Consider the following 243,793-nt stretch of genomic DNA (forward strand, 5'->3'; position numbering starts at 1 on the left):
AAGGGTGCCAGGAAATTACAGATCAGTAAGCCTGACTTCAGTGCCAGGCAAAGTAATGGAAATTATTATAAAGAGTAGAATTACTGAACACAGAGAAAAAAAAAACATGGTTTAATAGGACAGAATCAGCATGGGTTCAGTCTAGCAAAGTCTTGCCTCGCCAATTTGCTTAATTTCTTTGAAGGCATGAATAAACATGTGGATAAAGTTGAGCCAGTTGATATATCTAGATTTTGAGAAAGCTTTTACAAAGTCCCTTATGAGAGACTCCTGAGAACATTTAAAAGACACAGGATAGGAGGCAGTGTTCTGCTGTGGATTAGGAATTGGTTAATGGATAGAAAAGAGAGGGTAGGGTTTTTCTCATTGGAGGAGAGTGAATAGTGGAATGCTGCAAGGATCTGTATGGGGACCAGTTCAGGAAAACCATAGGAAATCGGGAAGATGGGGCATCCAAATGGCAGATAAAATTTAATGTGGACAAATGCAAAATGATGCACATTGAGAAGAATAATGCAAATCGTAGTTATTGGCAGTGCTTTATTTGTAGAAAAAAAGGTGCCGGTACTCATTATGGGCGGGGTCACCACATATGGCTCCACCCCTATGATAGCCACACCCCTTATTCCAGCCATGGCGCATATAAACAGACATCATTGAAAATATCATACTAGTATAGGAGAAAAAAATAAGTTGTGATTTTTTTCATTATAAATAATATCTAAGCTGTTACAGCTTCAGTATACCCAGTGCAAAATAAGACAGCAGATGTAAATTCTCAAATTGGACATATTCCAAATACTAAAATGAAAATGATTTTTTTCTACCTTTGTTGTCTGGTGACTTTTTCTATCCATATTGGTCCCAGTCTCTGATTCTGCTGCTCTCTATCTGTTCTCTTAACTCCGTTTCCAGAGCTTCCTTTCCATTTATTTCTTTACTTTCTTCATTTCTTACCCTACGTCCGTAAGTAAAAGCTGGGTCCTCCTCCGTGGAATGACTGGAGGAGGTATAACGTGGATCCAGCTTTTGCCTATTTCTGCATCTATGTGCAGTTTTTCTCCTCTCTTCCCTTTCCCTCATCTCCATCAATGTGCATCTTCTTTTTTTCTTTCATGCCCTCCATCCATGTCCAGCACTTCTCCTTTCTCCTTCTCTCCATCCATGTCCAGCATTTCTCCTCTCTCTTTCCTCCCCTGTATCCATATTAATCAATAATTCTCTCTTCCATCCAAGTCCAGCATTTCTCTCCCCGCCAACCCCTCCATCCATCCATGTCCAGCAATTCTCCTCTATCTCCTGCTCTCGCCATCCATTTCCAGCATTCCTCCTCTCTCCCCTGCCCTCCCCTCTCATCCATGTGCATCTCCTTCCTGTCTTCCCTCCCCTCCACCCATGTCCAACATGTCTCCGTCCTCTCTCCCTTGCCCTCCCCTCCCATGTCCAGCGATTCTCCTCTATCCCCTGACCTCCCCTGCTATCCACATCCAGCGATTCTCCTCTCTCCCCTTCCCTCCTCTCTCATCTATGTCCAACGATTCTCCTCTCTCCCCTTCCCTCCTCTCTCATCCATGTCCAACGATTCTCCTCTCTCCCCTGCCCTCCCCTTCCATCCAGGTCCAGCGAATCTCTCTTCGCTGACCTCCCCTCCCATCCATGTCCAGTATGTCTCCTCTGCCCCCTTTCCTCCCCTCTGATCCATGTCCAGCGATTCTCCTCTGCCCCCTCCCCTCCCATCCATGTCCAGCAATTCTATCTTCCCTGCCCTCCCATCCCATCCATGTCCAGCATGTCTCCTTTCTCTCCTGCCCTCCCCTCCCATCCATGTCTTCTGTGTATGGTATACAGCGCTGCGTATGCCTTGTAGCTCTATAGAAATGATAAGTAGATAGATGTCCAGCGATTCTCCTTTCTCCCCTGCCCTCCCATCCATGTCCGGCGATTCTCCTTTCTCCCCTCCATCCATGTCCAGTATGTCTCCTGTGCCCCCTGCCCTCCCCTCTCATCCATGTCCAGCGATTCTCCTCTGCCCCCTCCCCTCCCATCCATGTCCAGCAATTCTATCTTCCCTGCCCTCCCATCCCATCCATGTCCGGCGATTCTCCTTTCTCCCCTCCCATTCATGTCCAGTATGTCTCCTGTGCCCCCTGCCCTCCCCTCTCATCCATGTCCAGCGATTCTCCTCTGCCCCCTCTCCTCCCATCCATGTCCAGCAATTCTATCTTCCCTGCCCTCCCATCCCATCCATGTCCAGCATGTCTCCTTTCTCTCCTGCCCTCCCCTCCCATCCATGTCTTCTGTGTATGGTATACAGCGCTGCGTATGCCTTGTAGCTCTATAGAAATGATAAGTAGATAGATGTCCAGCGATTCTCCTTTCTCCCCTGCCCTCCCATCCATGTCCGGCGATTCTCCTTTCTCCCCTCCCATCCATGTCCAGTATGTCTCCTGTGCCCCCTGCCCTCCCCTCTCATCCATGTCCAGCGATTCTCCTCTGCCCCCTCCCCTCCCATCCATGTCCAGCAATTCTATCTTCCCTGCCCTCCCATCCCATCCATGTCCGGCGATTCTCCTTTCTCCCCCTCCCATCCATGTCCAGTATGTCTCCTGTGCCCCCTGCCCCCCCCTCTCATCCATGTCCAGCGATTCTCCTCTGCCCCCTCCCCTCCCATCCATGTCCAGCAATTCTATCTTCCCTGCCCTCCCATCCCATCCATGTCCAGCATGTCTCCTTTCTCTCCTGCCCTCCCCCTCCCATCCATGTCTTCTGTGTATGGTATACAGCGCTGCGTATGCCTTGTAGCTCTATAGAAATGATAAGTAGATAGATGTCCAGCGATTCTCCTTTCTCCCCTGCCCTCCCATCCATGTCCGGCGATTCTCCTTTCTCCCCTCCCATCCATGTCCAGTATGTCTCCTGTGCCCCCTGCCCTCCCCTCTCATCCATGTCCAGCGATTCTCCTCTGCCCCCTCCCCTCCCATCCATGTCCAGCATTCTATCTTCCCTGCCCTCCCATCCCATCCATGTCCAGCATGTCTCCTTTCTCTCCTGCCCTCCCCTCCATCCATGTCTTCTGTGTATGGTATACAGCGCTGCGTATGCCTTGTAGCTCTATAGAAATGATAAGTAGATAGATGTCCAGCGATTCTCCTTTCTCCCCTGCCCTCCCATCCATGTCCAGCGATTCTTCTTTCTCCCCTCCCATCCATGTCCAGCAGTTCTCCTCTCTCCCCTGCCCTCCTCCTCCTCCTACTACTACTTATCATTTCTAAAGCGCTACTAGACGTACACAGCGCTGTACACTTTAACATGAAGAGACAGTCTCTGCTCGACAGAGCTTACAATCTAATTAGGACAGACAAGAGATAAGGGAATATTAAAGTGAGGATGATAAAATAAGGGTTCTGAACAAGTGAATAAGGTTTAGGAGTTAAAAGCTGCATCAAAAAGCTAGGCTTTTAGCTTAGATTTGAAGACGGCCAGAGATGGAGCTTGTCGTACCGGCTCAGGAAGTCTATTCCAGGCATATGGTGCAGCAAGATAAAAGGAACGGAGTCTGGAGTTAGCAGTGCAGGAGAAGGGTGCAGATAAGAGAGATTTACCCAGTGAACGGAGTTCCTGAGGAGGAATGTAGGGAGAGATGAGAGTGGAGAGGTAATGAGGAGCTGCAGAGTGAATGCACTTATAGGTCAATAAGAGGAGTTTGAACTGTATGCGGAGACAGATAGGAAGCCAGTGAAGTGACTTGAGGAGAGGGCTAATATGAGCATAACGACGCTGGCGGAATATTAGTCGTGCAACAGAATTTTGAACAGATTGAAGAGGAGAGAGATGGCTAAGTGGGAGACCTGTAAGAAGCAAGTTGCAATAGTCTAAGCGAGAGGTGATAAGAGTGTGGATGAAGGTTCTGGTAGTGTGCTCAGAAAGGAAAGTGCAAATTTTGGTGATATTATAGAGAAAGAAATGACAGGTTTTAGGAGTCTACTGAATATGTGCAGAGAAGGAGAGGAAGGAGTTGAAGATGACCCCAAGGTTACGAGCTGATGAGACAGGAAGGATGAGAGTGTTACCACAGAAATAGAGAATGGGGGAGGAGGAGAGGTTGGTATAGGGGGAAAGATAAGAAGCTCAGTCTTGGTCATGTTTAGTTTCAGATGCAGTGGCGTAGCCAGGGGGGGTGCCAGGGGAGCGGCTGCTCCCCCAAACAGAGTTCTGCTAGCTCCGGCGCCTATTGAAAATGTGCACCAGCGCCGGTGGAAGTCCGCTCTAGAGCTGCTCTCGCTGCCCCCGTGCCGTCAACCTGGCTCCGCTTCTGTTCAGATGGTGCTGAGACATCCAGGCAGCAATGTCAGACAGGCAGGCTGATACTTTGGCCTGGATTTTGGCTGAGATCTCTGGTGTGGAGAGGGAGATCTGGGAGTCATCAATGTAAAGATGATACTGAAAACCATGGGATGAGATCAGAGTACCAATGGAAGAAGTATAGATGGAGAAAAGAAGAGGTCCCAGGACAGATCCCTGAGGTACACCGACTGACAGTGGGATAGAAGTAGATGAGGATCCACTAGAATATACACTAAAGGTACGCTGGGAGAGATAAGAAGAAAACCAGGAAAGAACAGAGCCCTGAAATCCAAGTGAAGACAGCATATCAAGGAGTAGGCTGTGATCAACAGTGTCAAAAGCAGCAGATAGATTGAGAAGGATGAGGATAGAATAGAGACCTTTGGATCTGGCCAGGAACAGATCATTGGAGACTTTAGCAAGCGCTGTTTCAGTTGAATGAAGGGGCGAAAGCCAGATTGAAGTGGATCAAGAATAGCTTGCGATGAAAGAAAATAAAGGCAACGGCAGTGAACTGCATGTTCAAGTATCTTGGATAGGAAAGGGAGGAGGGAGATAGGGCATAGTTGGAAGGACAGGTAGGGTCCAATGAAGGTTTTTTATTATTTATTTATTTAATACATTTATACCCCACATTTTCCCACTAGTTGCAGGCTCAATGTGGCTTACACAAACTGTAGGGTAGGCTACAGATTCAAGACATTGTGCAAAATATTAGGGGCTAAGTGCCAATTCTATACCAGCAATTGTGTGTGAGATTGCCATTATAGAATAGAGCATAGGTTGGCATGCATGTGCCTAACTTTAGGTGCAAGTACACCATCTCAAAGGCTGGTGCAAATAGTCATGTCTAAAATTGGCAGTTGTGCACATACGTTATAGAATACCGACACGTGCACAACTACAAAACATGCCATATACTGCTTTGGCACCACACTGGTAGACAGCAAACCCTCCAGTCAAGAAGAAACAAAACCACTGCCCTGTTGCCCTTTGAATCTTCTAGTGTACTTTCAGGCACGACTAACTATTTAAACCGTCCAGTTTCCATAAGGAGTGATGTGACTACGGCATGTTTGAAGTCATCAGGAACAGTCGCAGTGGACAGTGAAAGATTGAGAGGAACAGGTAGTTAGTTTCGAGGAGGAAATAAGATGTGTAGTTTCCTCTTCAGTGATTTCAGAAAAGGAGGCAGGGGTTGGAGGGTTGAGAGAATGGACTTATAACTTTCACACTTAAATCTCCTCCCTCCCAGTCCTGTCCTATCTTATCTAATTTATCTAGGAATCTTCACGATATTGACCCTTCATCTCTATCCTCCCATGTTTCAAACCTCCTCTCTACTGTGGCACCATCCACGTCTGTCAACGAGGCTGTTTCTTCTTACAACAATACTCTATCCTCTGCCTTAGACACTCTTGCACCTTTGATGACCCGCCCTGTAAGGCGTACAAAACCCCAACCTTGGCTGACTTCTAATATCCGCTACCTACGTTCCTGTACCCGCTCCGCTGAACGCCTCTGGCGGAAATCTCGGGCCCTTGCTGATTTCTTACACTTTAAGTTCATGCTGACCCTCCTTCCAATCTGCTCTTTTACGTGCCAAACAGGATTATTATATCCAACTGACCAACTCTCTGGCTCTAATCCTCGACTTCTCTTCACCACATTGAACTCTCTCCTCAAGGTGCCCCCTCCCCCAACTCCCCTTCATTATCTCCTCAGACCCTTGCTGAATTCTTTCACAACAAGGTTCAAAAGATAAACCTTGCTTCTCTACCTCACCACCTCTCCCTCCACTAGTCCGTTCCCCTCTCTCTCCTTCCCCTCATTCCCTTTCCTCCTTTCCTGAAGTTACTATTGAGGAAACTACACTTCTCCTTTCTTCCTCAAAATGTACCACCTGTTCCTCTGATCCCATTCCCACCCACCTTCTTAATGCCATCTCTCCTGCTCTTATTCCTTTAATCTGTCACATTCTCAACCTCTCACTTTCCACTGCTACTGTCCCTGCTGCCTTTAAACATGCTGTGGTCACACCTCTCCTTAAGAAGCCTTCACTCAACCCTACTTGTCCCTCTAATTACCGACCCATCTCCCTCCTTCCTTTTCTCTCCAAATTACTTGAGCGTGCTGTTCACCGCCGCTGCCTTGATTTTCTCTCCTCACATGCTATTCTTGACCCACTACAATCTGGTTTTCGCCCTCTCCACTCAACCGAAACTGCGCTTACTAAAGTCTCCAATGACCTATTACTGGCTAAATCCAGAGGTCGATCACAGCATACTTCTCGATACCATGTCCTCACTTGGATTCCAGGGCTCTGTCCTTTCCTGGTTCTCTTCCTACCTCTCCCTCCGCACCTTTAGTGTTCACTCTGGTGGATCCTCTTCTACTTCTATCCCTCTGCCTGTCGGCGTACCTCAGGGTTCTGTTCTTGGTCCCCTCCTCTTTTCTATCTACACTTCTTCCCTTGGTTCATTAATCTCATCCCATGGCTTTTCCTACCATCTCTATGCTGATGACTCCCAAATCTACCTTTCTACCCCTGATATCTCACCTTGCATCCAAACCAAAGTTTCAGCGTGCTTGTCTGACATTGCTGTCTAGATGTCTCAACGCCACCTGAAATTAAATATGACCAAAACCGAGCTTCTCATTTTCCCCCCCAAACCCATCTCCCCGCTCCCCCCGTTTTCTATTTCTGTTGATGGCTCTCTCATTCTCCCTGTCTCCTCAGCTCGAAACCTTGGGGTCATCTTTGACTCTTCTCTCTCCTTCTCTGCTCATAACCAGCAGATTGCCAAGACCTGTCGTTTCTTTCTTTACAACATCCGTAAAATCCGCCCCTTTCTTTCCGAGCACTCTACCAAAACCCTCATCCACACCCTTGTCATCTCTCGTTTAGACTACTGCAATCTGCTTCTTGTTGGCCTCCCACTTAGTCACCTCTCCCCTCTCCAGTCGGTTCAAAACTCTGCTGCCCGTCTCATCTTCCGCCAGGGTCGCTTTACTCATACTACCCCTCTCCTCAAGACCCTTCACTGGCTCCCTATCCGTTTTCGCATCCTGTTCAAACTTCTTCTACTAACCTATAAATGTACTCACTCTGCTGCTCCCCAGTATCTCTCCACACTTGTCCTTCCCTACACCCCTTCCCGTGCACTCCGCTCCATGGATAAATCCTTCTTATCTGTTCCCTTCTCCACTACTGCCAACTCCAGACTTCGCACCTTCTGTCTCGCTGCACCCTACGCCTGGAATAAACTTCCTGAGCCCCTACGTCTTGCCCCATCCTTGGCCACCTTTAAATCTAGACTGAAAGCCCACCTCTTTAACATTGCTTTTGACTCGTAACCACTTGTAACCACTCGCCTCCACCTACCCTCCTCTCTTCCTTCCCGTTCACATTAATTGATTTGATTTGCTTACTTTATTTTTTTTTTGTCTATTAGATTGTAAGCTCTTTGAGCAGGGACTGTCTTTCTTCTATGTTTGTGCAGCGCTGCATACGCCTTGTAGCGCTATAGAAATGCTAAATAGTAGTAGTAGTAGTAGTAGGTGGTGACCTGGTTGAGAATTCAAGTTTAATCTTGTGAACCTTATCATGAAAGTACTCAGCCAGAGTCTGGGGGGAAAGTGAAGGGGGGGAGGGTTGGAGGTGAAGGCACTTTGAGGAGAGAGTTCAGTGTGGCAAAGAGACGTAGAGGGTTTGAGCCAAGAAAATTTGTCAACTGGATGTAATAGTCCTGTTTGGCAGTAAAGAGCAGACTGGAAGGAGGTCAGCAAGAATTTGAAATGTATGAAGTCAGCATAGGCACGGGATTTCAGCCAAAGGCGTTTGGCAGAGCAGGCACAGGAACGTAGATAGCGGATTCTAGAGGTCAGCCAAGGCTGGAGTTTTGGAGGAGCGAGAGTATCCAGAGTAGAGGAGAGAATAGTATTATAGGAAGAGACAGCCTCATTAACATACTTGAATAACATAGTGGTAGAGAAGAGATTTGAAACACTGGAGGACAGAGTAGAAGGGTCAATAGCCTGAAGATTCCTAAATGTATTGGTTAAGATTGGACGGGACTGGGGAGGAGGGTGTTTAAGTGTGAAAGTTATCAGATGATGGTCAGAGAGGGGAAGAGCTGAGGCACAGAAACTGGAGAGTGAGCAGTTTGAGAAGAGGATAAGATCAAGACAGTGGCCATTGTGGTGAGTGGGGGCAGTGGAGCACAGTTGAAGATTGAAAGAGGATGTTAAAGCAAGAAACTGAGCCCGACTACTGTTCGGACATTTCTTGCTCCTACCTAAGACCCCAAGGGGTAAGAGGGCTTTCATTCGGCAAACTGTCGTTGTAGCTAAACAGTGCATTCTTGCGGAGTGGATAACTAATAAACAACCCACTGTACAACAATGGAGGATACGTATTATTAATTTAGTGCGACTGGAGAGGATGGACATCAAAACATTTTCATCAATAAAAGGAGAGAACTGAGAGGTGGCAGAACACCTTCAAAAGGTGAATCAGCAATATTTTGAATTTGGAAATAAAGCCTCAAGATTGCTAGCACATAAATTAAAGAATAATAGAACCAAGAATTATATACAGGTGATAGAGGAGAATGTGGGACAACGAGTAGATACAACTGAAGAGATCAGCAAAGTGTTTAAGCACTTCTATGAACAATTATATGCGGAAGACACAAATCCAAGTAGGCAGAACATAGGGGATTACTTGAAAGAGATAGAGCTTCCACAAATAGTATCCTCAGACAATGATAAGCTCTCCAGGCCCATCACAGTAGATGAAGTATATTGGGCTATTAAACAACTTCCTAACGGGAAGGCTCCCGGGCCTGATGGATACACTAATAAATTTTATAAAAGCTTTGGAAAAATCCTGGCACCCCTACTGGCTAGAGCAATTAATGAAATTGAACACAAGGACTTACCTTACTCGTGGAGGTTGGCCCATTTTGAAACCAGGGAAGGATCCGAAGCGATGTGGATCCTATCGGCCAATATCATTGCTAGATACGGATTATAAAATATTGACTAAGATACTTACTAGGCGACTGCAGGCATATATGCCTCAATTGATTGGTGATGATCAGACAGGATTTATAGAGGGTAGGCAAACCTTTGATAACATCAGAAGAGCCATACATATCATAGAAGAAGTTAATAGCACACAACAACCAACACTCCTTCTCTCCTTGGACGCAGAGAAGGCATTCGATAGAGTGCATTGGCCTTATATGTTTGAGATACTCAAGAAAATAGGAATATCTGGCCGATTTATAACTTGGTTACAACGCTTATATGATCAGCCTCTAGCGGCGCTGAGTATCAGTGGAGAACGGTCAGATGTATTCCATCTAGAAAGGGGGACACGACAGGGCTGTGCCCTGTCGCTATTATTATTTGCCTTAACATTGGAACCCCTGGCCCAGATAATTAGATCGCAGCCTAATATACATGGTGTCAAAATAGGACATAGAGAACACAAACTCATGCTATTTGCAGACGATATACTGCTCACAGTGACGGAGCCCCAGCAATCATTGGAAGGTATAGAGCACTGTTTACAACAATTTGGGATAGTCTCGGGCTTCAAGATCTGAACTTATGGGGATACACATGGAGGATGATAATATCAGACAGATACAAAGGCAGTTCCCCTTTAGTTGGACCACAAAACATCTGAGATATTTGGGAGTTAACCTCACACCTAGGACACAGGACTTATTTAAAGCCAACTTTCCTTCCAAAATGCGGGAGCTCTTCCAGGATCTAGATAGATGGGAAGGACTCGAACTATCCTGGATGGGGAGGGTGCAAGCTATCAAAATGATGATATTACCTAAACTGTTGTACTTATTCTTAGCACTGCCACTCCCAATACCATACAAATTTTTTAGGCAACTAAAACGTAAAACATTCGCATTTATCTGGCGTCATAAGCCACCACGAGTACAAGCTGAGATGCTCTACATGCCTAAGAGGAAAGGAGGAATGGGAGTACCAAATTTCTTCTACTATTTTCAGGCAGCACAGCTACGGGTGCTAGCGTCTTGGGTCAGGGATGTTAAAAAACCATGGTTACAAATTGAAAAACACTGGGTAGGGCTTAATCAACTAGCTATGCTTCTATGGCTGCCTAGAAAGCGTATACAAGCAATGGCACAACTTTTGCCAGTGGCCTTGCAATTCCTCTTACTAACATGGACTGCAGTCCAACAGCGGTTTTGCCCGAATAGACAATATTTTCGTAAAATGTACATACGGGGCGCACCAGATTTTAGATGGGAAGAAGGGGATAAAATCTATAAAGACTGGGAGCAGAGAGGACTGAAACACTTAGGGCAGCTGTGGGAAGAGGGAACAATGTGCTCATATGAGAGGATACAGGAGGAATTTGGTCTCCCAACACACCATGTAATGTATTTTGCAAGAATACGAGATTATATCACTAGGAAAGCTAAGAAGGAGTTACAACATGAAGAGACAGAAATAGAACGGGCAGTAGGAGGAGGGGATAGTCGGAAGAGCATTACACGACTATATGCAGCCCTGCAGTCATCTAAAAACCCACTTTTACACTATGCACAAAAGTGGGACAAGGATATGGGGATCAATCATGACCACTCACAATGGGAGCGAGCACTAGGCTCACTATTGAGAGGCTCAGTAAGTAGTGCCATGATAGAGAGTGGCTACAAGATATTATATCGCTGGTATTACACACCAGATAGAATAGCAAAGATGAATCCAATTGATGCTGGAGAGGATGCTTAGAGGCGGGAGATATGCTCCATATATGGTGGTTATGTCCAAAAATCAAGACATATTGGGAAGAGATCCATAGAACAATTGAACAAATGTTAGACAGAACCTTCCCATTGACGATAGAACAATGCTTACTACACTTTAGGCCACAGGGGTTACCGCCATCACTGTATCAACTGGCCACCACATTCTGGTGGCGAGTAAAATAAATGTGGCGGCAGCATGGAGAAATCCAGTGGCCCTGCCAACGATAAAGGTGATACATGAAATGGATTACTTTTACCAGATGTCGAAATTGACAGCGATTCGAAATGGACAAATGAGCCAATTTATCAAGGTGTGGGACAAATACAAAACATGGAGAGCACAAACTGGAATAGAGCTTGATGCTCCTCAACTAATTGTGCCTCGGATATGAGGACCAAGGACTATGAGAGAAACATACTCCAGATCGATAGAGACTCTAATTCTAATTAACCAGGATAACTGTGTTATAATATTGAATAGCGAGGAACTCCTTTAAAAGGAGATAGGGAGGAGAGAGGGGGGAGGGGGAGAACAAGGCGGGGTTGCAAGAAGGATAGGTTCTTAGACATCCTGAATGTTAAATGTTGATGGCTGTATTATGTTAAATATTTGACTTTTTGATGTTATGCTGTTATACTTCAAGGCATATATAAAATAAAAACAAGATATGGAAAAAAAAAAAAAGGAGAGAACTGGCAGAACTGTTGGACCCCACTCCTGAACACTTTAACTCCAGCAGCGCGTAGCCGGCAGGTGAATAGCTGAAGGTTGGACCCTATGTTAAGCTGGCATATTTCTGACTATTTGCATTTGTAATAGGAGAATCCTAAGAAAGGGGAGGGAGGGGGGACTCCTGGAGGTAGGGAGGGGGGATTGCTAGGGAGATGGGAAGGATGAAAAGAGAATTTACTCTAACATGAATATGTTTTGTTCTATACAATCAGGTGAATATGTTCTAAAACTGTTTTGTATATTCATGCAATTAATAAAAAAGATTGAAACATAAAGCAAGAAACGGAGAAGCATAAGAGTCAGAGGGATCATTAGCATGAATGTTAAAATCCCCAAGAATGAGGGAAGGAGATGAAGGTTCAAGAAAGAAACGAAAGCCAGGCATCAAAGTCAGTGAGAAAGGAAGAAAGGGACATCAGGGGGTCGATAAATGACTGCTACTTGGAGAGGCAGAGGAGCAAATAGACGGATGGAGTGGACTTCGAAGGAAGAAAAACAGTGATGTTGAAATCTACAAGAGGGTGAAAGTAGTAGCCCGACACCACCTCCGCTGCCAACCGGGTGAGGAGTATGGGAGAAAAGATAACCTCCATGGCATAGGGCCGTGACTGAAGTAGAGTCTTCAGGGTAAAGCCAAGTTTTAGTGAGGGCAAGCAGATGGAGAGTACGAGAGATAAAGAGGTCATGGATGTAGGAAAGTTTGTTACAGACAGAGCGGGCATTCCACAGAGCGCAAGAGAAAGACAGGGAAGAAGGGGGAAGGAGAGGAACAGAAATTAGATTGGAGATATCATGGTGTGACCTGCACAAATAGGATGAGAGCTGATGTGGAGGACCAGGATTGGGATTAATGTCCCCAGCGGAGAGCAGGAAAAGGAGCAAGAGAGTACGGAGAAGAGTAGGAAAGGTATGACGACAGCGACGAAGGCGAGATGTACTCAGATAGAAAGGAGATGGATGAATGGAAGGAAGGAAATGTTGAAGGTTGAGAGCTGAGAAAAAGGAAGAGAAAAAAAGAGATGGTGAGATGATGAATACAGAGGGTGGACAATGTGTTCCTGCAGTGTACAGTGGTTTCAGATGGAGAAACAGATTAGGAAGGGACAGTACCAAGAAGAAAATGTGTACTGGAGCCATAAGTAGTAACTGGGAGAAAAATAAATGTAAAGAGAAAAATGCCCCTGACGGCGTGCAGCACCTAGAGCGGAGGCCCTGAGTGGATCGGATTGGACCTAGAAGTCACCCCGGAGAAGGCTGTAAAGGATATGCAGATGAGCTGCAAGTCCTCCACAGCACCTGAAAGGCAGCCGGTGGTAGAGCTGGGCACCTCTCAGCCGAGGAAAGGCTTACCAGGAGTTAGGCCGAAGCCAGCATTCCTCCCCCTGAGGGTCACCCTCCCCTCCCATCCATGTCCAACAATTCTCTCTTCCCTGCTCTCCCCTCCCATCCCATCCATGTCCAGCATGTCTCCTCTTTCCCCTGCCCTCCCCTCCCATCATGTCCAGCGATTCTCCTCTCTCCCCTCCTATCCATGTCCAGCAATTCTGTCTTCCCTGCCTTCCCCTCCCATCCATGCTCAGCAATTTTCCTCTCTCCCCTGCCCTCCCCTCCAATCCATGTCCAGCAATTCTCTCTTCCCTGTCCTCCCATCCATGTCCAGCGATTCTCCTCTCTCCCCTACCCTCCCCTCCTATCCATGTCCAGCAATTCTTTCTTCCCTGCCTTCTCGCTCCCTTCCGTTCGTGCACCCGTGCTCCCCGAGTCAAAATCTTTTGTTAACCCGAAGTTGCGGCGAACCGGCAGTGAAAGCAGCAGGCAGGCTTGTCTCCTCGTCACTTCCCTTCCCTCTCAGCACGTCCCGCCCTCGCAGAAAGGAAATTACATCAGAGGAAGGCGAGACGCGCTGAGAAGGAAGCGATGAGACGAGCCTGCCTGCTGCTTTCACTGCCGGTTTGCCGCAACTTTGAGTAAACAAAAGATTTTGACTCGGAGCACAAACGGAAGGGAGCCGGCAGGTGAGCCGGAGCTCAGGAAAAAGGTGCCAGTACACACAAAAAAAGCACTGGATATTGGTGGCAGGGTCTACCTTAGGAGTCAGCACCCGAGAAAAAGATCTAGGTGTCATCTTCTGTCCAGTGTGTGGTGGTGGCCAAAAAGCAAATAGGATAAGTACATAAGTAATGCCACTCTGGGAAAAGACCAAAGGTTCATCGAGCCCAGCATCCTGTCCATGAAAGCGGCCAATCCAGGTCAAGGGCACCTGGCGAGCTTCCCAAACGTACAAACATTCTATACATGTTATTCCTGGAATTGTGGATTTTTCCCAAGTCCATTTAGTAGTGGTTTATGGACTTGTCCTTTAGGAAACCGTCTAACCCCTTTTTAAACTTTCCGGCAACGAATTCCAGAGTTTGATTATGCGTTGGGTGAAGAAAATTTTTCCTGATTTGTTTTAAATTTACTACACTGTAGTTTCATCGCATGCCCCCTAGTCCTAGTATTTTTGGAAAGCGTGAACAGATGCTTCACATCCACCAGTTCCACTCCACTCAATATTTTATATACCTCTATCATGTCTCCCCTCAGCCGTCTCTTCTCCAAGCTGAAAAGCCCTAGCCTCCTTAGTCTTTCTTCATAGGGAAGTCGTTCCATCCCCGCTATCATTTTAGTTGCCCTTCGCTGCACCTTTTCCAATTCTACTATATCTTTCTTGAGATGCAGCAACCAGAATTGAACACAGTACTGAAGGTGCGGTCGCACCATGGAGCGATACAACGGCATTATAACATCCTCACACCTGTTTTCCATACCTTTCCTAATAATACCCAACATTCTATTCGCTTTCCTAGCCACAGCAGCACACGGAGCAGAAGGTTTCAGTGTATTATCGACGACGACATCCAGATCCCTTTCTTGGTCCGTAACTCCTAACGTGGAACCTTGCATGATGTAGATATAATTCGGGTTCTTTTTTTCCCCACATGCATCACCCTACACTTGCTCACATTAAACATCATCTGCCATTTAGCCGCCCAGTCTCGTATGGTCCTTCTGTAATTTTTCAAAATCCTCTCGCGAGTTAACGACTTTGAATAACTTTGTGTCATCAGCAAATTTAATGACCTCGCTAGTTACTCCCATCTCTAAATCATTTATAAATATGTTAAGGAGCAGCGGTCCTAGCACTGACCCCTGAGGAACCCCACAAACTACTCTTTTCCATTGTGAATACTGCCTATTTAACCCCACTCTCTGTTTCCTATCCTTTAACCAGTTTTTAATCCACAATAGGACATTACCTCCTACCCCAAGACCCTCCAATTTCCTCTGTAGCCTTTCATGAGGTACCTTGTCAAACGCCTTTTGAAAATCCAGATACACAATATCAACCGGCTCCCCTGTGTCCACATGTTTGTTTACTCCTTCAAAGAATTGAAGTAAATTGGTCAGGCAAGATTTCCCCACACAAAGGCCGTGCTGACGTGGTCTCAGTAATCCATGTCCATGGATGTGCTCTGTAATTTTGTTTTTGATAATAGTCTCTACCATTTTCCCCGGCAGCGACGTCAGACTCACCGGTCTATAATTTCCTGGATCTCCCCTGGAAGCAGGATGCTAGGAATTATTAGGAAAGGAATGGAAAATAAGATGAAGAATATTGTCACTCCATTGTGCGTCCTTAGCTTGAGTATTGTGTGCAATTCTGGTCGCCATCGGGCTCATTTTCAAAAGAGAAAAACGTCCAAAAAGTGGCATAATCTGCATTTGGACATTTTTCTCACAAAAACGTACAAATCAGTATTTTTGAAACCTACTTTTAGATGTTTTTCTCTGATAGGGGAAGAATCCTTTAAGATAGCTGCTTTTGCAGACGACTTGTTAGTTGTGCTAGAAAACCCATTGGTATCCTTACCATCTCTGATGGACCTTTTTGCTGAGTTTGGGGATTTCTCTGGTTTCTGTCTTAATCTAGACAAATCAGAGGTAATGTCTCTCTACGTGAGGGAAGACCAGTGGGAGAGATTACACTGCCCCTTTAAAAGAGCAGACTTGGCGTTTAAATATCTGGGTATTTCACTTACTAAGGATCCTAGACAACTTGGAGAGACCAATATAGCGCATCTGCTGGCATGCACAAGAGAGACACTGGGGAGATGGGACGGATTGCCGCTGTCTCTGATGGGACGGATTGCACTGTTTAACATGGTGCTGTTCCCCAAGTGGCTATATTACATGCAGACGATTCGGTTATATCTTAAACAATGGGACATAAGAGCGTTTCAAGGCATGCTTTCTAAATTCTTCTGGGCTAGAAAGAGACCTCAGATTTAGTTTGAATTCCTTATGGGAAAAGGCAGGGAAGGGGGATTTGGAGTTCCTGATATTAAATTTTACAATATGGCTTGCTTATTACGACATCTGGGGGACTGGTATCAGCAGACAGAGACCTACTCTCCCTTAGCTTTGGAAAAAGAGCTGTGTAGTCCCCTACATGTCTTTTACATATTACACGCAGTGCGGAAGGAGCTGCCCACACACACACGGCTTAATGTCGTGATAGAGCCTTTAAGGGCGCTGAGGAAAGATTTGGCGAAGCTCTGGTCCTTCGACTGTAGGTGTAGTAGTTTACTCCCTCTGCAGGGGAATGAGGCATTTCGCCCGGGTACGGATAACTCAGTGCTGGGGGGAGGAGGGGATATTGTTCCTGCACCATTTGTTGGGGCCTGATGGCATGGTTAGGTCCATGGAAGATCTTGGATTAAATTCATTAGATTGGGGTACTTGTTTTGCATATGAGCAGGTGCGACACTATGTGGCCTCTCTTCCACGTAGTACACTGGGTGTTGATCTGACCATCAAATTGGATGACCTTTTTGAAGTGCCTTCGGGCGACCCTATTTCCATATCCCTGTTATATAAGCGATTGATAATGGCACGATCGCAGAGAGATTTGAACCAAGTGGCAACCAGATGGGCAGGGGATATGCAGGTGCCGGTTTCCTCTCAGGAGCTTCTGCAGGGGTTGAGAGGAGTTTTGAAATGGACACGAAGTGTAGAGCTTCGGGAGCGTCGGGCCAGAGTGATCTACCGAGCCTATACCTCGCAATCACGTTTGTGACAAATGGGATATTTGGAGTCGGCTGTTTGTAAGCGGTGTGGAGCGTCTCAAAATGATTTTTTCCATGCCTTTTGGAAGTGCGCGGCTATCAAAGCGTTCTGGGTCAGGATAACTAGGTTTGTGGGAAGTCTCGGGGGGCAGTGGGTTCGACAGTCACCAAAAAGTATTTTACTGGGCTGTCTTTCTCCGATAGAGGGGGGCACGGTTCATCACTCGCCCATAAAGCCTACCTGGTGGGTATGAAATGTATCTTGGTGAACTGGACGCTGGAGCGAGGTCCCTCTTATTGGCAATGGCGTAACCGTTTCCATGCCTTACTCTTAATGGAACTCCAGGACTCTTTGCTTAACTTCAAAACACAAAACAATTTTTACTTAACTTGGAAGGGATATCTTAAAGTGGTATCTCCTAAAGCTAGAAGTTATATTCTTAATAAACTTACTGTACTGTCTAGTTCTCTTCCAACTGTTCTCATCAATTAGATGAGCTTGATGCTCCCTGTCATATGGGACAGGACGTCACTCGGGTAGACGGGGTGTGGGTGGGAAGATGATTAGCAGGCTCACCTTTCTTGATTTATTTGGGGGGAAGGGGGGGATGGAAGGGGTTTCGGTTGGTATTGGACCTTATAATAAGATGATGGATTTAATGGTACTGCTTCTAATATGTCAATTTCCTAAGATTGGGAGACTATTAATGTACCGGTTCATGCTATGCCATCTTCGGCACGGGGTGGTATCCCAGGAAGAGAGGGCGGGATGGGGGGGGGGGTAGCTTGGGGTTAAATGAAGGCAAAGAAAATATTGTTTGATGATTGTCTGATAGTGGTCTGTTGTATTAGAAATGTTCTTTGCTGAAATTTGCTGAATGTATATTCTCCGTTCTGTTACAATAAACAGATTTAAACATAGATTTTTTTTCTCTGAATTCCGCCAGAAGTGCGTCCAAATCTCAAGGGGGAGTGCCAGGGTCGTGTTCAGGGTGGAACTTGGGTGTTCCTAAGACTTAGACGTTTTTCAGCCATAATGGAACGAAACAAAAACATTCAGGATTAAAACTTAAGACGTTTTGAGCTAGACCTGTTTTTATTATGAATAAGGCACAAAAAGGTGCCCTGTATAACCAGATTACCACTGGAGGGAATCAGGAATGACCTCCCCTTATTCCCCTAGTGGTCACTAACCCCCTTCCACCCCCCAAAAATGTGATGAAAAACATTATTTACCAACCTCTGTGCCAGCCTCAAATGTTATACTCAGGTCCATTAGAACAGCATGCAGGATCAAGATGGCGTCCGTGAGAGGGAACGCTTCCTGAGAGCTCCGAACCACAAGTCCTTCTTTCGGAGTGTTTATCTTTCCGGAACCCAGTCAATGGGGAAAAGAAAGGGAAAAAGCGGGGCTAAAGCCGCTTCTAGCCCCGCTTCTACTTTAACTCTCCAACAACCGACTTTGGAAGCGTTTGGACTCCAGGCGCGTAGCGCTTTGATTCCTGCCATGGTTGGATCCCCAGACCATCCGGGGGATCTTAGCGTAGAAGGGGCGTCATTAAGCCCGCCCCAACAGACTGCTCCGCCGAGACCTGGTGGTGGTTCGAGACCGACGGGAGAGCCAGAGTTGGTGTTTTCCGAGGCTACAGGCGGCCCTGTTGTTTTTTCGACGCCAGATAGGAATACATCAGACGAGAGGTCGGGAAGTATTGTTTCCTCGCCCTCTCCTATCATGGCTCCACCAGTGAATATCGGCGCTATTACAAGACCAGCAGTTGTTACCCTAGAGGTTCTTTGGGATGCTATCCAGGCATTGAATTCGTCTCTGCTTCAAGCTTCAACTTCTTTCAACCTTGAATTACATGGCCTTAAACAACAACAGAATACTATGGAATCGAAGGTTAAAGAGCAAGAAGATAAGAGTGAGTTTAATTCACTTGAAATCAAAAAACTGCAAACAACTGTTGGTAATTTAGTTTCTGATAGAGACAATGCTCAAAGAAAAATTGAACATTTTGATAACCAACTAAGGAGAAATAACTTAAGATTTTTGAACTTTCCTAAATGTCCTTTAACACCTCCAATGGAAATGTTAAAAAAGTATTTTATTGATGTATTAGGAATTCCAAAAGAAGCTTTACCTCCAATTGTAAAAGTGTATTATATTACTGGAGCCAAAACTACTTCTGTGGAGGCTCCAGTGAATTTAACACAATTCCTTGAAACGTCCTTAGAAACCATCACAGAACGCACGACTCTCCTTGCAACCTTTGCCTTCGAAACAGATAGAAACAATATACTTAGGCTATATTTCAAATTTATGTCTCTTCTGTTTCTGGGTTCAAAGATACAAGTTTTTCCTGATATCAGTAAATCTACTCAGAGAAGAAGAAGGGAATTTCTGGGACTTAGGCCCCGGATTCTCGCATTAGGTGGAACTTTTAAGTTAAAATTTGCATGTAGATGCCTTATTTCTTTAAGAATGGTTTATTATGTATTCTTTGACCCAGAAAAGTTAAAGCAGTTCATAATAGTAAAAGAAAGTGGCGGCGAATCTGCTTTGACAGCAACCGAAGTTAGCTAAAACCGCAGACAGTGATCTAGCTCTTACTCTCTTATTGTACTTTTTTTTTTCTTTTTGCTTTTGTGATTAATTACCTTATATCTTGATCAAATATTATTGTGGTCTAAGTAACTATAACATTGCTATTTACCCTTGACTACGGTAACGATAGCCAGGGTGTATGCTATTATGTTTTTTCTTTTTTTTTTTTTATTTCCTGATTTTCCGCATTTATTTTTATATGAATGTATATTTGAAATTAATAAATAGAAATTAAAAAAAAAAAAAAAGAACAGCATGCAGGTCCTAGTGGTGGGTGCAGTGCACTGCAGACAGGTGGACCCAGGCTCCTAACTGTTACACTTCTGGTGGAAACTGAGAGCCCTCCAAAAATCCCAGAAACCCACTGTTCCCACATATAGGTGTCCCCTTCACCTGTTAGGGCTATGGTAGTGGTGTACATTTGGAGGTAGTGGGTTTTGGGTGGTTTGGGGTGCTCAGCACACAAGGTAAGGAAGCAGTAGTGAGGTGTGTACTTGGGAGCAGTTTATGAAATCCACTGCAGTGCCCCCTAGGGTGCCCTATTGCTGTCCTGGGATGTCAGGGGGATCAGTCTACTAAAAATGCCAGCTCCTCCTGCATCCCAATGGCTTGATTTTGTGTGTTTTGCTCTTAGACTTTTTTTTTTCCGAAAATGGACCAAAAAAACAAAACGTCAAAATCACAAAACTTTGTCAGGAACAGTATTTTCAAAAACAAAAGATAGACATTTTTCTTTTTTGAAAATTACCTTCTTTCCTATTCGGAATTTGGACACCGGACTTAGACGTCATATCGAAAATGCCCTTCCATATCTCAAAAAAGATGTAATGGAATTAGAAATGATTCAAAGAAGACAACTAGCATGATAAAAGGAAAGGCTAAGGAGGTTAGGGCTCTTCACTTTGGAAAGGAGACATCTGAGGGAGGATATGATAGAAGTCCACAAAATCCTGAGTGGTGTAGAAGGGGTAAAAGTGAATTGATTTCTTACTCTTTCAAAAAGTACAAAGACTAGGAGATGCTCAATTAAGTTACATTGGTAATGCTTTTAAAACAAATAGGAGGAGGAGATAGGTGATGCCATGAACAGGAGCGGAGGCTGACTTGCCGAGCTCCTCCGACTCCCCACCTAAACTGTCGCACATTTTAGTCTTTAATGACTGTGGTGTAGATTTCAACTTACCAGTTTGTTCGCCAAGGAGCTGAGAGAAAAAGTAATTTTGCTGGGATTGCGGCAAAAACAGGAAAGACAAAGAAAAGCAGCATGGTGCAGAAGACAAAATGGTGGATCAGTCGGCCCCGCCAAGCCTTTCAGTAAGCTCCGCATGGATGTCGGAGATTGTTGCGGAGGTGAGGGCAGTTGTTGAGGCAGCACTTGATGCAAAGCTGCAACAACTCTGTGACCAGATGAGTCAGCACATGAGCAGTTGGACAGTATGTGCCTTGAAGTAGATACACAGCAACACCACACCGGTGCACACAATGGAGCAAGAACAAGAGCAATTTTGATGATGATTTGCAGTATTGGAACAGAAGCTGGATGATTTGGAAAATTGGTACAGGCACAATACTCTGTGCTGGTAGGGCTTCTCGAGTCCCTGAAGGATGCAGAGCTAGTGGACTTCTTGGAGACCTGGTTGACTCAGTCTCTGTCCTTGGCTCAACATCTTGGGCCCTTAAAGATCGAGCATGCTCATAGACTTGGGGCAAAGCAAGATGAGAATGACTGCCCTTGAGTTGTTATTTTGTGCGTATTGAACTTTGCACATAAGCAGACCATATTACAAGCTCTTTGCAAAGGGAAAACTTTGGAATAGAAACAAAAAAAAAATTATGCATTCAAGATTTGTCAGCAACTGTTGGAGCCCAGTAGAGAGCCTTTGGCCCCTTATTCTCAGAACGTCACACCCAGAAATGTCAAAATGTTGTGCTTTATCCAGCAAGACTCAAAATCACTTATGAGGGTCAGACATGCATGTTTGAAATTGTAGAGGTGGCAAAGACTTTTGTGAAATCCCTAACAGCAGCTGAGCCACCGCTGTGATCATGTTCTGATGTTGCAGTTGTAAGGAAAGTACTAGGAGTCTAGAGTCCTCTAGAGTCCTTTTTCTCCTGTTGATTTCACCTTTTTTTGTGGAAATAAGACTGGCAGCACTGCATGACACTGTCAGTGGTGTCTACAATTCAGTTCATAATATGACAGGCTCAAGGCTATGTAGGTGCCTCTGGTAGCAGAAACAGTTCAGTCACCTTTTTGTTCTAAGCTGTAGTACTTTTCCTTTGCTCTGGAGTTGCCTATCTCTCTATGACCAATGAACAATTAATAAGAAACTGAGAGTAAGTAGACAAAATACTTTTTTTTCTTCTTCTTATTCATCTATGTTAACTACCAGTGTTTGTATTTGTTTTGTGCTTAGGGGTCAGGACTGTTTGCTTATGGACTACTAAGTGGGTTCTTTGGTTAACCATGACAGCTCATTTAGACCTGCAGTATGAGAATGTTTTGGTTTTTTTTCTTTTCTTTTTCAATCCTTCATTATATAAGTGGAGGGGCATAATCGAAAGGGGCGCCCAAGATTTCCTGACGACGTCCTCGCAGGACGACCCGGCAAAGGGGCGGGGAACGTATTATCGAAACAAGATGGGTGTCCATCTTTCATTTTGATAATACGGTCGGGGACGCTCAAATCGCGAAACTTAGGTCGACTTTAGAGATGGTCGTCCCCGATTTTCGCCGATAATGGAAACCGAGGACGCCCATCTCAGAAACGACCAAATCCAAGCCATTTGGTCGTGGGAGGAGCCAGCATTTGTAGTGCACTGGTCCCTCTGACATGCCAAGACACCAACCAGGCACCCTAGGGGGCACTGCAGTGGACTTCATAAATTGCTCCCAGGTGCATAGCTCCCTTACCTTCGGTGCTGAGCCCCCCAAACCCCTCCCAAAAACCACTACCCACAACTGTACAACACTACCATAGCCCTAAGGGGTGAAGGGGGCACCTAAATGTGGGTACAGTGGGTTTCTTGTGGGTTTTGAAGGGCTCACATTTACCACCACAAGTGTAACAGGTAGAGGGGATGGGTCTGGGTCCGCCTGCCTGAAGTGCAATGCACCCACTAAAACTGCTCCAGGGACCTGCATACTGCTGTCATGGAGCTGGCATTTGAGGCTGGCAAAAAAATATTTTAAAGTTTTTTTTAGAGTGGGAGGGGGTTAGTGACCACTTGAGGAGTAAGGGGAGGTCATCCCCGATTCCCTCCGGTGGTCATCTGGTCAGTTCCGGCACCTTTTTGAGGCTTGGTTGTAAGAAAAATTGGACCAAGTAAAGTCGGCCAAGTGCTCGTCAGGGACGCCCTTCTTTTTTCCATTCTCCGAGGACAAGCAGGCTGCTTGTTCTCACTGCTGGGTGACGTCCACGGCAGCCCCTCCAATCGGAACACTTTACTAGCAAAGGCCTTTGCTAGTCCTCGCGTGCTCATGCGCACTGCGCATGCGCGGCCGTCTTCCCGCCCGAACCGGCTCGTGTTCGTCAGTCTTCTTTTGTCCGCGCTCGGTATGGTCGTGTTTTCGCCGTGTCGTGCCCCGCAAAGTCGACCTCGCGCATTCTTCGTGTTGTTTTAAAAAAAAAAAAACATTCTGTGTGTGGAAAGAGACTCTTCAGTCTTTTTCCCCCCGCTATTTCCAGCTTTTTCGCCCCGGTAAGTTTTCTTTCGTCGTCGGGGTAGGCCGCTTTTAGGCCTCGGGTCGAAGTTTTCTTCCCCTTGTTTTTCGGGTGCCTTTTCCGCCATTTCGACTTTTGATCTCGCCGGCGTGATTTTTCCGCCCATGACATCGAAGTCTCCCAGCGGCTTCAAGAAGTGCACCCAGTGCGCCCGGGTCATCTCGCTCACTGACAGGCACGCGTCGTGTCTTCAGTGCTTGGGGGCTGGGCACCGCCCGCAGGCCTGTAGTCTGTGTTCCCTTTTGCAAAAGCGGACTCAGGTAGCTAGATTGGCCCAGTGGAACGTTTTGTTCTCGGGCTCTTCGTCGGCATCGGCACCGGGGGTATCGAGTGCATCGACGTCTTCAGCGTCCAGACCTTCATCCTCGGCCGCCAGTGCATCGAGTGCATCGAGGCATCGGCCCTCTGCATCGGCGCTGAGACATCGGACAGCTGCATCGGCGTCGGTGGTACCGGGACCTCGTCGGCTGATGTCGGACGGTGGTGCTTCGTCTGGAGTGCAGGTGAGGGCTGTCCATTCCCCTGCTGATGGCGGTGAGCCTTCGGGTGGGTCTCCCCCTACCCTGAGGGCTCCTGCGGTACAGCCCCCCCGAGACCGACCTCCTTCGGCCTCGGCCCCGAGGAAGCGACGGTTGGATTCTACGTCCTCCTCCGGTGACATGCTTCGTTCCAAGAAGTCGAAGAAGCATCGTCATCGGTCTCCTTCCCGTGTCGGCACCGAGAGCTCTGGGTCGCCGAGGGAGTCGGCACCCAGTAGGCATCGACACCGAGAGGACCGCTCACCCTCTGTCCAGGAGGTGTCGATGCGCTCCGCTCTGGACAGCCCGGAACAGCCTCCACGCCCGGAACAGGTTCTGACGTCGACGCCTGCATCGACATCCATGCCTTTCTCTGCAGCCGTTCTGAACGAGAGCCTCTGGGCCCTTCTCCCAGAGATTCTGGGAGAGCTGTTGCGCCCTACCCCTCCGGTACCGGCGGTGCTTGCGCCACCGGTACTGTCGAGCGTGGCGCCGGCTGGTCCATCGCCCGAGGTGAGGTCTCCCGCGTCGGTGCCGCGTGCGGTACCGGCTGCCGTCGCCTCCCAGGAAGGCTCCCCGACTACGTCGGCGGAGGGAGCTTCGCCGATGCGGGCGAGGGAGTCTACCTCTCGACGCCCCCATCGTGGACGTGGCTCCACGGAGTCGAGTCGGGCGAGGTTGCAGACACAGGTCCGTGAACTTGTGTCTGACACCGAGGGTGAGGCCTCGTGGGAAGAGGAAGAAGACCCCAGATATTTCTCTGACGAGGAGTCTGAAGGTCTTCCTTCCGATCCCACTCCCTCTCCTGAGAGACAGCTTTCTCCTCCCGAGAGTCTGTCTTTTGCTTCCTTTGTCCGGGAGATGTCTACGGCCATCCCCTTCCCGGTGGTTGTGGAGGACGAGCCCAGGGCTGAAATGTTTGAGCTCCTGGACTATCCTTCTCCACCTAAGGAAGCGTCCACTGTACCCATGCACCATGTCCTAAAAAAGACATTGCTGGCGAACTGGACCAAGCCTCTAACTAATCCCCACATTCCCAAGAAGATCGAGTCCCAGTACCGGATCCATGGGGACCCGGAGCTGATGCGCACTCAGTTGCCTCATGACTCTGGAGTTGTGGATTTGGCCCTAAAGAAGGCTAAGAGTTCTAGGGAGCATGCTTCGGCGCCCCCGGGCAAGGACTCTAGAACCTTAGACTCCTTTGGGAGGAAGGCCTACCATTCTTCTATGTTCGTGGCCAAAATTCAGTCCTACCAGCTCTACACGAGCATACACATGTGGAACAATGTGCGGCAGTTGGCGGGCTTGGTGGATGCGCTCCCCCCTGAGCAAGCCAAGCCTTTTCAGGAGGTGGTCAGGCAGCTGAAGGCGTGCAGAAAATTCCTGGCCAGAGAGGTGTATGACACCTTTGATGTTGCATCCAGGGCCGCTGCTCAAGGTGTGGTGATGCGCAGACTCTCATGGCTGCGTGCCTCCGACCTGGAGAATAGAATCCAGCAGCGGATTGCGGACTCGCCTTGCCTTGCGGATAATATTTTTGGAGAGAAAGTCGAACAGGTGGTAGAGCAGCTCCACCAGCGGGACACCGCATTCGACAAGTTCTCCCGCCGGCAGCCTTCAGCATCTACCTCTACAGGTAGAAGATTTTTCGGGGGAAGGAAGACTGTTCCCTACTCTTCTGGCAAGCGTAGGTACAATCCTCCTTCTCGACAGCCTGCGGCCCAGGCTAAGCCCCAGCGCGTGCGCTCTCGTCAGCAGCGTGCGCCTCAGCAAGGCCCCTCGGCTCCCCAGCAAAAGCAAGGGACGAGCTTTTGACTGGCTCCAGCAGAGCATAGCCGACATCCAAGTGTCAGTGCCGGGCGACCTGCCAGTCGGAGGGAGGTTGAAAGCTTTTCACCAAAGCTGGCCTCTCATAACCTCCGATCAGTGGGTTCTCCAAATAGTCCGGCAAGGATACACCCTCAATTTGGCCTCAAAACCTCCAAATTGTCCACCGGGAGCTCAGTCTTACAGCTTCCAGCACAAGCAGGTACTTGCAGAGGAACTCTCCGCCCTTCTCAGCGCCAATGCGGTCGAGCCCGTGCCATCCGGGCAAGAAGGGCTGGGATTCTATTCCAGGTACTTCCTTGTGGAAAAGAAAACAGGGGGGATGCGTCCCATCCTAGACCTAAGGGCCCTGAACAAATATCTGGTCAAAGAAAAGTTCAGGATGCTTTCCCTGGGCACCCTGCTTCCCATGATTCAGGAAAACGATTGGCTATGCTCTCTGGACTTAAAGGATGCCTACACACACATCCCGATACTGCCAGCTCACAGGCAGTATCTGCGATTTCAGCTGGGCACACGTTACTTCCAGTACTGTGTGCTACCCTTTGGGCTCGCCTCTGCGCCCAGGGTGTTCACAAAGTGCTTGGCTGTAGTAGCAGCGGCACTTCGCAGGCTGGGGGTGCACGTGTTCCCATATCTCGACGATTGGCTGGTGAAGAACACATCCGAGGCAGGAGCCCTGCAGTCCATGCAGATGACTATTCGCCTCCTGGAGCTACTGGGGTTTGTGATAAATTATCCAAAGTCCCATCTTCTCCCAGTGCAGAAACTCGAATTCATAGGAGCTCTGCTGGATTCTCGGACGGCTCGCGCCTATCTCCCAGAGGCGAGAGCCAACAACTTGTTGTCCCTAGTCTCGCGGGTGCGAGCGTCACAGCAGATCACAGCTCGGCAGATGTTGAGATTGCTGGGCCACATGGCCTCCACAGTCCATGTGACTCCCATGGCCCGCCTTCACATGAGATCTGCTCAATGGACCCTAGCTTCCCAGTGGTTTCAGGCTGCTGGGGATCTAGAAGACGTGATCCACCTGTCCACGAGTTTTCTCAAATCCCTGTATTGGTGGACGATTTGGTCCAATTTGACTCTGGGACGTCCCTTCCAAATTCCTCAGCCACAAAAAGTGCTGACCACGGATGCGTCTCTCCTGGGATGGGGAGCTCATGTCGATGGGCTTCACACCCAAGGAAGCTGGTCCCTCCAGGAACGCGATCTGCAGATCAATCTTCTGGAGTTGCGAGCGATCTGGAACGCGCTGAAGACTTTCAGAGATCGGCTGTCCCACCAAATTATCCAAATTCAGACAGACAACCAGGTTGCCATGTACTACGTCAACAAGCAGGGGGGCACCGGATCTCGCCCCCTGTGTCAGGAAGCCGTCAGCATGTGGCTCTGGGCTCGCCGTCACGGCATGGTGCTCCAAGCCACATATCTGGCAGGCGTAAACAACAGTCTAGCCGACAGGTTGAGCAGGATTATGCAACCTCACGAGTGGTCACTCAATTCCCGTGTAGTGCGACAGATCTTCCAGGTGTGGGGCACTCCCTTGGTAGATCTCTTCGCATCTCGAGCCAACCACAAAGTCCCTCAGTTCTGTTCCAGGCTTCAGGCCCACGGCAGACTGGCATCGGATGCCTTCCTCCTGGACTGGGGGGAGGGTCTGCTGTATGCTTATCCTCCCATACCTCTGGTGGGGAAGACTTTGTTGAAACTCAAGCAAGACTGAGGCACCATGATTCTGATTGCTCCTTTTTGGCCGCGTCAGATCTGGTTCCCTCTTCTTCTGGAGTTGTCCTCCGAAGAACCGTGGAGATTGGAGTGTTTTCCGACCCTCATCACACAGGACGAAGGGGCGCTTCTGCATCCCAACCTCCAGTCTCTGGCTCTCATGGCCTGGATGTTGAGAGCGTAGACTTTGCCTCTTTGGGTCTGTCAGAGGGTGTCTCCCGCATCTTGCTTGCTTCCAGGAAAGATTCCACTAAGAGGAGTTACTTCTTTCTATGGAGGAGGTTTGCCGTCTGGTGTGACAGCAAGGCCCTAGATCCTCGCTCTTGTCCTACACAGACCCTGCTTGAATACCTTCTGCACTTGTCTGAGTCTGGTCTCAAGACCAACTCTGTAAGGGTTCACCTTAGTGCAATCAGTGCATACCATTACCGTGTGGAAGGTAAGCCGATCTCAGGACAGCCTTTAGTTGTTCGCTTCATGAGAGGTTTGCTTTTGTCAAAGCCCCCTGTCAAGCCTCTTACAGTGTCATGGGATCTCAATGTCGTTCTCACCCAGCTGATGAAACCTCCTTTTGAGCCACTGAATTCCTGCCATCTGAAGTACTTGACGAAGGTCATTTTCTTGGTGGCAGTTACTTCAGCTCGTAGAGTCAGTGAGCTTCAGGCCCTGGTAGCCCAGGCCCCTTACACCAAATTTCATCATAACAGAGTAGTCCTCCGCACTCACCCTAAGTTCTTGCCAAAGGTTGTGTCGGAGTTCCATCTGAACCAGTCAATTGTCTTGCCAACATTCTTTCCCCGTCCTCATTCCTGCCCTGCTGAATGTCAGCTGCACACATTGGACTGCAAGAGAGCATTGGCCTTCTACCTGTAGCGGACACAGCCCAACAGACAGTCCGCCCAATTGTTTGTTTCTTTTGATCCCAATAGGAGGGGAGTGGCTGTGGGGAAACGCACCATATCCAATTGGCTAGCAGATTGCATTTCCTTCACTTACGCCCAGGCTGGGCTGGCTCTTGAGGGTCATGTCACGGCTCATAATGTTAGAGCCATGGCAGCGTCGGTAGCCCACTTGAAGTCAGCCTCTATTGAAGAAATTTGCAAAGCTGCGACGTGGTCATCTGTCCACACATTCACATCTCATTACTGCCTGCAGCAGGATACCCAACACGACAGTCGGTTCGGGCAGTCAGTTCTTCAGAACCTGTTTGGGCTTTAGGATCCAACTCCACCCCCCGAGGGCCCTGTGTGTTCTGTTCCAGGCTGCACTCTCAGTTAGTTGGTAAATTTTTTTAGGTCAATCTCAGTTATGTCCTCGCCGTTGCGAGGCCCAATTGACCATGGTTGTTGTTTTGAGTGAGCCTGGGGGCTAGGGATACCCCATCAGTGAGAACAAGCAGCCTGCTTGTCCTCGGAGAAAGCGAATGCTACATACCTGTAGAAGGTATTCTCCGAGGACAGCAGGCTGATTGTTCTCACAAACCCGCCCGCCTCCCCTTTGGAGTTGTGTCTTCCCTTGCTTTGTTTTGCTACTTATGGGACTGACGAACACGAGCCGGTTCGGTCGGGAAGACGGCCGCGCAACACCAGACAGGGAGGAAGGGTGGGTAACACCGGAACTTGTGGGAAAGGAGAGAGGAAGGGAGAGTGACACTGATCCCGTTGGGGGGGGGGGAGGAGGAGTGAGGAAAAGTGACACCGGACCTTGTGGGGAGTGGGAGGGATGGAAAGCAACACCAGACTTTGGAGGGAGGGAGAGGCTGTACCTTGGACGGAGGGAGGGAGCGAGCGACACGACCTTGCAAGGGAGGAGTCATAGTAACATTTTAACATAAGTACATAAGTACATAAGTACATAAGTACATAAGTACATAAGTAGTGCCATACTGGGAAAGACCAAAGGTCCATCTAGCCCAGCATCCTGTCACCGACAGTGGCCAATCCAGGTCAAGGGCACCTGGCACGCTCCCCAAACGTAAAAACATTCCAGACAAGTTATACCTAAAAATGAGGAATTTTTCCAGTCCATTTAATAGCGGTCTATGGACTTGTCCTTTAGGAATCTATCTAACCCCTTTTTAAACTCCGTCAAGCTAACCGCCCGTACCACGTTCTCCGGCAATGAATTCCAGAGTCTAATTACACGTTGGGTGAAGAAAAATTTTCTCCGATTCGTTTTAAATTTACCACACTGTAGCTTCAACTCATGCCCTCTAGTCCTAGTATTTTTTGGATAGCGTGAACAGTCGCTTCACATCCACCCGATCCATTCCACTCATTATTTTATACACTTCTATCATATCTCCCCTCAGCCGTCTCTTCTCCAAGCTGAAAAGCCCTAGCCTTCTCAGCCTCTCTTCATAGGAAAGTCGTCCCATCCCCACTATCATTTTCGTCGCCCTTCGCTGTACCTTTTCCAATTCTACTATATCTTTTTTGAGATACGGAGACCAGTACTGAACACAATACTCCAGGTGCGGTCGCACCATGGAGCGATACAACGGCATTATAACATCCGCACACCTGGACTCCATACCCTTCTTAATAACACCCAACATTCTATTCGCTTTCCTAGCCGCAGCAGCACACTGAGCAGAAGGTTTCAGCGTATCATCGACGACGACACCCAGATCCCTTTCTTGATCCGTAACTCCTAACGCGGAACCTTGCAAGACGTAGCTATAATTCGGGTTCCTCTTACCCACATGCATCACTTTGCACTTGTCAACATTGAACTTCATCTGCCACTTGCACGCCCATTCTCCCAGTCTCGCAAGGTCCTCCTGTAATCGTTCACATTCCTCCTGCGACTTGACGACCCTGAATAATTTTGTGTCATCGGCGAATTTAATTACCTCACTAGTTATTCCCATCTCTAGGTCATTTATAAATACATTAAAAAGCAACGGACCCAGCACAGACCCCTGCGGGACCCCACTAACTACCCTCCTCCACTGAGAATACTGGCCACGCAATCCTACTCTCTGCTTCCTATCTTTCAACCAGTTCTTAATCCATAATAATACCCTACCTCCGATTCCATGACTCTGCAATTTCTTCAGGAGTCTTTCGTGCGGCACTTTGTCAAACGCCTTCTGAAAATCCAGATATACAATATCAACCGGCTCCCCATTGTCCACATGTTTGCTTACCCCCTCAAAAAAATGCATTAGATTGGTGAGGCAAGACTTCCCTTCACTAAATCCGTGCTGACTTTGTCTCATCAGTCCATGTTTTTGTATATGCTCTGCAATTTTATTCTTAATAATAGCCTCCACCATCTTGCCCGGCACCGACGTCAGACTCACCGGTCTATAATTTCCCGGATCTCCTCTGGAACCTTTCTTAAAAATCGAGTAACATTGGCTACCCTCCAGTCTTCCGGTATTACACTCGATTTTAGGGACAGATTGCATATTTCTAACAGTAGCTCCGCAAGTTCATTTTTTAGTTCTATTAATACTCTGGGATGAATACCATCAGGTCCCGGTGATTTACTACTCTTCAGTAGATGACGGCAGAAAAAGACCTGCATGGTCCATCTAGTCTGCCCAACAAGATAAACTCATATTTGCTACTTCTTGTGTATACCTTACCTTGATTTGTATCTGCCATTTTCAGGACACAGACCGTAGAAGTCTTGCCCAGAACTTGCCCCACCACCCAAACACCAGCCCCGCCTCCCAATCTCGGCTAAGCTTCTGAGGATCCATTCCTTCTGCACAGGATTCCTTTATGTTTATCCCACGCATGCTTGAATTCCACTACCGTTTTCATTTCCACCACCTCCCGCAGAGGGCATTCCAAGTATCTACCACTCTCTCCGTGAAAAAATACTTCCTGACATTTTTCTTGAGTCTGCCCCCCTTCACTCTCATATCATGTCCTCTCGTTCTACCGCCCTCCCATCTCCGGAAAAGGTTCGTTTGCAGATTAATGCCTTTCAAATATTTGAACGTCTGTAGCATATCACCCCTGTTTCTCCTTTCCTCCAGGGTATACATGTTCAGGTCCGCAAGTCTCTCCTCATACGTCTTGTAACGCAAATCCCATACTGTTCTCGTAGCTTTTCTTTGCACCACTTCCATTTTTTTTACATCCTTAGCAAGGTACGGCCTCCAGAACAGAACACAATACTCCAGGTGGGGCCTCACCAACGACTTATACAGGGGCATCAACACCTTTTTTCTTCTGCTGGTCACACTTCTCTTTATACAGCCTATCAACCTTCTGGCTACGGCCACCGCCTTGTCACACTGTTTCGTCGCCTTCAGATCTTCCGATACTATCACCCCAAGATCCCTCTCCCCATCCATAACTATCAGTCTCTCCCCGCCTAACACATACGTCTCCTGTGAATTTCTACTCCCTAAGTGCATCACTCTGCATTTCTTCGCATTGAATTTTAATTGCCAAACCTTAGATCATTCTTCTAGTTTCCGCAGATCCTTTTTCATGTTTTCCACTCCCTCCCCGGTGTCCACTCTGTTACAAATCTTAGTATCATCCGCAAAAAGGCAAACTTTACCTTCTAACCCTTCGGCAATGTCACTCACAAATATATTGAACAGAATCGGTCCCAGCACCGATCCCTGAGGCACTCCACTACTCACCTTCCCCTCCTCCGAGCGAATTCCATTCACCACCACCTTTATTTCCTTTATTTCTGCAAGACCCAACACAGGCCGTGTTTCGGTGTGAAAAACGCTTGCCTCAGGGGTCCAAGTTTTGTATCAAGAAAGTAAGAGAGGAACACTGTGAGAATAGATTCCTAAACATAAAGATTTTATTGCCAGTTGCAGTAATTTGGCCTGTAAAGGGGCATTCAAGGTTACCACTTCCTCAGCTGTCAAGGTAGGAAGGTTGGCCTTGTCTAGAAAAGACTGGAGAGCAGTAGGTGACACTGGTGGACCCTCAGAGCGACTGAAAGTGAGAAACAAATATCTGTGTGATATGTTCCCTATGATTGGTAATAGTTCCAGTAATGTTAGCCAGCGGGGAAACTGCCTTAGAACCCCCCCCCCCCCCCCCAAAAAAAAAAATGCCTTTACAGCACGGGCCAGCAAATGCCCTGACTTGATATCATACCTGAAAAATCTATACTTAAGATAAAGTAGACTTCTGTTGGTTTTTTTTTGTGAATTTAATGCAAAGTATGGAGAGCTTCCTTATTGCTGTCTGGGTGATGTGATAAAAAGGAAGGGCATGGGGTATAGGGTAAGAGATATAAGAATGGCCTTGGAAGCAAGGGAATGAAAGAGAGACGGATGGAGCTGGGGACTGATAGAGTGATGAGATCCAGTGGAGGGTAGATGAGGGCTAAGAAGATGGGAATGGGAGCTAAGGAAGTGAGTGAGAATGGGAGCTAAGGAAGTGGGTGAAAAATGGAGAAAGAGAGGGGTTTAGGAGACTGGATAAGTGAGAAACAGAGGGAACAATGGTAAAAGCTAGTAGGTAGATGAGAAGTGAAACAGGGACTGAGGTGAGAGAAAGGGGGATAAACAAAAATAAGGGGGAGGACATGAAATGAAAGGTCACTGCCAGACAGATGTAGTAGAGAAGGAAAGGAAGAAGCCAAGAGGAGAGAGAAGAAATGGAAACGCCAATGTGGAAAATAATTCAGAGAAGACTGACACGTGGAAAGTGGAAAAGAGACTGGGACCAGCCCAATTAGAAAAATAAAGTGCTTGGACAACAAAGGTAGAAAAGAAAAAATATTTTTGTTTAATACTCTTTAAGGACTGAGATGTGCCTGCTTTGTGAAATGTGTATCTTTTCTATTTTTGTATTTTGCAGAGTGCAGGAGAAAATACATTTGTGTTTCTCTTTTACCAGTGTTTGCACTGCTTAGGGAGTCTGGCTTTCTTGAGGGAGATCTCACTGTCAGTTTTTCTGTGGTTCCCTGTTTTGTATAGTGATAAAAAAAATACTGAGGTGGAAGAACAAATGACCACTATGAATAGTCTAGAAGGGAAAAGAGGGAGAGTAGTGGAAGGGTCTTCCAACATAGGACATTAATACTCAGGTAATTGTTCAAGAGGCTTTATTGGAAATTACCTGCATGATAATGTCCTATGTTGGAAGATCCTTCCACTGCTCTCCCTTTTTTCCCTATTCTGTATCATCTGAGGGTCTGTCCATGTTCTGCATGTGCAACTTAGGTGAAGGATTCTGCTAGTATGTAGCAGGGGCGTAGCTATGTGGGGCCATGGGGGCCTGGGCCCCTGTAGATTTGGTCCTGGACCCCCTGCCGACGACCCTCTCGATCCCCCCCCCCCCCCCCCCCCGCTGCCAACCCTCACCCGCCGTCACCGTGGGCTACCTTTGCTGGCGAAGGGACGTCAGACTCAGAAACAGAACGAAGCTTTGCAGATCAAGGCTTCGTTCTGTTTCAGTGAATCTGACGTCCTGCACGAACAACGTTGCAGGATGTCAGAAACAGAACGAAGTATTGCGCGGGAAGCAAGAGGACCTCGGCTGGAGGGGATTAGGGTTCCTCGCCAGCAAAGGTAGGCGGCGGCAGGGGAGGGTTGGCGGTGGGAGGGGGGGGTCGAGAGGGTCATCGGTGGGGGGGGGGCCAAAGTTGGTGGTGGCGGGGGGGGGGGGGCTAAAATGTTGGGCTCTGGACCCCTCTCCTGCCGAAGTCTGGCTACGCCCCTGGTATGTAGTGTCTGTGTAGGAATGTGTAACAGTCCAGATTGTTACAGTTTCTCAGTAGCAGGTATATTGGAGTTTTGGGTGGGGGGGGGGGTATTTTTTCTATCCGTGTGGCATGGTATGGAGAGTTGCTGATAAGGAAGGAGAAAGAGCTGGGATTTGGAGAAAGCGAACAGAGATGGTGCTGTGTCAGGCCTAGGGAAAGTGCTACACTCTCCCCTTGCTAATTTGTGTGAATGTGAGGGGCATAATGAGAGAAGTTTCCCTTGGTACTGGCTCATTTCAGTAAAAACAAAGAAACAAACTTCATTGCTTTGATGTACTGGCTTTATATTTAGTGTTTTAGTCTGGGGTAAGTATGTGTTTTTTGAAGAACCAAATGAATATGTATGCATGCAAATTAATATGCTAATAAGCCAAGACACCCCCCCCCACACACACACACTCACGCACACACAATGAATGTTATGATTATGCCGGTTTGGCTGAGGGGGAGGGGGGACGTCTCTTCTGATTGGCTGCCAGGGGTTGTGCTGACGTCAGGGGATAGTACTTTAGCCTGCAGCTGAAGAGTTTCTCTGCTTTTGCGTTACTTACTTGGTGGTAACAGGAAAGCCTGATAGTTTTCTCTCAGAACGTGCTCTAGGTGCTGAAAGGATCTGTGTTGTATTAGAGTATTCTTTTCCTTCCCTCTGGGTAGCTGCTGCTGTGTGTGTGTGCGTAGCTCTGTAATCAGGGTCAGCTGCTCGTTTGTTTAGTAGGGGCTGGGCATTGCTCAGCCTCCCGGGGCTCTGGGCTGAGTGAGAGAGTTCTCCTTGGTTTGTTTGTTTTAAGGATTTCTCTTCCCAGTGTCCCGGCCTGCTGGCTCAGTGAGTTTAACCCTTTGTGTACTGTGTGTATTGTATTCCTGCCTAAGCCAGTGTGTTTGTTGGATGGGCCCCGCTCCCTCTCGGGAGGGGAAGCGTTCTCTCTGATTGTTTGTTGATTTATGGCACTCTCTCTCTGCTGGCTCTACAAGCTTAACCCTTTGTGTTCTGTGTGCCTCTGTCTACAGTGGGTTTGAGGCAAAGGCTTTCTGCCTTCCTTTTGTGTCTGGTTCCTCTGGCTTCTGCCTGGGGCTCCTACCCTGGTGGGGGGGGGGGGGGTTGCTGTGTTAGTTCCCCTGTCCTGCGCTAGTCCCCTGGGTGGGCGTGGCCCGCTCTGGTCCTTTGTTTCCCCCTCTGCCCTATTGCTGGTATTCAGCGCGTGTCTGGCATCTTGGGGCCCTCTGGGTTCTTTCACCCCTCCCTGTGTGTGATTGGGTTCCAGTTCAGCCGTGAGGCTTGCATGAGTGGCTCTGTGTGCGTGGGTTCCGGTTCGGCCGCGAGGCCCGCCTGTATGCCTATTTCCCTTCTTCCTGAGGGACTGTGGGGAGGGTAGCTTAGGGGGTATTGTGTAGCTGGGGTGTGCGGTGGTGGGTCAGTCTCCCCTTGGCCTGGGTCGGCACCCTGCTGGCCTCGGCCAGGGCCCAAGGGCTCACGACCAACCCAACGGATTACAGAACACAAAAGCCATGAGCTTGACCGATCCATCCCCCATGCAGCTGCTCCAGCAATTGCATGCTCAGCTACAACAGGTATCGGGAGTCGTGAATGCACTGTCTCAACGGGTAGACACGCTGACTGTCATGGGGGCTGCGGAGGGCCCGCCAGCTTCTACTCCGCCGGGTTCCCACGCATGCGGCCGAGGGATTCGGGTGGCTACACCCCAAGGTATGAGGGCGACAGTAAGACCTGCCGGGGGTTCCTCAATCAATGCCAAATTGTCTTCGAGTTGCAGGCCCGGGATTTTACTTCGGATCGGGCGAAGGTGGCTTATATTATCTCTCTACTGGCAGGCCCCGCTCTGGCCTGGGCCTCGCCCTTATGGGAGACGAAGGATCCCCTCCTGGATAATTTGGCAGAGTTCTTGAAACAATTTCGGCTCATCTTTGAGGAACCCGGGAAGCCCTCTTCGGCGGCGACTCAGCTGTTGAACCTACATCAGGGGCGACTCTCTCTGGGTGAGTACGCCATCCAGTTTCGGACCTTGACCGCGGAGCTAGGTTGGGATAACCCAAGCCTGACTGCGGTATTCTAGCATGGGGTCTCGGCCAACATTAAGGACGAACTCACAGGCCGGGAGCTGCCCTCAGATCTGAACGACCTCATCCGTCTCTGCACCCAGGTGGACATCCGGTTCAGGGAGCGGGCCTGTGAACGTCGCGCTGGTCAGCAGGTTGCAGGGGCTAACTCGAGGAGCTCGCACAAGAGCCCTGCTTCCCCGTCGCTGGGTGTGCCCGACGGGTCTGAACCTATGCAGGTTGACCGGGCGGCCCAGGAGAGACAGCGGAGACGCTCTAAGGGGCTGTGCCTGCATTGTGGAGTGAAGGGGCACTTTGTCCTTGAGTGCCCGAAGAGAAAGAAGTCGGGAAACCAGCAGCCCTGATACCGGCTAGGGAGACCGGGTCAGGGCCAAAGTCCGTCTCCCCTTGGATGCAGGTTTTGGTGCCAGTTCTACTGGCGATTAAGGATACCCCTTGTTTTGAGGCGCTAGTTGACTCGGGGGCGGGAGGCAACTTTATCAGAGCGGACCTGGTGCGGGTTCATCAAATTCCTACGATGGAGTTACCTCAGTCCATCACTGTCTCAGCGGCTTGGGGACTGGTTCGGGGAGTTCTCCGCTCCAGGACCGTGCCTATGACCTTACGGGTAGGAGTCTTACACAAAGAAGTTATCTCCTTCTACGTCCTTCCATCGGCCACTGAGGCCATAATCCTGGGATTACCCTGGCTTTGCCTGCATAACCCTTGCATTGATTGGGCCCGGGGTGAATTGACGGCGTGGGGCCCGGGCTGCCAGAAGGTATGTTTGGATAAGGTCTCGCCAGCCCCAGTGATCCTTTGGATCGAGCCAATGTTATGTTACCGGGGCCCTATAGATCCTTTGGAGATGTTTTTTCCAAACAGCAAGCAGAGATTCTGCCTCCTCATCGCTCCTATGACTGTGCCATAGAGCTACTACCTGACACTGAACCTCCCCGTGGCCGCGTATACCCCCTATCCCGGCCAGAGACGGAAGCCGTGTCCCAGTATATTCGAGAGAACCTAGCTCGAGGCTTCATCCGGCCCTCTAAATCGCCCGCGGGGGCTGGATTCTTCTTCGTGGAGAAGAAGGATGGGGGGTTGCGCCCCTGTATTGACTACAGGGGACTCAATGCCATCACGCGGAAGGACAAATACCCCCTTCCCTTGATTTCTGAGATGTTTGACCGCCTCCAGGGGGCCCAGATCTTCTCCAAGCTCGATCTCAGGGGGGCCTACAACCTTGTGCGGATCAAGGAGGGGGATGAGTGGAAGACGGCGTTTAACACCCGCGACGGGCATTACGAATATCTGGTAATGCCGTTTGGACTTGCTAATTCTCCAGCCGTCTTCCAAGCCTTCATGAATGACATCTTCAGGAATCTCCTGTATAAGTTTGTGATGGTCTACTTGGACGACATTTTGATTTTTTTCAAGGGCTGAGGAAGAGCACCAGGAGCACGTGAAGACCGTATTGCAGCGGTTGAGGGAGAACCACCTCTATGTGAAATTGGAAAAATGTGAATTCCATCGCTCCGAACTGCTCTTCCTGGGGTACATCATTTCTAACCACGGGCTGCGTATGGATTCAGTAAGCTGACAGCCATCCTGCACTGGCAGCAACCTACGGGGCGTAAGGCTCTACAGCGCTTCTTAGGTTTTGCAAACTACTATAGGCAGTTTATTTGGAATTACTCGTCCCTGACTGCCCCTCTTACTGCCTTGACTAAGAAGAATGCTGACGCTCGTAACTGGTCGCCTGAGGCGTGTCAGGCCTTTGAGAATCTGAAACAGGCATTTGTTGGAGCTCCAGTGTTGCGCCATCCCAACCCGACAAATACATTTTTTGTGGAAGTGGACGCATCATCGGTTGGCGTAGGAGCAGTGCTGTCCCAGGCCCACCCCAGTGGGAAACTTCTCCCATGTGCATTCTTCTCTAAAAAGTATACCCCTGCCGAGAAGAATTATGCCATCGGGGATCAGGAGCTATTAGCCATTAAATTGGCCCTGGAAGAATGGCGTCATCTGCTGGAAGGGGCGCAGGAGCCCTTCACGGTGTTCATGGACCATAAAAACCTGACTTATTTACGAGAAGCGAGAAGGCTGAATCCTCGCCAGGCCCGGTGGGCACTATTCTTCTCCCGCTTTGATTTCATTCTGACTTATCGTCCAGCGGAGAAGAACATCAAGGCAGACGCCCTCTCCAGGTCCATGGAGGCTGACCTGGAGGAAGAACCCCTGCAGTATGTAATTAAACCCGATGTCATTGTGCCCGCAATGACGCTAGCAGTACCTGCAGGTATGACTTTTGTGCCACCCCGGCTGAGAGAAAAGACACGCCATTGGGGGCATGCCTCTCGAATGGCAGTACATCCCGGGATCCTGGGAACCAAGTGGTTCATCTCCCAGCAGTATTGGTGGCCTTCACTTGATCGGGATGTGCAGGAGTTTGTGGCTGCGTGTCCTGAGTGCGCCCAGCATAAAGCTGACCGTCGGAGACCCCAGGGGTTGCTGATGCCTTTACCGGTACCTGAGAGACCGTGGACCCACATTGCCATGGACTTTGTTACGGATCTGCCCAACTCTGAAGGGCACACAGTTGTCTTGGTAGTGGTGGACCGGTTTTCTAAAATGGCCCACTTCATACCCATGCCTACCCTTCCTTCGGCGGTGAAGCTGGCACAGTATTTCATCAGCGCTATTTTTCGTCTCCATGGTCTGCCAGAATCTATTACCTCTGATCGAGGAGTACAGTTTGTCTCAAAGTTCTGGAGAGCCCTGAATCGGGCCCTTGAAATAAAGCTGAACTTTTCGTCGGGATATCACCCACAATCCAATGGCCAAACAGAACGAGTGAACCAATGCTTGAAGCAGTTCCTGCGGATGTATGTCAATGAGCACCACAATGACTGGAGTCAGCTGCTGCCTTGGGCAGAATTCGCTCATAACAACCGAGTGAGCTCGGCCACGAGCGCTTCGCCCTTTTACATCGTATATGGACGACATCCGCGGATACCAGCCCCCTTGAAAACCAACTCGGATGTCCCGGCAGCGGCCGATGCGGTGACCTCGCTCCAAGCAATTTGGTCATCAGTTCAGAAAGCGCTGCGAGTGGCCTCCGCTCGTATGAAACGCCAAGCGGATCGGTCTCGCAGAGTGGAACCGCGCTTCCAGCCTGGCAACTTGGTGTGGTTGTCCACGCGTAATCTTCGTCTGAAGATTCCCTCCTCCCGCTTTGCACCTCGATTTGTGGGCCCGTATCCCATTGTGAGGCAAGTGAATCGGGTCTGTTATCAGCTAAAGTTACCACCTACATTACGGGTACATAACACCTTTCATGTGTCCTTGCTGAAGCCTGTGATTCTGAGAAAAGGGGCTTTGCCCGCGTTGCCTGCTAGTCCAGCCATCTCAGCCTCCCAAGGGGAATACGAATTCCGGGATGTCTTGGATGCAAGGCGCTTCCGGGGACATCTCCAGTATCTCATTGCGTGGAAGGGATATGGACCGGCAGACAACTCCTGGGAGGACGCTACTCATGTCCGCGCACCAGTCCTAGTCAGACGGTTCCATCGCCTTTTCCCTCACAAACCTAAACCTCATGGACGGGGTAGGGGGGGCCCTTGAAGGGGGGGGGGGTGATGTTATGATTCTGCCGGTTTGGCTGAGGGGGAGGGGGGGACGTCTCTTCTGATTGGCTGCCAGGGGTTGTGCTGACATCAGGGGATAGTACTTTAGCCTGCAGCTGAAGAGTTTCTCTGCTTTTGCGTTACTTACTTGGTGGTAACAGGAAAGCCTGATAGTTTTCTCTCAGAACATGCTCTAGGTGCTGACAGGGATCTGTGTTGTATTAGAGTATTCTTTTCCTTCCCTCTGGGTTAGCTGCTGCTGTGAGTGTGTGCGTAGCTCTGTAATCAGGGTCAGATGCTCGTTTGTTTAGTGGGGGCTGGGCATTGCTCAGCCTCCCGGGGCTCTGGGCTGAGTGAGAGCGTTCTCCTTTGTTTGTTTGTTTTAAGGATTTCTCTTCCCAGTGTCCCGGCCTGCTGGCTCAGTGAGTTTAACCCTTTGTGTACTGTGTGTATTGTATTCCTGCCTCTGCCAGTGTGTTTGTTGGATGGGCCTCGCTCCCTCTCGGGAGGGGAAGCGTTCTCTCTGATTGTTCGTTGATTTATGGCACTCTCTCTCTGCTGGCTCTACAAGCTTAACCCTTTGTGTTCTGTGTGCCTCTGTCTACAGTGGGTTTGAGGCAAAGGCTTTCTGCCTTCCTTTTGTGTCTGGTTTCTCTGGCTTCTGCCTGGGGCTCCTACCCTGGTGGGGGGGGGGGGGTTGCTGTGTTAGTTCCCCTGTCCTGCGCTAGTCCCCTGGGTGGGCGTGGCCCGCTCTGGTCCTTTGTTTCCCCCTCTGCCCTATTGCTGGTGTTCAGCGTGTGTCTGGCATCTTGGGGCCCTCTGGGTTCTTTCACCCCTCCCTGTGTGTGATTGGGTTCCAGTTCAGCCGTGAGGCTCGCACGAGTGGCTCTGTGTGCGTGGGTTCCGGTTCGGCCGCGAGGCCCGCCTGTATGCCTATTTCCCTTCTTCCTGAGGGACTGTGGGGAGGGGTAGCTTAGGGGGTATTGTGCAGCTGGGGTATGCGGTGGTGGGTCGGTCTCCCCTTGGCCTGGGTCGGCGCCCTGCTGGCCTCGGCCAGGGCCCAAGGGCTCACGACCAACCCAATGGATTACAATGAAATGACCAAACTAGCCCCATGCCGCCAACCTGCGGAATAGAGGCAGGGGAAACCAGGGGATGGCCCAGAGAGGAGTGTCCCCCACTAAATGTTCATCAATGTATACCCATGGTTTGAGGTTATGCATCAAATTTATTTTAAAAATCTATCAGTCATTAGTGATAGCTCTATTATCATTTGAACATGTTCCTATTGTAGTTGGGGGCATTTTAACATGTTATGGGACCTCACAGTGGACATGTCTCGTAATCCATGCCGTGATACTGTTCAGTCTGTGAGGGGGTTACCTAATTTAGCCCACATGATGGATCTCCTGGACATTTGGAGAATATTCCCCCCTTTTGAATGGGACTATAACTCGTCTTTCAAGGGCCCACTTCTCACAATCTCGCATTGATTATATTTTAATCTCTAGAGAACTAATTACAATTAGAGAGGCATCTATAGGTCATTATGAGATCTTAGACCATGTTCTCATATGGGTAGATGGGACCTTGATGAGAGTTTCCCTTAGGGCTTTATGACGATGTAGCTTTCCAAGAATGTTTGGTTTTGCAATGGAAAGAATATTCCACTCATAATAAGGAACATGAGAAATCCTCAATTATTTTGGGATGCAGCAAAGGCTGTCCTACATGGTAGTATAATAAGTTATAATAAGTTTTTCTTGTCACAAACAGCAGATGAATCCAGGAACTGGTGGGTTGTGTCCATCTACCAGCAGGTGGAGATAGAGATCACAGAACTCTTGATAGTATAGCAGGCGGCCAGCCCCTCTATCAATTAGTATATTTCTATGTCCAGCAGGTGGATGGACGGCTTCTCTTCAGCTCCTGGATTCTAGGCTTGTGAGAGTGCGCCTGGGCTGTTTGGCCAGTTGAGCTGTGAAGGGGTGGCTGACTGAAGGTGTCAACTTTGGAGGCATACCTTATTGCTGGGTCCCTGCCTCACCCTGTACTCTCTTTGACAGATTTCTATTTCCTCTATTTGGCTCTTTGCTCCCTCCTCACTTAAAAAACAAAAAAAATCTGAGAACCATAAAATTTATGTCAAACAAAACATTTGCGATTATAGGGGAATAGTTCTTGTCTGGCTGACTGTTGCTGTCTTCGGAGCCAGAGCAGTTTCCCTTGGTTCCAACTGCCGGTTCTGTGCTGCTTGCAGGAACAGCTGATAAGTGCCAATTTGAATTTTCTTTTCTTAAAAAGGGCGGCATGGCGGCGGAAACAGTTAAACGCTGCTCCCGTTGTGGGAAGCAGCGTTCCTCGGCGGGACTTTGTAGTGCTGAATGCACTGAAGCGGCTGGGATGGACGGTTCTTCCCCCCTTGGGGAACAGGCGTTTTCCCGCGCTGACGCGCGTGGTAGTCGCACCATTTTGTTGGGCGCGCCTGAAGCGGTCCCAGTGGCGGTTCCGGAGCTCCCATCCTTCCCTTTGAGTGGGACGTTTTCAGGGAGTCCGAAAATCGGGCAGGTCTCGGACCGGCAGCCCTGATGCTCCGGGAGAATTTTTTTCACCGGAGTTCGTTTTACTTATGCATCAGGCTTTTGTCATGAAGCGGGCCCTCCCCCTTCCCCAGGCTGGGGATTCTTCTGATGCCTTGGCTTTGTTAGCAGCCCAGAGGGGCGTTTTGGGTCCTATTGAACAGGATGGGGCTGCGTTTAAGAGAAGACGGATTTCTCAATCATCTCAGGAGGGATCCTTGCCCCAGGGATTGGCAACGCAGTCTGTTGTGGCCCCCTCTGAGTGTAGGAGTGGACAACTGGAATGTAGCAACTACTGGACTGCCAAGATTACTTATGAACTTTTACCCTGTTTGTGGCATGTTCCACATGTGACAATTATTGGACTTTGGACTTTTGCATTTGTCACTATTGCACTAATGGGATTTTCTATCTGAACTTTGTATTCATATTTGCACTTTTGCCTTATGCCAATACCTCAGGTTTATAACGAGCATACTAAATGTGTGTAGTTTGGAGTGGTTTACCTTTTTACTAGCAGTACTTATTCGTTAACCAGTATTCAGATAACAAGTTTCAGTGGTCAGCAATTTCGAGAGGCAGCAGGTTCTGCCAATGCAGTCTCGTGATCTACGCATAGAGGCTGTATTGTGTGAAGGTGCTGAAACACTGCAATAAGTTACATTTTCTTGCAAAGTAACAATTTCTATGAAAGCTATGAAACTGACGTATCTTTTCTCTGTGAGAACTACAGAACTACTAATGTATTGCGCATGTGCATGTACTGCGCATGTGTATGTGTGATGCGTGATGTGTTTTATGCGCATGATCACTAATTTGTATAAGACCGAATGTCAGATGACGCTCAGGAGGCAGTGTCCTGAGACTAAACTCGGTACTGTCCATTGCTAGCAATAAAGGTGTCCTGTTTTCGGAATCATTTGCCTCTTGTCTCCTGATTTACTAGCCGAGGGCCTGTTTCATGAGGGGTCCTGGAGACAGCCGATAGGGGAAGACAGGATTTGGATCTGCCTCAGGAGCAGGCGGATGATTCTTCCTCAGTCCGTCTTTTGCAAAAAGATGAGTTGTCTTCCTTGTTATCTCAGCGTCTTCCTGAAGATAAGCCCAGGGCAGCTTCTCGTGGGGATGCGGTTAAAGCCCTTTTTCAGGATACACACCGTTTTTGCCCGGCTAGAGCTTCTGGTTTCTTTCAGCATTCCTGTTTTCAGCAGAGGTCTTCCTTTCGGAATGAGAAGCGAGCGGCAGGAGGTTCCGGTCATCAGGGAGCCACTCCTCGCACCTCACAATGATGGAACGCTGGCCCAGTCTGGGGTGCTGCAGATAGGGGGGCACCTTTCTCTGTTTCTTCCAGAGTGGGTCAAAATAACTTCGGACCAGTGGGTTCTAGATGTGGTGCGAGAAGGATACAGGCTGGAATTCATGGCACCCGTCACAGAATTTTTTTCTGGAGTCTCGCTGCAGGACTCAATCAAAGAGGGTAGCAGTTCTAGCTACCTTGGAAGAGCTTTTAAAGCTCGGAGCCATAGTTCCCATTGCTCCTCCCGAGTTGCGCAAAGGCCGTTATTCCATTTACTTTGTAGTACCCAAGAAAGGCGGAGCCTTTCGTCCAATCTTGGACTTAAGGGTCGTGAACAACTTTCTGCGAGTGCGGCATTTTCGCGTGGAGTTCTTGATGGCGCTGGATCTCAAAGAGGCTTATCTGCACATTCCAATTTGGCATCAGCATCAACAGTTCCTTAGGTTTGCGGTTTTAGGTCGTCATTTTCAGTTTCGAGCTCTTCCCTTCGGCCTGGCCACGGCACCACGCACCTTTTCAAAGGTTATGGTGGTGGTGGTGGCATTCTTGCTGAAGGAGGGAGTTCATCCCTATCTCTACGACTGGTTGATTCGGGCCTCCTCCATGCAGGAGAGTCAGACTGTCACTTCCAGAGTGTTCTACAGTCGTTGGGATGGGTTATCAACCTGGACAAGAGTCAGCTCTGTCCATCCCAGAGCTTGGAGTATCTGGGGGTGCTGTTCAATACCAAGGTAGGGGAAGTCTTCCTTCCCAATGGGCGCAGAATGAAACTGGTATCACAGGTACGCGGGTGTTACGGCTACCTCGTCCCCGGATTTGGGACTTTGTTCAAGTCCTGGGGTCTATGGCGGCTACACTGGAGATGGTACCTTGGGCAAGAGCTCACCTGCGGCCTCTCCAGTTGTTTCTTCTGAGCAGATGGTCTCCGACGTCGCTCAATTATCAGCGCCAACTGTCCTGGATGATTTCGGCCAGGAACAGCATGGCTTGGTGGGTATGTCCAACCAAGCTACGGAAGGGTATGCCTTTAGCCTCCCGGAATTGGGTGGTGGTCATGACGGATGCCAGTCTGACCGGTTGGAGAGCTCTTTGTCTCCACAGAGTGACTCAGGGAACCTGGACCCCTCTCGAGGCAGAGTGGTCCATAAATCAGTTGGAGTTGAGAGCAGTGGTGAATGCCTTGTCCGAGTTTCAAGATCTTCTGCAAGGGAAACCTGTCTGCGTGTTGTCGGACAATTCAATGACAGTAGCTTACATCAATCGCCAGGGGGGGACTCGCAGCTTGTCCCTAGAGGTGGAGGCGTTTCGCCTCATGGAATGGGCAGAGGTGCATGTTCTTTGCCTATCAGCAGCTCACATTGCGGGCCAGTCCAATGTTCAGGCGGATTTTCTCAGCCGGACGCTCTTGGATGCGGCGGAATGGTCGCTTTCGGAGGCGGCGTTCAAGCTGGTCGTTGGGGAACACCAGTGATGGACCTCATGGCTACGGTTCAGAACGCCAAAGTGCCCAGATTCTTTTCCCAGAAAAGGCAGCCCGGGTCTGCAGGGATCGATGCCCTTCTGCAGCTGTGGCCTCTGCGGGGCCTGCTCTATGTGTTCCCTCCTTGGCCTCTGATAGGGAGAGTTCTTCATCGCATCAGCCATCATCGCGGGTTCGTGGTTCTGGTAGCTCCAGATTGTGCCTGAAGGCCATGTACGCGGACTTGGTTCGGCTCTTGCAAGATGCTCCCCTGCGTCTTCCGGTGCCTCCGGATCTTCTGTGCCAGGGCCCTGTGCAGATGGAAAATCCCTCCCGCTTTGTCTTACAGCCTGGCTATTGAAAGACACCATTTGAGGAGTAGGGGGTTTTCGGATCCAGTGATTACTACTCTTCTGCAGGCACGGAAGCGGTCCACGTCGTACGCTTATGCTCGAGTATGGAAGCTTTTTTCTTCATGGTGTGAGCGGAAGATCGATTCTCCTTTTCTAGCACCTATTGCAGTGATATTGGATTTCCTGCAGGACGGACTTTCTAAGGGTCTCGCGTATAACTCTTTGCGAGTTCAAATAGCAGCATTAGCTTGTTTTTGGGGTCGTGTAGCTGGCTACTCCTTGGCAGCTCATCCGGATGTAGCTTGTTTTTTACGAGTTCTTCATTTGCGGCTGCCTCTTTGGCAACCTTGTCCTTCGTGGAGACTTAACCTGGTGCTCAGGGCATTACAGACGTCGCCATTTGAGCCTTTACAAAAGTCTACGGATAAGGACCTTACACGTAAGGCTGGTTTTTTTGGTGGCGATTTCCTCAGCTTGGCGCATTTCGGAACTGCAAGCCTTGTCTTGTAGAGATCCGCTTTGCAGTTTTTGAATTCGGGAGTGTCGATTCGGACAGTTCCTTCCTTTCTTCCAAAGTTAGTTTCAGAGTTTCACCTCAATCAGACTCTGTTTCTCCCTTCGTTTAGGAAGGAGGATTTTCCTGCGGAGTTTTCTTCCCTTCGTCTGTTGGATGTCCGAAGGGTGCTGTTGCGTTATGTGCAGGTCATCAATGACTTTCGGAAATCGGACCATCTCTTTGTCCTTCTTTCAGGGCCGCGGAAAGGTGAAGCGTCTTCTAAAGCCTCAATAGCGCGTTGGATTAAGGAAGCCATTATGTCAGCGTATCTGTCTCAAGGCAGGGAGTCTCCTTTGGATATACGAGCTCATTCTACTAGAGCGCAGGCGGCGTCCTGGGCGGAGACTTCTCCTATGCATATGGATGAGATCTGTCGAGCGGCCACTTGGACGTCTCGACATACCTTTGTTAAACACTACTGGTTGGATGTCGCTGCAGCAGAAGATGCACGTTTTGGGGCTCAGGTCTTGGTGCGGGGGATGTCGGCTTCCCACCCTTCTTAGGGTAGGCTTTGGTACATCCCACCAGTTCCTGGATTCATCTGCTGTTTGTGACAAGGAAGGTAAAATTAGGTCTTACCTGATAATTTTATTTCCTTTAGCAACAGCAGATGAATCCAGGTTCCCTCCCGTTAGCCGACTAATTTTTTACGCTGCTATATTCTTTTTCTCTTATGCAGATTCAGTCAGATGTGAAATATACAGAGATTTCAAGCAGATATTCTGCTTCCAAAGACATTGTTGCAATTTCGTTTCATGGTTGCAGTTGTTTTCTTGTTGGTTCTTTTTTATTATAGTGAGGATGGGAGTTCTGTTAAAGTAATTGAGTTGGCCTAGTTATCACTGCTTTCGAAAGATATATACTAATTGATAGAGGGGCTGGCCGTCTGCTATACTCTCAAGAGTTTTGTGACCTCTATCTCCACATGCTGGTAGATGGACACAACCCACCAGTTCCTGGATTCATCTGCTGTTGCTAAAGGAAAGAAAATTATCAGGTAAGACCTAATTTTACCATTTGAGCCACAAGAGGAAAGCCCGCAATCACCTAGCATTGAGGTTAGAGTTGCAAATTACGTCAGCCTGATGCCTTTATGGACAGACACCCACATTGAGTAATAAAGCAAATCTGTTGGGTCTTCAGGCATCCTTGAATGAGTTACTTCAGTAGAGAGACCATAAATCTCAAATGTACTATTGCTACCATCTGTATTATCACAGCAATAAAACTGGTAGATTGTTGTCTCCATTGTTGAAACCTTGAGAGGAACATAAAAAGATTGCTCATATGAAGACCCTGGGGGGGGGGGGGGGGGGGGGGGGAGAGAAACTAGATTGGATGAAAAGATATGTAAGTTATTTCAGGACTATTATGAAAAATTGTATGCAAAACTCCCTGATGTGGGATTAGATGCTAATACTTATTTGAATAGCTTGGATTTACTTAGAGTTAGGTCGGAGGATCAGCAGTTCATTAATGTATCTGTAACATCTGAGGAAGTGAAGTGGGCTATCAAACAGAGCCCATTGGGCAAGAGTCCAGGTTCAGATGGATTTAGAGCCAAATTTTATAAGATTCTTCGTGCTGAGATAACCCACCCTTTGGTGTCTATGTTTAATTATATTATAGATTCAAAGACATTGCCTCTCTTCCTGAATTTGGCACAAATAATAGTACTTTTGAAGCCAAACTTATGGCCTAAATATAGGCTAATTGATTAGCAAGAGTTCTTCCTGATGTGTTAACTGCTCCCAGGTCACTTTTGTTAGAAATAGATATGATGTAAAAAATGTGAGGCTGTTGGGAGAAATCAGAGGCCTTCTCTGATGATTAGTTTTGATGCAGCGAAGGCCTTCGATTGAGTTATTTAGGATTTTATGTATAAGGTCTTAAAGAAATGTGCTATTGCAGGTAGGTTTTTGGATGCAGTTCAGGCCTTGTACTGTCATCCTAAGGCCCAAATGTGGGGGAATGGACCGGTTTTCGACAATTTCTTTATTTTCTAGGGCACCCATCAAGGCTGCCCCCTTTCACACCTTTTATTTGTTTTAGCTCTTGATCCATTGATTTGAGAGATCTATGCAAATCCATAGAAATAAAACAAAATAAAACATGGAAAAGAAAATAAGATGATACCTTTTTTTATTGGACATAACGTAATACAAGGCCTACAATGAGAATCCATAGCCTATTATAACACCTTACCACTTCACCCTATTCTGATAGTCATCTTTCTACGTGTGCTGGAGCATACCAGAATTGCAGGCCCGGCTGGCGGAGATCGCGGCCCAGTGCTCTCCATCTTCATCCTCGGCACTGCTGGTTCAACGTGATGCCAATCTGCAAGGTGGATGTTTGACACCGCTCAATCAGCACTTCCCTGGCGCCTTTGTGTCCCGATTCTTCACCAGCCTTTCCAATGTCTCGCGCAGGCCGCGGTCATCACCCAAACTGCTTGTCTCAGGCATCTGTCACTACCTTCTTGGCTTTGCTGTCCTGTTCGCCTGCCTTAATGAGTCTCAGCGAGTCAAGACCTGATTTTGGCCTTTTCCTTCCTTCCTCCTCTTTTTTGCTTTCATTCCCCTGCCTACTTATTTATTTGTTTTAAGATTGTATTTATATTCCCTTCCTTCCTTCCTCTCTCTGTTCCATCTACCCTCTCAATTCTCATTGTAATAATTTCATTAGTTCATTGTAAGCCACTTTGGGGCTGCTAAAATGCAGCAAAAGGCGGGGTATAAATGACCTAAATAAATAAATAAACTTTGTTCAGCTCTTTTCTCCTCATCCATGATCTTGTTGTAACACCAATTGTACCTGTCACCTGGAATGGCATTGCCATAACAGATTTTTGTAAGCCACATTGAGCCTGCAAATAGGTGGGAAAATGTGGGATACAAATGCAATAAATAATAATAATACATTACTTGATTAGCTTTCAAAGGTTGCCCTTCGTCAGATTGGAAACAAGCAAATGTTGGTAGATGACAGTATATATAAGTGAAACATCAAAGCATTTCAGTGGCAGTCTAACAGGATGGGGGTGGATAGGTGAGAGACAGGGAGATATGCGTGGAGACAGGAGGGTGACAAACAAAGCAGTACATTTTTATGGTTTATAATGGGCTAGAAAATCCAGATCTTTGTTAAGTCCTGTCTGGTGGGTGTCAAAATATTTAATCATTCTGACTTCAAAGGTATGCAAATCCAGAAATTCAGGGCATAAGTGGGGAGTTATGAATTCAAGCTGGCAGCCTTCACTGATGATCTTCTTGTCCATCTTACTAATCCATTGCAATTCTTGGGTGCCCTTATGGAAAGTTTTACGGAACTTGGGGAATTTTCTGAGTAAGTTTGAAGCTCTTGCTTCAGAAGATTCTGTCCAGTTACTGTGGGGAAACTCTTTTCCTTTATGCTAGGCATCTGAATCTTTTAAATATTTGGAAATTCTCCTTTTGACTTCATTTAGAAATATTTATTCTTTCAGTGTATCTCGACTTTTGACGCTCCCGTGACAATGGCTATCGACTTGGCAACCTCTCCCTTTATCTTTGTCAAGCAGAGTTAGTCTTATTAGAATGGCGCTACTTCCCAAGTGTTTTTATGTTATACAACTTCTACCTGTGATTACTAAAGAAGGATTTAACACAGATTTATAAGCTTGTATTGCAATTTTGTTGAAGAGGGAGCAGTAGAAAGGCAAAAATGTGTACTTGACTTCTATTTGGAGGCTGGTGTCAAGGAGGGCTAGGCCTTCCTGACTTAAAAATCTATAACACGGCCTGTTTGTTGCATCATATGAGTGATTGGTTTATGGGGGGTTTGGTCTATATTAATTTATACTATGAACAAGCATTAATTGGCTCCTTGGCATATCCCAGTGGTTCCCAAACCTGGTCCTGGAGGCACCCCAGCCAATCAGGAGTGCATGCAAATCTCTCTCATTAATATTAATTGTGGATATCCTGAAAACCTGATGGCTGGGGTGCCTCCAGGACCAGGTTTGGGAGCCACTGGCATATCCATTATCTACTGCAAACTCCTAGTAAGATTCTTTTTTCTATCTCGCAACATTGTATCTTTATTTTTAGTCCCTTGGGGGACCTCTGTGGTTTTAACCCTAAAGTCTCAGATCAATTGCCTCTATTAAGGAACTTTTTTTTTTTTTTGCCAGGGAGAGAGAATGTGGTTTTTGTCAGGTGGGCAGAGAAGAATATCTTCTAGTGGAACATTTATTGGATAGGTAGGGCTCATTGATATCCTTCAATGCCTACAATCTCATCCTCAAGTAGGATGGGGCAACAGATTCGCTTACTGTCAAGTCAAACATTATTATATATATTAGCTCTTTGGACCTCAATGGTATCTGCTGCCATCTAGGAGTTAAGCTCAAGGAGGGTTTGTTGTTTTTTTTTTTAATCTTTTCTGCTGTTCCAGACAACAGGCTGTCTCAGTTGTAGTTTTCTAGGGGATGGGTTAAGGGGTAAGGTGGTAAAAAAGGTGTGTGTGTGGGGGGGATTTTTCATAAATTGGGATCATATGTTTTTCAGTTCTATATTGTAAGGTGTTTGCTTACTATTCTTTTTTTTTTTTTTTTGCTTATTCTTAAGTAGCAGCTTGATGCTTTGTCTAGACTTGCTGTTCAGTGGTTGGATGTATGATTCTTTTGATCCTGAATTTAAAAAAAAACAACAAAAAAACAATAAACCTTAAATCTTTTCTACTGGATTTTATTACCATTGCAGCAATTGGGGGGGGGGGTCCTCAAAATTATGTTGATCTGAAAAGCAGATGGTAGCATGACCTGAGTTCCCTTTTGAATACTTGGGGCATTGGTAGGAGTATTCGAAGAATCCCAAAACTAGTTTCCAGGGCAGATTATAAGGAATGTCAATACAGAGTCATATATAGGGCATACTTGACACAATCACAAATACACGGCAGTCTGCTTTAAATGTAAGCAGGGACACAGCAATTTTTTTCATTCTCTTTGGGAATGTCCTCCCACCCATAGCTTTTGGAGACAGATAAGGGAGTTCTTAAGTAATTTGTTTGTGCAATCTATTGTTTTAAGCCTAAATACCTTTTTGTTGGATATATTGGCTCCATTTAACATCAAGAATATTAAGCTCTTTGTCAGTAAGGCATTTCTTGTGGGCAAGGACTGTATTTTACAACATTGGGTATCAGAAGATCCCCCCTCAGTATTGGGAATCAAGGAATAATCTTCATACTCTCCTTCTCTGGGAGGCTCAGGCTGCCCATTCTATGCCTAGGTGGTGGAAATCTTTCTTAATTATTTGGGATTCTTATGTACAATCTTTATCACTCAGGGGTCCTTTTATCAAGCTGTGGGAAAAAAAGGGCTATGTGGTAGCAGTAGGGGCCGTTTTTCCTGCACGCCAGAGCCCTTTTTACCGCAGCGGGTAAAAAGACCCCAGGCACACATGGCCATGCGGTAAGAGAGCATGTCTTCCGTAGATGGGAGAACTTGGGTTGGTTTATATTCTGGGCCAAGTTTATTCAGGGCCTACCTGCTCTCTTATATCGCCTTGCAGGAGATATGAGTTACCAAGTCAAGACTTATATGCTTGCCTTCAGCTGTGCCTCTTTTTATCCTCAGGAATACCTAGAGATGTCTTGCAGAAGGGAATGACACCTTTTGAATAGAACATGGAGCTCAATGTTAGCTGATTTGAACATTTTATAAAGTGTTAATGTGTGTTGAAGGTCCACACCCACACATTATTATTATTATTATTTTTTTTTTCTTCAAATGAGAGGAGGAGTTGGGTGATTTTCAGAGATTATGACGTCAGAAGGCGAGACTAAGGGCACAAACTCATCAGAAGCAAACAGGGAAGGCAAGAGATGGGCAGCAGGGCTTTAAATAACGCGGCGCTTCAACAGAGGTAATAAAAAAAGATGGATGGGAGCGGGAGGGGAGGGTGGGGTGAAGGACAATCGGATATGTTTGGGAGCGGGAGGGCAGGGGAGGGAGGAGAATTGCTGGACATGGATGGGTAGGGGGGCAGGGGAGAGAAGAGAATGGAGCGGGAGGGGAGAATGGGGGCAACGGAAAATCGTTGGACATGGATGGGAGTGGCAGGGGAGGGAGGAGAATTGCTGGGCATGGATGGGTAGAGGGGGCAGGGGAGAGAAGACAATTGCTGGGCATAGATGGGTAGAGGGGGGCAGGGGAGAGAAGAGAATTGCTGGGTATGGATGGATAGAGGGGGACAGGAGAGAGAGGAGAGTTTCAGGACATGGATGGAGGGGAGGGCAAGAGAAATTCTGGACATGGATGGAGGGGAGGGAAGGGGAGAGAGAAGAAATGCTGGACATGGAGGGAAGATAGAGGAAGGAGATTAGATGAGGGAAAAGGAAGTGAGGAGAGAAACTGCACATGGATGGAGAAAATAGGCAGAAGCTGGATCCACTGTACAGTCAAGTCTGCGGAGGACCAGAAATGAAGAAGAAAGGAGGAAAGAAAATAAATAAATGGAAAGGAAACCCTGGAAACGGAGTCAAGGGAACAGATAGAGAGCAGCAGAATCAGATACTGGGCCAGCATGATCAGAGAAACAAAGGTAGAAAACAATAATTTTATTTTCATTATAGTGTTTGGAATATGTACATAAGTACATAAGTAGTGCCATACTGGGAAAGACCAAAGGTCCATCTAGCCCAGCATCCTGTCACCGACAGTGGCCAATCCAGGTCAAGGGCACCTGGCACGCTCCCCAAACGTAAAAACATTCCAGACAAGTTATACCTAAAAATGCGGAATTTTTCCAAGTCCATTTAATAGCGGTCTATGGACTTGTCCTTTAGGAATCTATCTAACCCCTTTTTAAACTCCGTCAAGCTAACCGCCCGTACCACGTTCTCCGGCAACGAATTCCAGAGTCTAATTACACGTTGGGTGAAGAAAAATTTTCTCCGATTCGTTTTAAATTTACCACACTGTAGCTTCAACTCATGCCCTCTAGTCCTAGTATTTTTGGATAGCGTGAACAGTCGCTTCACATCCACCCGATCCATTCCACTCATAGTTTATACACTTCTATCATATCTCCCTCAGCCGTCTCTTCTCCAAGCTGAAAAGCCCTAGCCTTCTCAGCCTCTCTTCATAGGAAAGTCGTCCCATCCCCACTATCATTTTCGGTCGCCCTTCGCTGTACCTTTTCCAATTCTACTATATCTTTTTTGAGATACGGAGACCAGTACTGAACACAATACTCCAGGTGCAGTCGCACCATGGAGCGATACAACGGCATTATAACATCCGCACACCTGGACTCCATACCCTTCCTAATAACACCCAACATTCTATTCGCTTTCCTAGCCGCAGCAGCACACTGAGCAGAAGGTTTCAGCGTATCATCGACGACGACACCCAGATCCCTTTCTTGATCCGTAACTCCTAACGCGGAACCTTGCAAGACGTAGCTATAATTCGGGTTCCTCTTACCCACATGCATCACTTTGCACTTGTCAACATTGAACTTCATCTGCCACTTGCACGCCCATTCTCCCAGTCTCGCAAGGTCCTCCTGTAATCGTTCACATTCCTCCTGCGACTTGACGACCCTGAATAATTTTGTGTCATCGGCGAATTTAATTACCTCACTAGTTATTCCATCTCTAGGTCATTTATAAATGCATTAAAAAGCAACGGACCCAGCACAGACCCCTGCGGGACCCCACTAACTACCCTCCTCCACTGAGAATACTGGCCACGCAATCCTACTTTCTGCTTCCTATCTTTCAACCAGTTCTTAATCCATAATAATACCCTACCTCCGATTCCATGACTCTGCAATTTCTTCAGGAGTCTTTCGTGCGGCACTTTGTCAAACGCCTTCTGAAAATCCAGATATACAATATCAACCGGCTCCCCATTGTCCACATGTTTGCTTACCCCCTCAAAAAAAAATGCATTAGATTGGTGAGGCAAGACTTCCCTTCACTAAATCCGTGCTGACTTTGTCTCATCAGTCCATGTTTTTGTATATGCTCTGCAATTTTATTCTTAATAATAGCCTCCACCATCTTGCCCGGCACCGACGTCAGACTCACCGGTCTATAATTTCCCGGATCTCCTCTGGAACCCTTCTTAAAAATCGGAGTAACATTGGCTACCCTCCAGGTGCTGAACGTTAAAAGTTTATATTTACTTACTTATTTATGGCATTTTATCCCACATTAAACATGAATTAGATTGGAACCTGGGATCATTTAATTTTTTTTTCCTGGAGAGAGTAATGCATTGCCCCCCCCCCCCCCGGCTATAGAGCTCTGCAATTTTGGGGGGGGGGGCACAGAGGTGGACGGGGAGGCGCAGTGGTGGACGGGAGGGCGCCGAGGTGGACCGGGGAGAGAGCCTGTTGTTAAAAATTTACCAGCACACCACTGCTTCTGACTGTGTCCCTGTTCACCTTCATCCTATGCCCTTTCATTCCAGAGTTTCCTTTCAATAGAAAGAGATTTGCTTGCTGTTCATTTATGCCACGGAGGTGTTTAAACATCTGTATCATATCCACCCCCCCCCTCCCCCAATGCCTTTCTTTCAAAGTATATATGTCATGTTCCCTGCCTGCGCAAGGTATGGGCATCTGGTGGCCATCTTGGATTTGGACATATCCAGGAGAGGGCGGCCATCTCTGAGGTGGGCGTCTTAGGATGGGGTGGCCATCTTGGTGTTGGGCAGCCGCAGGAAGGAAGCCCATGTTTGGGCTTGAGGGCGTCTCTGGTTGGGGCAGCCATCTTGAGACAGCTGTGCATGTTTGGGCCTAATTCCTGCACTAATTAAAGCCAGGCCACCAGTCCTCCCACACTTCAGCTTCTATTCAGTTCTCTGGGTAATTGCAGTGCTTCTGGTTTTTCTTCTGTTTGCGGCCTGGTATTGACCTTTGCCTGATCCTGGATTTTCTACTGTTTGCTGCCTGGTATTGACCTTCGCCTGATTCTGGATTTGCTTCTGTCTACTGCCTGGTATTGACCTTTGCCTGATCCTGGATTTTCTACTGTTTGCTGCCTGGTATTGACCTTCGCCTGATTCTGGTTTTGCTTCTGTCTGCTGCCTGGTTTTGACCTTTGCCTGATCCTGTCTGCTGCCTGGTATTGACCACTGTTTGTGCCTGGACCTTCTTTGCCCGCTGCCTGGCTGTGCCCCGTGGACTCTGTTCTGGACTCAGTTATTCCTGCTGTTGGCTTCCCGCACCTGGGGGCTCAACCCCTGGGGAACAGAGGGAGACACAGGGGGAACTCGGGGTTGGCCGACAGCTCGGTGGGAATTCTTCCTCCACCGGGCACAAGGGCTCACATCTCCACTTGGTGTGCTTGACAATATATTTTGAGATCTTTAAGTCTGTCCCCATATCCTTTATAATGAAGACAACTGACCATTTCAGTAGCTGCCCTCTGGATTGGCTCCATCCTGTTTATATCTTTTTGAAGTTGTGGTCTCCAGAATTATACACAGTATTCTGAATTAGGTCCACCAGAGACTTATACAAAGACATCATCACCTCCTTTTTCCAACTGGCCATTACTCTCCCTATGCACTGAAGCATCCTTTTAGCTTTTGCCATAGCCTTGTCTACATGTTTGGCCACCTTAAAATAATCACATACGACATAGGCACCCGGTATAAGAGGCTAAGCCTCCCCAAAACCTTGTGGCCTGGTTCAGAGCTATAGGAAGCATCCAAATGGGGGAACTGATGGCTCTGGTCCCACTAAAATTCCTCTTTAGCTCCCAGCACCTATCTGACCCCTTCTTCCATCTATTCCTACCACTGAACCCCTTTTCCTAACTGCCCCATAAATTTAAATTTCCCACATAGCAACTGGATCTTGTTTTTAATTCCCAGTGCTCTGCCTCAACTACACCAGTTCTGATTATTGCACCATGCAGCTGTCGAGATCAGAGAACAAGTACTTCCAGTATGATACAGGAAGTATTTACCTGTGTAGGTAAGGCAGAGCGTTGGAAACTGAAAACAAGGTCCCAACACTATGTGGGAAATGCATAGTTGTGTCAAAGTTTGGAAGATGGGGTCTGCAGGCTGACATGGGGCTGATGCTGGAGCTACTGCAGGAAGGAACGACTGGGGCTGAGGATGAGAGAAAGTGGCGGGGGGCTAGCACATAGCAGTGGTTGTGGGGGGAAAAGGGGGAGTTATGCTGGGAATAGTGCATGGAGAAAGATCTGATGAGGATGAAAAAAGGGGTCTGATGATGTCCCTGAAAGAAGGGGGCTGGGAATAGGAAAAGGTCTAATACTGGAGCTGCGGGCTAACACATAGTTGGAGGTGGGAGACGAGGTCTGATGTGAAGAATAGGGCAGGGTGAAAGATCTGATGCTGGAGCTAGGAGAAGGCATCTTATGCTGCCCTTGGACAAGGGGACTGATGTCTGAATCCCCCTTTTTGGGAAGGAAAGCCAGAAGGATGCTTCAGTACATATGGAGAGGAATGGCAAGCAGGAAAAAGGAGGCGATAGCGCCCCATAATCTCAGTTATGACCTTATTTGGAGTACAGTGTGTAATTCTGGAGTCCTCAACTTCAAAAGGATATAAACAGGATGGAGTCAGTCCAGAGGGCAGCATCACAAAGCACATAAGGATAGACTTGGTTTGATTTTGATTTACTCATTTGATATACCACATTTATGCCCAAAGGCACCAAAGTAGTTCACAATTGACAATTATTAAACAGATATAAACATCTCAAAATACAATTTTTTTCATTATTCAACAAATGCAATACAAAAATAACTGATCTCTATTTGTATACTTTAGAAAAAGTGCAGGAGAGAGAAGGTATAAATATTTATTTATTCATACTTGTATCCCATAATTATCCAAAAATGAATTTTGGTTCAATGTGGCTTACATTTAACAGTTGTTAGAGGTTAAATTTACAGGGTTGTATGATGCTGTGTTCTACAGTGGTTGGCAAGATAACTATTAGTGCGTATGGAATAGACATTGAGTTTCTTGAGAAGATATGTCTTAGATCATTCCTTACACGAAAAGATGCGTTCCAGTTAGACGTTGTATATATATTTAAATGTCTTTATAGTATAAATACACAGGAAGTGGGCCTCGTTCAATTGAAAGGAAGCTCTGGAATTAAGGGGTTTAGCATGAGAGTGAAAAGGGGTAGAAACCGGAGTAATCTGAGGAAATATTTCTTTACTGAAAGGGTGGTGGATGTGCAGAATAACCTCCCAGTGGAGATGATGGAGACAAGCACAGGGACAAACACTGATGATCTCTGAGGGGGACAGGAAGATAATGTAGAGCTTTGAAGCATAGGTATAGGCAGACTGGAGCGGCCATGCAGTGTTTATCTGCTGTAATTTTCTCTGTTTCTTAATGTAAGCTTAAGTAGAGGAGTGTGGTAGCCGTGTTAGTCCACTTTTGTTTGATTTCTATTGATAACCTTAATGTAAGCTTAAAATAGAATAGAATCTGTGGCTATATTGGTGCATTGTATTAGATTTACATTGTGGATGTTCAGAGTAATCCTGTTTATTATCATTAATTTCAGTTTGCACTGCATAACGCTTCCTCTTTGAGCAGTTTTAAGTCTGCCTGGGTGAAATAGTGATGTTTTGTTTAGCTATCACATTTCAGGTCTGGAGTGATGGTGATGTAAGAGAATGGCAGTAGAGGGCGCTAGAGAGGCTTTTCTTTCTGCAGTACGGGCTTGCTGCTTTTTCTTTTGGGAGGCTTTCACTGATAACAGGCTGCGTTTTCTAGTAGCAGCCATTTTGAATATTTTAGCTGTTTTCTTTATCAACAGTTTAGCTTATCTGTGTGGATACTATGCTTTTCACTGGGAGCAAACATTTTCTTCTTGGTTTCTGATGGATCTGATCAGTAGCTGTGGCAGTGGCTTGCAGTGCTGTGAAGGAAAAGTGTTTTTCCCTTAAATAATAGATGGTGTCATGGAGCAGGTCTGCCCCCCAGACACCAAGAGCATTTTCTAGGTAGCCTATGACAGGATGGCCTAAGATTTGTGGGTTACCCTGGACACCACCACCTGTAGCTCACATTGTGAGCAACTCTGATCTTTGAAATCCAGCAATTTGTCATGTTTTCAAGAAGACGCTGATAAATGTACAAAATATATTTGCATACTAGTGGAATGGCATGCTAGCAGACCTCACTAACCAAGTCACACACATTAGGCATGTCAAGTGGCACGCAGTTGAGCCCTATCCAGCTCACACACCTAACTGCCTTCCTCACATACATTGGCTTCAGGCTCTTCCTCCCCCCTGCAATCTGGACTCTCTCTTTCTGCCCCCCCCCCCCCCCCCCCCGCAGCCCCAGGGCTGCCAAGAGACAGAGCCAGGCCTGGGGCAGGGCCAACGCTGCCGCCACCCCCTCCACAGGCTGCTGCTGCCGCCTCCCATACCTGCTTGCGTCTGCTGCTCCCTTGGTCTGTCACTTTCCTGCGTGCCGGGACTCGGGTTATCACGTTAAGACAATCTCCTGGGTCCTGACACACAGGAACAGGAGAGAGAGAGACCAAGGGAGCAGAATCTTCTGCCTGCCTCTGGAAGCCTTACTGGTGCCGTTCCCCTTGGAGGCTGAGCATGGGGAATCTTGCCCCCACCCTCTTGGCAGCACTGCACAGACCAACATTTCTCACTCGCTTCCTCCCCTCACGCAGCCTGGTATCTCTCACTCCCCACCCCATGGCCTGTCAACCTTGCATTTGTGGCTGGCCTGGCTGCAGTCAAGCATTCTGCTTTTTGTTGGCACAGGGCCTTTTGTCTGCCACCTCCCACCTCCTCTGAGACAACTTTCTGTTTCCAGTGGGTGGGATGCATCAGCGGGAAGTCCCTGCACTGTCTGAAAGCAGTGTGCCTTGAGTGCTGCCAGCCACAAATGCAAGGTTGGCAGACTGCTGGGGGGGGGGGGGGGGAGGTAAGAGGAATTGCAGGGCAAGGAGGAAGAAGGAGAGATGCTGGACCTGTGGGGTGGGGGGAATGAAGAGGAACATATGCTGGGACTTGTGAGGGAAAGAGGCAAAGATCCTGAACCTGCAATGGGAGGGTGAACAGGAAGGAGGGAATAAAGGAACACCTGCTGGTCCATGATTGGGAAAACGGAGAGGAAGAAGAAAACATGCCAGGACTTGCTGGGGAAGGAGGAAGAGGGAGAGATGTTGAGTCTCTGGAAGGGCAGGGAGGTACAGAGGGAAGAGAAGAGAGAGGGATACACCTCCAGAGAAAGGGGCAGAAGGGAGGGTTGATGCTGGCCTGCAAGGGGGGGGGGGGGGGGGGGGGAGGAAATGGAAAGAGATGATGGCCCCCAGAGAGGCAGGAGAGAAGGAAGAGTGATGGAGAGTTGCTAGCCCCAGGGGGTTGGACTCTGTGGGAGAAAGACTGAGGAGAAAAGCTAAACATGGAGAATCACAAAGAGGTGATGCTGGATATGGAGAGGGAAGATGGGGACGCGGGGCAATACTTGACATGTGGGGTTGATAGAGACACAGATGAGCAGACTTTGGACAGCACAGCAATAACAAAACTGCTCTTGGAATTGGACCAGACAGCCGTGAGCCCACGTTTTTTGTCAGGAGTGGCGGTCATACTTGATACTGGCCATGTGGCTCTCACAGTCGGGCAGGCAGCGGGTACACCATCCTTGGATGTTTCTCGTGCCTTGATTGGTCCTTAGGCCCCATGCAGGCCACAGCCATCTCAGTGGGGTTTGCCAGGGCCATGATGGCATGACAAGGGTCAGACCTCCTGAGTATGGTATCAAAGCATGGGTCAGGGGCACTGCAGGTTACCTACTGGGCACTGGGTTCCCTTTTTTCCCCTGCCCCTGCCCCCAGCAAAAGATGGTGGGCTGCTAGCGCGGGGTCATATGAGATCCATGCACTCTCCCCCTGTGGGAATACAGACAAAGTAAATGATATGTTGGGGCTATCCTCTGTGGTCATTCTGACTCCCTGGAGTCAGTTGAACTATCTCCCAGAGATGACAGGGATTCTCCCATGGTGCAGCTTTTTAGTTGCAAGGAGCTTTCAGCTATTATTAATCAGGTCATAAAGATCTTTTAGCAGAAGAAGTCACTCCAGGGTCAACAATGAAAGTGGTCTTGTTACCCCCAGTAAGTCCTTCTATCTCTCTTGCAGAGGTCAAATGAAAATAGGGAATAGTCATACAGTTTCATCTATAGTAATATCAGTATCATCCTGGTAATAGTTGGTAGCCGTTGGGTAAGGGTTGTGAGTCTGGGGTTGCCACCCGGTAGTGCCCAGGGAATGAGAAGTGTTGCTGGCAGCAAGAGCATTCCCTGTGAACCCCTATTGTTGGGTGGTCTGGATACCCACAGATAAGGGACAATTATGCTGTGTATGCCTTGGTTGCCCTTGGCTGGCCTGAGGGCTGCTCCCCATCCCATACCTCCTCAAGCTCCTCTGCCTCCTCCCCTTGCATTTTGTTGAAGAGAGGCTATCTGCAAATTTAACAAGATTTAGCATTGTTTCTCCTGGTGTCCTTTTTGTTTGGCTTGGGTAACCAGTATTTTCCGTTCACAATGACAGGCAGCTTCAAGAACAGAATCAATGGGGCAAGTAGGCCAGTCATTCATAGTTTTCCAACTGATCCTTTATTTCAGGTAACAAACCATGCACAAAAATAGCCACCATACCTGCGGGACTCTCAGTTCCCTGGGTTACTGAAAAATCACAGAAACCCTAGGACAAGACAATGAGCAAGACAGACAAGATAACGAGCCAGACAGACAAGACTAGGACTAGACGCTGAAGGCAAAGCAAGGCAAGAAGGAAGGCAAGGTCTAGGCAAGACCGGACTAATTGGGGCATAAACAAGAGTCCAAGGCAAGACAAGACTGGCCGGGTCCAAGGCAAAGCAAAGTCTGGAAGCAGAGCAGGGCAGGAGCTTAGCAGGAACTCTGAGACTACTACTACTTCTACTATTTAGCATTTCTATAGCGCTACAAAGCGTACACAGCGCTGCACAAACATAGAAGAAAGACAGTCCCTGCTCAAAGAGCTTACAATCTAATAGACAAAAATAAAGCAAGCAAATCAATTAATGTGGGGGAGTGGTTACAAGTCAAAAGCAATGTTAAAGAGGTGGGCAAGGCAGGACTGGAGCTTGGCAGGAACTTAGAGACAAGGCAGAACTGGAAGTTGGCAGGAACTTAGAAGGCAGGGCTGGAGGTTGGCAGGAACTCAGAGACAAGGCAGGGCTGGAACTTGGCAGGAACTCGGAGTTAAGCTCTGGAACTCTTTGCCGGCGGAAGTAGTAACAGCAGTTAGTGTATCTTGGTTAAAAAAAAGTTTGGATGTTCCTGGAGGAAAAGTCCATAGTGTGCTATTGAGACAGACATGGGGAAGCTACTGATTGCCCCGGGATTGAGCCTGCAAATAGGTGGGAAAATGTGGGATACAAATGCAATAAATAAATAAATAGATTGGTAGCATGGAATGTTACCACTTTTTGGGTTTCTGCCAGGTACTTGTGACCTGGCTTGACCACTGTTGGAAACAGGATACTGGGCTAGATGGACCATTGGTCTGAGCCAGTATGGTTACTCTTATGTTCTCCTGTTGTATGTCTGGTACTGATATTTCATGTTCAGCTTTCTTCCGTTTCTCTGCCTCCTTCTCAAATCTATCTTGTTCTCCCTCTCTCTTCCCTTTATGTGCAGCCTGTCTCCCCTCTCCCCTGGGTCTAATATCTTTTCCTCCCATTCTCCTCTCTGCCCCAATTCTACAAACTTTGCGGTTGCTGGCAGCTATTAGATCAGACCTTCCTCTGGCCATCCTGAGTTTTTCCCTCTGCCCACGGGCAGATGAGGAGTCACGGCTGGACTAAGTGAACTAGAGGCTTTCTCTGAAAAGAGCCTTTGGAGGCAGGCCTGGCAGACCAGGACCTGGGATGGGTCTGAAAAAAGCCCTTGGGGTTAGAACTGGAGGACCAGGACCTAGGATACAAAGGTAGGGTTGGAGCTGGAACACTGAGGTGGAACTGGAATGCTGAGGCAGGACTAGAACGATGAGGCAGGACTAAGACTGGAACGCTGAGTCGGGACTAGGACTTGAATGCTAAGGCAGGACTCCTGAGCAACGCGACTCATTGCAGAAGCAAGGGGACTGGGCTCAGGATGCCTCAAATAGGTGGTGTGGGTGACATCAGAGGGAAGGTCCAGAGTCAGTGGTTAAAAACTGTGCAGAAATGTGCGTGCCTAGAGGCAGGTCAAAGCTGGTGGCGCTGGGAAGCATGGATGGTTGGTTGCGGGGATGGCGTGCATTGCTGTGCTGGGAAGGGCCCCACATATGGTCCACCCTAGCAGGAGAATTGAGGCTCCCCTGAAGATGCTGCCTGGGAAATGTGCAGGTGAGTTGGGGATCTGGACATGGCGGGAGCTGTGACAGTTGTGCTTTTCAGCTGCATCTTCTGAAATAGCCTGCAATGCCAACTTTGTATTGCTATAGTTATTTCAAAGGATTTGGCAGAATCTGCTCAAGCACTCATCATGATTGACAGAGATTTTAGCATAAAAGTGACAGACAAATAGGCAATTGCAAATACCCTGTTCCAAGGATAGGTGGAAGAAGACGCAAACGCATAGAGAGCTTGCAGCAGAGGAGAGATTGGTAAGCTCGGCTCATGAGAGGGACCTTGAGGTGATGGTGTCTAAAGATCTCAAGGTGACGAAACAGTGCGACAAAGCTATGGCTGCGGCCAGGATGCTAGACTGTGTAGAGAGGGATATAACCAGCAGAGAAGAAGGAGGTGTTGATGCCCCTATACAAGTCATTGGTGAGGCCCCACTTGGTTTATTGTGTTCAGTTTGGGAGTAGAGAGTTGCATGGGACAGAAATCTAACCCGTCCCTGCCTGCCCTTGCTGGAATCTAACCCATCCCCACGGGAATCTAACTCATCCCTTCCCATCCCTGTCGCAAGTAATCTCCTCCATCCCAGCTCCCAGCCTGCCCAACCCTTGCCATGCTGCAGTCACCTTGAGTCCCCTCCTCCCAAGAAAGCCAGATTCTATAAGCAGTAAAAATACTAGTAAAAGTAGCATAAATAATTTTCTTCCGTACTCTGCTAAGACAGCAGATGTACAGATCAGCACAGGACCCCAAGCAGTCCAAATTCCAAAACAAGTAAGTCAGAAACAACACGGTTTATACCTAATTGTTCAAACACCCTTAGGATTCACCTTTGGATTTAAAAAGCAAAAACGTGTATGTAAGGACTGGATAAATGAATTAAAACAAAGTTTAAAGCAAATGCCCTTAATATGTAATACTTGGTAGCAATCATGAAACAGTAATGGAATATACACATAGCAAGCTGCTTGAGGCAACAGATTTATTTTCTACTGAACATAATGAACTTTGTATGAACTTGGCAGCTAATAGTGTGCTGAACTGGACAATGTTGGTACATTTAGACTGATGCTGGACAAAACTGTGTAAAGGAAGCCCTTCCCTAATTATTCAGTATCTCTCTGTGAAAAAGTAGTAATAAAAAAGGCAAGTGCATTTTTATAATATACCACTGCAATCTACAAAACAAAAGGAGCAAGTTCCCACATGCCATCTTTTATTAGCCTAGTGGTTAGTGCAGTGGACTTTGATCCTGGGGAATTGGGTTTGATTTCCACTTCAGCTCCTTATGACTCTGGGCAAGTCACTTAACCCTCCATTGCCCAGATACAAAATAAGTACCTGAATATAATATGTAAACCACTTTGAATGTAGTTGCAAAAAATAAAAATAAAAACACAGAAAGTCCCATTCCCTTCTCTTTCTTTTGATGTAGGCACAAAAAAAAAAAGGTTTTTAAATGCTCCTAGGATCCAACCTAATTCATGTTTAATGTGGGATATAAATATCATAAATAAGTAAATGGATAGAAACTCTGAATGCTGAGCACCTAATTCTCATAACATGATGTCTGTATTAGTGGCCCTTTACCAGGAGAAAAAAAATCTCTGCGTTAACATAACATGTACTAGGGTGTCCCTATAACCAGCCCCTCCAAATGACACACTGATTATGATTTATCAGGGCTGACGAGAGACTGAGCCAGGCCCGGGGCAAAATTGTCATCGCCCCCCCCCCCCCCAAATTGTCATCGCCACCGCCTCCCTCCTCCCGCCTGCCATCCGAAGTACCTTGGCTGGCTCCGCTAGCTGCAGGTAGTGCGGCTTCTTCCTCTGCCCAGCATTGCCTACCCCTGTGGCTGCTTTCCTCAGGTTGCACATGCTCAGTCTCAAAACTGAGCTTGAGAAGCCTGAGGTCCGTGCAGCTGCTAGGCAGGCAATGCAAGGGGGGCCTGGCGCCGGAGTTTTATCTCTCCTGCTCCTGTCAGGACACGATCACCCAGGTTCCATCAGGAGTAGAAGAAAGAGAGAGACCTCTGCGCCAGGCCCCCCCTGGAGGCCCGGGCCCAGGGAATTCCCCCCCCCCCCCCCACCCCCCTCTCAGCAGCTATGCGATTTATAACAAATTAATACTCTACCTATGAAACGTTATTCTGTTATTATACTTCCTTTGTGTACATCCATATGCTGTACAAGCTGGCATGTTTGAAAATATAAGTGAGATTAAAAATGTCACCAACAATAAAGAATGACAACGTGGATGCAGCAGCTCATAGGTTTGCTTGCTTTGTTTTCAGTGTATGGCGATGATGGCAGCATGAGGAAGGGGAAACAGAGAGTCGCCTAAATGGCTTCAACTTTTTATCATCCTGACTCCATCCATCCACCTCCCCTCTGGCCCTGGGTGCCCTCCTGGCACACACTTCAAGGCACCCTGGTGGTCTAGAGGCTTCTTCAAGGCAGGAAAGATCCCCACTCTTGCCTGCCTACTGCCGCTGATCCTCTTGTTGTCTCTGTTTTTTTTTAAATGGCTGCCGAGACTTCCAGTGGTGGCCTCGCAAGACTTCTGCGGAGACAAGAGGATCAGTGCCGTGACCACCAGGGTACTTTGAGGTATGTGCCGGGAGGGTGCCCTGCACTCGGGGGAGGGAAGGCACTTCCGCAGGGATGTCGTAGGACCGGGTCCATCTCCGTGGGAACCCCACAGACCTGGAGATGATCCCCGCTGGGAAAGCCTCTATCCCTGCTCCCATGCAGCTCTCTATTTTGGAGGCCTTATCTTGCTAAGGATGTAGAAAGACTTGAAGTGGTTCAGAGAAAAATGACTGAAATGGTAGGGGATTTACATAGCAAGATGTATGTGGAGAGACTTACTTACTGACCTAAACATGTATACCCAGGAGGAAGGGAAAAACAGGAGTGATATGATACAGACGTTCAAACAAATCTTTTCCAGAGAAGGGAAGGTGGTAGAACCAGAGGGCATGAATTGAGGTTGAAAGGGGGCCGACTCAGGAATAATATCAGGAAGTATTTTTTTCACTGAGAGGGTGGTAGATACCTGGAATGCCCTCCCATGGGAGGTGGTAGAAATTAAAATGGTAACAGAATTAAAATATGCATGGAACAAACACAAAAGAATCCTGTTTAGATTGATTGGATCCAAAGAAGCTTAGCGGAGATTAGATAGGAAAGCCGGTGCTGGGCAGACTTCTACAGTCTGTGCCCTGATCGAGGCTGAATAGATTTGGATGGGCTGGGGTGGAGCTATTCAGAGGCTTTGACAACAACTTCAGAAATTTTAGAACAAAGCCAGGGCCAGGCAGACTTCTATGGTCTATGCCCTAAAAATGGCAAGGGTAAATCAAGATCAGGTATACATATGATGTATCACGTCATACCATATGTATTGAGTTTATCTTATTGGGCAGACTGGATGGACTATACAGGTCTTTATCTGCTGTCATCTTCTATGTTACTATGAACTGCCATTTTAAATGCATCAATAGTGTTCATGCCAAGTAAGTTCAACAACTGTGCAGTACAAAGGACATAATGGATTAAAGGATTCTATCTACTCCATCGCTCCCGAATTATTCGACCACCATGCCCAAAGGAGTGGAGGAGTGAGTTAGAGGTATATGCTGAAACGGAGGAAGTTTATAGCAAAACCCGAATCGGCGGAACCACTCCTAAACACCTATGAGAAATCAACTTGCAGTTTTTGGCTCCCGTGGAGGTTACATTGAATACCATCTGGAGGGCGCTTCGGGACCTAACGGTGGCAGTAAATAATTTTGTTTCAGATACAATTTTATTAGAGAGTTACGTGGACAATTCAACTGAACCCTTTGGGAGTAAAAAATTGATATAACAAATGATTCTACATGAGCAAGAAGTGGTTATGATTTTGAAAATGATAATAGACCAGAAATTTTGATTTAATAAAATGAATATTATTATAGATGATTAATATCGAGATTACTGTTTTTCCCAGAGTTCCGGGTAGGACTTCAAAAGTTTTCCTCAGAAATACTTCCTCAAATTATTACCTTAAAAGGAGTGAAGCCTGTGAAAACTGGGATTACTTTAATCAGTGGGATTTGAATTAGAGACTTAAGTATATGTATTGTTAAATAACTTCTGGTTTTTAAAAGAGAAAGAATGTAATCAGATGTATTATTTCTAACTAATATTGGACAATAAGTATGTTTTCAATGAAATGATTTGACTATACACCGTATTGGCCCTGAAGAAGCCAACCAGATGATCAATGTGGAATAATGAATTAGACGAGTAATATCTGGGGATAATCAGGTTAATTCCACATTTTTTTTTCTGTTTACTGTTTAATTGATCTCCTTATCTTGTTTCACTCTCCCTAATTAGTGGTCTAAGGAAGAGAATAGAATTACCTGACTGAAATAATTCCTACATATTACTTTCTCTGTATTTCCAGCAAGTTTTATCGCTTGTAAAATTTAAATGGTTATAAATAAAGGATTCTATCTCTTGAGGTGTGTTTGCAATCCATTGTAGTTTCAGACATACTGGAATTATCATATGTCTGGCTGCAGTTGTTCTGTAAATCTTTTACCATCAATTCCACACAGTTCACTAACACTAAACTCTCTCCAGTATGGCTGTAGATTGGCCGGAATGCTACAAATTGTTCTACAGCTTTACTGTTGCTGTTCACGAATCTGAAAATAAATGTTCCATATCATCATGCTGATCAATCCATAGACTGGTGGGTTGTGTCCATCTACCAGCAGGTGGAGATAGAGAGCAAACTTTTGCCTCCCTATATGTGGTCATGTGCTGCCGGAAACTCCCCAGTATGTTCTCTATCTCAGCAGGTGGTGGTCACACACAGCAGCAGCTCTGGCTAGGCCTCCAAGCCTAATTTTTAGGTTTTGTTGAGTGCCTGGGGTTGAGGGCTCTTCTTGAGCAAGTGCAAACCTGGTGGCGCCAGGTCCCTCCTTTTCTCCTCCCTCCCGCTGGCTCCGTTAAAAAAAAAAATAATAATAATTTTTAACGTCCTTAAAGGCGTTTATTTCGACGTTTATTTAAACGTTTATTGCAGCTACTCACTGGGACACCAGGTCGTTACAGCTCGGAGCGGAAAGCAGGTAATTTTTACCTTTTTATAGCGGGCAGGGGGTTCCCCGATTGATCTCCACGTGGCCTATGGCGTCGGAGGGCGAGGGCGCAAAGAGTCGCTCCCCTGATCGCTTGGGCGCTTCTAGAGGGGATGCGGGGGTCTTAAAGTCTGATTCGCCCTTGTTGGGTGACAGTTTCATGACCGATGAGTGTCCCGGTCCTTCCTCCGTTGTGGCGGTTTTTCCCGCCATAAACGCCCATCCCCCGCTCCTCGCCTCCGCCATCTTGGCCGGCCACGCGGCTCGGACGGCTTCTTCTTGGGCCGCCCTTGAGGTGGGAGACATTAATGCCATGAACGCCCTTAATTTGGGCGACGGCACAAAAGCAGCTAAAGTTAAGCGCCGTTCTTCCCGCGCGGCTCCTTCGCGGAGTGTCGCGCCGGACGCCATCTTGGATGCGCAGCATGTCTCTCCCCCGCTCTTGCGAGCGCCGGTTGAGGGTGCGTCTAGGGCTGTAGCCCAGGCTGCGGAAGTGCACAGTCTGGGGGGTTTCTCCCCCGAGTTTGTTTTGCTGCTGCATCAGGCCTTCCTTATGCAAAACGCTGCCCCTGCTCCCTCGTCTGGTAAAGAGGTTGAGGCCCCCGGAGGTAAACGCCCTCGGGTTGATTCCCAGGCCTTGGAGGACTTTGTCTCCTCCGATGTAGATGAGGGCAGCGTATCTGAGTTCTCCCAACGGTCCTTTGCGGATTCCTTGGAGGAGACGGATCCCCGCTCGGATGGAGCGGATGACCCCTCTGCAGCGCGGCTCTTTAGCTCAGAGGATTTGCCCAACCTGTTAGTGCAGGCCATGGGCATTTTGAAGATTTCCTCTCCGGAGGACGTCTCTCCCTCAGCCCCTGTTGGCTCTGCCATTATGCTGGGGACGAAGCGCCCGCCTAGAACCTTCCACGTGCATGATGCCATGCACACCTTAATTTCGGCTCAATGGGATGTCCCGGAAGCGAGCCTTAAAGTGGCTAGGGCTATGTCCCGCCTCTATCCTTTGCCTGAAAGTGAACGTGAGGCCTATCTGTGGCCTACCGTGGATTCTTTAATCACTGCGGTGACTAAGAAAACGGCGTTGCCGGTGGAAGGTGGCACGGCCCTAAAGGACGCCCAAGACAGAAGATTGGAGGCGGCCTTAAGGTCGTCCTTTGAGGCGGCTGCTTTAAGTTTGCAGGCCTCAGTTTGCGGCTCCTATGTGGCCAGGGCGTACCTGACTATGGTGCAGCGGGCTTCCCCCTCGGATCATTCCTTGAGGACTGATTGGCCGGCCCTGGAATCAGGCTTAGCCTATTTGGCAGACTTGCTGTATGATGTCTTGAGGGCCTCAGCTAAAGGCATGGCTCAGACAATCTCTGCGCGGCGGTGGCTTTGGCTGAAGCATTGGTCTGCTGACCACACCTCTAAATCCCGCCTGGCTAGATTGCCTTTTAAAGGCAAGCTGCTCTTTGGGGTCGAGCTGGACAAAATCGTGACCGATCTCGGCACGTCTAAGGGCAAGAAGTTACCAGAGGTCAGGGCTCGGGCTAGTACTCGCCCCGGTACCTCCAGAGGACGGTTTCAGGAAGCCCGTCGGTACCGCCCGGGCAGGTCGGGCTCCTCTGCCCCCTCTTCCTTCAAGAGGAACTTCTCCCCCAAGCAGCATTCCTTTCGCAGAGACCGCCGTCCCGGAGGTGCTCCCTCCGGTCCTCCCCCAGGGTCTCGTACCCAATGACGGGGCCTTGGTCCACGCCCCAGTGCAGATTGGAGGACGGCTGTCCTCGTTTCTGGGCGAGTGGACCACAATAACTTCAGACGCTTGGGTGCTGGAAGTCATCAGAGACGGCTACAAGCTAGAGTTCTGCCGACCCTTAAGAGACGGGTTTGTACTCTCTCCCTGCAAGTCTCCGGTCAAAGCTGTGGCAGTGCAGCAGACCTTGGACAATCTGATCCGCCTGGGTGCGGTCGTTCCGGTGCCAGAAAATCAGCTTGGCAAGGGGCGTTACTCCATTTACTTTGTGGTACCAAAGAAAGGAGGTTCTGTACGGCCTATCCTCGACCTCAAAGGGGTCAATCGGGCCTTGAAAGTTCGGCACTTTCGCATGGAGACTCTCCGCTCTGTTATAGCGGCAGTGAAGGTAGGGGAGTACCTGGCATCCTTGGACATCAAGGAAGCGTACTTGCATATTCCCATCTGGCCTCCTCATCAACGCTTTCTGCGTTTTGCAGTCCTGGGCCGACACTTCCAGTTCAGAGCCCTCCCGTTCGGGTTGGCTACTGCTCCGCGGACCTTCTCCAAAGTAATGGTGGTCATCGCGGCCTTCCTGAGGAAGGAAGGAGTACAAGTCCATCCTTATCTGGACGACTGGTTGATCCGAGCCCCCTCTTATGCAGAGTGCGGCAAAGCTGTGAACCGGGTGGTTGCTCTTTTGAGCTCCCTGGGGTGGATCATCAACTGGGAGAAAAGGCAGCTGCGCCCAACTCAGTCCCTGGAGTATCTGGGAGTTCGATTCGACACCCAAGTGGGCAGAGTGTTCCTGCCAGACAATCGGATTGTCAAGCTTCAGGCTCAGGTGGACCAGTTCCTAGTAGCCTCTCCTCTTCGGGCTTGGGACTATGTGCAGCTGTTGGGCTCTATGACGGCCACGATGGAAGTAGTGCCCTGGGCCAGGGCTCATATGAGACCACTACAACTCTCTCTGCTGCAGCGCTGGACTCCGATGTCGGAGGATTATGCTGTGCGCCTTCCCTTGGACCCAGCAGTGCGCAAGGCGCTGAGCTGGTGGACGCAGACAGACAAGTTGTCTGCAGGAATGCCTCTGGTGACCCCGGAGTGGATTGTCGTCACGACGGACGCCTCTTTGTCGGGCTGGGGAGCCCACTGCTTGGGAAGGACAGCGCAGGGGCTCTGGTCTCCTGCAGAGGCAAAGTGGTCTATCAACCTCCTGGAACTCAGAGCCATTCGGTTGGCGCTTTTGGAGTTCATCCCGGTACTGGCGTTGAAGCCTGTACGGGTCCTGTCAGACAATGCCACGGCTGTGGCCTATGTCAACCGCCAGGGAGGTACCAAGAGCGCCCCTCTAGCCAAGGAGGCCATGAATCTATGCCAGTGGGCGGAAGCGAACCTGGAACAGCTGTCAGCGGCCCACATTGCCGGAGTCATGAATGTCAAGGCGGACTTTCTCAGTCGCCATACCTTGGAGCCCGGAGAGCGGCAGCTATCTGCTCAGGCGTTCTTGGACATAACGAAGCGCTGGGGCCAGCCGAGCCTAGATCTGATGGCGTCATCGGCCAATTGCCAAGTGCCGCGCTTTTTCAGCAGAGGACGGGACCCTCGATCCCTGGGAGTAGATGCTCTTCTCCAACAGTGGCCGACACAAGAGCTTCTCTATGTGTTCCCGCCCTGGCCCATGTTGGGCAGGGTGCTAGACCGGGTGGCAAAGCATCCGAGCCGGATAATCCTGTTGGGTCCGGATTGGCCCAGACGTCCCTGGTATGCGGACTTGATCAGGCTCTCAGTCGACGATCCTCTGCGGCTGTCAGTGGAGCAGGGCCTGTTACATCAGGGTCCCGTGGTGATGGAGGATCCCTCCCCCTTTGGGCTTAAGGCCTGGCTATTGAGCGGCAGCGTCTGAGGAAGAAGGGCTTCTCAGACAAGGTCATCGCCACTATGCTAAGAGCGAGGAAGCGCTCTACTTCTACTGCTTACGCCAGGGTTTGGCGTACCTTTGCAGCGTGGTGTGAAGCAGGCTCATTTTCTCCATTCACTGCTCCAATTTCTTCAGTGTTGGCATTCCTGCAAGAAGGTCTGGAGAAAGGCCTGTCGCTCAGTTCCCTTAAAGTCCAGGTAGCGGCCCTGGCTTGCTTCAGGGGCCGCCTGAAGGGTGCTTCCCTGGCTTCGCAGCCAGATGTGGTGCGTTTTCTCAAGGGAGTTAATCACCTGCGCCCTCCTCTGCACTCGGTGGTGCCTGCGTGGAATCTCAACCTGGTGCTAAGAGCGTTACAGAAGCCGCCTTTTGAACCCTTGTCAAGGGCATCTCTGAAAGACCTGACGTTGAAAGCAGTCTTTTTGGTGGCTATCACTTCAGCCAGAAGAGTTTCCGAGCTCCAGGCACCCTCATGTCGAGAGCCTTTTCTGCAGTTCACTGAGGCAGTGAGACGAGTTATCATCAGATACTTGGAAGTGACCAATGATTTCCGGAAATCGGATCATCTGTTTGTCCTGTTTGCAGGTCCTCGTAAGGGTCTGCAGGCTGCTAAGCCTACAGTGGCAAGATGGGTCAAGGAAGCCATTGCAGCGGCTTATGTGGCCGCGGGGAAGGTGCCGCCTATCTGGCTGAAGGTTCACTCCACTAGAGCTCAGGCGGCCTCGATGGCAGAGGCCGGGTCCGTCTCCTTGGCAGAGATATGCAAGGCGGCAACTTGGGCATCGGCCCATACATTCTCCAAGCATTACCGCTTGACTGTGGCTGCTCGGGCGGAGGCCCGGTTTGGAGCTTCAGTGTTGAGGTCAGGGATTTCAATGTCCTGCCCTGGGTGAGTACTGCTTCGGTACATCCCACCAGTCTATGGATTGATCAGCATGATGATATGGAAGGTAAAATTATGTATCATACCTGATAATTTTCTTTCCATTAATCATAGCTGATCAATCCATAGCCCCTCCCAGATATCTGTACTGTTTATATTCTGGTTGAATTTTAGGTTGAAGTTTAGTCTTCAGTTACTTCAGGAGGACTTCGTGTTCAAGTTTTTTCACTTGGATTCTTCAAGAGTTGAGACGAGTTTGTGTTACAGTGAGCTGCTGCATTCCTCTCCCCTCCGTTTTACGGGGCTGGATTGAGATTTAAATTCTGCCGGCACTCCCTCCCGCTTCGTGCGGCTGTAGGGCAGCTTTGTACCCCTCCCGCTTCGGCGGTGTTAGGGTCAGTCAGCTCCTCCCGCGGTTGCAGGATAAGCCAGATCCCCCCGCATCGGCGGGTGTGGTGTCCCTCCCCCGCTCCGCGGGGATGAGCTGGACGGATTCCCCTCCCCCACTTGTGTGGGGATGAGCTGGGTTAATTCCCCTCCCCCGTTTCGGCGGTGGTGAGCTGGGCAGAGTGTCCCTTTGTGGGTGTAATTCTCTAAGTGCTGAGTCCTGCGGATGGAGCTTTGATATCGACATACTGAGGAGTTTCCGGCAGCACATGACCACATATAGGGAGGCAAAAGTTTGCTCTCTATCTCCACCTGCTGGTAGATGGACACAACCCACCAGTCTATGGATTGATCAGCTATGATTAATGGAAAGAAAATTATCAGGTATGATACATAATTTTACCTTAACTGATCAATGTGAGTCGTCAGGTATTGAGACAACAATCATGGAAAAATACTTTGCTTCTTGCAGATCTTCCTTTATCTTCTGCTTTGATTTTTCATCCATGAGTCAATGAATCTTTTGCATGGTTGACGACACATATGAAACACTGCCACAGCATTGCTGACCATATTTATGATGTGCTCTTACTCTTTGGGACAATCCACTCTTGGCTTCTCTGGTTTGTACCAGAAACAGTAAAAAGTGAATGTGACTTGCACTACTTTTCTGTTTCTCAGCACACTGCTCCAGAACTGCCAACTATCCAGTTCTAGGAGGGAGACTTTTTTTTATCAGTTCTGTAATGGGCTTAGTTTGGGGGCAAGGGAAGGCATTGGCCCCCCAAATGAACTGCCTGTCCAGCATCCCAACCTCCCTCTCCGTTGAATCCTATACCACTCTCTTCCTGCTCCCTGCAGCACTGCCTTTCTTTAATCTTCTGGGCCACTGGTGTGCTTACCAGTGTCAGCGAGGTAAGCACACCACCTTCAGTGGCCCTGGAAGCTTTCCCTCTGCAGTGTGCCGCTTATGCAGGGACAGGAAATTGTAGCAGAGGGAACACTTCCGGGGCCACTGAAGGCAGTGTGCTTATCTCACTGACACTGCTTATGGCCTAGATTAGATTGAAGGAGGGCTGCACTGCAGGGAATGGGAAAAAAAGAGAGTGCCACTGGATCCTGCAAGGAGAGGGTGGAGGAAGCAGAGAAATGCTGCACCAGTGGATTGGGAGGGGGAAGGGAGAAAAAGTCATCACATTGCTAGTGGGGGAGGATAGAGATACGAGACTGCAGGGGAACGGAAGGGAAAAAGAGATGCCAGATTGCAGGGGAAGGGAGAGAAGGGAAGGGAAGAAGAGAGATGATAAACTGCGGGGTGGGGGGGGGAGGAGGAAGAAGAAAGAGATGCCAGATTGCAGGAGAGGGATGAAGAGAGAAAGATGCCAGACTGTGTGGGGAGGGGGAGGGAACAGGAAGGAGAGAGATGCCAAACCATGGGGGGGAGGGGGGAGGAGGAGAAAAGAAAAGGAAGAAGAGACATGCTAGACCATGGAGGAAGGAGAAAGGAAGGAAAGATATGCCAGACTACATGGGAGAGGGGAAGGAGAGAGACACCAGACTGCAGGGGTCGGGGAGAAGGGGAAGGAAAAGATAAATAGACTGCAGAGGGGGAAGGAAAGAAGAGAGATGCCAGTCCATGGGGGATGGGGATGGAAAAGGAAGGAGAGCGATACCAGACTTCATGGGGGAAGGGAAGGAGAGATATGCCAGACCATGAGGGAAGGAGAAAGGAAGGAGCGAGATGCCAGACTACATGGGGGAAGGGGAAGGTTAGATGCCAGTCTGTGGGGGGAAGGGGAATGAAAGGAGAGAATTGCCAAACCATGTCAGGGGGGAGGGAAAGGGAAGGAGAGAGATGCCAGATTGAAGGGGGAGGGGAAGGGAAGGAGACAGATGCCACTGCAGGGTAAAGGGGAATGGAAGGAGAGGGATGCCAGATTGCGGAAGGTGGAAGGGAAGGAGAGAGATGCCAGATTGAGGGAGGGAAGTGAAGGAGAAAGATGGCACACTGTTGGGGGGGGAGGGGAAGGGAAGGAGGGAGATACCAGACCATAAGGGAGGGAAGGGAAGGAGAGAGATGTCAGACTACGGGGGGGGGGGGGGCGGAGGTAAGGGAAGGAGAGATATGCTAGACTGCTGGGAAGGGTAGAAGAGAAATGCCAAACTCTGTGGGGGAGGGAAGGGAAGGAAAGAGATGCCAGACTGTGGAGGTGAAGGGAAAAGGAAGGAGGGAGATGCCAGACCATGGGGGGAAGGGAAAAGAAAAGAGAGATGTCAGACTATTGGGGGAGGGAAAAGGAAGAAGAGAGATGCCAGACCGGGGAGGAGGGAAGGGAAGAAGAGAGATGCCAGACCACCTGAGGGAAAAGGAATGGGAACAGAGGGAGAGAGATGCCAAACTGCAGGAAGGGGAAGGAAAGGAAAGATATGCCAAACCACAAGGCAGGGAAGGGAAAGGAAAGAAGAGAGAGAACTGCGGGGGGAGGGAAGGGAAGAAGAGAGATGCCAGACTGTGGAGGGGGGAGAGAAGGGAAGAAGAGAGATGCCAGTCTGCAGGGGGAAGGGGGAGGAAAAAGGAAAGAGAGTAATGCCAGACTAGGGGAAGGGAAGGAGAGATATGCCTGATTGAAGGGGGGGGGGGGGGGAATGGAAGGAGAAATATGCAATTTGACAAATTGAAGAGTAGCAAATCGCCTGGACTGTACTCATCCCAGAGTACTGATAGAAATAGCAGAGCTGTTATTAGTAATATGTAATTTATCTTTAAAATCAAGTATGGTACCAGAAAATTGGAGGGTGGCCAATGTAACGCCAATTTTTAAAATGGGTTCCAGAGGTGATTCAGGAAATTATAGACCAGTGAGCCTGACATCGGTGCTGGGCAAAATGGTAGACACTATTATAAAGAACAAAATTGCAGAGCATATACATAAGCGTGGATTAATGAGACAAAGCCAACATTAATTAAGTCATGGGAAATCTTGCCTCACCAATCTACAACATTTATTATGTGGATAAAGGTGAGCCAGTCGATATTATGTATCTGGATTTTCAAAAGGCATTTGACAAAGTACCTCATGAAAGACTCCTGAGGAAATTAGAAAGTCATGGGATAGAAGGCAATGTTGTATTGTGGATTAAAAACTGGTTAAAAGATAGAAAACAGAGAGTAGGTTTAAATGGTCAGTATTCTCAATAGAGAAGGGTAGATAGTGGGTTCCCCAGGGGGTCGCTGCTGGGACCTCTGCTTTTTAACATATTTATAAATGATCTAGAGATGGGAAAACGTTCGACCTAAATGTTGAGATTTGGGCGTCCCCGACCGCATTATCGAAATGAAAGATGGACGCCCATCTTGTTTCGATAATAGCGGTTTCCCCACCCCTTCGCCAGGACATCCTTAGAGATGGTCGTCGCCGTTCGATTATGCCCCTCAAAGTTATTCAAAGTTGTTACATCGCAAGAGAACTGTGAAAATTTGCAAAAGGACGCTACGAGACTGGGAGACTGGACATCCAAATGGCAGATAACTTTTAATGTGAGCAAGTGCAAGGTGATGCATGTAGGAAAGAGGAACCTAAACTATAGTTCTCCGAGGACAAGCAGGCTGCTTGTTCTCACTGATGGGTGACGTCCACGGCAGCCCCTCCAATGGGAACACTTTCTAGCAAAGTCCTTTGCTAGTCCTCGTGCGCCGATGCGCACCGCGCATGCGCGGCCATCTTCCCGCCCAAACCGGCTCGTGCCGGCCAGTCTTCTTTTGTCCGCGCTCGGTACGGTCGTGTTTTGCCGTTCGCGCCCCGAAAGTTGACCTCGCGCGTCGTTTATCGACTTCGCTTTAAAAAAAAAAAAGGTGTCGGAAGGAGACCTTTATGGTTTTCTCCCTTCCCGTACTTCTAGTTTTGCCCCGGTAAGTTTTCTTTCGTCGTCGGGGTAGGCCCTATTTAGGCCTCGGTTCAAAGTTTTCTTCCCCCTATTTTTGTGGTGCCATTTTCGCCATTTCGAGTTTTGATCTCGCTGGCGCGATTTTTCCGCCCATGACATCGAAGTCTTCCAGCGGCTTCAAGAAGTGCGCCCGGGTAATCTCGCTCACTGACAGGCAAGTGTCGTGTCTGGGGGCTGGGCACCGCCCGCAGGCCTGTAGTCTGTGTTCTCTTTTGCAAAAGCGGACTCAGGTAGTGAGATTAGCCCAGTGGAACGTTTTGTTCTCGGGCTCTTCGTCGGCATCGGCACCGGGAGTATCGACTGCTTCGACGTCGTCGGCGCCCGGACCTTCATCCTCGCCCCCGATTGCATCGAGTGCATCGAGGCATCGGCCCTCTGCATCGGGGCGACATCGGAGGGCTGCGTCGGCGTCGGTGGTATCGAGACCTCCTCGTCTGCTGATGTCGTCGGACGGTGGTGCTTCGTCTGGAGTGCAGGTGAGGGCTGTCCATTCCCCTGCTGGTGGCGGTGAGCCTTCGGGTGGGTCTCCCCCTACCCTGAGGACTCCTGCGGTACAGCCTCCCCGAGACCGACCTCCTTCGGCCTCGGCCCCGAGGAAGAGACGGCTGGATTCTACGTCCTCATTGTCGGTGCCGGGAAGCTCCGGTGACATGCTTCGTCCCAAAAAATCGAAGAAGCATCGTCACCGGTCCCCTTCCCGTGTCGGCACCGAGAGCTCTGGGTCGCCGAGGGAGTCGACACCCAGTAGGCATCGGCACCGAGAGGACCGCTCGCCCTCTGTTCAAGAGGTGTCGGTGCGCTCCCCTTTGGACAGCCCGGAACAGCCTCCACGCCCGGAACAGGTTCTGACATCGACTCCTGCATCGGCTTCCATGTCTTTTTCCACAGCCGCTCTGCACGAGAGCCTCCGGGCCGTTCTCCCAGAGATCCTGGGAGAGCTGTTGCTCCCTACCCCTCCGGTACCGGGGGTGCTTGCGCCAGCGGTACCATCGAGCGAGGCGCCGGCTGGCCCATTGCCCGGGGTGAGGTCTCCGACATTGGTGCCGCTTGCGGTACCGACTGCGGTAGCCTCCCAGGAAGGATCCCCGACTACGTCGGCGGAGGGAGCTTCGCCGGTGCGGGCGAGGGAGTCTACCTCTTGACGCTCCCACCGTGGCCGTGGTTCCACGGAGTCGAGCCGGGCACGGTTGCAGACACAGGTCCATGAACTTGTGTCTGACACCGATGGTGAGGCCTCGTGGGAAGAGGACATCAGATATTTCTCTGACGAGGAGTCTGAGGGTCTTTCTTCTGATCCCACTCCCTCTCCTGAAAGACAGCTTTCTCCTCCTGAGAGCCTGTCTTTCGCTTTCTTTGTCCGGGAGATGTCTACGGCCATCCCCTTCCCGGTGGTTGTGGAGGACGAGCCCAGGGCTGAAATGTTTGAGCTCCTGGACTATCCTTCTCCACCTAAGGAAGCGTCCACAGTACCCATGCATCATGTCCTCAAAAAGACATTGCTGGCGAACTGGACCAAGCCTCTAAGTAATCCCCACATTCCCAAGAAGATCGAGTCCCAGTACCGGATCCATGGGGACCCAGAGCTGATGCGCACTTAGTTGCCTCATGACTCTGGAGTTGTGGATTTGGCCCTAAAAAAGGCCAAGAGTTCTAGGGAGCATGCTTCGGCGCCCCCGGGCAAGGACTCTAGAACCTTGGACTCCTTTGGGAGGAAGGCCTACCATTCTTCTATGCTCGTGGCCAAAATTCAGTCCTACCAGCTCTACACGAGCATACACATGCGGAACAATGTGCGGCAGTTGGCGGGCTTGGTGGACAAGCTCCCCCCTGAGCAAGCCAAGCCATTTCAGGAGGTGGTCAGGCAGCTGAAGGCGTGCAGAAAATTCCTGGCCAGAGGGGTGTATGACACTTTTGATGTTGCGTCCAGGGCCGCTGCTCAAGGTGTGGTGATGCGCAGACTCTCATGGCTGCGTGCCTCCGACATGGAGAATAGAATCCAGCAGCGGATTGCGGACTCGCCTTGCCGTGCGGATAATATTTTTGGAGAGAAAGTCGAGGAGGTGGTAGAGCAGCTCCACCAGCGGGACACCACTTTCGACAAGTTCTCCCTCCGGCAGCCTTCAGCCTCTACCTCTACAGGTAGAAGATTTTTTGGGGGAAGGAAGACTGTTCCCTACTCTTCTGGCAAGCGTAGGTACAATCCTCCTTCTCGACAGCCTGCGGCCCAGGCTAAGCCCCAGCGCGCTCGCTCTCGTCAGCAGCGTGCGACTCAGCAAGGCCCCTCGGCTCCCCAGCAAAAGCAAGGGATGAGCTTTTGACTGGCTCCAGCAGAGCATAGCCGACATACAAGTGTCAGTGCCGGGCGACCTGCCGGTCGGAGGGAGGTTGAAAGCTTTTCACCAAAGGTGGCCTCTCATAACCTCCGATCAGTGGGTTCTCCAAATAGTCCGGCAAGGATACACCCTCAATTTGGCCTCAAAACCTCCAAATTGTCCACCGGGAGCTCAGTCTTACAGCTTCCAGCACAAGCAGGTACTTGCAGAGGAACTCTCCGCCCTTCTCAGCGCCAATGCGGTCGAGCCCGTGCCATCCGGGCAAGAAGGGCTGGGATTCTATTCCAGGTACTTCCTTGTGGAAAAGAAAACAGGGGGGATGCGTCCCATCCTAGACCTAAGGGCCCTGAACAAATATCTGGTCAAAGAAAAGTTCAGGATGCTTTCCCTGGGCACCCTTCTCCCCATGATTCAGGAAAACGATTGGCTATGCTCTCTGGACTTGAAGGACGCCTACACACACATCCCGATACTGCCAGCTCACAGACAGTGTCTGCGATTTCAGCTGGGCACACGTCACTTCCAGTACTGTGTGCTACCCTTTGGGCTCGCCTCTGCACCCAGAGTGTTCACGATGTGCTTGGCTGTAGTAGCAGCGGCACTTCGCAGACTGGGGGTACACGTGTTCCCATATATCGACGATTGGCTGGTGAAGAACACATCCGAGGCAGGAGCCCTGCAGTCCATGCAGATGACTATTCGCCTCCTGGAGCTACTGGGGTTTGTGATAAATTATCCAAAGTCCCATCTTCTCCCAGTGCAGAGACTTGAATTCATAGGAGCTCTGCTGGATTCTCGGACGGCTCGCGCCTATCTCCCAGAGACGAGAGCCAACAACTTGTTGTCCCTCGTCTCGAGGGTGCGAGCGTACCAGCAGATCACAGCTCGGCAGATGTTGAGATTGCTGGGCCACATGGCCTCCACAGTTCATGTGACTCCCATGGCCCGCCTTCACATGAGATCTGCTCAATGGACCCTAGCTTCCCAGTGGTTTCAGGCTGCTGGGGATCTAGAAGACGTGATCCACCTGTCCACGAGTTTTCTCAAATCCCTGTATTGGTGGACGATTTGGTCCAATTTGACTCTGGGACGTCCTTTCCAAATTCCTCAGCCACAAAAAGTGCTGACCACGGATGCGTCTCTCCTGGGGTGGGGAGCTCATGTCGATGGACTTCACACCCAGGGAAGCTGGTCCCTCCAGGAACGCGATCTACAGATCAATCTCCTGGAGTTACGAGCGATCTGGAACGCTCTGAAGGCTTTCAGAGATCGGCTGTCCCACCAAATTATCCAAATTCAGACAGACAACCAGGTTGCCATGTATTACATCAACAAGCAGGGGGGCACCGGATCTCGCCCCCTGTGTCAGGAAGCCGTTAGCATGTGGCTCTGGGCTCGCCGTCACGGCATGGTGCTCCAAGCCACATATCTGGCAGGCGTAAACAACAGTCTGGCCGACAGGTTGAGCAGGATTATGCAACCTCACGAGTGGTCGCTCAATTCCCGTGTAGTGCGACAGATCTTCCAGGTGTGGGGCACCCCCTTGGTAGATCTCTTCGCATCTCAAGCCAACCACAAAGTCCCTCAGTTCTGTTCCAGGCTTCAGGCCCACGGCAGACTGGCATCGGATGCCTTCCTCCTGGACGGGGGGAGGGTCTGCTGTATGCTTATTCTCCCATACCTCTGGTGGGGAAGACTTTGTTGAAACTCAAGCAAGACCGAGGCACCATGATTCTGATTGCTCCTTTTTGGCCGCGTCAGATCTGGTTCCCTCTTCTTCTGGAGTTGTCCTCCGAAGAACCGTGGAGATTGGAGTGTTTTCCGACCCTCATCACACAGGACGAACGGGTGCTTCTGCATCCCAACCTCCGGTCCCTGGCTCTCACAGCCTGGATGTTGAGAGCGTAGACTTTGCCTCTTTGGGTCTGTCAGAGGGTGTCTCCCGCATCTTGCTTGCTTCCAGGAAAGATTCCACTAAGAGGAGTTACTTCTTTCTATGGAGGAGGTTTGCCGTCTGGTGTGACAGCAAGGCCCTAGATCCTCGCTCTTGTCCTACACAGACCCTGCTTGAATACCTTCTGCACCTGTCTGAGTCTGGTCTCAAGACCAACTCTGTAAGGGTTCACCTTAGTGCAATCAGTGCATACCATTACTGTGTGGAAGGTAAGCCAATCTCAGGACAGCCTTTAGTTGTTCGCTTCATGAGAGGTTTGCTTTTGTCAAAGCCCCCTGTCAAACCTCCTACAGTGTCATGGGATCTCAATGTCGTTCTCACCCAGCTGATGAAACCTCCTTTTGAGCCACTGAATTCCTGCCATCTGAAGTACTTGACCTGGAAGGTCATTTTCTTGATGGCAGTTACTTCAGCTCGTAGAGTCAGTGAGCTTCAGGCCCTGGTAGCCCAGGCCCCTTACACCAAATTTCATCATAACAGAGTAGTCCTCCGCACTCACCCTAAGTTCTTGCCAAAGGTTGTGTCGGAGTTCCATCTGAACCAGTCAATTGTCTTGCCAACATTCTTTCCCCGTCCTCATTCCTGCTCTGCTGAACGTCAGCTGCACACATTGGACTGCAAGAGAGCATTGGCCTTCTATCTGGAGCGGACACAGCCCAACAGACAGTACGCCCAATTGTTTGTTTCTTTTGATCCCAACAGGAGGGGAGTGGCTGTGGGGAAACGCACCATATCCAATTGGCTAGCAGATTGCATTTCCTTCACTTACGCCCAGGCTGGGCTGGCTCTTGAGGGTCATGTCACGGCTCATAATGTTAGAGCCATGGCAGCGTCGGTAGCCCACTTGAAGTCAGCCACTATTGAAGAGATTTGCAAAGCTGCGACGTGGTCATCTGTCCACATATTCACATCTCATTACTGCCTGCAGCAGGATACCCGACGCGACAGTCGGTTCGGGCAGTCAGTGCTTCAGAATCTGTTCGGGGTTTAGAATCCAACTCCACCCCCCTAGGCCCATGTTTGTTCTGTTCCAGGCTGCACTCTCAGTTAGTTGGTAAATTTTTTAGGTCAATCTCAGTTATGTCCTTGCCGTTGCGAGGCCCAATTGACCATGGTTGTTGTTTTGAGTGAGCCTGGGGGCTAGGGATACCCCATCAGTGAGAACAAGCAGCCTGCTTGTCCTCGGAGAAAGCGAATGCTACATACCTGTAGAAGGTATTCTCCGAGGACAGCAGGCTGATTGTTCTCACAAACCCGCCCGCCTCCCCTTTGGAGTTGTGTCTTCCCTTCTCTTTGTCTTGCTACATATGAGACTGGCCGGCACGAGCCGGTTCGGGCGGGAAGACGGCCGCGCATGCGCGGTGCGCATCGGCGCGCGAGGACTAGCAAAGGACTTTGCTAGAAAGTGTTCCGATTGGAGGGGCTGCCGTGGACGTCACCCATCAGTGAGAACAATCAGCCTGCTGTCCTCGGAGAATACCTTCTACAGGTATGTAGCATTCGCTTTACATGATGCAAGGTTCCACATTAGGAGTCACCACCCAGGAAAAGGATCAAGGTGTCATTGTTGATATGTTGAAACCCTCTACTCAATGTGTAGCAGAAGCTAAGAAAGCAAATAGAATGTTTGGAATTATTAGGAAAAGAATGGAAAACAAAACTGAATGTTATAATGCCTTTGTATCATTCCAAGGTGCAACTGCACCTCAAATACTATGTACAGTTCTGGTCACTGCATCTAAAAAAAAAAGTAATGGAATTAGAAAAGGTACAGAGAAGGACGACAAAAATTATAAATGGGATGGGAAGACTTCCCTATGAGGAAAAACTAAAGTGTCTAGGGCTCTTGAGCTTGGAGAAGAGATGCTGAGGGGAGATATGATGGAGGCATATAAAATACTGAGTGGAATGGAACAGGTAGATATGAGTTGCTTATTTACTCTTTCCAAAAATGGTAGGACTAGGGGCCACGCAAAGAAGCTAGAAAGAAGTAAATTTAAAACGAATCGGAGAAAATATTTCTTCACTCAACAAGTATTTAAACTCTGGAATTCGGTGCCAGAGAATGTGGTAAAAGTAGTTAGCTTAGTGGGGTTTAAAAAAGGTTTGACTAATTTCCTAAAAGGAAAGTCCATAAGCTATTATTAAGATGAACTTGGGAAAATCCACTGCATAATCTAGGATAAACAGCATAAAATCTGTTTCCTGTTATGGAATCTTTCCAGATACATAAGTACATAAGTATTGCCATACTTGGACAGACTGAAGGTCCATCAAGCACAGCATCCTGTTTCAACAGTGGCCAATCCAGGTCATAAGTACCTGGCAAGATCCCAAAACAGTACAATACATTTTATGCTGCTTATTCTAGAAATAAGCAGTGGATTTCTCCAAGTCCATTTTAATAACAGTCTATGGATTATTCCTTTAGGAAGCCATCCAAACCTTTTTAAAACCCCGTTAAGCTAACTGCTTTTACTATATTCTCTGGTAACGAATTCCAGAGTTTAATTACAAGTTGAGTGAAGAAATATTTTCTCCGATTCATTTTAAATTTACTACTTTGTAGCTTAATTGCGTGCCTCCTAGTCCTAGTATTTTTGGAAAGAGTAAACAATTGATTCACATCTACCTGTTTCACTCCACTCATTATTTTATAAACTTCTATCAACAGTCTTTTCTCCAAGTTGAAGAGCCCTAGTCGCTTTAGCCTTTCCTCAAAGAGAAGTCATCCCATCCCCTTTATCATTTAATTTGCCCTTCTCTGTACCATTTCCTTTTCTAATTCCACTATATTCTAATTGGCCACTGTGAGAAACAGGATACTGGGCTTCACCCATTACAAATTCATGCTATCCTCCTTCCAGTCCTCCCTATTCCTTGCCAAACAGGAATATTATTAATTAACTAATTCTCTTGGCTCCAACCCTCGTCGCCTCTTCGCCACCCTCAACTCCCTACTTAAAGTGCCCTCCGCTCCCCCCCCCCCCCCCCACTCTCTCCTCAAACACTAGCTGACTACTTCCGCAATAAGGTGCAGAAGATAAACCTTGAATTCACTTCCAAGCCTTCTCCTCCCTGTGACTTCTTAACCCACTCCCTCAACCAACCTAGCCTGGCCTCCTTCTCCTCCTTCCCTGAGATCACCGAAGAGGAAACTGCTCGCCTTCTTTCTTCCTCTAAGTGCACCACCTGTTCCTCTGATCCCATTCCCACCAATCTGCTTAACAACATCTCTCCTACAGTTAATCCCTCAATCTGTCACATCCTCAACCTCTCTCTCTCCACTGCTACTGTCCCTGACACCTTCAGGCACGCTGTAGTCACACCACTTCTCAAAAAAACATCACTAGACCCCACCTGTCCCTCCAACTATTGCCCCATCTCTCTTCTACCCTTCCTCTCCAAATTACTTGAACGCGCTGTCCACAGCCGCTGCCTTGATTTTCTCTCCTCTCAGGCCATCCTCGATCCGCTTCAATCCGGCTTTCGCCCACTACACTCGACAGAAACAGCACTCTCTAAAGTCTGTAATGACTTGTTCCTTGCCAAATCCAAAGGTCACTATTCCATCCTCATCCTCCTCGACCTATCTGCCGCCTTTGACACCGTCAATCATAATTTACTTCTTGACACACTGTCCTCATTTGGGTTCCAGGGCTCCGTCCTCTCCTGGTTCTCTTCGTATCTTTCCCAACGCACCTTCAGAGTATATTCTAATGGCTCTTCTTCCACCCCCATCCCGCTCTCTGTTGGGGTTCCTCAAGGATCTGTCCTTGGACCGCTTTTTTTCTCGATCTACACCTCTTCCCTGGGCTCGCTGATCTTATCACATGGTTTCCAGTACCATCTCTATGCGGATGACACCCACCTTTATCTCTCCACTCCCGACATCACGGTCGAAACCCAGGCCAAAGTTTCGCCCTGCCTTTCAGACATCGCTGCCTGGATGTCCAACCGGCATCTGAAACTGAACATGGCAAAGACTGAGCTCCCTGTCTTTCCACCCAAACCCTCTTCTCCTCTTCCCCCACTTTCTGTCTCTGTTGACAACGCCCTCATCCTCCCCGTCTCTTCAGCCCGCAATCTCGGAGTCATCTTCGACTCCTCCCTCTCCTTCTCTGCCCATATCCAGCAGACAGCTAAGTCCTGTCGCTTCTTCCTCTATAATATTAGCAAAATTCGCCCATTCCTCTCTGAACAGACCACCTGAACCCTCGTCCACTCGCTCGTTACCTCTCGTCTTGACTGTTGCAACCTTCTTCTCACTGGCCTCCCGCTTAACCATCTATCCCCCCTTCAATCTGTCCAAAATTCCGCCGCACGTCTTATCTACCGCGTGAACCGATACTCTCATATCACCCCTCTCCTCAAGTCACTTCACTGGCTCCCGATCCGCTACCGTATACAGTTCAAGCTTCTCCTATTAACCTTCAAATGCACTCAATCTGCAGCCCCCCATTACCTCTCTACCCTCCTCTCCCCGTATGTTCCCACCCGTAACCTCCGCTCTCAGGACAAATCACTCCTATTTGTACCCTTCTCCACCACCGCTAACTCCAGACTCCGCCCCTTCTGCCTCGCATCACCATATGCCTGGAACAGACTTCCCGAGCCCATATGCCATGCGCCCTCCCTGCCCATTTTCAAGTCCTTACTCAAAGCCCATCTCTTCTCCCTTGCTTTTGGCGCCTAACCACCTTCCCAATTCATGATACCTACACTGACTACATAGTTTGTAACCTTTAGATTGTAAGCTCTCTTGAGCAGGGACTGTCCTTCCCCATGTTAAACTTGTACAGCGCTGCGTAACCCTGACAGCGCTATAGAAATGCTAAGTAGTAGTAGTAGTAGTAGTAGTATGGACCTTCGGTCTATCCCAGTAGGGCAATGCTTATGTTCTTGTGGAGGTATTTAAACGTCTCTATCATATCCCCTCTCTTCCGCCTTTCTTCCAGTGTATACATATTGTATTTTGTAGCTGCCCCCTGGACTGACTCCATCCTGTTTATATCTTTTTGTAGGTGCAATCTCCAGAATTGCACACAGTATTCTAAATGGGGCCTCACCAGAGACTTAGTCAAAGGCACTATCACCTCTTTTTTCCTGCTGGCCGAATATTCCTCTCCCTGTGCACCTGAGCATCCTTAAGATCATCAGATACAATCACCCCCAGGTCCCGCTTTTCTTTTGTATACAGAAGTACTTCACACCGTTCCCTTGGATTTTTATAACCCAACTGTATGATGCTGCATTTTTTAAGCATTAAATCTTAGTTGCCAGTGTACCAGGATAGGGTTGTCAGAAATCCAGGACTGGCTCAGAATTTCTCTCCTGGAACTAGGTAACTTTTCTCCAGCTCACTCACAAACTATTACTGCTATCATAGCCACAGCTAGGTTCTGCTCTTTTCCCTGCTACTTCTGGAGAGGTCAATATCAATTTATTTTTTATATATTGCTGTATCCCCTAAACGGGCTCACCACAGTTTACAGTGCATCAGTAGTTGATTACCTTGTAGCTACAGCACTACGTCTACATTCTCCTGTATAATAATTTGCACCTCCAACGTTCTACGTCTGGATGCCTCCCCCCTCTCCTCCCAGTTCCAGCCCCCCTCCCCTCCAAGTTCCATGCCCCCCTCCCTCCCTCCCTCCCTCTCCTCCCTTCCGAGTTACAGGCCCCCCTCCCCTTTGAGTTGCAGGACGCCCCCTCCCCTTCGAGTTTCAGCCCCCCCTCCCTCTCTCTCTCTCCCCACCGGGTGCAAGCACGACCAGTCCTCCGCCTGCCCCTTGCCTTCCTGCGTGCCGGCTGTAATTTAAAAATTGTTACCTCGGGGTCCGGCATCAACAGTGAAGGCGAGCGGCACTTCAGACTGCCTTCCCTTCTGTCTCAGCTCTGCCTCTGGTCCCGCCCTTCTGGAAACAGGAAATGAGGGCGTAGATATGGCATTGAGGGTTTTTTTTTTAATGCCATCTGTGCACTCTATACATCCCCCCAGGCATGATTTGGGTGAGTAATGTTTCTTTCTTATCTTTTAATATATATAGAGGTATACGTCAGAGTTGTCCTTTGTCCCGTCCCCCTAGATCTTTTGATTAGGGAGATTATGAGTAACCCAGACATTAAAGGGGTCCAGATTGGTTTGCAGGAATTTAAGCATTCTGCTTTTGCAGATGATATATTGGTGCACATTATAGACCCTCAGGGGTCCTTGTGGGCGCTCATTGAGAGTTTTGTGGAGTATGGTGACTTTTCAGGCTTTAAGTTTAATTTAGAACAGTCTTTGGCATTGCCAACCATTGACTTGGTTCGTAGGCAATGGGGAGGCCCTTTTCCACTACAATGGGAGAGCATTTCCTTTCGTTTTTTTGGGATTCAGTTACCTTATAAAACTTCCCTGCTTTATGATAGTAACCTAGCTGTCTTAATGGATCATGCTAGACTTTGTTTGACTAAGTGGATTCACCTTCCCTTATGAGTTCATGGCTAAATTCAACTTTTTAATATGGTCTTATTTCCCAAATGGATATATGCTTTACAATTATTGCCTCTTTGACTGTTGAAGTGGGATTTAAAGTTCCTGCAAAAGCTTTTATCTAACTTTTGCTGGGCAGGCACAAAACCAAAAATGTCTTTTAAATACTTGCTTAGATCTTGGAAATATGGAGGCATGGGTCTAACAAACTTACACACATATAACCAAGCGTGTTTACTTTGACATCTTGGAGATTGGATTCTTGAAGAGCATGGTGGATTCTTGAAGAGCATGGATTCACTCCCAGAGACTGTGAAGCATCATTTTATTCCCCATGGCATATTAATTCTCTTTTGCAGCGTCCATTGGTTTCCTTGCAGCTCTGTTTCCAACAGAGAGTGTGATCCTTCGTCCTTTGAGGGAGGTTTGGTGATATTTAGCTCTTCTTTTTTTTTGGGGGGGGGGGGGGGAAATCCAGAGATTTCAGATCGGCTCCCTATTCAAGGTAATTTATAATTTTCCCCAGGAGAAGACAATGCCAGTTTAGATGATGGGCTTTATCAGGTGTCTTCCTTCTGCAACATATTTTAGGAGCGGGAGGTAAGATGCTTTCTTGGGCAGCGTTGCAGAACAAGGGAGTTGTTGAACTAAGGGATTTTCTAGCTTATTGACAATTACAGCATTATATTCAATCATTGGACTTGGACAGCTTGGCTTTTTCATTGGGTCTTCATTTACAGGAGTTTTTTTGATAAGTTCCAAGATGGAAGCTTGTCGATCTCTTCCCTTCATAGAGAATTACAGTTAATCTCCCCTGCTCAGACTCAAGAAGATCTAATTCACAAATGGAATTGAGACATGCATGAGGCATATTTTCAAAGCACTTTGGGAGGCTAAGTTCCATAGGTTTCTATGGAACTTTGGGAGGCTAAGTGCTTTGAAAATATGCCTCTTAGGTTTGCCTGCCATCTCATTAGACTTTACTAAATTAGTTAAAAGCATACCTGAAATATCAGTGAGTGCTGAATTGTGTGAATGTCAAGTTTTGTACTTTGCATAGGTCTTGGTGTGGAGACTCCAGTTTGTCAGAAATGTAATCAGGGCCATAACTTTTTTTTCCATGCTTTTTGGTGCTGCCCGAAAGAAAAACTATTTTGGAAAGCCATTTTACATTATTTTGAAATACTTTTGGGCTTCTCTCTGCCATTCTTGCCAGCAAGATTGCTCGTGGATAAATATGAAGCTTTTTGTATTTCTAATCGTTATCATTGTCTTCTTCTTCATAAGGCAGGAGTCTTGGGTAAGCAAATTATTTTAGGGGTATGGATAGGTGATGCGGTACCCTCTTTCTGGGTCTGGAGAAATCGCATGCATGCATTGATGTACTAGAGCAGAGACAAGCAAAGTGCTCTCCCAAACAGAAAAAAAATGTTTTTGGTGGTGTGGGATATATATATTCAGTCTCCCCCACACAAGGCTAGAAGTTTGATTTTAAACACATTTTAGGGGAGGGACGAGAGGAGAGAGAAATAAGGGGGTGGGGGGAGAACATTTTTATTGTTTTCCTCTCTTTCCTCCCTTTGTTTTCAGGGATTTTTGTGGAAGCTCTTTTCCAAGGTGTGTGTATGGTATGGGGACTCTTTGAGGAGTCCCCATAACACATACCCTTGGATGTGTGTGTGTTTGTGATTTTTTAATATAAAGATATACATTGGTTGTCTCTAGGATCTTTGAGGCAATGCTGGGAGGGATAAGAGTACACCCTTTCAGTTTGTGCATCAGCAACAGATAATTAATACTTATGGTATTGTTTTTTTTTTTTTTTTTTGTTAAGCTGACTCTTATTATCTCACCTCATTGAAGATAGAAAGGGGTTGTGTAGAGGGTAGGGAAATATGGATTGTTCAGAGTTTGATGACAGATATTATACTGCTGTTAACATGTGCTTACTTTTTACTTGCCCCTATATGTTAACAGATGATGTGTTGTCATCAATAAAAATTGTTATATACTAAGAATTAATGGTTGGCAACAAAAAAAAAACTTAGGGTCTCTAGGCTGCTCTTTTGACCTGCTGTATTTCATGTGTACTTCCTGCACCTGTTCTAGAGCCTGATGATCAAAGATAAATGCGGGTGCTAGAGGCTACTAGCGCAGGACTAGTGCCCGCATTTACCTTCGTATACATGATAACCAGGCAAACAGTGCCTGTGCCCCTCAATACCGCAGAGCTCATTTAAATGAGTCACTCACTGAGTCCGAGATGATGGAGGAGGAGGAGGTGACGGGGACTGAGTGGAGCTATGTGCTGCTGCAACCACGTCGTGCTTTATTGTTGGTAGCATTTTTATTTAATCTCACTTATATTTTCAAACATGCCGGCTTGTGCAGCATATGGATGTACACAGAGGAAGTATAACTTTTAGAGTAATAATTTGTTATAAATTGTAATAAGTATAGAGCTGGAATAAGGAAGGGGGTGCAAACAAGGCAATTAACCTGAGCCTCTATGCTACAGGAGGTCCCAAGCCTGCCTGAAGTTGGAGGAGCTTCAGCCTTCTTTTGGGCCGTGGGGCCATCTCCCAAATTTCTACCCTGCACAGCATGTTTAACACTGGCCCTGAGTGCTAAACATGGCAGTATGGGCAATGTTACCCTATCATCACCATGCTTCCAGCACCAATATAGTTCTGTCTAGGCAAGTTTGCCCTTACTAAAATTTAGTATGATTTATCATATCTCTCCTCAGCTGCCTTTTCTCCAAGCTGAAGGGCCCTGGCTGCTTCAGCCTTTCCTCTTAGGGAAGTTGTCCCAACTACTTTATCATTTTTGTTGCCCTTCTCTGTACCTTTTCTAATTCCACTATATCTTTTTTTGAGATGCAGTGACCACTTTGTGTTGTCAGCAGATTTAATTAATTCACTAGTTACTCCCATCTCTGGGTCATTTATAAATATGTTAAAAAGCAGTGGCCCCCATCACAGACCCCTGGGGAACCCCACTATCTACCCTTCTTCGTTGAGAATACTGACTAACCCTACTCTCTGTTTTCTATCTTTTAACCAGTTTTTAATCCAATTTCTAATTTCTTCTGGAGTCTTTCATGAAGTACTTTGTCAAATGCCTTTTGAAAATCAAGATACACAATATCAACCAGCTCACATTTATCCACATGTTTGTTCACCCCTTCAATAAAATGTAATAGATTGGTGAGGCAAGATTTACCTTCACAAAATCCATGTTGGCTTTGTCTCATTAATCCATGCTTTTGAATATGCGCTGTAATTTTGTTATTTATAATAGTTTCAACCATTTTATCTGGCACCGACGTGAGGCTCACTGGTCTATAATTTCCCAGATCTCCTCTGGAACCTTTTAAAAATATCGGCGTTACATTGACCACCCTCCAATCTTCTGGTACCACGCTCAGTTTTAAAGAGAAATTAGATATTACTAACAATAGTTCCACAAGTTAATTTTTTCAATTCTATCAGCACTCTGAAATAAATACCATCTGGTCCAGATTTGCTACTCTTCAATTTCCTTGGTCCCCATGTAAATGTGTTATTGTTTTCCAGGGTAAAGACTCTATATTTTGGGATTTCTTTACAATTATAACTATTTCTTAAAGGTCATGAGAAGTAGTGGTTTTTTTTTTAGAAAATATTGTTTATTGGATACTGAAGGTTTATTGATACCAATTTTGCCAGGTTTATTTTGGCTAATTTTCTTTATTTAATTTGTTCTAATGATAAGTAGTAGCACCTTCCTTGATGTGGGCTAGTACGATTTTCCTTTTGTTTCTATATGTAAACTTAATCACATACATACAAAAAATAATGTACAGGAATATTGATCATGTACTTTAATAATAGTAAATTAAAACAAAAAATTGACAGTGCAGTAAAGGCTTCAATGTTCAGTGACTTCATGGTGTAGTCTGGATTTTTTTGTGTGAATGGAAGTCTGATGCCTTGCTTACCTGGCTCTTCAGCCTTAAGGTTGGCCCCACAAAATAAATTTTTATGTGCCCCTTTTCCCACTATCCCGGGCAGTGACTAGGTGTTTGCCTAGGCACCTCTAGAAAAGGGGGTGTAATGGAAGTGAATTTTAAAGACTGTTTTTCAACCCTGTCTTGAACGACCAGTGCACTTGGGGTCTGTATTGTTGATTAGAAGTAATTCTGTTTAAAAATGATTGTTTAAGTGTTACCTGGATTGCTTTTCAACCTTGCTTTTGTCTGATAATACACTCTGAAATCTTGTCTTTGACCGAAAGTAACTTTTATTGTAAATATAAAAAACAAGTTGGAATGCAGAAGATAAGACACAGCTCTAACTAATTTGGTATATGAAGGGGAGGATGGCACTTGTTTTTCTGGGCCCAGCTTGGCCACCTGGACTTTGGAAAGCATGTGACCACGTTCCCACAGTAAGCATTCTGTAAATTTCCATAGCTCTGAACATGAGCTCATGTTGATCCTGGTCAATGAGGAGACTGTGAGCTTTCGCTGCAACGGACCTCCCGGCTGATGAGATAAGGGCCTGAGCTTCCCGACCAGTGACGTGTGTGTGTGCGTGTGTGTGTGTGTGTATATATATATATATATATATATATAATATATGTTTTATAGCTTTCTTTTAGTTAGATGGTTCAATTAGTGTGCATATCTCCTAATGTGACTCAGTCAGCGTGTATATTTCTTAATCATTGTATAGACTGAAGCAATAATGATTTATACACTCTCCATTTGAATAAAGAGTTTCATTTACCCAATACGAATCCAAAAAGAATCTGTAGTATTTTATTCGGTGAACAGTCTGTGGTGATCAAGTGAGCAGGCTGCAATACCAAAGCAATACAGGGGGCTTACATAAGGCCATATAAAATCTAAACAACAAAAGCAAACAGTTTAAATTAAATTAATTGGAAGTCAGTGGAGTTGAATTAAATATGGAGTAGCAGGATCCTTTGATTTACCGCCTAAAGTACATTTTGTAGCTACATTTTTAATCACTTGTAATCTTTTTTAATTGTTTATCAGAGAGGCCCAATTTTTACAGTAGTCTATGGTAGTTATTTAAGAAGCTCTATTTGGTTTTAGATGTCCTTAAACTGGAATTTAGATATCCATAGTCCATAGTTAACAATACCAAACCTGCAGAACTTCTGTGATAGAGAAGGCAGGCCACAGAAGGAATGTGAGTGGAGATGACATGTAGAATCAGGTAATGGGCTAAGGTGAGGGGAAAAGGTGGAGTTGTCTGCTGCATATAGAGATGTCCAAATGGAGGAAAGAAAGCATAAAAAGATAAAGGTTAAATTTATTAATTCATGTTAATTTCCTTTCCTTGAGTCCTGCTAGACCAGTACATACAAATGGGTGGTGATCTGTTCCTACCAATAGATGGAGGTAGAGAAACTGAACTATTTCAGGGTTATCTCCATTATGCCACTGCCAAAGCAGACTTTAGGTCTACTATTGCCATACATCACTTTAGCTTTATTAAAAAACACTGAAGCATATAAATCTAACATGACAATACAACTTGGAATGAACAATATACAGATATTGAGAGAGAGAGCAAGAGAGAGAGAGAGAGCGCAGACCAAGCCTGAAATGATCCAAATGCGGTAGTTTTCAAGGGCAGGTCCTGGACTGATCTAGCAAGACTGAAGGAAAGGAAATTAACAGATATGATTAAATTTCACCTTCCTTTTTATCGTGCTAGATTAGTCCAGACAATCTTTATGTAGAAAAGCAATACCTTAGCAGGGGAAGACGAGGCTCCCTGAATCACTGCCCTGACAAGGCCTATTTTGCCTCTAGCAAGTAATAACACAAAGCATCTATTTGAAGGCAATCTTGTTGTAAAAAGGTAATGTGTTCCAAAATTAAAGATAATAATGAAATTGATAATAATAGTGTATGGGAAACCCTCAGCATAACTCTGAGCCACTATTTAATGCTAATGTACCTTCCCAGAGCATATATGTTGCATCTAAAGCAGTCACTCATTAAGGGGGTCTTTTACGAAAGATCATTGCAAGCTATCTGCATCAGGGACCATGGGAATAAAATGTGTCCTTTGGCAGATAACATGAGCTAATCTTTAGTAAAAGACCCCCTACATGCTCAGCATCATCACTGGTATTCCCATATGTGTGCATAATAATGAAATTAAGTATATATGAAACATAGTAAGTGTCTTAGATCAAAAACATTTAGAAGTGTATTTTCAGACCCAAGATAGCTCCCTAATGAGAGGATGCGTTCACACTGTGCTCCTTACCTCATGCCGAAACGGAAGGGGAAACTGGGTCCTGCTTTGTTGGAGTCCCAATTACCTCCTCTTCCAACTTCTTTGACGATGGATGCCTTAGTGATCAGAACTTTGTCATCCAGGAATGGGTTGCTGAGGCTGTTGAGGTCGAGGTGCCTGTTGTGCTCCCTCCTGACGGAAGCATTTCACTGACCCCTTGTCAGACTTGTGAGTTCTTGTACCAAGTAGAGCGCTGCTGAGCCTGGTACTCGGACCAGGTTCTGCTTGGCGGCTGGACAACCCCGGGTTTCATCTGTGCTGACCGCCGTTCCCCAGAGGTTGAGCCCCTAGGTGTGGGCGGCCTGCAGGACCTACGGGACGGAGCTGGAAGCGGGATGGTGGACGTATCGGCCAGGCAGGCAGCAGGCAGAAGAGTAATCCAGGTATAGGCGAAAGTCAGTAGGCAGGCGGCAGGCAAGAGAGTAATCCAGGCACAGGCATAGTCAGTAGACAGGCAGAAGAGTAATCCACGTACAGGCGAACGTCAGGCAGGCGGCAGGCTAGAGAGTAATCCAGGCACAGGCAAAGTCAGTAACGAGGGACAAGTAGATAAGAAGCAGACTACAAAGTTAGTAACACCTACCAAAGTAGAAGCCGAAGCATGGAGTCTAGGAAGAGCTCAGCTGATAAAGTGCTGGCGTCTGACATCAGCAGGGATCAGCAGGGAGAAGGAGCACAGCCATAGAACAAGAGCAGGGGAAGGAGGAACCAGAAGACCAATAGGAGAGAAGCAAGGGAAGCCAGGCAGAGAGAGAGAGCAGACTCAGGTGCGTGGAAGCAAAGCAATCAAGGAGCCTGGAAGCCAGGCAGAGAGAGAGCAGAACCAGGTGCAAGGAAGCAATCAAGGAGCTTGCAGCCAGAGAAGAACTACACACACATGGCTCAGGGCTGTGCCAGTCAAGTGTGTGTGTCAACTGGACCTCGCACAGCCCGAGGACGCTGCTTGGTTTGAGGTAGGAGACTTGACAGTACCCCCTCCTTAGGGACCCCCTTCTGCCTAGGTCCGGATTTGTATGGTTAGCAGGTATAGAACTCCCGGATCAATTCAGGTACGTTGACATTCGTAGCAGGCTCACAGGAATTGTCTTCTGTACCAAAGTGCTTCCAGGATAGCAGGTAAAACAGCCGTCCCCTCTGACGTTTGGAGTCTAGAATCTCCTCTATCTCAAATTCAGGATCAGGCTCGGAATCAGGAACGATGATCCTCTTGGGTTCTGGATGCAATCTGGAAGTTAAAAATGGTTTAAGCAGGGCTACATGGAAGGCGTTGTGAACCTTGAGGTTAGCGGGTAGCTGGAGACGGTAAGTGACCGCCCCTACCCGAGATTGTACTGGAAATAGCCCTATAAATCGGGGGAGCAAATTTGAAGGAGGATAGGCGAAGCCTCAAGTATTTGGTGCTGAGCCAAAACTTTTGTCCAGGTTGGAAAACTGGCGCAGATAATTTTTTCTGACCCGCAAAGAGCTTGTACTTGGCCGAGGCTTGCTGAAGATGTTGCTGGACCTTGGCCCAGATATCCTGAATATCAGTGAGAGTCCAGTGGAGCAGAGGCGAGGCTTGTGTCTGAGGGATTGGAAGCGGCAGATGAGGATGGCATCCAGGAGCCTGGAAGCCAGGTAGAGAGAGAGCAGAACCAGGTGCAGGGAAGCAAAGCAATCAAGGAGCCTGCAGCCAGAGAAGAACTACACACACATGGCTCAGGGCAGTGCCAGTCAAGGGTGTCTGTCGATGGGACCCCGCGCAGCCCGAGGTCTCTGCTTGCGTTGAGGTAGGGGACATGACACCCCTGAAGACAGAAACCCTCCTCCAAATCTGGAAGTCACAAGGGAAGAGGCGCCTGCAGTTAGGCAGGCGCGGGAAGATGACTCCATTTCCTAAATGATTCTGCTGCAAGAGAATGCTGTTTTTGATGCTGCCCCCAGAAGCGACTCTCTGACTTAGGTTGCTCCTCCTGGACCTCCCATCTCGGCTCCTCTGGCATAATAGCTGCGTCTGACCAGGCAACATGGTTTTTTAATTGATGTTTAAATCTCTTTATTGGTATATCAAAACAATACAAATTCCATCAACCAAAAACAAAGGCCAACTCATGTGCATGTGGATACAGCATTACATCAGACTATGGACAAACCAAGAATCTTATGCTCTAACTCTATGACTGGATGATATAAACAACATTTAACCTGTAAATGATGGATCTAACCCATGCCCACTTCCCTCCCTTGTTCAGTAACAGAACCCTCCTATAGATGTGGGTGCCCATATATCAGAAAAAAAGGAGGGGGGAGAGAACAGGTGCAGAATGACTTCCACTAACTAAGCACATCCCTTCTTTTGAGGAATAATTACTTTCCATTTAACGATTCAACAATCTGCTGCGTGCTTGATGGGATGTCAACCAAAAGGGTTCCCATGTGGCTGTAAATCTACAACCTTTTGCACTATCAAGATCAGGAGTTCCAAGTCAGTCCATCCTCAATTGCTCTGGCATGTACAATTTCCAATGCTGCAAATTGTGAGGAAAAGACTGAAGCCATACACACAATATAGTATTGATTCCAAATGTCATAGTATAGCGGAAAAATGATTGAAAGCCCTTTGCTTGTCATGTCCCCTACCTCAATGCAAGCGGCATCCTCAGGCTGCACAGGGTCTCGTCGACACGCACACTTGACTGGCACTGCCCTGAGCCATGTGTGTGTAGTTCTTCTCTGGGTTTGTTCAGAGAGCGGTGGTTGCAGGCTCCTTAATTGCTTTGCTTCCATGCACCTGTGTCTCTCTGCCTGGCTTCCAGGCTCCTTGATTGCTTTGCTTCCACCCACTTGTGTCTGCTCTCCCTCTGCCTGGCTTCCCTTGCTTCTCTCCTATTGGTCTTCCGGTTCCTCCTTCCCCTGCTCTTGTCCTATGGCTGTGCTCCTTCTTCCTCCTGGTTCCTGCTGATGTCAGACACCAGCACTTTATGCCAGCACTTTATCAGCTGAGCTCTTCCTGTACTCCATGCTTCGGCTTCTACTTTGGTAGGTGTTACTTGCTCGTGTTACTTGCTCAGTAGTTTGCTTCTTCTCTACTTTGTCCCTCGTTGCTGACTTTGCCTGTACCTGGATTACTGTCTTGTCTGCTGCCTATTGACTTTACCTATGCCTGGATTACTCTCTTGCCTGCTGCCTGCCTATTGACTTTACCTGTGACTGGATTACTCTCTTGCCTGCTGCCTGTCTACTGACTTTGCCTGTACCTGGATTACTCTGGATTACTGCTGTCACAGTCCCAGGCTTTAAACAAATAGTCATGGAGTCTGGAACAACGTGAGCCCTTGGCCTACTGTCGTCGAGCGACAGCAGGAGGCAAAAAACCCCAAGCAGGACTGGATTAACAAGTTTGGCTTGGCTGGAACCAGATGCTGGGACAGACTTGGCTTGACAGGAACAGGATTCAGGATACTGGAAGAAGCTTGGCAGGAACAGGATTCAGGATACTCAAACAAACTTGGCAGGAACAGGATTCAGGATACTGGAACAAGCTTGGCAGGAACAGGATTCAGAATACTCAAGCAGGATTCAGGATTTTCAAATAAGCTTGGCAGGAACAGGATTCAGGATACTGGAACAAGCTTGGCAGGAACAAAATTCAGGATACTGGAACAAGCTTGGCAGGAACAGGATTCAGGATACTCAAACAAGCTTGGCAGGAACAGAAGCTGAAAGCAAACAGGGCAGAGACAAGAAGGAAGGGGACTGGAGCTGAAGACAAACAGGGCAGACACAAGCAGGATACAAAGCTGACCCACACAGACAAACAACAGAACTAAGGCTGAAGCTAAGGAAAAGGGGACTAGAACAAGCAAGGCAGACTAGGCAGGACACAAAGCTGACTCACACAGACAAACAACAGAACTATGGCTGAAGGCTGAACCTAGCACACAAACAGACCGAGAGGAACAAAAGCGGAAGTGCACACAGGCACCCTAAACAAGGAATCAAGACAGAAGTGCCCACAGGCACACAGGCTATGAACAAAGCAATAAGAAATCAAGGCAGAAGTGCCCACAGGCTAGGGTTACCATATAGCTCCAGAAAAAGGAGGACACATTGATCCAGTGCAGGTTTTGTTTCCATTGAAAGCAATGGAAGTAAAACCCAGACTGGCTCAATCTGTCCTCCTTTTTCTGGAGCCATATGGTAACCCTACCACAGGCACACAGACTAGAAAAAGGCAGAAGTGCTACACTGCACACAGACTAACAGGGCCGTGCCTAGGGTCTCTGGTGTCCCCCTGCAGACTATCAGTTGGCGCCCCCCCCCCCCCCCATGTGGCACAAGATGCAAAGGAAATAGGAGCTGAAAGATGGAGTTCATCTTTGTTGGATTGTTGAACAAATAGAGGGTTTACAACCACTTAGCTTTTCGTGCTTTCATGTTCACGAAATTAGTAATTAAATCTTTGATATCTAACTGGGCACATATATCATTCTCAATAGTAATCATGGCAAGGCTTACAAGCCTTTCTTGCAAAATACTTGATCGCAAATAATTTTTTTATGATTTTTAACCGTGAAAATGATCGCTCACCACTTGCCACACTGACAGGAATTGCCAGCAATATTCTTAGAAACAAATTGCTATACATTGCAAAATAAGATAGCAGATGTAAATTCTCAAAGTGGACATATTCCAAACACTAAAATGAAAATAAAATGATTTTTTTTCTACCTTTGTTGTCTGGTGACTTTCTTTTTCTGATCATGCTGGCCCAGAATCTGATTCTGCTGCTACCTGTCCTCTTTACTCCGTTTCCAGGGCTTCCTTTCCATTTATTTCTTTACTTTCCTCCTTTCTTCTTCATTTCTTGCTCTATATCCATAAGTAAAAGCTGGGTCCTCCGCAGACTTGACTGTCCAGTGGATCCAGCTTTTGCCTATTTTCTCCATCCATGTGCAGCTTTTCTCCTCTCTTCCTTTTCCCTCATCTCATCTCCTTCCTCTCTCTTCTCTTCCCTCCCCTCCATCCATGCCCAGCATTTATTCTCTCTCCCTTCCCCTCCATCCATGTGCATCTCCTTCCTCTGTCTTCCCTTCCCTCCCCTCCATCCATGTCCAACAATTCTCCTCTCTCCCCCCCCTCCATGTCCAGCAATTTCTCCTCTCTCCCTGGGCCCTGCCCTCCCATCCATGTCCATCCTTGTCCCTCTCTGCCCTTCCCTCCTCTATCCATATCCAGCAATTCTCCTCTCTCCCCTCCCCTCCATTTCCAGCAATTTCTCCTCTCCCTGGGCCCTGCCCTCCCATCCAGGTCCATCCATGTCCCTCTCTGCCCTTCCCTCCTCCATCCATATCCAGCAATTCTCCTCTCTCCCCTCCCCTCCATTTCCAGCAATTTCTCCTCTCTCCCTGGACCCTGCCCTCCCATCCATGTCCATCCTTGTCCCTATCTGCCCTTCCCTCCTCCATCCATATCCAGCAATTCTCCTCTCTCCCCTCCCCTCCATTTCCAGCAATTTCTCCTCTCCCTGGGCCCTGCCCTCCCATCCATGTCCATCCTTGTCCCTCTCTGCCCTTTCCTTCTCCATCCATATCCAGCAATTCTCCTCTCTCCCCTCCTCTCCATTTCCAGCAATTTCTCCTCTCCCTGGGCCCTGCCCTCCCATCCATGTCCCATCCTTGTCCCTCTATGCCCTTCCCTCTTCCATCCATAGCCAGCAATTCTCCTCTCTCCCCTCCCCTCCGCTCCATTTCCAGCAATTTCTCCTCTCCCTGGGCCCTGCCCTCCCATCCATGTCCATCCTTGTCCATCGATGCTCCTCTCTGCCCTTCCCTCCTCCATCCATCCTCCATGTCCATCTGCCCACCCTCTGAGTCTGGTTTCTTGTATTTAATTTAAATTTACCTCCATCGTGGCAGCAGCTGCGCAATGTCAGTGAAAGCGCTGCCGACGTCTCCAGCCTTCCCTTCGCGCTCTTTCGTTCCCTCAGTGTCCCGCCTTCTTCTGACATCATTTCCTTGTGAGGGCGGGACACTGAGGGAATGAACGAGCGCGAAGGGAAGGCTGGAGACGTTGGCAGCGCTTTCACTGACGCTGCTCAGCTGCTGCGACGTTGGAGGTAAAAGATTTAAAGCCCCCAGGGCGGCACGGAGCTGAGGTAAGCGGCGAGGGTAAGCACCGTGGCGGCGCCCTCCAGAGGTCAGCGCCCCCCTGCGGTGCTTACCCCGCTTACTGTGTTGGCACAGCCCTGCGGACTAACCTGGAGACCTTTGGCTTTGCAAAGGCCCCGAATGAAAGTGCTCCACTTCCTTATAAACAGGACAGAGGCAGGAAATACACTGAACCGAAAGTGAGGCTTGAAACACACAGGAAGTGGAACCCTACAGCACAGAGGTAGGAAATACACTGAACCGAAAGTAAGGCTTGAAACACACAGGAAGTGGAAACCCTACAGGACAGAGGTAGGAAATACACTGAACCCAAAGTGAGGCTTGAAACACACAGGAAGTGGAAACCCTACAGGAGAGAGGCAGGAAATACAAAGAACCCAAAGTGAGGCTTGAACACACACAGGAAAGAAACAATGCAGACAGTAGCCAGCACAGCAGCTGACCATCGGGACAAAAGGTGAGTCAGAGAGGGATCACGACCACAGTCGTGACAGTACCTCCCCCTCAAGGCTCCCCTGGTCCCCACGGGAGATTCAGGTTTCTAAGGGTAACTGGTGAAACCTACTGATGGGTTTCAAAACATGAACATGGATTACTAGACTGGAAGTAACAAGTAAATCTGGAACTTGAGGACAGAAACTCGAACTAGAATCAGGAGCTGGACCGGGACTGGGACCCGGATAGGCATCAGAGTCTGAACCGGGACTGGAACCCGGACTGGCATCAGAGTCTTGACTGGAACTGGAACTCTGAACAGGAGCTAGCCCGGGACTGGGACCCGGACTGGAATAAGGAACCGAACCAGGACTGAGACCCGGACTGGAATCAGAGTCTTGACTGGAACTGGAACTCAGACTGTAATCAGCATCTTGACAGGAAGAACTAGAATCAGGAGCTGGACCGGGACTGGGACCCGGACTGGAATCAGGAGCCGAACTGGGACTAGGAACCGGACTGGAATCAGGAGCGGAACTGGGACTGGAACCCGGACTGGCATCAGGAGCCGAACCGGGACTGGGACCCGGACTGGAATCAGGAGCCGAACCGGGACTGGGACCCGGACTGGAAACTCGAACTAGAATCAGGAGCTGGACTGGTATTGGGACCCGGACTGGCATCAGAGTCTGAACCAGGGCTGGAACCCGGACTGGAATCAGAATCTTGATTGGAACTGGAACTCTGAACAGGTGCTGGCCCGGGACTGGGACCCGGACTGGCAACAGGAGCTGAACTGGGACTGGGACCCGGACTGGCATCAGAGTCTTGACTGGAATTTGGAACTCTGAACAGGAGCTAGCCCGGGACTGGGACCCGGACTGGAATCAAGAACCGAACCAGGACTGAGACCCAGACTGGAATCAGAGTCTTGACTGGAAATGGAACTCAGACTGTAATCAGCATCTTGACAGGAACTCGAACTGGAATCAGGAGCTGGACCGGGACTGGGATCCGGACTGGCAGGAGCTGAACCAGGACTGGGACCCAGACTGGCATCAGAGCCTTGACTGGAACTGGAACTCTGAACAGGAGCTGGACCGGGACTGGGACCCGGACTGGGACCCGGACTGGCATCAGGAGCCGAACCGGGACTGGGACCCAGACTGGTATTAGGAGCCGAACCGGGACTGGAATCAGGAGCTGAACCGGGACTGGGACCCGGACTGGAATCAGGAACTGAGCCGGAGCTCCAAAAAGACTGCAGTTGAGTCAGACGCCTTCTTTCAGCGTCGGCTTCAGGAGTATTCCGCAGGGCTGGATCAGAGATAAGTTTGAGGCAGTATTCAAAGAGTTCGATAGAAGGATCAATAGCAGAAACTGGGTTTACAAAGAACCCAAGCCCCCAGACACGCTCTCTCTCAGCTGCAGCTTCAGGAGTATTCTTCACGGCTGGATCAGAAAAATAGTTTATCACGGTAATTCTGGAGCATCATAAAGGGATCAAAAGCAAAAACTGAGTAGGGATCGGGCAGCACCTCCTGAACATCTTCAGTTAGGTCAGTCCACTGAAGGGAATCAACATAATATTTTAATTGCATATAAGCAAAAGAGCGAGTGTGAGGTAGGTCATGAGACTGTTGCAATTCAGGAAACGATCTCAACCTTCCCTCTTCAGTTACAACATTGAATATATATCTCAAACCTTTCTTTACCCATACCGAAAACATCCCCCCACTCTGTTCTGGTGGAAATGCTGGGCTCCCTACAACAGAAAGAAATGGGGTCACTGATGCCGAAAAGCCAAAGTGATGGCACAACCATCTCCATGCTCTACGTGCTGCATTAAATATTGGGAAAGTCTTAAAAATTCCAGTAGGCAGTGGTTTTGTTGCGTGCAAGATATGACTAAGGTGTATCAGTTGTATGATTTCACCTTCTAAAGATATAGCTGAGAATTTTTCAACCCCACGGAGCCAGTCATTTATATGACACATTTCACAAGCAACAGTCAAGTACCGGATATTTAATAATCCCATCCCACCATGCAGTTTTGGGGTTTGAATCAGGTCTATGGATAATCTTGGTTTCCTCCCTCTCCACAGAAATGTCTGTACCAATTTCTGGTACAGTGGAAACATTTGAAAAGTGTACAACCAACAAGGTATTATAATCATGTTATTAAGGTGTATACATCCCCATAGAGAGATGGGATAAGCCATCCAAACCTGTAATTGCTTGGTAGTATCTGCCAACAAAGACTGGATATTCATGTGATACAGCCTGGGTAGATCCACTGGTAAGTGAATGTCCAAGTATTTGAGGCTTGTGTCCGTCCACTGCAGCGGAAAGTCCCCTCTCCACCCCTCTCTCACCTCCTTTGTGCTAGGAAGGGCTTTAGATTTCTTCAGATTTAAAGTAGAGGAGTGTGGTAGCCGTGTTAGTCCACTCTTAAGGTTATCAATAGAAATCAAACAAAATAAAACATGGAAAAGAAAATAAGATGATACCTTTTTTATTGGACATAACAATACATTTCTTGATTAGCTTTTGAAGGTTGCCCTTCTTCCTCAGATCGGAAATAAGCAAATGTGCTAGCTGACAGTGTATATAAGTGAAAACATTCAAGCATTACTATGACAGTCTGACAGGGTGGGAGGAGGGGGGTGGGTAGGAAGTATGCATGGGGACATCAAAGCATATCATTGATATTCTAACAGGGTGGGTGTGGATAGGTGAGGGGAGGGTGATCAACAGAGACATACAGCTTTATGGTTTATAATGGGCTAGGAACCCCAGATCCTTGTTAAGTCCTTTCTGTTGGGTGTTAAAATATTCAATCATTCTGACTTCAAAGGTCTTACGTTCTTGTATGGTTTTAAAGTTACCTTTGAGGATTCTCACTGTGAAGTCACTGGTACAGTGTCCTGGTCCTGTAAAATGTTGACCAACAGGCGTGGGAACCCTGCTGGCACCAGTATTGTTCATATGATGTCTATGTAAATTGAATCTTGTCTTAAGCTTCTGGCCTGTTTCTCCAAAGTCATCCACAAAGGAAAGATATTCAACATAAAGGGATCTTTCACTTGCTCATCTTCCAATGTGGTATATATCATTCAGTGTAAAAAATGTAACGAAGGATGCTATATTGGAGAAACAGGCCAGATGCTTAAGACAAGATCTGGGGTTCCTAGCCCATTATAAACCATAAAGCTGTATGTCTCTGTTGATCACCCTCCCCTCACCTATCCACACCCACCCTGTTAGAATATCAATGATATGCTTTGATGTCCCCATGCATACTTCGTACCCACCCCCCTCCTCCCACCCTGTCAGACTGTCATAGTAATGCTTGAATGTTTTCACTTATATACACTGTCAGCTAGCACATTTGCTTATTTCCGATCTGAGGAAGAAGGGCAACCTTCGAAAGCTAATCAAGAAATGTATTAAGTTATGTCCAATAAAAAAGGTATCATCTTATTTTCTTTTCCATGTTTTATTTTGTTTGATTTCTATTGATAACCTTCAGATTTAAAGTAAAGCCAGAGAACTGCCCAAATTCCGCCATATGATATATATCTAATATCTAAATGTAATGAAAGGTATTAATTGTGACTATTTTATTTTTACTTATATTTTTTTTTCTATGTGTTGTCAGACAATTATGGATGTAAGCTCCACCCATGGCCCCACCCCTAACCCTAACCCTGCCTCCTTTAGCCTCCCCAAACAGTTGGGCCACCAACTGTCTATGCCTATCTAAGCAACTAACGCATATTGATTCTCAATTTTTTTTTTATTTTCATGAAGTCTTTATTAAAAAGAGGTATACATAATCTGAAGCATAATACAGCATTGTTTGATATAATGAATCATGTTTAACTGTTTGTGAGACTTGCACTCAGAAGACAGAAGATGTTGTAAAAAAGGTAGATACTTTGTCCATAGCCATGGCAAAAGATAACTCTGCTTTGTTAATCAAATGTGAAAACCTGGAGAATACAGTTAGGCGCAAGAATTTGCGTCTGATTAATTTCCCCAGGAAACTTGGTGTTTCTTCTTAAGACATGTTTAGGAAATTTATATTGGAACATTTACAAGTGCCTTCCCAATTGTTGCCTCCTATTGTTCATGCCTATTATTTACCACCATTTAAGAAGAAGATGGGAGAGGGAGGGTATGACCTGTTATCTCCTATTTCTCAGGATAGTTTGGACTTGACTGCATTCTTAGAATCTTCAAAGGATGAGTTAGTTACTCTTTCTACGTTATTACTTACTTTTGCACTGAATCGTGATAGGGATTGGCTATTGAGACTATATTTTAAGTACAAGAACTCTTCTTTGTTGTCTTTAAATGTGAGAATGTTTACTTATGTGGCTAAAGCTACACAAAGACGTCGTAAGCAGTTTTTGCTGCTTTGTCCTAGTGTAGTAGAAATTGCAGTTGCTTTTGTGCTTAAATTTCCTTGTAAATGTGTTTTAAAACATCTTACTAATACCTATATATTCTTTGAGCCTTCTCAGTTAGTAATGTTTTTGAGTAATAAAACCATTAAGGCAGACCATCAGCCGCTGCCTCAGTTGGCTGGTCCAGTATAGGCTGCTTTCCTAGGTTAACTTCTTGAGTTAAGTCAATGTATTACTAGTTCTCTCATTTGGGCTATCTTCTATGTTTTCTCTTTCTAGGGTTATGTTGCTCATACTGTTTGTGTTCTGGGATCTCCCCTATTGAGGACTGGTATATCGGTTGGAATAGTAGTATTTTTGTAAAAATTATTTTTGTGATGTATGCCATTTCAATATTTCACTAATTTTCTGTAATGACTTGTTCCTGTATGATGTACTTAAAACTTAAAATAACATGTAAAAAATAGGTGTACTTCTAAGCATTTAGGGGCCCTTTTACCAACAGTAAAAGGTGGCCCGCGGTGGTGTTGGCGCATGGGATTGCTGTATGCCGAAGCCACCTTTTACTGCAGCAGGTAATTTTTTTTAAAGGAGGCAGTAAATGGCTGTGTGGTACTTGAAATGTTGCCACGCAGCCATTTACTGCTGCAGGACTCCAGCGGCAACCTAGCGGTAATCGCTGCCCGATTATCACTGGGCACGCTCACTCCCCGCCCACCAGCACTAGAAAATAAAAAATATTTTCTAGCACTAGAAATAGCATACGGCAGACCCTGAACTACAGTCAGGCTCCTGTGCGAACCAAGGAGTAGGGCTAATTCATCCAAGCACAAGCCCTACCACCTATTTGTAAAAGGGCCCCTTAGACTTAACAAAATTCCATAGGTTATTATGTAACTTTGTAAGTCAAAGTGCTTTGAAAATGAGCTCCTTACTCTCATAAAAGGTTTTGCAAAATTGGGGAACCAAAGTCCATAAACAATATTAGAACTAATTGAAACATGAGAAGTGGACAAATGGGACAAATAGCCAATCCAACAAGCAGAAGGTGTGAGTTACCTCAAAATAATGGAGTAAGGCTCTTTGGATTTCCAGCCTATGAATCTTCTGAGCCTTACTGACCCCAGTCTGGAAGCACTGGAGGCAAAATTACCTGATTTAGATAAAATTGAGAGATAGCTTTAAGAAGGAACAACAGCACTGGTTGAATAGAAACAGCCTCTACTGAGGATAAATATGGATCTCTATAGGACAAGACAACCATTTGGCCAACATGATAGCCTCCAGAAACACTCTTCAGGGTAAGATCTTTTGGTGACACTTCTATGAGTGGCTTGAACAAGGCTCTGTCAGCACACAGAGGACCAAGTTAAGGTCCTACTATGGCAGCACCGGCGTATGTGTGATTAACCCCCCCCCTCCCAAAAAAAAACCCAGTGCAGCAGATCCCAGGCCAACCCCCACACACTGCTGCCTGTACCTCAATAACCAGGGAAGTGAGGGACTGTTTGAGTAGATGCTGTTCTGCCCCAATATTAATGAAAGCAGGGTACATTGTTACGCATATTTTTGTAGTATGAGTACTATTTTTATTAAATTGCATTGTCTGTGTAATAGATAGCACTATGTACTAAGGATACTGTCCCTTTAGTTTGCAGTTTCCTGTGATTGACTCCTTGTAAGTATTTCCTATTAGCTTTTAGTTCTGGGCCAGGGACAGCCCGTTTTCTTCCCTTGGAAAAGTAGAAGACAGTCCCAGTCTTTCTAGCATTCCCTTTTTTTTTTTAGTTTCAACATTTTTATTGATGATACATATTATTACAGACAGCATCCAGGGCCACACATTGTGGTATCCCATGAATTTCCTCCGTACAGCTTGGTAACAACATCTATCATCATATTTTTAATACATTTTCTCCCCTCCTCCCTCCCACCCATCCCTAGTAGTTACCCACCGAGTCTTGTACTCTGATAGACTCGGCGGTATCTCCCCCCCCCCCCCCTTTTCCCCAAATTATATCTACTGTTCCAACCCTTCCGTTGACATTACAGGTATAATTACCACATTCCATTTAATATACTACATTAACTAAACCATGGTAACAAACAACTAATACATGTGGACCTCCACTGTCAACCAGTTTATGTCACTTCCTTCCCCCCCCCCCTCCCCTCCCAAGTCCATTCAATCATTATTATCTTCAATTGGTATTGCTTGCTTATTTGCATCATTCAAATACCAGAACCTTTAGTCATATCATGTGTCCTCAGACTGTTGGTTATTCGTTATCTGCTATATTATCTTTATGGACTTCTCTTCCTTCCCCCCTCTTCCTCTTTCTATACCCCCACCCTCCCCCCCTCTCTCATCCCCACCTCCCTTTGTAATTGTGTCTCATGTTTCTAATTATACTCTTGCCATGTATACGGATTAACTCAATGTGTTCAGAACATGGCTACGTGCTCGTGGTGATATTCTGTGTAGGTATGCCCCCCAGATCTTTATAAATCTTTGGCGCCTCTTGAATGTAATACGTGCGTCCTGCATTTCCCATAACATAAGTTCGTGTAGCTTATTTCTCCAATACCAATATGAGGGTCCTTTGTCTAATATCCAGCAATTTAAAATACATTTTTTCCCCAAAATACATAGTTTACTGAGGAACAACTTTTCTTCCAACGTCCCTCTATGCCATGTCGTCGTGGAGCTCAGTATCACACTTTCAAAAGACAGTTCCACCCGAAACCCCAAGACCCAGCCCATGAATCTGGAGAGAGCTGTCCAAAACCCCCGTATCTCCCTACATTGCCACAATCCGTGGCTAAGTGATGCTTTTACTTCTCCACATTTGGGACACTTATGTGTTTCCACCACTCCCGCATACCAAGCCTGTTTAACTGAAAAATATGCCCTATGTATGGTTCGGAAGTGGCACTCCTGTAACTCAGCACTATGTACCACCCGCACCCCTCCTTGAAGTGCTGCTAATATTTTCCCCTCTGTTAATTGATCATTCTCCTCCCGATTCCATCTTTCCACAACCATCTTAACATCTCTTTGTGGTTGCTTCTCCTCCAGCACCTTGTGAAACCCAGACACTGAGATCTGTCCTACTGCATCCCCAGCCAGAAGCTCCCTAATTTCCTTCTCAAAGCCTGGTTGGAGGCTTGTGGTAGGGAACTCATGTATATAATGTGAGAGTTGGATATAGGCTAATTTCGCCATCATCCCTCCCCCATAGTGTCTCTCAAACTCTGAGTGAGCCATGATTGCTCCATCCGCTTGTAAAAAGTTTCCCAATAATATGACACCCTGCTTCCCCAGGTCTCGGAAAAATTTACTTTCTCTCCCAGGTGCAAACTCCGCATTACCCGTGACTGGCAATAATACACTACACTCTGAACTGTGTTTCCATAGTTTCGTTATCTCTTTCCACAGATATCTTAAAGGTTGTAAAAGTAGACTATGTTTCACCTGCTGCGGGAGATCTTTAGTTTTTGCGTGTATTAGGTAGTTAAGATGCCAGGGGTTGAAATGTAATCTCTCTAGTTGTACATCTGTGAAATTGTTCGTACCCATAATCCAATCTCCTAGATGTCTCAAAAGGCATGCTTGGTTATATATACGCATATTGGGAATCCCCAAACCCCCTTTCGCCTGTGCCCCACTAAGAAAGTCCCATCTAAGTTTTGGTTTCCTTCCAGCCCAACAAAATCTTGTCACCTGTCTTTGATGAGCCCGGAGGTCTTTTTCCCAAAGACGTATTGGTAGTACTTGCAGTACATATAACCATCTCGGGAACACTACCATACGATACAAATGGATCCGGCCTAAGAGTGTTAATGGCAAAGAACTCCATCTATTTAGCTGCTCGCTCGTATCTCGCAACATTTGTGGAACATTAAAAATGTATATCTGAGCCGGATCCAAGGTCAATCTTATACCTAAGTATCGGAAGGACTCCATCGCCCATTTCAGTGGAAAACGCTCCCAATCTGCTTTTGTAATGTCTGGGCTCGCCAAGGCCTCCGATTTTGTAAAATTTAGGTGGAAGCCAGAAAAGTCTCCATATTCTTTTATACTTTCCATTAGATGTCCCAAGGAATTCCTGGGGTTTGTTATTAACACTAGTAAATCATCTGCAAAGGCTGCTATTTTAAATTCCCGGTCTTTTATTTGCACTCCCTTTATGTCTACATTATTACATATCTCCCGTATCAGTGGATCAAGTGTCAGAACAAAGAGTAACGGTGAAAGAGGGCAGCCCTGACGGGTACCTCGACCAATGGGGAACCAGTCCGAGGTCAGTCCATTGACAAGAATTCTCGCTTTAGGATCAGTGTACAGAGTTCTAATCGCCTGCATAAAGAACCCCGTCACCCCATATGCTTTTAGTGTTGCTAATAGAAACTCCCAATCTACTCGGTCAAAAGCCTTCTCGGCATCAAAACTAATTAACATAGTTGATTGTCTGTCCCGTTGCGCTTTTTCCAGTGCTAGTAATATTCTCCTCATATTCTGAGCTATTTTCCTCCCCTGAACAAACCCTGCTTGTGGTTCTTCTATCAAAGATGGGAGGAATCTGGCCAGTCTATTTGCCAACAATTTGGCCAGAAACTTGGCTTCTGAGTTTAAAAGTGAGATTGGTCGGTACGACTCCGGATGGAGAGCTGTTTTATCGGGTTTAAGCATTACTATTATATGGGCCTGATTCATGTATAGTGGTAGAGAGCCTCGTTGAATCGTTAAGTTAAACACCTCAGTCAGCACCGGGCCAATTTCCACCTGTATTATTTTATAAAACTCATTCCTCAGTCCATCAGGACCCGGTGCCTTTCCCAAGGGGCTCTGCCTAATCACCCACATGACTTCTTCTATTGTAATTTTTTCATTCAATACCCTTAACTCCTCAGCTTCCAATTGAGGTAAATCAATACTGGCCAGGTATGTTTCGCTAGGCCTGACCAGATCTTCCTGTGGTTTATATAACTGTGTAAAAAAATCTTTAAATACCCCGGAAATGTCACTGTCCTTGTGTACTAGTAACCCTTTACGATCCCTAATTGATAATATCTTTTGATGGCCTACTCCTCTGCCCATAACCTTCGCCAGGAAACCTCCTCCCTTATTTGCAAATTTATAAAGCTGGTATTTATAATATGCCTGGGATTTTTTTATTGTACGGTGTAATAATTCATTGAGGCTCTGTTGGGCCTCTAACAATTGCACACGGAGACTTTGCGTATGTCCCATGCTATACTGACGTCGCAATTTAGTCACTCTTCGTTCTAATCTAAGAATTTCTTGGCGTCTCGTTTTCTGCTTAAAGCTAACATAGGCTATAATCTCCCCTCTAAGCACTGCCTTAGCTGTTTCCCAATACAGTATCGGGTCATTCTTGTGAATCTCATTATTGATGCCGAAATCTTTCCAACATTTAGTCAAATGGGGTAAGAATTGTCCATCCCTGTATAGCCAAGTTGGGAATTTCCATATGTAATCCTCTCTTACCCCTCCGTCTAGCTCCAACCTCACCATAACCCAGGCATGGTCGGAGACCACAATGGGCCCTATTTTTGCTGTGTCCACCTGTGTGAAAATGTCTCCAGTCACCAATATGTAGTCAATACGGGACAAAGTGGCATGAGCTCTCGATAAGTGGGTGTAATCCCTTTCTAGGGGGTTCAGAGTTCTCCACACATCTACTACTGTGAAAGCTTCTTCTAATGTTGCTATGCCCTTCCCTAATGTGGCTCTCCCTCTCCCACTAGTGCCCGATCTGTCCAGTGTTGGATCCGCAACTTCATTAAAGTCTCCCCCCAGTATAATCGGGGCTCCTCCTATCCCTTGCATGGCCCCAACCAGTTGCGTATAGAAGCGTTGGTCAAACTTATTTGGCGCATAAATATTGCATAGCAGGATTGGTTGTCTATCTAATACTACGGATGCCAACACATATCTTCCCCCAGTGTCTCCTACTACTTGATTTACTTTCACATGTATGCCTTTTCGTATTAGTGTAATCACTCCTCCCTTCCCCCCCACTGCCGGGGACTCAAAGATTTCTCCCACCCACCATCGTTTCAATTTAGCATGTTCTATGCCTGTTAAATGTGTCTCTTGCAAAAATGCAATTGATGCCTTTTGATCATTAAGAATTTTTAAAATTTTTTGTCGTTTAATGGGGGAGTGGATGCCCCCCACATTCCAAGTTACCACTTGTATTGGAGTCATGTGATCTCTATTTGATCATCCCTACTTTCCTGTAATCTCCTCACATTCTTTACGGAGGGGTGTCCCAGCCACCACCCCTCCCATTCTTCCTTCCGAAACATCATCACTCGCGCACCACACCATGCGTCAATCATATTATCACCACTTATACACGGACACCATGTTTCTTTCCCGAGTCTTATCCCTCCCTCCCACCCCTCCCCCCCTAGTCTTCCCCGCCCCTCCCCTCTCGCCCTCCCCCCTTTATCCCTCCTATCATTCTCCCAAGGCCCTCCTATGCCTTTGACTTCTCTCGCCCTGTAAAGCCCCTGGGTTATCTATAACCATCTGGTTCCTTAATTCACGTTCCCTTTTGTAATTAGTTAAGTGCTTGTCCGGGGCACCCGAAACCCCTTCCCCCAACACCATTTGGGATCTCTTGACATTTGTCCCACCTTAGTCACAACTGTTAAACAACAATAACCTTGAAACAATATTTTGAACTTTCAAAACATTTCCCACCATATACCACTTCATGTAGGTCTAAGCCCCAGAATCTCTTTCACCAAAGGGAAACCTCCCTCAGATGCCTGTCTTGGCTCGGATTCCACTACAAGATCATGTGTCCGGTTCTTTCATTTCCTCATCCAGAAACCTCTGAGCCTCCTGGACCGTCTGAAAAGATCTCCACTGGTTTCCATGTTGAATTTTTAAAATGGCTGGGTATAATAACATAAATCTGGTGCTCTTTGCTACCAGTGTGGAGCATAAGGGATGAAAGCGACGTCTTTGCTCCTGTACTCCTGCCGAATAGTCTTGAAAGATCTTTATTGGGGAACCCTCGTACTGAAGAGAATCTCGCCTCGTCCGGAATCCACGCAGTATCTCTTCTTTATGGAGATAATTAAGTATTTTAATAATGACAATTCGTGGTCTCTGAAAGTTTGGTTGCCAGCGCCCTATCCTATGGGCTCGTTCAATACACAGTTCCCCTCAGCTATCTGATAGGGCCAACTCTTTTTTCAGCCATTGTTCTAACATTTGTCCAAGAAGTCTTTCTGGGACTTTTTCGGGGATACCCACAATTCTCAAATTACATCTCCTGGCACGGTTTTCCATATCATCCATTTTGTCTTGTTGCAGCTTAAGTTGAGACCTGAGCCTGGCAATCTCTTGCGTGTTCTGGGAGCTGGAGTCCTCCACTGTCGCTATCCGAGTCTCCGCCTCTCCTACTCTCTTCTCTGTTTCGGCTCCTGAAGATTCTAAGTTCTTTAATTGGCCAGCCAACAAGTCAAATCGTGGGTTGAGGGCTGCACTCACCGCTGCTGTTATTTGCGCCAATTGCTTTTCAGTAAATTCTCCTCCAGCTGTGCTTTTCAAGTCCGCCATTCTATGGTTAGTCTTAGGTGGTGTGGACCTGTCTTTATCAAATTTTGTGCCTCTACGAGTAGTTCCGGATGGCATGGGTTTCAAATATTGCTCCATGCATTCAATAACATTCAATAACGCTTTACTCAGTCACTCTCCCGTAGGATAATAATACTGGGCTTTCCGCCCACCACCTCGCGTTGTTTTGTTTGTATTCGTTAGGGCACCCCTTTAATTGGTAAGTTATTTCAATTCCCCAACAGGTCCATTCTTTTACAGTTTCTTCCTGTTATTCTGGGGGCGCATGCACCAATTTGCGCGACTACCACCAGTGAGAGAACTTGTCCACTAGTTATCGTTCCCTCACTCTTTTACATCTGCTATCAAGCTTGATTCGTTAACTTCATACCCCGGATTCAACAGAGGATACTCACTGCCCTCGTCCCTTTAGTAGGACCCGGCCTTCTCATAGCCGTCAGGACTTCTGTCTCTCCTGTTGTTCATTCGCGTTTTCTTTAGAAACTCCGGGTTTCCTCTGTCGCCGCCATCTTGGGCTCACTCGCACTCGTTCTAAAAGTTCATTCTTTGTGCTAAATATTAAGTCGACAGTATCGCACCTTTACTCGTTAACTTCTTGTCCCGGATTCAACAGAGGACATTCACTGCTCTCGTCCCCTCAGCAGGCTCCGGCCTTCTCCCAACCATCAGGACTCCTGCCTCTCCCGCCAGTCGTTCGCGCCTTCTTTAGAAGCTCCGGGTTTCCTCCGCCATCTTGAAAACACTCGTACTCACTGTAAAAATTCTTTTTTCATGCTAAATATAGCTCCGGCGGGTTCACTACTTTACTCATCTGGACCCCGGGTGCCTTCCGTGCTCACTAGGTCTTTTTAGGAGCGGAACCGGTGATGTGAAAATCGGGGCTTCATTTGGGCGGAGCGGAGCTCACAGCGCAGCTTCCATCTCGCTGCTCGTCTCCACCGGAAGTCTCTAGCATTCCCTTTTGATAAGCAGCAGTTCTAGGGGCTGATCCCTCTTTTAATCTACTGTGATTCCATCAAGATTCTTCACCATATTTATTCCCACACTTATTTCCTTTTGAGTATTACAGCTTTTCCTCTCAGCTGGGCTAAGGTTCTGGCCTCTGAAGTAGGCAACAATTCTTTCCAAAGCAACTGCACTGTACGTTGATTTTTCTGTGTTTGCTATGATTACTACATTAAAGAACAGTTGGATTAAGAATTGAGTGTACTGGTTAAGTTTTTATTTGGGAATGGTTTATGCTGGCTGTTGAAGCTTTGTAACCACACCTTGCCTAGAACAGCACAGATGCTCTACCTTTCTCTCATGTGCATCCTTAAGATGGTGCCCCGAACCACTGGGATCATCTTCTCAGTTACCATCGTGCCCAGCATATCCAACTTTGACAAGCAGAACAGTCACTCCAGATCCTCGTGGAGCAGTGAGTACAGCTTATCTCCATGCCCCAGAGGATGCCCTTGGGGGCCTCCCATTCTTCCAGCATTATCTGGGAAAAGGTTCTGTGCAACAAAAAGGGCTATGATGGCTTTCTAGGATGGGGTCCCCATCTGATGCCTCCATCAAAGCTGGCCCTGAATGTGCAAGGTCTCCATGACTGAGTTAATGAGATAACAGCACCTTCAATGTAAAAAGCAGGACCACCAAGGACTCCTCCTCCACAGAGAGAACCTCCTTGTCCGAGTTTCAACCCTCACATGTGGAGAGGGTTTCAACCCTCCCCCATCTGCTTCTGCTAATCCCTAATGGTCCTCCCTCAAGGACTGCACCAGAGGCAAATCATGGTCCCAGCGTGGGCCTTCTCTCAACTGGTAAGTTATTTTGGTACAAGATAAGAGACCTCCTATGGGCCCCTAAACTGCTGGGGCCAGCTCCACCAATGGAGGAAGCTGATTTCCCATGATGGGCACGAAAGCATTTATGAGAATAGGATCCCGTAACCCTCCAGGAAGAGTATCAGAGGTAAAGGATATAAGCAGAAGATAGAAAAGAATAAACTAAGCAACCTGTTACTTGTATATGTGTGATAAATATATTCTGTGCAGATGTCAGGGACCAGAACACAGAACAAAGTTGAAATGTTATTATAGTTTTGCTTATCGTTGAACAATGGAAATAATGTATAGGTAATCAGTATCTGATTCCCTGTTATTGCTTGCTTACCTCACAATAACTGAACTGCAAATTTATGTGCAACAAGTATCAAAGAGGTTTCAATAAATGGGGTAGCAGCAGAGCAGTAGGTTGGAGAGATTGGGTGAACTTTATTAATAAGGGTGAATACTGTGAGCCTCTCCCCTAAAGCTTTTGCCTATGAAAAATCATTGTGTTATGTGTTTTATTCCTCTTGGCCTCTCCCAGGAACAGGAGGCAAAGAGCATAGTAAGTGTCCAGAGCAAACACCCAAAATGGCCTGCCAAACGAAGTTTACCACCGATGAAAACTGTTCAGACCCCAGGGTCCCTAGGTCCTGTATCTTGTCACTGGCTGGTAGAAGGACCTTCCTCCCTCATTAACCCTGGGGGGTTCCAGCTCTCCATAGCAGCCCACCACATGGAGGGACTGTAGCAAGGTGGCTACCTTTCCCACTGAACCAGGCCCCCTTCTGAGTGCATAGGTGGTTCAGGAAGGCCTGTTGACACTATTTCAGGTGAATCTGGGGCCTCCTTGTCACAATTTAATTGAAAGGAGCCAGTGGCAATAGGCTATAGCTTGGAGCAGCAAAGAATTACTCTGCTCAGTTCAGATCCCAGAAGCCACTGACCCAAGAACTCAATTTCAAGGTCAGGCCTGACCTAAGGACCTGCTACACCAGACCAGCACTTCCTGTTCTAGATAGAAAAATACAGAAAATTCCAGGCAGCATCAGCCCCCTTATAGCAGCGGTGTAATTGGAATAGTTCAGTTTCTATACCTTCATCTGCTGGTAGGAAGGGGGTCACAACCCACTTGTCTAGACTGGTCTAGTAGGACAGAAAGGAAATTGGCTTAAAAATGCATGCATGGAAATAGAAACAACTGGAAATAAACAGATATAATGAAGATAAATCAAACTACAAATAGGTTATAAAATAATTTTATTTTGGAAATGATTCTCTGCTCTTTTGTTCCTGTGCTAGGAAGCTTGTCTAAGTGCATCATCGACCTGGTGAAAAGGTAGCTATAATACCCTTTTCTAAAATGACCCCGCCTGGGGCAGGGGTTGGATAGGTGGGGGCATGAAGGGAAAACCCCTCCCTTTTAAACGTTGCCCCTTTCCCGGCCCCTAAAACTCTGCATTTGGAAGACAAGTGAAGTGACTGTTATGTCTTCGCTTTCTGATCACAGAATACTGAGAATGATCCCTACACCGGAAAAGCAGCATTTCAAGACCACCCATCATGATGCAACTTAAGATCACTGAAAAATTATGACCTAAGCCTCTTGGAGAGGGTGTTAGATGAATTGGGAGAAACAGGTGTCTTTACTTCGGTTTCCCCTTACTTTGTAGTGAAAGAGAGTGGACAATGATATTGTTTTTTTTTTTGTCCCGACCTAGTAGATGTTTTCCCGAAAACCCAGCAGCTACTGGACTGTAACGCCGTTAGGGCACAAGGCGGCGGCGCCTGAGATGGGCGGTAGAGGTAATGTGTGAAGTGAATTCTCCATATGCCAGGTTTCCAAAATAACTTGTTCTTGAACTTTAGCGCCAGAGTGGCGATGGTCGATGAGATCACGAGCTCGTACCGGCCTCAGTTTCCAAGGGAACGGCAGCTCTACGTGTATGTACTGCAGTCTTAAGTAAGGCCGCACTGCAGGATGTTCTTCGTGGACGAAGTATTGCCGGGGGCCGGCGTAGATTCTCTGTGGAGAAAATCCCAGGAGTCGTGCTGTGAGTCGGTAAGTAGGGCTGCATATGCCAGGCCCATTTCCTACATTCAGATTTGTGTAACGGCGTGTGCTTATTCCTCACACGCTGGCCGTTTTGTGTCGTGTCTGTATCCATTTCCAAGCCGCGCCCGGTTTTCTCTATTTCTTAAAACAGTCACACTGGTTTTCATGTTATGCAAGAGAAAGCCATATGAACCCAGGTTATTGCACTAGTATTAAGGCCACTGCGAGCTTAAGCCTTTTCAAGTTCCCTAGTTTCCTCCCCCTTCCCTTGAGACTTTGATAGTTAAGGGTCAGTCCAACCTAGGAGGTTTGATTTTTAAAACTATATATCTGAAAAAAAAGATCTCATTCAAAAATGCCCGCTGTCCCTGTAAGTATATACTGATGCTTTTTCTAGTTTCCGGTTATTATCGGACTGGGTACCCAGTCTTTGGTAATAGGAGGTTAGATTGGGAACAGGACAGGAGACGGACGGTACGACTCGGCTTAGTCGGCTATCAACCAATTATATTGGTTGAAGCCAGTAGGCAGAGCTTGGTGGCAGTAGGCGGAGTCACAAGTACCCCCAAAACAATAGCAAACGCTATTGAAAGCAATAGTAAAAGATTTTATTAGGAATAATGGCCTGCCTATTGGTGGTCAATCTGTAAAAAGTCAAAAGCTATTCCAGTTGGATAGGCAGTGACTTAAAAGGTGTAGGACAAAAGATGATTTTTAAGTTTGACAGCTTTTTATTTGAAAGTGTCCCATATGTAGATATAAATATAATAAAATCAAAACTGAATACCACTAAAACGGCTTTAAAAATCAGTGTAGCTGGTGGAAACAGCACTAATAAAGGGTATATTTTGTGCTCATTTTTCCACACTGGTCTATACAATACAGTAATACATGGCCAAAAATTTAGTGAGGATATCCTGTTCACTGATCGGTTCATCTTAACTGTTGCTGCCACCTTGGGAAGCCTGGTGTTATAAAGATTGGATGTAAAATTAAACTCTCCTTTCATTGGGGCCAGGGTTGCCAGGTGGAAATTTTTTTTCCTACCCAAACGAGCCCAAATCCAGCCCAAAACCCGCCCAAAGTCAAACCCCGCCCCTGACACCCCCACCCCTGCGTCATCAACCCCGCCCCGCCGTCATCGGCCCTGCCTCCCCGTCATTGGCCCCGCCCAGAACATCACTAACCCCGCCCAAAATGTCACTAACCCCGCCCCCCGCGGCCGAAAAAACAGCTTAAAAACCGCCCCAAAAAAGGCAACCCGCCGCGGGCAAAAATTTCCCGCGGCGGGTCAGGGAAAACCGCCCAATTGGGCGCTAAAACCGCCCACCTGGCAACACTGATTGGGGCACATGGAATCACATCTTCACCCCATCTCTTTTGTACAAATGGGTTATTCTGTTTTGAGCATCTTTCAGGGACAACGCAAAATAATAAAAATAAATATTTTCTTTCATGCAGATCTCTCATTTGTTTAAGCATAACTAAATGGGCTATAGCCCCTAATGTAGTCCATTGATTTTCTTATATTTTGACCGTGTGACAACTTAGACTGTGCCAAAACTGGAAATACAGTGAGACAGAATAATAGAATTCAGTAACATCCAAAACTTATTACTTAACATTGTAATTGTGTTCACATTTGGGTGATAGAAAATACTGTTGAAAGTTGACTTGAAGAAGAAATAAATATGTCATAGAACTAGAAAATGTTGGCACATTTAGACTGACTCTAGAGTTCTGCATGAAGGTAGCTCTGCCCTAATTATTTAATATCTCTCTTTTAAATAGTAGTAGTATTATGCATTTTTTATAACGTATCACTGCATTCCACAAAACAAAAGGAACAAGTTCCCACAAACCATATTTCTCTTTTGATCTAGGCACAGAAAAAAAAAGATTTTAAATGCTCTCAGGTTTCAACCTAATGTAATTTTTAATGTGGGATATAACTGCCATAAATAAGTAAATAAATAGAAACTCTGAGGGTCCTGTTTACTAAGCCTTGCAAACATTTTAGCACTCGCTAACGCTAGAGACATCCATAGGAATATAATGGGTGTCTCTGTCATTACTCGCTAAAAAGTTAGCGAGCCTACAGCATGGCTTAGTAAACAGGGGCCTGAATGTTGAGCATCTGATTCTCATAACATGATTTCTGCTTTAGTGGCCCTTTACCAAGAGAAACATATCTCTACATGAATGCAACACATGCTAGGGTGTCCCTATAACAGTCCCTCCAAATGACACACTGATTATGATTTATAACAAATGACTGCCTATGAAACGTTATTCCGTTATTATACTTCCTCTGGGTACATCTGTATGCTGCATAAGCTGGCATGTTTGAAAATATAAGTGAGATTAAATAAAAATGCTACAAAGAATGACAACGTGAATGCATCAGCTCATAGATTAGTTTGCTTTGTTTTGAGACAGCTGTGTGGGGAAGGGGAAACGGACTAACCTAAATGGCTTCAACTTTTTGATGTCATGCCGTCTCCTGTAATATATATTTTTGTGTAACAACAAAATCACCATTAAAAAAAGAGAAAAATATTTTATAATATATATAATATAATATAATCTCCAAGTGGCGGTCCTACCATTAGGATGCAGGAACCTCAGGTGGCACTCTCCCCTTCCCTTCCGATACCCTCGTTCTCATGGTTACCTTATTTTTCTCATTTCCAAAAGGCGTAAGTGGCAGCGATTCCCATAGGCTGCCCTACTGCCAGCACCGGCCTCTTCTCCCTACTGTGGCCTGCCTCGTGACATAACTTCGTTTCCTCAAAGGCTGGACGCAATACAGCGAAGAGACCACCGTCAGTACCGCGGCAGGGCAGACTATGGGAATTGCTGCCTCCTTTCGGGAAAGAAAAAAATAAGGGAAACATGGGGAAGAGAGTTGAGGGAAGGGGGCAGATGCCAGACTGGGTGGAGGCGGTATCTCATCCCTGCCTCAGGCAGCAGATTGCCTTTGGCCGCCCCTGTTATGCCCTCCCTTTTACAAAGCTGTGCGGTAATGCAGACACAGCCCATTACCACAATGGCGCTTTCCCACTCATGGCAGGCTCAATGCTGCTTACATATTATATAGTAAACATAGTAGATGACGGCAGAAAAAGACCTGCACGGTCCATCCAGTCTGCCCAAGAAAATAAATTCATATGTGCTACTTTTTTATTTGTACTGTCCTCTTCAGTGCACAGACCGTATAAATCTGGCCAGCCCTATCCCCGCCTCCCAACCACCAGCTCTGGCACAGACCCTATAAGTCTGCCCAGCACTATCCCCGCCTCCCAACTACCAGTCCCGCCTCCCACCACCAGCTCTGGCACAGACCGTATAAGTCTGCCCAGCACTAGTCCCGCCTCCCAACCACCAACCCCAGCACAGACCGTATAAGTCTGCCCAGCACTAGCCCCGCCTCCCAACCACCAACCCCGCCTCCCAACCACCAGCTCTGGCACAGACCCTATAAGTCTGCCCAGCACTATCCCTGCCTCCCACCACCGGCTCTGGCACAGACCGTATAAGTCTGCCCAGCACTAGTCCCGCCTCCCAACCACCAACCCCTGCACAGACCGTATAAGTCTGCCCAGCACTAGCCCCGCCTCCCAACCACCAGCTCTGCCACCCATTCTAGGCTAAGTTCCTGAGGATCCCTTCCTTCTGCACAGGATTCCTTTATGTTTATCCCACGCATGTTTGAATTCCATTACCGTTTTCATCTCCACCACCTCCTGCGGGAGGGCAATCCAAGCATCCACCACCCTCTCCGTGAAAAAATACTTCCTGACATTCTTCTTGAGTCTGCCCCCCTTCAATCTCATTTCATGCCCTCCCATCTCCGGAAAAGGTTTGTTTGCAGATTAATACTTTTCAAATATTTGAACGTCTGTATCATATCACCCCTGTTTCTTTCCTCCAGGGTATACATGTTTAGGTCCGCAAGTCTCTCCTCATACGTCTTGTAACGCAAATCCCATACCATCCTCGTAGCTTTTATTTGCACCGCTTCAATTCTTTTTACATCCTTAGCAAGATACGGCTTCCAAAACTGAACACAATACTCCAGGTGGGGCCTCACCAACGACTTGTACAGGGGCATCAACACCTCTTTTCTTCTGCTGGTCACACCTCTCTCTATACAGCCTAGTAACCTTCTAGCTACGGCCACCGCCTTGTCACACTGTTTCATCGCCTTCAGATCCTCAGATACTATCACCCCAAGATCCCTCTCCCCATCCGTACCTAGCAGACTCTCACCGCCTAACACATACGCCTCTCTTGGATTTCTACTCCCTAAGTGCATCACTTTGCATTTCTTCACATTGAATTTTAATTGCCAAACCTTAGACCATTCTTCTAGCTTTTTCAGATCCTTTTTCATGTTTTCCACTCCCTCCGGGGTGTCCACTGTGTTACAAATCGTAGTATCATCCACAAATAGGCAAACTTTACCTTCTAACCCTTCGGCAATGTCACTCACAAATATATTGAACAGAATCGGCCCCAGCACCAGTCCCTGAGGCACTCCACTACTCACCTTTCCCTCCTCCGAGCGAACTCCATTCACCACCACCCTCTGGCGCCTGTCCGTCAACCAGTTCCTAATCCAGTTCACCACTTTGGGTCCTATCTTCAGCCCATCCAGTTTATTTAAGAGCCTCCTGTGTGGAACCGTGTCAAATGCCTTGCTGAAATCTAAGTAGATTACATCTGTAGCACGTCCATGGGTCAGTTCTCCGGTCACCCAATCAAAGAATTCAGTGAGATTCGTTTGGCACGATTTCCCTTTGGTAAAAACATGTTGTCTAGGATCTTGCAACTCATTTTCTTCCAGGAAATTCACTATCCTTTCCTTCAGCATCGCTTTCATTACTTTTCCAATAATCGAAGTGAGGCTTACCGGCCTGTAGTTTCCAGCTTCTTCCCTATCACCACTTTTGTGAAGAGGGACCACCTCCGCCGTTCTCCAGTCCCTCGGAACCTCTCCCATTTCTAAGGATTTATTAAACAAATCTTTAAGAGGATCCGCCAGAACCTCTCTGAGCTCCCTCAATATCCTGAGGTGGATCCCATCCGGTCCCATGGCTTTGTCCACCTTTAGTTTTTCTAGTTGTTGATACACACTCTCTTCCGTGAACAGTGCTATATCCACTCCATTCTCAAATGAACTTTTGCCAGTCCATTGTGGTCCTTCTCCCGGATTTTCTTCAGTAAAAACAGAACAAAAGTATCTATTTAGCAAATTTGCCTTTTCTTCATTATTATCTACATAGCGGTTTGCAGTATCTTTTAGTCTCACAATTCCCTTTTTAGTCATTCTCCTTTCACTTATATACCTGAAGAAATTTTTGTCACCCCTCCTTACCTTTTTAGCCATTTGTTCTTCTGCTTGTGCTTTCGCCAGACATATCTCTCTCTTGGCTTCTTTCAGTTTCCTCCGGTATTCCTCCCCGTGTTCCTCGTCTTGAGTTTTTTTGTATTTCTGGAATGCGAACTCTTTAGCCTTTATTTTCTCAGCCACTTGCTTGGAGAACCATAGCGGTTTCCTTTTTCTGTTGCTTTTATTTACTTTCCTTACATAAAGGTTTGTGGCCCTATTTATAGCTTCTTTCAGCCTGGACCACTGTCCTTCCACTTCTCATACGTCCTCCCAGCCCATCAGCTCCTTCCTTAGGTATTCCCCCATTTTACTAAAGTCAGCATGCTTGAAATCCAGGACTTTGAGTTTTGAGTGGCCACCCTCCTCTTCAGCCATCATATCAAACCAAACCGTTTGATGGTCACTGCCGCCCAGGTGGGCACCCACTCGGACATTTGACACGCTATCCGCATTTGTGAGCACCAGATCCAGCGTCGCTCCCTCCCTCGTGGGTTCCGTCACCATTTGTCTGAGCAGAGCACTTTGGAAAGCATCCACAATCTCTCTACTTCTTTCCAATTCTGCAGACGGAACCTTCCAATCTACATCCGGCAGATTGAAATCTCCCAGCAACAGCACCTCTCTCTACTTATTTTGTACCTGGGGCAATGGAGGGTTAAATGACTTGCCCTGAGTCACAAGGAGCTGCCTGTGCCTGAAGTGGGAATCAAACTCAGTTCCCCAGGACCAGAGTCCACCACCCAAACCACTAGGCCACTCCTCCACTCTACGCTTTCAAAGAAATGAAGCAAATTGGTGAGGCAAGAGTTCCCTTGGCCGAAACCATGTTGACTCTATCCCATTAAACCATGTTTGACTATGAGGCATATTTTCAAAGCACTTTGGGAGGCTAAGTTCCATAGGTTTCTATGGAACTTTGGGAGGCTAAGTGCTTTGAAAATGAGCCTCTATGTGTTCCATAATTGTATTCTTTATAATAGTTTCCACTACTTTCTCCTGCATTGAAGTCAGGCTTACCAGTCTGTAATTTCCCGGATCACCCTTGGAACCATTTTTTAAAAATCAGTGTAACATTGGCCACCCTCCAATCTTCAGGTACTATGAATTATTTTAACGACAGGTTAAATTTCACTAACAGATCAGCAATTTTATGTTTGAGTTCTTTCAGTACCCTGGGGTGTATGCCATCCGGTCCAGGTAACTCGTCAATTTGGCTCAGTACATCTTCCAGGTTCACCAAGATTTCTTTCAGTTCCTCCATATCGTCACTTTTGAAAACCATTTCCGGCACAGGTAAATCTCTTATATCTTCTTCCATACAGACTGAAACAAAGAATTATTTCAGTCTCTCTGCTATGGCCTTCTCCTTCCTGAGTGCCCATTTTGCTCCTTAATGATCTAACGGTCATTTTGCTTCTCTCGGGCTTTATATGTTAATCTTATATGCCAAAAGTAATCTCGTAGAACTATATGTGCATAATGAGTAACTTTAAAAATTCTAGTATTGTTTGCTTAAATTAAGTGAACTTATTTTTAATATAATATTTAGATGCAATTTTATGATATTTAGTCATAATTTAGCTCTTTTAAAATATAAATCTGACAAGCTTTCTGCTGTAAAGTTCTCTCCCAGACCACTTTTTGCACAAAAGGTACAAAATTATTTTGTTTAAAAGTTGCACAGTATGTGGGTCTGTCTACAGACTTCCAATAACTTTTAAATAATTGATAGGTTAACTATTTAAAGTTTCTAAAGGTAAACCAATGTTATAAGAATAGAATCAATGGGCAAAAGAATTATTGCTAGTATCTTTGGAATTGGCTTGGCAAATAGGTCAAGCCAACAAAGTTTTTAGCCAATGAGAGCTTGACAGATATGACATTGTGACCAGTGAGGCTTGGCACAGATTTATCTGACCAATAAGAATACCAATAAGAATACAGGTCGCATGATTACATTTCAGTTAGACTCCATATTGACTCTGTTCAACAGTGATTTATTTTTTTTTTTTACTTTAAATTTTTATTGAATGTTTTGAAATATTTTTAAACATTTGTAACAGACCATTCCATTCCATATACACCACTGTATAGTTTAATTTCTTTACATCCTCTCCACATATTAGCTGTCCCACTGACTTATAATACCAACATTAACACATCTTGTTAATTTCACTCCATTCTCTAAATACAGTACCCTCCATCCATGTTCCGCTCTGTTATCCCCTGCATTGTTGTTCACCTATCCTAACACATGTGGTGGGATCAACTTTGCCCCCTATCATTTCCCTTCCCCTCCCTCCACCCCCCCCACCCCCCACTCTCCTTCAACCCTTAATCCCTAAAATAATATTTCCCTCCCCCCACCCACTCTACCTACCCCCTTCCCTGGAATGTGTCCTCAACCCCTTAAAAGTCCCTCAATTATTTGTTGAAGTCTTGCCCATCCCCTTTTACGTCAAAGCTCTCCCTCCCTTCTATATACTGTTAGACGCGCCATTTGCCACAAAAGTCTCACTTTAACCTTCGAGTCCCCTATATTTGGGGGGGGTCTACTGATTTCCAGCAGCGTGCTACAAGGCACTTAGCCGCTGCAAATCCCCACAGCATCATTTTACTCTCCTCCCACACCTCTCGCTCATTATACAATCCCAGTAAACACTGCCGTGGCCAGTGGTGTGCCTGAGGGGGCTCTCGCAGGCTCGCAAAAGCCATTTGTTAAGTTTTTAAGAATTTTGGGAGCTGGTTGTTAAAGTAGGCCCCCCCCCATGGCTACTTTAACAACTGGCTTCCAAAATGCTCCTGAATTCTCTTTTACTTTGCTGGCATGGATGCTGAGCCCTGCAAACCAAGTAAATAGACTTCTGCTACTCCCTACTCCTTGTTTCCAGCTCTGAGCAGCAGGCTGGGACTTCTCGTGCATGCGAGTCAAGTCCTAGTGTGCTGCTCAGAACCAGAAACAAGCAGTGGGGAGTGGTGGCAGTCCATTTATTGGCTGGTGGGGCTCGGGCTCCCTGCCAGCAAAGGTATGCCTAGCTTGCCTGCACGAGGAAGGAGAATTGAGGCATAGATTGCCCCCACCAGTCCACCCCTGGACCCCCCAAATTGCAGGGCTGGCTACGCCCGGAGAGAGAACCTATTGTTAAAATTTACCAGCACACCCCTGGCCGTGGCCCACACACCAGTGACACTCCCATAGTCCGGGCCAACGCTTTCATCACTGCCTGCCAGAATATTACCACACATGAAGAAATGTGCCTGTCTGTTTTTTGCATCTCCAGCACACATCTGTTGCTCCTGAAGACATCTTCTTTAGCCTCTCTGGAGTATAATACCATCGTGCTAGTACTTTATACCCATTTTCCTGTATTAACACGCATACCGAGGCTTTTTGTACTTCCCCACATATAACGTCCCTTTCCCAAGCTTTCTGGAATGGGTATTTTTTATCTTCCCCCTGGAGAAACCGGTGTATTACCGATATGGGTTTTGGGACTCTCCCCAATAATATCCATAGATTCTCTAGACTTTCCTTTTCCCTTGGATATCCCCTCGTCCACCCCTTTTTAACCATAAAATGTTTTAATTGCGTATATGTATAAGTGAGAGTGGGATGTTTGACCATGGGAATACAAATCCTGGAGACAAGAATCTTAAAAAGTTTGTTTATTGATGAAAAGAGTCTTTTCATCAATAAACAAACTTTTTAAGATTGTCTCCAGGATTTGTATTCCCGTGGTCAAACATCCCACTCTCACTTGTGTTTTCCCGTGGGGCGTTCGAGTTCTCTGCTTGGTTGCGGATTCTTAATTGCGTATATGCAAATCCCTCTCCCTCCGGGATCCTGTGTCGGGCACATACCTCCTCAAAGCTCCGCATTCCGCTCCCATGCAGCACATCCCGGAAGTTCACCACCCCCTTCTGTTCCCTTCTTGCAAAAACGGCATTTTCCCTGCCCGCCCCGAACTTGGGTTCCCACCTGGTAGAAGCCATAGAGGATACTCCTTCGTTCCCTCCCCACCGTTTCCTTATCTTCCCCCTAGTTCTAATAAATGCCTTAAATATGGGATATGATCCCCCTGTTGCCCTTTCCCTATTATCTCTGTCGTCCACAACAATGATCTCAAGCTCCTTTGTGGCCAATATGTCTGTTCCACCTGAACCGCCGGTTTCTCCATCCCCTTCTCCCAATCTAAAATCATCCTCATTTGGGCTCCCCATTAATACCATCTCAACAAATCATTTCTAATCTGTTCCTGTAAACGGCCATAAATACCGTATTTTTTGTGGCGTCCATTTAAACTCATCTCTATCCCTCACCATTGACTCTTCCTCTTTGCATAGCGATATTCCCATGACCTCGCTTTTTTTCCATGTTTATCTTAAGCCCTGCATATGTACCATACTCCTCAAAAATCCTTTGAATCAAGACAACGTCCCCCCTGGGTCTTTCACGTACAGTAACATATCGTTCGCAAATAGCGCTATACGATGTTGTCTCTCACCTATCCTCATCCCTGGATGTTCCCGTATCCTCTCTGCTAGAGGCTCTATATATAAAGCAAACAAAAGTGGGGGCAGCGGGCACCCCTGTCTAGTCCCTCTACTTATCAGGAAGAAGGCAGTCTAGTCCCTCTACTTATCGGGAAGAAGGCAGAGTAACTTCCATTAATATTCAAACAGGCTCTCGGGCTCCTATACAAAGCATCAATCCATAAGCTGAAATTTCCTCCCAATCCCATTCTGACCAACACCTCCCGCAGAAACCCCCAGTTTACCCTATCGAATGCCTTTTCCGCGTCCATCAATAGTATTGCCAGTCCCCCTTCTGCCTTTTGAGCCTCCCATAACACTACTACTACTACTATTTAGCATTTCTATAGCGCTACAAGGCGTACACAGCACTGCACAAACATAGAAGAAAGACAGTCCCTGCTCAAAGAGCTTACAATCTAATAGACAAAAAAGAAATAAAGTAAGCAAAACAAATCAATTAATGTGAACGGGAAGGAAGAGAGGAGGGTAGGTGGAGGCGAGTGGTTACAAGTGGTTACGAGTCAAAAGCAATGTTAAAGAGGTGGGCTTTCAGTCTAGATTTAAAGGTGGCCAAGGATGGGGCAAGACATAGGGGCTCAGGAAGTTTATTCCAGGCGTAGGGTGCAGCGAAACAGAAGGCGCGAAGTCTGGAGTTGGCAATAGTGGAGAAGGGAACAGATAAGAAGGATTTATCCATGGAGCGGGGTGTAGGGAAGGACGAGTGTGGAGAGTGAAGAAAAGACTAGACGATTTAATATTTAATATAAAAAGTAGTTTATGAACTGAATATCAATCATATTCAGGAAGCATTTCTTGATAAACAATATATAAGTCAGAATGAATGATTAAAAACAAAGCAATGTACAGCAGAGAGAGAAATCAGAGTGCTTAAAGCAATGCTATAGACAGACAAAAAGAAATTCAAAATGCTTACTTATTTCTTTGTTCCCCTCTAGTTTTATACCGGGCCTCTGACTAATTCTCTCATACAACATTCCTGTGCAAGTCTCTGAATACCACAAACTGTTAATCATGTGCAGAACATCTGCTTTCTATTACCCCCCTACCTTTTAGCCCACAGACTTTTTGGAGCCTGCCTTTGGCTAATGTTTAATGTCCGTCAAATTTCTCATGCCTCAGGAGGGTTAGTGTTAAAACAGCTTGTTGTAATCATGGAGCCTTCCACTCCGCATTTTTCATACTTTTATTCAACAAATCTTTCATACTTTTGTTCAACAAATCCTCCCTTTTGAGGCCTGGTATTCCAGGACTCAAACATCTGTTTTAGCTCCAGTCTGTATCCTTACCTCCCTTCTAAATTTCCTCCCCCCTTTGTTTGTGGCATTCAGTTTCTGCACGCTTTTTCAATATTTTTGGCTGACATATTAAAGTTCTATTTATTCTGAATTTCAGTTATCATTGTTATTTTAAAAACATCCTGGCACATCTTTGCAAACATGCTAATACATGTTGCATTAAACAGATTTAATTGTACTAGGGTACAAAATTTATATCTCTTGAGGTATATAATTTATAGGACAGTGAGCTTCATCAAAGGGAAGTACACTGTCATTCATTCTTACTTTTCATTAGCTGATGTGGCATTAACAATTACACAAATTAAAAGCATAACATTCATTGAATCAGTTGTTACAACATTCTGCGTGTAAGTGCACTTTATCGGGAGAATGTGTTCAGTTGTCATACTATTAATCAGACACCAACATGATGTCTGTGGGTACTTGTCCATAAGCAAGGCTTGCTTATAAATAGTCTCATTTGTCCAATGAAGGTTTTCATCATCTCTTACACAGGTATTATTGGGATAACAGACATGATTTTATCATTGTAGTCCCATATATCATAGTTGGCAAGGACAAGGATGATGTCAGTCAGTGGGCACATATGATACAATCAGTCAAATTCAACATCTTGGCCACTGTAACAAGTCTATTATCATATGTGTTCATTGTCCATTAACAAACAACAACAGTCCAATACCATCATGTTTAGGGACATGATGTTTGTTTATTCTTTGTCCATTTCAATGTTATTAATTCGTCGAATATCTGCTAAATGTATCCAAGAAGTATGACCTTCCAGACGGGCAGAGGTCTGAGTAAGGGCCGTGATAGCAAAAGGCCCTACATACACAAGATCCTTCCATGTTTTATGTGTAAAGTTCTTTCGCAGTACTAGATCACCTACTTTAAAAGCACAAACATCATTAGTAGTCCCTGCCTGTGATGCTACATTTGTTCGGATCATATCACTTGTCAGGTTCAACATAGGTTGTAGCTTTTGCCAGTACTGAGCTGTGCTATCAGTACTTGCTGTCTGCATCGGGTACGCCCATTAGGTTGGGCCCTTATAACCATCAAAGCTAATGGTAACAAATCAAGCCAGGTATATGGTTTACCTGCTGTTTCCTTGTTTAAAGCCTTCAGTAATACTCTCAATTTAGTTTTTAAAATACCATTGTAGCGTTCCACCAAACCATTGGAGGTGGGGCGATACACTGATACTTTTCTGTGTGTTAAACCCATAATTGTTGCCATTTCTTTCAAAACACTGTTATTAAAATGTGTCCCGTTATCAGAAATTATTCTAGATGGACACCCATGTCTTGGCATAATATGAGTTACCAGGCATTGTACCACTTCATGTGCTGTCTCCCTTTTACATGGAAATGCTTCTATCCACCTTGAAAAAGCATACACCCAAACTAACAAATACCTTTTTCCCTGCACTGGAACAATCATATCAGTGAAATCCATATACCATTCTTTTGCTGGGCCTTCTGGTATTGGAAGTGTCCCAGGCGATATTTTAGGACCTCGTTTAGGTATGTTAATATTACATACCATGCAATTCTGCACAACCTGTTGAATCAAGTTATCAATTTTTAAAGTCCAAAATCTTTGCTCAAACTGTTGCCTCATTGTTTCCTTATTCCAATGCATGGTTGCATGCCAACCAGCCAATACCTTAATCGCCTGGCTCATTGGCATACAAGGTAATCCTTCTTCTGCATTAAACCATTCACTTCCCAATTTCATACATCCTCTCTTCAACCATTTTTCACTTTCCTGTCCCTCTGGCTGCCACATTTCAATCTTATCTACATTCGTAAGTGGCCCTTCCTGTGTCTGTCTAGTATTATACAAAATCTTTTCACTTTGCTTAACCACCTCCGTTGCTGCTGCATCAGCCATTGCATTACCTAGTGCCTCAAAGGTTGGCCTTTCAGTGTGGGCCGGGGTCCACACAACTGCAGTTTTTCTACCTTCACGTTCCCTTCTTGCCAAAATTTCAAACAGCAATTTCCAATATGTGTAATGTTGTAAATTTTTACCTGCACTGGTTATCATCCCCCTACGCTGCCATTTTAATATATGATACTGTAGTGAACTTGCAACGTAACCACTATCAGTATATATAGTAACATTTTGAGTCATATCAGTGTGTTGTAAGGCTGTAATAACGGCTAAAAGTTCAGCATGCTGTGCAGTATGATCAGGAGGGGTTTTATATTGTACTTGCATTATCTTTCTTAGATTCTCATCTACCTGCACGCAGGCAAAGCCTGCAACAGTCCTTTCACAAGCTCCATCTGTAAACCATATTAACCCATCAGATAAGGGTTCAAAAGTAAGACAGTGAAATGTAGGGATTTCTATAGTATCGATCTCACCCTCTTGATCGACAGGAAAAAGCAGATCTATCTTATTTCTTTGTTCTTTAGTTAATGGCATTATTCTTATATCTTGTCCTAAAAGTACTGCTTGATATTTTCCAAATCTAGTGGCTGTCAATGCCGTCTGGCTAGGGCTCAACAGCGTTTTAATCGTGTGGTTAGTATGTATTACAATAGGAACAAAAGGCATTTGTGCTCTCCATTTACCTACTGCAGCCACTATAGCTGTCAGTAACTTTGGTATTTCTTTCATTCCCTTTTCCACATGATTAAAAGAGCCTGACAAAAAAGCTACTGGTGCATTTACTTCATTGTTTTGATTAATCATAGCTGCCCAACTATTTCCCATGTCTTTTACCCACAAATGCACAGGTGATTGGATATCTATTACTGCTAACGGTCCTGGGGATAACAAATCCCTCACAATCTTAGCCAATATTATCTTATCCTGCTCTTCCAATACAATTAATGTATTCTTTGGTGTGGCTGCGGGCAGTTTCAAATGTTTATAAAGTCTCATTACTTTTTGTGTATAATTTGGTATCCATTGTCTGCAGTAATTTTAACATTCCCAAAACAGCACGTAACTGGGTAACTGTTTGCGGTACCGGGGTTTCATTTAAAATAGATATAACTTCCGGTATAATGACCTTATGTTCTGCTGAAACATTTTGTCCTAAAAAGGTGACAGTAGACTGAGCTATAATACATTTTTCCCTGTTACATTTATATCCTAACTCTCCTAATAACAAAAATAATTTTCTAGTCCAATCTAGGCATTCTGTTTCAGTCTCAGCAGACAGTAGAATATCATCTACATAGACAAACAATGACACCGTGTCAGGCAATTGACTCCTGAAATCCTTTAAATCCATCATTAGTTGTTTTGAGAATACCGATGGACTATCAGTAAAGCCTTGAGGCATCCTAGTCCACCTGTATGCCTCATTCTGTACTATAAATGACGTCAAATCCCTAGACTCTGGATGAAGAGGTATTGAAAAGAATGCATTAGACAAGTCAATAACAGTGTTATATGCATATATATTCTGAGTGTGTAAAAGTGTAGCAGGATTTGCACAAATCGGAAATTGATTTTTTGTAACCTCATTTAGCTCTCTTAAATCATGTACTATCCTTACATTGTTTTCCCCTTTTGGGACAGGAAACAATGGGGTATTGTACGGGGATACTGAAGGTTCAATAATACCACATTTCAATAATTTATCAATGTGCTCCAGGGTTTTGGATACTAATTTAGGTCGTATGGGGTAAGGGTCTTGCTTCGGCCCCTTTGCCCCTTCTATTAATTCTATCTTATGGGGTTTTGCATTTATGGCTAGTCCATATGGTGAATCACTTGTACTCCAAATATGTTGTGGTAATTCTTCCATAACCCTTACTTTATTTTCATTATTCAACTGTTGGACCATGGTGAGTAAACTTGGTATTTCTTTATTTCCAAAATCTAAACACAATCCTAATTGAGACAATAAGTCTCTACCACACAAATTTACTGGGCAATCAGGTGCCACTAAAAAGGGTACCACAGCCTCCCTTGAACCGTGCGGTTGGCATTCCAAGCGCACCAGAGTGGGTTCTGTTAGCCGTTTTCTTTGTTCTATCCCCGTAAATCCCACTGTTGTTCTATACTGATTTGAAAGCTTAACTCCCAGTGGTTTTGCACACAACACAGAGGTACTCGCCCCTGTATCTATCAAAAATCTCACAGGAGTTCCATATTTGCCAATTGTCAATGTAATAAAGGGTTCCCTTGTGTCTAATCTGAAAATCATTCCCTCTTCCTGACACTGGTCTGCTTCCAGTCAATAGCATTGGTCTGGAGTATTCTGCCAAGTTGGAAAAGCATTTACAGTGCCTTGTCTCTGTACTGCAGCCCCTGGTCCCTGTGATTGCATCGCCGGCTGCTGTATTGCAGTCTGCGGGGCACTCACAGGCATCCCTACTACTTGTGGCATTAATCCTTGCTGCGTCTGCATTTGTACTTGGGGCATTCCTGCATTCTGATAACATTCTGAAGCATAGTAACCATATTGCTGACAAATCATATTGTTCAGATGTTATTAAAGATTTTAAATCACCTCTTTCCCTATTAGCCCTACACACAAAACTAGCTAGGACTGTGACTAATTTAAGCCAGATGATCTCTTAACACTGCAGGAATCTCACTTAAAAAAGAGTCAAACAAAGTTAAATTGCAAAGACATTCCACATAGAGAACTAGAAACAGAATAACACATATTTTAAAATAAACAGAGATCAGAATTCCCTATAAGACAAAGAACTTATTTAAATCTAATCTAAAACAATCTTTTAAAAGGAACAAAAAAAAATTTCAGTTCTTCCTGACCTTTTTAACCTGTAAAGCCAGACACCCGAGAAATCAAAAACAGATGACATTCCTCAACCTTCAGGCTGAACAAAAGGTTGCTTTTCCCGCTCTTGCTGTATTTTTTCAAACGATCCATACTGAGACCAGCTCAAAAAAGAATCTTTTGCATCATACCATTTCTCATGTATTTTTTCAATCTGTTTTTTTTCTAATGGGAATAATTCTATGACATGCTGCAAAGGGGAGCATTTTTTTGAACTATCTAAATCTAAATACATAGCATATACAGGAGGCTGTTCTTTCTTATCTGCCCCTTTCCCTTTCATTTTATTCTGACTATTACAATTTCTCCTATAAAGCCACAATCTACAAAAATATACTACTGCACCTAAACCAAGAAAATATACAAAAAAGAAAACTATAAAACTAAACAAATATACCTAAGTCCACAATGTAAGCTTACTCACGCGTCTTCTTATTTCTCTTTAGCAAGCCCAGGAGTCGTAGCCTATATGTCCAGTTCAGCAGTTTGATCAATCCCACATCAGTGGAGCACAGAAATTAGGCTTAAACAACGCTTGCTCTCTCAAAATCCTGTAAAAACTTCATTAACAACACACACTTAATTTGTTCTTCGTCTCGCCTTCTCTTTTCCGTTTGCGGCCTACTCCTGGCTGGCTCGCCACTTTGAAGAAAAGACTAGACGATTTAATATTTAATATAAAAAGTAGTTTATGAACTGAATATCAATCATATTCAGGAAGCATTTCTTGATAAGCAATATATAAGTCAGAATGAATGATTAAAAACAAAGCAATGTACAGCAGAGAGAGAAATCAGAGTGCTTAAAGCAATGCTATAGACAGACAAAAAGAAATTCAAAATGCTTACTTATTTCTTTGTTCCCCTCTAGTTTTATACCGGGCCTCTGACTAATTCTCTCATACAACATTCCTGTGCAAGTCTCTGAATACCACAAACTGTTAATCATGTGCAGAACATCTGCTTTCTATTACCCCCCTACCTTTTAGCCCACAGACTTTTTGGAGCCTGCCTTTGGCTAATGTTTAATGTCCGTCAAATTTCTCATGCCTCAGGAGGGTTAGTGTTAAAACAGCTTGTTGTAATCATGGAGCCTTCCACTCCGCATTTTTCATACTTTTATTCAACAAATCTTTCATACTTTTGTTCAACAAGAGATACTGGGGAGCAGCAGAGTACATTTATAGGTTAGTAGAAGAAGTTTGAACAGGATGCGAAAACAGATAGGGAGCCAGTGAAGGGTCTTGAGGAGAGGGGTAGTATGAGTAAAGCGACCCTGGCGGAAGACGAGACGGGCAGCAGAGTTTTGAACCGACTGGAGAGGGGAGAGGTGACTAAGTGGGAGGCCAGCAAGAAGCAGATTGCAGTAGTCTAAACGCGAGGTGACAAGGGTGTGGATGAGGGTTTTGGTAGAGTGCTCGGAAAGAAAGGGGCGGATTTTACGGATGTTGTAAAGAAAGAAACGACAGGTCTTGGCAATCTGCTGGATATGAGCAGAGAAGGAGAGAGAAGAGTCAAAGATGACCCCAAGGTTTCGAGCTGAGGTTACAGGGAGAATGAGAGAGCCATCAACAGAAATAGAAAATGGGGGGAGCGGGGAGATGGGTTTGGGGGGGAAAATGAGAAGCTCGGTTTTGGTCATGTTTAATTTCAGGTGGCGTTGAGACATCCAGACAGCAATGTCAGACAAGCACGCTGAAACTTTGGTTTGGATGCAAGGTGAGATATCAGGGGTAGAAAGGTAGATTTGGGAGTCATCAGCATAGAGATGGTAGGAAAAGCCATGGGATGAGATTAATGAACCAAGGGAAGAAGTGTAGATAGAAAAGAGGAGGGGACCAAGAACAGAATCCTGAGGTACGCCGACAGGCAGAGGGATAGAAGTAGAAGAGGATCCACCAGAGTGAACACTAAAGGTGCGGAGGGAGAGGTAGGAAGAGAACCAGGAAAGGACAGAGCCCTGGAATCCAAGTGAGGACATGGTATCGAGAAGTATGCTGTGATCGACAGTGTCAAAAGCAGCGGAAAGATCAAGAAGAATGAGGATGGAATATTGACCTCTGGATTTAGCCAGTAATAGGTCATTGGAGACTTTAGTAAGCGCAGTTTCGGTTGAGTGGAGAGGGCGAAAACCAGATTGTAGTGGGTCAAGAATAGCATGTGAGGAGAGAAAATCAAGGCAGCGGCGGTGAACAGCACGCTCAAGTAATTGGAGAGAAAAGGAAGGAGGGAGATGGGTCGGTAATTAGAGGGACAAGTAGGGTCGAGTGAAGGCTTCTTAAGGAGAGGTGTGACCACAGCATGTTTAAAGGCAGCAGGGACAGTCGCAGTGGAAAGTGAGAGGTTGAGAATGTGACAGATAAAAGGAATAAGAGCAGGAGAGATGGCATTAAGAAGGTGGGTGGGAATGGGATCAGAGGAACAGGTGGTACATTTTGAGGAAGAAAGGAGAAGTGTAGTTTCCTCAATAGTAACTTCAGGAAAGGAGGAAAGGGAATGAGGGGAAGGAGAGAGAGGGGAACGGACTAGTGGAGGGAGAGGTGGTGAGGTAGAGAAAGCAAGGTTTATCTTTTGAACCTTGTTGTGAAAGAATTCAGCAAGGGTCTGAGGAGATAATGAAGGGGGAGTTGGGGGAGGGGGCACCTTGAGGAGAGAGTTCAATGTGGTGAAGAGAAGTCGAGGATTAGAGCCAAGAGAGTTGGTCAGTTGGATATAATAATCCTGTTTGACACGTAAAAAAGCAGATTGGAAGGAGGTCAGCATGAACTTAAAGTATAAGAAATCAGCAAGGGCCCGAGATTTCCGCCAGAGGCGTTCGGCGGAGCGGGTACAGGAACGTAGGTAGCGGATATTAGAAGTCAGCCAAGGTTGGGGTTTTGTACGCCTTATAGGGCGGGTCATCAAAGGTGCAAGAGTGTCTAAGGCAGAGGATAGAGTACTGTTGTAAGAAGAAACAGCCTCGTTGACAGACGTGGATGGTGCCACAGTAGAGAGGAGGTTTGAAACATGGGAGGATAGAGATGAAGAGTCAATATCGTGAAGATTCCTAGATAAATTAGATAAGATAGGACGGGACTGGGAGGGAGGAGATTTAAGTGTGAAAGTTATAAGATGGTGATCAGAGGAGGGAAGATCAGAGGCAAGGAAACTAGAGGGTGAACAGTTGGAGGAGAAGATGAGATCAAGACAGTGACCATTTGATGAGTGGGGGAGGTGGAGCATAGTTGGAGATTAAAGGAGGACGTTAAAGCGAGTAACTTGGAAATATAAGAGTTGGAAGGATCATTAGCAGGAATATTAAAGTCACCAAGGATGAGAGAGGGAGAGGAAGGATCATGGAAGAAGGCAAGCCAGGTGTCAAAGTCACTGAGAAAGGATGAAAGGGACTTATCAGGGGGACGATAAATGACCGCTATTCGAAGAGGCAGAGGAGAGAAAAGGCGGATAGAGTGGACTTCAAAGGAGGAAAAAGAGTGAGATTGAGGTGGAAGAAGGAGTTGAAATCTGGAGGAGGGAGAGAGAAGTAGTCCAACACCACCCCCACGGCCAGCAGGGCGAGGAGTATGTGAAAATAGATAACCGCCATGGCACAGGGCTGCGACTGAAGCAGAGTCATCAGGGCAGAGCCAGGTTTCTGTTATGGCGAGCAGATGGAGGTGACGCGAGATAAAGAGGTCCTGGATATAGGCGAGTTTGTTACAGATAGAGCGGGCATTCCATAGGGCGCAAGAGAAGGGCAGAGAAGAGGAGGGGAGTAGAGAAATAGAGATGAGGTTAGAGAGGTCGCGGTGAGATCTGTAGAGTTGGGATAATAGTTGGTGAGGGGGCCAGGATTGGGATTGATGTCACCGGCTGAGAGTAAGAGAAGGAGTAAAAGAGAGCGGAGGAGAGTAGGAGAGGTGTGGCCACGAAGGCGAGAGGTATTTAGGTGGAATGGGAAGGCAAAATGGACGGAAGAAAGAGGCGGAGATTAAAAGCCAAGAGGGAGGAAGAGGGTAGGAGAGAAGGTGAGGTGATGAAGTCGAGAATTAATGACACAAATGTAGCGTTCTCCTAATATTATCCCCCACTTGCCTCCCTGGTATGAATCCCGCTTGATCCATATGGACTAACTTCGTCAACAGTCTACTCAATCTATTTTGCTAACAATTAGCATTCAATAGGGAAATGGGTCTATAGACCCGCACCTAGTCGGGTCTTTTCCCGGTTTAGGCAGGACCACCACTCCCGCCTCCATCATGGATCTCGGGAGCTCCCCTCCTTCTAATACTCCATTTCCCACCCTCGTTAGCATAGGACTAACCAAGCTAGCAAAAAAACTTAAAGAACCGGGCCATGAAGCCGTCTAGCCCGGGGGCCTTTCCATTGGGAAGATTTTTAATAACCCCCTGTATTTCCCCCAGTCCTATAGGTTCCCCCATCCTCTGACTCTCCTCCTCGCTCAATTTATGCAGGGGGATCTGGTTCAGGTATCAAACTATATTCTCCTGCCTGTCCCCTTCCGATGCTGTATATAATTCTTTATAATACTTTAGAAATCCTTTTTCTATTTCCTGATCTGTATACAGCCATCTTCCCTTCTCGTCTCTTATCTTCTGTATCGTTGACTTGCCCCTCCTAGCTCTCAGGCATCTGGCCAGCATAGTGCTCAATTTGTTAGCAAATTCAAAATACTGCTGACGAAGGCGCGTTTTCATATATTCAATCTCAGCCATCTGTGCCTGGTCCATCTCCCCCCTAATCTTTTTAAGTTCCTTCCATACCCTTGCCGATGGATTTCTCTGGTGAATCCTTTCTAGCTTATTCATTCTCATTCTCAGCACCATCATCGCCTGCCCCCTCTCTCTTTTCTTCCTCGCTCCCCATTTAATCAATACTCCCCTCTCCACTACCTTCATTGCATCCCACAAGATTCCATCCCTCACTTTTCCTGTGTCATTAATTCTCCAATATTTCTGCATAGTGGCCTGCACCTCCTCCCTCACCTGTTCCTCCCCCAAGAGAGATTCATTCAATTTCCAAGTTGTGTTTCTCTTCCCATATCCCCATCCCTGTAATCTAATCCATACAGGCGCATGATCTGAAATTTGAATGGATTCTGTTTCTGCCTCTGCTATCATCTGCACACAGTTTTGATGCACCCACAACCCATCTATCCTCGTGTAGGAGCTCGCTGCATGGGAGTAGAAAGTATATCCCCGTTGCATACCATGTACCACCCTCCAACTATCCACCAACTCCATCTGGCTCAGAATTTATGCAGTGCCTTTCTCCCGAGCTCGATTGATATCCCCCCTCCTCCCGAGTGATCTAACCTCGCATCTGGAGCTACCGTATGTTGAGATCTCCTCCCACTATCACCTGTCCCTTATAAACCCTTCGATCTCCTTCCCATAGAATCTGAAAGAATTCCTCTTGTCCCGTGTTAGGGCATAAATGTTAATCAGAGTTACTCCTTCCCTGTATCCGTCCTCGTCCTGCCACACATCTCCCTGTGGTATCTTTGATTATTTTTCAATAATCATCCCACTTGTCTGTCTAATCAGTGTGTCACCACCCCTTTATACATTTTCCCCCATAACAAATGTCCATCCCTGGGTCTTAAGTGAGTCCTCTTGCAGCAACACCACTTCCCACCTCATCTATTTAATTCTTTCATTACCCTTATTCTTTTCCCAGGGTTGTTGAGTCCCATTGACATTCCAGGAACCTATCCTCAATCCGTCCCCCCTTCCTTCCCTGCCTTCCCTTTCCCTCCTTCCTTGCTATATCCCTCCCTTCCCTTACTCTACTTTGTCCGTCGAATAGAAAAGACGCTCCGCTCTCGCCCCCTGGGCACCAATTTCCCCCCAACCTCTGTCCCCCCTCACCTCCCCCGCACACTCCCCCTTTAGATTATTGGCTGAGTGTCCCGCCTCCCCTCCCATCCCCCCACCATAAATCCACTCACCACCAAACATCAAACTTAAACATAGTTCATATCGTAAACGTCCAGCCTATCACAGCTCTCACTCATTTAGGTCATCAGGAGGCACTTTTATCCTTCCTCTTCCCTCTGGAGGTCACCATCTGCCATGCCGAGTCTGCTCTTGGCTCCTCATTCTCCGGTGGTTGTTGCTCCCGGTCTGGGAGTCCCTCGCATCCCAGCAATCTCAATGCCTCCCATGCTTCTGCAGGTGTCCTCACCTTCCGTGACTTTTCCTCGACCATGAGCCATATCCCAAAGGGGAAGAGCCATCGATATGTAATCCCTTTAGCTCTCATATAACTTGTCACTTCTCCCATTGCTCTTCATTTTTGCAACGTAGCTCCCGCCAAGTCCTGGTATATTCCAATCTTATAATTTTTCCAGTGTATCACCTTCTGATAGGGAAATCCAAAAAGCAGGCTATAATATATCTCGGTTTAGATTCCCTTTGAGGGCCCGCACTGCGGTGTACTCGTTGCAGACTGATGTTTCGTTGCCCATCCTCGCCCTCCGGGTTTAAGATATATTGACACAGTTCCTGAATCACCACCTCACAGTGCTGATATGTCCAACTCCTTTGAACCGGAGATTGTTGCGGCAGGATCTATTTTCCAAATCCTCCACCTGATCTTTTAACTGCTGGATCTCTATTGCTGTTTTATGTGTCTCTACTTTTTTACTCCAAACTGCGGCCTGTACTGTTTCCACCTTCTCCTCTACTTCTTCCACCCGCGTCCCCAGGTCTCTAATCTCCATCCGGATCTCTCTGAGTGGGCATTGGATGTCTTTCCGGACCCCTTCCAGTTCTGACTTCAGCTCCTTGAACCATCCCACCACATCTGCTTTGGTGATTTCTTCATTGTTCTCACCCATCTCTCTGAGGGTGTCGTCTTCTGAGTCTGAGGGAATCGTAACCATTTTTTCCACTCCCTGGGTGGTTTCTGCCGCCTCCTGCTTCGCCTTCCCTGCTTGGTCTGCTGCGTACCGAAATTTTTCTAGGCTTTTTTTTGGTGGCATTATTTGTAGCACTTTTGTCCAAGCTTAATTTGCTTAAAAGTCTCTGAAATCTGTGTGACTGTGCTCTTTATCTTTCTCACCTCTCAGTATGATGTGCTGACTTATATCCACACTAGGTGTCTCCTGGAGCACTGTCCCCTCTGGTAGTAAATTATGATTCAACTAGTAAAAAAGGCCTGTTTCCGAAACCAATGAAACGGGCGCTAGCATGTGGTTTTTTGTGTGTGTATGTGTCAGAGTTGTTTTGTGTGTGTGTGAGGGTGCGGTGTGTGTGTGCAGGTTGTTGATGTGTGGCGTGGTTTTGTTTTGTTTTTTGGTTGGGGGCTGTGCTGTGCTGGCAAAGTGGGTTGGATTGGTGTGTGGCTTTGAGGGTGTGTTTCCGTTGTATTGTGTGTGTGTGATTTTGTCTGTCAAGGAGGTTTGTGGAGGGGGATCTTTCTGTTGGTGAAATGTAAATGTGGTTGTAGGGGGGGGTCAGCCTTTGTTGAGTGTTGTTTTTTTTTGTGTTGTGCTGAGGGCAGCAGTGTTTAGATGGGCGGAAGGTAGAGGAGCACGTTCTTTGTCTGTCGGTATTTTTTGGCCGTTTCAGGGCTGCTGTAGGAGAATGCTGGAAGAGAATGTGCTGTTGGAAGCAGCGCCATCTTTTTCCATTGGGCTGGGGTTCTGGCATCCTGGAGGTGGGTGACGGCTTGCCTGAGGACGGGGATGGTTGTTTTAAGTTGGCGGAAGGGAGAAGACACGGTCTCGGGCCATCGGGGGGTGATCCAGTATGTTGGTCCTTTCAGGCCGGCTGCAGGGGAATGCAGGAACATTTATGCGCTGCAGGAATCAGCGCCGTCTTTTTCCGGGTGCTCGGGGAATCCCCGAGGTGGGAGATAGCTTGCCTGAGGCTGGGGATGGTTGGGCACGTCCTTGGCCGCTTCGGCAAAAGGGGAAGAGGAAGGGGGTGGGGAGTTACCTGCAGCCGCCTGAGAAACCATGTATTCTTTGTTTTTTTTGTATTAGTTTGCATTTCTGTTGAAGAAAGAGTGGATGCCTTTCGAATGATGGAGGTGGTGCGTCGGTGTGTGGTTGTTTCGTTAGTTTGGCAGCCAGTCTCCAGCGATTCCTAGGCAGGGAGGAGTACTCCTCCCCCTTCCTTGGTCGCTGTTTGCTGCTGGCTGGGTCGCGGGTAATCCTTCCAACTGTGCCGCAGCTTGTCCTGTTTGCCCACGTCCCAGATGGTGATGGGCACTTTGTTTTCCGGCTCCTCTGACTCCATGTCAAGCGATCCCAAATATAGTCTGTGCTATAGGCCCTCTGGCACTCTTCAGTACTGGCATTAGGCATTTAAAAATTTCTCCCCCGCCCCTCCCCCGGTCTATTTTTGCACATACCCACAGCAGGAATATTCTTCTCTCGTTCCAGCGGTGGTTCTGTGCTCTCCGTGCTGCACAGATAATGAGCCATTCTGCTGGGGAATGCTCCTCCTTTATTGTCACGTAGTTTCCTCTGATTGGTCCATCTTACGTTGCCTAGTGTTGCCTGGGAACGGTGTTGTGATGGTCCTTTGTGTTTCAGAATGTTGAGGGTGTTTTTTCTGATTGGTCCATCATGCGAGGGCGGGGCAGAGAGACATGGTCAGTGTTGTGGCTTCACCACCATGAATCCATGAACCCTTCAGTGAGTGACTGAGTGACTTCAGAACGTTGTCTTCAGAACGTTGAGGGTGAGTTTTATTATAGTAGAAGATTATAGTGCAGGTAGCTCTCACACTCTCTATTCCATCCTCCACTCCAGCCTTCTAGAGCTGTTTTATATTGTCTAGTTACCAGAAGTTCATGTTAATTTAAGCTCCAATGGCTTGAGCCCGACTTCCACTCCGTCCGGGGGGGGGGGGGGGGGGGGGTTCTTCTTTATCTGTATTGTCACTTTGTCCTGCAATACACTTTCTCCTCCAGTGCACTTCAAATTATCTTGCTTCTTCTGCCCCTTTCAATTTCCGTGCAGTACAGGAGGGACGTTCTCACCTCTTCTCCTTCTCCTCCCCTGGTCCAGCTCTCCACCACCTCGCCTCTGTCCTCTGCTGGATTCCCCTGCTGTCACCGCTATTGGCTTTCTCTACGGGAACGATGAGGAGGGAGGTATGCAAGCGAGAGCCCTTTCTCACTCCACTCACCAGCCTCCACTGCTCCCACCACGGCTCTTTCCCTCCTCCCAGCGTCCGGGTCACCTCAGGAGATCTCTTCTCTCCTCACTGCCGGCCCCTGTCTCCGGTCCCGTAACGTGCCTCGGATCCAGCCGCCATCTTGGATTGCGCTTCGATGCTGGCTCTCTCGCTGCTCTCCCCACTCCTTCCGGGCTTTTTTTGCTGGTGCTGCACGTTCCCCTACATCCCGCCAGCTTCAGCCGGAGATGCGTCCCACAGGTAGGGGTCCAGCGCGCGGGATCTGGGGGCGCCTCGAACGGGGCTCTTGCGGAGCTCACCTCTCGGCAGCCATCAAGTCTCTCAACAGTGATTTATTATACAGTATTTTAAAAGTTAATACACCAAAGGTGCTTGACTGTGATCTCTGGAAAATTTCTGAACAAATTTAATGTGATTTTGAAACCCTTGGATATGTAGTGACAATTGGCTGAGAAATTAGGGTCTTGTTCTGTTGGAAAATCATTATGAAGACAGTTGTCACCAGAAAACTTCTGCAGGAAGGGTTTGTTGAATCTGTCATTTTGAACTAAGAATGAGAAGGGATCTACTATTTGTAAAATAAATGGACTTGAAGGCACAGTTTCATCTTCAGATGTTACATTATGCTTCTATCACAAAAAAACATCTACTTGGACAAGTATGAATTCAGGCAGAAGTCGTATGCTGATACCATTTCAGTTCTATGCTGTTGCAGTACATATAGTAACATAGTAGATGACAGCAGAAAAAAGACCTGCACGGTCCATCTAGTCTACCCAACAAGATAAACTCATATGTGCTACATCTTGTGTATACCTTACCTTGATTTGTATCTGCCATTTTCAGGACACAGACCGTAGAAGTCTTGCCCAGAACTACCCCACCACCCAAACACCAGCCCCGCCTCCCAATTTCGGCTAAAGCTCTGAGGATGCCATTCCTTCTGCACAGGATTCCTTTATGTTTATCCCACGCATGCTTGAATTCCGCTAACCGTTTCATCTCCACCACCTCCCGCGGGAGGGCATTCCAAGTATCTACCACTCTCTCCGTGAAAAATACTTCCCGACATTTTTCTTGAGTCTGCCCCCCTTCACTCTCATATCATGTCCTCCTCGTTCTATACCGCCCTCCCATCTCTGGAAAAGGTTCGTTTGCGGATTATACCTTTCAAATGTTTGAACGTCTGTATCATAACACCCCTGTTTCTCCTTTCCTCCAGGGTATACGTGTTCAGGTCAGCAAGTCTCTCCTCATACGTCTTGTAACGCAAATCCCATACCATTCTCGTAGCTTTTCTTTGCACCGCTTCCATTTTTTTTTACATCCTTAGCAAGGTAAGGCCTCCAGAACTGAACACAATACAGTATCCGTGGATCTTGCTAGGAAAATTTCTTATAGCAGTAAATGTCAACAAGAAATTAAACCTGGCCAGAACTTTGTACCAAGTGTTTTACATCCAGCTTCTGCAGCAAGATCTTACTGGCACCTGATCAGAATACGAAGAAGAAACTTTGAGTAAATTGGAAGAAACTGATTATAACATGAGTCTGAGTCTTAGGTGCAGTCTGATGAAACCTGGAAAGTAAGCAGAAGAGATTGTCTACAGCAAAAGAAACTTGGAATGACAAAATGTAGTCACACACTGGAAATTGAAACAGAAGATCTACAAACCAGAGTCAGTAAGAAACTGCACAAAATGTTTTGATCTGGATGAAATAATTAAAACCATGAAGATACAGTTGCACAAGTCCTCTTAAAAACAGCAAAGTTCAGATACAATAGTACCTTCAAACTGGACAGTAGAGCAAACTGCTGAAGAATTTGGAGTTTTGAAACATACAGTTAAGAAGTTTGAAAGTTATGGAAAACTACTGGTTTCATGGCTGAGCCCAAATGCAGTAAAGGTAAAGAACTGCCATCTGAAGTGTTGTCTAAAGCGGCCAAATTGTTATGAGGGTGCTGAACTTTCCCGAATCTGCCCTGGAAAGAAAGACTTTGTTTCTGTGAAGACCGATGGTGAGCACATCCATAAGCGGAAAAGACTGCTCCTAGTGAATCTTCATGAAGTATACGAAGACAAATGGAATGCACAAGATTTTAACTGATACAGGTAGGCAATTTTGCTTTATTTCTATTTACATGGCAAGTTAATGGGGGAAATTTGGAATCATTTATTTCTGTCTCTTCTTTTATTTAAATACCCCTGGGCTATGTCAGCTTTTATCGTAACCTCTACATTGGGATATCCTAACTGCTGCATTTGGCTGGTATCTTTTCACTGTACTTTAACCCATGTGCTCCTGAGTGACTATCAGCTTTCCACAAGGTTCTAGTTTAAAAGCTGCTCTTATTTAAAAAAAAAAAAAAAAAAAAAAAATATATATATATATATATATAGCTGCTTCATATTCCTTTTAAAGCTGTTTTAATGTGACAAGTTGTCAAAGCTGTACTTGACAAGGATCAACCCCCAAGGTGGAGAAACAGGATCCGCTATGGTAATGAGAATACTGAAGCAAGACCACTACGGTGAGCAGAATACTGAAGCAAGAGAGTAGCGTGATGAGCAGGACTCGTTAAAAAAAAACAATGAGACAAAATGGAAATGTTAAAGTATTAACATTTCCATCCCATCTCTTCTCCTTGGTTTTTGGAAGAGTCCTGTTGATCACGCTACTCTCTTGCTTCAGAACTGTACTTGAGCCAGAGTTCAGTAAACCTGAATCTCCAGCCCTAAGGGAATAGTAAAAAAACATGCCAGCAAAGGTGTATTTGTTGGTTCTAATTGCAGATTGGTATGTTCTTGTAATTTACAGAAAAGTACTCAGACTGCCCCAGTTTCAGTTGCAGAATCTGCTCTCCAAGTATGCTGTACTACAGACATCGGCACACAGACAGACCAGAACAAGATTCAAGGCCTGGATTTTCAGCTAGGAGCAGCCCTTCATCACCCAGGATTGGAGAAATTCCTCCATGGAGTGGAAGGACTTGTTATTAGAGAGTTAAATAAAAACTGGAAGAGTCATGCTTTCGAGAGCTTTGAAGTCAACTGGTCAGAACAGAATCGTACGGTAAATAATTTAAAAATTACTACTTTACTGAGTAATGTATATCCGAGAGATCCTGGTTTTTGCATTAATATATCTGCAAGCTTTTTTATGGGAACTCTGAGATTAGCCGGTTAGTAAGGGTGTGCTGCTGTATTTACTCAGCATTTCCTGATGCATATGAAATCAGTAATTAAGGACCCACCAACCCTAGGTCAGTACCAGATCTGGGAAATTCAGTCCATCTTTGGCATCATTTAATAAGAACTATTGAAGACTAATTTTAATTTTTGTTTTTTTTAAGTTTTTATTTTATTTGGTGAAGAAATGCTGCACCACTGTTTATTTCCTGTCCTTTGAAGCCAGTTGGCAAATGGTATCTTTATCCTGTGCCTGTCTTTCCAAGTTTTTAGAGTTATATTGTTAAATTGAGAATTTGGCACTGGAAGCTCTTCTTTCCTCAGCTATAACTGGGTACTCTTTTTTTTTTTTTTTTTTTTGTCTGGGCTGTACCATCCAGAACAAGCAGGCGTTATCCCCTCCTATCAGCAGATGAAGGTAGAGTAACTGATCTTTTTCAGTAACATCACTGGAATAACCTATTGGTGCTCAGTGGAAAATTCCAGTATTTTTCTAACTCCAGCAGATGGTAGATTGTTCATTCTGGTGCTACTGGTCCTTGGCCTAGTTTCCATCTCTAAGTCTCGCCTGGCTAAGTTGCCTTTTAAAGGCAAGCTACTCTTTGGGGTCGAGCTGGACAAAATCGTGACCGATCTCGGCACGTCTAAGGGCAAGAGGTTACCAGAGGTCAGGGCTCGGGCCAGTGCTCGCCCCGGTATCTCCAGAGGACGGTTTCAGGAAGCCCGTCGGTACCGCCCGGGCAAGTCGGGCTCCTCTGCCTCCTCTTTCTTCAAGAGGAACTTCTCCCCCAAGCAGCATTCCTTTCGCAGAGACCGCCGTCCCGGAGGTGCGCCCTCCGGTCCTCCCCCAGGGCCTCGTACCCAATGACGGGGTCCTGGTCCATGGCCCAGTGCAGATTGGAGGACGCCTGTCCTCGTTTCTGGGCGAGTGGACCAGAGTCACTTCAGACGCTTGGGTGCTGGAAGTCATCAGAGACGGCTACAAGCTAGAGTTCTGCCGACCCTTAAGAGACGGGTTTGTACTCTCTCCGGTCAAAGCTGTGGCAGTGCAGCAGACCTTGGACAATCTGATCCGCCTGGGTGCGGTCGTTCCGGTGCCAGAAAATCAGCTTGGCAAGGGACGTTACTCCATTTACTTTGTGGTACCAAAGAAAGGAGGTTCTGTACGGCCTATCCTCGACCTCAAAGGGGTCAATCGGGCCTTGAAAGTTCGGCACTTTCACATGGAGACTCTCCGCTCTGATATAGCGGCAGTGAAGGCAGGGGAGTTCCTGGCATCCTTGGACATCAAGGAAGCGTACTTGCATATTCCCATCTAGCCGCCTCATCAACGCTTTCTGCGTTTTGCAGTCCTGGGCCGACACTTCCAGTTCAGAGCCCTCCCGTTCGGGTTGGCTACTGCTCCGCGGACCTTCTCCAAAGTAATGGTGGTCATCGCGGCCTTCCTGCGAAAGGAAGGAGTACAAGTCCATCCTTATCTGGACGACTGGTTGATCCGAGCCCCCTCTTATGCAGAGTGCGGCAAAGCTGTGGACCGGGTGATTGCTCTTTTGAGCTCCCTGGGGTGGATCATCAACTGGGAGAAAAGCCAGCTGCGCCCGACTCAGTCCCTGGAGTATCTGGGAGTTCGATTCGACACCCAAGTGGGCAGAGTGTTCCTGCCGGACAATCGGATTGTCAAACTTCAGGCTCAGGTGGACCAGTTCCTAGTAGCCGCTTCGGGCTTGGGGCTATGTGCAGCTGTTGGGCTCTATGACGGCCACGATGGAAGTAGTGCTCTGGGCCAGGGCTCATATGAGACCACTACAACACTCTCTGCTGCAGCGCTGGACTCCGGTGTCAGAGGATTATGCTGTGCGCCTTCCCTTGGACCCAGCAGTGCGCAAGACGCTGAGCTGGTGGCTGAAGACAGACAAGTTGTCTGCAGGGATGCCTCTTGTGACCCCGGAGTGGATTGTCGTCACGACGGATGCCTCTTTGTCGGGCTGGGGAGCCCACTGCATGGGAAGGACAGCGCAGGGGCTCTGGTCTCCTGCAGAGGCAAAGTGGTCTATCAACCTCCTGGAACTCAGAGCCATTTGGTTGGCGCTTTTGGAGTTCCTCCCGGTACTGGCGTTGAAGCCAGTACGGGTCCTGTCAGACAATGCCACGGCTGTGGCCTATGTCAACCGCCAGGGAGGTACCGAGCGCCCCTCTAGCCAAGGAAGCCATGAATCTATGCCAGTGGGCGGAAGCGAACCTGGAACAGCTGTCAGCGGCCCACATTGCCGGAGTCATGAATGTCAAGGCGGACTTTTTCAGTCGCCATACCTTGGATCCCGGAGAGTGGCAGTTATCGGCTCAGGCGTTCTTGGACATCATGAAGCGCTGGGGCCAGCCGAGCCTAGATCTGATGGCGTCATCGGCCAATTGCCAAGTGTCGCGCTTTTTCAGCAGAGGACGGGACCCTCGATCTCTGGGAGTAGATGCTCTTCTCCAACAGTGGCCGACACAAGAGCTTCTCTATGTGTTCCCGCCCTGGCCCATGTTGGGCAGGGTACTAGACCGGGTGGCAAAGCATCCGGGCCGGATAATCCTGGTGGGTCCAGACTGGCCCAGACGTCCCTGGTATGCGGACTTGATCAGGCTCTCAGTGGACGACCCTCTGCGGCTGCCAGTGGAGCAGGGCCTGTTGCATCAGGGTCCCGTGGTGATGGAGGATCCCTCCCCCTTTGGTCTTGCGGCCTGGCTATTGAGCGGCAGCGTCTGAGGAAGAAGGGCTTCTCAGACAAGGTCATCGCCACTATGCTGAGAGCGAGGAAGCGCTCTACTTCTACTGCTTACGCCAGGGTTTGGCGTACCTTTGCAGCGTGGTGTGAAGCAGGCTCACTTTCTCCCTTCACTGCTCCAATTTCTTCAGTGCTGGCGTTCCTGCAAGAAGGTCTGGAGAAAGGCCTGTCGCTCAGTTCCCTTAAAGTCCAGGTAGCGGCTCTGGCTTGCTTCAGGGGCCGCCTGAAGGGTGCTTCCCTGGCTTCGCAGCCAGATGTGGTACGTTTTCTCAAGGGAGTTAATCACCTGCGCCCTCCTCTGCGATCAGTGGTGCCTGCGTGGAATCTCAACCTGGTGCTAAGAGCCTTGCAGAAGCCGCCATTTGAACCCGTGTCGAGGGCATCTCTGAAAGACCTGACGTTGAAAGCAGTCTTTTTGGTGGCTATCACTTCAGCCAGAAGAGTTTCCGAGCTCCAGGCACTCTCATGTCGAGAGCCTTTTCTGCAGTTCACTGAGGCAGGAGTGACTATTCGCACAGTGCCTTCCTTCCTGCCCAAGATTGTTTCTCGCTTCCATGTGAATCAGCAGCTCTGTCTCCCTTCCTTTCGTAGGGAGGACTACCCAGAGGAATACTCTGCTCTCAAATATCTGGATGTGAGACGAGTCATCATCAGATACTTGGAAGTGACCAATGATTTCCGGAAATCGGATCATCTGTTTGTCCTGTTTGCAGGTCCTCGTAAGGGTCTGCAGGCTGCTAAGCCTACAGTGGCAAGATGGGTCAAGGAAGCCATTGCAGCGGCTTATGTGGCCGCAGGGAAGGTGCCGCCTATCCAGCTGAAGGCTCACTCCACTAGAGCTCAGGCGGCCTCGATGGCAGAGGCCGGGTCCGTCTCCTTGGAAGAGATTTGCAAGGCGGCAACTTGGGCATCGGCCCATACCTTCTCCAGGCATTACCGCTTGACTGTGGCTGCTCGGGCGGAGGCCCGGTTTGGAGCTTCAGTGTTACGGTCAGGGATTTCTATGTCCCGCCCTGGGTGAGTACTGCTTCGGTACATCCCACCAGTCTATGGATTGATCAGCATGATGATATGGAAGGTAAAATTATGTATCATACCTGATAATTTTCTTTCCATTAATCATAGCTGATCAATCCATAGCCCCTCCCAGATATCTGTACTGTTTATATTCTGGTTGCATTTCAGGTTCAAGTTTAGTCTTCAGTTCCTGTTCAGGAGGACTTCGTGTTCAAGTTTTTTTCAATTGGATTCTTCAAGAGTTGAGACGAGTTTGTGTTACAGTGAGCTGCTGCATTCCTCTCCCCTCCGTTTACAGGGCTGGATTGAGACATAAATTCTGCCGGCGCTCCCTCCCGCTTCGTGCGGCTGTAGGGCAGCTTTGTACCCCTCCCGCTTCGGCGGTGTTAGGGTCAGTCAGCTCCTCCCACGGTTGCGGTTGCAGGATAAGCCAGATCCCCCCCGCATCGGCGGGGTGGTGTCCCTCCCCCGCTCCGCGGGGATGAGCTGGACGGATTCCCCTCCCCCACTTGTGTGGGGATGAGCTGGGTTAATTCCCCTCCCCCGTTTCGGCGGTGGTGAGCTGGGCAGAGTGTCCCTTTGTGGGTGTAATTCTCTAAGTGCTGAGTCCTGCGGATGGAGCTTTGATATCGACATACTGAGGAGTTTCCGGCAGCACATGACCACATATAGGGAGGCAAAAGCTTTGCTCTCTATCTCCACCTGCTGGTAGATGGACACAACCCACCAGTCTATGGATTGATCAGCTATGATTAATGGCAAGAAAATTATCAGGTATGATACATCATTTTACCTTCTGCAAGTTCATTTCCCTAGGCATTTTCCCCCAAACATTATGTCAAATAATCATTACTCCACTACTGAAAGATTTAAAATTGCCTGCTAACATTATCTTCAATTATAGACCTGTAGCTTCAATTCCTTTCTTTGCTAAACTTATGGCGGGGCTTGTTACTCATCAACTGACACACTGTCTAGACAATAATTCGTTTTTATGTTCCTCTCAATCAGGATTTCGTTCTTTTCATAATACAGAAACTGTATTGGGTTCAATGATTGATAAAGTCAGAGGCCTGTTGAGTGAGGGAAAGTGTGCAGTATTGTTGCAATTCAATCTTTCGGTGGCATTTGACTTGGTGGACCATGAAATTCTGCTGCAATTACTTGAAGATATTGGAATTGTCGGAAAAGTGCAGAATTACTTTAAGAAATTTTTGATTCGCTCTTATACAGTCAAAACAAAGGATGGCCCATCTTCTTCCTGGAGTAATAACTGTGTCCTTCAAGGCTCTCCACTATCCCCGCTGCTTTTCAATATTTTGTTATGATCTTTAGGTTTCTTTTTACATAACAAGAAATTTATGGAGATGGCATCTCAGTTTTGATACTTTTTGATTGTAATCTAATTCAACAATGCATGTCATTAATAAATAATTGGATGTTTGATCATAAGTTAAAATTGAACATTGAGAAAACAATTTATTGGTTTTGACATGCATCCAGAAAATATTCCAAAATCCATCACTGTTAACCAAGCACTTTTGAATTTTCTACAGTCATTAAATTGTTAGGCGTGTTTATTGATAGTGCTCTCACCATGGAAAAACAGGTCTCTTCATAGACAAAGAAATGTTTCTTCCTGATGAAAAAATTGAGATTTGTGCGAAACTATTTTGAACAAGATCATTTTAGAATACTGGTTCAGTCTCTCTTACTTTCTCAATGGGATTATTGTAATCTGGTTTATTTAGGATGTAATAAAAGTTTAGTGAGGAGTGTTTATTTAAGAGTTGTTTTATCCACCCCTCTCTAGACCTCCATGGAACCCCTTTCCACGGTGAGGTGAACAGGGGACCAAAGGAGTTCCTTCGGGCACGGAGGTGTAGGTGACAGAAGGCGCAGTTCAAATCTAATTCCCATGACCTCGACTTTCTGTCTTCTAGGATCTATGTGAATCTTTGGCCATTTATTTTCCCACATAATGTCTACATGAGTGAAAGATAATTTACTTATGTGTGTAGAATTTATGTGAGACAGTTTAAAGAGAATGAAGAGATTGAAACTGAGACTGGAGAAGTTTAGTGATAGTCTTTTATTCTCACCAAATGAAACTGCCAGCTGTTGCACACATCAGTCAAATTCTGGGTTCAACGGACTGTAGCTTCGCCTCCTGGGAGCGTTGGGGAAAGAATCCGATTTTAACTCAGATTCACAGTCCTTATATAGTATTTGCAGTCCATACAACTCAATGGAGAGAGACTTTTTTTTCTATTTTTTTTTCCATCTATGAATCATACTTAACCGCAGGTCAGGTGCCCACCTGCCCCTCCTTTCTGATATTACTTAATAACGTCAATTTCCGGATTTGTAAACATCTTTCCTAATATAGAGAGATCAGTTTCTTTGTATCTTGTGACTCTGGGAGCCATTTTAACTACAACAGACTCCGTGTTCTGAACCAAACTTTTTAGGATTTTAGCCATTAATTCCTTGATCTTGGCTTTTGCACTGCTTTTGAATGTCACACTAAATTCTAATAAGGCTTATCAAGCAGCCCTGCTTCTGCAGGTGCTCAGCAACAAGGCCATCATCAGATTTTTAGGCCTAGTCAGTGCTTTTCAGCAGTTTAAGCTATGTAACTCGGCCCACCACTATTCCAGTGGATGGGTCTCAAGCTGGGACACATATTAACAGGAGACTGCAAATGTTACAAAATACAGCAGTTCAAAATATTTTTGGACTGTCTAAATTTGAGAGGATTACTCCCAGTTTTTTAACATTCTCCGAGGACAAGAAGGCTGCTTGTTCTCATTGATGGGTGACGTCCACGGCAGCCCCTCCAATCGGAACACTTTACTAGCAAAGGCCTTAGCTAGTCCTCGCGCGCCGATGCGCACTGCGCATGCGCGGCCGTCTTCCCGCCCAAACCGGCTCGTGTTCGTCAGTCTTCTTTTGTCCGCGCTCGGGACGGTCGTGTTTGCGCCGTTCGCGCCCCTTAAGTTGACCCTCGCGCGTCTTTGAGCTTTTTGCTTAAAAAAAATAAAAAGGGATCTTGGAGACGGACCTTTTCGGTCTTTTTCCCCTTCCCGTGTTTCCAGTTTTTGCCCCGCTAAGTTTCCTTTCGTTTTCGGGGTAGGCCCTTTTGAGGCCTCGGTTCGAGTTTTTCTCGCCCTCTTTTTGGTGCCTTTACCGCCATTACGAGTTTTGATTTCGCTGGCGTGATTTTTCCGCCCATGTCATCGAAGTCTTCCAGCGGCTTCAAGAAGTGCACCCAGTGCGCCCGGGTAATCTCGCTCACTGATAGGCACGCGTCGTGTTTGGGGGCTGGGCACCGCCCGCAGGCCTGTAGTCTTTGCGCCCTTTTACAGAAAAGGACTCAGGTAGCGAGATTGGCCCAGTGGAACGTGTTGTTCTCGGGCTCTTCGTCGGCAACAGCACCGGGAGTATCGAGTGCATCGATGTCGACAGCTTCAAGACCTTCGACCTCGGCATTGACTGTATCGATTGCATCGAGGCATCGACCCTCTGCATCGTCGGTACCGAGACATCGAAAGGCTGCGTCGGCGTTGGTGGTACCAGTACCTCCACTAGTGCTGATGTCGTCGGACGGTGGTGCTTCGACTGGAGTGCAGGTGAGGGCTGTCCATTCCCCTGCTGGTGGCGGTGAGCCTTGGGGTGGGTCTCCCCCTACCCTGAGGGCTCCTGCGGTACAGCCCCCCCGAGACCGACCTTCGGCCTCGGCACCGAGGAAGCGACGGTTGGATTCTACGTCCTCGTCGGTACCGGGAAGTTCCGGTGACATGCTTCATTTGAAAAAGTCAAAGAAGCATCGACACCAGTCTCCTTCCCACATCGGTACCGAGAGCTCTGGGTCGCCGAGGGAGTCGGCACCCAGTAGGCATCGGCACCGGGAGGACCGCTCACCCTCTGTTCAGGAGGTGTCGATGCGCTCCACCTTGGACAGCCCGGAACAGCCTCCACGCCCGGAACAGACTCTGACCTTGACGCCTGCATTGGCTTCTATGTCTTTCTCCACAGCCGCCCTGCACGAGAGTCTCCGGGCCGTTCTTCCAGAGATCCTGGGAAAGCTGTTGCGCCCTTCCCCTCCAGTACCGGGGGTGCTTGCGCCACCGGTACCGTCGAGTGAGGTGCTGGCTGGCCCCTTGCCCGGGGTGAGGTCTCCGACACAAGTGGTACCGACTGCGGCCGCCTCCCAGGAAGGCTCCCCGACGACTTCGGCGGAGGGAGCTTCGCCGGTGCTGGCGAGGGAGTCTACCTCTCGACGCTCACATCGTGGCCGTGTTTCCACGGAGTCGAGCCGGGCACGGCTTCAGACACAGGTTCATGAACTTGTGTCTGATACCGATGGTGAGGCCTCGTGGGAGGAGGAGGAGGACATCAGATATTTCTCTGACGAGGAGTCTGATGGCCTTCCTTCTGATCCCAGTCCCTCCCCTGAAAGGCAGCTTTCTCCTCCCGAGAGTCTGTCTTTTGTGGCCTTTGTCCAGGAGATGTCTACGGCCATCCCCTTCCCGGTGGTTGTGGAGGACGAGCCCAGGGATGAAATGTTTGAGCTCCTGGACTATCCTTCTCCACCTAAGGAAGCGTCCACAGTACCCATGCATCATGTCCTAAAAAAGACATTGATGGCGAACTGGACCAAGCCTCTAACTAATCCCCACATTCCCAAGAAGATAGAGTCCCAGTACCGGATCCATGGGGACCCAGAGCTGATGCGCACTCAGTTGTCTCACGACTCTGGTGTGGTGGATCTGGCCCTAAAGAAGGCTAAGAGTTCTAGGGAGCATGCTTCGGCGCCCCCGGGCAAAGACTCTAGAACCTTAGACTCCTTTGGGAGGAAGGCCTACCATTCTTCTATGCTCGTGGCCAAAATCCAGTTTTACCAGCTCTACACGAGCATACACATGCGGAACAATGTGCGGCAGTTGGCGGGCTTGGTGGACAAGCTCCCTCCTGAGCAAGCCAAGCCATTTCAGGAGGTGGTCAGGCAGCTGAAGGCGTGCAGAAAATTCCTGGCCAGAGGGGTGTATGACACCTTTGATGTTGCGTCCAGGGCCACTGCTCAAGGTGTGGTGATGCGCAGACTCTCATGGCTGCGTGCCTCCGACCTGGAGAATAGGATCCAGCAGCGGATTGCGGACTCTCCTTGCCGAGCGGACAATATTTTTGGAGAGAGTCGAACAGGTGGTAGAGCAGCTCCACCAGCGGGATACCGCTTTCGACAAGTTCTCCCGCTGGCAGCCTTCAGCTTCTACCTCCACAGGTAGACGTTTTTATGGTGGAAGGAAGACTGTTCCCTACTCTTCTGGTAAGTGTAGGTACAATCCTCCTTCTCGACAGCCTGCGGCCCAGGCTAAGCCCCAGTGCGCTCGCTCTCGTCAGCAGCGTGCGCCTCAGCAAGGCCCCACGGCTCCCCAGCAAAAGCAGGGGGCGAGCTTTTGACTGGCTCCAGCAGAGCATAGCCGACATCAACGTGTCAGTGCCGGACGACCTGCCGGTCGGGGGGAGGTTGAAAGTTTTTCACCAAAGGTGGCCTCTTATAACCTCCGACTGTTGGGTTCTTCAAATAGTCCGGCAAGGATACACCCTCAATTTGGCCTCCAAATTGCCCACCGGGAGCTCAGTCTTACAGCTTCCAGCACAAGCAGGTACTTGCAGAGGAACTCTCCGCCCTTCTCAGCGCCAATGCGGTCGAGCCAGTGCCATCCGGGCAAGAAGGGCTGGGATTCTATTCCAGGTACTTCCTTGTGGAAAAGAAAACGGGGGATGCGTCCCATCCTAGACCTAAGGGCCCTGAACAAATATCTGGTCAAGGAAAAGTTCAGGATGCTTTCCCTGGGCACCCTTCTTCCCATGATTCAGGAAAACGACTGGCTATGCTCTCTGGACTCGAAGGAAGCCTACATGCACATCCCGATACTGCCAGCTCACAGACAGTATCTGCGATTTCAGCTGGGCACACGTCACTTCCAGTACTGTGTGCTACCCTTTGGGCTTGCCTCTGCGCCCAGAGTGTTCATGAAGTGCTTGGCTGTAGTAGCAGCGGCACTTCGCAGGCTGGGAGTGCACGTGTTCCCCTATCTCGACGATTGGCTGGTGAGGAACGCATCCGAGGCAGGAGCTCTACAGTCCATGCAGATGACTATTCGCCTCCTGGAGCTACTGGGGTTTGTGATAAATTATCCAAAGTCCCATCTTCTCCCAGTACAGAGACTCTAATTCATAGGAGCTCTGCTGGATTCTCGGACGGCTCGTGCCTATCTCCCAGAGACGAGAGCCAACAACTTGTTGTCCCTCGTCTCGAGGGTGCGAGCGTCCCAGCAGATCACAGCTCGGCAGATGTTGAGATTGCTGGGCCACATGGCCTCCACAGTTCATGTGACTCCCATGGCCCGCCTTCACATGCGATCTGCTCAATGGACCCTAGCTTCCCAGTGGTTTCAGGCTGCTGGGGACCTAGAAGACGTGATCCACCTGTCCACGAGTTTTCTCAAATCCCTGTATTGGTGGACGATTTGGTCCAATTTGACTCTGGGACGCCCTTTCCAAATTCCTCAGCCACAAAAAGTGCTGACTACGGATGCGTCTCTCCTGGGGTGGGGAGCTCATGTCGATGGGCTTCACACCCAGGGAAGCTGGTTCCCCCAGGAACGCGATCTGTAGATCAATCTCCTGGAGTTACGAGCGGTCTGGAACGCTCTGAAGGCTTTCAGAGATCGGTTGTCCCACCAAATTATCCAAATTCAGACAGACAACCAGGTTGCCATGTATTACATCAACAAGCAGGGGGGCACCGGATCTCGCCCCCTGTGTCAGGAAGCCGTCAGCATGTGGCTCTAGGCTCGCTGTCACGGCATGGTGCTCCAAGCCACATACCTGGCAGGCGTAAACAACAGTCTGGCCGACAGACTGAGCAGGATTATGCAACCTCACGAGTGGTCGCTCAACTCCCAAGTAGTGCGACAGATCTTCCAGATCTGTGGGGCACCCCCTTGGTAGATCTCTTTGCATCTCGAGCCAACCACAAGGTCCCTCAGTTCTGTTCCAGGCTTCAGGCCAACGGCAGACTGGCATCGGATGCCTTCCTCCTGGACTGGGGGGAAGGTCTTCTGTATGCTTATCCTCCCATACCTCTGGTGGGGAAGACTTTGTTGAAACTCAAGCAAGACTGAGGCACCATGATTCTGATTGCTCCGTTTTGGCCGCGTCAGATCTGGTTCCCTCTTCTTCTGGAGTTGTCCTCCGAAGAACCGTGGAGATTGGAGTGTTTTCCGACCCTCATCACACAAGACGAAGGGGCGCTTCTGCATCCCAACCTCCAGTCTCTGGCTCTCACGGCCTGGATGTTGAGAGTGTAGACTTTGCCTCTTTGGGTCTGTCTGAGGGTGTCTCCCGCATCTTGCTTGCTTCCAGGAAAGATTCCACTAAGAGGAGTTACTTCTTTCTATGGAGGAGGTTTGCCATCTGGTGTGACAGCAAGGCCCTAGATCCTCGCTCTTGTCCTACACAGACCCTGCTTGAATACCTTCTGCACTTGTCTGAGTCTGGTCTCAAGACCAACTCTGTAAGGGTTCACCTTAGCGCAATCAGTGCATACCATTACCGTGTAGAAGGTAAGCCGATCTCAGGACAGCCTTTAGTTGTTCGCTTCATGAGAGGTTTGCTTTTGTCAAAGCCCCCCGTCAAACCTCCTACAGTGTCATGGGATCTCAATGTCGTTCTCACCCAGCTGATGAAACCTCCTTTTGAGCCACTGAACTCCTGCCATCTGAAGTACTTGACCTGGAAGGTCATTTTCTTGGTGGCAGTTACTTCAGCTCGTAGAGTCAGTGAGCTTCAGGCCCTGGTAGCCCAGGCCCCTTACACCAAATTTCATCATAACAGAGTAGTCCTCCGCACTCACCCTAAGTTCTTGCCAAAGGTTGTGTCGGAGTTCCATCTGAACCAGTCAATTGTCTTGCCAACATTCTTTCCCCGTCCTCATTCCTGCCCTGCTGAACGTCAGCTGCACACATTGGACTGCAAAAGAGCATTGGCCTTCTATCTGGAGCGGACACAGCCCAACAGACAGTCCGCCCAATTGTTTGTTTCTTTTGATCCCAACAGGAGGGAAGTGGCTGTGGGGAAACGCACCATATCCAATTGGCTAGCAGATTGCATTTCCTTTACTTACGCCCAGGCTGGGCTGGCTCTTGAGGGTCATGTCACGGCTCATAATGTTAGCCATGGCAGCGTCAGTGGCCCACTTGAAGTCAGCCACTATTGAAGAGATCTGCAAAGCTGCGACGTGGTCATCTGTCCACACATTCACATCTCATTACTGCCTGCAGCAGGATACCCGACGCGACAGTCGGTTCGGGCAGTCAGTGCTTCAGAATCTGTTCAGGGTTTAGAATCCAACTCCACCCCCCTAGGCCCATGTTTATTCTTTTCCAGGCTACACTCTCAGTTAGTTGGAGAAATTGTTAGGTCAATCTCGGTTATGTCCTCGCCGTTGCGAGGCCCAATTGACCATGTTTGTTGTTTTGAGTGAGCCTGGGGGCTAGGGATACCCCATCAGTGAGAACAAGCAGCCTGCTTGTCCTCGGAGAAAGCGAATGCTACATACCTGTAGAAGGTATTCTCCGAGGACAGCAGGCTGATTGTTTTCACAAACCCGCCCGCCTCCCCTTTGGAGTTGTGTCTTCCCTTGTCTTTGTCTTTCTACATATGGGACTGACGAACACGAGCCGGTTTGGGCGGGTAGACAGCCGCGCATGCGCGGTGCGTGAGGACTAGCAAAGGCCTTTGCTAGTAAAGTGTTCCGATTGGAGGGGCTGCCGTGGACGTCACCCATCAGTGAGAACAATCAGTCTGCTGTCCTCGGAGAATACCTTCTACAGGTATGTAGCATTCGCTTTACAGTGGTTGCCTGTTGAAGCTAGAATTTATTTCAAATTGGCGTATTTTCTCTTTAAGGTTTTGCATGGCTTGGCACCAGATTATCTATATCCACATTTTATATTCATTTATGCTTTGATAACAAGATGTACTGGTACTATAGGTTATTCTTTTCTTTCATCCAAAGGTAAAAAGAGATTACATTTCTTTGAATTAGGGTTGGCATTTCAAGCAGCAAGATTATGGTCTATGATTTCACCTATATTTAAATCTTCTCAGTCCTATGTTCTTTTTAGGAAAAATGTGAAAATCCTTCTGTTTCAGAAATATGTATCCCAAGCTAACTTACTATTTATTCTTATCACTGAATTTACTATTATGCCCCTTTTTCCCAGTTAAATGAAACTGGCTTCTTAATAGTTGTAACCCGCTTAGAACTGTGAGGTAATAGCGGGTTAGAAATCTAATTTACCATTACCATTCATTTTTCAATTCTGTCAGTACTCTGGGATGCATACCATCCGGTCCAGGAGATTTGCTGCTCTTTAGTTTGGAGGCAGTGGAGTCCTGGGTCGAGGTTGGCTCGAGCAGACAAGCAGGTTTTCACACACTGGCCATGTGACTAGGCACACCTGTCGGCTGGCACTAGTGCCTGCAGAGCTGGTAACTGAGCACAGCTGCTTGGCTGCCTGTGCCCATCCTGTGATGTCTGTTTCCAACTGCAGAAATTACTTTCAAAGGGATGGGGGTGGTGAATTGCCATGAAGTTCAGATTCCCTGCACAGAGACATTGGAACCGGTGGCCATTATGAGCACTGCAATTTTTTTTTTAAAGTACAGCAGGAGCTCTCTGTCCCCATTACGGAGGTTGGGGGGAGGGGGCAGAACCCCTTTTGGCTGCATAACGACATAGATGGCCAAGCTGTCTCCCAACCTGAGTGGGGCTGCCTCAGTGCCCCTCCACGGGGGTCAAATGCTGTAGGGGGGACCACTTGGCAGTGGGGCAGATGTTGCATTTCCCCCTGGAGGTTCTAGAGGATTTCTCATACCCTCAATCTCCCATGGCTCTGACTCGGAGGTAGAGCCGCCATCTCAGGAGGAGGAGGTGAGCTCCTATGCTGTTCATCTTTTCAGGGGGGGGGGAAATCTTTTCTGCCTTACTGATTCAGTCTCGGAGGCTCTGTCTCTCCAAGGCTCCCGCGACTGATACCTCGGAAAGTCACTCTTCATTGGAGGGGCCTTTGGGCCCCCCAAAGCATTTTCCCCTTCACAAGGTACTCTCCGGTATGATGCTGGTGGAGTAGGAGTCCTCAGATGGGGCTCTCCAGGGAGCCAGAGGTGTTGGCTAGATTGTATCCCTTTGCTCTTGATGATGTGGATAGGTACTTGAAGGTTGATGCCCTTGTCACAGCAGTAACCAAAAAGCTTGCTGTGCTGGTGTGGGGAGGTGGGGCCTTTGCTATCAGGGGCATGAGAAGAGGGTGGAACAGCAGTTTAAACTGGGTTTTGCCTCTGGGGCTGCTAGTTTACAGGCTGCCATTTGTGGAGGCTTTGTGGTCAGGGCCATGCTACATTGGTTGCAGCAGCTGCTGAAATTGGGTGCTGTGTGTTGTATGATCTGGTGTATCTTTCTTCTTGTTCAGTAAGCCTCTGTGATGGTTGGCTAGCGACCGTTGTGGCTAAGTCACTGATCAGCGGATGTGACTTTGAAAAAGCTCCTCAGCCAACTGCCCATTTGGCTGCTGTTTGGGGAGTATCTGGAGAAGTTGGTGAAGGGCATGGAGGAGGCTTGGCCTCTCAGTCTCCCTGAGATTTGTCAGCATAGTTTCAGTGACCCCTGGTGGCCAGAGGGCAGATGAGGAATTGGGGTTACTGTCGTGTGGATAGGCATCCAGCGGCTCTGGTTTCAGGTGCTGATAGGTAATTTAAGCTGGGTACCTTTTGGGGCCCCAAAGGTCAGGATTTGAGCTCCTCCAGCAACGCTAAGGGGTCCAGGCCTTCCAACTGAAATACCAACTGTATATGTCAGCATTCCCTTATGCTGTTCAAAGCCCTAACCTGACAGCCTAACTGAGTCTTTGGGGCCTACTCAGAGTATCAGCTAAAGGCCTTTGGGAGAGCATGCAAGCAGCATCACACACCCTTTTATGAGTCTGATCCCTGGGAAAGTCAGTGTAACATCTGTGTTTCCCAGTGATAGAAAAGAGCTAGGATCAGGTGCTCAGGATAACAATGGAAATAACCACTGTCTCCATAAACTACCCTGAGACACACAGAAGCACTGCTGTATTATCTTTCTACCCTAAGCGCTGTAAGCTGATTTCTACATAAAATACCTTTTGTCAAGCCACACTCGTGTGTTTGCATTATTGTGTTACAAATCCCACTGCCCCTGAGAAGTGGACCCAGGACCATAAGGGAACTCGGAACCTGATGAAATCCGTTGCTGACATCTGACCTCTGGGGGACATCTTACCTTTTACAGTATATATAGGAGGAAATGGATCTCAGAAACCCACGGACAATCAACTCAGTCAATGATGCGTCTGATTCTGGGTTCCAGATTTCAGTCATTGATCCTAAAAAGCCCTCTAATTGTACATAAATTCAAATGCTACCATTCCTTAGTGCCAGGAGCAGCAGATGTATCTAGAGACTTGTGGTTATGCCCATTTACCAGTATGTAGAGAGAGAGCACACTGTATTGAACTCGTGTTATAGGACGGCCAACTTCCCAGAGGAGGGATCCTGTCTGTTTCCTAGATCAGTTGAGCGTAGGGGGTGTCTGGCTGTACGGTGCCAACTTTTGGGGGCATACCTAGTGAGGCCAGGACCCTCCCCCACCCCGTGGACCCTTTTTACTTTCCCCAGCATCCCTTGCCTGCATCTACTATAAGCCTTTCTCATAGATATTAAAAAAAAAAAAAAAAAAAGAGCTAAGTTGAAAGCACTAGGCATTATTAGGAGTTTTTTGACTCCAGTGGCTTGTCTGGTGAGCCCTAGTAAGCTTGGGGCAGCTTGTGGATAGAGAGACCTGGATCAGTGGGTGTTTTGAGGGAGTGGTTCTTTTTTCTTTTTTTTCTCTTCATGGTATGGCTGCAGAGACCATGAAACACTGCTCCCGCTGTGAGGAACAGTAAGCAGCATCAGGTATCTCTTCTGTGGCGTGGTGCGGCTCGCTCTGAAGCACGGGAAATTTCCCTTGCTGCTGATTTTTCCAAGCTTGCTTTTCACTGGCTTTTGCTGCCGACGCAACCCTATTTAGTTCTGTTGTAGCTGTGCGGAGTTAGATGTAGTCAGCTCTGGTTCGGATTTGCAGCATTCCTCATTGGGGGGGGGGGGGGGGCTTCTGTAGTGCCAGGCACAGGGCCCTGGGCCTGAGGCTTCTGGCCTGAGGCTTCTGAAACGATGGTCTTTTATGGCAGTATTTATTTTATTACTGCACTAGCCTTTCCTGGAGAGGACCCATCAGCAGGCACAACCCCTCCTCTCTGCAATGTGACCAACAAATTTCCAAGGTGATAGATGTTTCTCTTTGCAGATTTCAGGAAAGGTGAACCAACCTCTAAAAACTTACCATTGCCTGGTAACGGAGGAATGTTTTGTTGGCATAATTATATATTTAATTTAAAAAAGAAGTGACCTTCTATGGTTTGAAAATGTTCTACCAGAGGTGTTTCTACCTTGTGGGTGGAGTTTGGAGCAATACTTCTGAATCTGCAGGCCAGTAACATAGTTCTTACATTGGCAAAGCATTATTGGATTCAGGTAGGAGCACAATTGTATACTGCATTTGGGCTGAACTATTTAGGCAGAGGTTTTGGCATCCCACCCATTTTGATACAGTATATACTGTAGGTTCTGGACTAGTTTGGTGAAGATACTAAGAGAGAAATTTAGGTCTTACCTGCTAATTTCTTTTCATTTAGTTCTAGTAGACTAGGCCATAGGCCAGTGATGGCGAACTTATGGCACGCGCGCCGCTGGTCACCTCAGCCCGTTCCGTCCCTCCCTCCCACCCGGCACCAGCCTGCTCGGCCTCCCTCCCTCCGAGCAGAAAATTTAAAAGTCTTCCCTTGTCACTGTTAAAGCCGCGTCAGCAGTAGCAGTGAAAGCGTGCTGCAGGTTCGGTGCGCCTTCAGTCTTCCGTCTCTCAAACTCTGGTCCTGCCCTCATTTCCTGTTAGTGCGGGACCAGAGTTTGAGAGACAGAAGGCTGAAGGCGTGCCGAACCAGCAGCACGCTTTCATTGCTACTGCTGACGCGGCTTTAATAGCGACAAGGGAAGACTTACATTTTCTGCTCGGAGGGAGGGAGGCTGGGCGGGCTGGTGCCGGGTGGGAGGGAGGGACGAAGGAATGCTTGACGGTGGGTGGGAGGGAGGGTGGTCTGGTGCCTGCTGCCGGGTGGGTGGGTGGGAGGTCGGCCTGGTGCTGGGTGGGAGGTCGAGTGGGTGGCTGGGAGGCCTGGTGCTTCGGTGGGAGTGCTGGGTGGGTGGATGGCCTGGTGCTGGGTGGGAGTGTGGGAGTACTGGGTGGGTGGGTGAATGGCCTGGTGCTGGGTGGGAGGTCTGGTGGGTGGCCTGGGTGGCAAGCCTGGTGCTGGGTGGCCTGGGTGGGAGGCCTGGGTGGGTGGGAGGTAGGGAGGCTTGTGCTGGGTGGGTGGCCTGGTGCTGGGTGGGAGGCCTGCCGCTGGGAGGGGAGGGCAGGGGAGAGAGGAGGGTGGCTGGACATGGGCGGCTGGAGGGGAGAGGAGGGTGGCTGGACATTTGTGGTTGGAGGGGAGAGGAGGGTTGCTGGACATGGATGGAGGGCAAGAAATGAAGAAGAAAGGAGGAAAGTAAAGAAATGGAAAGGAAGCCCTGGAAACGGAGTTAAGAGAACAGATAGAGAGCAGCAGAATCAGCGACTAGGACCAATATGGATAGAAAAACAAAATCACCAGACAACAAAGGTAGAAAAAAATCATTTTATTTTCATTTTAGTGTTTGGAATATGTCCAATTTGAGAATTTACATCTGCTGTCTTATTTTGCACTGGGTATACTGGAGCTGTAACAACTTACAGAAATGATTTATAATGAAAGAAAATCATGTTGTTTTTTTCTCCTATACTAGTATAATATTTTCAATGATGTCTATTTATATGCGCCATGGCTGGTGTAAGGGGGTGTGGCTATCATAGGGGTGGAGTCATATGTGGTGACCCCGCCCATAATGAGTACTGGCACTTCACGATAAATAATTAGATTTTGGGTTGCTGTTTGGGCACTCAGTCTCTGAAAGGTTCACCATCACTGCCATAGGCCTTCCCTAATATACTTTATCATTAACAGTCTCGCACTCCTCATAGTCAACCTTTTAGTTTTCTCTAAAAGTTTAACTGTTCAAAGTTTTTTTTTTGTTGTTGTTTTTTTTACTAGTAATGTGTTACAGTGAATATTATTATGAGACAACTCAATGACTCAGAAGATACAGGGTAGAGAATGACATGAGGAAAAGCTGTGACCCCCCCCCTTCCTCACCCTTTCCCCAGCAAATTCAAACTCCACCGACATAGTTCCATCATTTTTGATAAGACAGTCATTCACTTTTTGTACAAATTAAATTTTGTACTGTTGTGGGAACGGGGACAAACTTGTCCCTGTGTCATTCTCTAATACAGGGTCCATTGCTTTGTTATTCAAAAACTGTATAATTCTTATCCTTGTGGCTCTTTACTTAGTGATTCCTCTCTTTCAGGTGTCTTGTGTGTACAGATTGCACTACCCAGAAGCTCTGGAGCAGAAACTGCAGGTCACTGGTGTCTCCTGGAATTCAACTGGTTCTGTTGTTGGCTGTTCTTATGGCAGGTGAAACTTTTTTATTCTTTGGGGAGCAGTTAAAGATGATTGTGATCTGCCTAAGGAATAAACCATCCATCTCTTTTATTGATTAACCCGAAATAGAAATAGCTTAGATAGGCTATTATTTACTGATTTACTGGATAATTACAACCTAGAGGCCTAGACTATGGCTTTCAAAGCATAATTCTTCCTTTACCCTACCAAAAAAAAAAAAAGCCCCCCAATCCCTCGTCACAGAAGTTTATTAATTTTTGTCTCAGATGAAATACCCTTTTTCCAGGTTGTTGTCCTGAATAGTTCTCATACAGCTGAGACATGCAGACAGTACAGCGAAGTTACTTACATGTAGCAGGTATTCTCCGAGGACAGCAGGCTAATTGTTCTCACTGATGGGTGACGTCCGACGGCAGCCTCAGGATCGGAGATCTTCCTAGCAACAAAGTTTGCTAGCCCTCGCATGCACATGCGCACACCGCGCATGCGCGACCGTCTTCCCGCCCGTAGCGCGAGCGTGCTCCTCAGTCAAGTAGAAAGTAAAGACAAGGTAAGACACACAACTCCAAAGGGGAGGTGGGCGGGTTTGTGAGAACAATCAGCCTGCTGTCCTCGGAGAATACCTGCTACAGGTAAGTAACTTCGCTTTCTCCGAGGACAAGCAGGCTGCTTGTTCTCGCTGATGGGGTATCCCTAGCCCCCAGGCTCACACAAAACAACAAACATTGGTCAATTGGGCCTCGCAACGGCGAGGACATAACTGAGATTGACCTAAATAGAAACAACTAACTGAGAGTGCAGCCTGGAACAGAATAAAAATGGGCCTATGGGGGTGGAGTTGGATTCTAAACCCCAGATTTCTGCAGCACCGACTGCCCGAACCGACTGTCGCGTCAGGTATCCTGCTGTAGGCAGTAATGAGATGTGAATGTGTGGACAGATGACCATGTCGCAGCCTTGCAAATCTCTTCAATAGTGGCTGACTTCAAGTGGGCCACTGACGCTGCCATGACTCTAACTCTATGAGCCGTGACATGACCCTCAAGAGTCAGCCCAGCTTTGGGCATAAGTGAAGGAAATGCAATCTGCTAGCCAATTGGAGATGGTGCGTTTCCCGACAGACACTCCCCTTCTGTTGGGATCAAAAGAAACAAACAATTGGGCGGACTGTCTGAATGGGCTTGTCCGCTCCAGATAGAAGGCCAGTGCTCGCTTGCAGTCCAATGTGTGAAACTGACGTTCAGCAGGGCGGGTATGAGGATGGGGAAAGAATGTTGGCAAGACAGTGACTGGTTCAGATGGAACTCCGACACCACCTTTGGCAAGAACTTAGGGTGAGTGCGGAGGACTACTCTGTTATGATGAAATTTAGTATAAGGAGCATTATTATTTATTGCATTTGTATCCCACATTTTCCCACCTCTTTGTAGGCTCATGAGCTACCAAGGCTTGAAGCTCACTGACTCTACGAGCTGAAGTGACTGCCACCAAGAAAATGACCTTCCAGGTCAAGTACTTCAGATGGCAGGAATTCAGTGGCTCAAAAGGAGGTTTCATCAGCTGGGTGAGAATGACATTGAGATCCCATGACACTGCAGGAGGCTTGATAGGGGGCTTTGACAAAAGGAAACCACTCATGAAGCGAACAACTAAAGGCTGTCCTGAGATAGGCTTACCCTCTACACGATAATGAAAAGCACTAATTGCGCTAAGGTGAACTCTTACAGAGGTTGGTCTTAAGACCAGACTCGGACAAGTGTAGAAGGTATTCAAGCAGGGTCTGTGTAGGACAAGAACGAGGATCTAGGGCCTTCCTGTCACACCAGACGGTAAACCTCCTCCATTTGAAAGAATAACACCTCTTTGTGGAATCTTTTCTGGAAGCAAGCAAGGCTTGAGTGACACCCTCAGAAAGACCGAAGGAGGCAAAGTCTACGCTGTCAACATCCAGGCCGTGAGAGCCAGGGACTGGAGGTTGGGATGCCCCCTCGTTCTGAGTGATGAGGGTTGGAAAACACTCCAATCTCCACGGTTCTTCGGAGGACAACTCCAAAAGAAGAGGAAACCAGATCTGGCGCGGCCAGAAGGGAGCAATCAGAATCATGGTTCCATGATCCTGCTTGAGTTTCAGCAAAGTCTTCCCTACCAAGGGTATGGGAGGATAAGCATACAGCAGACCCCTCCCCCAATAAAGGAGAAAAGCATCTGATGCCAGTCTGCCGTGGGCCTGAAGTCTGGAACAGAACTGAGGAACCTTGTGATTGAGCTGAGTGGCAGAGAGATCTACCAAGGGGGTGCCCCACACTTGGAAGATCCTGCGTACTACTCTCGAGAGACCACTCGTGAGGTTGCATGATCCTGCTCAACCTGTCGGCCAGACTGTTGTTTACTCCTGGCTTGGAAAAACATGCCATGCTGGTGAGCCTAAAGCCACATCCTGACGGCTTCCTGACACAGGGGGCGAGATCCGGTGCCCCCCCCTGCTTGCTTGCTTGATGTAGTACATAGCAACCTGATTGTCTGTCTGAATTTGAATAATTTGATAGGACAGCCGATCTCTGAAAGCCTTTAGCTCGTTCCAGACCGCTCATAACTGCAGGAGATTGATCTGAAAACCTGCTTCTTGGAGGGACCAACATCCTTGGGTTTGGAGCCCATCGACATGAGCTTCCCACCCCGGGAGAGACGCATCCGTAGTCAGCACTTTTTGCGGCTGAGGAATTTGAAAGGGACGTCCCAAGGTCAAATTGGAGCGAATTATCCACCAATGTAGTAATCTGAGAAAAACTGTGGACAGCTGGATCACGTCCTCCCTCCCGCAGCTTGCTACCACTGGGAAGCTAGGGTCCATTGAGCTGATCTCATGTGAAGACAGGCCATGGGAGTCACATGAACTGTGGAGGCCATGTGGCCGAGCAATCTCAACATCTGCCGAGCTGTGATCTGCTGAGACGCTCATACCCAGGAAACAAGAGGCAGAAGATTATCTGTCCTCGGGGAGGTAGGCATCAGCTGTCTGGGAGTCCAGCAAAGCTCCTATGAATTCTAGTTGTTGAACTGGAAGAATGTGGGGCTTTGGATAATTTATCACAAACCCTAGTAGCTCCAGGAGTCGAATAGTCATTTGCATGGACTGTAGAGCTCCTGCCTCTGAGGTGTTCTTCACCAGCCAATCGTCGAGATAAGGGAACACATGCACTCCCATTCTGCGTAGGGACGCTGCCACTACTGCTAGGCATTTTGTAAACACTCTGGGCGCAGAGGCGAGACCAAAGGGTAGCACAAAATACTGAAAATGCCGCGTTCCCAGACGGCATCGAAGATACTGCCTGTGAGCTGGCAGTATCGGGATGTGAGTTTAAGCATCCTTTAAGTCCAGAGAGCATAGCCAATTGTTTTTCTGAATCATGGGAAGAAGGGTGCCTAGGGAAAGCATCCTGAACTTTTCTCGGACCAGATATTTGTTCAGGGCCCTTAGATCTAGGATGGGACGCATCCCCCCCTGTTTTCTTTTCCACAAGAAAGTACCTGGAATAGAATCCCAGCCCTTCCTGCCCCGGTGGCACGGGCTCGACCGCATTGGCGCTGAGAAGGGCGGAGAGTTCCTCTGCAAGTACCTGCTTGTGCTGGAAGCTGAAGGACTGAGCTCCTGGAGGGCAATTTGGAGGTTTTGAGATCAAATTGAGGGAGTATCCAAGCCGGACTATTTGAAGAACCCACTGGTCGGAGGTTACAAGAGGCCACCTTTGGTGAAAACATTTTTAACCTCCCCCCAACCGGTAGATCGTCCGGCACAGACTTATGTCGGCTATTCCCTTCCTGGAGCCAGTCAAAAGCCCGTCCCTTGCTTTTGCTGGGGAGCTGCAGGGGCCTGTTGAGGCGCACGCTGTTGACGGGAACGAGCGTGCTGGGGCTTAGCCTGAGCAGGCTTGCGGGCAGGTGGATTGTACTTACGCTTATTATAAGTGTAGAGAGCATTCCTCCTTCCCCCATAAAAACGTCTACCTGATGAGGTAGATGCTGAAGGCGTCCGGTGGGAGAGTTTGTCGAAAGCGGTGTCCCGCTGGTGGAGCTGCTCTACCACCTGTTCGATCCGCTCACCAAAAATGTTATTCCCCCGGCAAGAAGCATCCGCAGTCCGCTGCTGGACTCTATTCTCCAGGTCGGAGGCACGCAGCCATGAGAGTCTGCGCATCACTATACCTTGAGCAGCGGCCATGGACGCAACATCAAAAGTGTCGTAAACACCTCTGGACAGGAATTTTCGACACGCCTTCAGCTGCCTGACCACCTCCTGAAAAGGCTTGGCCTGCTCCGACGGGAGCTTATCGACCAAGTCCGTCAGCTGCCGCACATTGTTCCGCAAGTGGATGCTCGTGCAGAGCTGGTACGACTGGATCTTGGACACTAGCATAGCAGAATGGTAGGCCTTCCTCCCAAAAGAGTCCAGAGTCCTAGACTCCCGCCAGGGGGTGCCGAGGCGTAATCCCGAGAACTCGTGGCTCTCTTGAGAGCGGAGTCTACAACACCAGAGTAATGAGGCAACTGGGTCTTCATCAACTCTGGGTCTCCATGGATCCGATACTGGGTCTCAATCTTTTTGGGGATAGTGGGATTAAATAATGGTTTCGCCCAGTTCGCCAGCAATGTCTGTTTCAGGACCTTATGCAGGGGAACAGTGGACGACTCCTTAGGTGGCGAAGGATAGTCCAGGACCTCGAACATCTCAGCCCTGGTCTCATCATCAGTAACCACTGGGAAGGGAATGGCCGTAGACATTTTCCGGACAAAGGAAGAGAAAGACAGACTCTCGGGGGGAGAAAGCTTTCTCTCTGGGGAAGGAGTAGGATCAGAAGGAAGACCACAAGACTCCTCATCAGAGAAATATCTCTGGTCTTCCTCTGCCTTCCACTAGGCCTCACCTTCGGTATCAGACACAAGTTCTCTGACTTCAGTCCGAAGCCGAGAAGAAGACTCCCTCGCTGGCGGCGACGAAGCTCCCTCCAGCGATGTCAATGGGGAGTTAACTTGGGTGGCAGCGGAGTAGAGAGCTGCACGGGAACGGGGTTTTCGGGAATCCCGCGGGATTCCCGCAGGGACGGAAGCAGTTCTGCGGGGTTCCCGCGGGGACGGAAGCAGTTCCTGTGGGGTTCCCGCGGGGACAGAAGCAGTTCTGCAGGGTTCCCGTGGAAATGTAAGCTACACCTGCACCAGCCTCTCATCTGCCGAGTACCAAGTTCTTTGACTGCTGTCTCCTCCTCCTCCTTGCTTTAACAGTACAAATGTGGAAAATTTTCCATTAAGGAGGTGGTAGAGACAGAAATGATGATGGAATTCAAAAAGGCGTGGGATGAACACAGAGGATCTCTAATTAGAAAATGGAAGTTATAAAAAAACCTAACCTTAAATGGCTGCATGTGTGTGGATGTGTGAAGTAATGCTTAGATGGCGACTCTGGCTGTGATTAATTAGGGCCAATACCGGGCAGCTTTGTATGGTCTGTCTAATATATGGAAGTCTGGTTTAGGATGGGATGGAAAGGACTTAGACAGTAACTTCAGTGGCTGGAACATAAGGACAGTTCTGGACAGATTTTTACGATCTGTGCCCCACAAATGAGAAGACGCATAGACTGGAGTGGGCTTCAACGACAACTCCAGCAGTTGGAACATAAGGATAGGGCCAGACAGATTTCTATGGTCTATGTTCCAGAAACACAAAGAGAGACCATAATCAGTATATAATATCACACTCGTTGATTTAATCATGAATTGATAATGAGTGTGAATATTGGGCAGACGGGATGGACCATTCAGGTCTTTATTTGCTGTCACTTACTATGTTCAATTAATCCTCTTTGCTCCCGGGCTGATGAGCAGACCTCAGCTCTGACACAGGCATGAGCATCAGATGTCACCTGACCTACTGGCGCGTGCATGTGGTGACCTCTCAGCATACAGCGCCAGTAAATCAGAGACAAATCTTACATGTGCACACCAGAGTGTTCCAAGTTTCAGCTTCCATCCTTCCTTGCCTACAGTGCTGGGCTCAAATCCAGAGAGAGACTGAGGAGCTGACTGAAATTTTCTTTTATGTACCTTTAATTTCTTACAGTGATGGGTGGGAATGGGGTTAAATTCTTGCGGGGATGGGTTGGGATGGGTTACATTTTTGCAGGGATGGATGGGGATTGGTAAGATTCCAATGGGGACGGGGTAAGATCTCCAGCGGGGATGGGTAAGATTTCTGTCCCCGTGCAACTCTACAGTGGAGGCCGATGCCGCAAGCAGTCCCGGCGTCGCAGTCTTCACACGGGCAGAGAGCCAACCGCCGCATCTCTCGACGGTACTGACAGTGCAAGCACCGGTGGTACCGAACAGATGGTCGCAGCAGTCCTTCCAGAATCCCTGGAAGAATGGCTCGGAGGCGCTCGTCTAGAGTGTCTGTCGAGCAAGGCTGTAGGGCAGGTACCAGGTGACGAAGTCAGAATCTGCCTGGGGCGAGGAGGCGGTACCGGGCTGTCCGGAGAAGAGTGCATCGACACCTCCAGTATGGAGGGTGAGCTGTCCTCCCGGCGTCTGCTTCACGGGTGCCGAATCCTTTGGCGCCCTGGAGCTCTCGGTACCGTGACAGGAAGGCAACTGATGACGGTGCTTCATCGTCTTTACTCGAAGCACGTCACCGGTACCTCCCGGTTACGACGAGGAAGACGTGGAATCCACACATCTCCTTGGGGCCGGGTCCGAAAGAGGTCGGTCCCGGGGGGCCTGTACCGCAGGAGCCCTCGAGGCAGGTGGAGACCCACTCGATGGCTCACTGCTACCAGCGTCGGAAGGTCTGTGGACAGCCATCACTTGCGCTTCTGACGTCGATGCAGTCTCCGATGCCGACATTGGTACCGTCTACTACTACTACTACTATTTAGCATTTCTATAGCGCTACAAGGTATACGCAGCGCTGCACAAACATAGAAGAAAGACAGTCCCTGCTCAAAGAGCTTACAATCTAATAGACAAAAATAAATAAAGTAAGCAAATCAAATCAATTAATGTGAACGGGAAGGAAGAGAGGAGGGTAGGTGGAGGCGAGTGGTTACGAGTCAAAAGCAATGTTAAAGAGGTGGGCTTTCAGTCTACATTTAAAGGTGGCCAAGGATGGGGCAAGACGTAGGGGCTCAGGAAGTTTATTCCAGGCGTAGGGTGCAGCGAGACAGAAGGTGCGAAGTCTGGAGTTGGCAGTAGTGGAGGAGGGAACAGATAAGAAGGATTTATCCATGGAGCGGAGTGCACGGGAAGGGGTGTAGGGAAGGACGAGTGTGGAGAGATACTGGGGAGCAGCAGAGTGAATACATTTATAGGTTAGTAGAAGAAGTTTGAACAGGATGCGAAAACGGATAGGGAGCCAGTGAAGGGTCTTGAGGAGAGGGGTAGTATGAGTAAAGCGACCCTGGCGGAAGATGAGACGGGCAGCAGAGTTTGAACCGACTGGAGAGGGGAGAGGTGACTAAGTGGGAGGCCAGCAAGAAGCAGATTGCAGTAGTCTAAACGAGAGGTGACAAGGGTGTGGATGAGGGTTTTGGTAGAGTGCTCGGAAAGAAAGGGGCGGATTTTACGGATGTTGTAAAGAAAGAAACGACAGGTCTTGGCGGTCTGCTGGATATGAGCAGAGAAGGAGAGAGAAGAGTCAAAGATGACCCCAAGGTTTTGAGCTGAGGAGACAGGGAGAATGAGAGAGCCATCAACAGAAATAGAAAACGGGGGGGAGCGGGGAGGTGGGTTTTGTGGGGGAAAATGAGAAGCTCGGTTTTGGTCATATTTAATTTCAGGTGGCGTTGAGCATCCAGACAGCAATGTCAGACAAGCACGCTGAAACTTGGTTTGATGCAAGGTGAGATATCAGGGGTAGAAAGGTAGATTTGGGAGTCATCAGCATAGAGATGGTAGGAAAAGACATGGGATGAGATTAATGAACCAAGGGAAGAAGTGTAGATAGAAAAGAGGAGGGGACCAAGAACAGAACCCTGAGGTACGCCGACAGGCAGAGGGATAGAAGTAGAAGAGGATCCACCAGAGTGAACACTAAGGTGCGGAGGGAGAGGTAGGAAGAGAACCAGGAAAGGACAGAGCCCTGGAATCCAAGTGAGGACAGGGTATCGAGAAGTATGCTGTGATCGACAGTGTCAAAGCAGCGGAAAGATCAAGAAGAATGAGGATGGAATATTGACCTCTGGATTTAGCCAGTAATAGGTCATTGGAGACTTTAGTAAGCGCAGTTTCGGTTGAGTGGAGAGGGCGAAAACCAGATTGTAATGGGTCAAGAATAGCATGTGAGGAGAGAAAATCAAGGCAGCGGCGGTGAACAGCACGCTCAAGTAATTTGGAGAGAAAAGGAAGGAGGGAGATGGGTCGGTAATTAGAGGGACAAGTAGGGTCAAGTGAAGGCTTCTTAAGGAGAGGTGTGACCACAGCATGTTTAAAGGCAGCAGGGACAGTTGCAGTGGAAAGTGAGAGGTTGAGGATGTGACAGATAAAAGGAATAAGAGTAGAGAGATGGCATTAAGAAGGTGGGTGGGAATGGGATCAGAGGAACAGGTGGTACATTTTGAGGAAGAAAGGAGAAGTGTAGTTTCCTCAATAGTAACTTCAGGAAAGGAGGAAGGGAATGAGGGAAGGAGAGAGAGGGGGATGGACTAGTGGAGGGAGAGGTGGTGAGGTAGAGAAAGCAAGGTTTATCTTTTGAACCTTGTTGTGAAAGAATTCAGCAAGGGTCTGAGGAGATAATGAAGGGGGAGTTGGGGGGAGGGGCACCTGAGGAGAGGAGTTCAATGTGGTGAATAGAAGTCGAGGATTAGAGCCAAGAGAGTTGGTCAGTTGGATATAATAATCCTGTTTGGCACGTAAAAGAGCAGATTGGAAGGAGGTCAGCATGAACTTAAAGTGTAAGAAATCAGCAAGGGCCCGAGATTTCCGCCAGAGGCGTTCGGCGGAGCGGGTACAGGAACGTAGGTAGCGGATATTAGAAGTCAGCCAAGGTTGGGGTTTTGTACGCCTTACAGGGGGGTCATCAAAGGTGCAAGAGTGTCTAAGGCAGAGGGATAGAGTATTGTTGTAAGAAGAAACAGCCCGTTGACAGACGTGGATGGTGCCACGGTAGAGAGGAGGTTTGAAACATGGGAGGATAGAGATGAAGGGTCAATATCATGAAGATTCCTAGATAAATTAGATAGGATAGGACGGAACTGGGAGGGGGGAGATTTAAGTGTGAAAGTTATAAGATGGTGATCAGAGGAGGGATGATCAGAGGCAAGGAAACTAGAAGGTGAACAGTTGGAGGTCGATGACCTTGGTACCGCTGGCTCCGAACAGAAGGTTCCACTGAGCCGATCTTGGCGCCTGGGTTCCTCTTCTTAGTTGAAGACACAAAGTTCAGGCGTTGGGACGATGACCAGCCCCCAGACACTGAAGACACGAAACGTGCAGATCAGGTGAGCGAGATCGTCCAGCTGCACAACGTGCATTTCTTGAAGCCGCTGGTAGGCTTGAGAACATGGGCGAAAAAATCATGCTGGCGAAATCAAAACTTGCGATGATGCTGAAAAAAGGCACCAAAACTGGGAAAAAACCCGTATGGGTGGCCAAAATGGCCGCTTGCGACAACGAAAGAAACTTAGGGGGAAAAAACTACAGGGAAAGTAGTTTTTTTTATTTTTTATTTTTTGAAACAAAAAGATGAGCAAACTTGCTCAGAAAAATACCAAAGAGCGGCGAAAAACGCTGCGAGGGCTCTCTCTGAGGCGCAGAACAGCCAAAAACAGCCGTCCTGAGCCGCGGAAAAAAGAGACTGAGGAGCACGCTCGTGCTACGGGCGGGAAGACTGTCGCGCATGTGCACGTGAGGGCTAGCAAACTTTGTTGCTAGGAAGATCTCCGATCCTGAGGCTGCTGTCGGACGTCACCCATCAGTGAGAACAAGCAGCCTGCTTGTCCTTTGGAGAACTACTGGTTTCAGGAGATGGCACTCTGGCTAGTGATAGTGTGGTGGTATAATATGTGTAAAACAAGTGCAAAATTCTACTATTTTTTTTCTTTTTCTTTTTAGATTTGACAGTGGAGACTGGAGCATAGAGAAATCTTTTGTGTGCACCTGGAACTTGGATAGAAGAGGGTTAAACCCACAGTATCCAGATGTGGTACTGGATGTTCCTAGTTCAGTCATGTGTCTGGCGTTTCACCCTTCCCAGCCTTCACTGCTTGCTGGTACTTGGCTTCTTTGCCTTTTCCATTCTCTTTATTGTTCATGCTTGATAATACATTTGCTGCAGAGTGGAATGGTACGGTGGGTACAGCAACTAAAAGTGAGAGATTTAAAGATTTTTTTTTTCAAACGGCATACTTGTCACATGCCTGTGATTATTCAGTAGTAGACTTAGTCCAGTTCCTCCAGTACACCATAGACCACTTCTAACGTGTTGGTTGCGATATAAGGTATTTAACCACAGTTTAACTGCATTATAAGTGAATCTGCATTCAAAGAGGAGTAAGGTAGGACCAGTAGTGGGAAATAATGGGGTTTGAGGAGCTTTGTGGAGGAGAAGAGGATTTGAAGAGTATGCTGTCTAAGATACATGGGTTATCTGTGGTTCAGGACAATTGAAGATGAAGCACTATAGTGGATTGGGAGAAGGACTAGCAGAATTCAAGGAAATAAATTATTAGGTGAGAACAAATGTTACCCTTAGTTGCTTGTCTTTTCCAAGTCTGAGCTCAAGACAATTTGCAGTCAGGTATACAAGTTATTTCTCTACATGAGTGTGCCAATCTGCTTTTCCCAAACTGTGTGCATGTTGATTGGTCTCCTACTCCTGTGTGCCAGGACCTGTGTTATTGTGTGCTAATTCATTAACTCTGCCACTGGACATGGGTTGGGTCCCTTCTGTCACAGGAAGTAGGCCCTGACCCAGCAGAGCAGATTTAATATGTTAACACGTGATAACCTGGGTACCGGCACACAGCAGCAGGAGACAGACTGAGGGAGCACATCAGAGGCAGTAAGCTACTGTCACCGGGCCACAGCGGCAGCTGAACAAGGTGGCAGCATACAGCAGTAAGTACAAGGCAGCTCTTGCTATCCACAGGGGATTAAAGGCACCCCCCCCCCCCAATGAAAACTTTTGTCCTCCAGAACACCTTTTGTTTTGTTTTATTGTTTTTTTAATTTGTAAAAGTTTTTATTAACATATCAGAATAACAACATCTGGAGACAAATACTCCTTGGAAATTTCAAAAACAGCAACATTCAAGCAGTATCACATCCAAATCCCCCCCCCCCCCCAACCCCTCCTCATCCGCATCTTATACCCCAGGTTTATTGCTCCATAATCATCTTTCCAAATCTCTGCTAAGTGTAGCCACTCTTCCGCGTTCGGATTATAATGACCCCTGCGTCTGTCCGTCAATTTTACCAGTCCCATCATTAGCTGAAGTTTACCCTTCCAATCTTGCCCTGTTGGGCCCAGCTTCTGCTTCCATTTCAATGCTATGGTTGTTTTTGCTGCCGCCAGGCCCATTCGTGTAATTCTACTTTCCTTAGCATCCCTCCGGACCGGACCAGGATTGGACTATTGGGTTGTGCCCGCCTACCAGCAGGTGGAGACTGAGAAAAAACTCTGACTCTAGAGAGCAATAGGAGCCCTGGCCATGTGACCTTAGCCTCAGTATTTTCTCAGTCTCTCAGCAGGTAGGAAGTGAGCCCATTAGTCTCTCTCTCTCTTTTTCTCTATAAGATATTACAGATATATTTATAATACTTCTTCTGTGCCTGGAATCGTCATTAGAGGCTTGACAGGGTTTCTTTTCTTTCTTTGACAGCCTCTGGGGTGTTTAAACTCGGGTGTCTCGAGTCCACCCCCCTTCCTCCCCATCTCCCCTGGCTTAGCAGGGAAGGGCCGTCCCTTTCTCTGGAAAGGTGTACCGTCTTTGGGAGAGGCAGCCACTTTTAATAGGCAGCTGTTTTTAAAGAATTAAATCAAGTAAAAGAAAATTTAAAAAATTAATTCAAATGAAAGGAATTTAAAGGAAGTAGTTTTTGCTTTCCCCAGTCTTATAACGAGCAGGTAGCTCTTCTGTCTTATTCTGTTTGAAGAGTCTTTATTTTCTTTTCTGGCGGAGCTATTTAAAAAAAAAAAAAAAAGTGAAAAGTCAGCGTCTGTGACTTTAATCGGTGGTTTTTTGTTATCTTCATTATTTTTCCTCTGCTATCCGGCGTTGTTAGCGGCGGTAGTTGTAAAAAAAAAAAAAGAGAGAGGCGCGAACTGTTAAGCGCGTGCTCGCTCTTGGACAGGTCTGTATAGCTTGGGAGCTGTATTGACGGTTCCTGTCGGGCCAGAGGCTTAAACCATGTTTTGTGCGGCATCGGAGGTTATCTGTTTTTCAGCGGCACGGATTTCCTGCTTCTTCGTCGGTCTGGTCAGTGGTTTTCTCCCCCGAACTTTATTCTTCTCATTTTGGCGCGCTTGGCCGCCATTGTTTTGCCTGCAGCTGCAATTTCCCTTGATGCGGCAGCGTTTTTCTGCTTTTACTGTGTTTGGCTGTTTGTGCAATGGAAAGGAGATATTGTTTCTCCGGTAGTTGGGGCAATTGGTAGTATATTTTCCCCGCAATTAATTTTTACATGTATTTTTCAAGCTATTAGAAAAACAAAACAAAAACGAAATGTTACGATGCGAATGGCGCTCATTTGTTTTCCCTCTGTTTTTTCTCCGTCGGGGACTTTTTGGTTGCTAGCAATGTTGTGAATTAAAGTGCAGCTCGGTTGGCGATTCTTTGTTCTTGGCAAGACTCCGATTCAAAGTGCAGCTCAGTCGGGAATTCTCTGTTTTAGACAATGGGGCGAATTAAATTATATCTCAGCTCCAAAATAACCAATTTCCTATTCCTTTCCCTTGTGTGTGATGTTTGGAGGAAAGGTCCTTTGCTATTGTCTAGCGCAGTTTTTATGGAGGTCCAGTGTGTGTCACTCTGTGTCTTTCTCATTTCTGGTGAATAGGACTACATTGTCTAATAGTCAATTGATTAGTACTTTACAAATCTGGCCATAATATCTTAGTTCCTTTCAAGCATTTCCCTTCATGGCTATGATGTTATACAGTGTTTTAAGAACTTAACAAACATTTTCTATGGCATAGGCTATCTGGTTCAGGTGCCATTGTTTGGTACTTTACAATGCTGGACATAAGATCTTAATTCCTTTTAGGAAATTTTCCTCTGTGGCTATGTTCTTATACAGTGTTTTAAGATCTTAACAAACGTTCTCTAGAGCGTAGGCTGTATGGTTCAGATGCCATGTGCAATGAAATACATTGTCTGATACTCAATTGTTGCGTACTTTGCAATTCTGGACATAAGGTCTTACTTCCTTTCAGCAATTTTCTTTCATGGCTATGCATTCTCTTTGGCATAGCAGATGACAGCTGCATAGGCTACATGGTCAGATGGTTCTCATATTCTAGGAGACTCAGTCCTGTCTACCGAGCACCCAGTTTTCTCAGATGCTTTAGAAGGCATGTTTTATTCACATCTTCTCTACTTTCCAACTGTCTTGGAGTTTCTCATGTGTTATCTTAGTTTTCTTCTAGGACTTACAAGATATATGTCCACTTAGGGAGTAAAGTTATCAGGTCAATTTGCATTTTCTCCCACTTAAGGATAGTGGGAGTGTCCTCATGCCATCTACTTGTATTTTTGTTTCCTCTATCTATTCAGCCTGGGCACATGGTAAACATTCTGGTTTTGTCCAGTATGACATCCATAATATCTGCTATCCCTTTCTCTTCCTTACAGATTTTAGGGTCTTGTTTCAAGCTTTCTTGACGTCAGTACAGTCTTGTCTCCTGTGGCACAAATTCACCACCTTTTCCGTAATAGGTATTTTCCAAGTCTATTCCTTTCATTTTCATTTTATTCTTCCTCTCTCCAGAGTTTCCTTCTCTTGGAAGGAGATCCACTCATTTTCTGTGCATTTTTTGCCATAAGGGCATAAGTGTGCCATAATGGGAAAGGCCAAGAGTCCCCACCCATCCTGTTTTCAGATGGGGTCAATCCAGACTGCAAATACCACATTCATATTTCGTGAGTGTGCGTCTGTTCATCTCTGTACATCTCAGTGAGGAAGGAGGCATGACTTGATATGAGGTTTGGGGAGATCCTGTAAAATTAAAGGCCAGTGTGTCTCAGTCACGCTCAACATATGGTGATCCTTTCATTTTCATTCTATATGTCCTCATTCCAGACCTTCCTTTCAATTGGAAGGGATTCTTTCACTTCCTGTGCATTTTTGCTATTAGTATATGAGTATGGTCATACGGGGAAAGTCTAAGAGTCCATTAAGCCCAGCATCCTGTTCTCAGTTGTGGTCAATCCAGGTTGCAAGTACCACATTCATTTCTTATGGATGTGGGTCGGTACATCTTAGTACATCTCAGTATAGGAGGAGTAATGTCCGTGATACGAGGATGATAAGGTCCTCATTACCAGTTTTCTTGCCCTGCTCTTCGGTCTCGCGTCGGCTCCGCGCACTTTTTTCTTAAGTTATGGTCGTAGTAGCAGCGGCGCTCATGAAAACTACATCTCGTCGTTTCATCCTTTCCATAGATGTCTGGTTCATTACAGACAGTCTTATTGGCAGAGTTGTCAGGTCAAGCAACGGGTGGTGCATTTCGGGCACACCCTAGGTTATGGGTGCATGTAGCCAGGTCTCTCTTTTGAGCTCTCGTGTGATCTCATTAGATTTCATAGCATGTTTCTATTTTTCTCTCTTTGTTTAGTCAAGTTGGCGCAGACTGTTTTTGTCTTCTCTACAAGCGTCCCACTTTCTGTTTTCTCTGGATGTTCTTGGGCCTTCGGCCATTACCTTGCTCTATTTTGCAGAGTAAAATTTTACTTTCTAGCTCCCAAGAAGGAATTTTTTCTTCATTCGCTTTGGAGTCTCGGTAGTCTTTTTTGGGCAGCTTTTCACTCTGTCAATTTCGTGACCATTGAAGAAAAAAAAAAAAAAAAAAAAAAGAGTTTTCAGTGGATAGTACCTTAAGGGGAGGTCCCAGTTCTACAACTATTTCTTTTTGCTCTGACATTCCATGTGCCTCGCTTACTCTCTTGCTAAAAAGACTTGTCAGCGGCAGAGATAGATGCCCTCTCGTATCCAGATATTTATCTCTGATGGAATCCCTCCGCTCAGTTGGCCTCTGTATTCTCACTAGTGGTCTGGTGGTTGAGATTGAGCATTCTTCCTGCAGGTATGCCGGGAGCATATACACAGTGACCAGTTTTTTTGATGGCTGCATCTGTGAAAAGATATATGTATATTTATAGTTCTACTACATAAGTACATATGTAATTCCACACTGGGAAAAGCTCAAAGGTCCTATTGAGCCCACCTTTCTGTCCACGGCCAATCCAGACCATGAGCACCTGGCTAGATTCCTAAACGTACAAACATTCTATACATGTTGTTCCTGGAACTGTGTAGTGTTTTATGGACTTCTATATGTATCTAACAGATGAAAGGTACTAACAAGTGTCTACTGTTGATTTATTCCCGTTTTCACTAATTGGGGTCTACGACAAGAGTCTCAGGTGATTGGTTTGCAGAGGCAACAGCTACAGATGATTCTTTCTCTCTCAGTTGAATTGCGCTCTGAGATATGTTTTTTTTTTTTTTTTCATGTTGGGTAACTGCAGCGGCTGTCAGTTATTTGGACCTTCAGTCTAATTTGCTGCAAGGATTTAGGTACCTTCTTCTTCTGCATAATATTTAACTGCATTCTTGTTTTTACCTATTTAGCTTCTAGTGATCAGGTACTTTCTCACTGACAGGCTTTACATACTTCCAATCTGTTGCTAGGTCAGCAATAGTCTACGATATCTGGAGTATTGTACTTCAGGATCTCGGTTTCCACTTTCTCAGCTGAGGTAGATTCATTGCAGTTTTTTGTTTCCAGGCTGCTCTGCTTCTACCTTTGCCATCTTCTTTCAGTCGTTTTTTTTTTTTTTCTCGAGTCTCTCTGTCCTTTGCGCTGCACTGATAGTGCGGTAGGGGACATTATATAGCGGCCACTTGGTAGGGGACAATGTTCAGCATCGCTTGGACTTTTCAGCTTTTTTGCTTTGTAGTCATTCTATTTAGTTTATTGGCGGTTCTTGGATCGTCAAGCTTTGGCTTCGTATTCATCCTAGTTTGGGTGTCTTCAGGGACTCTACCACATTCTCAATGTCTGTCCCTCCCGTAAGATTACTGCTTTGGTACTTCCCAATAGTCCAATCCTGGTCCGGTCCGGAGGGATGCTAAGGAAGGAGAAATTAGATCTTACATGCTAATTTGCTTTCCTTTAGTCCCTCCGGACCGGACCAGGCCCCTCCCATGTTCTATCAACTCTTTAGATTCTTTTATTAAGTTTGGAAGTGTATTCGTTCCTTTACCACACGTGGAATGTTTAAAAAAAAAAAAAAGACTTTGCGTGGTCCATACCACTTCTCTGGTGGTTGCTGGTGAGCTCGGTTGCTGAAATATATATAAAACCTAATGGGTCATACCACTTCTCTGGTGAGAGTTGCTGGTGAGTTCAGTTGCTGGAATATATATAAAGCCTTAAATATGTCATACCACTTCTCTGCCGAGAGTTGCTGGTGAGCTCAGTTGCTGGAATATATATATTTAAAACCTTAATGGGTCATACCACTTCTTTGGTAAGAGTTGCTGGTGAGCTCAGTTGATGGAATATATATGAAACCTTAAGTGAGTCATACACTTCTCTGGTGAGAGTTGCTGGTGAGCTCAGTTGATGGAATATATATGAAACCTTAAGTGAGTCATACCACTTCTCTGGTGAGAGTTGCTGGTGAGCTCTAATATGAATGGGCCATGCCACTTCTCTGGTGAGAGTTGCTGGTGAGCTCTAATATGAATGGGCCATGCCACTTCTCTGGTGAGAGTTGCTGGCGAGCTCTAATACGAATGGGCCATACCACTTCTCTGGTGAGAGTTGCTGGTGAGCTCTAGTACTCGGTTTTGCCGAGGAATTTGTGGCTGCTAGGCTTCCATACGGCACAGAAGTTCTTTCTTTCTTTCCTGCTTTGTTATTCAAATACTGAGGCTAAGGTCACATGGCCAGGGCTCCTATTGGCTCTCTAGAGTCAGAGTTTTTTCTCAGTCTCCACCTGCTGGTAGGCGGGCACAACCCAATAGTCCAATCCTGGTCCGGTCCGGAGGGACTAAAGGAAAGCAAATTAGCAGGTAAGATCTAATTTCTCCTTGCCATTTCTTCCCACCCTTTTTTCCATAACCTAGTAAACACCATTTGGGTTCACAAGAAAATTGAATTCCTACCGCTAGTGATATGTAACCTGTAACTAACTCCCAAAATTCCTGTATCTTCGGGCATTCCCACCATATATGAAAATATGTTCCTTTCCCCTCCTCACACCTCCAACAGGTATCAGAGGCATTAGGATACATAACCTTTATTCGGTCTGGAGTATAGTACCAGCGACTCAGGACCTTATAAGCATTTTCTTTAATTAGGACACTCACTAATGCCTTTTTCACCTCTTTGCAAATATTCCTCCATTGCCCCTCATTAAATTCCATTTTAAGATCTTGTTCCCAAGCCCTCATATAAGAAAGCTTTACCATCCCAGAGCCCCTTATGTGCTCGTATAGCTTTGAGATTCCTTTCCCACCCTCTCCTATTCCTCCCCATAAATTTTCGAACTTCTCACTCTCCAACCCTTTATCTTTGAACCACTTTTCTTTGCTCATGTAATTCTTTACTTGTAAGTACGCATATAGGTCAGTCTGTGGAAGATTGTATTCTTGTTGTAACTTTTCAAAGCTCTTAAGATTCCCCTTCTCTATGAGCTCACGAAATCTTATCAGCCCTTTGTCAAACCATGTTGCGAATGTGTTATTCTCCCGCCCGCCAGGGAATCCTGGTTCTTGAGTTATCCAGGCATAGGTGGAATGGGTCTGCGATCCCCTCAAATTCTTCTTACGTTTCCCCCATATTGTAAGTAAGTGGGAAATAAAGGGATTTAGGGTCAGGGATCTATACATGTTATCTGGGGCAGACCCCCACAACAAAGCATCTAGATTTCCCTCCTGGACAAAGATCTGTTCAAATCTCGTTACGGGAGATAAATCTACACTACTCCAAACCCCAATTTGCTTGAGTTGCGCCGCCCAATAATACCAGGTAATATTTGGCATGCCTCTTCCTCCCTGTTCTATCGTCTTCCACATTATTTTCTTTGATAGTCGAGCTGGGTGACCTTCCCATAAAAATTCCCCCAGCTCTGTTTGTATTTTCTGTAACTCCCCCTTAGGGACAGCAATTGGGAGAGTCTGAAAGAGGAAGAGTAACCTTGGTAGTATATTCATTTTTACAGCCGCTATGCAGCCCCACCACGATAACCATCCCTTCTTCCATTGGATTAGATCTCTCCTGATTGCCGCTATAAGTGGTACATAATTCAAATGGTATAATGTATTAAGATCGCTTGGGATATGTATACCTAGGTAACGAAAACTTCTGTCGGTCCAACGGAACCCGGATCTCTTCATTTGTTCCACCTCCTGCTCTGTTGCTATTATCCCCATAAGTTCCGATTTATCAAAATTTACTTTGAACCCGGACATACTTCCAAACATGTTTAACTCTCTAAAGCACTGGCAGGGTATTCCCTGGGGAACCTATATAAAATAATAGATCTGCAAATAAGGCTAATTTGTGTTCTTGCCCTCCCATCCGAACTCCTTTTACGTCTTTAAGCCCCCGAATTTGTTGAGCTAAAGGCTCAATAGAGATAGCAAACAATAACGGGGATAGGGGACACCCCTGTCTAGTTCCTCTTTGTATATTAAATATGCCAGACCATCCCCCATTTACCTTAATTCTTGCCACTGGATGTTCATATAGCCCTTTCACCCATCCCACAAAAGGTCTACCCAGCCCCATTTCTAACATTACTTCCCATAGGTAATCCCATTCCACTCTATCAAACGCCTTTCTGCGTCTATTGTGAGAAGTGTCATAGAGTCCCCTCTTCTCTGCGCTCCCCAAATCAGGTTAAGAGTTTGTCTAATGTTGTTCGCCACTTGCCTTTGACGTATAAAGCCAGATTGATCTTCATGAATAAGAGAAAAGGCAATATCTCGCTCAATCTATCCGCCATAAGTTTAGCTAGAATTTTTACGTCTACATTCAGCAAGGATATCGGGCGATAAGAGCCACATATTGTTGGATCTCTCCCAGGTTTTAGGAGCACCGATATCCCGGCTTCATGCATGCTTGGCGGTAGGCCCTTTTCTACAAAACAAGCATTGCCCAATCTTACCAGCAGTGGCCCTAGCTCTTGATGAAAGAGCTTATAGTATTTGGCCGTGAACCCATCCATCCCAGGGGATTTCCCCCCTTTCAGCCCTTTGATAACTTTTACTACTTCCTTTAAGGTCACAGTGGCTTCAATTTTCTCCCTCTGTTGGGCCGTTACCCTCCGCAGACCCAGGCTCTGTAGGAATTCTCTGATTTCCCCTTTGGAGGCTGTGGATTCCGTGCTATATAATGTCTTATAAAATTTTACAAATTGCTCTCTAATTTCCCCATCTTGGTGAAACATCAAATCCTTTGGCCCTTTTATTTTAGTAATCGTGTTTCGGACCCTTCTATCCTTTAGCCCTCTGGCTAGCATTGCGCTCGCTTTATTGCTGAATTCAAAGAATCTCTGTTGTAGCAACTGCCTATGGAATTCCATTGTTCTCAGCTGAATTTTTTGCAGCTCTCCCCTCCACTTTTTAAGCTCCAGTAGCTGCTGGGGTTTACCCTCCCTCTGATGTAGTGCTTCCAGTCTCGCCAAGTTACTCCGCACTTCCATCTCATGGGCTGCCCTCTTCTTTTTCAGGTAAGCTCCTTTACGTATGAGCACCCCCCTCACAACCACCTTAAGGGCGTCCCACAGGATCCCCTCTGACACTTCCCCTGTATCATTTATTTCTAAGTATTCTTTAATGGTGGATCGTATTTCTTGGCAGTCCTCGACCTTATCTAAGATGGATTCATTTAATCTCCAAATTTGACTTCCCCCCTGTTCCCCTAACCCATCTAGCTTCACCCATACCGGTGCATGATCAGAGGCATGGATATTTTCAATTTCTGCTTCTCGCACTTCCCCCCACTCATTCCTGCTTCCCCAAATGGCATCTATTCTCGCATATGTCCCCTGTACGTGTGCATAGTGTGTGAATTGTCGTCGGCCCGGATGTTTCAAACGCCATATATCAATCAAATCTAATTCTCTCATCAATCGGTGGAATTGTCGCCCATTGTATCCTCCCCCTCCCTTCTGTCTGATGGAGTGGTCCAGTGATCCCACTGAATGGTTAAAGTCCCCCCCCATCATCACCCCCCCCCCCCCCCCCACAAAAGGGAGTAATTCTTCCCGAAGTGAATCAAAGTATTTTCCCTGACCCACATTAGGAGCATATACATTAAGTGTGATATTTCGACCATTCAATTGCCCTTTAATTGCCAGGCATCTCCCCTCTCTGTCCTTGTAAACTGCTTCTTTATTAAACTTCAAATGGTCCCTCACATAGATCGCCAGCCCTCCCGTCTTATTTCCCCTGGAGTCTGCTAGGGCATACCCTACGCCCAGACCTTTATTCATGATTAGAGATTCATCACGTTGTTTAATGTGTGTCTCTTGCAGCATGACTATATCCCAATTCAATTTACGCAGTTCCCTGAATATTATGCTCCTCTTACCCGGGTTATTTAATCCATTAACATTCCATGATCCAATTCGTACTCCCCCCATCCCCAACCTAATCCCCCCTTGTTCCCCCCTGTAACTGGCAAGCTATATCTCGTGCCAGTCTTACCCTTTAGGAAGCTAGCCTTCCCCAGAGCCTAACCGCTCAAGTATACATCCATAGAATCTTAACCCCCTGCGTTTCCAACTTAATCATTAACATTTACTCTCTTCCATTTTAACATCTGCATATAACATGCCCACCCCCAAGTCTCTCACCAACTGCAATCAAAAAGACAGCATAAATCCAGAAGCAGTATAGCTCTCACTCAGGTAACTGCTACTGTCCGTTCTTCCGCTCTTTCCTCTCTTGGGGATAAGTGGTTTTTCTTTCCCCCAACCTTCTGCCAGCTATTCTGCTCCGTCCTGTTCGTGTTATTTGTAGGATGCTGTTTCGCCTCTTCATCTCTGGGGATGTCTGTGCATCCCATCTCTCTCAGTAGTTTCCACGCTCCTTGATATGTGTGTAGACGCCTGGTATTGTTTCCCACTGTGATCTGTAATCCAAATGGGAATAGCCAACAGTACCGCAGTCCTGCCTTTGCAGATAGGCTGTAATTTCTTTAAAGTCTCTTCTTTTCTGCAATGTTTTCCTTGCTAAGTCTTGGAAGATTTTAACTTTAACCGACCGCCAGTTTACTTCCCCCATTTCTCTTGCTCGCCTCCATACTCTCTCTTTAACAGTAAATTTGTGGAAACATGCCACTATGTCTCTGGGCAAGCCCCCTCTTGGTGACCCCAAGCTTCTGTGGGCTCTCTCCAGTTCTATGGGCTCTTGTTCTTGCTGCCCTTCGCCGTTAGAGTCTTGCTGGAATAAAAAGGTGCAAATTTCTTTTACTACCTTTTCTGGATCTTTATACTGATCTTCTTCTGGAATGCCCCTAAATCGCAAATTACACCGTCTTGTGCAATTTTCCAGGTCCTCCAGCGCTATTTCCAGGTCTGCTCTTACTTGTTGTTCAGCTTTAAGAGCTCCCTGGAGTTCTTTCACTTCCGCCATTGCAGCCTCCGTTTTTTCTTCATTCTCAGCCACTCGATTTCCAATTTCTTTTATTTCTTCATGCAGCTCCGTTACCGCAGTTTGGATACTTCGTCGAGTTGCTACTAGTTCAGTTTTAAGGTCTTTGAACCAGCGCACAAAGTCCCGTTTGCTCAGCTCCGTTTCACTCTCCATTTGTTCTTCGGGATCTGGGTCTGAGTCACTCTCTTCGGCGGCCATCTTTGCACCGCGTGTCCGGAGGCTCGATCCTTTACTCGCACTGGGCGCATCAGCCCCGAATTTAAATTTCGCCAGCTTTTTCTTCGCTGCCATTGTTCCGATGTTCTCTCCTTCATTTTGGTGAGTAAATTCTTCAGTTTAGCGCAGGGGAAGCTTCTATTCTGCTCCGAAGACAGCAGAGCTCTCAAATTAAGCTGCCATCTCTAGGGCTGACGTCACTTCCCAGAACACCTTTTGTGTGTGTGTGTGGGGGGGGGGGGGGGGGAGGGGGGATGGAAAAATTGCATAGACACTAAGGACGCCGCAACCAAAAAAGTTTTGGAACAATTTCTGTAAAGGATTTCAAAGATTTTTTTTTGTTTGTTTTTTTGTTACATTTGTACCCCGCACTTTCCCACTCATGGCAGGCTCAATGCGGCTTACATGGGGCAATGGAAGGTTAAGTGACTTGCCCAGAGTCACAAGGAGCTGCCTGTGCCTGAAGTGGGAATTGAACTCAGTTCCTCAGTTCCCCAGGACCAAAGTCCAGCACCCTAACCACTAGGCCACTCCTCCAGATCAACTGCAAAACCAAATTATTCTCATCCAAAAGGACACAACCAGATTCCAGTGTTTTATGTGAACAAGTAGGGGGGGGTACAGGATCCTATCCCTTGTGTCAAGAGGCAGTGGGAATGTGGCAGTGGGCCCTCCTTCATGGAATATGGACCTCCGAGCTACATACCTACCAGGAAAGCACCATTGTATGGTGGACAAGCTGAGTAGGGTTTTGCAACCGCACGAGTGGTCTCTCAATATATAGGCATAGCTATCAAGATCTTCTGAGAGTGGGGCACCCCTTCAGTGAATTTTTTTACCATTCATCTCAACAACAAAGTCTCCCAGTTCTGTTCCAGGCTCAGATCACATGGCAGACTAGTGTCTGATTCCTTTTTCCTGCATTTATTTTATTTATTTATTATATTTGTACCCTGCTCTTTCCCGCTCATCGCAGGTTCAATGCGGCTTACATAGTAACAAGAGAATACAATCTATAGTATCAAAATCAACAAAGTAGGTATGTGATAGGACAAATAAACAAGGAGTAAATGGGATAAAAGAGGTATGAGTAAAAGGATAGGGATAGGTAAGGAGGTGGAGCAATAAAGGAGAAGTTGAGGAAGAGCATGGAGGGTAAGAAGGTTGGTAGGAGATAATATCTGAGTCATTGTTATTAATGTTTAGATGAACCGGTAAGTAGGTGGGTTGCTTATGTTTGCTTATGGTAGGTCAAGTCGTTCAGGTAAACCTGTTTGAATAGATGGGTTTTCAATAGTTTCCTAAAGGGAAGATATTCACTAATTGACCGAATGTATCTGGGTAGAGCATTCCAGAGTTGGGATCCCAGGTAGGGGAAGTTAGATGCATGGTAGGTTTTGTATTTTAGTCCTTTGCAATTGGCAAGGTGCAGGTTAAGGTATGATCGTGAAGATGTAGACATGTTTCTGGTCGGAAGGTTTAATAGATTGACCATGTAACTTGGTGATACTCCATGGATGATTTTGTGGATTAGTGTGGTGGCCTTAAAGTTGACTCGTTCTCTAATAGGGAGCCAATGAAGTTTCATACGGAGGGGTGTTGCACTTTCGAATCTAGGCTTCCCATAAATAAGTCTATCTGCCGTGTTCTGGGCAGTCTGAAGTTTTTTCATGATTTGGGCCTTACATTCAACGAAGATACTATTACAGTAATCAGCGTGGGTGAGTACCGTGGATTGTACCAAGTTGCGGAAGGTATTCAAGGGGAGATAAGGTTTCACATGTTTCAACATCCACATCATATTGAACATTTTCTTCGTGATGGATGTTGAGTGGTCTTCAAGGGATAGGTATTTATCCAATGTAACTCGGACTTTCAGGTTGTTGGATATAGGAATTGTGACATCAGGAGTGGTGAGAGTAGTTGGATGGAATGTGGAATATTGGGAAGAGAGGATTAGGCATTGAGTTTTCTCTTTGTTCAGTTTCATTTTGAAAGCGTTGGCCCAAGCATTGGGTAGGGTCTTCTGTATGTGTATCTTCCAGTACCTCTTATAGAGAAGACTTTGCTGAAACTCAAGCAGGATCCTACTCTCGCTCTACTGACCAAAACAGATTCAGTTCCCTCTTCTGGTTAGCTTCCGAAGATCCGTGGAGATTGGACTGCTTTCCGATTCTCATCACAAGGTCTCTTCTGTATCCCAACCTTCAATCCCTGGCCCTCACGTCTTGGATGTTGAGAGCATAGAATTTGAAACATTGGGCTTGTTGGAGGGTGTCTCCAGCATCTTGCTGGCTTCCAAAAAAGACTTCACTAGAAGGTGTTACTCTTTTAAGTGGAGGAGGTTTGCTGTCTGGTGTGAGGGAGAGGCCATAGATCCCCTCACTTGCCCTACACAAAAACTGCTTGACTACCTTTTCCACGTCTCTGAGTCTGGCTAGAAAACCAACTCTGTAAGGGTTCATCTCAATGTAATTAGTACACCATGTGGGAGTAAGCCCATCTCTGTACAGCTTCTAGTTGTTTGCTTCATGAGAGGTTCACTATTGACAAAGCCCCTAGTGAAACCTCCAACTGTGTCTTTGGATCTCAGTGTTGTCCTCACCTAGCTGATGAAGGCTCCTTTTGAGCCACTTGATTCCTGTCATTCAAAGTCTTTGACCTGGAAAGTTGTGTTTTTGGTGGCGGTCACTTAAGCTCGCAGAGTCTGTGAGATTTAAGCTCTAGTAGCTGGTCCACCTTTCACAAAATTTCACCACAATAGAGTAGTTCTCCATACACACCCTAAGTTCCTTCCTGAGGTAGTGTTGGAGTTTTATCTCAATCAATTGTTGTACCAACATTTTTCCAAAATCTGCATCCCCATCCTGACTAGAGTGTACTGCATACCTTGAACTGCAAACAAGCTTTATCTGGAGTGGACTAAAGCAAATAGACAGTCCACCCAGCTTTTTGTTTCTTTTGATCCCAACAGGATGGGGTGGCCATCGGCAAATGCACAGTTTCCAACTGGCTAGCAGACTGCATCTCCTTTACTTATGCCCAGGCTGGGCTTACTCTGGAGGGTCATGTCAAGGCTCACAATGTCACGGCCATGGCTGAATCTGTAGCCCACTTGAGGTCAGCCTCCATAAAGGAGGTTTGCAAAGCTGCAATGTGGCTATCTGTCCACACAGTCACATCTCATTACTGCCTTGAGCAGGATATCTGATGTGACAACTGGTTTGGTCAGACAGTCCTGCAGAATTTGTTCAGTGTCTAGAATCCAACTCCACCCTTTTAGGCCCAGTTTTATTCTGTTCTGGGCTACATCTCCACAACTAGTATACAAATGGTTTCAGGTTGATTGTGCAATCCTCGATGTTTTGAGTCCCTATTGTACTAGCATTGTTTTTTCTGGGCCTGGTAGCTAGGGGTTCCCATATGTGAGAATATAGCGGCCTGCTTGTCCTTGGGGAAAACAAGGTTATTTACCGGTAGCAGGTGTTCTCTGAGAACTCCAGGCTAAATATTCTCACATACCTCTCACCTCCCCTTGGAGTTGCATTCTTTAGTTTTTACAGTGACTGAGAGACCTGAGCTCACGCGTCAGGCAGGAAGGCAGTAGCGCTTGTGCAGTGGAATGCTACTAGAAATTTCTTCAACTCGCTAGTCAGCGTTTGCCCTGGGCTACGTTGGATGATGGCACCCACATGGCCTGCTCTCCTCAGAGAACACCTGCTACAGGTAAGTAACCATGCTATAAAGGCATATTGATATTTTTGGACTTCTGACATAGGCATCCTGTTATAAAACCAGGTCCCATAATATTAGCTAGTCAGGACATTACAACTTTCTGTAGACAACTGTAGTCCATGCCTTGTTTTGAATTCTTGATGACAGATTAATATCTTGAGGCCTAGCACATATGAATGAAGGTCCCCAGCCACTAGGGAAATGCTGCAGAATCTTATTCCATTCAGGATGATACTGACAAGGCAGCAGAGGCATTTTTTAAAGGAAGGTAGTTCTTAATGGAGCATTTGGTATGACAGAGGGTATGACAGAGTCACAAGAGCATACAACGTACCTTTGTTTTGCCACAGTGGAGTTCACACAGTCTGTTTTTTTTGCAGGTGGGTTGTACAGTGGAGAGGTTTTAGTGTGGGATACAAGTAAAACAGATGACTCTTTGATTTCAAGGACAGGGATGACAAGCGACTCTCACATGGATGCAGTTTATCAGGTAAGAGTGCATAATGTACAGGGTCCTCCAGCCAGAGGTTTGGTTTTATTTATTTCCTGTTGTTCCCTGGCATTTGGCTTAGGATCCGAAGGTAGAGTTCAGCAAAAGTGTTAAAAAGGATTATTTAATTTTTTGAACATAGCTCACACATTTTCAGCATTAGTTTAAGGTGAGTTCCATTCACATGCGCTAGGTGTATTTCCCTGTCCCCAAAGGATTTACAATCTAAGTTTGTACCTGAAGCAGTTGGCAGGTTACGTGACTTGCCCAAGGTCCCAAGGAGGCACAGTGGGATTTGAACCCTGGTTTACCTATTTCTCATCATGCTTCTGTAACCATTAGGCCTTTTCTCCAAGTTTGTAAATTGGAGCATTAGCACCAAAACATAAGGCTTTAAACAGAATTCCTTAGTATCTCAGCCACTTAAATCTTTTCAAATGGGTTGTGTCCTTTTTTTTTTTATCAGCAGAGGGAGGTAGAGAGCTAAATTTTCCAGTGACATTACTGGATATAGGCTGGTGCTGCTGGAATGTTCCAGTGTGCCACTTCTAAAGCAGTGTAAGTTCTCAATGTGGGGGAAGTTGTATAAAGAATATTTTGTGTATATATGCTAGTATATGCGCATAAAATACTATTAAAATTATACCCCCCTCCCCCACACATAAGTATGTGCTTTGAAAAATAGGTACGTAGTTGTTCACAACACAACTGCAGGTGTGTTTGGATAAAATGCAGTGGAGTCACAAAGTATGTACTTAACATATAAAATACACACATGTGCACTACATTCTGCTCCTGAGCAAGTGTAAATGTAAGCAGCCATATTGTAGCCATGATTTTTGGCAGATTTTGTGCTGATATCTTATAAAAATATATAGCTGCCTATGCGTCTTTATAAAATAGCCCCCAATAGATGTGTGTTTTAGCCTTCCCACCTAGGTCATCTGTTATAAAATTACCTCTATATATGCATGTGATTTTCACAGTTACAGAATGAATGCATAATAGTTATATTTAATCCTGAAACCATTTCTGTTCTCTATAGTTCACTTTTCTGTTTGCAGATAGTTATGTAACAGCTTCAGGTCATCAGAAGTGTAGAGGATGGTTCCAGTATAATTTCTATTTACCTGTATGTAGGTTTACATAGGAAATATTTGTTAGGATTTACGTATCACCTTTTCGAAGAAATTCACCCATGACGGTGTAGAGCAAGAATAATCTGGACATTGGCAAAAGACACTGCAGAAGAAAGTATTCAAAATAAGACTACACATTATGGCTTAGTATGCTACTGACAAGGTCAACACAATACACATTAATGCATCATAATTGACAGCATAGGGTTTTAAGAGGAGGTGGAAATATAGACAGATAAGATAGAGTAATGGGAGTTAAATAGAAAATAAGGGTGACCAATTCAAGGAAAATTGTATGTTAAGTCAGAAAAGGTATATGAAAATGATCTCTAGTAGAGTTGGCATGGATATGCAAGTCCTTATGTGCAGCCAGAGTGTGCTCTTGTGTGTGTGTGACTAGTTCAAGAGTGGGCAATCTGAGGCCCACCATTGAATTTTATGTGGCCCCCTAGACCATGGGAAGTGTACACAGAAATCATTAGCCAGAGTTTTGGTGATTTTAAAACTATATGTTGTAAATATTTTCAGAATAGCCACTCTAGCAGTTTGTTTCCATCATTTTTAGTTACATTTTTACTTATTTATCACAGGTGGTCTATGGAGCCCTGTGCATTTCTGGTTACATCGTTATATAATGTTGCAGCCCGCTAAGGGTAGTATTGACATTCATGCAGCCCTCTGTGTATAAAGGTTGCCCTCCCCTGATCTAGGTAGATGTTTCTTCCATTAAGGGCTTGGGAGAAGAGCCAAACTTTCATCTGCTTCCTGAATTAAGATAGGCTTGTGTTAAGCGAACTCTTTCAGGGAGTTCATTCCAGAGTGTGGGAGCCACTCTGGAAAAGGCTGTTTGGCGGGTGTCACATTACTTGATTCCTTTTGGAAACGGTGTGGTTAGGGATATTCCTTGGGAGAACTTTAACAACCTTGGGGTGAGCAGAGGGAACTGTCCTCTGGCCCATTTCCTTTAAGGTCCTTGAAGATCGAGTTCTAAATTTAGCCCTATGTTTTACTGGTAGCCAATTAAGTTTTTACAGAAATAGTGTGATGTGATCATGTCTCTTACAACCTATCAGTTGTGCTATTGCATTTTGAATTGGTTGGAGCTGGTGCAAACCATTGTTGTCACCAACGATGTACATAGCATTACTGTTATCCTGATTTTATCATGTTGTGAACCACTGTGACGAGACTTGCCTTCTCGATGTATGGAGTTAGACAATGTGGTTGTCACAGGTGATAGAGGCAACTCCTGAAAGTTGGTTGGATTTGGGGGATTCATGTAAATGTTGAGCCTAGCTGTGTCCCAAGGTTCCTGACTTGTGATTTAAGAAAGCGTTCATAGCTCCTAAAGGAGATTTTGATGTCAGGTATATGACCACTTGTGTTAGAGACCCATAGGAGCTCAGTTTTACTTGGGTTTGGGCAAAGTTTGTTGTTTTTAGCCCATTCTTAAGTAGAGAGATGTAGTAGCCGTGTTAGTCCACTCTTAAAGGTAATCAATAGAAATCAAACAAAATTAAAACATGGAAAAGAAAATAAGATGATACCTTTTTTTATTGGACATAACTCAGTACATTTCTTGATTAGCTTTCGAAGGTTGCCCTTCTTCGTCAGATCAGAAATAAGCAAATGTGGTAGCTGACAGTGTATATAACAGTCTCTCATAGACAGTCTAGCAGGATGGGTAGGAGATGTGTATGGGGGACTTCAAAGCATTCCATAGGTAGTCTAGCAGGATGTTTGTGGGGAGGGGAGGGTGATAAGCAGAGAAGTACAACTTTATGGTTTATAATGGGCTAGAAAACCCAGATCCTTGTTAAGTCCTGTCTGTTGGGTGTCAAAATATTCAATCATTCTGACTTCAAAGGTTTTACGTTCCTGTATTGTTTTAAAGTTACCTTTCAGTATTCTCACTGTGAAATCAACATAAAGGAATCTTTCACATGCTCATCTTCCAATGTGGTATATATTATTCAGTGTAAAAAATGTAACGAAGGTTGCTATATTGGAGAAACAGGCCAGATGCTTAAGATGAGATTCAATTTACATAGACATCACATGAACAATACAGCCAGTAGGGCCCCCACCCCAGTGGGACAGCACTTCACAGAACCAGGACACTGTACCAATGATTTCACAGTGAGAATACTGAAAGGTAACTTTAAAACAATACAGGAACGTAAAACCTTTGAAGTCAGAATGATTGTATATTTTGACACCCAACAGACAGGACTTAACAAGGATCTGGGTTTTCTAGCCCATTATAAACCATAAAGTTGTATTTCTCTGCTTATCACCCTCCCCTCCCCTCCCCACAAACATCCTGCTAGACTATCTATGGAATGTTTTGCAGTACCCATACACATCTCCTACCCATCCTGCTAGACTGTCTATGAGAGACTGTTATAAACATTGTCAGCTACCACATTTGCTTATTTCTGATCTGACGAAGAAGGGCAACCTTCGAAAGCTAATCAAGAAATGTATTATGTCCAATAAAAAAGGTATCATCTTATTTTCTTTTCCATGTTTTAATTTTGTTTGATTTCTATTGATAGCTCATTCTTGAATTGCTGTTAAACACATGTTCATTTTATTTGAGGTTATAGAAAAGTCTGGTTCAATGGGGTATGAGTAGCTGCATATTATCGGCATACATGTACATCGATGCCCATGGTGGCAGTGAAGTGCTGCCAAGTAGTATAAACTATTGCCTATCCGATAGAATTGTAACCAGGCAAGTTCTGTACCACATACCTCTTTCTGCCAGTTGTGCTAGCATGTCAAAATCTGCTGAGAAATCCAGCAGTACTAACAGTTGAGTCCAGCCCCGTTTCTGTGAAGATCTAGTAGGGATACGAGGACCCTCTCTGTTCCATAACAGGGTCTGAATCTAGATTGACATAGGTCTAGCCAGTCATTGAGCTAACACCAATTGTTGCCTTATCCCATCAGACCAGTCCAGATGCTTGAGAGATGCTGTCCTGCCATCAGGTAGAGACCGATAGCTATGGAATTATAGTAACATAGTCAGTGACAGCAGATAAAGACTTGAATGGTCCATCCAGTCTGCCCAACAGTCTCATTCATTCTTAGTAAAGTACATAAGTAATACCACACTGGGAAAAGACCAAGGGTCCATCAAGCCCAGCATCCTGTCCACAACAGTGGCCAATTCAGGCCAAGGGCACCTGGCAAGCTTCCCAAACGAACAAACATTCTATACGTGTTATTCCCGAAATTGTGGATTTTTCCCAAGTCCATTTAGTAGTGGTTTATGGACTTGTCCTTTAGGAAACCGTCTAACCCCTTTTTAAATTCTGCCAAGCTAACCGCCTTCACCACGTTCTCCGGCAACGAATTCCAGAGTTTAATTATGCGTTGGGTGAAGAAAAACTTTTTCCGATTTGTTTTAAATTTACTACACTGTAGTTTCATCACATGCCCCCTACTCCTAGTATTTTTGGAAAGCATGAACAGACGCTTCACATCCACCTGTTCCACTCCACTCATTATTTTATATACCTCTATCATGTCTCCCCTCAGCCGTCTCTTCTCCAAGCTGAAAAGCCCTAGCCTCCTTAGTCTTTCTTCATAGGGAAGATTAAAGATTAAACATTAAAATCAACAACAATCGTGATGTTATATACTTGATCATAGTCTTCCTTTGTTGTTTCAGACTGTAGAGGTCTGCCTGGCTTGGTCCTTAAGTTCCAACTACTGGATTGCCATCAAAGCCCACTCCAGTCTATTCGAATCTGTCTTGTCATTTGCAGGACACAGACTATAAATGTCTGCCCGGCAATGTCCTCGCGTTCCAAATTACTGGAGTTTCCGTAAAAGCTCTCTACAGCCTATCCTAAGCTGGATTGCTATATGCGGGACTCAGACCATACAAGCCAGCCCAGCTCCAGCCTTAGCTAATACAGCCACAGTTGCCATCTAACCACCACTTGACATTCATACATATATGCAACCCTTTAGGTTTTGTTTTTTTTATACCATTCATTTTCTAGATCCCCAGTGTTCATCCCACGCCACCTTGAATTCTGCCACAGTTCTCTTCACCACCACCTCCCTTGGGAGGGCATTCCAGGCATCAACCACCCTCTCTGAAAAAGAATTTTCTGACATTACTTCTAAGTCTACCACCCCTGCAACCTCAATTCATGTCCTTGAGTTTTACCATTTTCCCTTTGCTGGAAAATTTTGGTTTCTATATTAATACCTTTCAAGTATTTAAACATCTGTATCATATCTTCCTGTCCCTCTTCTCCTCTAGGGTATACATATTCAGGTCTTCAGTCTCTTCTCATATGTCTGTTGGCACAAGCCCCATATCATTTTTGTTGCCTTCCTCTGGACCGTTTTGGACCGTTTCAGATCTTCTTACATCTTTAGCAAGATACGTTCTCCAAAACTGAGCACAATACTCCAGGAGGGGCATCAACACCTAGTTACACCTCTCTCTATACAGCCTAGCATCCTTTTGGCTACAGACACTGCCTTATCACACTGATTTGTCACTTTCAAATCCTCAGATACTATCACCCCAAGATCCCTCTCCCTGTCTGCATATCAGCCTTTCACCGCCTAACACATACGTCTCCCTTGGATTTCTACTCCCTAAGTGCATCACTGCACTTTTTTTGCATTGAATTTGAATTGCCAAACATTAGACCATTCTTCTAACTTTTGCAGATCCTTTTTCATGTTTTCTTCTCTCTCTCTCTGGAGTGTCCACTCTGTTACAAATCTTGGTTTCCTTAGTGTCCCTCTGGACCGGACCAGGATTGGACTCTTGGGTTGTGCTCGCCTACCAGCAGGTGGAGACTGAGAAAAACTTGTGACTCTGGAGAGCCAATAAGAGCCCTGGTCATGTGACCCTAGCCTCAGTATTTTCTCAGTCTCCCAGCAGGTAGGAAGCGAGCCCATTAGTCTCTCTCTTTATCTTTCTCTTTTAGAGGTTAATAATAAGAACAACAATGCTACCTCTTCTTCTGTGCCTAGGAATTCTCTGTTAGACGCTGGTCAGGTAGGGATTTCTTTTCCTTTCTTTCTTTTACAGCCTCTGGGGGTGTTAAACTCGGGGTGCCCCTGGGTCCCTCCCCCCTTCCTCCCCATCTCCCATACGTAGCTGGGAAGGGCTACCCTTTGTTTAGAAAGGGGTATGCCTCTGGGAGAGGCAGCCACTCTAGAAAGTCCCACATTTTTAACCAGCAAGCTCAGTTGTTTTTTTTTTTTTTAATAGACTGCTATTTTATTTCTCTTCAGCACTGTTCTTTTCTAGCTCAGCTGTATTGTTTGGCCATTTTTTTAATAGGCAGCCATTTGTTACTCTAAGGGAATTAAAAGAAAACGAAATTAAGACAAGAAGCTTTTTCTTTCTCCAGACTTTTGCTGGCAGTCGGCTCTTTCTTAGCTCAGCTTTTAAAATATATATATATATGTATATATATATATATATATATAGATATATGGCTATATATAGATATATAGATGTATATGGATATATTTATATATTAATACTAGCAAATTATTCAGCGTCTGTGTTTTCTCTTCACAATTATTTTCCTCCGTTTTCTTACGTATAAAAAAAAAAAAAAAGGCGCGAATCGCTTAGGCGCGGGCACGCTCTCCTCCGATCTGTCGACAAAGCTCATGTTGAGACGTGCTGTTTATCAGCGACGGAGGAGAGGCTATAGTTTTTGCTAGGTAACGGGGGGTACCTGTTCCTCTTCCTCTACCAGCGTCACCGATTTCCTGCTTCGTCGCCTCCATGTTTTTCTTCTTCGATCCTCGTTCTTTTTTTAGTTTTGGCGCGATAGGACGCCATTTTTGAATGCAGTGGCAGTTTCATTTCCGCGGAAGCGTTGCTTTTATTATGCTTTTAGTTTCGACACTGTAGAAGAACGGAGATATTGTTTCTGGGATAGTCTGGAGATTTGCAGCAGAGGGGTGTTTCCCTCTGAGTCTTTTTCTTCTAAAGACGTTCAGCTTCAGTTCCTGTTCTCTCTATGTAAGGTATTCGGTGCTGCGTGTGTCTGGTTCCGCTATTCATATCTTAAAAATAATATTTTGATTGTCCCTTATGCTTTTATTCTTAGGTGGCCCCTATAGGGGATGACTGTATGTTTTGGTTTACTACTACTTACGCAGCGCTGTGCAAATGAACATGAGAGACAGTCCCTGCTCGACAGAGCTTGCAATCTAAATTGGACAGACGAAACAGACTGCATTTGGACAGTCTATTTGCCTTTTGGCGGTGCGTAGCTAGTGCACGGGGAGGATTTTCTTCTTAGTATGTTTGCTTTTTCTCATCTCAGGTATCCTAAATTTTTCCTTAGGCATGGTGGCAGTCAGGCATTCATTTAGCTGCACCTTCTATAAAAAAACAAAAAAACAAAACAGCTGCAGTGTGGTGCAATTGTTTGTTTTTTCAGAGCTATTTCTGTAAGATGTGTCTGTGTGTGTGTGTATATATATATATATATATATATATATATATATATATAATGTGTAGTAGTACTGCCACACTGGAAAAGGGCCTAGAGTCCATCGAGTCCAGCTCCCTAGCTACGAAAGCGGTCAATCCAGGCCAAGGGTGTCTGGTAAGCTTCCTAAACGTTCAAACATTCTATAGAAAACAAATCATTTATACATTTGGTTCAATTCAGTTTCCCGCGAATTGGCGTCAAGCGCTCTGGGATATTTATTTATTTGTTGCAGTTGTATCCCATGTTCCATTATATCATGCATGATGAAAATATATAGGAGATTCTCCGAGGACAAGCAGGCTGCTTGTTCTCACTGATGGGTGACGTCCACGGCAGCCCCTCCAATCGGAAACTTCACTAGCAAAGTCCTTTGCTAGCCCTCGCGCGCCCGCGCGCACCGCGCATGCGCGGCCGTCTTCCCGCCCGAAACCGGCTCGAGCCGGCCAGTCTTCTTTTGTCCGCACTCGGTACGGTCGTATTTTCGCCGTGTCGAGCCCCGGAAAGTCGACCTCGCGCGTCCAAATTGTTTTGAGCGTGTTTTTTCTTCGGAAAAGCTTTTGCTTAAGTCGGGAAGTGCTCCGGAAACCCTCCACCGGGTTTCGTGTCAATCCTCCCCGTACTTCCAGCTTTTTGCCCCGGTAAGTTTTCTTTCGTCGTCGGGGTAGGCCTCTTTTCGGCCTCGGTCGAGATTTTCTCCCTCTAAAGTTTTGGTGCTCTTTTTCCGTCATTTGGGATTTTGATTTCGCCGGCGTGATTTTTCCGCCCATGACATCGAAGCCTTCCAGCGGCTTCAAGAAGTGCACCCAGTGCGCCCGGGTTATCTCGCTCACTGATCGACACTCGTCGTGTCTTCAGTGTCTGGGGGCCGAGCACCGCCCTCAGAACTGCAGTCTGTGTTCCCTGCTTCAGAGGCGGACTCAGGTAGCGAGACTAGCCCAGTGGAACGTGTTGTTCTCGGGCTCTTCGTCGGCATCGGCACCGGGATCTTCGAGTGCATCGACGTCGTCAGCGTCCAGACCATCTTCCTCGGCCGCCCCTGCATCGAGTGCATCGAGGCATCGGGCCTCTGCATCGGCGCCGAGACATCGGATAGCTGCATCGACGTCGGTGGTACCGGGACCTCGTCTGCTGATGTCGTCGGACGGTGGTGCATCGTCAGGAGTGCAGGTGAGGGCTGTCCATTCCCCTGCTGGTGGCGGTGAGCCTTCGGGTGGGTCTCCTCCTACCCTGAGGGCTCCTGCGGTACAGCCCCCCCGAGACCGACCTCCTTCGGCCTCGGCCCCGAGGAAGCGACGGATGGATTCTACGTCCTCGTCGGTGCCGGGGAGCTCCGGTGACATGCTTCGGAAGAAATCGAAGAAGCATCGACACCGGTCTCCTCCCCGTGTCGGCACAGAGAGCTCTGGGTCGCCGAGGGATTCGGCACCCAGCAGGCATCGGCACCGAGAGGACCGCTCACCCTCTGTTCAAGAGGTGTCGATGCGCTCCACTCTGGACAGCCCGGAACAGCCTCCTCGCCCGGAACAGGTTCTGACGTCGACGCCTGCATCGACCTCTCAGCCTTTTTCTGCAGCCACTCTGAACGAGAGCCTCCGGGCCGTTCTCCCAGAGATTCTGGGAGAGCTGTTGCGCCCTACCCCTCCGGTACCGGCGGTGCTTGCGCCTCCGGTACCGTCGAGCGTGGCGCCGGCTGGCCCATCGCCCAGGTTGAGGTCCCCGACGTCGGTACCGCGTGCGGTGCCGACCGCGGCCACCTCCCAGGAGGGCTCCCCGACTACGTCGGCGGAGGGAGCTTCGCCGATGCGGGCCAGGGAGTCTACCTCTCGACGCCCCCATCGTGGACGTGGTTCCACGGAGTCGAGCAGGGCGAGGTTGCAGACACAGGTCCGTGAACTTGTGTCTGACACCGAGGGTGAGGCCTCGTGGGAGGAAGAGGAAGATCCCAGATATTTCTCTGACGAGGAGTCTGAGGGTCTTCCGTCTGATCCCACTCCCTCTCCTGAGAGACAGCTTTCTCCTCCCGAGAGTCTGTCTTTTGCCTCCTTTGTCCGGGAGATGTCTACGGCCATCCCCTTCCCGGTGGTTGTGGAGGACGAGCCCAGGGCTGAAATGTTTGAGCTCCTGGACTATCCTTCTCCACCTAAGGAAGCGTCCACTGTTCCCTTGCACCATGTCCTGAAAAAGACATTGCTTGCGAACTGGACCAAGCCATTAACTAATCCCCACATTCCCAAGAAGATCGAGTCCCAGTACCGGATCCATGGGGACCCAGAGCTGATGCGCACTCAGTTGCCTCATGACTCTGGAGTTGTGGATTTGGCCCTAAAGAAGGCTAAGAGTTCTAGGGAACGTGCTTCGGCGCCCCCGGGCAAGGACGCTAGAACCTTAGACTCCTTTGGGAGGAAGGCCTACCATTCCTCTATGCTCGTGTCCAAGATCCAGTCTTACCAGCTCTACACGAGCATACACATGCGGAACAATGTGCGGCAGTTGGCGGGCTTGGTTGATGCTCTTCCCCCTGAGCAAGCCAAGCCTTTTCAGGAGGTGGTCAGGCAGCTGAAGGCGTGCAGAAAATTCCTGGCCAGAGGAGTTTATGACACTTTTGATGTTGCGTCCAGGGCCGCTGCTCAAGGTGTGGTGATGCGCAGGCTCTCATGGCTGCGTGCCGCCGACCTGGAGAATAGAATCCAGCAGCGGATTGCGGACTCGCCTTGCCGTGCGGACAATATTTTTGGTGAAAAAGTCGAACAGGTGGTAGAGTCTCTCCACCAGCGGGACACCGCATTCGACAAATTCGCCCGCCGGCAGCCTTCAGCTTCTACCTCTACAGGTAGACGATTTTTCGGGGGAAGGAAGACTGTTCCCTACTCTTCTGGCAAGCGTAGGTACAATCCTCCTTCCCGACAGCCTGCGGCCCAGGCTAAGCCCCAGCGCGCTCGCTCTCGTCAGCAGCGTGCGACTCAGCAAGGCCCCGCGGCTCCCCAGCAAAAGCAAGGGGCGAGCTTTTGACTGGCTCCAGCAGAGCATAGCCGACATCCAAGTGTCCGTGCCGGGCGACCTGCCGGTCGGAGGGAGGTTGAAAGCTTTTCACCGAAGGTGGCCTCTCATAACCTCCGATCAGTGGGTTCTGCAAATAGTCCGGCAGGGGTACACCCTCAATTTGACCTCAAAACCTCCAAATTGTCCACCGGGAGCTCAGTCTTACAGCTTCCAGCACAAGAAGGTACTTGCAGAGGAACTCTCCGCCCTTCTCAGCGCCAATGCGGTCGAGCCCGTGCCATCCGGGCAAGAAGGGCTGGATTCTATTCCAGGTACTTCCTTGTGGAAAAGAAAACAGGGGGGATGCGTCCCATCCTAGACCTAAGGGCCCTGAACAATATCTCGAAAAAGAAAAGTTCAGGATGCTTTCCCTGGGCACCCTTCTCCCCATGATTCAGCAAACGATTGGCTATGCTCTCTGGACTTGAAGGATGCCTACACACACATCCCGATACTGCCAAGCTCACAGACGTATCTGCGATTTCAGTTGGGCACACGCCACTTCCAGTACTGTGTGCTACCCTTTGGGCTCGCCTCTGCGCCCAGGGTGTTCACTAAGTGCCTAGCTGTGGTAGCAGCGGCGCTTCGCAGGCTGGGGGTGCACGTGTTCCCATATCTCGACGATTGGCTGGTGAAGAACACATCCGAGGCAGGAGCCCTGCAGTCCATGCAGATGACTATTCGCCTACTGGAGCTACTGGGGTTTGTGATAAATTATCCAAAGTCCCACCTTCTTCCAGTGCAGAGACTCGAATTCATAGGAGCTCTGCTGGATTCTCGGACGGCTCGCGCCTATCTCCCAGAGACGAGAGCCAACAACTTGTTGTCCCTCGTCTCGCGGGTGCGAGCGTCCCAGCAGATCACAGCTCGGCAGATGTTGAGATTGCTGGGCCACATGGCCTCCACAGTTCATGTGACTCCCATGGCCCGCCTTCACATGAGATCTGCTCAATGGACCCTAGCCTCCCAGTGGTATCAGGCCGCTGGGGGTCTGGAGGACGTGATCCACCTGTCCACGAGTTTTCTCGAATCCCTGTATTGGTGGACCATTTGCTCCAATTTGACTCTGGGACGTCCCTTCCAAATTCCTCAGCCACGGAAAGTGCTGACTACGGATGCGTCCCTCCTGGGATGGGGAGCTCATGTCGATGGGCTTCACACCCAAGGAAGCTGGTCCCTCCAGGAACGCGGTCTACAGATCAATCTCCTGGAGTTACGAGCGATCTGGAACGCTCTGAAGGCTTTCAGAGATCGGCTGTCCCACCAAATTATCCAAATTCAGACAGACAACCAGGTTGCCATGTATTATGTCAACAAGCAGGGGGGCACCGGATCTCGCCCCCTGTGTCAGGAAGCCGTCAGCATGTGGCTCTGGGCTCGCCGTCACGGCATGGTGCTCCAAGCCACATATCTGGCAGGCGTAAACAACAGTCTGGCCGACAGGTTGAGCAGGATTATGCAGCCTCACGAGTGGTCGCTCAACTCCCGAGTGGTGCGCCAGATCTTCCAAGCGTGGGGCACCCCCTTGGTGGATCTCTTCGCATCTCGAGTGAACCACAAAGTCCCTCAGTTCTGTTCCAGGCTTCAGGCCCACGGCAGACTGGCTTCGGATGCCTTCCTCCTGGATTGGGGGGAGGGCCTGCTGAATGCTTATCCTCCCATCCCTCTGGTGGGGAAGACTTTGTTGAAACTCAAGCAAGACCGAGGCACCATGATTCTGATTGCTCCTTTTTGGCCGCGTCAGATCTGGTTTCCTCTTCTTCTGGAGTTATCCTCCAAAGAACCGTGGAGATTGGAGTGTTTTCCGACCCTCATCACGCAGGACGAAGGGGCTCTTCTGCATCCCAACCTCCAGTCTCTGGCTCTCACGGCCTGGATGTTGAGGGCGTAGACTTTGCCTCTTTGGGTCTGTCAGAGGGTGTCTCCCGCATCTTGCTTGCTTCCAGGATAGACTCCACTAAGAGAAGTTACTTCTTTCATTGGAGGAGGTTTGCCGTCTGGTGTGACAGCAAGGCCCTAGATCCTCGCTCTTGTCCTACACAGACCCTGCTTGAATACCTTCTGCACTTGTCTGAGTCTGGTCTTAAGACCAACTCCGTAAGGGTTCACCTTAGTGCAATCAGTGCGTACCATTACCAAGTGGAAGGTAAGCCGATCTCAGGACAGCCTTTAGTTGTTCGCTTCATGAGAGGTTTGCTTTTGTCAAAGCCCCCTGTCAAACCTCCTACAGTGTCATGGGATCTCAATGTCGTTCTCACCCAGCTGATGAAACCTCCTTTTGAGCCACTGAATTCCTGCCATCCGAAGTACTTGACCTGGAAGGTCATTTTCTTGGTGGCAGTTACTTCGGCTCGTAGAGTCAGTGAGCCTCAGGCCCTGGTAGCCCAGGCCCCTTACACCAAATTTCATCACAACAGGGTAGTCCTCCGCACTCACCCTAAGTTTCTGCCAAAGGTCGTGTCGGAGTTCCATCTGAACCAGTCAATTGTCTTGCCAACATTCTTTCCCCGTCCTCATTCCTGCCCTGCTGAACGTCAGCTGCACACATTGGACTGCAAGAGAGCATTGGCCTTCTACCTGGAGCGGACACAGCCCCACAGACAGTCCGCCCAATTGTTTGTTTCTTTTGATCCCAATAGGAGGGGAGTGGCTGTAGGGAAACGCACCATATCCAATTGGCTAGCAGATTGCATTTCCTTCACTTACGCCCAGGCGGGGCTGGCTCTTGAGGGTCATGTCACGGCTCATAATGTTAGAGCCATGGCTGCGTCGGTAGCCCACTTGAAGTCAGCCTCCATTGAAGAAATTTGCAAAGCTGCGACGTGGTCATCTGTCCACACATTCACATCTCATTACTGCCTGCAGCAGGATACCCGACGCGACAGTCGGTTCGGGCAGTCAGTTCTTCAGAACCTGTTTGGGCTTTAGGATCCAACTCCACCCCCCGAGGGCCCTGTTTGTTCTGTTCCAGGCTGCACTCTCAGTTAGTTGGTAAATTTTTTAGGTCAATCTCAGTTATGTCCTCGCCGTTGCGAGGCCCAATTGACCATGGTTGTTGTTTGAGTGAGCCTGGGGGCTAGGGATACCCCATCAGTGAGAACAAGCAGCCTGCTTGTCCTCTGAGAAAGCGAATGCTACATACCTGTAGAAGGTATTCTCCGAGGACAGCAGGCTGATTGTTCTCACAAACCTGCCCGCCTCCCCTTTGGAGTTGTGTCTTCCCTTGAAGTGTATTGTCTTGCTACATACTGGACTGGCCGGCTCGAGCCGGTTTCGGGCGGGAAGACGGCCGCGCATGCGCGGTGCGCGCGGGCGCGCGAGGGCTAGCAAAGGACTTTGCTAGTGAAGTTTCCGATTGGAGGGGCTGCCGTGGACGTCACCCATCAGTGAGAACAATCAGCCTGCTGTCCTCGGAGAATACCTTCTACAGGTATGTAGCATTCGCTTTATACATTTAGTATTGCATAAGGACCTTGGGAGTCATTAATTGGCAAAGAAAATATACTTTTAGTGTGGCATAGGATCTTGGATGTTTCTTCTGATATCATATGAATTTCAAGGGTATATTGTGTAACTGCAGCGGCTGGCAGTTTATCTGGACCTTCAGTCAAGTCTGCAATAAATATAGCATTGACAGATTGTACACATTCTGTTTTTTTGTCCAGTATGCCCTTTCATAGCATCTACTATTTTTTTCTCTTGCTTACAGACCTTATGTTCTTGTCTCAAGCTTTCTTGGAGTCAGATACAGTCTTGTATTCTCCGCCTTCACCAGAAAGGCTATGGCACAAATTCACCACCTTTTTCCGTTTATAATATTTTTCCTTTCTTTTTTTCTTTCTTTTCGTGCTCTGCTCTCTCACTCCAGAGCTTCTTTTCATTTGGAAGGGGATTTTGTTTTCACTTCCTGGGCATTTTTGCCATCACTACGTTGGGCCCAATACAGGTTGTAATTACCACATTCTTCTCTATGGGGTGTGGGTCCGTATATCTCACTATGGCAGGAGAAAAGGCCATGATACGAGGATGATGGCAAGGTCCACATTACCAGTTTTATTGCCCTGCTCTTTCGCAGCGGCACTCATGAAACAAGGCCTCCTCATGTCATCCTTTCCTGGACGACCGGTTCATGACAGAACGTCTTATTGGCAGAGTTGTCATGTCACGCACAGGGGGGTGCATTTTTCTGCTGACTCTAGGTTGGGTGGTGAATGTTGCCAGGTTTATCATTTCTTCTTTCCTTTGATTTCTCATGTGATCTTATTAGATTTCATTACATATCTCTGCTTTTCTCTCTTTGTTTAGTCAAGCTGGAGCAAAGTATTCTGTCTTCTCTACATGCATCCCACTTTCTGTTTCTAGCGCCCAAGAAGGAATTTTTCTTCATTATATTTCGAGTCTCAGTAGTCTCCTTTGGCAACTTTTCACTTCTTCAATGTCATGGACTTGGGAATATTTGTCTAACTCTGGGAGAGTGTTTTTTCTTTCCCTACTGGATAGCGAGGTGGTGAGAGTCTGACGGACAATGCCTTAACAGTAGCTTAGGTCATTTGTCAAAGTACAATGAAGAATCTACTCTTCACATGGCATGTGGTTGGATTAAAAAAAAAAAAAACGCATTGTGTGTATTTTTTCTCTTGGATTTCACTCTACTTTCAGGGGAAGAGACTCGCAGCTTCTGGGCTTTGTCAGCGGATAGTACCTTAATGGGATGTCCCTCTTCTACAACTTTTTGTTTTCGCTTTGACCTCGCATATGCTTCGCTTAGTCTCTTGCTGCAAAGACAACGGCAGGAGTACATGTCCTCTGGCAGCAGGTATCTTACGGTCTTCTTCTTCTCTATCTTTTTCCTCGATATTTTCTCTTGGGTTATGACTTTCTTTACATCTCTCTGATATTCTCTCACCTCTCATATATTCTCTCCTATCTGGTTATTTTTCTCGGATGGAATCCCTCAGTTGCCTATGTAGTCTAGAGTGCAGCACTCTGGTCTGCTGGTTGAGATTGAGCATCCTCTCTGTAGGTATGTCTCGAGAATATAGAAAGTGGACAATTTTTCTACATAGGTACATGTGTATTACCACATTCGGAAAAGGTCAAATGACCCATCGAGCCCAAAGGGCACCTGCCTAGATTCCTAAACGGACAATCTTTCTATACATGTTATTCCTAGAACTGTGTAGTGGTTTATGGAATTCAATATGATAAAAGGTATTAATGAGGGTATTAACAAGTGTCTACATTGCATTTCAGTTATTCACGTTTCCTCTAATTGGTGTTTGCGGCAAGAATTTCAGGTGATCTGCTTGCAGAGGCAGCAGCTACAGATGATTGTTCTATCTCATTTCAATTGCGCTCTGAGATATGTTTTCTCCATATTCTGTAACTGCAGCGGCTGGCACTTTATTTGCACCTTTAGTCAGCTTGGCGGCAGGGATTTAGATGCTTTCTTCTCCTGCATAGCATTTTAGGCTATGATAATTTATTGAATTGTACTCTTGTTTTCACCTTTTTAGTTTCAGGTGATCAGGTGCTTTCTCTCTGTCAGTTTTTTTCTTTCTTCCAATCTGCTGTTAGGTCGGCTAGGGTATCTGTAGGAGTGGTAGTTCAGTATTCCTGTTGCCATTTTTCTCAGCTGAGGTGGATTCTTGGCAGATTTTTTGTTTCAAGGCGGCTCTGCCTTTAGCTTTGCAATCTTTCTTTCAGCAGTTTTTCTAGAGTCTCCCTGTCCTTCGCGCTGCACAGCTAGTGCGGTAGGTAGGGGACAATAGTCATCGTCGCTTGGACTTGTAGGTTTTTTTTGTTTTGTAGTCATCCTATTTGGTTTGTTGGCGGCTCTTGGATCTTCAAGCTTTTGGCTTCGTATTCATCCTAGTCTGTTTTCAGGTACTCTTCCGCGTTCTCAATGCCAGTTCCTCCCGTAACATTACTGCTCTGGTACTTCCCAAGAGTCCAATGCTGGTCCGGTCCGGAGGGACGCTAAGGAAGGAGAAATTAGACCTTACCTGCTAATTTGCTTTCCTTTAGTCCCTCCGGACCGGACCAGGCCCCTCCCATGTTTTGTCATTTTTTCAGCGGAATAGTAAAATAAATAAATAGATAATAAAAAAAAAAAAACAACAAGCAGCTTGTATATTTAGCATTTTCAGTGACCCATGCCACATCTCTAGTTGGAGTTGCGGGTGGGTTCCGTTGCTGCTATATATGTGTACGTATGTATGTATGTATCTATACAACTTTAAGGGGACCTTACCGCTTCTCTGGTGGGAGTTGCTGGTGACCTATACTTCAAGTGAGCCATACCACTTCTCTGGTGAGAGTTGCTGGTGACCCATACTTCAAGTGAGCCAAGTGAGTCATACCTCTTCTCTGGTGGGAGCTGCGGGTGAAGTATGATACAAGTGAGCCAAGTGAGTCATACCTCTTCTCTGGTGGGAGCTGCGGGTGAAGTATGATACAAGTGGCCTATACCACTTCTCTGGGGACAGTTGCTGGTGACCTATACTACAAGTGGGCTATACCTCTTCTCTAGTGCTGGTGAGCTAGAATATGAGTGAGCCATACTACTTCTCTGGTGAGAGTTGCTGGTGAGCTATAATACAAGTGGCCCATACCACTTCTCTGGTGAGAGTTGCTGGTGAGCTATAATACAAGTGGCCCATACCACTTCTCTGGTGAGAGTTGCTGGTGAGCTATAATACAAGTGAGCCATACCACTTCTCTGGTGAGAGTTGATGGTGAGCTCTAATACAAAAGGGGCCATACCGCTTCTCTGGTGAGAATTGCTGGTGAGCTCTAGTACTCGGCTTTGTCGAGGAATTTGTGGCTGCTAGGATTCCATACGGCACAGAAGGTTTCTCTCTTTCTTTTCTGCTTGGTTAGTCAAATACTGAGGCTAGGGTCACATGACCAGGGCTCTTATTGGCTCTCCAGAGTCACAAGTTTTTCTCAGTCTCTACTACTACTACTACTACTACTTAGCATTTCTATAGCGCTGCCAGGGTTACGCAGCGCTGTACAAGTTTAAACACGGGGAGGGACAGTCCCTGCTCGAGAGAGCTTACAATCTAACGGTAATAGACTACGCAGTCAGTGTAGGTAACAGGAATGGGGAAGGTGGTTAGGCGCCAAAAGCAAGGGAGAAGAGATGGGCCTTGAGTAAGGACTTGAAGATGGGCAGGGAGGGCGCATGGCGTATGGGCTCAGGAAGTCTGTTCCTGCTCAGGAAGTCTCCACCTGCTGGTAGGCGAGCACAACCCAAGAGTCCAATCCTGGTCCGGTCCGGAGGGACTAAAGGAAAGCAAATTAGCAGGTAAGGTCTAATTTCTCCATCATCCGCAAAAAGGCAAACCTTAACTTCTAACCCTTTGGCAATGTCACTCACAAATATATCAAACAGAATCAGCCCCAACATCGATCCTTGAGGCACTCCACTACTCACCTTTCCTTCCTCTGAGTGAATTCCATTAACCACCACCCTCTGGCATCTGTCAACCCGTTCACTACTTTGGGTCCTAACTTTAGCCTTGCAAGTTTATTCAAGAGCTTCCTATGAGGAACCGTGTCAAAGGTTTTTTTGAAATCTTAAGTAGACTACATTTAGCACATGTCCTCAATCCAGTTCTCTGGTCACCCAGTCAAAGAATTCAATCGGATTTGTTTGACACGATTTACCGTTGGTAAAACCATGTTGTCTTGGATCTTGTAGTCTATTGGATTCCAAGAAATTCACTATGCTTTCCTGCATTGCTTCCATTACCTTTCCAATAACCGAAGTAAGGCTTACCAGCCTGTACTACTACTACTGCTACTATTTAGCATTTATATAGCGCTACAAAGTATACGCAGCGCTGCACAAACATAGAAGAAAGACAGTCCCTGCTCAAAGAGCTTACAATCTAATAGACAATAATAATAAAGCAAGCAAATTTAATTAATGTGTAGTTTCCAGTTTCTTCTTTCACCACTTTTGTGAAGAGAGACCACATCTCCAATCCCACGGAATCTCCGTGGTCTCCAAGGATTTATTAAATAAATCGTGAAGAGGACCCACCAGAACCTCTTGAGCTACCTCATAAGTACATAAGTATTGCCATACTGGGACAGACCAAAGGTCCATCAAGCCCAGCATCCTGTTTCCAACAGTGGCCAATCCAGGTCACAAATACCTGGCAAGATCCCAAAAAAAGTACAAAATTTTATCCCTTGCTACCTCTGAACTTGGCACCAAGTCTCGACCCAGTCATTGCGGGGGGAATCAGCTGAGTTGGATACGGTGCGTTCTGCCCCTGCTACAGTGGATTTTTACCCCCATTTTTTGTTGGCCATGTTCAGGGTCTTTGACTGGTGCGACAGAATCATATGATTCCATTGGCTGTTACCCCAGTTGCCTCCCACCATTTTTATCCATCCTTCCCCTCCCCCCCCCCCAAAAAAAAAAATGTAACCAGCAATTCACTGCCCAGTCCTTAACCAGGAGTCACAACTTGCACCCCAAAGCTTGGTCAACCGGCAGTAACACCTCTACAGATTCCCCAGGTCTCACCAACCTGAGGAGCAGGACCTGGATGCAGGGATCAAACTGATATTCCCCATAACAGTGCTATCACTGAACAAGCGGTCCAGCCTAAAAGCTTGCTTTAATATACAAGTTCTGAGCCTCATGTTTTTCTCCTGTCTACTCTTAGAAATTCCTAGTATAAAAATCCTAAGGGTTACCTGTTGTGCCTCAACAGTCCTACTTCTCTAAGGAACCTAAACTTACAGTAGCCTTATATAAAAACAGCTAATTATTGTGTCAGTCTTAACTCAGGGAGTGAGAGAAAATTAAGAATTGTATATTTTAAAATGCTTGTTAGGGACACTAGTCTTTTGCTGGTAAAAGTGATGTTCTTAGACTCCTGGTCTGAGAAGTGAAGGGAGTTGAGTGGAGAAGCCTGTGAGTAGATAGTGTTGCTGGGAGTGTTCAGCAGGGAGATCCAGTGTAGGGGGTCTTCATCAAAAATGCGGTTTGTCGAATTGGATGTTGTAGAGGAGACAGGATCTCCGTGTTCAGAAGAGGTGCCTAATTGGCTAATGGAGGACAATTCTGACTTGGAGCGTGTTGGCAGGGATGAAGACTAGGTGAAGGACCTGCTTCTAGGTGAGGATTCCTCAGTGATCCGTATTTTCCAGAGTGACGAACTCCAGGAACTCATTTCCCAGGTCTCTGCTACTCTCCGGTTTAAAGATACTCTGACAGAGGCCCCGCAGATGGTGGATCCTCTTTTGAAGGGTGTCCACAAGTCGTCTAAATTTTTCCCTATGCATTAGGGATGTTATCCAGACCCAGTGGAAAGCTCTGATTGCCCCTTTTCATTTGGACCGTTCTATGATATGCCTATACCCTATCCTGGAGGAGGACTGGGAGCACTTGCGTCTGTCTCGGGTAGATGCAATTGTCTCCTCGGTGACTTAAAAGAATACGGTTCTGGTGGATGGTGGTTTGGCTCTATGGGATCCACAGGACCGTCAGATGGATACCCTGCTCAAACAGGGTTTTGATGTGGCAGCTCAGGAGTGCAGGTGACTGGCTGTATGTGGTAGCTTAGTGACCTAGGCCTGCTTCCGTTGGGTTGAATGTGTTCTTGATCATAATTGTACAGGCTTGTCTCTTGTGGACCAGGTAGTGGACAAGATTGTGGATGCACCAAGCAGATCATAGAGCACATTGGACAAAAAAAAACCAGATGCCTTCATCTCTAAGTCTATGGCTTTGAGTGTTGTTTCTCTGGAGGTCTGTCTGATTGCGCGGCTGATCTGCGGCCTCTAAGTCCAAGCTTTGCAAGTTTCCTTTTACGGTTTGCCCTATTTGGCGAAGAGCTGGGTAAGCTGATTAAGAATTTAGGGGACACTAGACTTCCCTGTCTGCCGGAAGATAAACCTTGTTTGGGGGCCCGGCTGTTAGGGGTTGAATTTGTGAGGCCTGGCAATATCGCCTTAGTAAGGGTGCTGCTAGTCAACAGCGCATTTGTTTCTTCTATGGGGGCTGCTGGAGCGGTCAGGACTCCAGTCCCTCCGTTGCCGCTGGCTGATCCATACATGTGAGGGTGTGGGGGTCCATCCTTTGGTTCCAGTGGGTGCTTGATTAAGGGAGTTTTACGAGAGGTGGACCCACATTACCTTGGACCAGTAGGTTCTTGAGGTCATTTGGGAAGGTTACGCTTTGGTGTCTGCTCATCCCTTGCAGGATGCGTTTCTGTTACCTCCTTGTTGAGCTCGCTGGAAGGTTCGCGTGGCGTGGCAGACCCTCCGTTGCCTCTTGTCCCTTTGAGCCATGGTACCCGTCCTGTCCAGCAAACTCAGGTTGGGCTGTTACTCCATCTACTTTGTGGTTCCCAAGAAGCAGGACTCCTTCCAACCCATTCTGGATCTCAAGGGCATAAATTGAACCTTATGGGTTCCGTCCTTCCATACGGAGACTTTCAAGTCAGTCATTATCACAGTCCAGCTTGGGGAGTTTCTCACCTCCATAGATCTCACCAAAGTGTATCTCGATATTCCCATCAGGCAGGCTCATCAGAGGTTCCTTCACTTCGCCGTTTTGGGCAGATACTATCAGTTTTATGCTCTCTCTTTTGGCCTGGCCATAGCTCCTTGCACATTTTCCAAGTTGATGGTGGTGGTTGCAGCGGCCTTATGGTGGGAAGGGATCCTGGCCCACCCTTACCTCGATGATTGGTTCATCAGCTCATGTAGTGCAAGTTGCTTCAGGAGTTGGGCCTGGTGGTCAGCCTGGCCAAGAGTCGTTTTCAGCCTTTGCAGGTCTTGGAATATCTGAGGGTGCAAGTCAACAAGGTACAGAGCAGAGGTTGTTTTTTTTTTTTTTGACAGAGGAGCATGTTCGGAAGCTCCAGGGACAAGTGTCATTTCTACTTTGTTCCAGGAGTCTGCAGGTTAAACAGTATCTGCTTTTGAAACAGTATCTGCAAGTATTAGGTTTTGGAGGTGGTTCCTTCGGCAAGGGCTCACATGCAGTTAGCCCTTCTCTCGTAGTGGTCTCCGCAGTCTCAGGATCTGGAGCAGAGAATGACATGGGGATGGGGAACTGCAGTAAATCTACGGTAAAAGAAAAAATGATTTGGCCAGTTTACCACAGGTGCGGGAACAAAACTCGCAGGAATGGTGGTAAGCTATGCCCCCCGGGGTAAAAAAAGAAAAAGCAGTTACTGTTGCTGCGGGTCCAGCATCTCTGTGCCTGCCTTCCTCCCTCCCTCTTGCAGTAGCTGTACCTTATGCAGCAGCCAGCTGAACCGACAGCGATCCCCACAGGCTTGCTCCAGGACCTTCTCTCTGCCGGGTCTTGCCTTCCGATGCAACTTCCTGTTTAGCGAAAACAGGAAGTTGAATCAGAAGGCAGGTTCCAGCAGAAAGAAGGCACTGGAGCAGGCCTGTGGAGATCTCTGTCGCAGGACTCACCTCTGCAATGTGCTGGAGAACCAGATATCGGCACTAGTCTTCCAGCAATAACACCACTGCAAATCCACAGGAACAGACCAAGAAAGATAGCGTGCAGACAGCAACCTTTGGTGAGCCAATCTGTAGAAAGAGCGTGAAGAAGTGAGTGTGCAAACATCTCTCCCATACTATCCTGATCCACAGAAACAGACTGCGCAGGTAACTCTAATTTATAACAATAATGTAATCTTCCTGCTTCCTGTACTTTATACCTGTGAAAGCTCCAACAAACTCCAGAACTGGATCCACAGTCTAGGTAGGTGTGCCCATCCAGGTTGGAAGAGAGCAAGAAGGTCATTACAGCTTCAGGATTGGAAACGTGCCTGTGTGCTGAGGATTAAAGACTACTTGATCTCTCCTCCTTAGGGTAGGAACACAAAAGTGCCAGAGGGGGGCTGCTGGACCCACAGAGAGGGGAGGGGGTACTGGAAATGAGGGAGGAAGCTGCTGGACCTAAATGGGGGGGGGGACTGGAGAGAAGGGAGAAAGGCACTGGACTATTGGGGGGAGGGAAGAGAGAGATGCTGGACCTATGGGGGAAGGGTTGGAAGGAAGGGAGAGAGAGGCACTGGGCCCATGGGGGGTAGGGAGGAAGACACTGAATCCATAGGAGAGGAGTTGCTGGAGGGAAGGGACACAGATGCTGGACCCTTGGTCAGGAGCTAGAGGGATGGGAGAGAGGTGCTGGACCTGCAAGGGGGGAAGGGACATAGAGGGGCAATGCCAGACATGGGAGGGGGTATATGGACACAGAGGGAAGATGCTAGACCGGGGAGAATAGGAACGCAGAAGGGAGATGCTGGACTTGGTGAGGGGGCATAGGGACACAGAGGAGTGATGCTGGACATAGGTGGAGGGGATAGGGACATAGAGTGGTGGTGGTGGTGATGATGAATTTGGGGAGTTGGACAAAGAGGAGATGCTGGACAGAGAAGTATAGGGGACACAGAGAAGAGAGATGCTGAACATGGGGAAAGATAGGTACACTGAGATGGAAGATAGATGGTGAGCATGGAGAAAGAAGAAATGTTAAATGGACAGGAGACCCTGGCGAGTGAGTTGGGAAGAGAGAGGGAAACAGAAACCAGAGCCTGGGACCAACATGATCTGAAAAATAGAATGACCAGACAACAAAAGGTAGAGAGAAATTATTTTATTATTATTTATTTATTTATTACATTTGTATCCCACCTCTTTGCAGGCTCAATGTGGCTTATAATTCGTCATGGATAATTGGAAGTAGAAAAGAATATACATTTGGTTTATGGAGGGTTAGGGTTACGTGGTGGTGAAGTACATGGTTGTATTACAGCAAAAGATGTTATAAGACATTCCTATGTATATTAAAGATGGTACAGTTACATGTGTTGATCTTTGTGATAAATCTTGTCGAAGAGATACGTTTTCAGTAGTTTGCGGAAATTGGCCAGTTCATGGACAGTTTTCAAGTTGCGTGGTAGTGTGTTCCATAGCTGTGCGCTCATATAGGAAAAGGTAGATGGATGCAACAATTTGTATTTCAGACCTTTACAATTGGGAGGATGAAGATTGAGGAATGTGCGAGAAGATTTTATTGCGTTCCTGGGTGGTAGTTCTACTAGGTCTGACATGTAGGCTGGAGCGTCTCCATGGATGATCTTGTGGACTAGGGTACAAAGTTTGAATGTGATGCGTTCTTTTCTATTTCGTGATTAGAATATGTCAGGTTTGAAATGTGTATCCTGCCAGAGCTGGTGGTAGACGTGGCTAGGGCCCAGGTCAGAAATTTTGGAGGGGACCCCCAGAGCCCACTACTAGGCCATGCCTTCTTCAGCTACCAGCAGGCTTAGGGCTGTCTGGCCAGGGGCCAGTTTTCCTAGTTATAACCTCCTTACTCCATCTCTGGCATGTGTGATCTTTATATTTTGCACGGTATAGGAGGAAATGCATACCTTTCTATTTGTGGTGTGGCTCCTTGTACTTTTAGGTTAATATGTTTATCATTTTTGGTCAGCTATTATGTATTTGGTATTTGTGTTCTGTGTATGTTTGACCAAGATATTCTGTTAGCAAGAATTTTCTATGTTGCATTCTGTAGTAATTTAGCTTGTTCAGTCTTCCTGATAGTGGAGGGGATATTTGTGAGGGGAGACAGGTACTTTTTTGATCCTTGTTCTGTATTATTTATGGTTTATAAAATAGTTGTACAGAATATTGTTTCTTTTATACTTTAATAAAATAATTTAAATATAAAATAAGAACTGTTTTAGGTTTGTGGGGATGGGGTGGGGACAGGGATGGGGAAGTTTGTCACTGCATCATTCTCTAATCTGGAACTCAAGTTGCCTCTCTCTACCTTCGTGAGGGCCAGTTTGCACTGGTGGTTGGAATGCTCTCATCTGTTTGGCACCTCCGACATGGACAGTAGTGACCACAGATGCCAGTCTCTCTGGCTGAGGAGCTCATTGTGCGGATCACATAACCCAGTGCTGGTGGTCAGTTGAGGAAGCAGCCTTGTCCATTAATGTCCAGGAAACTAGAGCGATCCACCTGGCCTTGAGCACACTTCAGGAGCACCTCATGGGGAAGATGTGGGTGTTCCATGACAATGCCACGGCTGTGACATATCTCAATTGTCAGGGTGGCATGACGAGCCCTCAGGTCATAGAGGAAGCGGCCCTTCTCTTTGCTCTCAGTGGCTCACATCGTCAGGGTTGACAATGTGCAGGCCGACTTATCTCTCCCAGCGTACCTTTAGTGTATACTCTAGTGGATCCTGCTCTACTTCTATCCCACTGTCAGTTGGTGTACCTCAGGGATCCGCCCTGGAACCTCTTCTTTTCTCCATCTATATTTCTTCTGATCTCATCCCATGGTTTGCAATATCATCTTTACGCTGATGACTCCCAGATCTACCTCTCCACACCAGAAATCTCAGCCAAAATCGAGGCCAAAGTATCAGCCTGCCTGTCTGTCTCAGCGCCATCTGAAACTAAACATGACCAAGACTGAGCTTCTCATCTTTCCCCCTAAACCAACCTCTCCTCCTCCCCCATTCTCTATTTCTGTGGATAACAATCTCATCCTTCCTGTCTCATCAGCTCGTAACCTTGGGGTCATCTTCGACTCCTCCCTCTCCTTCTCTGCACATATTCAGCAGACTGCTAAAACCTGTTATTTCTTTCTCTATAATATCAGCAAAATTCGCCCTTTCCTTTCTGAGCACAGTGGCCAATCCAGGTCACAAATACCTGGCAAGATCCCCAAAAAATTCAATACGTTTTATGCTGCTTATCCCGGAACTAAGCAGTGGATTTTCCCCAAGTCAATTTAATAATGGTATATGGGCTTTTCCTTTAGGAAGCTGTCCAGACCTTTTTTAACCCCGCTAAGCTGCCTTTATCACATTCTCTGGCAACGAATTCCAGAGTTTGATTACCTGCTGAGCGAAGAAACATTTTCTCTGATTTGTATTAAATTTATTACTTTGTAGCTTCATCGCATGCCCCCTAGTCCTAGTATTTTTGGAAAGCGTAAACAGATGCTTCACATCTACCCGTTCAACTCCACTCATTATTTTATAGACCTCTATCATATCTCCCCTCAGCCGCCTCTTCTCCAAGCTGAAGAGCCCTAGCTGCTTTAGTCTTTCCTCATAGGGAAGTTGTCCCATCCCCTTTATCACTTTCGTTGCCCTTCTCTGTACCTTTTCTAAGTCCACTATATATTTTTTAGGATGCAGTGGCCAGAATTGCACACGTTATTTGAGGCGTGGTCGCATTTTGTCTTATCCTTATTCAGAGATGGGAGTTACTAGTGAGGTAATTAAATTTGCTGATGACACAAAGTTACTCAGAGTTGTTAAATCATAAGAGGATTGTGAAAAATTATGAGGGGATCTTACGAGACTGGGCGTCCAAATGGCACATGACTTTTAATGTGAGCAAGTGCAAAGTGATGCATGTGGGAAAAAGGAACCCGAACTACAGCTAAGTGATGCAAGGTTCCACATTAGGAGTCCCTATCTTCACCTTCTGCTAGGGGGCAAAGCCCATATGTCTAGATTGGTCTGGTAGGACTCAAGGAAAGAAAATTAGCAGTTAAGACCAAATTTTTCCGTAGAATGTCTGTCTGAAAAAGGAGATTGTATGTGTGTGGGGGCAAGGGAGGTAGGGTTGGCCGGATTGGCCAAGTTAAAGTCCTGACTTAAACCCTGTTGAAATATGGCAAAACTTAAAGTGAATTGTTCATGCAAGGAAGCTCTCAAATGTCACAGTTAAAACTTCTGTATGAGAAGAATTGACCAAAATTCCTCTGGGGCAATGTGATAGACCGATCAATAGCTATAAGAAACATTTAGTTGAAATCATTATTGTTCAAAGTGCTGTCATCAGTTTCTGAATGAAGGGTTCATATATTTTTTTCACAGAGGATACTTATTGTTCAATCTTGTTGATATATTTTGATTGGTTTCCTTGTTTGAATTGTTTATTCAATGGGGTTATCTTTTTCTCTTATCAAGGTCTAGATTAGGATCTTCTCATTTTTAGGTAGAAATTGTGCTAAAATATAGATCATCCTCAGGGGTTCACAGACTTTCGTAGTACTGTGTATTGCTGTTGATCCTATTCACATCCATTGTTTAGACAACATTAAATCCTTCTTTTAGCTTCTGCTTCAGATACAGACTTGCACTACACCTTTGTTAAAAAAAGTGTCCTTTTTGTTTTTTTTGTTGATCAGGTAAGCTGGCTGTCAGATCTCAGCCGCAGCCACCACTTCCAGATTCTAAGTGTGTCTACAGATGGAAAGATACTTGTGTGGCAGCTGGAAGGAGAAGGGCATCTTACACTTATTAATGGCTTTGCTCTGATTGCTCAGCAAATACCTCGGAATACAAAGGTGAACAAGGTATGTTCCAGAGAAATCCTAAAAAATGTAACTATCTGAAACTGACTACAATTGGTGTCAAATGTGTGTGGGTGGGGTGGGGTGGGGGTGGGGGGGTGGGAGGAAGTCTCTAGTGAAAGTTGAAATGAAGTTCCTAATCTTCCTGTTAGACCAGTCCAGACATGGGTTTGTGCTCCTTAACTAACAGATGGAGACAAAAAACAGCTTTTTTTTGCTGACAAGTAGGAGAGATGGCATGCAAACTTGTTGGGGATATCTTATGCCAGAACCACTGTGCATAATGCTCTCCTTGAGCCCAGAGAAACCTTTGGAGATTTCCCCCAAGTATGGGTAGGTATTCACATTCTAGGTAGCCCATCCCATTTATTCTCAGTCTAAAATAATACATGCTACAGTTGGATGCTTCTTTCCTCTCCAACTATGGCAGGGAACAAACCTGGATGCCATAAGAACAAGAGTAGCCATACTGGGTCAGACCAATGATCCATCTAGTGCCAGTGGTGTGCTGGTAAATTTTTAACAGGCTCTCTCCTCCATCCACCTCTGCACCCCCTATCCACCTTTGTGCCGCTGCCCCCCCCCCCCCCCCCCCCCCCCCCCACACACACACACAAATTGCAGAGCTGGCTATTCCTAGGGAGAGAGTTAGCTGGTAAAGTATTAACAACATGTAATTTTATTATACATTATTGGTACAAAGGACCTCTGTAGAAACCAATTTACAAACAATATCAAAAAAATACAATATTCTTTACTGTAAATTCCAAATGGCCAATTGATTTTCACACAATGCTTTGGTTGATTTTTGCCGCACTCTTGTATCTGTAGCCAACCTATGTTTGCTATTCATCCAAGATTTAACAAATGGAGTTGCATCCCAATCTGCTAACTCTTTTCCCAATAAATTTTATTACTGACCAGACAGAGATATGAAACAAAATATTTTGTTTCATGCAGATTTCTTTTGTTTATACATAAATGGGCTATATAAGCCCCTAATGCAGCCCATATTGGTTTTCTTATATTTTGTTCTTGTGATAACTTATACTGTGCCAAAACTGAAAACTCTTACCTCTGTCTGGTCGGTAGTAAAACCACTTCCCCCTGAAACATGTTCAAAACAGATGAAGATCTGATTCCATGTGTGCCCCAAATGAAAGGAGAATTTAATTCTACTTCCATTTAATTTCAATATTCCATCAACTTTATAGATTACAACAACAGTTAAGACGAACCCAGCAGGAAACAGGATATCCTCACTGAAATTTGGCCATTCATGCCCATTGCCATTGTCCTCTTTCTCCCATCCAGAGTAGTGCTCTATCTTGCCCCCACCCCCCTGGGCCCCGGCCCCCTAGCTGCAGCTTGCTGCTCTTATCAAAGTAGCACTAGCAGCAGCAGCAGAAAATAGAATGAAAAATGTTTTTAAAAGTTAATTTAAATAAATAAATATTAGATCGCTGCGGGGCCTACCTGGCTGGAATGGAAGTGATTCACAGTGAAGATCCAAGATTCTTCTGCGACGATAGAAGACCGGTGGCCAGCAGCGGCAGGGGTGTGAGGAGACTGAGACGGAGTGCACTAGCAGTGCAGGAAGCAGAAGGCGCCAAACACCTGAAGGACTCAGGACAGAGCCGTTACCCAAGCAAGAGAAGGGCGCACTCAGTGGCGTGCAGGGTAACGCAGGGGGAGGAAGCCAGCGTTGTGACGTTATGGGTCATCATCATCATGGGCGGGACTCGAAGACCGGAGAGGCGGGGAGAGAGCGAAAGGAGCTGCAGAGGAGGAAGTGGCACTGGCAGAGGCAGAGAGAGTGCGAGTCAGAACCGCTGGGAGGAGACAAGTGAGCGGAGGTAGGTAGGTAGGTCAACTTAATGCGCGCACCGGTGCAGCACGGAGGGAGCAGAAGTTAGGACCCCCCTCCACCATATTGGTTTGCGCTTTCACCTGGGGCAGTCCGCCCCCACTGGAACCAGCCCAATGCAGCACGAGGAGGCCTCCCACGTAGGGGAAAAAAAACGCTCTGCAGAGCCGGTGCGAGCCGGCTCGAGCACACCACTGCATCTAGCCCACTATCCTGTTTCCAAACAGTGGCCAAGCCAGGTCACAAGTACCTGGCAAAAAACCCAGTTGGTAGCAACATTCCATGCTACCACTTCTGGAGCAAGCAGTTGCTTCCCCATGTCTGTCTCAATAGCAAACTATTGATTTTTTCTCCAGGAACTTCTCTAAACTTTTTAAAACCCAGATATGCTAACCACTGTTACCACATCCTCTGGCAAAGAGTTCCAGAGCTTAACTATTCTTTGAGTGAAAAAATATTTCCTCCTATTTGTTTTAAAAGTATTTCCACGTAACTTTCTTGAATGTTCCATAGTTTTTGTACTTTTGGAACAAGTAAAAAATTGATTTACTTCTACTCGTTCTGCACTACTCAGAATTTTGTAGACCTCAATCTTATCTCCCCTCCTTCGTCTCTTTTCCAAGCTGAAAAGCCCTAACCTCTTTAGCCTTTCCTCATATGAGAGGAGGTCCATCCCCTTCATTATCTTGTTCGCTCTTCTTTGAATCTTTTCAAATTCTGCTTTTATCTTTTTTTAGATACAGCGACCAGAATTGAATGCAATACTCAAGGTACGGATGCACCATGGAGCAATACAAAGGCATTGTAGTATTTTTGGTCTTATTCACCATCCTTTTCCTAATAATTTCAAGCATCCGGTTTGCTTTTTTGGCCGCCGCCGCACACTGAGCTGAAGATTTCAGTGTATTATCTACAATGACACTCGGATCTTTTTCTTGAGTGCTGACCCCCAAGTTGGACCCTAGCATCAGGTAACTATGATTCAGATTATTCTTTCCAATGTGCATCACCTTGCATTTGTCTACGTTAAATTTAATCTGCCATTTGGATGCCCAGTCTTCCTTTCAATTTCCTCAGGTCTTCCTGCATTATTTCACAGTCTGCATGTGTTTTAACCACCTTGAATAGTTTTGTGTCATCTGCAAATTTAATCGCCTCGCTCGTCGTTCCGATTTCCATATAATTTATAAATATGTTAAATAGCACCAGTCCCAGTACTTTCCCTGCGGCACTCCACTGTTCACTCTCCTCTATTGAGAGAAATGACCACTTAACCCTACCTTCTGTTTTCTTTCCAATAACCTATACCAGAACCTTGCCTCCTATTCCAATGACTTTTTAATTTTCTAAGGAGTATCTAATGAGGAACTTTTATCAAACGCTTGCTGAAAATCTAGATACACTATATGAACCGTCTCACCTTTATCCACATGTTTATTCACGCCTTAAAAGAAACAAAGGAAATTGGTGACTCAAGACTTCCCTTGGCTAAACCCATGCTTATTCTGTCCCATTAAACCATGTTTGTCTATGTTTTCCATAATTTTATTCTTTATAATAGTTTTCACTTTTTTGCCCGGCACTAACGTCATGCTTATCGGTCTGTAATTTCCCAGATCATCCCTAGAACCCTTTTTAAAAAGCGGTGTCAAATTGGCCACTCTCCAATCTTCAGGTACCACAGACTATTTTAACAACAGGTTACATATTACTTACAGCAGATCGGGAATTTCATACTTGAGTCCTTTGAGTACCCTTGGATGTATGCGATCCAGTCCAGGTGATTTACTACTCTTTAATTTGTCAATTTGGCTCAGTACATCTTCCAGGTTCACTGAGATTTCTTTCAGTTCCTCCGCATCATCATCCTTGAAAACCAATTGCGGTACAGGCAGATCTGTTGCATCTTCTTCTGTAAAGACACAAGCAAAGAATTCATTCAGTTTCTCCGCTTAGGCCTTGTTTTCCCTGAGCACCCCTTTGACTCCTTCAAGATCTAATGGTCCCACGGATTCCCTTTCAATCTTTCTTCTTCTGATGTACCTGAAAAAGTTATTGTGAGTTTTAGCCTCTGTGGCAAGTTTCTCTTCATATTCTTTTTTAGCCTTCTTTATTAATGCTTTATATCTGACTTGCCAGTGCTTATGTTGCTTCTTATTTTCTTCATTTGGGTCCTTTTTTCCATTCTTTAAAGGACAATCTTTTGGCTGTACTAGCCTCTTTTACTTCACTTTTTAACCGTGCTGGCTGTCGTTTTCTCTTCTTTCTACCTTTGCAAATACATGTAATGCACAACTGGTCTGGGCCTCCAAGATGGTATTTTTGAATAACATCCATGCCTGATTTAGTGTCCTAACCTTAGCAGCCGATCCTTTTAGTTTCTTTTTAACCAGTTTCCTCATTTTATTATAGTTGCTCTTTTGAAAATTAAATGCAACTACAATAGATTTCCATTGCAGGTTCATCCCAGATAGTAGCTCAAACTTGATCATGTTATGATCACTGTTTCCCAGGGGACCCAACACCGCCACCTCTCGCGCTATGCCCTGCACTCCACCAAGGACCAGATCCAAAATGTCTCCCCCTGTTGTCAGTTCCTGGACCAGTTGCTCCAAGAAGCAGTTTTTATTACATCTAGAAATTTTATCTCCCTGGCACTCCGTGATGTAACATTTATCCAGTCAATATTGGGGTAATTGAAATTGCCCATTATTATAGCGTTGCCCAATTTGCCAGCTTTCCTAATCTCTGTAAACATTTCTTCATCTGTCCATTCTGTCCTGGCGGACAGTAGTACAGCCCTATAAGAATACTCCTTCCTTCACACATGGAATTTCTATCTATAATGATTCCATGCTGCTATCTGTTTCATGTGGAATGTTTATTTGATTCAGTTTGCTCTTTAACATATAGCGCAGTCCCCCCTCCAATTTGATCCTATCATTATTCGCTTGTTCAGAACCCTTATTTTATCATCCTCACTTTAATATTCCCTTATCTCATGTTTGCCCTGTTTGTCTGTCCTAATTAGATTGTAAGCTCTGTCGAGCAGGGACTGTCTCTTCATCTTCAAGTGTATAGCGCTGCGTACGTCTAGTAGCGCTATAGAAATGATTAGTAGTACAATTTGTACCCTGTTAACACAGTGTCCCATTGATTGTCCTCTTTCCACTAAGTCTCTGAGATGCCTATTATATTTACCTCATCATTTAGTGCTACATTCTCTAACTCTTCCATCTTATTTTTTTTAGGCTTCTAGCATTTGTATACGTGTTCTTTCAGCATTGTTGAAACCTCTCTACTGGGATTCCGTAAATGTCCTGTTTCAATCGTTTCTTGCTTTTTCTTTCTTTTTCTTTCTTGCTTCCTTTCTTCCTTCTGTACCTTGGGAGCTCCCTTATCTATGCTGTCTTCCTGCGGGTCCATCTGTGGCACTGATGAGAGAGGCATCTCATGGAGCAAAGCCCTACACCTGACCAGATGCTAACCCCTTACTGATGGTGGTAGAGGTTGGAGTATCATGTGGTCACCAAGTTTGGGATGAATGCTCCTGGTCATAATCCTCCTGACTTTCTTCTCCAAGCCACATTCTAATTAGAGGAGGCCCTGCATATGAGTATGGGTCCATTTTCACACTTGGTAGGACCTCTGTAAAACGATGCAACTTATAATCATGATCAATCCAAAAAAATCTGTGTGCATGCTCTGTTCACATGCTTTCCAATTGGTTAATTGATTTTGTAGATTTCTGCATTGCAGCTTTAGCAAACAATTCCCTTGGAAAATCAGCATGTACCATCTCAATGAAGGCTATTTCCATTACCAGCCTTTGTGCCATTTCTTTACCGGGCATTTGCAAGGCCGCAACATGGTCCTCTATTCATACGTTCATCTGACACTGCTACTTGGACGTGTCCTCATCTTGGAGACAGCACCTTTGGACATTCAATTCTTTGGAACCTCTTTGCTCACTAAGATCAACTGCCACTTCCATCTGTCCTCCTTATTCTCCTGGGACATTAACTATACCATGTCCTAGGATGACCCTCAGTTTTGAAGTTACTAACAAGTGTGCTTGCATCTCTCTTGTCTATCTGTGAAGAAAGCAGAGTTGCTTACTTGTAGCAGGGGAATGCAAGAACATTTTCACTCCCCTACCCCTTCCACATTCAGTACAAGAATGGCTTGTGTCAGCTCTGCAGTGAGCTGAGGAAAAGGGCAGGGCCTGCACTTTAGGCAAAACTTCAGCCTTATGCCCCCATCATAAACTCTTCCCAGAATAATCTTGTTGGATAGGCTATTTGAAAACTGCTTACGTTCCCAATCTGTTTGAGTTTGTTTGGCTGTAGGACGTATAGTTTTGCTTTGACTGACTGCAGCTGCTTATTGGTATCCCCCCCCCCCCCCCCCATTCCTCTGAAGTGGCTGCTTTAGGTAACTGCCTAGTCATGCATATTATTTGGGCTGGGTTGCCTAGAATTTGATTACCCATGCATGCTCTGGGACACCTCCAGAGGTTTTGCTGGACTCAAAGGAGAGTATTCTGCAAACTGGCTCCTATGTCACTGACAAATCTGGCTATATTCCCCTGCTGTCTATGGAGTGTACCTATTATGACATCCTTGCAAGAGCCCTGGGCTTGCCGGTATTCTCTCTCCAGCAGATGGTGGCAACTTCTGGATTGTTGCAGTAGGATTTTTTCACCTTCCAGGGCTTGGCATTCCATGATTGACCTTGAATGGCCCGCTGGTGGGAGAGGAGGAAATAGGGGAGAGAGAGAGATTTGGGGAACAGTTATGGTAAATGCTGCATTGCATTAAGCTGTCATTTTCACTTTGAAGTTAATATATTGACTAGTTGAGACTGCACCACTTAAATATAGCAGTGTTTTCTTTCTCCTTTTGCTTGTTGGGGAGCATAAACCCACATGGCTGGTCTGGACTAGCAGGACTTGAGGAATGGAAAATAACAAATAAGAGTACATTTCTCCTTTTCTGTAAAAGTTGGTTTATCACTTTACCCTCAGCCAGTAATACACAAGAATTTCTCAGCAGACTGGGGTCAATTAATAAAAGATGGAATAAGGCTGATGGGACCTTTTATTTTTCTCTTGCACTTTCTCCTAGAATAAGGTGTATGTGTGTGTGTGTTGTTTTTGATTCTTTCTATCCAGCACAGCAGAGGAGATGCTGCCTTGGGTGTGACCTCACTCTCCACATCTAAGTTTGATCCCAGCTTATTTATTATTGGTATGGAAGGTGGACATGTGCTGAAATGCTCGGCCTCAGTAGAGAAGACCGCGCTCAGTAAAGACCCCTGCTCAGTTCTGCTAAAGGCACCAGCACAATTCACCTATTTTCCACATGGGGGTCCTGTGCACTGCGTTGACTGCTCTCCTTTCCACAGGTAATAATGCATAATTCAAAGTCTCCAGATAATTAGGGACAACAGTGCTAATATTAATAAACCAAACATGGCTATGCTTCAGCCTAGTGATTGCAACAGATTTACTTATATCCACTTGGGCACATTAGGCTGCAAGCATTCTCCAATGTGTTTGATGGACCACAGTAATTTCCCTCTCTTCCTAGTTGGTACCAAGATACTGAAGATTTTTGAATGTGCTACACCAGCTCTGTTTTGGTCTCTCTCTCTCTTTCTCTTACCATCTATTGGTAGCATCGTGTAGCAGTTTTGAGATTTTGATAATTATGCAGCCTTAGAATATGTCCATCCACAGGACCCTTTACTCATCTACAACATTTTGGATCCTCCATGAGCATTTCTCCTCAGGATCTCTTTAATAAGGTTGTGATAGACACAAATAATTCTTTGCAGGCACCACTGATGGAATACATTCAGTTTTTGCACTGTTTATTGTACTTTTCTATGTTTTACAGTCATCGATCACGGTTGGTAGGACAATAGCTTTATAGAGTTATTTTTCATTTTAGTGTGGATTGTTGACTATGGAAACATAGAAACGTGATGGCAGAGAAGGCCCATCCAGTCTGCCCATCTTCAATAACCACTAACTCCTCCTTTTCCTAAGGGATCCCACTTGCCTGTCCCACGCTTTCTTAAATTCTGGTAGTCCTCATCTCCACGACCTCCACTGGGAGGTCATTCCATGCATCCACCACCCTTTTCGTGAATGAGTATTTTCTTAGATTTCTCCTAAGCCTATTTCCTCTTAACTTCATTCCAGAGTGTTCTTTCATTTGAAAAAGGCTAACCTCTTGTATATTAACACCACTAAGGTATTTAAACATCTCTATCATATCCCCTCTCTCCTGCCTCTCTTCTTGTTGAAATACTGGTCGCTTTTCTAAGCCTATAATTGTCATCCCTCTTGATAGTGCCATCACTGAACATAAGGCTGCCTAGATAGGTGAAGTTGTCTTCATTTTTGAAAAATTGTTGGTTAATAGTTACTCCTTAGCATTGCATCAGACCCTCGGATTTTGTTCTTCTGCCAGCAGGTAGAATCTGATAACTAAAGTTGTGATTTCATTTTTTTGAGAAATACTGACTGGCCAGGGAGCTGCACAGGATTCCAGCAGGTGGTAGGTCAGCTATCCTGTGCAGCCTAGTGTGGTCTGAGAGGAATTTGGTACAAAGAGAGAAATTTAAGGAGTTCTACTGTGCTTCCTGCCTGGAAATGTCACACCTGGGCTTTCTAGGACATAAGTATATAAATACGCAAGTGTTGCTGTACTGGGACAGACTGAAGGTCCATCAAGCCCAGTATCCCGCCTCCAATAGTGGCCAATCCAGGTCACAAGTACCTGGCAAGATCCCAAAACAAAACAATACATCTTATGCTGCTTATCCTAGAAATAAGAAGTGGATTTTCCCAAATCCATTTTAATAATGGCTTATGGACTTTTCTTTTAGGAAGCTATCCAAACCTTTTTTTTAAAGCCCGCTAAGCTAACTGCTTTTACCACATTCTCTGGCAACAAATTCCAGAGTTTAATTATATGTTGAGTGAAGAAATATTTTCTCTGATTCATTTTAAATTTACTACTTTGTAGCTTCATTGCGTGGCCCCTAGTCCTCATATTCGTGGAAAGAGTAATCAAGCGATTCATGTCTACCTATTCCACTCCACTCATTATCATATCTCCCTTCAGCCTTCTTGCCTCCAAACTGAAAAGCCCTAGCCGTATCAGCCTTTCTCCGAGGACAAGCAGGCTGCTTGTTCTCACGACTGGGTTGACGTCCACAGCAGCCCCCACCAACTGGAACAAAACTTCGCGGGCGGTCCCGCACGCAGGGCACGTCCATCGCACATGCGCGGACGTCTTTGCGCCCGTGCGCGACCGTTCCCGCTCAGTTTTTTTCTATTCGGCGCTGGAGAGAGACGTGTTACCGTCTCTCTGTCAGCCCTGGAAACCGGATCGCGGCCTAGCCGCGAGTTTTTTTTTTTTTTTTTTTCTTCTCTTTACGAACGCGTTCGCGTACTTCTTTCTTTCTTCTGTAAACAACAAAAAAAAAGTTTGTCCCCTTGTCGTCTTTTAGCCGTGGGGGCGCCTCGTTGCTGCCTTGTGGCTGCGCGGTCGTTTCTTTTTCGGGTGTGCTTTTCACCGCCACCATCGACGACTTTGACTTCGCCAACGCGATTTTTCCGTCGATGTCCTCGAAGGTCCCGAGCGGATTCAAGAAGTGTGGTCGGTGCGGCCGGCAGATCTCGCAAACCGATACCCACGCTTGGTGCCTTGGGCCGGAGCATAATACCAAGACGTGCACCTTGTGTCTTGGCTTGCGGAAACGGACACAGGTGGCGAGGCAAGTTCTTTGGGACCGTCTTTTTGGAACTTACGCCGGCCCCTCGACGGCATCGGTGTCGACGGCCGGATCTTCGGTACCGGTACCGATGTCGATGAAATCGGCACCGACCCCAGGAGTACAGGTACCGTTGGCCCGCCGGCCTGCCGGCGACGGTGGGGGTGAGCGGCCGCGCGGGCAATCGGCCCCGGCCACTCCCTCTACCCAGGGCCATCGGGACCGAACCCTGTCAGACCCGATCCCTCGGGGGGGGGGGGGGGGGTTCTACCTCATCTTCATCTCTACCGCCGAGCGCCGATGACGGGCACCGAAAGAAAACCAAGAAGCACCGTCATCGGTCGCCCATGGCGCACGGGACTACCAGCTCCGGTGCCTCGAGAGATGATTCGACGCCGAGGAAGCGGCAGTGCCGAGAGGAGCGTTCCCCCTTGGTTGAAGAGGTGTCGCTGCGTCAGTCCATGGGTGCTTCGGTACCGTCTCCTCGACCCGAGTAGCTTCCGGCACCGACACCCACACCGGCCCCCCTGCCTTTCCCGACAGCGGGCCTTGACGAGTGCCTCTGAGCCATCCTTCCAGGGATTCTGGAAGGGCTGATGCGCCAGGCTTTGCCGGCACGGCGCTGTTGATGGAGGCGCCGGTGTGCTCTAGCCCGATGCTGAGGCCTCAGATGCCGACGCCGCTTGCGGCACCGGTGTTGACTGCCACGCAGGTGGAATCCCCATCGACGTCGATGGAGGGAGCTTCATCCCCGCCGGCGCGGGAGTCCACCGCTCGACGCCATCACCGGGGACTTGGTTCCTCGCAGTCGAGACGGGCCCGGTTAAGGTCTGAGCTGCAAGAGCTCATGTCCGACACCGAGGAAGAGGCCTCATGGGGGGAGGAGGAGGACCCCAGATATTTCTCCTCAGAGGAGTCTGAGGGCCTTCCCTCCGACCCCACTCCTTCACCGGAGAGGAAGCTCTCGCCCCCTGAGAGCCTCTCCTTTGCCTCCATCGTCAGGGACATGTCTATTTGCATTCCCTTTCCCGTGGTCTCTGTGGATGAGCCGAGGGCTGAGATGCTCGAGGTCCTCGACTATCCATCACCACCTAGAGAGTCTTCCACGGTGCCGTTGCACAATGTCCTCAAAGACACTGCTTCGGAACTGGCTGAAGCCATTATCTAACCCCACCATCCCCAAGAAAGCGGAGTCCCAATACAGGATCCACTCTGACCCAGAGTTGATGCGGCCCCAATTGCCTCATGACTCGGCGGTCGTAGACTCTGCTCTCAAGAGAGCACGGAGTTCGAGGGATACCGCCTCGGCGCCCCTGGGGCGGGAGTCTCGCACTCTGGACTCGTTTGGGAGGAAGGCCTACCAATCTTCCATGCTCGTGACCCGCATTCAGTCATACCAGCTCTACACGAGCATTCACATGCGGAACAATGTGAAGCAACTGGCGGACCTGGTCGACAAGCTCCCTCCGGAGCAGTCCAGGCCCTTTCAGGAGGTGGTCAGGCAGCTGAAGGCGTGCAGAAAGTTCCTGTCCAGGGGTATCTATGACACCTGTGATGTGGCATCTCGAGCTACGGCCCAAGGTATAGTGATGCGCAGACTCTCCTGGCTGCGTGCCTCTGACCTGGACAACCGCACCCAGCAACGACTGGCGGATGTCCCTTGCCGGGGGGATAACATCTTTGGCGAGAAGGTCGAGCAGTTGGTGGACCAACTACACCAGCGGGAAACCGCTCTCGACAAGCTCTCCCACCGGGCGCCTTCAGCATCCACCTCAGCAGGTGGATGTTTTTCCCGGGCCAGACAGGCTGCGCCCTACGCCTACAACAAGCATAGGTACACCCAGCCGGCCCGAAGGCCTCCTCAGGCACAGGGACAGTCCCAGCGCGCTCGTTCCCGTTAACAGCGTGCGCCCAAGCAGCCCCCGGCGCCTCCACAGCAAAAGCCGGGGACGGGCTTTTGACTGGATCCATGGGAACATAGCCGCCATCAAAGTGTCCGTACCGGACGACCTGCCAGTCGGAGGGAGGTTGAAAGTTTTTCACCAAAGGTGGCCTCTGATAACCTCCGACCAGTGGGTTCTCCAAATAGTGCGGTGCGGGTACACCCTGAATTTGGCCTCCACTCCACCAAATTGCCCACCGGGAGCCCAATCCTTCAGCTCCCATCACAAGCAGGTACTTGCAGAGGAACTCTCCACCCTTCTCAGCGCCAATGCGGTCGAGCCCGTGCCACCCAGGCAGGAAGGGCAGGGATTCTATTCCAGGTACTTCCTTGTGGGAAAAAAAACAGGGGGGATGCGCCCCATCCTAGACCTGAGAGGCCTGAACAAATACCTGGTCAAAGAGAAGTTCAGGATGCTTTCCTTGGGCACCCTTCTACCAATGATTCAGAAAGACGATTGGCTATGTTCCCTGGATTTAAAGGACGCTTACACTCGCATCCCGATACTGCCAGCTCACAGACAGTATCTCAGATTCCGTCTGGGGACAAGGCACTTTCAGTATTGTGTGCTGCCCTTTGGGCTTGCCTCTGCCCCACGGATGTTCACGAAGTGCCTCGTGGTGGTTGCGGCGTATCTACGCAAGCTGGGAGTGCACGTGTTCCCGTATCTCGACGATTGGCTGGTCAAGAACACCTCGGAGGCAGGGGCTCTCCGGTCCTTGCAGTGCACTATTCACCTCCTGGAGCCGCTGGGGTTTGTAATAAATTACCCAAAGTCCCATCTCCAGCCAGTCCAATCTCTGGAATTCATGGGAGCTCTGCTGAATTCACAGACGGCTCAGGCCTTTCTTCCCGAAGCGAGGGCCCACAACCTCCTGTCCCTCGCTTCCCAGACCAGAGCATCTCAGCAAGTCACAGCTCGGCAGATGTTGAGACTCCTGGGTCATATGGCCTCCACGGTTCATGTGACTCCCATGGCTCGCCTTCACATGAGATCTGCTCAATGGACCCTAGCTTCCCAGTGGTGTCAAGCTACCGGGAATCTAGAAGATGTCATCTGCCTGTCCCTCAGTTGCCGCAATTCGCTGCACTGGTGGACCATTCGGACCAATTTGACTCTGGGACGTCCATTCCAAATTCTGCAGCCCACGAAGGTGCTGACGAAGGATGCATCTCACTTGGGGTGGGGAGCTCATGTCGATGGGCTCCACACCCAGGGGCTGGGGTCCCTCCAGGAACAGGATCTTCAGATCAACCTCCTGGAGCTCCGAGCGGTCCGAAGGCCTTCAGAGATCGGCTGTCCTACCAAATCATCCAAATTCGGACAGACAATCAGGTTGCAATGTATTACATCAACAAGCAGGGGGGCACCGGATCTCGCCCCCTGTGTCAGGAAGCCGTCGGGATGTGGCGTTGGGCCTGCCAGTTCGGCATGCTTCTCCAAGCCACATACCTGGCAGGCGTAAACAACAGTCTGGCCGACAGACTGAGCAGAGTCATGCAACCGCACGAGTGGTCGCTCCATTCCAGAGTGGTACGCAAGATCTTCCGAGAGTGGGGCACTCCCTCAGTAGACCTTTTCACCTCTCGGACCAACCACAAGCTGCCTCTGTTCTGTTCCAGACTACAGGCATATGGCAGACTAGCGTCGGATGCCTTTCTCCTCCATTGGGGGACCGGCCTCCTGTATGCTTATCCTCCCATACCTTTGGTGGGGAAGACCTTACTGAAGCTCAAGCAAGACCATGGCACCATGATTCTGATAGCGCCTTTTTGGCCCCGTCAGATCTGGTTCCCTCTACTTCTGGAGTTGTCTTCCGAAGAACCGTGGAGATTGGAGTGTTTTCAGACTCTCATTTCGCAGAACGACGGAGCGCTTCTGCACCCCAACCTCCAGTCTCTGGCTCTCACGGCCTGGATGTTGAGGGCGTAGATTTTGCTTTGTTGGGTTTGTCTGAGGGTGTCTCCCGTGTCTTGCTTGCCTCTAGAAAGGATTCCACTAAAAAGAGTTACTTTTTCAAGTGGAGGAGGTTTGTCGTTTGGTGTGAGAGCAAGGCCCTAGAACCTCGTTCTTGTCCTGCACAGAACCTGCTTGAATACCTTCTGCACTTATCAGAGTCTGGCCTCAAGACCAACTCAGTAAGGAATCACCTTAGTGCGATTAGTGCTTACCATCATCATGTAGAGGGTAAAGCCATCTCTGGAGAGCCTTTAGTCGTTTGATTCATGAGAGGCTTGCTTTTGTCAAAGCCCCCTGTCAAGCCTCCTGCAGTGTCATGGGATCTCAACGTCGTCCTCACCCAGCTGATGAAACCTCCTTTTGAGTCACTGAATTCCTGCCATCTGAAGTACTTGACCTGGAAGGTCATTTTCTTGGTGGCAGTTACTTCAGCTCGTAGAGTCAGTGAGCTGCAAGCCCTGGTAGCTCATGCTCCTTGTACCAAATTTCATCATAACAGAGTAGTACTCCGCACTCACCCTAAGTTCCTGCCAAAGGTGGTGTCGGAGTTCCATCTTAACCAGTCAATTGTCTTGCCAACATTCTTTCCCAGACCACATACCCGCCCTGCTGAACGTCAGTTGCACACATTGGACTGCAAGCGAGCGTTGGCCTTCTATCTGGAGCGGACACAGCCCCACAGACAGTCCGCCCAATTGTTTATTTCTTTCAACTCCTATAGGAAAGGGGTCGCTGTCAGGAAACACACCATCTCCAATTGGCTAGCAGATTGCATTTCCTTCACTTACGCCCAGGCTGGGCTGGCTGTTGAGTCATGTCACGGCTCATAGTGTTACAGCCATGGCAACGTCAGTGGCCCACTTGAAGTCAGCCACTATTGAAGAGATTTGCAAGGCTGCGACATGGTCATCTGTCCACACATTCACATCACATTACTGCCTCCAGCAGGATACTCGACGTGACAGTCGGTTCGGGCAGTCGGTGCTGCAGAATCTGTTTGGGGTTTGAATCCAACTCCACCCTCCAGGACCTGATTTATTTTGTTCAGGCTGCACTCTCAGTTAGTTGTTCTTCGTAGGTCAATTTTTGTTATGCCCTCGCGGTTGCGAGGTTCAATTGACCTGGGTTCTTGTTTTGAGTGAGCCTGAGAGCTAGGGATACCCCAGTCATGAGAACAAGCAGCCTGCTTGTCCTCGGAGAAAGCGAATGATACATACCTGTAGCAGGTGTTCTCCGAGGACAGCAGGCTGATTGTTCTCACCTACCCTCCCTCCTCCCCTTTGGAGTTGCGTTTTACTCATTCCTTTGCTTGTCATTCAACTGAGCGGGAACAGTCGCGCACGGGCGGGAAGACAGCCGCGCAGGCGCGGTGGGCGTGCCCTGCGTGCGGGACTGCCTGCGAATTTTTGTTCCGGTTGGTGGGGGATGCCGTGGACGTCAACCCAGTCATGAGAACAATCAGCCTGCTGTCCTCGGAGAACACCTGCTACAGGTATGTATCATTCGCTTTCCTCATAGGGAAGTCATCCCATACCCTTTATCATCTTCTCTGTACCTTTTCTAATTCCACTATATCTTTTTTGAGATGCAGTGACCAGAATTGCACGCAGTATTCAAGGTTTTTATTTTCCATTCCTTTCCTAATCATACCTAACATTCTACTTGCTTTCTTTGTCGCTGTAGCACACTGAGCAGAGGGTTTCAAAGTATCATCGACGATGATGCCTAGATCCTTTTCCTGGTTGGTGACTCCTAACATGGAACCTTGCATGATGCAGCTATAATTCGGGTTCCTCTTTCCCACATGCATCACTTTGCACTTGCTCACATTAAACGTCATCTGATATTGACACCGATTTTTAAAAAAGGATCCGGGAAATTATAGACCGGTGAGTCTATCGGTGCCGGGGAAAATGGTAGAGGCTATTATTAAAAAACAAAATTACAGAGCACATCCGAGGACATGGATTGCTGAGACCAAGTCAGCACGGCTTTAGTGTGGGGAAATCTTGCCTGACCAATTTACTTCAATTCTTTGAAGGAGTAAACAAACTGTGGACAAAGGGGAGCCAGTTGATATTGTGTATCTGGATTTTCAAAAGGCGTTTGACAAGGTGCCTCATGAAAGGCTGCAGAGGAAATTGGAGGGAAAAGAGTAGTTAGTGGGGTTCCTCAGGGGTCAGTGCTAGGACCGCAGCTCTTTAATATATTTATAAATGATTTAGAGATGGGAGAAACTAGCAAGGTCACAATCAGGATTTCGATCAAATCACAGCACCGAAACTTTACTAGTGGCGGCAATGAACTCATTGAAAAAAACAATTGATACTGGTAAGAACATACTCGTATTACAATTTGACATGTCAAGCGCCTTCGACATGGTTGATCATGGAATACTACTTCATATACTAGAATACTTCGGAGTCGGAGGCCCAGTCCTCAAGTGGTTCGAGGGGTTCCTCACCACCAGATCCTACCAAGTAATAACAGACGCCGAAAGATCACCTCCATGGATACCAGAATGCGGAGTTCCTCAAGGATCCCCCCTCTCACCAACCATCTTCAACTTAATGATGATACCTCTAGCCAAACTCTTAGCCGATCAAAACCTTAACCCTTACATATAAGCAGACGATGTCATGATCTACATCCCGTTCAAACACAATCTAAATGAAATCACCAATGAGATCAACCAAAGCTTCAGAACCTTGCATAGCTGGGCAGATTCATTCCAGCTAAAACTCAACGCAGAAAAAACTCAATGCCTAGTACTCCTCAATACAACACAAACAATTACTCCACTATAACCACACCATACTGCACCCTTCCTATTTCAGGAAACCTGAAGATTCTTGGAGTTACCATTGACCGAAACCTCACTCTCGATACCCATGTGAAGAACACGACAAAAAAGATGTTCCACTTGATGTGGAAACTCAAGAGTTAAGCCTTTCTTCCCGAGAAACATTTTCCGCACCTTGGTACAATCTATGGTAATTTGTCACCTGGATTACTGTAACACTCTGTACGCTGGCTGCAAAGAACAGACTATCAAACTCCAAACAGCCCAAAATACCGCAGCCAGACTCATATTTGGAATGACCAAATACGAAAGCGCGAAACCCTTAAGAGAGAAACTTCACTGGCTTCCACTCAAGGAACGAATCGAATTCAAGATCTGCACGATCGTACACAAGATCATTCATGCAAATGCCCCACTGTACTTGTTTAACCTTGTGGACCTACCGCCCAGAAATGCCAAGAGATCAGCCCGCAAATTCCTCAATCTGAACTTCCCTAGCTGTAAAGGACTTAAATATAAGCAGGCATACGCCACTACCTTCTCCTACAGAAGTACACAGATATGGAATGGGTTACCCCCAGCCCTAAAAACTATGGACAATCTAAGCAACTTTCGCAAATCTCTGAAAACACATCTCTTCAATAGAGCCTACAAAAAGAACCCTTAAAGACACAAAACACAAAGATTCCATCTTCTCTAATTCCTCATCTATCCTCTGTTTACTTTTGATTGTTCCCAATATCCTGTCATGACTTTGTCATTACAACACTCTGTAAGCCACATTGAGCCTGCAAATAGGTGGGAAAATGTGGGGGTACAAATGCAATAAATAATAAATTTGCTGATGACACAAAGTTATTCAAAGTCGTTAACTCGCGAGAGGATTTTGAAAAATTACTGAAGGACCTTACGAGACTGGGCGGCTAAATGGCAGATGATGTTTAATGTGAGCAAGTGTAGGGTGATGCATGTGGGGAATAAAGAACCCGAATTATAGCTACGTCATGCAAGGTTCCACGTTAGGAGTTATGGACCAAGAAAGGGATCTGGGTGTCGTTGTTGATAATACACTGAAACCTTCTGCTCAGTGTGCTGCTGCGGCTAGGAAAGTGAATAGATTGTTTGGTATTATTAGGAAAGGTATAAAAAACAGGTGTGAGGATGTTATAATGCCGTTGTATCGTTCCGTGGTGCGACCGCACCTTGAGTATTGTGTCCAATTCTGGTCGCCGCCTCTCAAGAAAGATATAGTGGAATTGGAAAAGGTGCATCGAAGGGCGACGAAAATGATAGCGGAGATGGGATGACTTCCCTATGAAGAAAGACTAAGGAGGCTAGGGCTTTTCAGCTTGGAGAAGAGACGGCTGAGGGGAGACATGATAGAGGTATATAAAATAATGAGTGGAGTGAAACAGGTGGATGTGAAGCGTCTGTTCACGCTTTCCAAAAATAGGAGGACTAGGGGGCATGCGATGAAACTACAGTGTAGTACATTTAAAACAAATAGAAGAAAAGTTTTCTTCACCCAACGCGTAATTAAACTCTGGAATTCATTGCCGGAGAACGTGGTGAAGGCAGTTAGCTTGGCAGAGTTTAAAAAGGGTTTGGACAGTTTCCTAAAGGACAAATCCATAGACCGCTAGTAAATGGGCTTGGGAAAAATCCACAATTTCGGGAATAACATGTATAGAATGTTTGTATGTTTGGGAACCTGCCAGGTGCCCTTGACCTGGATTGGCCGCTGTCGGGGACAGGATACTGGGCTTGATGGGCCTTTGGTCTTTTCCCAGTATGGCATTACTTATGTACTTAGTCTCCCAGTTTCGTATGGTCCTTTTGTAATTTTTCACAATCCTCCCGTGATTTAACGACTTGTAATTAAATTTGCTGATGACACAAAGTTATTCACTCACTAGTTACTCCCATCTCTAGGTCATTTATAAATATGTCAAAAAGCAGCAGTCCCAGCACAGACCCCTGGGGAACCCCACTATCCTTCTCCATTGAGAATACTAACCATAAAAAACAGAGAGTAGGTTTAAATCATTTAACCAGTTTTTAATCCACAATGAAACACTACCTCCCATCCCATGACTTTCCAATTTCCTCTGGAGTCTTCATGAGGTACTTTGTCAAATGTCTTTTGAAAATCCAGATACACAATATCAACTGCTCATCTTTATCCACATGTTTGTTCACCCCTTCAAAGAAATGTAGTTGATTGGTGAGGCAAGAATTCCCTTCACTAAATCCATGTTGGCTTCGTCTCATTAATCCATGCTTATATATATGCTGTGTAATTTTTTCCAGTTTTATAGAGATTTGATTTAGTTTCTCCAACTCATCAGCATGGAATACCATTTCTGGCACCGGTATCTCTCCCACATATTTCTCAGTAAAGAAGCAAAGAATTCATTTAATCTGTCCGATATGGCCCTGTCTTCCCTGAGTGTTCCTTTTACCCCTTGGTTATCTAGCAATCCAACTGATTCTTTTGCTGGTTTCTTGCTTTTAATATATCTAAAAAAAAAAAAAATGGTTTTTACTATGCGTTTTTCCCTCCAACATAATCTTCTTTTCAAAGTCATTCTTTATGCTGTTCTGAAGGAATTTCTTTTAACAATAATAACTTCCTTCACCTCACTTTTTAACCATGCCAGCTGTTGTTTGGTCTTCCTTCCTTCCTTTTTTTTAATATACAGAATGTATTTGGCCTGGGCTTCCAGGATGGTATTTTTGAACAGCATCCATGCCTGATGTAAATTTTTTACTTTCACAGTTGCTCCTATTTGGGGTTTTTTTTCACCATTCTTCTCACTATATCCTAGTCTCCTTTTTGAAAGTTAAATGCTATGCTAACATTTAGATTTTGTGTGTGTACTTACTCCAGAGCTTATATCAAATCAGATCAGGTTATGATCACTTATCAAGAGGTCCCAGCACCATTACCTCCTGCACCTGATCATTCGCTCCACTAAGGACTAGGTCTAGAATTGTTCCTCCTCTTGTTGGCTCCTGAATCAGCTGCTCCATAAAGCAGTCCTTGATTCCATCAAGGAATTTCACCTCTCTAGCATGCACTGTGGTTATATTTATGCAGTCAGTATTGGGGTAATTGAAATTACCCATTATGATTGTGTCCTCTAGTTTGTTAGACCCCCTTACTCTCCTTGATCACCCCAAATTCAAACTTTAAAGGGTGGTGTTTTTGTGGCCTGGCCCTTTCCCTTAATTATTGGGAAAGTTCCACAAGTGCCTGGGCCAACAGGTTTCATAGGCAAAGCTGAAGTTAATGACCTTTTAATTCTGTCTTTCTAGATGAGAGCTACAGTTTAGTTTGCAGTTACCTGGTGAAGGAGACAGCTTTCCTTCTCAGGGAGAGGTGAACTGTTGCAGCAGTTTTGAGGTGATTTCTGGCTGTGTCTGTCTATTCAGCAGCATTTTTTTCTATGGCAGTGCTGCAGGAGTGTTCTAAGCACTGCAGCTTGTGTGGGGGGCAACAGTTGGTTAGTGCTCTAATAGGGCAGTGTCACGCCTGTGAAGAAATGACCACGGACCCAGATGCAGACAATTTTGGCAGCTTTAAACTAAGGTGCAAAGAACTGGAGTTTCTGACTAGGAGACTTCTGTTGGCATTTTGTTTGAGTTGGTCAGTGACCTGATTTTGGCAAGAACTGCTACCATTTTGAATGCTTTTGCCACCTCAGATGGCCCGCCATTGTTATTACCCTGGACTTGAGAGACGCAACCTGTTTCAAATTGAGTAAGGCTCAATTTGCAGAGCCTCTGCAAGGATTTTCTCCAGAATTAATTTTGTTGATGTATAAATAATTCTGTATGAGGAAGGACTTTGGGGAAGGAACCCTATCAAATTTAGATTTTTCTGGAACTTCACTCCTAAGCATCTTAGGCTGTTTGGAAGACTATCCTTTTCTTCTGTGAAGTCTTTGGACTGTGAATACAAAGATGTTGAACAGAAGTTGGAATGTGAGGATGAATTTTTATGTGATGACAAGCAGGTTCCAACAGCAGAAGATCGTACTGTTCATATTTTTAGGCAAGATAAGTTGTCTATTTTGATTTCACAAGTTTTGTCCATGCTTAGAATTTTCGTTAAATGCCTGTATAACAACAAGGCAGTGGAAGACCTGCTGTTGCTGAGGATTAAGAAGTCTTATAAGACTTTTCCTTTTCACCAAGCTGTTATATTCCAGCAGAATGGTACTTTTGAAAGGGATCAGGAAGCCCGCAAGAACATTCCTGCTTAATGGTAGAGGCCAAATGGGCATTCCTCCGACGTGGCTAAGAATTGGCAGAAATAGAAAATCTTCCCAACCAGTCCAAACTTAGTTTAGATGTTATGTTCAAAACCCCATATTCCTCAGATCTTCAATGCAATGCAGTAACTTTCAATATATCAATATAGCTTTCCCATAAACCTCAGTAATGTGCGATCACCAGCAATTATTGAAACTGACGATACTCACACATATCAACCTCTTCATCGGTTTAATGAAATAATTTTACAATTTTATAATTTCCTTTCAAATTATTAAAGCCCATAATTTAAATTGAACTTATCTTCTCTTTCTTTTATTTATCAGACCCGGGGGTTAGGCTGCCTGACATGCACGTTTCGCTCCGAAATGAGCTGTCTCAAGGACATCCCCTACAATAAAGTATTTTATTAATATCTACACCCCATACATCAGCAGTCAACCTATGTCTAGAGCGCATATTTATTTAGATCAAAAAAACCAAAGAAACTTACCCCATGATCTTATTAGTGCCAGCTCAGCAGAAGTAATTCAAAAGCCAAGATGGCGCCAGCGTTTTTTCAAATCAATTAAATACCAGCTGATCTCTGACGTATCCACCTTTAAAACCCCGCCCCCCATGGCGTTCCACAGGTAGCCTTCCTCCCTTCACTGCTACCGGTGGTAGGTTGGAAATGATTAAATTATTTGATTAAACCGACGAAGAGGTTGATATGTGTATCGTCAGTTTCAATAATTGCTGGTGATCGCACATTACTGAGGTTTATGGGAAAGCTATATTGATATATTGAAAGTTACTGCATTGCATTGAAGATCTGAGGAATATGGGGTTTTGAACATAACATCTAAACTAAGTTTGGACTGGTTGGGAAGATTTTCTATTTATGCTAATTTTTATCCGGTCCTATTGAGAATTAGTTGTGCCTGGTTAGTGATAAGAATTGGCAGAGCCATGGCTCGCCTTTATCAGCTTCTTTTGACAGAATTAGAGAGTTTCAAGTTAACAAGCTGATCACAGCTGTCACCAAGAAGACAGGAATTCCTGTTTAATGGGGAGCAGTGTTAAAGGGTTCAGGATTGAAGAGATCCTTTGAGATTTCTGCTCTGGCATTGCAAGGGGCTGTTATGGCTTGAGCTGGTTTTCGCTGGTCAGAAAGACTTCCGGATTCCCCAGGGGAAATCATGGGCACTAGTTTCTGAGTGTCCTTTTTGGCAGATATATATGATTTGATTAGGGCTTCAACAGAGAATTTGGCCTTGGCAATGGCGAAGAGGCATTTTCTCTGGTTAAGGAATTAGTTCGTGGATGTGGCTTCAAACGTGCATCTGAGTCAGCTGCCTTTTAGGGGTAAGCTACTTTTTGTGAAGATTTGGAGAAGCTGGTGAAGGATTTAGGTGAACCCCAAATTCCTAGACTGCCTACAGATAGATCTTGTTCAAGGACTTGCTCTGTGACTGGGGGTGTTGTAGAGATGCAGAGAGATACCATTTGGGTAGATCGAGTGGAGCCCATCAAGGTTGATTTTGAAATAGCTCTTCCTTTCAGACCTTTTGAGTGGTTGCTGTGGAGGCCAAGAGGCATCTGGAGCCTCTTGGGTCTCCTAAAGAAGGTGTTTTGACCCATCCTCTGATAATTCCCACAGGGGAAAGGATGTAGCTATTTCATTGGAGTTGGGCCCAGTGGATCCTGGACCCTAGGCTACACCCTGGAATTTTCTTGCCCTTTTCCCAATGCTTTTCTTGTTCACCCAGCAAGTCCCCCTTAGCTGTGTGACAGGCTTTTGGCGTTGGAAAGAGTGGTTCCAGTTCTTTAAGCCGGGAGAGGTTCTGGCAGGTATTCAGTATACTTTATCATGCCCAAGAAAGAGAGATGTTAGCGGCTGATCCTGGATTTGAAAAGGCGCAGTAGGGTGTTGAAGGTTTTGTCCTTTCATTTGGAAACGTTGCAGTTGCTCATAGTGGTAGTCTGTCAGGGAGAGTTGTTGAGGGGATAACATTTACCACAGATGCCAGTCTCTCTGGCTGGGGAGCCCATTGTCTGGGCCACATAATGCAGAGCCACTGCTCAAAGGAAGACGCCTAGAGGTTGATTAATCAGTTGGAAATGAGAGCAATCTGATTGGATCTCCAAGCCTTTGGGCCCCCCCCCCCCCCAAGTCAGGTTCTCCCCAATGTCCCCTGATTTGCACCCTACCTTAAGTGATAATCCCCGCCTGATCCAATTCTTCCAGAGTATAACCCCTCCTAGAATCTACTCATTTGGAAGCATTCCCTCTAGTAATAGTACCATGAGCCTTCTGCTAGGGGTCACCAGCACCATTTTGGATCCACTACTGGGGCTTATTGGGAGGAGGGGGGATCAAAAGGATGGGTGTGGTGTCAATGGAAGATTGATGGGGGGGGGGGAATCAGAGGGGCAAGAGTATGCTACCACAGCACTTATGCATTTATTTATAGGAATGGGCTAGCACTGCAATGAATGTAACTTGGTGTAAGTATCTGTCCTGTGTGCTAATTGCAGGGCAGATGTGGGGCATACACCTTGCATTTACTGCGGAGGCTTTTGCACTTTCCCCTTGTTAATTTTCAGTGCCAGTGTGCATTAAGTGCAAAGCCTTACTGCATTATAGTAAAAGAGCCCAAAAAAGCAATAACATATCCATGGACCTGCAAGATACATTGGGAGGGTCTATGGTGAAAGTAAAATTCTAGTATTACAGACATCAAAGCTTGCAGTTCTTAACATGCACTTTTGTTCGTTGTGTTCTGGGCTACTCTAGCTTTCCACCTACTACATCAACAGCTGTTTTATTCAGTACTCTGGAATTAAGCAAAAGCATTTTTGTTTAAATTCACCTGCTTGCCATTTTCCCTGTACCTCTGTGTACAACAAAAGGTGTGTGTACTGTAGTTGTCTAGAGCTGTTAATTCTTGTCTCCTTTACAGGAACCTGTTTTTGAGTGCAGGCACAGACGGACAAATTCACTTGTACTCCATGCTACAGGCTAAGCCCCTTCTCTTGCTGCAGTTATCACACAAATACCTCTTTAGTGTATGTTGGTCTCCTGTTCGACCCTTACTCTTTGCAGCAGCATCTGGAGAAGGTAGGGATCCTTTATTCAAGGGGAATAAGATACAAGTATGGTTGAATATATTTAAGGCCTCATGTAGGAATCTAGTAATTGTTTTGGTTTCTACAAAGAGGGGGATCTGAATGGACATTATCCCAGCACACAGTCAGCTCCAGCATCAGTTGTTCTGTTTTGGCTTTGGTGTGGTTTTTTTTTTTTTTTAATTTTTCATTTAAAGAAACTAGTTTACTATATACACTAGTCAGATTTGGAGCCCAGGAGATCTTACTTCAATTGCATATTGTTAAATAACTGCCGTTTATCAGACTGCAACCTTATTTACATCACATATTTTTGAAGGTGAAGTGTTGCTGTTTGATCTTGGGAAGAGTTCCCAGCAGCCTGCAGTTGCCATACAACAAAACCCAGAACAAAAGCCTGTGTATTGTCTTGAGTTTAATAAGAAGCAAACTCACCTGCTGGCAGCTGGGGATGCCAGTGGTATGGTGAAGATCTGGCAGCTGAGCTCTGAATTTACGGAAGAAGGACCCCGAGAGATGAGGCACTTGGAGCAGCTTGCAAACGAGGTGACAGATTAAAACAGGAAACTAGTCAAAGGTGGTTTGGTGGTGCTTTGTTTAAAGAAAAAAAAAAAAAAAAAAAAGGTCTTATGCTTACAGCTGTAATTGAATGTGTATAAAAATGATTGTGATAATTACTGTGCCAGCTTACTTTGTTTTTTGTCTCCAGATCAGTCCAGACATACAGATATATGTTCTTTTGTAGCAGCAACATCAACTCTATAAGAGGATTCTATATAACCTTCTATCAGTCAATAAAAAGTGGTCTAGGGCCTGTGGTTCTTATCTACCATAAAGAAAAGCATCCCCTACAGATAATACCCCCCCAACCCCCTCCGACCTGAGAGTCCATGCAGCTTAAAAGTAGTTATGAAACTAATGATGACAATGATTCATAACATAGCTATGGGCTTTGGGAGATATCCTTTGTAAATAGGCATCCCATCTAGATAAGAATTTTTTCTTTTTGCCATTTAGGAGATACTGAGCCCTCTAGGACTTCCATAACATTAATACATGAAGTTTGTTGTACTAAAGCCAATGGTTAAGGATACATTCCTTGGTAACCCTTCAGACTGGTCAAGACACTTGGGTTATGTATGCCTACTAGTAGAGGGAGACTGAGAACATCTGACTTTGAGGACTACTATTTCCCCTGTACAACCCCCTAGCCAGTCAGTATTTCAGTTGCAAAACAGAGCAATGGTAAAAAAATAACAAGATTAAACCCCAAAAAAACAGCAAGGACAAGCTTCATAATAGGCTGGCACAAAAAGCACCAGATTCCACATCTGGTCCTGAAATGATTGTCTAGTATAATAGCTCTGGCCCACTTCAAACAGAATTGTGTTAGGGATATTTGTAGGGGCAGTGTCACACAGACCTCCATTGGGAAGAATGATGGTCAAATATCTTCTATCCAATTTTCTGCTGTCATGCTGGGCCCGATGCGATAAGAACATAATGGTAATACAGGAAACAGCCAATCATCCCCTCGGCTTCAACAAGCTAGTTAAAGGTATTATCAGTGACTGTCAATTATAGCACATAAAAGAACCATTCCTTCAGGCATTTCAACAAGGTACACCTCTATATTTATCATCAACTATTCCATACTCTTCCACAAGGGTTTTACATTGCATTCATGTTCACCATATGGTACTACTAGGGCTTTGTCTTGCTCAACTTGAATCAACTCATGCCAGTGCTTTCTTTTGTGCTGTTCCTCACCTTTGGAACTCCATACCTCTGTATCTTCATAGTGAATTAAATGTAAAGAGCTTTAAGGCTTTGTTGAAAGCCTGCCTATTTGAACAGGCTTATACTGAGATGGTAGCTTGCAGTGGCTGGTATCTGATGAGAGGAAATGAATTATTGTTTGTTTCTTGGAAAGTTTTATCTTTAATGTCTTTGCTCATCTGTCCTATCTAAACACTGTAGTTCCTTTGCTCTAGCTTATTTTAAAATTAACTGCCTTGCTCTGTTTGTTCTAAATAAATAAAATAAGTTCCTCAGCATAATGGACCATACCAGCCATGTCAGTTGCCTTCTGGTTCTTTAGATGCCACTATGCTATCCACATACTTGGAGGCTTCAGACACTGTCAAAATATTGTACATGGCCCTTACAAGCAATTTTTAGCCATGCTGGATGAGAAGGCTGAAACGAATTTGTAGCTTCAGTAGACATGAGAAGAGAGGTATAAAGGCTCTGCGGGCTGTGGACACCTTATTGGAATAATCCTGAAAGCACAGGACTTGCTTATATGTTCCAGAGATTTCCCGCTTTGGATGCCTGGAGGATTTCCTTCTTATGGCCATAATTAAGCACCATAAATATCACTACTTGCAGGCGAGCAGTACCGGCTCTCCTCTGTCCCAAGTGGTGGGCCCTCTCTATGCAGAGTGGATCTGTGTTAGGAGAAAGTGTGAGAGATGTCAGCCAAGGTTCCAGAAAACAGCGGAGATCCTGAATAGTTTCCGGCAAGCCCACCAACCTGAGATTATTGCTTCGAGAGTGATTTTCTACATCCTTCAACATGTGCAGCCTGGCAGATACCACTTCCTGGATACTCTCCTCTACTGCTCCCACTTGCCGCATGGTCTTAAAAACCACAGGAATAGAGGTAAAACGCTGCTCCATTCCATCCAGTTTATCTAGTATTAATTTAAGCTGTTTGGAAAACAGCCATGAGCTCCACAGTCCATTCCGAACTTGGTGGTATTTATTTGTTGCATTTATACCTCACATTTTCCCACCTATTTGCAGACTCAGTGTGGCTTACAAAGTATTGTAGTGGCGATTGCCATTACGGTTGATAACAAATACAAAGTTGTGTTATAGTTGAAGGTAGGCGTGGCCTAGTGGTTAGGGTGGTGGACTTTGGTCCTGGGGAACTGAGGAACTGAGTTTGATTCCCACTTCAGGCACAGGCAGCTCCTTGTGACTCTGGGCAAGTCACTTAACCCTCCATTACTCCATGTAAGCCGCATTGAGCCTGCCATGAGTGGGAAAGCATGGGGTACAAAATGTAACAAAACAAAAAAAAAAAAAAAGGTAGAAGTGTTTCAGGCGTCATGGGGTTAAGGATAGTAAATTGTCCAGTACGATCGTAGATGATCCTGTGTTGCTGGGTTTGGGGATTTATGTTGGATCAGTGGGATAAGTTTTTTTGAAGAGGTGGGTTTTCAATGATTTCCTGAAGCTTAGGTGGTCATGTATTGTTTTCACTGCATGCGGGAGTCCATTGCATAGTTGTGCGCTTTCGTATGAGAAGTTGGATGTGTGAGTTGTTTTGTACTTTAGTCCTTTACAGTTTAGGTATGATGGTGCTGATCTGAGTCTGTTTCTAGTTGGTAGATCAATGAGGTCTGTCATGTATCCTGAGACTAAGTCCACAAAATTATCTACGGCAAAGGTGCAGATTTTGAAGATGATCTGTTCCTTGATTGGGAGCCAGTGCAGCTTTTCTCGAAGTGGTTTAGCACTGTTGAATCGTGTTTTACCATATATCAGCCTGGCTGCTAAGTTTTGGGTGGTTTGGAGTTTTTTGGTGAGTTGTTCTTTGCATCCCGCGTATATTCCATTGCAGTAGTCTGCATGGCTTGGGATAATTGATTGTACTAGTTTGCAAAAGGTGTCCCTCAGGAAGAAAGGTTTTATTTGTTTGAGTTTCCACATTGAGCAGAACATTTTCTGTATTACCTTTTTACTTGGCTCTCGATTGAGGTTGTGGTCAATAGTTACTCTAAGTATTTT

The 243,793-nt window shown here is 46.8% G+C and overlaps 1 protein-coding gene across 2 annotated transcripts; it reads left to right on the forward strand.

Annotated features, from left to right (window-relative positions):
* Positions 1–115,349: 115,349 nt before the first annotated feature.
* WDR34 (WD repeat domain 34) lies at positions 115,350–241,970 on the forward strand. Of its 2 annotated transcripts, XM_030207913.1 has the most exons (9): positions 115,351–115,987; positions 143,976–144,230; positions 162,772–162,881; positions 172,967–173,124; positions 189,079–189,188; positions 216,082–216,249; positions 223,287–223,519; positions 239,830–239,987; positions 240,315–241,968. In XM_030207913.1, exons 1-9 carry the CDS (start codon positions 115,907–115,909, stop codon positions 240,551–240,553), a joined length of 1,512 nt encoding a protein of 503 aa, XP_030063773.1. In that variant the 5' UTR covers positions 115,351–115,906; the 3' UTR covers positions 240,554–241,968. The 2 variants fall into 2 exon arrangements, with proteins under 2 accessions (XP_030063774.1, XP_030063773.1); XM_030207914.1 differs by lacking the exon at positions 143,976–144,230 and having other exon boundaries at positions 115,350–115,987; positions 240,315–241,970.
* Positions 241,971–243,793: the final 1,823 nt, after the last annotated feature.

The sequence above is a fragment of the Microcaecilia unicolor genome, chromosome 6 (assembly GCF_901765095.1).
Source record: "Microcaecilia unicolor chromosome 6, aMicUni1.1, whole genome shotgun sequence".
Lineage (NCBI taxonomy): Eukaryota > Metazoa > Chordata > Amphibia > Gymnophiona > Siphonopidae > Microcaecilia > Microcaecilia unicolor.

Coding starts and splice junctions, on each gene's coding strand:
- WDR34 (XM_030207913.1), top strand. CDS start 115,907: ATGTTCTTCGTGGACGAAGTATTGCCGGGGGCCGGCGTAGATTCTCTG. Junction 162,882..172,966: donor GTTGGCTGTTCTTATGGCAG/GTGAAACTTTTT, acceptor TTTTCTTTTTAG/ATTTGACAGTGGAGACTGGA. Junction 189,189..216,081: donor ACATGGATGCAGTTTATCAG/GTAAGAGTGCAT, acceptor TTTGTTGATCAG/GTAAGCTGGCTGTCAGATCT.